This window comes from Pleurodeles waltl, chromosome 6 (genome assembly GCF_031143425.1).
Source record: "Pleurodeles waltl isolate 20211129_DDA chromosome 6, aPleWal1.hap1.20221129, whole genome shotgun sequence".
NCBI lineage: Eukaryota > Metazoa > Chordata > Amphibia > Caudata > Salamandridae > Pleurodeles > Pleurodeles waltl.
The window spans coordinates 1,715,780,410-1,716,055,764 of NC_090445.1; the positions used below are offsets into that span (position 1 = coordinate 1,715,780,410).

The 275,355-nt window shown below is 47.3% G+C and overlaps 1 protein-coding gene across 1 annotated transcript; it reads right to left on the minus strand.

Annotated features, from left to right (window-relative positions):
- Positions 1-37,892: 37,892 nt before the first annotated feature.
- Positions 37,893-242,572, minus strand: TAP1 (transporter 1, ATP binding cassette subfamily B member). Its single transcript, XM_069241937.1, has 12 exons — positions 242,258-242,572; positions 148,567-149,074; positions 147,078-147,192; positions 139,173-139,303; positions 138,035-138,240; positions 106,976-107,173; positions 105,710-105,838; positions 100,155-100,343; positions 82,660-82,833; positions 71,082-71,241; positions 64,148-64,284; positions 37,893-39,032 (listed from the first exon to the last, which is right to left on the minus strand). The coding sequence occupies exons 2-12, from the start codon at positions 149,060-149,062 to the stop codon at positions 38,799-38,801; spliced, it is 2,169 nt and encodes a 722-aa protein (XP_069098038.1). The 5' UTR covers positions 149,063-149,074; positions 242,258-242,572; the 3' UTR covers positions 37,893-38,798.
- Positions 242,573-275,355: the final 32,783 nt, after the last annotated feature.

The window sequence follows — 275,355 nt, forward strand, 5'->3', positions numbered from 1 at the left end:
TGCCAAACTGCCTTTCCTGGGGTTTCACTGCAGCTGCTGCTGCTGCCAAACCCTCAGACAGGTTTCTGCCCCTCTGGGGTCAAGCCAGGCTTGTCCCAGGATGGCAGAACAAAGGACTTCCTCTGAGAGAGGGTGTTACACCCTCTCCCTTTGGAAAATGGTGTGAAGGCAGGGGAGGAGTAGCCTCCCCCAGCCTCTGGAAATGCTTTCATGGGCACATTTGGTGCCCATTTCTGCATAAGCCAGTCTACACCGGTTCAGGGACCCCTTAGCCCTGCTCTGGCGTGAAACTGGACAAAGGAAAGGGGAGTGACCACTCCCCTGACCTGCACCTCCCCTGGGAGGTGTCCAGAGCTCCTCCAGTGTGCTCCAGACCTCTGCCATCTTGGAAACAGAGGTGCTGCCAGCACACTTGACTGCTCTGAGTGGCCAGTGCCACCAGGTGACGTCAGAGACTCCTTCTGATAGGCTCCTCCAGGTGTTGCTAGCCTATCCTCTCTCCTAGGTAGCCAAACCCTCTTTTCTGGCTATTTAGGGTCTCTGTCTCTGGGGAAACTTTATATAACGAATGCAAGAGCTCATCAGAGTTCCTCTGCATCTCTCTCTTCACCTTCTGCCAAGGAATCGACTGCTGATCACGCTGGAAGCCTGCAAAACTGCAACAAAGTAGCAAAGATGACTACTGCAACTCTGTAACGCTGATCCTGCCGCCTTCTCGACTGTTTTCCTGTTGGTGCATGCTGTGGGGGTAGTCTGCCTCCTCTCTGCACTAGAAGCTCCGAAGAAATCTCCCGTGGGTCGACGGAATCTTCCCCCTGCAACCGCAGGCACCAAAAAGCTGCATTACCGGTCCCTTGGGTCTCCTCTCAGCACAACGAGCGAGGTCCCTTGAATCCAGCAACTCTGTCCAAGTGACTCCCACAGTCCAGTGACTCTTCAGTCCAAGTTTGGTGGAGGTAAGTCCTTGCCTCCCCACGCCAGACTGCATTGTTTGAAACCGCGTCTTTTGCAACTACTCCGGCTTCCGTGCACTTCCGGCGGAAATCCTTTGTGCACAGCCAAGCCTGGGTCCACAGCACTCTAACCTGCATTGCACGACTTTCTAAGTTGGTCTCCGGCGACGTGGGACTCCTTTGTGCAACTTTGGCGAGCACCGTTTCACACATCCTTGTAGTGCCTGTTTCTGGCACTTCTCTGGGTGCTACCTGCTGCTGAGAGGGCTCCTTGTCTTGCTCGACATCCCCTCTCTCTCCTGGTCGAATTTGCGACCTCCTGGTCCCTCCTGGTCCACAGCAGCGTCCAAAAACGCTAACCGCACGATTTGCAGCTAGCAAGGCTTGTTGGCATTCTTTCGGCGGGAAAACACTTCTGCACGACTGTCCACAGCGAGAGGGATCCGTCCACCAAAGGAGAAGTCTCTAGCCAAAGTATCTCAGTGAGTACCCTCAGTATGAGGATAGCAATTATACACAAGTTATATGTACACAATACCAAAAATATGCAGTATAGTCTTAGAAAACAGTGCAAACAATGTATAGTTACAATAGGATGCAATGGGAACACATAGGGATAGGGCAACACAAACCATATACTCCAAAAGTGGAATGTGAACCACGAATGGACCCCAAACCTATGTGACCTTGTAGAGGGTCGCTGGGACTATTAGAAAATAGTGAGAGTTAGAAAATTAGCCCTCCCCAAGACCCTGAAAAGTGAGTGCAAAGTGCACTGAAGTTCCCCAAAAGACAAAGAAGTCGTGATAGAGGAATAATGCAGGAAAGACACCAACCAACAATGCAACAACTGTGGATTTCCAATCTAGGGTACCTGTGGAACAAGGGGACCAAGTCCAAAAGTCACAAGCAAGTCGGAGATGGGCCAATGCCCAGGAAATGCCAGCTGTGGTGCAAAGAAGCTTCTACTGGACAGAAGAAGCTGCGGTTTCTGCAGGAACGAAAAGGGCTAGAGACTTCCCCTTTGGTGGACGGATCCCTCACGCCGTGGAGAGTCGTGCAGAAGTGTTTTCCCGCCGAAAGAACCCCAACAAGCCTTGCTAGCTGCAACTCATGCGGTTAGCGTTTTTGGAAGCTGCTGCGGCCCAGGAGAGACCAGGAGGTCGCAAATTGGACCAGGAGAGAGAAGGGACGTCGAGCAAGACAAGGAGCCCTCTCAGCAGCAGGTAGCACCCAGAGAAGTGCCAGAAACAGGCACTACAAGGATGCGTGAAACAGTGCTCGCCAAAGTTGCACAAAGGAGTCCCACGTCGCCGGAGACCAACTTAGAATGTCGTGCAATGCAGATTAGAGTGCCGTGGACCCAGGCTTGGCTGTGCACAAAGGATTTCCGCCAGAAGTGCACAGGGGCCGGAGTAGTTGCAAAAGTCGCGGTTCCCAGCAATGCAGTCTAGCGAGGTGAAGCAAGGACTTACCTCCACCAAACTTGGACTGAAGAGTCACTGGACTGTGGGAGTCACTTGGACAGAGTTGCTGGATTCGAGGGACCTCGCTCGTCGTGCTGAGAGGAGACCCAAGGGACCGGTAATGCAGCTTTTTGGTGCCTGCGGTAGCAGGGGGAAGATTCCGTCGACCCACGGGAGATTTCTTCGGGGCTTCTAGTGCAGAGAGGAGGCAGACTACCCCCACAGCATGCACCACCAGGAAAACAGTCGAGAAGGCGGCAGGATCAGCGTTACAGAGTTGCAGTAGTCGTCTTTGCTACTATGTTGCAGTTTTGCAGGCTTCCAGCGCGGTCAGCAGTCGATTCCTTGGCAGAAGGTGAAGAGAGAGATGCAGAGGAACTCTGATAAGCTCTTGCATTCGTTATCTAAAGTTTCCCCAGAGACAGAGACCCTAAATAGCCAGAAAAGAGGGTTTGGCTACCTAGGAGAGAGGATAGGCTACTAACACCTGAAGGAGCCTATCAGAAGGAGTCTCTGACGTCACCTGGTGGCACTGGCCACTGAGAGCAGTCCAGTGTGCTGGCAGCACCTCTGTTTCCAAGATGGCAGAGGTCTGGAGCACACTGGAGGAGCTCTGGACACCTCCCAGGGGAGGTGCAGGTCAGGGGAGTGGTCACTCCCCTTTCCTTTGTCCAGTTTTGCACCAGAGCAGGGGCTAAGGGGTCCCTGAACCGGTGTAGACTGGCTTATGCAGAATTGGGCACATCTGTGCCCAAGAAAGCATTTCCAGAGGCTGGGGGAGGCTACTCCTCCCCTGCCTTCACACCATTTTCCAAAGGGAGAGGGTGTAACACCCTCTCTCAGAGGAAGTCCTTTGTTCTGCCATCCTGGGACAAGCCTGGCTTGACCCCAGGGGGGCAGAAACCTGTCTGAGGGGTTGGCAGCAGCAGCAGCTGCAGTGAAACCCCAGAAAAGGCAGTTTGGCAGTACCAGGGTTTGTGCTACAGACCACTGGGATCATGGAATTGTACCAATAATGCCAGGATGGCATAGAGGGGGCAATTCCATGATCTTAGACATGTTACATGGCCATATTCGGAGTTACCATTGTGAAGCTACATATAGGTAGTGACCTATATGTAGTGCACACGTGTAATGGTGTCCCCGCACTCACAAAGTTCAGGGAATTGGCTCTGAACAATGTGGGGGCACCTTGGCTAGTGCCAGGGTGCCCTCACACTAAGTAACTTTGCACCTAACCTTTACCAGGTAAAGGTTAGACATATAGGTGACTTATAAGTTACTTAAGTGCAGTGTAAAATGGCTGTGAAATAACGTTATTTCACTCAGGCTGCAGTGGCAGGCCTGTGTAAGAATTGTCAGAGCTCCCTATGGGTGGCAAAAGAAATGCTGCAGCCCATAGGGATCTCCTGGAACCCCAATACCCTGGGTACCTCAGTACCATATACTAGGGAATTATAAGGGTGTTCCAGTAAGCCAATGTAAATTGGTAAAATTGGTCACTAGCCTTTTAGTGACAATTTGAAAGAAATGAGAGAGCATAACCACTGAGGTTCTGATTAGCAGAGCCTCAGTGAGACAGTTAGTCACTACACAGGTAACACATTCAGGCACACTTATGAGCACTGGGGCCCTGGAGAACAGGGTCCCAGTGACACATACAACTAAAACAACATATATACAGTGAATAATGGGGGTAACATGCCAGGCAAGATGGTACTTTCCTACAGATACCTATACTAGTATAGGACGGGATAGTTTGGGAGCCAAACCAAAGAAATTGGAGTTACAAACTACCGCTCATAAGGATGGTACAAAGCAGGCACAAGAGGGCTCTAAGAAGCGCTGAGATAAACAAAAAGATTTCAAAGAAAGAAGAAATAAGAGAGCTGATTCTCCACACCCGGAGAACTCCGAAAGGAGATATAATCTCAGAAATAGGGAGAACATTAAAACTCCAGACAGATATACTGATTCACGTCCCTCTCGTTCCTTTCAGGACTCACCGGATAGACATAGCGAGAGAGGGGGCCGTCCAGATCGACGTCCTGAATACGTGAAAGAAAAGAAAGACTCGCTGCAGCCTACTGTTAAAAAAGAAGAAAAGACTCCTTAGCAAAAGCCACAGTTTAAAAAGAAGAAGGTGCAGCACTGACAGCTAAAAATGCCAGTAAAATTGAGAACATTATTGAGGAACAAGACGTAGGCAGTGACTCTGTTAGACAGCGCGGCAGAGGTCACGATATGTCGCCAGAGTCTGAAAGATCATCTGGATGCGACAGCAACTAGCGATTACATCGCGGTTGAGACAGCGGATGGCTGCGTTCTCCCCCCGATAGTGTTTATGATTTAAAAATTCAGATAGAGGGGGATGTGGTACGCACAATTAGTGTGATATTTTGGGATGAACTTACTAGTGATATCCTATTGGCCGAAAGAGACTGGCCACCTGAACACATCCGCAGGCTCCCGAATGGGGAAAATGTCATTTTGCCTTCTTTCTCCAATCTTGTTCCGGAAGCAGCAAAAGAAACGTATGCTGCTGAATGGGCTTTAGTGCAGGCACCTGCGCTATACCGCAATCATGTAGGTTGGGACAAGGAGTCTCCTTGTCATGTTATTCCCGTTAGGTCTACACCCCAACCGCAGCCACAATATCCTGTTAAACATGAAGCAAAAGCTCAGGTGAGGGAGATCCTCACCCAACTTGAGTACCAGGGGGTTATTGAGCCCTGTACATCTGCAATGAATAATCTATTATTCCTCGTTGCAAAGCCAGACCATTCCTATAGAATAGTCGTTGATTATAGACATTTAAATAGTCATACACGCACGTATGCTATACAAAATTCACACAGCACTAATACATAATATAGTGCGTAAAAAATACAAAACGACATTAGATATTTCTAATGGATTCTTCTGCCAGAATTTCGCACATGAAAGTCGGGACGTGAGTGCATTCTCATTTGGCTCTCAGAAACGCTTTTGTCGTTTACCTCAAGGCTATAAATATAGCCCAGGACTGTTTTCAGAGCGCGTAACATCAATATTACATGATATTGATCCCGATGCGTTGTCCTATGTGGATGACATATATCTCACAGACGACGTCCTCGACATTCATCTTGCGAGGGTCGATCGGATCATTTGGGGATTTGCGGACCTCGGTTACAAATTAAATTTTAAAAAGAGCAAGGTAGCCTTTCTTAGCGTATTATTCCTGGGATATGAGCTATCAAACGAGGGGAAGAGCCTGGCCCCGCACTTTCTAGAGAAATGCGCTCAACTACAACCTCCAAACACACTGAAGAAATTACAGTAATTACTGGGTTTCTTCAATTTTGGCAGAACATACATTCCAGATTATGCACAATGCATCAAGCCACTTTATGCTTTTATTCAGCCCAATTTTTCTAGCAGACACTGGACAATTGAACACACGCACATCCTTAGGGAACTGCAACAGGACATGCTAGAAGCTAGACACTTGCACACACGTGACAATAAAACAAACTTGGTCATCAGAATAATTGCTGGTGCCAACGGATTTACTTATGTCACCTTTAATGAGGATGACATGGTACCCGTAGCGTATAGATCACATTTATACTCAAATGCTGAACAGCGTTTTGCTGCTACAGAAAAGATTCTGACGGCAGTTCAGATGGTCGTCATAAAAGAGAGGCCACTTGCCCAGGGGAAACGTATTATTGTTGTCTCCCCAGTGCCAGCCTTGAAGGCTGTCACCAAAGCCAGCGTTCCAAACGCTAAAGCATTACATCCACATTGGATACAGTGGACAACGTCTCTGACCGCCACTGATGTTGATTACATATTCGATCCAAAACATCAGACACAAGAATTTCTCCAGTATGAACAAGAGTACCCCACTCCTCTAAATGTTTTGCCACTAGACAGCTACCATACTGTAATATACACTGACGGTTCGGCACAACCGGCTGTAGGTACTAAACATCAATACTCAGCAGCTTGCGCAGCCGTGAGCGGAGTGATGACAGACAGAGTTTTCCACCCTCACAATACCTACACACAGACCTTAGGGGACTGCACAGCCCAGTTGGCTGAGCTTAAAGCTCTTATTCTAGCGCTCGAACATACTGAGCCAGGATGCCAGACTTTAATAGTCTGCGATTCCTATTACTGCGTCCAGTCATACAATGACTATCTCAATCATTGGAAACTGAACGGGTTTAGGGACTCTAAAGGGAATATCATTAAACACAAGACATTGTGGGGGAGGGTGGCTGTGTAGTGTGTTCATTTTTATGTATCCTTTGTGCGTATGCTTCAGGCGCTAGGCCTTTGTGCACTTTGCCCTGGATGTATTTTATTCCTTTGCTTGCAGCATAGAGCCTCTGTGCACTTTGCTCTAAATGCATTTTATTCAGCTTCGTTCTGTTATTTTTTAAATAGCCAGTTCTACGGTCTTGTTTTATTTTTTATATCACACTGTTTAGCCTACTTCAGCACTGGAGTTCTCAATAACACATTCTTGCTCACTCTGTGCTTCAGTCAAGGATACAGTCTGGTACATTGCCGATAGACGTGGTAGGAGTTTAGTCTTTGGATACATTCTTGCGTAGGGACGTTTTGTGATCACACTGACATGTTAGTTATAAAAACACGTCCTTGTCCTAATACACGCAAGAGGGAGATTCCGACCAGGGAACCACAACTAGACGCTGACTGCCCTGTTGCAGATGCTGAACCAGATCACAGGCCTTTGCTCAGGTATGAGGGTTGATGTCTTCCCAGGGAATCTAAAAGGCAAGTTTAGAGCGTAACATGCTGTGCTCAAAATAGAACTTCCTTAAAGAGTATGGAATCTATTAACACTATGATAGCGTTGTTCTTATGTTTTACTCTCATTGTAACTATTTCAATCCTACTGTGTTGTATGGTTCTGGTTATTGCGGCTCACGCCTTATTATCTAAAATGCAGTTGTTTTATTAAAAACAATCTATAAAACTTAAACTGCCTTTGTCATTTGTATATGAGATCATACTGTAAATGAGAGAGCTGGTTGGGACCTGAGTGACCATGACTTCCCTGAGAAGTTCTAAAGATGTCATGCGCTCGGCTGCCCAATCATCCCTTCCCTTTGGGAGAGATGAGGTACTGCTAGTTAGCCGGAGCAAAACCGGATTGAAGGTGACAGAGGTCCTTCTAAGTGGGTAAGACTCAGTCCCCCACACCAGGAACGACCCTGTTACCTAGAAATCCAGTAGTCTCATTTAGGATAATGAGAGCCCACGCGAAATGGCGCCGCCAACGTTTGGTCTGGCTCTAATTTTCGGGTCCAGCTGACTCTCTCGGTCTCATATATATATTGACTCCTCGGCTCCGTTAACGGAGACGTCCGTGGCACTGAGGATTTCCGCCACCGCAATATAGGTAGTTTCTATTTATTGTGGTTGGTTGTTCAAGTTTGAACTCTGAAAGGAAAACCCTGATATTTGGTGTGCCTTCTCTGAACTAGCGCTGTTTACAAAATGGCGAATCCCCAAGTAATAAACATAGCAGTTAATATGCGACATCCGCTCACAGTTCATCTGCTAGCACATGGTCTAACAAACCAAGGGGGTCCAGTCACGTTTGTGGTGGACGCCTATACAGCCTATAGAACAGAACTTTTTTATTCCTGGCTCTTATTTCCAGCAGTTGATGGGAATTCACACACATTTCACGATTACACTCTTGCAAATGTCCCTGGACAATACAGGGCATATGCATATTTAGAAATACCTCTATCTTATCAAGAACATAATAATTGGCTTGATGGCGCCCTACCCCACACCATAGCACCAGTTAGGCTAGGTCCACTAAGTAACGATGGTCCTACCTGGCCTTTATTGGCTACATATACACCACATCCTGTGGGTGCTGACTTGACGGTGGCTGAAGTTCGTCGTTTATATACAGAATTAACGGCTACATATAGACGCTTAGTACAATTTGTGATGCAGACACTGAACACAAACCCAGCGCGTGCTGCTCCGGCACAACCACATGCAGTAGTTCCGGGTATCAATCCGGCCACTGTGCACTCAGTTATGGGCAAGGTACCGGCTAAACGAGAGGAGACTCTATTTTGTCTGGCGCAAAAAATTAATACGCTGGAAGCAGTATTTCCCCATACGTGACCTCAGGATAAACATAGAATACTAACAATGTGTTTGCCGTTTGGTATGGTTCCCACTGTGGACCATTGTAATACATGGGGCACGGTGTATGCCGCGCTCTACACTACAGCACACGGTACACCGACATTGGCTAATTTACCGGAAGTGCTCAAACAAATTCAAGATGGATATGGGGCTGCCCCGGCCTTAGATTTAGGGATGCAACTGATAGGCAATTTTGCCATGGTTTCTTCTATTATATTGAGTAATCTAAAAGGGGAGGCAGTAGCACTAGCGGTGCGTATGCGTCTTCGTGACGTCCCGCAGCTAGATCAAGAGCGGGAACTGCCGAGAATAATAGCAGAAACATATTCCAGTGATAGCCTAGGGGCTAGACCGCAGAAACCACAGTTTCAAGGTAAAGGTAGTAAGGATACTACTAAACAACAGCAACCTGAGGGTACTAAAAAGCACTGGGAGAAAAAACAACAAAAACCTAAAAAAGAAAGGGGAGAATCTCCGCGACCGGAGACCCTGCAGGCAAGGTATAATCTCAGAAATATCGATAACTTGAAGACGCCTGATAGATATCAATATACTGATACACGCCAATCTCGTTCCTTTCAGGACTCTTCGGAAAAGAGAAATGAAAGAGGTGGGCGGTCAGAGCGGAGAACAGAATACGTGAAACCGAGACAGGAATCACAACACTCATCGGAGGTTTCTGTCAAGAAGGAAGAGAAACCGATCCAACAAAAACAACAGTTTAAAAAGAAAAAAGTGGCGGCAATCTCGGTTAGACATGCCACACAGGAAGAGAGTTCTCTTGAAGAACAAGACATGGGCACTAGCACTGTTAGACAGCGCAGCAGAGGTCACAATAGTTCACCGGAATCTTCTAGAGCATCTGGAGGTGAAAGCAACTGATGACTTCATACAAGTTGAAACAGCAGATATGCATGTCTCTGATCCCGATAGAGTTTATACAGTAACTTTACAATTAGAAGGGGACATTGAGCGCACTATAAACGCCATCTTTTGGGATAGTGTAGTCAAAATATATGACATTCTGCTGGCTGAACAGGATTGGCCCCTAGACTTTGCTTGTGACTGTCCAGTTGGGGAGGAGGTTATTACACCTTCGTTCTCACCACTTGTTCCGGGAGAACTCGCAGAGTCCTATAGCATTAAATGGGCTCTGGCACAAGCACCCGCCTTATATAGAAATCATGTGGGGTGGGATAGGGAGTCACCCTATCATGTAATTCCGATTAAGGGCGAACCTCAGCCACAACCGCAATATCCTATAAAATTTGAAGCAAGGGCATCAGTAAGGAACATACTTACACAATTGGAGTACCAGGGAGTAATTGAACCCTGTGTCTCGCCTTATTCCCTGTAGCTAAACCGGGCCATTCTTATAGGATAGTGGTGGACTACAGACACATATGCTATACAAAATTCACATAGCGCAGCACTCATTAATAATATTGTGCGTAAAAAATACAAAACCACTTTAGATATCTCAAATGGTTTCTTCTGCCAGAATATAGCGCCCGAAAGTAGGGATTTTATGAGCTTTAGTGCATTTGGCTCTCAGAAAATGTTTTGTCGTTTGCCTCAGGGATATAAGAATAGCCCAGGACTGTTTTCGGCTCGTGTGACTGAAATTTTGCACGAGTTGGACCCTGAAGCTTTGTCATATGTTGATGATATATATCTCACAGATGACAAGTTACTGCAACATTTAAGGCGGGTAGCCCGCATTGTTGTGGGATTTGCCTAAATTGGCTACAAATTTATCTTCAAAAGGTCAAAAATTGCCTTCCTCAGCATCATATTCCTGGGATATGAGCTGTCGAACGAGGGTAAGAGCTTAGCGCCTCACTTTTAAGAAAAATGTGCACAGTTGCAACCTCCTAATACGATTAAGAAACTCCAGTCGTTGTTGGGATTTCTAAATTTTGGCAGAACTTACATTCCTGATTATGCTACACGCATAAAACCAGTATACGAGTTGATTTGCCCAGATTTTTCGAGTAGATTTTGGACGATTGAGCATACACATATTCTTCGAGACTTGCAAACTGATCTCCTAGCTGCTAAGCATTTACATAAACGGGACAATAAGACACATCTGGTCATCAGGGTTATAGCTGGGGCCGTTGGTTTTACGTATGTCACCTTTAATGAGGGTGAGACAGTCCCGATAGGATACAAGTCCCACTTGTATTCTGCTGCAGAACAACGTTTTGCACAAACTGAGAAAATTCTCACTGCTGTACAGATGGCTGTGATTAAAGAATGACCTCTTGCCCAAGGCCAACGCATCATTGTCGTTTCCCCGATTCCAGCCTTAGAGGCTGTTACAAAAGCGAGTGTTCCTAATGCGAAAGCACTACATCCGCGACGCATATAATGGGCTACTTCTTTGACAGCCACTGATGTAGATTACATTTTTGACCCAAAACTGCAGACACAGGAATTTCTCCAATATGAAATGGAATACCCAGTTCCCGCTGGCACGTTGCCTATTGATCAATATCAAGTGGTCATGTACACCGATGGCTCTGCACAACCTGCGGTGGGAACTAAACAACAGTATTCTGCTGCATGTGCGATGGTGAGCGGCTATATGGAGGGGGAGAAGTTCTGCCCCCGACATACTTATACACAGACCTTGGAAGACTGTACGGCACAGTTGGCTGAGCTGAAAGCTCTGTTATTAGCCTTGGAACATGCGGATCCGGCACAGTTTACACTGCTTGTGTGTGATTCCTATTACTGTGTTCAGTCTTTCAATGAATATTTGCATTACTGGAGGTTAAATGGGTTCAGAGATTCCAAGGGTAACACCATAAAACACAGGTTACTGTGGGGGAAGGTTGCGGATCTGAAGGAGACGCTTACTAAGGTCCATGTTGTACATACACTTGGACACCAGCGCGTTGGAATACACGTTGCTGGAAATACTTTGGCTGATGAAGCCGCAAAGTCGGCAGTGGCAGTTGCCACTGTGGCCGCAGTAACTCGTTCGAGTTCCAAACCAGACACAGAGATTTTGGCAGCCATAAAAGCTACGGCTGATGGCACGCCATATCCTAAAGGATTCCCGTCTAAATATCATTGCTCCATGGGTGGTATGCTGAACGCTGAAGTTAAAATCCCTGGCGTTGGTGTACGCGACATGCCCAATAAAATTGTGCGACCTCAATTGATTACTGCAGCTCATAAGGGGGCGGCATCTGCACATGCTGGTGTGGCTGCCACAATTTCTCTCTTACAGGCCCATTACTGGTGGCCTGGTCTCTATAAAGAGACGAAGCAGTATGTCCTTTGTTGTGACGTCTGTCAACAAATTAAAATTTCATGGCTAGACGCCCGCAGCAGACGCCCCTTCTAATATCAAATAAACCATTACAGTGTGTGTACTTGGATCATTGTGGTCCGTTGATACCAGATAATGCATACAAATATATATTGGTAGCTGTAGATTCGTGCTCCAGATTTGTGTGGGTGTGGCCACAGCGCTCGGCTGACGCTCGGAGTGTTATTAAAGATTTGCGCATCTTTGTCAATACGTATGCAGTTGCGGCTTTCCATTCGGACCAGGGCCCTGCTTTTGCCTCTAAGGCATTCAGGGACGCCATTGCTTCGTTGGGGGTCCAGCTCCAGTTCTCGTCTCCATTTCATCCCAAGGGAAATTCGGTCGTGGAGCATTTAAATCGTGATTTAAAGCAATCCTTAACGGCCAGAGTTATAGGTGCGGGTCGTAGTTGGCTAACCCACCTGTATGGAGTACAGAGAGCACTGAATAACTTGCCTAGAAGGTCCCTGGGGGGGTCGTACTACATATGAATGCCTGTTTGGAACACAAATGTATGTTCCAGATCTAGATGGTCCTGGTGTGGAGGCAGCAGAAACACTGTTTGACATAAATGATCGTGTCACTGTTTTGCAGGATTTACAACAATTCCGTGAAGATAACTCTTCTGCAAATGCTGCCTCCACAGGAATTAAGGATGAACCAGTAACGCCTACTGGTTGGATTCCCAGAGTTGGGGATCTTGTGCGTGAAAAGGTTGCAGTGAAAAAAGAATTTGGCCCTTCGTATCGAGCGCCAGTCCCTGTACTGGGGATCCACGGCACAAGAACTGTGATTTTTCCACCGTTGCAAGGGGCCAAAGGAAATCGCTTTGTATCAATCGACAATGTCAAGTTACAACATGTGGCCGATTCTGCACAGCAGACCAAGAGGAACGCCCAGTAGTTCCCGAATCCCTCTCACTATTGGGGAAGATGTTCCTCTGCAGGTGATTTGCACCGACGCTGTTTCCTCTCCGAGCTTGGGGAGGGTGGAAGCTGATCTTACGATTGTTCCACTAACGGCAAATAATTTGGAATCTTTTGATCAAGTTGCTGTGACTACTGATGTTGCTGAAGGTGTTATCTACAGCGTACCATGGCGAGAGACACAAACTGCTCCTTTGTTTACGGTGGCACCTTTTGCGAGAACTGCCTCCGGCTGCTTTAATAACAATGATGATAACATGTCGGACTCTTCGTCCTCTTAAACACCAGACCGGGGTCCACGTAAGCTGATGTATTGGCTTAAACATATGTATTTTGTTTTTCCTTGGAACTATCTGTGGCTTTTCATGACTGTGATGGCTTTTTTCCTGTGGCTAGGGTTTGTTGTTACCTTTTTTCTGGTAATACATGGTCATTTTCTTCCTGAATGTTCTGAGATTAAGCAGGTGGAGAAGGTGTTGAAACCACATTTTTCATCGCATATGGTTTGAAGAGACTTGTCCTTTGTGAACATTTCTGCTGTACCTATTCCGGATGGGATTGTGTGGGACAGAGTAATGTTTGATATATATGGTCCCACTGAAATAATTCAAATACCGTATGTTCTCAAGTTATCAATGAATTATATAGTTATACCAGGCATTGTATCTGATGATTGGGATGTGAAGACAGTTGATTCTATGTTGACAGAATTGCAGTATTATACTGTCTATGAAAATGAAGATGCTTACCAGTTTAGAGATAATTATCGTGACATGTTTTGTTATACTTATTATGGACACCACTTTATTCATAAAGCCAGTAGCCCTAAATTGATATTTGAGTATATGCAATGGGAACACTGCCCAACTCCTCCGCAGGGGAGTTCTAAAACTTATTCTGACAAATTTGCATATTTTTCTGGGCATCATCAACAAAGTGCTAAGTCATATTATTTTAAAGTTACTCTGCATGCTAATAAGCAAATGTTGTTGACTGATACTAAATTACTGTATTCAAATTCGTTTGTTTCCCAACTATCTATTGAAGGGTATGAATACTGGTCCAAAACTGTTGATTTGAAAAGTGTTTGGGGAACTAAAAATTGGCAAACGCGGGGTAGGGAAACATTGTTTAGGGCATGTATCATTCCTGTCCAAATGATTTTCTTAAATGACACTGTACAACAGACTAGCTGTTTGGGCTTAGCAACCATTAGAGAATTGAATATACCTGGCATACCTGTCCATTCCAAAATGAAAGATTGGCAGCAATATATTAATGCCACGTTTAGTGAGCTTACAGACTGGGACTAGAATTATACGCTTAACACTTCATTGACACGTCCAGGCGGGTGGTTATTGTGGCCCATAGACACTAATGGGTGTCATCAATGTTTTGTTACCTCCTCGGGGGGTTTCAGGACCAGTAGGGCAGACCCTTGTTACATATCACCAGAACATGCTGATATCATTACTACATATAGCGTGGGGAAACTTTGTCCCCAATGGTTAAAATCCTCCACGCTGGATGCTGTTAAGACACATCTCACATTGCTGTCTAATTATACTGACTTGCAAGATTTTTTGTCAGGTCCAAGAGTGCCCCGGAGGAAACGTTTTTTGTATGAAGTGTACAATGAGATATGGAAACTTTCACAACAGGAGGCAGCGGCCCGGTTGAGGCAGATAGATCAGGAAAATTTGAAACAAGCATTGTCTGTTGTGGATAATGGAATACATGCCCTGTCCGACCGTGTATATACGATTGACAACATTGTTTCCTCTGCTATAGACATTATTAGATCAGATATGTCTTCTTTATATCATGGACAGAGTCAAACGCGGTCCATTATGCAGTTGGGTTGGACACTATAGACATTGAAGGCGGGTCGCGTTCCGTGGCAGCACATCAGAGCCAGGGAGATATTTTTTTCCTTTAATTTGACACGTCAACCACAGCTGATGGCAAAAAAGGAGGCGACATATGTTATGTTGAATATTGAAAAGTTGGAGAAGTTGCCTTTTACTGTGGCTGAGATTCCGTCAGCTGAATGGTTGATACACGGGGTTATAAATTTGCCTATTTCCACTCTGCAATTCACTTCTTGTTTGAAGCATATTCCGGTGGGCAGATATGAGAAATTGGGAGACAGTTACATACATGAGGTGTGGGAGCTTCCCTTTTTATACAGATGTCTTAATGGTATGAGGGAGGTTTTTCTTAGCAGTAGCGAATGCAAAACTTCTGTCAGCCATTCGATGGTCTGTAAGCAGCTGTCCTTGCATGGGGCGTGTAATGCCTCGGTTGCGAATTTGGCTTGCTATCTAAAGGGAGTTCCAGTCCCCGTGATTAAAAACACATTCCAGGTGCTTTCGAACAGCAGCTACGTCCTTCTTAACAGTGAAGACTGTTGTGGCATGCGTGCCGGAATAGTTTACGTGGTCGTTGTCACCAAGGCTGTTACGTGCTGCGGGAATGTGTTGTTTCCCCCCACTTAATTTAGGGAGGTAGCGGACATCTGGCCTCACATTGCTACTTCCAAGGTGAATTTCGACAAGTTGAGTCGACTAAAGGCTCTATTGTTTCAAAAGCATGTGGCCCTTACATCTGCACGCGAGACCTACGCACTTCAGGTGGCGAGGTCATCAGCAGAAATACAGTCCCTGTTAAATACTAACTTTCCTAGCCACTTTGGTGAACTTGTGGGACGTATATTTAATGCGTCCAGCACTGCTGGAATTGCAAATTTTTTAAAAGCCGTTGGTGTTGGGTTTGCTCATACCTTCTCTTCCATATTCGGTTTGATACCTTTGGCTATTCATTCTATTTTCGGAAGCATTTTTGGAGGATTTCCGATAACTTTGGCTTTATTGGCTGGTGTTTTGCTGTTGCTGTTGTTCTTCCGCAATGGCTGTCCCGCCGCAACAAGATCCAATGTGGGCGCTCCAGTCAGCGCAGCTGTGTCGTGAGCGCATTTTGCAGCATTTTGGAGCAACACTCCTGGGACATTTGGAGTGTGACTGGTCTCTGTCATTCCGACCAGTTTTGGATTGTGTGCAACCCGTGTTTCGGTGCCTTTGGTGCTCGTTTGAACATGCAATGGCTCTCTGTCTCTCACTGCAGCGCCCCCCAGTGGTTGATGCTAATCTGTTGATGTTCCCGATTAGGGCTCATTCCCAGACATGTGCACTGCGGTTGCGTTTGCTTCGTGAGGCGGTTTACGAGATTCCCTTCCTATAGGAAGATGGTCTTGTCTCGTTCATAGGCCCTGCACGGGATGCCGCCTTGGATGGTTCTGGGGTTTTGGAACACACCTGCTCCATGATAGTATTTGGGTGGATTTTCCGGTGTTGACATCTGCCTAAGTGGAGGATATCCTGCTTTCCGTGGCTTCCATTTGAAATTAGGTTTCTTCTAAATTGACACTGTAACGATTTGGCTTTTCCGTCACATGCTTCCAAATTTTAATTTGGTTTTGTGCTTTGGTGTCCTCTGGACTTGTCGAAATGTATTTTGTATATTTTTATAATCTGGGGCATATTTTTATTTTTGTTTTGGTTAGAACCACTTACTACCGACAAGGGGAGGGTGTAGTGTGGTCATTTTTATGTATCCTTTGCGCGTTTGCTTCAGGCGCTAGGCCTTTGTGCACTTTGCCCTGGATTTATTTTATTCCTTTGCTTGCAGCATAGAGCCTCTGTGCACTTTACTCTAAATGCATTTTATTCAGCTTCGTACTGTTAATTTTTAAATAGCCAGTTCTACGGTCTTGTTTTATTTTTTATATCACACTGTTTAGCCTACTTCAGCACTGGAGTTCTCAATAACACATTCTTGCTCACTCTGTGCTTCAGTCAAGGATACAGTCTGGTACATTGCCGATAGACGTGGTAGGAGTTTTGTCTTTGGATACATTCTTGCGTAGGGATGTTTTGTGATCACACTGACATGTTAGTTATAAAAACACTTCCTTGTCCTAATACACGCAAGAGGGAGATTCCAACCAGGGTACCACAACTAGACGCTGACTGCCCTGTTGCAGATGCTGAACCAGATCACAGCCCTTTGCTCAGGTATGAGGGTTGATGTCTTCCCAGGGAATCTGAAAGGCAAGTTTAGAGGGTAAGATGCTGTGCTCGAAATAGAACTTACTTAGAGAGTACGGAATCTATTAACACTATGATAGCGTTGTTATTATGTTTTACTCTCAATCCTACTGTGTTGTATGGTTCTGGTTATTGCGGCTCACGCCTTATTATCTAAAATGCAGTTGTTTTATTAAAAACAATCTATAAAACTTAAACTGCCTTTGTCATTTGTATATGAGATCATACTGTAAGTGTGAGAGCTGGTTGGGACCTGAGTGACCACGACTTCCATGAGAAGTTCTAAAGATGTCATGCGCTCGGCTGCCCAATCATCCCTTCCCTTTGGGAGAGATGAGGCACTGCTAGTTAGCTGGAGCAAAACCGGATTGAAGGTGACAGAGGTCCTTCTAAGTGGGTAAGACTCAGTCCCCCACACCAGGAACGACCGTTACCTAGAAATCCAGTAGTATCATTTAGGATAATGAGAGCCCACGCGACAGCTGATCTTAAGGAGAAGCTACCATGTGCCCAGGTAGTCCATTCATTGGGACACCAATGTGTAGGAGTACACGTTACCGGTAATACCTTGGCTGATGAAGCGGCCAAGGCGGCAGTAGCTATGGCTTCTGTGGCTGCAGTGACTCGTTCACAAACGAGGATGGATAATTAAATATTGACAGCCGTTAAAGCTTCGGCTGCAGGCAAGTTCCTTCTGAAAGGATACCCTACAAACTATACTTACCATATCGAGTGATCCCCAATGAACACCAGAGATTAGATCCAATTAAAGCAGCGCATGAGGGTGTCGCTTCTGCACATGCTGGTATACAGGCCACAATTACACTCCTTCAACAACGCTACTGGTGGCCTGGTCTATGCAGACGAACAAAGCAGTATGTCCTTTGCTGTGACATTTGCCAGCAGATCAAGGGCTCTAATATCAAACACCAGCAGCAGACATCCCTCTTAGTGTCCAACAGGCCACTACAGTGTGTGTACCTAGACCATTGTGGTCCCTTACAGCCTGAGGGTGCATACAAATACATTTTAGTCGCTGTAAATTCTTGTTCTAGATTCCTGTGGGTATGGCCACAGCGGTCGGCTGACACCCGGACTGTTATAAAGGATTTTCTGATCTTTATCTGTACATATGCGGTTGCAGCATTCCATTTGGACCAGGGCCCTGCATTTGCCTCTAAGGCATTCAGGGACACCTTGGGGACGATGGGTGTTGAACCCCATTACTCCTCACCATACCATCCCGAGGGAAATTTGGTCGTGGAGAGGCGGAATCGTGATCTAAAGCAGTCCTTAACAGCTCGAGTATTAGGTTCAGCCACAGTTGGTTGCACCACCTATATGGGGTCCAGAGAGCACTGAATAATCTGCCAAGACGGTCCTTGGGAGGATGCTCCCCATATGAGGTTCTCTTTGGGATACCTATGTATGTCCCAGATCTTGATGCCCCTGGTATGGTGGCAGCAGAAACTCCATTTGACATAAATGAACATCTCACTGTTTTACAGGAGCTTCAGCAATTTCGTGATGATAAATCATCTGCAAGTGTTTCCACCTTAGGAATAAGGGATATAGCGAAAACTTCGACTGGCTGGATTCCTAAAATTGGGGATCTGGTTTGTGAGAAGATTGCTGTGAAGAAGGAGTTGGGTCCATCATACAGAACACCTGTACCAGTCTTGGCAATACAGGGCACCAGGACTGTCATCTTACCACCATTGTCTGGTTCTAAGGCGAACAGATTCATCTCCATTGATGACATCAAGCTACACCATGTGGCCGATCCTTCACTGTAGACCAAGAGGTCCCTTGGGTGGTTCCCGATCCCCTCTCACTACCCAACAGGACGTACATCTACATGGTAGGGTGAACATCACTACTAAAGACTATGCAGCAATATCAACTGCTGTTCCAGACACCTCCTCGACCATGGGGAGGGCGGAAAATGAACTATTGTTGGTTCCAGTCACATCTTCAGTGACTACCCCGATTCAAGATTTAGCTGTATTCTACACGAACATATCGCCGACTGCTGACGTTGTCTACGACGAACCTCCGTGTGAAGTGGACCACAATACGCCGGCTCCTGTGTTTTCAGAGACTGCCTCTGGCTATTTCATTGACATTGATGATATTTCTTCAGATCAATCCACTACTATGCTTAACAAACTTTCAAAAAGTAGTGAGCTGTATCGATGGCTTAAAAAGAACTATTTGAGATACCCATGGAACTATTTGTGGTTCTGTTTGACATTTTTTGCATTATTTTTATGGATTGGTTTTGTGACTGTTTTCTTCTTGCTTATAAATGGTCACTATATTACTGATCGCTCCTCTGTGGAGCCTGTTGATGAAGTTTTAACACCACATCATTCTTCATATAAGGTCCGAAGAGATTTGTCCCCTGTAAATATTACAGCAATACCGATTACTGATGGGATTGTGTGGGACAATGTTCCATTCGATATATACGGGCCTACAGAAATTATTCAAATACCATACGTGTTCAAAATTTCAATGACTGATGTAATTACACCTGATGTTGTCTCTGATGGTTGGGATGTCCAAACAGTTGAGTCTATGCTAACTGAAATGACGGACTATTCCGCTTTTGAAAGTGATGATGTATATGATTATACAATGAATTATGGGGAAATGTACTGCTATAACAATTGGGGACATTACTACCTACACCGTGCCACTAGATACAGGCCAGCATTAAACTACACACAATGGGAACACTGTTCTACACGACCGGTGGGGAGCCCAAAGTATTATAGCAAGAAATGTACATACTTTTCTGGGCATGATACAAGAAAAGCAGAGTCGTATTATTTTAAGATACCTCCGGCACAAATTAGAAAAAGTTTGCTAACTGATACAAAACTGATTTACTCAGATACCTTTGTTTCCCAGCTCACGGTTGACGGTTACGAATACTGGAAGAGCATTATTGACTTGAAAAGTGTATGGGGAACACAAGATTGTCAAATACAGGGTAGGGAGGCTTTATTTCGAGCATGCCTGATTCCTGTACAAATGATTTTCTTAAATGACACCATTCAGCAGACATCCTGTCTAGGGTTAGCGAAGATCAAGGACCTGAACACGCCCGATATCCCTACTCCGGCAAAACGTAGAGATTGGCCACATTTCCTTAACATTACAGAGGAAATGCTAGATGCAATGGGTAAGGCTGGTACATATAATTTTTCACTTTCCAGTCCCGGCGGGTGGTTAATATGGCCTACTGATACTAATGAGTGTCAAGCACGTTTTTTGAACTGGGGGTTTTTCAATTAACAGGCCGGACCCTCGCTTCATATCGGGTCAACATACAGGTATAGTTACCACATACAGTGTGGGTAAACTGTGCCAGCAATGGGTACAAACAAACACATTAGCCGCAGTTAAAAAACATCTGAACACTCTTTCTGAGAATATAGACTTGCAGGATTTTCTGCTGGGTCCTAGGAAACAGCGCTCAAAAAGGTTTTTATATGCTATGTACAATGAAATTTGGAAACTTTCCAGGTTGAGGCTGCTGCGCGTTTAAGGCAATTGGATAAAGAAAATTTTGAGAAAACATTAGCTGTTGTTGACAACGGTATGAATACACTGTCCAACAGGATTTATTCACTATCAAATATAGTGTCGTCTGCTATTGATATCACTCAGACAGACTTGTCCCGGTTATATCATGGGCAAACACAGCTACGTTCCATCATGCAGCTGGGTTGGACGTTACAGACACTGAAAAGTCGCTGCATTCCCTGGAAGTATATTAATGGGAGTGAACTCTTCACTGCTTTTAATTTTTCCAAGGAACAAGCGACAATGGCTAAAAGGGAGGCTAGTTTCACCAGGCTTCGGGTTGAGAAGTTAGATAAATTGCCCTTCACGGTAGCAGAGAGTCCTTCAACTATCCGGCTCCTACATGGCATAATTAATTTACCGGTTTCGACCATTCGTTTCTCGAGCTGCCTAAAACATCTTGCAGTGGGATGATATGAGCAACTGAGAGATAGCTATATTAAGGAAGATTGGGAGTTGCCTTTTGATTATAGATGTCTGAACGGCGAAAAATAAGTCTTTCTTAGCGGTAGCGAATGTGAGACTGCTGTTCGTCATTCTATGATATGCAAGCAGGTGTCTCTTCACGGTCTTTGCAATGCGGAGGTCGCAAATTTGGCCTGTTTTCTGAAGGGCACTCCCGTCCCTTTGATTCCACCGGTATTTCATGTACTTTCCAATGGAAGTTATGTGGTACTGAACGATCAAAGTTGTTGAGGCATGCGACCAGGAATTGCCTACGCAATTTCGGTCTCGAAGGTCGTTACGTGTTGTGGACAGGTTTTGTTTCCCCCCACACAAGAGATAAAAGTATCTGAAATATGGCCTCACATAGATACTATTAATGTGAACTATGACAAGTTGAGCAGACTAAAGGCGCTATTGTTTCAGAAACAGGTCGCCTTGACATCCGCAAAGGAGACGTATGCTCTCCAGATTGCGAGATCATCAGCTGAGATACAATCCCTTTTAAATACCAATTTCCCCAAACACTTTGTAGAACTGGTATCCAGAATATTTAATGCTTCGAGCACCACTGGGATTGTTCATCTCTTTAAGGCTGTCGGGTCTGGTTTTGTGTCTATCTTTCAGACTATCTTCGCAGTCATCCCATCAGCCACCCATTCTCTCTGTTCAAGTGTGTTTGGTGGCTTTCCGATTATTTTGGCTTTGACTGGTGGAATACTACTGCTATTTCTTCTGATTCGCAGTGGTTGTTTCTTTCCAGCAACGCAGAGCAATGGAGCCGCTCCCACCAACTCCACTGTGCCGTGAGCGCATGATTCGGAATCTTCGGTGCACCTTTGCTGGTGGAATTGGGGCAAGACTGGTCATTGTCATTTCGGCCCCTTCTCTGGTGCGTGCAACCAGTCTTCCCCTGCATGTGGTGTCTCTTTGAACACCTGCCTATGGTCTGTCTTGCTGTTGCACCAACATCCCCTGTGGACCACGCACTGCTGATGTCCCCGATGAGGGTTCATACACGGTCATGCCCTTTGAGACTGAGGTTGCTCCGCGAGGCCACCTATGAGCTTCCGTGTTGAGATCTACCATGGACGAGGACACTGCAGCGGACAGCGATACACCAGGAAATATGGCTCACTACTGCTCTGTGGATCCGTTTGTCCGCCCAGCACTCGACTTAACATCTGATGATGTTGACTCATTTTTGAGTTCCTTGGTTGATGCCTTCGATGACATTCTTCAAGATAATGCGTACAGCACATAATTTGATGAATTGGCTTACCATTCCCGATTTGAAATTTTGCAGTTAAATTACTTTTGCTTTGGCACTCTGTGCTTGTCATAGTTGACATTAACATCTCTGTATGTGTTTTAAAGGATGTACTTTTAATATGTTTTAACATTTTTTTAAACATTTTTAGCTTGCTTTGCTTTTAGCTTTTTAGTTCAGAGCAGTTTTTAGCATTCGGGTTCCTGTACCTTCATCATACCTGTTACGGCAATGGGGAGGATGTAGTGAATCCTAGTTGGTTTTAATGGGACAACAGGAGTTAGCTCAACCTCTGGCTTGCAGACTCGTGCCCCCGTCACCTAGTGACTTTTAACCTACTTAGCTTGCTCTGTCTTAGCCCATTTAATTATATATTTCTTTTAAGATGGCTGCCTTGTTTATAGTTAGGCCACTTGTTATGGATAACATTATCAGTGTCACTGTGCTAAGGCATCAAGATCAAGCACCAAAGACAAACAAACAGTAGGCATTCACACTTAGGGATTTTCCCTCTCTATACTTTTGAGGGATTGTTTATATTAATTGCCGTCCCAAGCATGTCTGTTATCTATTGTTTAGGAACACACCTACGTCAGGGGTCCTTGTAGATCTGTATAAATACATCACACTTTAGACAGATAATCAGAGGGATTCTGACCAGAGGGCATCGCCACCATCGCTGATACCGATGCTGCAGTCGTCTTGACGCTGACCTAGTCTTCGTGTCCCTGCGGAGTCTGAGATAGAGACCTCATTCCAAGGTAACGAGGGTTGGGGGTCCTCTCATGGACATGGCATTGGCAGATTAGGTTTAGTAAACCCAGCTCTCCTTTAGGTAGGAGGTTAGGCCTTTCACATTAGGGTATTAGGGCATTTAACATCTCGTATGTCTTTTCTATGTATTGCAAGATGGTGGGGGTCTTTATAATAATGACTCTCTTCTTCACAATTCTCTATCTTGCATTATTCATTATCTTAATCATTGCAGCCCATGCAACTTACCGCAAATTGCAGTTATGTTGAATAAAAACTATTAAAACTCTACTGCATCTTGGTTATTTCCTGTGTTTGTATGAGACATGATATGTCTGTGAGAAAGGGGTAATCTCCGTTTAACCACGACACTCCCTGAGATATCTTATCTTCGAGTCCATGAGTAACGGCTACCATAAATCACCTTTTATTATTATGATTCTGGTGAGGTCCTGCTAGTGAGCCGGTAAGGTTGGGACAACAGTTGCGACATGTTGTAGGAAAGGCGTAACCGCCTACAAACATAAGTACTGTTTTCCTTCAACCAGCAGTCTTGTTTAGAGCAAGAGTCCAAACTACAACAGGCTGAGACAGCACATGCACCAGCAGCTACAAAACACCACAGACAGCACACACACCAGCAGTCAGAAGATGGCAGAGAATACAAGCACCTGCAGCCACAAGATGGCAGAGAGAGCACAAGCAGCCATAGAGACAACACAACCACCAGTAGTCACAAGACAGCAGAGAGAGCAGAAGCACCAGCAGTCACAAGATAGCAGAGACAGTACAAGCACCAGAGGCAGAAAATGGCAGAGGCAGAACAAGCACCAGCAGTCACAAGACGGCAGAGACAGCAGACTCACCAGCAGCCACAAAAGACAGCGCAAGCACCAGCAGCTAGAAGATGGCAGAGGCAGCACAAGCACCAGCAGCCACAAGACGGCAGAGACAGCACAAGCACCAGAGGCAGAAGATGGCAGAGATAGAACAAGCACCAGCAGCCACAGGACGGCAGAGAGAGCAGAAGCACCAGCAGCCACAAGACGGCAGAGACAGCACAAGCACCAGCAGCCACAAGAGACAGCGCAAGCACCAAAAGCTAGAAGATAGCAGAGAGAGCACAAGCACCAGCAGCCACACAACAGCAGAGACAGCAAAAGCACCAGCAACCACAAGATGTCAGAGAGAGCACAAGCCCCAGCAGCCACACGACAGCAGAGACAGCAAAAGCACCAGCAACCACAAGATGTCAGAGAGAGCACAAGCACCAGCAGCCACAAGATGGCAGAGGAAGCAAAAGCAGCCACAGAGACAGCACTAGCACCAGCAGGCACAGAGAAGAATAGAAAGAGGCAGCACAGGCAAGCACAGACACAGCACAGGCAGCAGTGGCCACAGGCAAGCCCAGACACAGCACATGCACCAGCAGCCGCAGGCAGGTGCAGACACAGCACACGTACCAGCAGCCACAGACAAAGCACAGGCATCAGCAGCTACAGGCAGGCATAGACACAGCACTTGCACCAGCAGCCACAGGCAGGCACAGACACAGCACAGGCACCTGCAGCCACAGGCAGGCACAAACACAGCACAGACAGCAGCAGCCCCAGGAAGGCACAGACACAGCACAGGCAGGCACAGACACAGCACTTGCACCAGCAGACACAGCACAGGCACCAGCAGCAACAGGCAGGCACAGACACAGCACTTACACCAGCAGCCACAGGCAGGCACAGACACAGCACAGTCACCAGCAGCCACAGACACAGCACTTGCACCAGTAGCCACAGGCAGGCACAGACACAGCACTTGCACCAGCAGCCACAGGCAGGCACAGACACAGCACAGGCACCAGCAGTCACAGGCAGGCACAGACACAGCACAGGCACCTGCAGCCACAGGCAGGTAAAGCCAGAGCACAGGCACCAGCAGCTGCAGACAGTCACAGACACAGCACTTGCACCAGCAGCCACAGATACATCGCAGACAGGAGCAGCCACAGACACAGCACTTGCGCCAGCAACCACAGGCAGGCCCAGACACAGCACAGTAACCAGCAGCTACAGGCAGGCATAGACACAGCACAGGCACCAGCAGCTACAGGCAGGCATGGACACAGCACATGCACCAGCAGCCACAGACACAGCACAGGTGCCAGCAGCTACAGGCAGGCATAGACATAGCACTTGCACCTGCAGCCACAAGCAGGTAAAGCCAGAGCACAGGCACCAGCAGCTACAGACAGTCACAGACACAGCACTTGCACCAGCAGCCACAGATACATCACAGACAGGAGCAGCCACAGACACAGCACTTGCGCCAGCAACCACAGGCAGGCCCAGGCACAGCACAGTAACCAGCAGCTACATGCAGGCATAGACACAGCACAGGCACCAGCAGCCACAGGCAGGCATAGACAGCACATGCACCAGCAGCCACAGACACAGCACAGGCACCAGCAGCAACAGGCAGGCATAAACATAGCACTTGCACAAGCAGCCGCAGGCAGGCACAGACACAGCACTTGCACCAGCAGCCACAGGCAGGCACAGACACAGCACTTGCACCTGCAGCCACAGGGAAGCACAGACACAGAACAGGCAGCAGCAACTACAGGCAGCCACAGAAACAACACAGGCATCAGCAGCCACAGGCAGGCACAGACACAGCACGTGCACCAGCAGCTACAGGGAAGCACAGACACAGCACAGGCACCAGCAGCCACAGGCAGGCCCAGACACAGCATGCAACCACAGGCAGGCACAGACACAGCACAGGCACCAGCAGCTACAGGCAGGCATAGACACAGCTCTTACACCAACAGCTACAGCCAGGCACAGACACAGCACTGGTAACAGCAGCCACCAGCAGGCACAGACACAGCACATGCAGCAGTGGCCACAGGCAGGCACAGACACAGCACAGGCACCAGCAGCCACAGGCAGTCACAGACACAGCATTTGCACCAGCAGCCACAGGTAGGCACAGACACACCACATGCACCAGCAGCCACAGACACAGCACAGGCACCAGCAGCCACAGGCAGGCACAGATACAGCACAGGCACCAGGAGCCACAGGCAGGCCCAGACACAGCAAAGGCACCATCAGCCACAGACAGTCACAGACACAGCACTTGCACCAGCAGCCACAGGCAGGCACAGCCACAGCATGCAGGTGTACCTGCAGCCACAGACACAGCACAGGCACCAGCAGCTACAGGCAGGCACAGACACAGCACAAGCACCAGCAGCTGCAGGCAGGCATAGACACAGCACTTGCACCAGCAGCCACAGGCAGGCACAGACAAAGCACAAGCACCATGAGCCACAGACACAGCACAGGCACCAGAAGCCACAGGCAGGCAAAGACACAGCACAGGCACCAGCAGCCACAGGCAGGCACAGCCACAGCACTGGCACCAGCAGCCACAGTAGGCACAGCCACAGCACAGGCACCAGCAGCCACAGGCAGGCACAGACACAGCACTTGCACCAGCAGCCACAGGGAAGCACAGGCAACCGAGCCACAGGCAGGCAATGGCACGGCACAGGCATCAGCAGCTGCAGGCTGGCACAGACACAGGACATACAGAAGCAGCCACAGGCAGGCACAGACACAGCACAAGCACCAGCGGCCACAGGCAGGCAAAGAAACAGCACAGGCACCTGCAGCCACAGGCAGGCACAGGCACGCACTTGCACCAGCAGCTACAGGGAAGCAAAGAAAGAGTCAGCACAGGCTGCAGCAGTCAAAGACACAGCACAGGCAGCAGCAGCCACATGCAGGCACAGACACACCACAAGCACCAGCGGCCACAGGCAGGCACAGACACAGCACAGGCACCAGCAGCTACAGAGACATCACAGACAGCAGCAGCCACAGGCAGGCACAGACACAGCAGAGGCACCAGCAGCCACAGGCAGACACAGACACAGCACAGGCACCAGCAGCTACAGGGAAGCACAGAAAGAATCAGCCCATGCAGCAGCAGCCCCACCTAAGCACAGGAGAGGAGACACAAGCAGTTCCAGCAGCTGATCACCATACACCAGCCTGTGTCACAGTCATCAGACGTTCACAGCAGAACAGCACGGACTTGTGATGATTAGACACTTAAATACACACGTCTGCTCAGTGAAGCGACCACATGACACCACAACAAGGAGCACAACACACAGGAGGTTAGCACACACTTTGGTGCTTTCACAAGTGCATCTTAGCACAAGGACAGTTGTGCACCTGGTTCTGTCACAAGGCCACTGGTCATCACTTGGCTCTCTGTGTGATCTTGGGCCACTCTTAGACACTATGGCCCTCATTATGAACATGGCGGTCCATTCCGCACCACCGGCGGTAGAAACTGCCAACAGAGGAGCAGCCCGGACCGCCAAATAAGGAACCAAACGAAACACACGCATCCTGCGCACCACCCACGCCAGGAAAGGAGTCCCGCTGACGACAGCAGAATCCACCTACAGGCCTTCGGAAAGGCCCAACCCGCCCATCAAATTATGAACCACAATTCCGCTGCCAGTTCAGGGGCTGGAACCACTGCCACACAAAGCCAGGCAGAAAAGAAACAAAAAGAAGGAAACACTCACCGGAGATCAACAAAACATGCAGCGGCAGCTGTGGACAGAGGGCTGCAGATCATGCCAGCCTTGCTCCTTGCCATATATCTACATGACCGAGACCACAGACGAAGACGACGACAGTAAGTACCCCAACCTACGACACAAGGGAGGAAAGGGCAAAGTTACATACCCACCCACTCCGCAACGCCCCCCCAACCCTTCCCAGCAGCACAAGTCAGACACCCCACACCAAGAGGGAGGTACCCGACCGAAGGCCACTGCAACTTGGCCATAGTACATACAATAGCCCCATACCCATAAATAATGTAAACAGACACCAGGGTGGAACTGCGTGCAGCCCAAACACAGGCAACACTGAAACTTTATTATGTAGCTCAGTGAGCGAAATGGTGCCAACAGGGCCAATGGCCAGTCCTTCAAAAGTCACTTGTCCTTGGCCACAACTGGCCACATCTGAGTCCCACAAGTGCTGGGTACTCCACTGAACGGGGAACCATATGGGGATCAAGGCACCTCTCGAAAGGCGGGTGAGGGGGTGGTGGGGGTGGGGATTTACGACGGGGTGGGACTTTGACTTGCGTGAGGAGGTTGGAGGGGGAGTGGGCTTCTCCTTTGAAGGGGGTGGGGGCTGTTTGGCTCGGTGGAGCTGGATGGCTTAGTGGGCCTTCTTTTTCACCGGAGAAGGGGCACGGGAATGGGAAGACTGGACCGGGGTGGAAGGAGTGGAAAGGGCAAGGAGGTGGGCACGTTTCGGGACAAGACTGGGTGGGACAGTGGGTTCAAACAGGTCTGCACGGGAGAGGAAAAGTTTTTGGGGAGCAATTGGGGTGGGCGTGGATGAGGGCGTGGGAGTAGAGGCAGAGGGAGTTGATGTATGGGGTGTAGGTGTGTGTGTAGTGGGTACCGGTGACTGCTCAGTATGCTGTGGTGTGGTGGATGTCTGATGTGTGGGTGTCTTGGTGCGTTTGAGTGTTTTGGGAGGTGGGGGGTGGACAATGTGGGAGAAGACAGACAGCTAGTGTGGATGTATGTTGGGTGGGTGTCTGCAAGTTGGGTGAGTGTGCTGCGTGTGTTAACTACAGTGGAGGTGGTGAGTGCAGGTGTGGTGTATGGGGTGCATGTATGGCTGTCTGCTATTGTGGTGAGTGCAGGAAGAGGAGCAGTAACAGTGAGTGAAGGTGCAGTGCATGAGGGTGTGGATGTAGAGGGGACAAACAGGGAGGCGGAAGAGTGGGGGAAGTGGACGTTGTTGTGTGTGCAGGTGTCTGTTGGCTGTGTGAATGCTTGTGGTGGGAGGTGTGGTGCTTGTGTTTTGAAGTGTGCTTCTTGTGTGTTGATGTGCCTGTAAGCAGGTCTGATTGTGTGCCTTGGACAGGTGAAGGGAGTGGGGTGCTGGAAGGGGTAGAGGAGGTTGGAGGGGGGGACAGAATGACCAGGCAAACTGGCTGCCGTCCAAGAGGAGGCCAAAGCCTGAAAAGATCTCTGTAGGGCAGACACGGCACCGTGAATGCCATCCTGATAGGCATTAGTCTGCTGCACCTCTGATGCTAGCCCCTGGATGGCATTGATGATGGTTGTCTGCCCTACAGAGATGGTTCTCAGGAGGTCAATAGCCTCCTCTGTGAAGGCAGCAGGGCTGACTGGGGCAGGGGAGGAGGTGCCTGGGGCGAAGGAGACGCCCACCTTCCTGGGTGGGCGGGCACGGGCAACACAGTGGGGAGCAGAAGGGAGGGCGCTGATGGTATAGGGGTGGCGGAAGATCTCACGGTTGTGGTTTGTCCACTAGAGTCCGCCACCTCCAGAGGACCCCCATCGGAGGAGGTCTCAGAGTCACTACCTACTGTGGTAGTAGCCTCCCCCGTGGAAGTCCCCTCACCCTCCCACCCACTGGTCCCCTGGGCGTCCATTGTCTCTGCCTCCGAGGATCTGTGGGCCGTTGCCTCCCCACTTGCCAGTGCCTCAGCTCCCTCGCCTGATGTTGATGCTGTACCAAACCAACACAAGAGAACAGGGATGGGGAGACAAAACAGGAGAGACACTTGTAAGTATCTGAATGCTGATACACAATGGCCAGACATACACCTACCCAGCAGACACACCCAACAGGCAGCACCGTGCACTAGGCCCATGGCCATGGCCCTGACTACTGAGCAGAATACTGACCTACACCCATATCCTGAAATTGTATTGGAGCTGAGGTAGGTGAAACCTGACAGGGACACCCCTACCCCCTTTGGGGAGCAGAGAGTAGCTGGACACCAGTCAAAATCCCTGATCTAAGCACCATGAGCCCTATCGCACACACACTCATCCTTCCAGGCTGACGAATGGGCTGTGAGTACTCAACCCCTTGTGACTGCTGTGCAGCCTTCAAGCACCCATCCAGGTCTGGGTACTCCACTGCCAGGATCCTTCACATGAGGGGGGTCAGTGCCTGACAGGCACCCCTTCCACGTTGGGAGGACTTCCCCAGCTGGGACTCAGTGCTCTTCCGCGCCCAGCGCCGCAGGTCCTCCCACCTCTTGCGACAGTGGGTGCTCCGCCGGTTGTAGAACCCCAGGGTCCGTACCGCCTTGGCGATTGTAGGAAAGTACCATCTTGCCTGGCATGTTACCCCCATATTTCACTTTATGTATGTTGTTTTAGTCTATGTGTCACTGGGATCCTGCCAGACAGGGCCCCAGTGCTCATAAGTATGTGCCCTGTATGTGTTCCCTGTGTGATGCCTAACTGTCTCACTGAGGCTCTGCTAACCAGAACCTCAGTGGTTATGCTGTCTCTGCTTTCCAAATTTGTCACTAACAGGCTAGTGACTAAATTTACCAATTCACATTGGCATACTGGTACACCCATATAATTCCCTAGTATATGGTACTGAGGTACCCAGGGTATTGGGGTTCCAGGAGATCCCTATGGGCTGCAGCATTTCTTTTGCCACCATAGGAAGCTCTGACAATTCTTACACAGGCCTGCCAGTGCAGCCTGAGTGAAATAACGTCCACGTTATTTCACAGCCATTTACCACTGCACTTAAGTAACTTATAAGTCACCTATATGTCTAACCTTCACCTGGTGAAGGTTGGGTGCTAAGTTACTTAGTGTGTGGGCGCCCTGGCACTAGCCAAGGTGCCCCCACATTGTTCAGGGCAAAATCCACAGACTTTGTGAGTGCGGGGACACCATTACACGCGTGCCCTACACATAGGTCACTATCTATGTGTAGTGTCACAATGGTAACTCCGAACATGGCCATGTAACATGTCTAGGACCATGGAATTGTCACCACAATACCATTCTGGCATTGGGGAGACAATTCCATGATCCCCCGGGTCTCTAGCACAGAACCCGGGTACTGCCAAACTGCCTTTCCGGGGTTTCACTGCTGCTGCTGCTGCTGCCAACCCCTCAGACAGGTTTCTGCCCCCCTGGGGTCCAGGCAGCCCTGGACCAGGTAGGCAGAACAAAGAACTTCCTCTGAGAGAGGGTGTTACACCCTCTCCCTTTGGAAAAGGTGAGAAGGGCTGGGGAGGAGTAGCCTCCCCCAGCCTCTGGAAAGGCTTTGATGGGCACAGATGCTGCCCATCTCTGCATAAGCCAGTCTACACCGGCTCAGCGATCCCCCAGCCCTGCTGTAGCGCGAAACTGGACAAAGGAAAGGGGAGTGACCACTCCCCTGACCTGCACCTCCCGGGGGAGGTGCCCAGAGCTCCTCCAGTGTGCCCCAGACCTCTGCCATCTTGGATTCAGAGGTGTTGCTGGCACACTGGACTGCTCTGAGTGGACAGTGCCAGCAGGTGACGTCAGAGACCCCATCTGATAGCCTCTTACCCTTTCTTAGTAGCCAAACCTCCTGTCTTGGTAGCCAAACCTCTTTTTCTGGCTATTTAGGGTCTCTCCTCTGGGGTATTCTTCAGATAACGAATGCAAGAGCTCATCAGAGTTCCTCTGCATCTCCCTCTTCACCTTCTACCAAAGGATCGACCGCTGACTGCTCCAGGACGCCTGCAAAACCGCAGCAAAGTATCCAGACGACTACCAGCAACATTGTAGTGCCTCATCCTGCTGGCTTTCTCGACTGTTTCCAGGTGGTGCATGCTCTAGGGGTAGCCTGCCTTCACCCTGCACCAGAAGCTCTGAAGAAATCTCCTGTGGGTCGACGGAATCTTCCCCCTGCTAACGCAGGCACCAAAAGACTGCATCACTGGTCCTCTGGCTCCCCTCTCATCCTGACGAGCGTGGTCCCTGGCACACAGCAACTCTGTCCAAGTGACTCCCACAGTCCAGTGACTCTTCAGTCCAAGTTTGGTGGAGGTAAGTCCTTGCCTCCCCACGCTAGACTGCAAAGCTGTGTTCCCCGTGTTTTGCAGCTGCTCCGGCTCCTGTGCACTCTTACAGGATTTCCTTCATGCACAGCCTAGCCTGGGTCCCCAGCACTCCGTCCTGCAGTGCCCAGCTTGCGGAGTTGGCATCAGACGTCGTGGGACTCCCTTTTGTAACTTCACGTGGACTCTGGTTCACTCTTCTTACAAGTGCTTGTTGGGGTACTTCTGCGGGTGCTGCCTGCTTCTGTGAGGGCTCTCTTAGTTGCTGAGCGCTCCCTCTGTCTCCTTCTCCAAGTGGCGACATCCTGGTCCCTCCTGGGCCCCTGAAGCACCCAAAAATCTCTAACGCGACTCTTGCAGCTAGCAAGGCCTGTTGGCGGTCATTCTACACAGAAACACTTCTGCAAGCTACATCGCGACGTGGGACATCAGTGTGCCAAAGGAGAAGTCCCTAGTCCTCTTCTTTCTTGCAGAACTCCAAGCTTCTTCCAACCGGTGGCAGCTTCCTTGCACCTTCAGCTGGGCACCTGCCCCCTCTCGACACTGTCGCGACTATTGGACTTGGTCCCCTTGTCTTACAGGTACTCATGTTCGGAAATCCGTTGCCAGTGCACTGCTGGTGTTTGTCCTTCCTGCAGAATCCCCCTATCACAGCTTCTGTGCTCTCTGGGGGTAGTAGGTGTACTTTACGCCTGCTTTTCAGGGTCTTGGGGTGGGGTATTTTTCTAACCCTCACTGTTTTTTTACAGTCCCAGTGACCCTCTACAAGCTCACATAGGTCTGGGGTCCATTCGTGATTCGCATTCCACTTTTGGAGTATATGGTTTGTGTTGCCCCTATACCTAAGTGGTCCTATTGCAACCTATTGTAACTTTACACTGTTTGCATTACTTTTCTTGCTATTACTTACCTAATTTTGGTTTGTGTATATATATCTTGTGTATAGTACTTACCTTCTTACTGAGGGTACTCACTGAGCTACTTGTGGAATATTTTCATAAAAATAAAGTACCTTTATTTTTAGTAACTCTGTATACTGTGTTTTCTTATGATATTGTGCATATGATACAAGTGGTATAGTAGGAGCTTTGCATGTCTCCTAGTTCAGCCTAAGTTGCTTTGCCATAGCTACCTTCTATCAGTCTAAGCTGCTAGAAACACCTCTTCTACAAGAATAAGGGATAACTGGAGCTGGCACAAAGTGTAAGTACCCTTGGTACCCACTATAAGCCAGGCCAGCCTCCTACAGCGATGGCATGCCAATGTGCCCTCTTCTGGTGGGCGCTGACCTAGTAGGGTGACAAAGAAATGGAACACAGAGGTCAGGCACCTGCACCATGGCAACAGCTGGCAGATTGTCAGATATAGGACAGACAGTACTCCCAGACATGCAGGGCAGTGGCACGCAGCATTCCATGCACCAAGCCCCATCCTGGCTCACAGGAGCACACATCTGTGCAATCCACTCCATCGATCACTCACACAGTGCCCCCAAAACCCGGACTCACCTGTACCTCTGGCCGTCCATAGAGTCTTCCGTACAGGGGCAGGACCCCTTCCACTAGTTTCTCCAGTTCTTCCTGGGTGAAGGACGGGGCCCTTTCCCCTGCACCACGTGGAACATCCATAGCCAGAGGCAGGCCACAGCAGTACACGGAGTGGAGTACTTGTCCGCACAGGATCAGGGAGTCATGTGATCAAACGATGACGAACGCGCGTACGTTCCACAGCGGTATGCCCCGTCACCGCCAGCGACGATCATGATAAGCCAGGATTCCCCAACGGCATCCATATTAGCCAATGAGTGTGGGTGCGAACAGCGGTCAACACCGCCGTATGCTGTGACGTCAACCGCTAGCGGTATTTGGTCACTTCCACAACAAAGGGGCAGAACTACAGTGGGCAGACATTTTGCCATCTCCTACACATCTTGAAATTCATATTACTCACAATGCTGGGCCTACTAGCCATAAGAAGCACCTAGGCCTCTATCCAATGAGTATATAATCACACATGATTTTCTCCGTTCCCTCCTAGTGATGTACATGTACATCTGTCAAGTTGCAGTTATTGTACAGACACTACTATGAAGAATGCAGTGCATGTATGTAGCAAATATGCCAGTGTATGTGTGCACATCACTCCTTTTTCTTCCCCCTTATAGGTACCGACCCTTGTGGCGTGGAAGGGCACCATCAGTGTACAGACCACTTGTGGATATGGGGACCATGGTGGAGGGTCAGATTATAATCACCTACAGACTCACACGTGCAACTATTCAGGACCTATGTGCATTACTGGATCCTGCACTGATTCCCGGAAATCGTAATCAGCATACCATTCCAACTGAGGTGCAGGTGCTCTCCGCACTCCATTTCCTGGCCACAGGCTCTTTTCAAGTGACAGTGGGCCTGGGTGCTGGTTTCTCACAGCCAATGTTCAGCCAGGTACTGACAAGATTTCTGAATGCATTTGTACAACATCTGCAATCCTATGTGCGATTCCCTCAAAGTGCTGACCTCCCTGCCATCAAGTCTGACTTCTATGCCTTTGCAAACATTCCCCATGTCATAGGTGCCATTGATGGCACCCACATAGCTATCATCCTCCCAGGAGTGAGTGAACAGGTGTACAGAAACAGGAAGAACTTTCACTCCATGAACATCCAATTAGTATGTACTGCAGACCAGTACATATCCCATGTGAATGCTGTGTTTCCGGGTTCTGTCCATGATTCATTTGTTTTGAGGAACAGTAGTGTGCCACAGAAGATGGAACAACTACAAGAGGACAAAGAGTGGATCATAGGGAAGTTTGCCTGTCACTGACACATTGCTGAGAACCAGCCTGTCTGACTAAGGGGCATAACAATGACAACTCTGTATTGCACTATTTCTCTAGGTGATTCTGGCTATCCAAGCTTGCGTTGGCTCCTGACACCAGTGAGGAATCCCAGGACGGATGCAGAGAGGAAATACAATGAGGCCCATGGACGTACTAGGAGGGTGATAGAGCGTTCTATAGGTCTCCTGAAGGCTAGATACCGGTGTCTACATATCTCTGGGGGTTCCCTGGCCTATGGGCCTGATAAGGTGTGTAGAATAGTGGTGGCCTACTGTATGTTGCACAACGTGGCAGTGAGATATTCAATCCCCCTTTTGGAGGTGGAGGGTGCTATAGGTCCTGATCAGTTACCTCAGAGAGGTGAGGAGAGTGATGGTGAGGATGAGGAAGGGGAAGATGTAAATTCCAGGAACCAACTGATACAACTCTACTTCCAGTAACTGTGTGGGACTTAAGCCTGTAAATGTGGTTAGTGACTGATACTGTAAGTGTGCCATGCATCTTGGGGGAATTGGTCATGATAGGCGAGACATGGACCTCTTCAGCATGGTCCTGACACACACTATATGCATTCCCTCCTTGCCTAATTGTAAACACACATTACCACCACCATGCACAAATTGACAATAAAGTTGTTCCCTGCCAGTTGCATCCATACTCTACTTTGTTCAACATTGAAGACAAGGGACAGTGTTACAGGTGAGATATGTGGTTTATTGGTGGAATACAGTGAAATGTGCTATGTACTGTGATGGAAGTTGTAATGGTTGGGTGTCCTCAAAACTGACTTGGTGGCAGGCCTGTTTGTTGTCATAGGTGGGTCCTATTTGTAATTTAGTACTTTATTGAGCCTTCAGCTAAGTGTAGTTGGTGAATGGGTGGGATGGTTGCTTGGCAGCAGTAGCAGTGTCAATTGTTGGAGTGGTGCTTGTTCTTAGCTGGGTTTCCAGTGCCATATCTTGGCCTGAGACTACGTTTGGGCGCCTGCTGTGGAGCTTCTTGGGGTGGCATTGTTGGGCCTTGTGATTCCTGGGAGGGTATTTCCTGTGCTGTTTCAGCTGCTTGGGTCATCTGTTGCTGGTTGTCCAGGGCTGTTGTGGGGGCCTCTTGTCCGGTGTGGGTGTCTGACTGTTTGATGACCAACTGCAGCAGTGCTCCAGCAATGGTGGCCATTGTGGCATTGTGTTCTTTCCACTGCTCCATGGCCTGTTGGTGTTGTTGCTGCTGCATCCTCTTGCTGCTGTGTCCACTTCGCTCCACGGTGGACACAATCTGTGCCAACCTGTCTTGGGTATGTTGGTAGGCCCCCAATATCACTGCAATGACGTCCTGGGCTGCTGCATCTATCCGGTGCTCTACCCCTGACCCACTGGGGCACTTTGACCTTGCCCTGGCCCCCTGTGCCTGTGTCCCCTGCGCAGGTCTTGAGGTGCCACTTGTACTGGGGCCCTCGCCTTCCTGCATGTTGGGGGTGGGAGACTTTGGCCTCTGTAGCTGTGTTCCACCTGTTTGTGCCCTGGGTCCACTGGGGTGGGTACGCCTCCCCTGGCCTGCTGGTCTTGACTGGGTGTTAGGGGTGACAGTGTTTTCCTGGGTGGGGCTGCTGTATGGTGAGCATCCAGGGCTGTGTGCAGGGCCTGCCTGCTCATCAGTGTCCAGGGGTCCTTCGCCAAGGTCTTGTGATGTGCCTCTGTCTCCCTGGAGTGCTGTGGCACTCCTTGTCCCCTCCATTAGGGTTGCATGGGTGGTGGTGCCTGTTGGTGGACATAGACATGTCTGTTACATATGCCTGAGGGATTGAGGTGTACAGAACTGTGCAATTTTGTGCTGGTGTGCCTTTCAGTGGCCTTCCAGGGTGCCTTTGTGAGGTGGTCATTGCATTTAGTGGCAGTGGTGGGGTTACATTGTGGTGGGGGTTATTATTCCATTGTGGGTACGTGGGGGTGGGTGGCTGTGCACAGCGGGAGTCAGGTGGGCCTGGTAGTGAGTTGTGGGTGATGCAGGTTGGTGGATGTGGTGGGTAAAGGCTGGGTGGGGTGTGGGTCTAGGTGGGTGTGGGTGGGGTGGTGCATGCATTACAGGTATGGTGTATATGGGGTAATTGTAGATGACTTACCCGAGTCCATTCCTCCAGTGAGTCTGGTGAGTCCCTCTGGGTGCAGGATGGCGAGTACCTTCTCCTCCCAGTCTGTGTAGTCGGGTGGGGTTGTTGGCGGTCCTCCCCCAGTCTTCTGCACTGCGATGTGGTGCCTGGATGCCATGGCCCGGACCTTCCCCCGCAGGTCGTTCCATCTCTTGCGGATGTCATCCCTGGTGCATGGATGGTGTCCCACTGCATTCACCCTGTTCACAATGGTCTGCCACAGCTCCATTTTCTGTGCAATGGGTGTGTGCTGCACCTTGGACCCTAAAATTTATGGCTCCACTTTTAGGATCTCGTCCACCATGGTCCTTAGCTCACTTTCGGGGAAGCAAGGTTTTTTTGGGGGGGGACATGGTGAGGGTGGTGGATGGCGTCGGGACTGGGGACGGGGTCTGGGTGCTCCTGTGTGGATTACTATGCGTGTCTTGTCTGCTGGCGTTCTCTGTCTGACTCTGGTTCTCTCCGTCTTCTGGTCCTGGTTTCGTTGCAAGGTTTTATGGGGTATGTCTGGGGGTGTTCTATGGTGTTCTGGATGTGTGTCAGGTGTGTGGGTGCTAGGCCTAGCCAATGTGTGCACTGGTTGCTGTTGGGCCCACTTGCCGCCCGTGGCAGTCGCAGCCGCCAATGGTCGTCCGGCCTCCACTGTCCGCCGAGGTGATTTGTGCATCATTATTTGGAGGGCGGGATGTGGGTGTGCTTGGCAGTGGCGGGGTGGGGTGGGCCGGGATTCCTGCCGACAGGGTCCTGGCGGGGAGTGGTGGTCTGGGAATTTTTGGTGGGGTTGGGTTTTTTCGATCATTATATGGCGGGTTTCCATTCGCCGCCGCCGGCGGGATTCTGTTCACTGCCGCCACGGCGGTCGGCGGTCTTTCCCGCCATATTCATAATAACCGCCTATGTTTCTCTGTGACTCATCTGTCATCTAAGAGCCATGAAGACAACTTGTATACAAATATCTCTTTTTAAAGAAAACAATTTAATACATATAATAAAACCTTCAAAATAAGTGTAACATCACCAATTAAAAGCAAAGCAAACCAAAAGCTAGACACAGCACGTGCTCTACAAGTAAAAGATGTAGATTCAGTCCATGAAGCGCGTCATGCACCTTTAAGAGATCTGGCCTTTCTTTAGCCCAAAGACCACAGGTTCCCTTCTGCTTCACTCCTGCTAGACCTGCAGGTGCCAGTGTGTGATGGGAGTTTAATTCACTGATTTATGGTCTCAGAGCAACAACTTCTATACAAGCAGAAAATGTGTAAGGGAAATTTAGTGGGAACCACCTTCCATGCTCTGAACCCTGCACAGAGTTGACTCATCTCAGAAAAAAACATACAGACAATTTCTTCATATTTTAACATTCTGGAGGGACCAAAAGCTGGGAGGTGAGAACTCATGTGTGTAAAATTTCTAATTTTTTTTGTAAACATCAGTTCCCGCTCTTTCAGTTGTGCCTTGTCACAAGGCAATCTGCTTTCCCCCAACAGAAACCAGTTGCCCCATCACCAGTGCCAGGGTTATCCCCTTCCCGGGGGGCACACAGTTCCGGACTTTTTGTGGCAAACATATATTTTTCATTATTGACAATTTATTTTGGAAGAACATTCAAGACAAACCAGTCTAAATAAAAGTCCTTCATTGGCACCAAATATCAAAATAATGATCATCAATTTTTTCGATTTATCTTTAAAAAAAAAGAAAAAAAAAAGTCTAAAAGCCTCTTTTTATCAACATTAAAAAAACTTTCTAAGTCTTCTTAAGCAGTTCACTGCTCCGTAGTGAAACCTCACTAGTGCCATTTTAACCAGTAGGTAGTGCACTGATCGCAGTGCCTGGAGTCGGTTCCCAAGGCGCAGTTGTGCATTAGGCGCTGGTCTCTTCTCCATCAGCTGAAGCCTGCTTGAAGCCATGAAGTTGTTTTTGAACCAGGTCGTGGTAGAAGCCCTTCCTGTCCAGCAGCTCCTGGTGTGACCCTTGCTCTCTGACCTCACCTCCCACCATCACCAGGATGTTGTTGGCTCGCTCCACTGTACTGAGCCGGTGCGCAATGACTAGCACGGTCCTCTTCCGCTCACTGCTGTAGATGGTGCTCTGCACCTGAGGATACAAAGCAAGAAATGCTACTACAAGAGTTTAAATCCCTTCACTCTGTCCACACCCTGAGGGTCTCGCAGGGCCCTCAGAACTACAGGGGTTCAAATCCCTTCACTTTGTCCACACACTGAGGTTTTCAGAGGACCCTCAGAATTAAAGTGGTTCAAATCCCTTGACTCTGTCCACAACCTGAGGGTCTCACAAGGCCCTCAGAACTACAGGAGTTCAAATCCCTACACTCTATCCAAACCCCCAGGGTCTCATAGGGCCCTCAGAACTACAGGGGTTCAAATCCCTTCACTCTGTCCACACCCTGAGGGTCATAGAGGACCCTCAGAATTAAAGGGGTTCAAATCCCTTGACTCTGTCCACAACCTGAGGGTCTCACAAGGCCCTCAGAACTACAGGAGTTCAAATCCCTACACTCTATCCAAACCCCCAGGGTCTCATAGGGCCCTAATAACTACAGGGGTTCAAATCCCTTCACTCTGTCCACACCCTGAGTGTCATAGAGGACCCTCAGAATTAAAGGGGTTCAAATCCCTTGACTCTGTCCACAACCTGAGGGTCTCACAAGGCCCTCAGAACTACAGGAGTTCAAATCCCTACACTCTATCCAAACCCCCAGGGTCCCATAGGGCCCTAATACCTACAGGGATTCAAATCCTTTCACTCTGTCCACACCCTTAGGGTCTCACAGGACCTTCAGTGGGCTGCAGGTACCCACCATAGCAGGCACATATTGCTGCATCAGTCATCCATTATTATTTTAAATAAGCAACACACAAATTAACCTACATTGTTATCTGCATCATCTCAGATGATCACTTTAATATTCAAAGATACTGCCTTTTGCACAATATAAACAACAAGTTTCAGGCAACCTGGTAAGATGTCCCTGGAGAGGGGGAGTTTCTACAACTTGTTTACAACTAATAAAAGTTCACAACCTGTCAGATATCTTCACAAGGGTAACTATGCAGTCATGGACCTGTGTGTAGCTGCAGCTGTGCTCTGATTGGCGCATTGAACCACAGCGGGTGGGGGGGTGGAGACTAGGGGCTTGATTTAGAGATTGGTGGGGGAGGGGTTTGCTCCATCACAAACGTTTGTGTAACACCGTCAGCCAAACTCTAAATCACACCGAGGAGTGCTCGGACCCTTGCGGTTCATGCGGAGTTAGAGGAGAGATTGAGCAACCCGCTGGGAGGTGTTCAGGATTGGTTATTAATGGCTATGACGTAATCAGTGATTTGGTGTGTGATAGAGACGTCGAATCAAGAGCTCTGTGTGTGGCGTGGTCTTTGCATGCTCCCGGGCTGGGGAGGACGCTACAGCAGGAAGTAAGGGCTGTGTGGTTGGGGCGCGGACAGTGTGGATTGCTTCAACCTCTTAACTGGCGAGTTCTATGGCTGATGAGGTTTCAACTTTGAGTTTAAATAATATTATTACATGTAAACAGAATAAGTACAGAGAATGCATTTCAGAAATCCAACCTTCTCATTCATAGGGCAGCACAGTCTATACTGCTCACCGCGTGCCTGTATGTAAGGCCCTTTGCTAATCCTGATCTCTCAGAAGCCTTGTGTCACCTGGACACTAGGGTTTTACTCACATGTAACTGGCTGTCAGCCAGGAAGGCTCATCTAGTAATAACTGTTACAACTTGCTTGATTACTAAATTTAAGTAAGATTTTCACTAATTGTAAACACCAAAGCTATGCAATAGAATAAATAGAAAACTTGGTTCAAGTAATGCAAGAAAATAGTTGTTACCAACTTGGCAGTTTTCCATGAACTAATCAGGGCATTGTGGGACTTGTAGTCTTTGCTTCATTTCTCCAATTCGGATTAAGACATTTGATAATGACTGTTAATAGAAAAGTTCAGGACTGGATAACAAGCACTGTTCAGTGTAAATGGGGTGATCAGGCAACCCTCCTAAATGCGACCTATGCTAGCCCTAGAGAGGAAGAGGTACTGACCAGCTGTCATATAAATAAATGAAAAAAAAAATTAAATAAATAAAAATTAAAAAATAAATGTATATATATATATATATATATATATATGTAACCTAGTGGCAGTCACTACTAGGTAGAAAAGGCTGATTTTTGCTTTACTGTGTCTTTGGAGCCTCTTGACGAATCTTCACGAAATGTTTCAAAAAATTCAACAGTCACGTGAGTTGCTGTCTGGAGATTTTCGGGGTGATCAGTCAAGCGGGAGCCGAGATAAAGGGGGTTGAAATTTAGAGCGTTTCCAATGTTAATTCCTATAGGAATAATTTAACAGCAATAGGGCAAAAACCACTGGACGGAATCACACCAAGGCCCTCATTCTAACCCCGGCGGTCGGCGGAGAGGCGGCGGTCGGACCGCGAACAGACCGGCGGTCCAAAAAATGGCATTCTGACCGCGGCGGTCACCGCCGCGATCGACCGCCACTTTCCCACTCCGACCGCCACGGCGGTCATGACCGACGGGCTGGAGTTTGCGCACTCCGGCCCGGCGGTCGACCCAAGACCGCCAACCGCATCATGACCCTGCTTACCGCCGCGGTTTTTGGCGGTCGGGAACCGCCATGCGAACCATGGCGGTAGGCACTATCGGGGCCAGGGAATTCCATCCCTGGCACTGATAGGGGTCTCCCCCACCCCCCACTACCCCCCACGAGTCCCCCCCCCACACCCTCCACCCCCTGCCACCCCCCAGAGATGTTACAAACCCCCTGCCCCCCCACCCCGACATGCACATACACGCACCCCGACATGCACGCACCCCCAACATGCACATATGCACACCCCCTACACACACACATACACAACGGGGGCACATACCCGCACACATACATGCCAACATGCGCACCCGCCGAACTACACACATTGCCCATAGGCACAGCAGCACCCCCCGCCCGCATGCACGCACTCACACACCCCCTCTACACACCCCCATGCACGCACACATCACACAACACCCCCCCACCCCCTCCCCTCACGGACGATCAACTTACCTTGTGCGTTGGTCCTCCGGGAGGCGACGGGAGCCATAGGGACGTGACCGCCAACAGAAGACCGCCAACAGAAGACCGCCACACAGAAATGTGGGTCGTAATTCGGTGGGCGGTGTTCTGCTGGCGTGGCGGTGGAGGTTGACCAGTCTCCACTTTCCCGCCGACCGCCAGTGTGGCTGCTGGCTGTTTTCCGGCGGAACGCTCCCAGCGGTCGGAATATGCGCCGCGGCGTACCGCCGCAGTCGGCGGTCTTTACCGCGGCGGTAACTCAGCGGTCTTGCGAAAAGACCGCCAAGGTCAGAATCACCCCCCAAGTTTGGCAGAGAGGTAGTTCTTGGTCCAGAAAGAGCCCTTTTGTTATTTGGTGTAAATCCGTTCAGTAGTTTTTGAGAAATTTAAAGAAATCCAAATTTGTATATATAGGGGCGTGAAGGATTCACAATCCCTAACGATCTTGTGCTGAGATCTAATTGGTTGATAACACTTCAACAACTGAAGTGTTGTCAGCCATCTTGGGACTCAGCTAAATCAGAGTCCCAGAAAAAAATATTACAAAATACAAAAGAGGCCAGGGTACGAACACCCTGACCCTTAGCTCTGGAGGTGGGGTCCCAAAGATACCCCCCCCCACCCTTCAGACCTAAAAAGCATTTTTTTACATTTTAAATCCATGGCGGTTCCATTGTAAAATAAATTTGAAAAAAAACAAATTGCGGGGTGGGCTTGCGTGCTTCGTTATAATGAGGCCCCTGTGTGGGCCAAGTCCCAGAGGCATGTCTTTAGAACTGGGCGGGGGACATCTGGCCCCCTCCTCCTGCCCCGGGGACCACCACCTACCCAGGCCGGTTAACAAAGGAAATGTGAGGGGGCCTGCGGTCCCCCTGCACCCTGGGAACCACCTCCCCTGGGGCAAATATTTAAAAAAAGAAAAGCTGGTCCCTATGATCGCCCCCTTGTGCCCCAGGGACCACCACCTCCCAGGGCAAATCTTTAAAAAAATGGAAAAGGGGTCCCTATGAGATCCCCAAGCCCCGGGGACCACTACCCCTCAGGGCATATATATACAGCCCCCCTTGAGCTAACAGTAAAATACTGAAAGAGGGTCAGTTTTGCACCCCCACACCCTGGGGACTATTACCCCTGGGACTATCTTCACATTGGAGGGGGGCCTCGAGGAGCATCTGATGGCTCTGGGGACCGCTACCCCCCAGGGCCAGCTCCTGCTCTGCCCCGGGGGTGTCCACCCCTGGGACACAGCTGGTTGCTGTGGCTTGGCTGCAGTGCTGCAGCCTAGCCACAGCAAACACTTCGGGTTTTGACAGCGAAACCTTCAAAGCAGGTCCCACTGTCAAAATCCGAAGTTTCATCTCTGTCCCCTGCACACGTGCAGAGGAGAGAGATGAAATACTTCAGCAAGCAGGGAGCTGCTGTCAAAGCAGCTCCATGCTTGCCAAAGCTTTGGCACTGTGAGGGAAACCTTAAGGCTTCCCCCGCGATGACAGGTAGCCTGTAGGTGCAATGTGTTGAAAAAAAAAATAGGGCCCACGGGGTGAGCCCTTGAGGACTCTCTAGTGGTCCCACATAGCCTGTAAAGGGCTTTAGAATAAAAATTAAATTTAACAAAAAATAAAAAACTAGGTTACGCGGGAGAGCCCATTGTATATTTTTTATAATACAAAAGAAAACCCCCATAGCTCAATGTGAAGGTCGCAAGCCTTCACACTGAGCTAGGGGGGTTTGTGTCCAGCTGGACTAATTTCCAAATTTTTTAATAAAAAAAATTATACTTTTTAAAATATATTAAATACATTTTTTGCTCAATCTAACAAAAATAGCTCGTACGTAAGATATTAAAACTCTCTCTCACTTTCTTTCTCTCTTTCTGTCTCTCTTTTCCCACTCGCACACCCACCTAGACACGTACGCACCCACTCACAGACCCACTCAGACACTCACGCACACACTCACAGACCCACTCAGTCACTCACGCACCCACTCACAGACCCACTGACACCCTCATGCAGCCACTCACAGAACCGTGCAAAGACTGACGCACCCATTCAAACACTAATGTACACACTCTCGCACTCAGACAATCTGACAGCCACTCTCACCCCTGGATACATCTGTTCACCCCTATTCTTACATCCAGAGAAGCTGCGGCTAATGCTTGCCGCGCACGGCGAAAGTGTTTGGGTGGTTGCGGGTGTTGGCCGCAGGGTCTGGCTGCAGGCTATGTCTTGCGGGCAACCTCCCCTGCGCATGGGTGAAGGATGTGCACGGTTGGGTGCTTATCAGCCTTGCGCGGTGGTGGTTGGATTAACGTATGGTAATGAAAATTACTATATGTTAAAAAAACATGGAAATTCTCTGAAAAAAAACAAGGTTATAGGGACGTTATAGTTAAGAAATAGATTTTTTTAAACATAAAAATTCACTGAAAAAGCTAAAGGTCATAGGGACGTTATAGTTCGGTTAACACTTCAAACCTACAAAACCAGTGACATTCAGCAGTTAACTGAGCTAACTATAACTTGAGCCCCCATAATGCACTGCTTATGACCCCACATATCACGTTACTCATCATATGGCCAGTGACATCACTGATGAAATCACTGATAGCATCTAAAATGACAAAATAATGCTTTTTGGCCCTGGTGCAGCAGCGGCTCCTCCTTTAGGGTGGAGGATTGCAGCCCGCCTCCTGCGAGCGCAGCAGCAAATGTAAATTTAAATTAATAAAATGCATTCATTATGAATGGTGACATTATCATTTAAGACTTATTGCTGCTGTTTCTACTAGAATGCAAGGGAGGGGCGGGTTATTCCTGCTGACTGACAGCAGGGCCAGGGATGACTTGACTTGCCTAAAAAACAAAAATGCGCATGTCAGATTAGCCGGCTCTCATGCCACAGCCAGCCCGACATGCGCACTTCTGACTGCATTAATCCGAGCTGTTGTAAACAACAGGGAAAATTACAGTCACAGTTCCCAGATGCAAAAGGAGCGCTGGGTTAGCCTCCTCCACCCAATCCTGGAGCTGCTGTCATGTTGAAAACAGCATGACAGCAGCTTCAGGATTGGTTGGGTTCGTTGGGTATGCGCGGGCTGCACTTGGAACAGACATCGTCATAGTGACTGGAGTGGATTTAGAACTTCAAATGTTGAGGTATGGCTCATTCTTGCTTTCAATTGCACTAATATTTTTCTCCGACTCCCCTCTTCGTTCAAGATTTATCTAATTTATTTAAAATGAAGAAGTTGGGCCTGTCCCAGCCCAGCTCACACTTACAGGTGTTAGGAGCAATGCAGCAGCCGTGCTGGCGAATATTAGCTCACTGGGCTGTCAAGACAAGAAATTGGTCAAGTGAGAGAGGGGCTCAAACAAAAGCCACACAAAAGAAATCCCATCCAGGGCACAGCTGTCCTGTACTCTCATCTCAGGGCTCAAACAAAAGCTGCACAAAAGGAATCCCATCCAGGACAGAGCTGTCCCGTCCTCTCATCTCAGGGCTCAAACAAAAGCCACACAAAAGGAATCCCATCCAGGGCACAGCTGTCCAGTACTCTCATCTCAGGACTAGAACAAAAGCCACACAAAAGGAATCCCATCCAGGGCACAGCTGTCCAGTACTCTCATCTCAGGACTAGAACAAAAGCCACACAAAAGGAATCCCATCCAGGGCACCACTGTCCCGTACTCTCATCTCAGGGCTCAAACAAAAGCTGCACAAAAGGAATCCCATCCAGGGCACAGCTGTCCCGTCCTCTCATCTCAGGGCTCAAACAAAAGCCACACAAAAGGAATCCCATCCAGGGTACAGCTGTCCCGTGCTCTCATCTCAGGGCTCAAACAAAAGCCACACAAAAGGAATCCCATCCAGGGTACAGCTGTCCCGTGCTCTCATCTCAGGACAGGAACGAAAGCCACACAAAAGGAATCCCATCCAGGGCACCACTGTCCCGTCCTCTCATCTCAGGGCTCAAACAAAAGCCACACAAAAGGAATCCCATCCAGGGCACAGCTGTCCTGTACTCTCATCTCAGGGCTCAAACAAAAGCTGCACAAAAGGAATCCCATCCAGGACAGAGCTGTCCCGTCCTCTCATCTCAGGGCTCAAACAAAAGCCACACAAAAGGAATCCCATCCAGGGCACAGCTGTCCAGTACTCTCATCTCAGGACTAGAACAAAAGCCACACAAAAGGAATCCCATCCAGGGCACCACTGTCCCGTACTCTCATCTCAGGGCTCAAACAAAAGCTGCACAAAAGGAATCCCATCCAGGGCACAGCTGTCCCGTCCTCTCATCTCAGGGCTCAAACAAAAGCCACACAAAAGGAATCCCATCCAGGGCACAGCTGTCCCGTCCTCTCATCTCAGGGCTCAAACAAAAGCCACACAAAAGGAATCCCATCCAGGGTACAGCTGTCCCGTGCTCTCATCTCAGGGCAGGAACGAAAGCCACACAAAAGGAATCCCATCCAGGGCACCACTGTCCCGTCCTCTCATCTCAGGGCTCAAACAAAAGCCACACAAAAGAAATCCCATCCAGGGCACAGCTGTCCTGTACTCTCATCTCAGGGCTCAAACAAAAGCTGCACAAAAGGAATCCCATCCAGGACAGAGCTGTCCCGTCCTCTCATCTCAGGGCTCAAACAAAAGCCACACAAAAGGAATCCCATCCAGGGCACCACTGTCCCGTCCTCTCATCTCAGGGCTCGAACAAAAGCCTCACAAAAGGAATCCCATCCAGGGCACCACTGTCCCGTCCTCTCATCTCAGGGCTCAAACAAAAGCCACACAAAAGGAATCCCATCCAGGGCACCACTGTCCCGTCCTCTCATCTCAGGGCTCAAACAAAAGCCACACAAAAGGAATCACATCCCAGGCACAGCTGTCCCGTCCTCTCATCTCAGGGCTCAAACAAAAGCCACACAAAAGGAATCCCATCCAGGGCACCACTGTCCCGTCCTCTCATCTCAGGGCTCAAACAAAAGCCACACAAAAGGAATCCCATCCAGGGCACCACTGTCCCGTACTCTCATCTCTGATGTCACAAGAGAGTACACTTGTATTCTCATATCAATCGCTGAACTTTCTCTGATAACTCGACTGAAAGGGCAATGAACTGTGCATTTCGGTTTCCAAAATCGCGTCCTCCAAAACATACCCCACAAACTCTGCAGGATAAAGGTTTCGAAAAACGTCCCCTCCTTCAATACCAGGGCTGTGCAGACATTAGTAAAGGAGTAAAAGAGACGGCGTCTGCAGTCTGGAGGTGGACCCATGTGGGAGGTCTCCAGGGGGGCACATACTATAGGGTCTTCCCTAACCCTCTATTAGGATACCACTGCATGAAAACCAGCCAAGTGTTCATAGTGAAGCTGCCATAACTCTGAAAGTTTACTGGCAACTGTGTGTGTGTGTCTGTGTGTATGTGTGAACGCTGAACTTTTACTAATAAATATTCATGTATTTTTAATTATGAATCTGCATAGAATTTGACCTATAGAAAATAATGTGTAATTTGGAAAATGTGCCCACTTGAGTGGCCTACAGCAATCACGAAGTGCTCTTTTTTTTGTGTTGTATTAATTTTATTAGCAACAAGGGTTAGAAACATAAAGGATAAAGCATGGATCGCCAACTGTGGGCTATACAGTACAGTTTACAGAAGGAAAGGCATATATTTATGCATATACATGTTTCCTATAGCTGTATATAAAACGTGCAAATCATATTGTATAGAACATGGCCTTGATTACACATCATCAATCGCAATCTCGTAGGTGCTAGACCTAAACAATATTGAGGAGACAGTGGACTGGAGGGATAAGGAGAGAAAAGGTTGGGAAAACGCAAGCGAGGCCACGGGTCATTAGTGAACACAATTGCGAGCGTGCAGGGCGGCTCAGTGTTAGTGGGGCAGTGCGAGGATTGCAGAGGAGTGTGCGATATAGAACGTGTCGTCCAGGCAATTGTATGGCTAGGCAGTATACCGTGGGGAGAAAGAGGGTGAGTGTTGAAGAGTATGGGGGAGGGTGGAGGGGGGAGGGAGGAAAGGGGAGCACGTCCATAAGAAGTCCAGAGTGAATGGTGAGGGAGTAGCAGGAAAAAAGAGAAGAGAAGAGAAGAGAAGAAAAGAAAGAGAGAAGAGAAGAGAAGAGAAGAGAAGAGAAAAGAAAACAAAAGAAAAGAAAAGAAAACAAGAGAAAAGAGGAGAAAAGAAAAGAAAAGAAGAGAAAAGAAACGGTTGTCCAAGAACAAGGAGGCGCATACAGAAGACGAAATATGAAATATGGAACGGCGCGCAATGAGTTTGGTAGGGGCAAGGCGTGGTCGCATGGAGCCCCATACAAAGGTTCTTATCGCTGCATCCACAGATCGGAGTAACGGGAGAGGTACCTTAAGAGGTAGGAGGCCTAGGGCATTGGTAAATCACGGTACTGTAATCATTCTCACCGCCTGCACTCTGTCCCACATGTAAGATTATCCGTCACCATATGTTCCAGTGCTCTATTGACCAGTATTCCTTGATTTTTAAGGTGTTTCGGCGTCCATTGGAATGGATACCCGCGTATGTCGGCCTTCGTCGTCAGCTGTGAGAGGGGGAGGGCCTCGCTCTTTCCCCAGTTCACTCGATAACCAGAGATGGAAGCAAAAGTCTCAATGGTCTCCAGCAGCGCAGGGAGGGAGTGCTCGATGTCTGCTATTGTGAGTAGGATGTCATCGGCATAGAGGTACATTTTTGAGATTTTTAGGCAAAGCGAGTCCCGTTATCGAGGGGGAAGTACGGATAGTGGCTGCGAGCGGTTCCATAGCCAGCAAGAATAAAAGAGGGGAAAGGGGGCAGCCCTGGCGAGTCCCTCTGCGAATGGGGAAGGGGTCTGAAAGAAAGCCCCCACAATTAACCCGCGCTGTGGGGTGATCATATAGGAGGCGGACTTTGGAGATGAACTAGTCCCCAAGGCCGAACCTTTTCAATGTTGCAAGTAAGTATGGCCATTCGATGCGGTCGAACGCCTTTTCAGCGTCTAAGGATAAGGCTAGGGCGGCTTCCGACAAATTTCTAGATGTCTACATGGTGTGGCAAAGGGTACGCAAGTGATTTCTGGAGGTGCGGCCTGGCACAAATCCTACCTAAGAATGGTGGATAAGTGGGGGTATAACTTGATGTAGGCGGTTCGCTAGAATGCTGGCTAGAATCTTAATGTCCCCATTTAAGAGGGAGATTGGCTGATAGTTACTGCAAAGGAAGGGATCTCGTCCCGGTTTTGGTATGACTGCTATCGTGGTTGTGTTAGAGATCACACCTAGGGAGCCCGTTCGACAGGCTTCATCTAGCGTTCCATGTAGGTCATCAAGCGTGTCATCTCCCGCCCATTTCTAAAATTCCACTGGGAAGCCGTCTTCACCAGGCGATTTGTGATAGGGAAGGTCAGAGATGACTTGTGACATCTCTAGTCGGCTAATGTCTCCTTCTAGGAGGGCACGCCCTTCCACGGAGAGGGAGGGTAGCTCTATGCCATTTAAGAAGGTCTCAATGTGTTTGGGTGTATTTGTCGACTCGGGGTATAGTGATGCCTGTAGTAAGATGCAAACTCATTAACTATGTCCTGCGGACATGTAAGCGTCGTTCCGGAGTGGGCTGTCAGCACTGGTATGGCCATGGCTGCAGTTCTCTGACGGAGTTGGGACGCAAGCAGCCTCCCTGCTTTTTCCCCGTGCTCGTAGTGTCTACCCTGTATGTGTTGAAGTGCGTACTCGGCCTGCGTGGTGTGCAAGTCATTGAGCTTCATACGGGCGGATTCCAAATGTCTGCGCATGGGGAGGGACGGGTGGTCTGTGTATTGCTGCGTCAGTTGACGTACTGATTCCTCCACACTCGCTTGTTTTGCTTTCCTGTCTTTGTTTGCCAGTTCAGCGTCTCTCATCATCTGCCCTCGTATAGTTGCCTTGGCCGCTGCCCACAGGACTCTCTGAGAGTCAGTAGAGCCCTGATCATTCTGGACGTATGTGGACATATGTTCCCGTAATCGTTCCTTGCCCTGTGGGGAGCGATATCTGTGGACTGCTAGTCTCCAGGGTTTGCGACCGGGAGACAACAGACCCATCTGGACCGCAATTTGCACTGGAGAATGGTCCGGTAGACCACCCTCCAGTATCTGGGCGCCTGTAACCTGCGCTGCAAGGCCATGCGAGATGATGAAATAGTCCAGTCGGACTGAGTACCATGGACCGGCAACAGGAAAGTGCATTCTTTATCGGCCGAGTATGCCATTCTCCAGTAGTCCACCAGACCGTTGTCCTGCATCACATCAGACTGAAGGGCCCTATCCCCATTGTTGGCCACATCTAAGGGGCCCGTCTTATCTAACACTGCATCCCTGGCCAGGTTCCAATCTCCTCCTATGACATATCTGGTGGCCCCTATTTCTGACAGCAGGCGATTGAGTCGCAGGAAGAACAAACGCTTGGAACTCGTGGGAGCATAGACAGATCCCACACAGAGGGAGGAATCTCCAAACTTGAGTTTAGCAAACACATAACGACCCTCCGTGTCTATCCATGTTTTGGAAACTGAACAGAGGATGCTTTTCTGCACGCCACATTTTCGTGGGTACCTTTGTCTCTCTCCCTGGAAGAGAGACTACAGCTGTATAACGCCGTCCCTACCCAGTTCTGGTGCAATTTAGCAGATTCCGCCCTATCTAAGTGGGTCTCTTGTAGCAGGGCAATATCTGCTCGCTTTGATTGGAGGTATGAGAGTATCTTTTTACGTTTAATGTAATGGGTCAGGCCGATAACGTTCCAGGATATGATCTGCATAGGGATAGATGAATTTGGGGGAGAGCCTGCCATGTGAGAACTACTGGGTGGATCACGCCTAAGTAGCGGCAGAAAGTAACAGATGTATGCCAAAAGGAAAGGGGTAATACAAAGACAGTTAAAGGGTGAAGAGCAGAGATGAGCGAGCTATGGGGGTGGGGAGAGAAGGTGGGTACTGGCCCTAGCGCAAGAAGGCAGGCGAGATGGAAGACAAGGACAAGAATCAGGAGGAGGGGGTGAGAAGGGTGGGAGATGGGGGGCGGGGGTATAGTCTCAGCAGGTGGAAAGCACAGGGCGGAGAGGATACCGAGGTACGGTAACCAAAAAACAAAATAGAGGTAGGATGACCAAGGAAGAGGGAAGGGAGAGAAAGAGATAACGATAGGAAAGAGGAGAGGGAGAGTAGGAACAAAGAGCTATGAGGAGGGGGGGGTTTGCAAGTGGTCGCACAAACTGGTAGTAACAAGAAGAAAGAAGGGAAAAGAAGAAGAAAAGAGAAGGGTGGGGGGAAGAAGGGATAAAGAGAGCTGTAGCAGGTCACTAAAGCTCTGCTCTTTGGTGTCTGTAGTCTGCGGGTCTAGACCTAGACCGAAAAAAAAACCATCCTGGCCAGCGGGCCCCACAACCAGGAAGGGCAGGCGCCCTTGGGATCGCAAAGACATCAGAGCCCTCTTGATTCATCTCCCCATCCTCAACAACAACATCCTACAGCAGGAGCCACTGTGGTGGTACCAGAGAAGAAGTACAAGTGAGCAGGAAAGAGTTTGACAGTGTCATGATGGCGGCGGAAGGGGAGTGTGAGGTGGGGGTCACTGCCGCCCACCGCCCTAGGCCCGCACCCACCCCCGCAAACCACGCACGCAACCTCGGCATCATCCTTGACCCCTCCCTCTCCATGACACAGCAAATCAATGCTCTAACCTCCTCCTGTTTCCACACACTCCGCACTCTAAAAAAATCCTTCAAATGGATTCCCCCAGAAACCAGAAAGACAGTCACCCACGCACTCATCAGCAGCAGACTGGACTACAGTAACGCCCTCTACGCCGGCACCACACTCAAACTCAAGCGCAAACTCCAGAGAATCCAGAACACAGCCGCACACCTCGTCCTTGGCCTCCCCGCCACGAACAAATCTCACCACACCTCAAATCCCTTCACTGGCTCCCCATAGACAAGAGAATCACATTCAAGATCCTCATCCATGCACACAAATCCCTCCACAACACCGGCACAACCTACCTCAATGAAAAAGTTAACTTCCACACTCCCACACGCAACCTCCGATCAGCCGACCTCACCCTAGCCACAGTCCCCCGCATCCAACGCACCACCACAGGAGGCAGGTCTTTCACCTACCTCGCCCCCAAAACCTGGAACTCCCTCCCCACCGACCTTCGCAAAACCAAAGACCTACTGGTCTTCAGAAAGAACCTCAAGACATGGCTGTTCGATCAGTGACCCTCCTTGCCCCCCCCCCGTGATTCCCCCCAAGCGCCTTGAGACCCTCACGGGTGAGTAGCGCACTCTACAATTTTTTTTTTATTGATTGATTGGGGGTCGATGCGAGTATGCAGTGGTGTAGGAGTCAAGGAGTACCTGCAGGGGAGGAGAGGGGAAGGGCGAGGCGCCAGCCGAAGGGAGAGGGAGGAAAGGACTTACATGGGAGGAGCAGCAGGGGGAGGGGCGCTGTATCAGAGGGTCCATGAGGCAGGAGGAAGGGACATGGCATTCAGAAGGGGAAAGCCAACCTGAAGGGTCGAGCCATAATCCTGTTACCCTGCTACTACAATGCGACCCTCTTGCGGTGTGCAACATCTGCGTTGAAGTACGGGAAAAGAGGGAGAGGGGGCATGGGGATGGAGAAAAGGGGGACCAGTCGTGTCTTGTACAGCGATTTGGTGTGCAGGCATGGAAGGAGAGGGGGCGGGGAGGAAGAAGTTTTTATAAGCTATTAGAGTAACGCTGGTGGGGGGAGTCTAACAATCGCTGAGGGCTTAGAACAATCGACTGTTCGCTCCATGGGAGGAGCCACGCGGAGGGAAAGCAAAAAGCCGGCCTGGGTGCGGTATGTGGTGGCCATGAGGAGGGACAAAGAGTAGAACATTGAAGTGATAACAGGGGCTAGATTGTGACCCAATGGAGACATATCCCAGACACAGAACAGGATAAACAGGGAATACAGAGCACAATGGAAGAACAGTATTCAGCACTCATCTGCCATTTGTCATGGCGCTGATTTTGGAACAGATGCGTTCGGTTCTTGAAGAATGACAGCGTCACCTTCCTACCTGTAGGTTATATATCCAGTTCTCTCCCTCTGAGGTTGGGGCAGTAGAAGGCTTTAGAGGAGAGCGGGATTTGTCTCTGTCTGTCACCAGAGTGTACTTTTCCACTGCATGTAATATTTGACCCCTATCGTCGTGGTTCTTAGAGAGTCTTTCAAGGACTCTGCCTCTGTTGGAAGTCTCTGATGGGTCATGACCAATGTTCCCTCTAATTTTTTTCCACTGTGTGCGGCAGTGTGCGGTCTCTGTGCGCTGCAGCCAAGGATACGTGCGCCAAGAAATTTACCATTCACGCGCGCGCAGCGCATAACTAGCCAAGATCTTTGGCATTAGCCTCTCCATACCACTAAAGCAAAAAAGGGATATCATTGCTCCAAGCAATAGGGCATCAAGGCAGTTTTGTGACCTGGTTGCACACCCCAAGGACAAGGACCTGTTAGGGGAGCACGTATATTGCTCTAAAAGGCTTATTTAGGCTTAGAAAGTGATAACGCATATAAACTACCACAAAGTATAGGAATGGTGGAACATTTGATAACAGCACATTTTCTACTGTTCTGAAGCATTTCCCAGCTCATGAACCATTAATTTCCAAGACAAATATCACTTGCTCGCTTGTATGCTAAAGTACGCCAAATGATGTTTAAAACACTCCCCGCGGCATTTAAACGCTGTTTTCATTGACTTCAATCCAGATTCAAATATGAGCATTATCTGCCTTAGGGGAGCACGTATATCGCTCTAAAAGGCTTTTTTAGGCTTAGAAAGTGATAACGCATATAAACTACCACAAAGTATAGGAATGGTGGAACATTTGATAACAGCACAACGTGCGCGCTTGCCAAAGGGGCCTGCGCGATGGGGGAAGGAAAGGTGTGCGCGCGCTCGCGCGCGCGCCTTACAAAGAACATTGGTCATGACCCGGTCGTTTGAGAGCAGATTCCATCGTTTGTGAAATCCAGGCCGTCGTGTTCATGGCCTGGGGTGGAAGCCAGCTGGCCGTGTCCATAGGACAGTCTGAGAAGCTGTCGAGGTAAAGGCTCAGGTCTGTCAGATAGTATAAGTCCTTGGATACGTTATTCTTTGTGATCCACATCCTTGCCTGTTTGAAGAGACCAAACTTTATTTCCAGCTGTCGCAGACGGGGACGCAGGGCTAGAAACGCTTTTCTGCACTCACTAGTCTCTTTGGAGAAGTCAGCCGTCATCCGTATCTGGAGGTCGTTCATACGGAATGGACCCTGCATGCGCGCTTTTTGCAAAAGCTGCCGAGCCTGCGTGCATCACAAGAAGCAAGCAATGATAGGCCTGGGGTGGTTGGTCCTCTCTCGACGTTTAAGGCCCAGTCTGTGTGCTCTTTGAAACTCCAGGGGGGGGGGTCACAGATGAGACCAGTGAGTTGAGGTAAAGTATTCTTGAGAAAGGACTGCACGTCCGCGCCCTCTATCTCTTCCGGGAAGCCAAGAAAGAGGACATTATCGATATGACTTCTGTCTTCTAGATCTATCTGATGAAGACGAAATGTGCCCAAGTTATGCATTGCATGTTATAGATACCTTGGAAGAATTGAAAGCATTGCAGGATATTGTAGACAAAGTTGAGAAAAAGAGTTGGGTAAAGTTAAAATGTGTTCAATGTGAAGATGATGTTTGTGTTTCAGGGAAGGGACAGGTGGTCCTGCCCAATAGTTTGTTGACTCAAATGGCTAAATATTATCATGGTCAAGCACATGTTGGGAGGGATACTAAGATTTGAATGTTCAAGCAGTACTAATTCAATCCAAAGTTTAGACAAGTTGCCTAAACAGTTTGCCATTGTTGCGTCATCTGCCAACAAATGAACATGGGTAAAGGGGCAGTGGTCAGTTTGAGCCACTTTGGAAGAGCCGGAGGTCCATTTAGCAGAATGCAGATGGATTTAATTGAGATGCCTGTATGTGGAGAGTTGAGATGTGTTGGGGATTGTTTGCATCTTTAGTCATTGGATTGAAGCTTACCTTACATGAAGAAATGACAGCCTTACACTTGCAAAGTTACTGCTTAGGGAACTGATACCACGTTTTAGGTTTCCAGTCTGTTTAAAATGAGAAAGAGGAAGTCACTTCAACAATGAAGTAATGAAATTACTATGTTCAGCTTTAAACATTGAGCAGAAGTTGCATTGTAGTTACCGCCCTGAAGCCTCAGGACTTGTGGAGCAGATGAATGGTACCTTGAAATCAAGAATGACGAAATGTGTGCGTCCACGAATCTGAAATGGCTGGATGCACTGCTGCTAGTTCTGATGACAATGAGAAACACACCTGACAGAAAAACAGGAATGTCACATCATGAAGCCACCATACTGCAACCGTCTCAAGACCAAGGACACAATCTGAGAGCAGGTGATTGGATTGTGATCAGAAGGCACGTGAGGAAGACGTGTTTCGAACCCCGGTGGAAGGATCCTTACCAAGTAGTGCTGATCACTGCTACAGCTGTGAAGAGCACTGGAGTTCCGAATTGGATCCACGCAAGCTGTACTCGTAGAGTACCATGTCCGTTGGACAATAAAGAGGAGTTGTTGAGAGTACCAGCAGCGTCCAGATCAATTCCAGAATTGGAGAGGGGAGAAGGAGAATCAGAGTCTGAATCTGAGCAGACCACATCCAGCACAAAACCTCCTGTGAGAGACGAAGACACACAGGAAAGTGACAGTGTTCCGGCTTCAACAGAAGTAGCAGGAGAGTCAGGTCAGAGGAGGACTCTCCCAGAAGCAGACGATCTTGAAAGACAAACAGAGCAAACAACAGATCCCAAGGAGGAAGGAGTTGAGGCGGATCAAAGCCAATGTGGTCTGACTCCTCCTGACCCAGTCGCAGGTACGTCAAGAGAAAATCATGCAGAACAAAGAGAAATTACAAGTCAGACATTGAAAAGAGCATTAACGAAAGGCCCACTGAAAAGAGATAAGTGGCCGAAATCACAGGCAAAGAGAAAAGAAGCAATCACAGTGACAACAACTGAGGAAGAAGTAGACACGAAAAGGAAAGAAGATTTGAGTGATGGAGAATTAAATGGAGATCGAAGATTGAAAAGAAAGAGAATTGCAAGTCGAAGGTACGCGGGTCCTGAATGGGTGTATGCAATGACAAGTGAATGGCAGAGTGAATTTGTGTCTTTTTGTTTAGATCAAGACATTCCAGGTCAATATTTTGGCACTTGAAGGAAATCAATGAACTGAACAGTTGAAAACTATAAACTGGGAGAAGCGCAAGAGAGACTAGTGAAAGTAAGTGGAAAAGATTTTTGATAACCAGATTTGACAAGCTGCTATACCGATTTTGATAAGCTACCTATTTTTTACAAAAGGCCCTGGAAGAAAGACTGAAAGCTGTAAATAACTACTAAAGAAGGCTGAAGATTTGTTTTTCTCTTCAACTTTCTGATTATTTACAGATCATGAGTAACCTTAGTCAACAGGGAAGGAAGAATAGGTGCTGTAGAAATATGGGTATAGTTTAGCGATTGTGTGCATGGTATTGTGTCTTGCATTGATTGTTGAGTATGACTTTTCTTGACAAGAGTGTGGCCAACTATGCCTCAGTTTTAGAGACAACTACTGCACTCACAGAAGTAGATAAGTTTAGGTTAGATGAGAAATATTTGCAAGAAGATAACACCCTGGAGAACTTTCTTCTAACATTTTCTATAGCTTATTGAGTGAGTATGTTAAGACAATTGATGCAAGAGATTGTTATGTTTGCATGCAGATTCCTTCATCAGTCAAGGAAGGAGTTACTTACCATAGTTTGCCCCTTACTTATGGGATAAGTTGTAGTCTGTTACTAACAAGATTTTATAACCAGGAGTACATTCAGTGCTTCTATTCCAATTACGATATTATATTGTGGTCTCTCCCTGTAATTAAGTACCTGAATAGAGTAGCTAAGGAATATACTATAGAGGTGTGAGGATTTTTTGAACCTACGTTGACATTTGGCACTGCTTACTCACACCGCAAAAATTTGACATGCTTGCTTACACCCACAGAAAAGAGCTTCTTAGATCAGACAGATGATAGAAGAAAGGCTTAAAGGAGAAATTAGAAAAGGGCTTAGAGAAAAGGACTTTTAGAAATAATTATGCATTTAGTGACATGAAGATGTAATGAAGGTTAGCTTTAGATGCACAACATGTAGGAAAGCTTTGTGTGTATAGCCCTAAATCTAGAACTGATACGTTGTTTGTTGGAACAAGTGAATGTAGATATGTGTTTTTGTTTCAAAGTAAATGGATGTTCATGTTGAATGGACAGGACCCGGCAATTCCAAGAGTTTATTACATCTGAGGACCAAATGCGTATTACCATCTTCCAAGAGGATGGTATGGCACATGTTATTTGGGGATAGATTTCCCAAAGATATTTCAACTTGAGAACCTGAGTTAATTACCTAAAATGACTAAATTACATAATGTTAGACAAAAGTGAGAATCATATTCTGGCATAGTTGGAGACATATTTGGAGCAATACTTCCTTCAGTAGGAGGTATTTTGAATTCATTGAAAATTCGAAAGTTGTCTACTATTGTGGATAACATGCTGACACATTTTTTAGGAGACATGATCCTAATGGATACAGAAATGGCTGCGGTAAGATCTATGACTCTTCGGAACCGCCTTGTGTTAGACATTCTTTTAGCAAAGGAGGGTGGAGATTGTAAAATGCTGAACTCGCAACATTGTTGCTTATATATTCCTAACAATAGTAAAGAAATTAGAAGCCTAATTAACAATCTGACTAATGATAGTGCTGATTTGAGAGAGCTGAAAGAACCAGGAGTGTGGGAAAAGGTTGGCAAAGGATTTGCTTCCGTGGGAAATTGGCTTGGCAACCTAGGAAAAAGGATAATAATGAAAATAATACAAGGGATATTGATTATTGTGATTTGCATAGTTGGAGCATGAGTGATATGTAAATTGTATCAGGTGATTAGATTAAAGAAATTGAAAAATTATCAGAGGAGGGAAGAAATTAAAATGGAAAAATTGTTCAGGGAAAATTCGAAAAGGGAAACAAGATATAAAAGCTATAAGGAGGACAAATCAGAGAAGGGATTGTGAACACTGAATTTTTACTGATAAATATTCATGTATTTTGAATTATGGATCTGCACAGAATGTGACTTAATATAGAAAATAATATGCGATTTGGAAAATGTGCCCACTTGAGTGGCAGTCAGTAATCATGAAGTGTCCTTATTAAATGCTTATTAATACAAATTGATGTGCTCATGTTTAGATTAACGTAGTAGTGTGTTACATTAATGAATTTTCATTATGCATTTGCTTTATTAATTGTAGGCCTTAACTTAGCGAGGTCTTGGACCTAGTTGCACAGCCTCATGTTAAGCTGCACTGTTCAGATAACACTGTGAGAAATATTTGCTTGAAGAAAGTAAAACGTGAATTGTTTTTCACTGGCTTGACCAAACTTTAGCAAATGTCTTTCTTTTCTCATGAGAACTGCTTGCTAGAATGTCTTGTACTAGTTACTGTTACATTGTATAGTTTAGTGTGTGAGAAAGCGATGTCCCCAGGAGCTAACAATGGAGTACAGAGGGATACAAAATTGTTACCTGACGAGCCTGACGAGGGGAACAGGAGAAGAGGAGCCAATCATCGACATGTGAAAGACAGTTTAGTTATATCTTAGATTTGAAGTTCTTCCTTCTTTGGACTAAAAGTAAACGTACGATGCTTTGACCAATAGCAACGTGGGAAATGTTTTAGATGATTTTAACTTAGCCCGGCCGCACAGAGGAGAAGGGCGCCATTTCAGTCATTCTCATCTTTCATGCTCATTCTCATGTTCTGTTTTCCGCCAAAGAGGCGTGCTCATTCCTATTCTGATTCTCCTACTTATAGAATTCTTTCTTTAACTTTATTGCTTACATTTCCGATGCTGAATGCTGATCCCTTAGACATTGCTTTCCAAATGGTTCAGAAAGCTTAGAGTCCTGGTTCTGAACCATTCCCTTTCACGGTCCGTTGTTGAGTCTGACCGAAACAGATATCCAACTGACGAAGATAATTGCAGCTTGCTGAACAATACTGAGGAGCGGTATAACAAAATGGTATTGCTTTTGTTGTAATTTGTCTTTTCTTTGATGTGTTTCGGAATTTGTGTTGAAAAATTGTTTTGCATGAAGTCCAGACATGCTATTCTAATCAGAAGGGTTAGTGACGGAAAACCCTGAAATATTAAGTTGCTAATAATAAAATAATTGATGTTACTCAGTTGCTCACTCTATATGTATGCTATTTCTATTGCGCAGTTGTTCTTACTATTGGTTTGTACTGTAACTCTTGAGTGCGTAGTAATCCATGCATTAGTCAAATTGAGATTCTTCGGAAGATTTGGTTAACCAGTGTTGTTTCTGTATGTATATCGTTTGATTTTGAGACTAAGGGCCAGATGTAGGTATGTTCCAATTTGCGACTTGCAAATTGCGAGTCAGAGCGACTCACAATTTGCGAGTCGCAAATTGGAATGTAGGATGGTGTCCCAGACACCATCTACGACTCCCAAGGGGGTCGCAAAGGCCCACCTCGTTAATATTAATGAGGTGGGTTGCAATTTGAGACCCCCTTGCGAGTTGCAACACTCACAGGGATGGTGGCCTGCTGGAGACAGCAGACCACCATGTCTGTGTCTGTGACTGCTTTTAAATAAAGCATTTTTTGTTTTGTAATGCAGCCCGTTTTCCTTAAAGGAAAACGAAATGCATTAAAAAAACTAAAAAATGAAATTTTTACGTTGCATTTTTTCAGAGCAGGCAGTGGTCCTAAAAATGTTATGCAGTTCCATTCACAACGGGGAAGGGGTCCCATGGGGAACCCTTCACTTTTCTGAATGGGTTACCACCCATTTCAAATGGGTGCAAACAGCGATTGCTTTGCGACTGCGTTCGCAGTCACAAAGCAATCTGGCATTGCACTGCGACTTGCAATTAGGAAGGGGACTCCCCTTCCTAATTGCGACACGCAAACCCATTTTGCGATTCAGTAACCAGGTTACCGAATCACAAAAGGGGTTTTGTGCATTGCAAACTGCAGTTTGCACATCGTAAACAGCGAAATTAGCTGTTTGCGACGTGCAAACTGTTTGCTACATCTGGCCCCAAGTTACATGATATTAGCATTGTTAATATAGGGAAATAAACATTCTAACTTTTACATAAAGGTTTGGTTATTCATGGCCAAAGGGGTCATGGTGCGTGAGATTACTGACTTCAAAGATTATTGATATTGTTGTTTGCTATTTGTTGATGATTTGTATTGAAATTGTGTCCTATCGTGGGATTTACTCTAAGATTAGTCAAAAGGTCCGTTGAACCTCTAATGTGTCCCCTTATAAATTAAAGATAAGAAACCAAAAAAGGTCAGACGCACTAACATATGTGTGTTTGCAGCTACGCACAGACGCACGCTGAACATACTTGCACACGCACACATACACACACACACACACATATCACTTATCACTGGTCTTCAAATCATAATTTTGAAGAACTCAGAACACACATGATGTAAATATGTGATGTACACAGTCCCAGAGCACCTTCCATGCTTCCCCCTGATGGTCAGTCCTCTGCTCTGCAGGGAGGTTGGTTTACTGGGTCCCAGGCAGAGCCTGCGTGAAACACAACTGTTGTTTGACGCCGCCCATCTCAAGCGCTACGGATCCGCCTCTCAGCACTTGCTGCCTCACTCTTATCCCCACTTTTGGCGGCAAACTAAATCTATAACAAGTAATCGCGGCTTGCGAGGAATGGTAAAATGAAACAGGAAGGCAATGCCTATACAACGTCATATCAAATTACTTGCAAAATAAGGCAAAGTAATTTATAGCAGAGGAAAACGTGGTTTACTCTTTAAGCTTCTGGGCAGAACTAGCCCCTGCTGTAGAAGTTAGAAGAGGTATTGTTGTGGTTTATTAATGAAGTGCTTGCCATAAATGCGATTGGCCAGAAAGGCAGATACATATCATATGTACATGGCCATATGTGTGCTCGGAGCTGCTGGTGCCAGTTAAATTGTGACCCATTGAAGAGAAGTAAGAACTGAAACAAAGAGTTCACTCACCTCCTCGGAGAACAGCAGTGGCTCAATATTTGTCCTGGATCAGTAACAGGGTGCGAGGGGACAGTGATGTTCATGCAATGCTCGCGCTGATCTATTCTGCTGCTAGGTGTAGGAGGCTGGCCTGGTGTGTGGTGGGTACCTTAGGTACTTACACCTTTTACCAGGTCCAGTTATCCCTTATTAGTGAAATGTAGGCAGTGTTTAGAAGCCAGGCTCTCTAAAGGTAGCTGTGGATGAGCAGCCAAGGCTCATCTAGGAGACATGCAAAGCTCATGCAATACCACTGTAGACACACAGTACTCTCACACATGAAAGAATAGAAATTCACCTGTTATAGTTAGAGTTATCTAAAGTAACTATAACTCGCCCCCCCACCATGCACATTTATCTGCTCAATAATTTTACTGCAGATGTTAAAAAGGCATTATCAATGATGTTATCAAAGATGTCATGAGTGCTGTAATTTGTGTGGTAATTAGCAGTGCATGGTGAGGGCGTGCGGCCCCCACACAGAAATAGATGTGTGCCCCGGGGAGGTGGTTGTCCCCGGGGCTGCAGGGGGAGCAGAGGCCCCCGCATCCATAATATAAATGGCCCCAGGACCTGGCCCACCCGGAAGCTGCAGTTAAAGCAAGTGCAGGAGCCCGCGCTTGTTTTTTTTTTTTTTTTTACATTTCCGGAGGATCCACAGATCCGCTACGATTAGAAAGTTGCGGCCACCATTTTATTTCACAGGACACAGTTCCCCGAGGGGGAAAATCCAAATTGAACATGGCTTAAGGGGTCAGAGTGAAGGTACCCTCACCCCATGGGTGTGACATAAGTGTGTTTTGGGGACAAATTATGGGTTTCAAATATTTTTTCATCCCCATGCGCGATATTTGTGAAAATGCACAGAGTTTCACGAATTTTCACAAAATATTTGCCAAAATGTAAGAAATGTGAAAGAAAAAAATCAAAAACTCATTCATACACTAATTCATTCACTCATACATGCACTCAAAGACTCATGCACACATGCACACACCCACTCAAACACTCATGCACCTACTCAGACCCACTCATAAACTCACGCACCCACTCACAGATCCACTGACAGAGACAGGCCCTGTGGCCAACCTGCGTGGGCATGGCCAAAGGCTGTGCGTGGAGGGGGGTTGCATGGATGTAAGGGCTTGGCTGCAAGACCTGGCTGCAAGCCAAGCCTTGCGACCAACCCTTGCTGCGCACGGCCGAAGGAATAACATATAGTAATTTAAATTCCGTTAAAAAACATCAAAATTCACTGAAAACCATAGAAGTTCAGCAATTAATGTTAAAGTTAGCTCAAGTAAGTATACCTTACGTCCTAAGGTAACTATAACTCGCACCCTCGCCATAAACAGTTCTCTTATCAATAATTTTATTGCAAATGTTACAGTGATAACATCAGAGATGCCATACAAGATCTCATCAATGATATAGTATGTGGAGTAATTAGCTGTGCATGGCGAAGGTGCACCCCGGGACATAGGAGGAGCTGGCTCAGGGGGGTGGTGGTCCCCAGGGCCATCAGTGGTTCCTTGAGGGGGTGTGAAGATAGTCCCGGGGAGGTGGTGGTCCCCTGGGCTACAAAGGGCTAGAAACGTCAGAAACCTCCTTTGTATTATTTACTCTTTGCCCGGGGAGGTGGTGTCCCAGGGGCTGCGGGGCAGGGGGTCACGCGTCCCCTGCACATCATTGTCAAAGTGCCTTGGAGGTATCCCCGTGGCTGTGAGGGGGCGGAGCCCCCCCACTTACTTATCAACAAAGCCCTGGGGAGGTGGCAATCCCTGGGGCTATGGGGGTGGGTCAGGGGCCCCGTGCATATATAAAGACATGCCCACCCGGGGGCTCTATAGAAAACAAGTGCGGGCGCCTGTGCTTGGTTTTTTTTCCGCGTATTCGGGGATCCACTGCTAATTATGGCGAAATAAAAAAAAATGCTTTTAAGCCCTGTTGGGGGGGGGGGGGGGGGGGGGGGAGAAGGGTGTCGCTCTGAGACCCCAGCACCAAAGCTAAGGAGTCAGGGTTCCTCTACCCTGGTCCCTTGTCTTTTTTTACTTTTCGATGGGACTCAGCTGAAGCTGAGTCCCAAGATGACTGCAGCACTTCCTGGTTGAAGAGTTGGCAGCCAATCAGAGCCGTGCATTTCCCTGCACGAGCTCGTCATTATTTGCCAAGTCATCTCGTCCAGAGGTATTCAAATTTGGATTTCCTCTAATATCTCAAAACTACTGAACAGATTTACATCAAATAGGCGAACGCACACTGTGCGCCTAAAGCCAGCGTTCTGCCACATTTGGTGGAATTCTGCCCCGTGGTGTGGGATGTGGCTGTGTTACAAAATCCTGTGAGAATTAACATGGGAAACACAGCTTTTTGGACCCCCCTCCTTTTCCTCGGCCCCTGGTTGACGGATCACCCCGAAACTTCTCATGGCAACAAGAATCACCGGCACACGTTTTTGGGAAGATTCGTCAAATGGTGCCAAAGACATAGGCAAGTCAAAAAACGCTTTTTCTATGGAAACTGGACCTAACTATAACTACCTCTTGGCGGCCGCCACTAGGTTATATATAAAATCAAGGTGTGTATGTGGGGTTAGGTATAGTAAAACTTTGCTTACCCATAGAAATGTACCTTCAAGACATTTTTCCTTGATATGCTTGACACAATATTTTGTCCACACAATAAATTTAACTGGATAATTTGTCCAAACACAACTCCTTCCATAGCTGCCATGCTCCCCCCTCGCTTTGGGCAGTTACCCCCCCCCCGGGGGCTGCTCCTGCAGACACTAATGTACAACGTGGACTGTAGAAGTGATCGCCCAACTCACCAGGTGCTCGGTCTCAGCGTCCAGCGAGCTGGTGGCGTCATCCAAGATGAGAATCTGGGGGTCCCGCATCAGCGCCCTGGCGATGGCTACTCGTTGCCTCTGGCCCCCCGACAGCTTCCCTCCCTTCTCGCCGGCGTCTGTGGAAGAAGGACAGGCAGGAATTAGGTATCAAGGGATGTGGGGAGCGAAAAGAGGATAACATGGGCACAATGTTTCCAAGCTCTTGACACTGTATGGATATATGAAGGCTGAGTCCACATGGGGGTCCTAACGCAGGTGCACACAAGCCTTGCACCTCCCTGTGCTAGGGAGAGACCTCTGTTTACAACGCTCACGTGGCACGTTTGGTATTCAGGCTCTTTCATCCATGCCCACCATACTCACCTTGGCAGAATGCTACACATATGCATTGATATGATTGGTGGACAAGCCCCATTAGTTGCAGAAGATTTCCTCTGTGTTCAACCACAGAGAGCTCGCCAGTTCCTTGCTTGAGGCTCAGTTCACACAGATCCTTGCTCTGAGTGTTCGCTGGTTGTTCATGGCTTACTAGCACCTCTTTGTTCACTTTCTTATTTGCAGCCCAGTTCAGCCTGTTTTCACTCAGTACTTGTTACTATGGCACATGCCCTTATACCCCTGCTGGGACCTTCCCTGCATGTGCTTCACTCCACCCAGCTGCTATTCTATGTACCTGCTTGAGATGGGCTCCATCTTTCTTCTTGTGCGGTAGTTTTCCTGCTTGATACCTACTATGCCTCCCTTGCTCAGGTTGTGCCTGCTCTTCCTACCTTTCACTCTGGATGTGTGCTTGTGGGTGTCCCTCCCTGCACAAAAACAATCGCCCCGCAACGCAGCCTTCCTTGCAGCATGGCACAATGGTGGCTGCGTTGGTGCTCGGCAGGTAATTTAGCGCCAGCGCAGGGGGAAACACAGGGATGCCACATCTTTTTGTAAGTACGACGCATCTCTGGGTTTCAGAATTGATGCAGCGCGGAGCTGGCAGTTTTGGCATGGCGCTGCGCCTGTTCTTTGTAAATATGCCCCTCGGAGTGCGCTGCGTCCTGCCAATCAGGCCTCAGTGCCTGTGCTCTGACCCCCAAAAAGGTATATGTTGAATTGACTGGCACAGAATTGACATAAGGTACTTACTTACAAGTCCCTAGTATGTGGTACGCGGAGCCTCGGGCCTGTACGTTAAGTGTCCCTCACGGACTGCAGCCCTTATTGTCCCACCACAACTTGGCAAAGCGCAGCGAGGCTCCCAGCCGCCACTTTAGGCCGGCAAGCGGTTTCTAACCTGCTAACTCCAGTTTGCCTTTTAACCAAAGACAGAGCCCAAAACTTCCTTTTTAATATTTATGAGTCACCGCTAAGGAAGGCCTACTGAACTCTAAAGGTGGGTGCAATATATGGACAAGAAGGATGTGGTTTATTACTTTACATGTCCTTTGGAAAGGCTACCAGCCCCATTGGCGAGTGAGGAGTACACGCTGATAGCTCAGCAGTGCTACCTTCCAAATAGGACAACTAAATATGGTTCTTCCAGGGATCAAATGAACCGGTGCATTGAAGCCAACTTGTTGCTCAAGTTGAATTTCATGTCAGTATTTGGTGAAAGTTTCCAGGAGCCGTTCATGGTTGCACACAGGCTGCTGTCTCGAGATGGCCTTCTGCCCCCGGGGGAAGGTGAGAATGACTCTCAGGAGGGAAACAGAGGACCTGCTGAGGGAAGAGGTTTGACCACCTCCTGGCCAGATGGGCACAGTGGCTTGCTGCTAACCCTAAACCGCAAGTCGCGAGGCAGGTGGTAGCACATGCAGAAACTGAAGTCCATCCAACTAAAATGAATTGGATGAAAGTTAAATTAACTATTGCAGATAATTTACAGGAAAATCACCAACAGATAATCTAAACCAACTGAAAGGCATCTTTGACCGACATTGTGGTACTGTGAATACTTCTGAAAAAGCCACCCACGCTGTGAGGATCACTTGTATCCAGGAGTTTTCTACCTAAAGTCCAAGAGCAGTTGTGCACTATTTGTGTGAGCTGGCAGAGAAGAGGCCTGCTAGGATTAGTTGTAGCAAAGCATTGCTTATCAGAAGAGACAGAGAGAATCAAGGAAACATGAGGTGAACGCCTCTCTCGATGCTAGCATTAAAGCAAGCAGCCTGGGGAGGCGTTGGAATGGGAGACTGGCTGGGAGAGGGCAGGTGAGTGATGCAGATGGGTTTGTTCAGCTGGAAAACTCCTCCTGTTACAGCTGTGGACAACTGGATCACTGTGGACAGCCGAAAGTGTCCACTGAGGTCACCAGAGCAACACAAACAGCCTGGGTTTCCGCTTAGCGACTTCCTCCTCCTCCTGTCACCCCCATAGTAAAGGTACCCTACCATTCAGAAGACCCCAGGAGTAGCAAACTGACCCATACATACCTCAAACCCAGTAGATAGGAAAGGGCATACATTAAGTGTGTGTAGCATCCATGGTAGTCCACCTCCTTGCAAGATTGACAAAGGCAGCCGCCAATCAGCTTCAAAGGCTTCTGCTTTTCTTACTTTTCCTCCCCTGGCCAACACTGTTGTCTGGGATTACGAATCATCCATCAAATTACTAATCCTTTTGTTCTGTCTTTTGGCCCCATCATCGTTTCCTCTTAAGCCCCACCCACCATATAATGAACTGGCATGAGACTGTCTGCATACATTGAATTGCAATGTATACTGAACCTCTGAGGTGTTTTCCTCGATGTCCATATTCAAATTGAAATTATGTTTTAGCCTTGATGAGTGAGTCCTCCCCCTCTGTAGATCCTCTCATGGTTACAAGCCTCCCAAGGATGTGACTGCTATTTAGTGACAGGTCTACTCCTCCCTGGGTGAACTAACACCAAATATATACCATTAACAACACCCACCTGCACTTTAAAGATGGGGCAGAGATCCCCCTGCAAGTTGTCGCAGTGAGTGACTGTGCCTGCTTGCAGTGGGATGTCTGGGGGAGCCTGCGGGACCCCCTTTCACTTCTCCAGAGGGCTGTTGTAGGAGGCTGGACTGGCTTGTAGTGAGTACCAAGGGGTACTTGCACCTTGTACCAGGCCCAGTTATCCCTTATTAGTGTATAGGGTGTCTAGCAGCTTAGGCTGATAGATAATGGTAGCTTAGCAGAGCAGCTTAGGCTGAACTAGGAGACGTGTGAAGCTACTACAGTACCACAAGTGTCACTTGCACAATATCATAAGAAAACACAATACACAGTTATACTAAAAATAAAGGTACTTTATTTTTATGACAATATGCCAAAGTATCTTAGAGTGTACCCTCAGTGAGAGGATAGGAAATATACACAAGATATATGTACACAATACCAAAAATATGCAGTATAGTCTTAGAAAACAGTGCAAACAATGTATAGTTACAATAGGATGCAATGGGGACACATAGGGATAGGGGCAACACAAACCATATACTCCAAAAGTGGAATGCGAACCACGAATGGACCCCAAACCTATGTGACCTTGTAGAGGGTCGCTGGGACTATTAGAAAATAGTGAGAGTTAGAAAATTAGCCCTCCCCAAGACCCTGAAAAGTGAGTGCAAAGTGCACTAAAGTTCCCCAAGAGACAAAGAAGTCGTGATAGAGGAATAATGCAGGAAAGACACAAACCAACAATGCAACAACTGTGGATTTCCAATCTAGGGTACCTGTGGAACAAGGGGACCAAGTCCAAAAGTCACAAGCAAGTAGGAGATGGGCATATGCCCAGGAAATGCCAGCTGTGGATGCAAAGAAGCTTCTACTGGACAGAAGAAGCTGAGGTTTCTGCAGGAACGAAAAGGGCTAGAGACTTCCCCTTTGGTGGACGGATCCCTCTCGCCGTGGAGAGTCGCGCAGAAGTGTTTTCCCGCCGAAAGAACGCCAACAAGCCTTGCTAGTTGCAAATCGTGCGGTTAGCGTTTTTGGACGCTGCTGTGGCCCAGGAGAAACCAGGAGGTCGCAAATTGGACCAGGAGGTAGAGGGGGCGTCGAGCAAGACAAGGAGCCCTCTCAACAGCAGGTAGCACCCGGAGAAGTGCCAGAAACAGGCACTACAAGGATGCGTGACACAGTGCTCACCCAAAGTTACACAAAGGAGTCCCACGTCGCCGGAGACCAACTTAGAAAGTCGTGCAATGCAGGTTAGAGTGCCGTGGACCCAGGCTTGGCTGTGCACAAAGGATTTCCGCCGGAAGTGCACAGGGGCCGGAGTAGCTGCAAAAGTCGCGGTTCCCAGCAATGCAGTCTAGCGAGGTGAGGCAAGGACTTACCTCCACCAAACTTGGATTGAAGAGTCACTGGACTGTGGGGGTCACTTGGACACAGTTGCTGGATTCGAGGGACCTCGCTCGTCGTGCTGAGAGGATACCCAAGGGACCGGTAATGCAGCTTTTTGGTGCCTGCGGTTGCAGGGGGAAGATTCCGTCGACCCACGGGAGATTTCTTCGGAGCTTCTAGTGCAGAGAGGAGGCAGACTACCCCCACAGCATGCACCACCAGGAAAACAGTTGAGAAGGCGGCAGGATCAGCGTTACAGAGTTGCAGTAGTCGTCTTTGCTACTTTGTTGCAGTGTTGCAGGCTTCCAGCGCGGTCAGCAGTCGATTCCTTGGCAGAAGGTGAAGAGAGAGATGCAGAGGAACTCTGATGAGCTCTTGCATTCGTTATCTAAAGTTTCCCCAGAGACAGAGACCCTAAATAGCCAGAAAAGAGGGTTTGGCTGCTTAGGAGAGAGGATAGGCTACTAACACCTGAAGGAGCCTATCAGAAGGAGTCTCTGACGCCACCTGGTGGCACTGGCCACTCAGAGCAGTCCAGTGTGCCAGCAGCACCTCTGTTTCCAAGATGGCAGAGGTCTGGAGCACACTGGAGGAGCTCTGGACACCTCCCAGGGGAGGTGCAGGTCAGGGGAGTGGTCACTCCCCTTTCCTTTGTCCAGTTTCGCGCCAGAGCAGGGCTAAGGGGTCTCTGAACCGGTGTAGACTGGCTTATGCAGAATTGGGCACATCTGTGCCCAAGAAAGCATTTCCAGAGGCTGGGGGAGGCTACTCCTCCCCTGCCTTCACACCATTTTCCAAAGGGAGAGGGTGTAACACCCTCTCTCAGAGGAAGTCCTTTGTTCTGCCATCCTGGGACAAGCCTGGCTTGACCCCAGGGGGGCAGAAACCTGTCTGAGGGGTTGGCAGCAGCAGCAGCTGCAGTGAAACCCCAGGAAAGGCAGTTTGGCAGTACCAGGGTCTGTGCTACAGACCACTGGGATCATGGAATTGTGCCAACAATGCCAGGATGGCATAGAGGGGGCAATTCCATGATCTTAGACATGTTACATGGCCATATTCGGAGTTACCATTGTGAAGCTACATATAGGTATTGACCTATATGTAGTGCACGCGTGTAATGGTGTCCCCGCACTCACAAAGTTCAGGGAATTGGCCCTGAACAATGTGGGGGCACCTTTGCTAGTGCCAGGGTGCCCTCACACTAAGTAACTTTGCACCTAACCTTTACCAAGTAAAGGTTAGACATATAGGTGACTTATAAGTTACTTAAGTGCAGTGTAAAATGGCTGTGAAATAACGTGGACGTTATTTCACTCAGGCTGCAGTGGCAGGCCTGTGTAAGAATTGTCAGAGCTCCCTATGGGTGGCAAAAGAAATGCTGCAGCCCATAGGGATCTCCTGGAACCCCAATACCCTGGGTACCTCAGTACCATATACTAGGGAATTATAAGGGTGTTCCAGTAAGCCAATGTAAATTGGTAAAATTGGTCACTAGCCTGTTAGTGACAATTTGAAAGAAATGAGAGAGCATAACCACTGAGGTTCTGGTTAGCAGAGCCTCAGTGAGACAGTTAGGCACCACACAGGGAACACATACATATAGGCCACAAACTTATGAGCACTGGGGTCCTGACTAGCAGGGTCCCAGTGACACATAACAAACATACTGAAAACATAGGGTTTTCACTATGAGCACTGGGCCCTGGCTAGCAGGATCCCAGTGAGACAGTGAAAACACCCTGACATACACTCACAAACAGGCCAAAAGTGGGGGTAACAAGGCTAGAAAGAGGTTACTTTCTCACAGCTGTCCTCAGGGGGTGCAATGACAGAGGTACATCTTTTATGGTGTGCTGTCAGTGCACCACCTAGGGGCCTGTTTACCTCTGTGCCCGCATCCGTAATAGGGCTCTGACGCAGAGGCAAGGTGATTCCCTCGTTTGCATTGGGCCACACTCCCATACGAATGAGGGAACGCCCTCTCAAGATAGCCCTGGTGGCACATGTGCGCCATCGTATCAGTATTACAAAAGGGGCCACACAAGCATCTGTGGCCCCTTCTGTAATACTATAATGTCCCTGAGGGCTTTCTAAAGTTGGGCACACATGTACATATCTGTGCTGCCTTTTCTCTTGGAGTTCCTCTGCTCGGCACATACCAGGTGACCCCTGCCCACATGTTTGTCATCAGAGCATCTTTTATAAATGTCCAAAACCAGGGAGATACTGTCCAAATAGAAACAGGGAGATGCTCTACTTAGGAGATGGGCCAGAAAAGGCACTTATGGAACCAGCAAAAAAAAATGCACAGGAATCCAGACAGTTAATGTATTTAAGGAACCTAAACTGTCCTATAGTGTACATAATTCATACACAAGGACTTTGTATGTAAAATACAGACTTTTTTACCATGTTGTAAGTTAATCTTCTACCTATGCGTGAGGTTTTTTGTATTCGGAGACAGGTCCACATTCTTATAAAGTTGATTCTTGGTGACTTATTTGAGGACCGCAGAGGATAGAGATGAGGTTCAGCCTCACATTGCTGATCATATGAGGTCACTGAGGGAATACGGACCCCTTCGTTGTCTGTTCATGGAGGTTGAGGGGGGTCTTACCTGTCTTGTACTGCTCCTTGAAAGACATGATGAACTCATGAGCGTTGGCTTCTCTGGCCACCTTCTCGACAGCATCCACGGGCTGGTGCTCTAACCCATAACAGATGTTTTCCTGCAGCGAGCGGGCGAACAGCACCGGCTCCTGGCTCACTAGCGCCACCTGCAGAAGAGACAAGGTGACACATGGACATAGTGCTAACCCTCTAGCGCCACCTGCAGGAGAGACAAGGTGACACATGGACACAGTACTAACTCTCTAGCGCCACGTGCAGGAGAGACAAGGTAACACATGGACACAGAGCTAACTCTCTAGCGCCACCTGCAGGAGAGACAAGGTGACACATGGACACAGAGTGCTAACCCTTTAGCGCCACCTGCAGGAGAGACAAGGTGACACATGGACACAGAGTGCTAACCCTCTAGCGCCACCTGCAGGAGAGACAAGGTAACTCATGGATACAGAGTGCTAACCCTGCAGCACCACCTGCAGAAGAGACAAGGTAACACATGGACACACAGCAGTAACTCTCTGGCGCCACCTGCAGAAGAGACAATGTAACAGATGGAAACAGTGCTAACCCTCTAGCGCCACCTGCAGAAGAGACAAGGTGACACGTGGACACACAAAGCTAACTCTGTAGCGCCACCTGCAGGAGAGACAAGGTGACTCATGGATACAGAGTGCCAACTCTCTAGCGCCACCTGCAGGAGAGACAAGGTGACACATGGGCACAGTGCTAACTTTCTAACGCCACCTGCAGGAGAGACAAGGTGACACATGGACACTGTGCTAACTTTCTAGCGCCACCTGCAGAAGAGACAAGGTGACACATGGACACAGTGCTAACTCTCTAGCGCCACCTGCAGGAGAGACAAGGTGACACATGGACACAGTGCTGACTCTCTAGCGCCACCTGCAGGAGAGACAAGGTGACACATGGACACAGTACTGACTCTCTAGCGCCACCTGCAGGACAGACAAGGTGACATATGGACACATAGGGCCTGATTTAGATAGTGGCAGATGGGTTACTCCATCACAACGATGACAGATATCCCGTCTGTCGAAATCTAAAACTCATTCAATCCAATGCCACCAGGAGGCAGGTAGAAGTTAATTTTGGGTCATACAAAAGAGATGTATAGCAACACACAATAAAAAAACACCAGCACCACCCTCAGTTAGAACCACAGACACAATATAATGATTCAACAGTGCCACCTGCAAGAAAGAACAGAGTAATCATGGGGATTGTAGGAAGGTACATTCTTTTTGTCATGGTTACCCTTACTTTTTACCTGCTGTCAGTATGCGTTGACTGTTTTCACTAGGATCCTGCTAACCAGGACCCCAGTGATTGTGCTCTCTCCATCTAGATGTGGTTTCCTAGGACTTTGCACACCCCACAATTTGGCATACTGGTGCCCCCATGTAAGTACCTAGTATATGGTACTTAGGTACCCAGGGCATTGGGGCACCAGGTGTTTCCCATGGGCTGCAGCATGTATTGTGGCACCCATGGGAACATATGCAAAATGTGTCTGCAGACCTTACACTGCAGCCTGCATGAAAGGGTGCATGCATCCTTTCACTACAGATCACTGCAATAACTCACTGTAAATCACCCCTATGGTAGGCCCTCCTAGCCCAGAGGGCAGGGTGCAGGTACCTGTGTGTGAGGGCACTGCTGCATGAGCAGAGGTTCCCCTGTGAACTCAGCTACATTGCACTGTACTTCGTAAGTGCGGGGAAGCCATTTTGCCCGTGTCCAGCTATATATGGCAACTCCAAACCTGGGCATGTTTGGTATCAAACATGTCGGAATCATACCCCAATACTGTTGCCAGCATTGGGTGTCTGATTCCATGCACTCTGGGGGCTCCTTAAAAGACCCCCCAGTATTGCTCCTACTAGTCTTTCAGGGTGTTTGCAAGCAGCCTGTGCTGCTGCCACTCTCCAGATGGGTTTCTGCCCTCTTGGTGCTTGACCAGCTCAGGCAGGGGAAGGCAGAACAAAGGATTTCCTGTGGGAGAGGGAGGCAACACCCTCTCCCCATGGAAATAGGTGTGACGTGGCTTGGGAGGGGGTAGCCTCCCCAAGCCACCGGAATGCTTTGAAGGGCACATTTGATGCCCTCCTTGCATAAACCGGTTTGCACTAATCCCCTACTCTGACACAAATCTGGACAAAGGAAAGGGGAGTGTCCACTCCCCAGTCTATCAAAACCCCAGGGGTGGTGCTCAGAGCTCCTCCAGGTGGCCACTTGGTTCTGCCATCTGTGAATTCAAGATGTGTAGAGGCCCCTGGGAGCATCGGCATGGGCAGGTCAGGCACTTAACGTCACAGCCCCCTCCTGATAGGTGGTCACCTTGCAGGTGACCAACCTCCCTTTTAGGGCTATGTAATGTCTCCCTCATGGGTGCGTTCTCAGATTCAACATGCTCGATTCCAGCAGGACTCCTCTGCATCGTTTACTTCATCTTCTGGCCACTGGGACTGCAACTGGACCCTCCAGGAACCGACAATCTGCAACTTCAGCCACAGCTCTGCTCTGAAACATTGTTTCTCCGGATCCTCCCAGCAACTGCAACAATTCCCCAGCTATGCATCCTCTGAGGACAGCGAGTCTTCAGCCTGCACAAGAAGTAAGAAGGAATCTCCCTTGGAGTGAAAGAGTTACTCCCCTGTATCTGCAGGCACCAACTGCAACGATGACCAGCTGCGTGGATCTGCTCACCTCCGGAACTGCGTGGATTCTGCATCACAGGTGGTGGTCTGGAGTGGTCCCCTCGGTCCTCTCTACCAGCTGTCCAACTTGGGAGATGGTAAGCCCTTGCCTCTCCTTGCAGGACAGTACCCCTGTGCACCACGACTCTTGCAGCTACCAAGGCTTGTTTGTTCCTCCGCCATTGGATCAGGCTCCCTGTAGCCCCGGCCTCCAGCACTCCTTCCTGCAAAGCACAGTCTCCTGCCTGCTGCTCCAGTGACGTGGAACTCCGTTTCAGGTGTGCTGGGTGGGTCTGACTGCGACTCCTGTGCCTGCTGCCAGTGGGTTGTCTGTGGGGCAGCCTTCTTGTGACTCTCCCAGCTGCTGAGGGTCACTTCGGACTCCCCTCTTTGGGTCGAGTCCCCTGGACCTTGCTGGTACTCTTCAGCCTTGCAAGACTTGTTGGTGGTTTTCCAGCACCAGTGACTGACTGCATCTTGACCGCCGACGTGGGACATCACTTGCATAACTCCTGGGACTCCTCCTCAACTCCGGTGCTGCACTGCTGACCTTCTTCATCCACTGTCGACCTGGTACTGCACCTCTAGAAGGGTGGGTAGTGGCTCCTGCCGCAAACGGACACTCCATCACGAACCCGACTTGGTCCCCTTCCTTTGCAGGTCCTCCTCTGTCAGGATCCACCTTTGGGTTCTTCCAGTCTTGGTTGGGGGTCTTGCAAAATCCTCTTCCAAAGTCCTCCTGTTGGTTTTGGGGAAAACCAGGTACTTACGTCTGCTCTTCTGGTTGCTGAGGGTAACACTGGTACTCACCTCTTGGGGTTCCTAGTTCCTCCAGCTCCCTTCTACTGATTCCACATCCTTGGGTCGGGGACTGCCTTTCACATTCCACTTTTTTAGACTATGGTTTGGCCCTCCATTATGGCCCTCACTATTTGCTATTGCTTTTACCAATACCTCGTGCTTTCTATGCTCTTTACTGATTGCTAATGTGTATCTAATAGTGTGTTTACTTACCTCCAGTTGGGGGATGCCTATACAGAATTTTAGTATTTGTGTTACTATAATAAAGGACCTTTATTTTTGTAACACTGTGTGATTCTGTCATGTGTTATAGTGCTGTGTGACTGTAGTGGTATTGCATAAGCTTTGCATATCTCCAAGATAAGTTTTGGGTGCTCATCCACAGCTACCATTAGAGAGCCTTTACTTCCTAGACACTGACTACACTTCACCAATAGAGGATACCTGACCTGGTATAGGGTAATAACACCATAGGTGTCCACTACACACCAGGCCAGCTTCCTACAGGGATGCAATCCTAACTCAGCATGGTCCACTTCAATAAGGGACAGGGTGGCACACTGGCACATAATCCTGGCTCTATGCCGCCTGCTACAGTAAGGGACAGGGTGGCACAGGGCACATAATCCCGCCTTTATTACACTTTCTAAAGTGAGGTACAGAATGAGACCCAGGCACATAATACCAGCTCTATACTACCTTTCATAGTACAGGACAGGGGAAACATGACACATAATCCCGGCACTCTGCTATCTTCTACAGTAAGGGACAGGATGGCACACGGGCACATAATCCTGGCTCTATGCCGCCTGCTACAGTAAGGGACAGGGTGGCACAGGGCACATAATCCCGCCTTTATTACACTTTCTAAAGTGAGGTGCAGAATGAGACCCAGGCACATAATCCCAGCTCTATACTACCTTTCATAGTACAGGACAGGGGAAACATGACACATAATCCCGGCACTCTGCTAACTTCTACAGTAAGGTACAGGGTGGCACAGGACACATAATCCCGCCTTTATTACACTTTCTAAAGTGAGGTGCAGAATGAGACCCAGGCACATAATCCCAGCTCTATACTATCTTTCATAGTACAGGACAGGGGAAACATGACACATAATCCCGGCACTCTGCTAACTTCTACAGTAAGGGACAGGGTGGCACACTGGCACATAATCCTGGCTCTATGCCGCCTTCTACAGTAAGGGACAGGGTGGCACACGGGCACATAATCCTGGCTCTATACTACCTTTCATAGTACAGGACAGGGGAAACATGACACATAATACCTGCACTCTGCTAACTTCTACAGTAAGGGACAGGGTGGCACACTGGCACATAATCCTGGCTCTATGCCGCCTGCTACAGTAAGGGACAGGGTGGCACAGGGCACATAATCCTGCCTTTATTACACTTTCTAAAGTGAGGTGCAGAATGAGACCCAGGCACATAATCCCAGCTCTATACTACCTTTCATAGTACAGGACAGGGGAAACATGACACATAATCCCGGCACTCTGCTAACTTCTACAGTAAGGTACAGGGTGGCACAGGGCACATAATCCCGCCTTTATTACACTTTCTAAAGTGAGGTGCAGAATGAGACCCAGGCACATAATCCCAGCTCTATACTATCTTTCATAGTACAGGACAGGGGAAACATGACACATAATCCCGGCACTCTGCTAATTTCTACAGTAAGGGACAGGGTGGCACACAGGCACATAATCCTGGCTCTATGCCGCCTGCTACAGTAAGGGACAGGGTGGCACAGGGCACATAATCCTGGCTCTATGCCGCCTGCTACAGTAAGGGACAGGGTGGCACAGGGCACATAATCCTGGCTCTATGCCGCCTGCTACAGTAAGGGACAGGGTGGCACAGGGCACATAATCCTGGCTCTATGCCGCCTGTTACAGTAAGGGACAGGGTGGCACAGGGCACATACTCCCGCCTTTATTACACTTTCTAAAGTGAGGTACAGAATGAGACCCAGGCACATAATCCCAGCTCTATACTACCTTTCATAGTACAGGACAGAGGAAACATGACACATAATCCCAGCACTCTGCTAACTTCTACAGTAAGGGACAGGGTGGCACACGGGCACATATTATTGGCTCTATACCACCTGCTACTTTAAAGGACAGGGTGACACATGGGCACACAATCCTGACTCACAAGCACTACTTTAAGGAAGGGAAGGATTAATGTTTGATTACACATCCGTGGCTCTGCAGTACCACCTTCAGTAAGTGACCTGGGACATAGGCACACTATTGTGACAGCAGCTGGGCACCGTGTAGGCTCATGATCACAGCTCACCAGTGATGCCAATGGTAAGGTACGTGGTAACAGGTAACACGTGCACACAATCGTGACCCTGTAACACCACCTACAGTAATGAACAGGTCAGGCCATGGGTGTACAATATAAAGTCACTAGCACAGCAGACTGCAAGAAAACTGCATCAATCCGATCTTCCAAGTCAATGTCAGAGTCTTTTATGTTAACATTCTTTCATTATTTTAAATTCCATGCAATCCAAAAGCATATGGAAAACAAAACTTGACAAAAGTAAATAAAAAATAGTTCTAAAAGTTTAAAGTTTCCTAACTGACTTCCACGTTACTGAATAACTCATACATATAACTAATGTATAAACATATTGATATAAAACAATCTATTAATTACAAATCTTAGAATTATAATAAAATCCAGCTTCAATCATTTTTTTGCTCTGCTCCATTGGGAGTTGCTCATTAAACTATGGATGGCTGTGACCCCCCCTGCTCATCTAAATGCCTCCCCTCACACTAAGATCACAGACTATGGCTACTAACAGGCCAAAAGTTGTGCCCCCTCCCGCTCATCTCAGTGACTCCCCTCACATTGGGATCACACACTCTGGCTGCCAAGAGTTTGGCCCTCATTATGAGACAGCTGGAGTGTTACCCCTGGTGGGAGGCGTGCTTTGGCCATTTCTACGTGGGTCAGTATTCCTGCACCTGAAATTGCCAAGAGTGGAACCACCAAGCTGAGTTTTAACCAGGTGCATTTTTGCACCTTGTACAACCACCACTGGTTAGGTGGTGTTCTGATATTTTTCATTTAGTTGGAAGATTGTTTTTTTGCCTTTTTGGTGGCTATAGAACTCTGTGCACTTTACCCCTTATAACCAAAGTGAATGTGCCTGTGCTCCTCATTAGAATACTGCTGAATGGCACATTTATTTTACTTGTAAGTCCCTAGTATGTGGTACCAAGGTGTAGTCAGGGCCTATACGTTAAACGGCACTAGTTGACTGCAGCATCCATTGTGCCATCCACTGCAGAGATAATGTAAACATGCTTGGAGGGCTCCCATCAGCAGTCTGGCTGCACAGAATTTAACTGCAAATTCAGCTTGTCAAAATAAACCTTCTGACGAGCCTAAACCATCCTTTTAAAGATTTATAAGTCACCCTTAGGTAGGCCTTATGGCCCACAAAGGCAAGGTGCATGGTATGTGTAGGAGGCTGGACTGGCTTGTAGTGAGTACCTAGGGGTACTTACACCTTGCACCAGGCCCAGGTATCCCTTATTAGTGTATAGGGTGTCTAGCAGCTTAGGCTGATAGATAATGGCAGCTTAGCAGAGCAGCTTAGGCTGAACTAGGAGACGAGTGACGCTCCTACAGTACCACTAGTGTCACTTGCACAATATCATAAGAAAACACAATACACAGATATACTAAAAATAAAGGTACTTTATTTTTATGACAATATGCCAAAGTATCTCAGAGTGTACCCTCAGTATGAGGGAAATATACACAAGATATATGTACACAATACCAAAAATATGCAGTATAGTCTTAGAAAACAGTGCAAACAATGTATAGTTACAATAGGATGCAAGGGGGACACATAGGGATAGGGGCAACACAAACCATATACTCCAAAAGTGGAATGCGAACCACGAATGGACCCCAAACCTATGTGACCTTGTAGAGGGTCGCTGGGACTATTAGAAAATAGTAAGGGTTAGAAAAATAGCCCACCCCAAGACCCTGAAAAGTGAGTGCAAAGTGCACTAAAGTTCCCCAAAGGACAAAGAAGTCGTGATAGGGGAATTCTGCAGGAAAGACACAAACCAGCAATGCAACAACTATGGATTTCCAAACGAGGGTACCTGTGGAACAGGGGGACCAAGTCCAAAAGTCACAAGCAAGTCGGAGATGGGCAGATGCCCAAGAAATGCCAACGGTGGGTGCAAAGAAGCTGCTACTGGACAGTAGAAGCTTAGGATCCTGCAGGAACAACAAGGGCTAGAAACTTCCCCTTTGGAGGATGGATCCCCCATGACGTGGAGAGTCGTTCAGAAGTGTTTTCCTGTGGAAATACAGCCAACAAGCCTTGCTAGCTGCAAATCGTGCGGTAAGGGTTTTTGCGTGCTGCTGTGGCCCAGGAGGGATCAGGATGTCGCCAATTGCGTCTGGGGACAGAGGGGCGTCGAGCAAGACAAGGAGCCCTCTCAGAAGCAGGCAGCACACGCAGAAGTGCCGGAACAGGCACTTCAAAGAAGAGTGAAACGGTGCTCACCCGAAGTTGCACAAAGGAGTCCCACGCCGCCGGAGGACAACTTAGAAAGTCGTGCAATGCAGGTAAGAGTGCCGTGGACCCAGGCTTGGCTGTGCACAAAGGATTTCCGCCGGAAGTGCACGGAAGCCGGAGTAGCTGCAAAAGACGCGGTTCCCAGCAATGCAGTCTGGCGTGGGGAGGCAAGGGCTTACCTCCACCAAACTTGGACTGAAGAGTCAGTGGACTGTGGGAGTCACTTGGACAGAGTTGCTGGAATCAAGGGACCTCGCTCGTCGTGCTGAGAGGAGACCCAGAGTACCGGTAATGCAGTTCTTTGATGCCTGCGGTAGCAGGGGGAAGATTCCGTCGACCCACAGGAGATTTCTTCAGAGCTTCTATTGCAGAGAGGAGGCAGACTACCCCCACAGCATGCACCACCAGGAAAACAGTCGAGAAGGCGGCAGGATCAGCGATGCAGAGTTGCAGTAGTCGTCTTTGCTACTTTGTTGCAGTTGTGCAGGCTTCCAGCGCGGTCAGCAGTCGATTCCTTGGCAGAAGGTGAAGAGAGAGATGCAGAGGAACTCTGATGAGCTCTTGCATTCGTTATCTAAGGAATTCCCCAAAGCAGAGACCCTAAATAGCCAGAAAAGAGGGTTTGGCTACTTAGGAGAGAGGATAGGCTAGCAACACCTGACGGAGCCTATCAGAAGGAGTCTCTGACATCACCTGCTGGCACTGGCCACTCAGAGCAGTCCAGTGTGCCAGCAGCACCTCTGTTTCCAAGATGGCAGAGGTCTGGAGCACACTGGAGGAGCTCTGGACACCTCCCAGGGGAGGTTCAGGTCAGGGGAGTGGTCACTCCCCTTTCCTTTGTCCAGTTTCGCGCCAGAGCAGGGCTAAGGGGTCCCCTGAACCGGTGTAGACTGGCTTATGCAGAATTGGGCCCATCTGTGCCCAAGAAAGCATTTCCAGAGGCTGGGGGAGGCTACTCCTCCCCAGCCTTCACACCTATTTCCAAAGGGAGAGGGTGTAACACCCTCTCTCAGAGGAAGTCCTTTGTTCTGCCTTCCTGGGCCAGGGCTGCCTGGACCCCAGGAGGGCAGAAACCTGTCTGAGGGGTTGGCAGCAGCAGCAGCTGCAGTGGAGACCCCGGAAAGGCAGTTTGGCAGTACCAGGGTCTGTGCTAGAGACTCGGGGATCATGGAATTATCACCCCAATACCAGAATGATATTGGGGTGACAATTCCATGATCTTAGACATGTTACATGGCCATGTTCGGAGTTCCCATTGTGACACTATACATAGGGAGTGACCTATGTATAGTGCACGCGTGTAATGGTGTCCCCGCACTCACAAAGTCCGGGGAATTTGCCCTGAACGATGTGGGGGCACCTTGGCTAGTGCCAGGGTGCCCACACACTAAGTTACTTTGCACCTAACCTTTACCAGGTAAAGGTTAGACATATAGGTGACTTATAAGTTACTTAAGTGCAGTGTAAAATGGCTGTGAAATAACGTGGACGTAATTTCACTCAGGCTGCAGTGGCAGGCCTGTGTAAGAATTGTCAGAGCTCCCTATGGGTGTCAAAAGAAATGCTGCAGCCCATAGGGATCTCCTGGAACCCCAATACCCTGGGTACCTCAGTACCATATACTAGGGAATTATAAGGGTGTTCCAGTAAGCCAATGTAAATTGGTGAAATTGGTCACTAGCCTGTTAGTGACAATTTAGAAAGCAGAGAGAGCATAACCACTGAGGTTCTGGTTAGCAGAGCCTCAGTGAGACAGTTAGTCATCACACAGGGAACACATACAGGGCACACTTATGAGCACTGGGACCCTGGCTGGCAGGGTCCCAGTGACACATACACTAAAACAACATATATACAGTTAAATATGGGGGTGACATGCCAGGCAAGATGGTACTTTCCTACAGTATGTAAATGTAAAACATGTAAACGTTTAATGTTGAACATGTCCTTACAGTGAAAATGCCCTCAAAACTATTTTCACTGTACAAGGTTTAGCTGCTCCATAGGAAACCACTTAGATGCAATACTAAATACTAATCCTGTATCTCAGGAATGGGACTCGCTAGACAAAAAGGGAAATAACTATATTTGAAAGTTGTTAAAAATCCAATTCAATGAGGAAATCAAGTTTGTGCTAAGTATTACAGAAAGGTAACTTTTAAAAGGTTACCTTTACGCTGCCCGAAGCCCCTTGTGAGCCAGATCTGTAGTTTGTTCTCCCTCTTCTTAAATAGGTGTAAATGAGGTGTGAACCTGCTGGCAGGAGCAAACCAATACACTGACCTGAATGTGCCAAGCTGACCCCACTGACCCTGACCAAAAATGCAAGTAGTGCTCAGTGAATCCTTTTGGACATTATAGTGTCATGTCCTGCTTGACTGGATTTGGGGCACACTTCAAAGAAACCTCCCTTGTCACAGGCAAGTGTTATCTGACACCTGGGCAAGACACTTCTGTTGTCTTCCTAGCCAGTCAGGCCCCAATCACAGAGGGCCTCTTTTGACATCACAGTGTCACAGCCTTTTTGACAGGTCTGCTAGGTTTACATGTAACATTTGGGGTGCACAGGAGGGAAACAGAATTTTTAAGCAATATCTGCGTTTCAAATGCCTGGTTGCTGAAAGCTCAGCTTAGTCATACGAGGCCTCTGTCTCTGAGGTTGTTGTGGGTACAGGGATTGCAACAAAGTGCATTTGGTGTTAGATGTGAGAGGACACTGGGATTACTATAGCCCCCCACCACCATACACACAGCTCTCGGAGCCCAGGTTTAGTACAACTGAAAACTTTTTCCATCTTGAAAGTGGCCAAAGTGAACCGGGCTGGGCCCAAGAACTTTTACCCCATTGGTTAGAGAGTAACAGGTTATTCCCACCCACTAGCTCATGAAGGACATTTCTACTTTATTACTGTTTTAGTACTGCATAAATACTTTACAAAAGGCCTCCAAGTTACGCCTGTCCCCTCCTTGCCATAGCTGGTAGTTGGATGAGCTCAGGTTTATTTAGTGACTTTAGTGGTTCACCTTCACAAGGAATGAGGGTATCACTTGAGGTGGGCACTACCCCCCCTCAACTAGTAACCCAGTTTCTTACACACCTGCTCAGAGAAGGTGGAGATTGTTGAAGGTAAAGTCCCCAGAATCTGGAATCCGCATGCAGTAAAAGTCCTGGACTCCCTCAGTTTGCACTCAGCTGCCCATTGCCAGCACTTAAACTCCCAGTGTTTGGATTCAGAGGTGGAGAGGGAGGCAGGAATCATTAATTGTTCATTCTGGCTCAGTGTTCCCCTTCCTTTGTGCCCTAGACTTGAACCCCCAGACTGTGAATAGAAGCACCAGTACTGGTCTAATCGTTGGCCGTGGCAGTCCTGCTATTCCTCGGCTATGCTTCACTGGCTACAATCATCATAATATAGAAAAATAACAGTGTGCTGTAGTGAGCGGTCACCATCTTACCTTACTGTGAAGGTAGCGGGGATCGTAGTCCTGAAGCGGCACCCCGTCTATCAGTATCCTGCCCGCTTGTGGCTCGTAGAAGGCCTCCAGAAGAGCCACGCATGAAGACTTCCCGGCCGACGAGGGCCCTACGAGGGCTGTGACCTCCCCAGGCTTCAGTTCAAATGATACATCCTAGGTCACCAAAAGAGTAGAGAGCGACCAAACCAGCTTGGACACTTGCAGACATTTCAGTTTAGCACAGTCATTGTTTCTGCTGCAGGGTGAAGTATCACTGCTGTAGTGATAGGAAGAAATGCTGCCTATATTATATACTGTGTATAGTGTTATGTTAAAGGTGTATTTATCTAATTTGTCCCTTGCCCTGGAGAGCAGCAGAGCAATCTGCATAAGTCTCCGATATATGTGTCAAGACATGCAGGCTCCAGATGTATGTGTAGGTGAGTTCTTACTAATTAGAAATAATGCCTTATTTAGACATGGTTTAGTTAGCATGATTAGGCCTCAGTTTGCATTTACAGCTGTTTCAGTTTTCAGAAAGATAGTGCACCTGTATGTTATGAGAGCAAGCCTTTGTCTCTCTCTTTGTGTGTTTTTCCATTTCTGTAAAATCATTGAAAAATGAAGGATCATCAATAATGTCTGTAATGTAATATTTGTGCTCAGTCAAGGAAGTAATGTCCAGGATCTTTTCCTTTATTCTGTATCTTTTCAAGGTTTCCTGCCAGTAGTTTTGTGCATGTCATTCATAAGCTGAACAGGCTATGGCAGAGCTGAGTTACATGGAAATGATGGTTACTTTTCCTAATTAGCTATGCATAACCTAACCAATGAGGTGCAATAGGAAGCAGCTTACTCTGGAAGTATATTATTTAGTGGAGCATTGATTGGTCTGCAAGTTTGCAACATTTTTAGTTCAACCCTGTCATACCAGGTGTGTGAACTCTGTACACCGAAACTTTATACAAACTGCTCTGTTTTGGAGATGAGCCAGTCATTTGGCTACCTGGAAGCGGACTCTATGTCAGTCTGTTTATTTTATTTATACTTAGAGCTTTTCTTGCATTTTAACTAAGAAGACTCTGTGCTAGTTTGTCTATTGATTGGTTCTTGTCTAGAGTTTTCTTCAGAGACTGAGCATATGTTAAACTTCTTGCAGAATATGACTGGCTATTTTGATTGGGATGAACTGATTAACTAACTAATTACTTTTAGCCTTCTGCAATGATTATAATTTTGAATAAACCCATTAGGTTTTAACTAGTGTTGGGTTTAACTTGTGTAATTCAGTGTAGCGTAATAAGGTGGAATTACATGAGAGTTCATCAAGATTGCGCTTAATTACGAGAGAGGAGTAACTCTGTATTTAGCGCTATTTATCGGCACAAAAATGTCTCCTCTCTTCGACAATGGGCACGACAATACATTTTGCGCTATGAAATACCATTAAAAGCAACAAAACACGAATAGAGAGAGCGAGCAGCTACTCACGCTCGCTAAATGTGCTTTTGCTGTAGGATTTACCACCAGCTAGCGCAAAATGCACCCTAAGAAATATCGCTAACTACAGTAGAACATGAATAGCGAGGGGCTGTTCACACTCGCTAAATGTGCTCTCGTGGTAGGATCCCCCCAAATCACTCATATTTACACAAGCAGGAGTAATCGCTTAGTTATAAGTAATTCTGCCTCAAAGTGTAATGCAGAATTACAGAAATTACTCTGCTAACTCTGGTATGATTTAAATTACAACAGCCCTAATCTTAACCTGAAGTCCTGTCTCGCAGAGGTTTATGTTCATTAGCTTTCGACCAAGTCTTACTAAGGCTCACAAGGTCTTATGAAGGCTCAGACAGTCCAAATCTTGCCTCTTAGTTAAGTACAGTGTCAACAGAGGCTTGGAAGGCTTATGATATGAAAGGAAGCACCAAATGCAGTGATCATTCCACAGGTGATGGAGATGCAGGACTAGGGTCCAGTGGCGGCTGGTGGAATCTGAAAGTGGGGGGTCTAAGACCAGTTAATGAACTTAGGCGCGCAAGCAAATGCAACGAACAAGCCTGACATTTCCCTGGTAGTTTGGGCGTTTCTGCCTGAGAAAGTTTTTAAAAATGAGTGGAAAATTGTGCATTTGCAAGTACAATTTCTGTAATAAATTGACCAAAAACACATGCAGCTTTGCCCTGCTGTAGCGCCCACTATTGGTCCTCTTCAGTAATAGCACCTTCTAATGCAGATGGTTGGGGGGAGCTGGGATTCTATTTCAAAGGTGGTGTCATAGATGCACTGAGAAAGAGATGCTCCCTCAGTTAGTTGGACGGGGGGAGCTGGGATCCTATCTCAAAGGTGGTGTCATAGATGCACTGAGAAAGAGATGCTCCCTCAGTTAGTTGGACGGGGGGAGCTGGGATCCTATCTCAAAGGTGGTGTCATAGATGCACTGAGAAATAGATGCTCCCTCAGTTAGATATTTGGGGGAGCTGGAATCCTATTTCAAGGTGGTGTCATAGATGCTCTAAGAAAGAGATGCTCCCTCAGTTAGATGGCTGGGGGCAGCTGGAATCCAATTTCAAAGGTGGTGTCATAGATGCTCTAAGAAAGAGATGCTCCCTCAGTTAGATGGTTGGGGGGAGCTGGAATCCTATTTCGAAGGTGGTGTCATAGATGCACTGAGAAAGAGATACTCCTTCAGTTAGATGGTTGGGGGGAGCTGGGATCCTATTTCAAAGGTGGTGTCATAGATGCACTGAGACAGAGATGCTCCCTCAGTTAGATGGTTGCCGGGAGCTGGGATCCTATTTCAAGGGTGTTGTCATAGATTGCTCTAAGAAAGAGATGCTCCCTCAGTTAGATGGTTGGGGGGAGCTGGGATCCTATTTCAAGGGTGGTGTCATAGATTGCTCTAAGAAAGAGACGCTCCCTCAGTTAGATGGTTGGGGGGAGCTGGAATCCTGTCTCAAAGGTGGTTTCATAGATGCTCTAAGAAAGAGATGCTCCTTCAGTTGGATGGTTGGGGGGAGCTGGAATCCTATCTCAAAGGTGGTGACATGGATGCTCTGAGAAAGAGATGCTCCCTCAGTTAGATGGTTGGGGGGAGCTGGGATTCTATTTCAAAGGTGGTGTCATAGATGCACTGAGAAAGAGATGCTCCCTCAGTTAGATGGTTTGGGGGAGCTGGGATCCTATTTCAAAGGTAGTGTCATAGATGCACTGAGAAAGAGATGCTCCTTCACTTAGATGGTTGGGGGGAGCTGGAATCCTATTTCAAAGGTGGTGTCACAGATGCACTGAGAAAGAGATGCTCCCTCAGTTAGTTGGACGGGGGGGAGCTGGGATCCTATCTCAAAGGTGGTGTCATAGATGCACTGAGAAATAGATGCTCCCTCAGTTAGATATTTGGGGGAGCTGGAATCCTATTTCAAGGTGGTGTCATAGATGCTCTAAGAAAGAGATGCTCCCTCAGTTAGATGGTTGGGGGAGCTGGAATCCAATTTCAAAGGTGGTGTCATAGATGCCCTAAGAAAGAGATGTTCCCTCAGTTAGATGGTTGGGGGGAGCTGGAATCCTATTTCAAAGGTGGTGTCATAGATGCACTGAGACAGAGATGCTCCCTCAGTTAGATGGTTGGCGGAAGCTGGGATCCTATTTTAAGGGTGGTGTCATAGATTGCTCTAAGAAAGAGATGCTCCCTCAGTTAGATGGTTGGGGGGAGCTGGGATCCTATTTCAAGGGTGGTGTCATAGATTGCTCTGAGAAAGAGATGCTCCCTCAGTTAGATGGTTGGGGGAGCTGGAATCCTATCTCAAAGGTGGTGTCATAGATGCACTGAGAAAGAGATGCTCCCTCAGTTAGATGGTTGGGGGAGCTGGAATCCTATCTCAAAGGTGGTGTCATAGATGCAATGAGAAAGAGATGCTCCCTCAGTTAGATGGTTGGGGGGAGCTGGGATCCTATTTAAAGGGTGGTGTCATAGATTGCTCTAAGAAAGAGACGCTCCCTCAGTTAGATGGTTGGGGGGAGCTGGAATCCTGTCTCAAAGGTGGTTTCATAGATGCTCTAAGAAAGAGATGCTCCTTCAGTTGGATGGTTGGGGGAGCTGGAATCCTATCTCAAAGGTGGTGTCATGGATGCTCTGAGAAAGAGATGCTCCTTCAGTTAGATGGTTGGGGGGAGCTGGAATCCTATCTCAAAGGTGGTGTCATAGATGCACTGAGAAAGAGATGCCCCCGCAGTTAGATGGTTGGGGGGAGCTGGGATCCTATTTCAAAGGTGGTGTCATAGATGCACTGAGAAAGAGATGCTCTTTCAGTTAGATGGTTGGGGGGAGCTGGGATCCTATTTCAAAGGTGGTGTCCAAACCATAGATGCACAGAGAAAGAGATGCCCCCTCAGTTAGATGGTTGGGGGCAGCTGGGATCCTATTTCAAAGGTGGTGTCATAGATTGCTTTAAAAAAGAGATGCTCCCTCAGTTAGATGGTTGGGGGGAGCTGGGATCCTATTTCAAAGGTGGTGTCATAGATGCTCTAAGAAAGAGATGCTCCCTCAGTTAGATGGTTGGGGAAGCTGGAATCCTATCTCAAAGGTGGTGTCATAGATGCACTGAGAAAGAGATGCTCTTTCAGTTAGATGGTTGGGGGGAGCTGGGATCCTATTTCAAAGGTGGCGTCATAGATGCACTGAGAAAGAGATGCTCTTTCATTTAGATGGTTGGGAGGAGCTGGGATCCTATTTCAAAGGTGGTGTCCAAACCATAGATGCACAGAGAAAGAGATGCCCCCTCAGTTAGATGGTTGGGGGGAGCTGGGATCCCATTTCAAAGGTGGTGTCTTAGATGCACTGGGACAGAGATGCTCCTTCAGTTAGATGGTTGGGGGGAGCTGGAATCCTACTTCAAAGGTGGTGTCATAGATTGCTCTAAGAAAGAGATGCTCCCTCAATTAGATGGTTGGGGGGAGCTGGAATCTTATCTCAAAGGTGGTGTCATACATGCACTGAGAAAGAGATGCTCCCTCAGTTAGATGGTTGGCGGGAGCTGGGATCCTGTCTCAAAGGTGGTGTCATAGATGCCCTGAGAAAGAGATGCTCCCTCAGTTAGATGGTTGGGGGGAGCTGGGATCCTATTTCAAAGGTGATGTCATAGATGCACTGAGAAAGAGATGCTCCCTCAGTTAGATAGTTGGGGGGAGCTGGGATCCTATTTCAAAGGTGGTGTCATAGATACTCTAAGAAAGAGATGCTCCCTCAGTTAGATGGTTGGCGGGAGCTGGAATCCTATCTCAAAGGCGGTGTCATAGATGCACTGAGAAAGAGATGCTCCCTCAGTTAGATGGTTGGGGGGAGCTGGAATCCTGTCTCAAAGGTGGTGTCATAGATGCTCTAAGAAAGAGATGCTCCTTCATTTGGATGGTTGGGGGGAGCTGGGATCCCATCTCAAAGGTGGTGTCATAGATGCTCTACGAAAGAGATGCTCCCTCAGTTAGATGGTTGGGGGGAGCTGGGATCCTATCTCAAAGGTGGTGTCATAGATGCACTGAGAAAGAGATGCTCCTTCAGTTAGATGGTTGGGGGGAGCTGGGATCCTATTTCAAAGGTGGTGTCTTAGATGCACTGAGAAAGAGATGCTCCCTCAATTAGATGGTTGGGGAGCTGGAATCCCATTTCAAAGGTGGTGGCATAGATTGCTCTAAGAAAGAGATGCTCTCTCAGTTAGATGTTTGGGGGTAGCTGGAATCCTATCTCAAAGGTGGTGTCATAGATGCACTGAGAAAGAGATGCTCACTCAGTTAGATGGTTGGTGGAGCTGCAATCCTATCTCAAAGGTGGTGTCCAAAGCATAGATGCACAGAGAAAGAGATGCCCCCTCAGTTAGATGGTTGGGGGGAGCTGGGATCCCATTTCAAAGGTGGTGTCATAGATGCACTGAGACAGAGATGCTCCTTCAGTTAGATGGTTGGGGGGAGCTGGAATCCTATTTCAAAGGTGGTATCATAGATGCACTGAGAAAGAGATGCTCCCTCAGTTAGATGGACGGGGGCAGCTGGGATCCTATCTCAAAGGTGGTGTCATGGATGCACTGAGAAAGAGATGCTCCTCAGTTAGATGGTTGGGGGGAGCTAGGATCCTATTTCAAAGGTGGTGTCCAAACCATAGATGCACAGAGAAAGAGATGCTCCTTCAGTTAGATGGTTGGGGGAGTTGGAATCCTATTTCAAAGGTGTTGTCATAGATGCACTGAGAAAGAGATGCTCCCTCGGTTAGATGGTTGGGGGGAGCTGGGATCCTATTTCAAAGGTGGTGTCATAGATGCTCTAAGAAAGAGATGCTCCTTCAGTTAGATGGTTGGTGGGAGCTGGGATCCTATTTCAATGGTGGTGTCATAGATGCACTGAGAAAGAGATGCCCACTCAGTTAGATGGTTGGGGGGGAGCTGGGATCCTGTCTCAAAGGTGGTGTCATAGATGCTCTAAGAAAGAGATGCTCCTTCATTTGGATGGTTGGGGGGAGCTGGGATCCCATCTCAAAGGTGGTGTCATAGATGCTCTAAGAAAGAGATGCTCCTTCAGTTAGATGGTTGGTGGGAGCTGGGATCCTATCTCAAAGGTGGTGTCATAGATGCTCTGAGAAAGAGATGCTCCCTCAGTTAGATGGTTGGGGGAGCTGGAAACCTATCTCAAAGGTTGTGTCATAGATGCTCTGAGAAAGAGATGCTCCCTCAGTTAGATGGTGGGGGGGAGCTGGAATCCTATCTCAAAGGTGGTGTCATAGATGCTCTGAGACAGAGATGCTTCCTCAGTTAGATGGTTGGGGGGAGCTGGGATCCTATTTCAAAGGTGGTGTCATAGATGCACTGAGAAAGAGATGCTCCCGCAGTTAGATGGTTGTTGGAGCTGGAATCCTATTTCAAAGGTGGTGTCATAGATGCTCTAAGAAAGAGATGCTCCTTCAGTTAGATGGTTGGTGGGAGCTGGGATCCTATCTCAAAGGTGGTGTCATAGATGCTCTGAGAAAGAGATGTTCCCTCAGTTAGATGGTTGGGGGAGCTGGAAACCTATCTCAAAGGTTGTGTCATAGATGCTCTGAGAAAGAGATGCTCCCTCAGTTAGATGGTTGGGGGGAGAATGGAATCCTATCTCAAAGGTGGTGTTATAGATGCTCTGAGAAAGAGATGCTCCTTCAGTTAGATGGTTGGGGGAGCTGGAATCCTATTTCAAAGGTGGTGTCATAGATGCACTGAGAAAGAGATGCTCCCTCAGTTAGATGGTTGGGGGGGAGCTAGAATCCTATTTCAAAGGTGGTGTCATAGATGCTCTAAGAAAGAGATGCTCCCTCAGTTAGATGGTTGGGGGGAGCTGGAATCCTATCTCAAAGGTGGTGTCATAGATGCTCTGAGACAGAGATGCTCCCTGAGTTAGATGGTTGGGGGGAGCTGGGATCCTATTTCAAAGGTGGTGTCATAGATGCTCTGAGAAAGAGATGCTCCCTCAGTTAGATGGTTGCCTACAGAGTAGCACTCCGGTAAGGTGCACAGAGTATGCTATCCGACTTGCTTCTGGGACACAAGTCAGCTGCCATGTGAACGGTGGCGTAAGTGCATGAAAAAACCAAGAATTGCAACTGTGAGACTGAGTGCCATGAGGTGGGGTTCAGTGAGCCTCGGGGGTCAAAGATGTGCACAAAGGGCAAAATAATCTGTAACTATTTATTTTTTAGGTAACTGTCTGTAAAATAAAGAAAATACCTTAAGTGAAAATAAATGTTAGTTAAACAAAGTCGCAGAATTGAATCCTGGTTGGCGCCCTGGAGGCTGGTGAGGTGTATTGACGGTGCTATGGTGTCCCTCTTCCCAGCCTATAACAAAAGTGCTGTGTATATGTAGTCATTATTTAACAAATGAATTACACACAATTTGTCCCTTTTAAGATGAAACAAGTGCTACCAAGATACAACAGCAGAAAGTCTGCACCGAGGGGACATTTTTATTTGCCGGTTAAAAGAACACACCCCAGAAGTCACCCTTACATCTCCTCTGCATATGTCTAAACATGTGTCCCCCACCATGAAGCTTAAAGTGACCCCATCAATTAAAGCCCATACTGTCGCCCAAACAGCATTTACACTGGCGATTAACCAACTGCCGACATAAACCTTTCCTTCAGTTAGCAGCAGGGGCCAGAAGTAGCAAAGGGTTTTACCCATCTTGTGTCTATGGGAAAATGTGTTCGTACATATGGCCCCAGGTGTTTACCTGTAAGAAGAGATGGCATCAGCTGGTCCAGCTAGGGCTCTGAGGGCAGTCTTCTGCTTCCTCGGCTGGTCCAGCTAGGGCTCTGAGGGCAGTCTGGGGCACTGAGGGCAGGCTTCTGCTTCCTCGGCTGGTCCAGCTGGGGCTCTGAGGGCAGTCTTCTGCTTCCTCGGCTGGTCCAGCTAGGGCTCTGAGGGCAGTCTAGGGCACTGAGGGCAGGCTTCTGCTTCCTCGGCTGGTCCAGCTATGGCTCTGAGTGCAGTCTTCTGCTTCCTCGGCTGGTCGAGCTAAGGCTCTGAGGGAAGTCTTCTGCTTCCTCGGCTGGTCCAGCTAGGGCTCTGAGGGCAGTCTAGGGCACTGAGGGCAGGCTTCTGCTTCCTCGGCTGTTCCAGCTAGGGCTCTGAGGGCAGTCTTCTGCTTCCTCGGCTGGTCGAGCTAGGGCTCTGAGGGCAGTCTTCTGCTTCCTCGGCTGGTCCAGCTAGGGCTCTGGGGGAAGTCTTCTGCTTCCTCGGCTGGTCCAGCTAGGGCACTGAGGGCACTCTTCTGCTTCCTCGGCTGGTCCAGCTAGGGCTCTGAGGGCAGTCTTCTGCTTCCTCGGCTGGTCCAGCTAGGGCTCTGAGGGCAGTCTTCTGCTTCCTCGGCTGGTCCAGCTAGGGCTCTGAGGGCAGTCTTCTGGTTCCTCGGCTGGTCCAGCTAGGGCTCTGAGGGAAGTCTTCTGCTTCCTCGGCTGGTCCAGCTAGGGCTCTGAGGGCACTCTTCTGCTTCCTCAGCTGGTCCAGCTAGGGCTCTGAGGGCACTCTTCTGCTTCCTCAGCTGGTCCAGCTAGGGCTCTGAGGGCAGTCTTCTGCTTCCTCAGCTGGTCCAGCTAGGGCTCTGAGGGCAGTCTTCTGGTTCCTCGGCTGATCCAGCTAGGGCTCTGAGGGAAGTCTTCTGCTTCCTCGGCTGGTCCAGCTAGGGCACTGAGGGCAGGGCACTGAGGGCAGTCTTCTGCTTCCTCAGCTGGTCCAGCTAGGGCACTGAGGGCACTCTTCTGCTTCCTCGGCTGGTCCAGCTAGTGCATGAGGGCAGTCTTCTGCTTCCTCGGCTGGTCCAGCCAGGGCTCTGAGGGCAGTCTAGGGCACTGAGGGCAGGCTTCTGCTTCCTCGGCTGGTCCAGCTAGGGCTCTGAGGGCAGTCTTCTGCTTCCTCGGCTGGTCGAGCTAGGGCTCTGAGGGAAGTCTTCTGCTTCCTCGGCTGGTCGAGCTACTGCTCTGAGTGAAGTCTTCTGCTGCCTCGGCTGGTTCAGCTAGGGCACCGAGGGCAGTCTTCTGCTTCCTCGGCTGGTCCAGCTAGGGCTCTGAGGGAAGTCTTCTGCTTCCTCAGCTGGTCCAGCTAGGGCACCGAGGGCAGTCTTCTGCTTCCTCGGCTGGTCCAGCTAGGGCACCGAGGGGAGTCTTCTGCTTCCTCAGCTAGTCCAGCTAGGGCTCTGAGGGCAGTCTTCTGCTTCCTCGGCTGGTCCAGCTAGGGCTCTGGGGGAAGTCTTCTGCTTCCTCAGCTGGTCCAGCTAGGGCACTGAGGGCACTCTTCTGCTTCCTCGGCTGGTCCAGCTAGGGCTCTGAGGGCAGTCTTCTGCTTCCTCGGCTGGTCCAGCTAGGGCTCTGAGGGCAGTCTTCTGCTTCCTCAGCTGGTCTAGCTAGGGCACTGAGGGCAGGGCTCTGAAGGCAGTCTTCTGCTTCCTCAGCTGGTCCAGCTAGGGCTCTGAGGGAAGTCTTCTGCTTCCTCGGCTGGTCCAGCTAGGGCTCTGAGGGCACTCTTCTGCTTCCTCAGATGGTCCAGCTAGGGCACCGAGGGCACTCTTCTGCTTCCTCGGCTGGTCCAGCTAGGACACTGAGGGCAGTCTTCTGCTTCCTCAGCTAGTCCAGCTGGGGCACTGAGGGCAGGGCTCTGAGGGACGTCTTCTGCTTCCTCTGCTGATCCAGCTAGGGCTCCGAGGGCAGTCTTCTGCTTCCTCGGCTGATCCAGCTAGGGCACTGAGGGCAGTCTTCTGCTTCCTCGGCTGGTCCAGCTAGGGCTCTGAGGGAAGTCTTCTGCTTCCTCAGCTGGTCCAGCTAGGGCACTGAGGGAAGTCTTCTGCTTCCCCGGCTGGTCCAGCTAGGGCTCTGAGGGCAGTCTTCTGCTTCCTCGGCTGGTCCAGCTAGGGCTCCGAGGGCAGTCTTCTGCTTCCTCAGCTGGTCCAGCTAGGGCTCTGAGGGAAGTCTTCTGCTTCCTCAGCTGGTCCAGCTAGGGCACCGAGGGCAGTCTTCTGCTTCCTCGGCTGGTCCAGCTAGGGCACTGAGGGCAGTCTTCTGCTTCCTCGGCTGGTCAAGCTGGGGCACTGAGGGCAGGGCTCTGAGGGACGTCTTGTGCTTCCTCAGCTGGTCCAGCTAGGGCACCGAGGGCAGTCTTCTGCTTCCTCTGCTGGTCCAGCTAGGGCTCTGAGGGCAGTCTTCTGCTTCCTCGGCTGGTCCAGCTAGGGCTCTGAGGGCAGTCTTCTGCTTCCTCGGCTGGTCCAGCTGGGGCACTGAGGGCAGGGCTCTGAGGGACATCTTCTGCTTCCTCAGCTGGTCCAGCTAGGGCTCTGAGGGCAGTCTTCTGCTTCCTCAGCTGGTCCAGCTAGGGCTCTGAGGGCAGTCTTCTGCTTCCTCAGCTAGTCCAGCTAGGGCACTGAGGGCACTCTTCTGCTTCCTCGGCTGGTCCAACTAGGGCACTGAGGGCAGTCTTCTGCTTCCTCGGCTGGTCCAGCTAGGGCTCTGAGGGCAGTCTTCTGCTTCCTCGGCTGGTCCAGCTAGGGCTCTGAGGGCAGTCTTCTGCTTCCTCAGCTGGTCCAGCTAGGGCTCTGAGGGCAGTCTTCTGCTTCCTCAGCTGGTCCAGCTGGGGCTCTGAGGGCAGGGCACTGAGGGCAGTCTTCTGCTTCCTCTGCTGGTCCAGCTAAGGCTCTGAGGGCAGTCTTGTGCTTCCTCGGCTGGTCCTGCTAGGGCACTGAGGGCACTCTTCTGCTTCCTCGGCTGGTCCAGCTGGGGCACTGAGGGCAGGGATCTGAGGGACGTCTTTTGCTTCCTCAGCTGGTCCAGCTAGGGCACTGAGGGCAGTCTTCTGCTTCCTCGGCTGGTCCAGCTAGGGCACTGAGGGCACTCTTCTGCTTCCTCAGCTGGTCCAACTAGGGCACTGAGGGCAGTCTTCTGCTTCCTCGGCTTCTCCAGCTAGGGTTCTGAGGGCAGTCTTCTAGTTCCTCGGCTGGTCCAGCTAGGGCTCTGAGGGTAGTCTTCTGCTTCCTCAGCTGGTCCAGCTAGGGCTCTGAGGGCAGTCTTCTGCTTCCTTGGCTGGTCCAGCTAGGGCTCTGAGGGCAGTCTTCTGCTTCCTCAGCTGGTCCAGCTGGGGCTCTGAGGGCAGTCTTCTGCTTCCTCGGCTGGTCCAGCTGGGGCACTGAGGGCAGGGCTCTGAGGGACGTCTTCTGCTTCCTCAGCTGGTCCAGCTAGGGCACCGAGGGCAGTCTTCTCCTTCCTCGGCTGGTCCAGCTAGGGCTCTGAGGGACGTCTTCTGCTTCCTCGGCTGGTCGAGCTAGGCCTCTGAGGGCAGGCTTCTGCTTCCTCGGCTGGTCCAGCTAGGGCTCTGAGGGCAGTCTTCTGCTTCCTCGGCTGGTCGAGCTAGGGCTCTGAGGGAAGTCTTCTGCTTCCTCGGCTGGTTCAGCTAGGGCTCTGAGGGCACTCTTCTGCTTCCTCGGCTGGTCCAGCTAGGGCTCTGAGGGCAGTCTTCTGCTTCCTCGGCTGGTCCAGCTAGGGCTCAGAGGCAGTCTTCTGCTTCCTCAGCTGGTCCAGCTGGGGCTCTGAGGGCAGTCTTCTGCTTCCTCAGCTGGTCCAGCTAGGGCTCTGAGGGCAGTCTTCTGCTTCCTCGGCAGGTCCAGCTAGGGCTCTGAGGGAAGTCTTCTGCTTCCTCGGCTGATCCAGCTAGGGCACTGAGGGCAGGGCACTGATGGCAGTCTTCCGCTTCCTCAGCTGGTCCAGATAGGGCACTGAGGGCACTCTTCGGCTTCCTCAGCTGGTCCAGCTAGGGCACCGAGGGCAGTCTTCTGGTTCCTCGGCTGGTACAGCTAGGAATCTGAGGGCAGTCTAGGGCACTGAGGGCAGGCTTCTGCTTCCTCGGCTGGTCCAGCTAGGGCTCTGAGGGCAGTCTTCTGCTTCCTCGGCCGGTCGAGCTAAGGCTCTGAGGGAAGTCTTCTGCTTCCTCAGCTGGTCGAGCTAGGGCTCTGAGGGAAGTCTTCTGCTTCCTTGGCTGGTTCAGCTATGGCTCTGAGGGCACTCTTCTGCTTCCTCGGCTGGTCCAGCTAGGGCTCTGAGGACAGTCTTCTGCTTCCTCGGCTGGTCCAGCTAGGGCTCTGAGGGCAGTCTTCTGCTTCCTCAGCTGGTCCAGCTAGGGCTCTGAGGGCAGTCTTCTGGTTCCTCGGCTGGTCCAATTAGGGCTCTGAGGGAAGTCTTCTGCTTCCTCGGCTGGTCCAGCTAGGGCTCTGAGGGCAGTCTTCTGCTTCCTCAGCTGGTCCAGCTAGGGCTCTGAGGGCACTCTTCTGCTTCCTCAGCTGGTCCAGCTAGGGCTCTGAGGGCAGTCTTCTGCTTCCTCAGCTGGTCCAGCTAGGACTCTGAGGGCAGTCTTCTGGTTCCTCGGCTGATCCAGCTAGGGCTCTGAGGGAAGTCTTCTGCTTCCTCGGCTGGTCCAGCTAGGGCACTGAGGGCAGGGCACTGAGGGCAGTCTTCTGCTTCCTCAGCTGGTCCAGCTAGGGCACTGAGGGCACTCTTCTGCTTCCTCGGCTGGTCCAGCTAGTGCATGAGGGCAGTCTTCTGCTTCCTCAGCTGGTCCAGCTGGGGCTCTGAGGGCAGTCTTCTGCTTCCTCGGCTGGTCCAGCTAGGGCTCTGAGGGCAGTCTAGGGCACTGAGGGCAGGCTTCTGCTTCCTCGGCTGGTCCAGCTAGGGCTCTGAGGGCAGTCTTCTGCTTCCTCGGCTGGTCGAGCTAGGGCTCTGAGGGAAGTCTTCTGCTTCCTCGGCTGGTCGAGCTAGGGCTCTGAGGGAAGTCTTCTGCTTCCTCGGCTGGTTCAGCTAGGGCACCGAGGGCAGTCTTCTGCTTCCTCGGCTGGTCGAGCTAGGGCTCTGAGGGAAGTCTTCTGCTTCCTCGGCTGGTCCAGCTAGGGCTCTGAGGGAAGTCTTCTGCTTCCTCGGCTGGTTCAGCTAGGGCACCGAGGGCAGTCTTCTGCTTCCTCGGCTGGTCCAGCTAGGGCTCTGAGGGAAGTCTTCTGCTTCCTCAGCTGGTCCAGCTAGGGCACCAAGGGCAGTCTTCTGCTTCCTCGGCTGGTCCAGCTAGGGCACCGAGGGGAGTCTTCTGCTTCCTCAGCTAGTCCAGCTAGGGCTCTAAAGGCAGTCTTCTGCTTCCTCGGCTGGTCCAGCTAGGGCTCTGGGGGAAGTCTTCTGCTTCCTCAGCTGGTCCAGCTAGGGCACTGAGGGCACTCTTCTGCTTCCTCGGCTGGTCCAGCTAGGGCTCTGAGGGCAGTCTTCTGCTTCCTCGGCTGGTCCAGCTAGGGCTCTGGGGGCAGTCTTCTGCTTCCTCAGCTGGTCTAGCTAGGGCACTGAGGGCAGGGCTCTGAAGGCAGTCTTCTGCTTCCTCAGCTGGTCCAGCTAGGGCTCTGAGGGAAGTCTTCTGCTTCCTCGGCTGGTCCAGCTAGGGCTCTGAGGGCACTCTTCTGCTTCCTCAGCTGATCCAGCTAGGGCTCTGAGGGCACTCTTCTGCTTCCTCGACTGGTCCAGCTAGGGCTCTGAGGGCAGTCTTCTGCTTCCTCAGCTGGTCCAGCTAGGGCACTGAGGTCAGCCTTCTGCTTCCTCGGCTGGTCCAGCTAGGTCACTGAGGGCAGTTTTCTGCTTCCTCGGCTGGTCCAACTAGGGCACTGAGGGCACTCTTCTGCTTCCTCAGCTGGTCCAGCTAGGGCTCTGAGGGAAGTCTTCTGCTTCCTCGGCTGGTCCAGCTAGGGCACTGAGGGACGTCTTCTGCTTCCTCAGCTGGTCCAGCTAGGGCACCGAGGGCAGTCTTCTGCTTCCTCGGCTGGTCCAGCTAGGGCTCTGAGGGCAGTCTTCTGCTTCCTCGGCTGGTCCAGCTAGGGCTCTGAGGGCAGGGCTCTGAGGGCAGTCTTCTGCTTCCTCGGCTGGTCCAGCTAGGGCTCTGAGGGCAGGGCTCTGAGGGAAGTCTTCTGCTTCCTCGGCTGGTCCAGCTAGGGCACTGAGGGCAGTCTTCTGCTTCCTCAGCTGGTCCAGCTAGGGCACCGAGGGCACTCTTCTGCTTCCTCGGCTGGTCCAGCTAGGACACTGAGGGCAGTCTTCTGCTTCCTCAGCTAGTCCAGCTGGGGCACTGAGGGCAGGGCTCTGAGGGACGTCTTCTGCTTCCTCGGCTGATCCAGCTAGGGCTCCGAGGGCAGTCTTCTGCTTCCTCGGCTGATCCAGCTAGGGCACTGAGGGCAGTCTTCTGCTTCCTCGGCTGGTCCAGCTAGGGCTCTGAGGGAAGTCTTCTGCTTCCTCAGCTGGTCCAGCTAGGGCACTGAGGGAAGTCTTCTGCTTCCTCGGCTGGTCCAGCTAGGGCTCTGAGGGCAGTCTTCTGCTTCCTCAGCTGGTCCAGCTAGGGCACCGAGGGCAGTCTTCTGCTTCCTCGGCTGGTTCAGCTAGGGCACTGAGGGAAGACTTCTGCTTCCTCAGCTGGTCCAGCTAGGGCACCGAGGGCAGTCTTCTGCTTCCTCGGCTGGTTCAGCTAGGGCTCTGGGGGAAGTCTTCTGCTTCCTCAGCTGGTCCAGCTAGGGCACCGAGGGCACTCTTCTGCTTCCTCGGCTGGTCCAGCTAGGGCACTGAGGGCACTCTTCTGCTTCCTCGGCTGGTCCAGCTGGGGCACTGAGGGCAGGGCTCTGAGGGACGTCTTCTGCTTCCTCAGCTGGTCCAGCTAGGGCACCGAGGGCAGTCTTCTGCTTCCTCTGCTGGTCCAGCTAGGGCTCTGAGGGCAGTCTTCTGCTTCCTCGGCTGGTCCAGCTGGGGCACTGAGGGCAGGGCTCTGAGGGACGTCTTCTGCTTCCTCAGCTGGTCCAGCTAGGGCTCTGAGGGCAGACGTCTGCTTCCTCGGCTGGTTCAGCTAGGGCACTGATGGCAGTCTTCTGCTTCCTCAGCTGGTCCAGCTAGGGCACTGAGGGACGTCTTCTGCTTCCTCGGCTGGTTCAGCTAGGGCACTGAGGGAAGACTTCTGCTTCCTCGGCTGGTCCAGCTAAGGCACTGAGGGAAGTCTTCTGCTTGTCTCCAGCTCCTTCTAAACAGGGTCAGAGGGTGCAAACTCCGGAGCTGAGGGTTCGTTGTGTGGCGCGGACCCTCATTCTTTTACACATGTAGTCAAGTCGTAAGAAAACTCTTCACATATGTAAATCCAGGAATAAATACATCCAGGATTTGTAAAGTGCGGCAAATCACTCCTGAAGTCTCAAGGCGCTGAATTGTGGGCAAGTGGAAATTAAGAGCCTACTTTAGATATCAGTGGATGGGTTACATATCCCCTCCGCCGAAATATAAATCCCATTATTTTCTATGGGATTTATACTATAAATCCCATTATTTCGTATGGGATTTATACTATGGCGGACGGGATATCCATCACCGTTGTGACAGAGCAACCCGTCTGCTGAAATCCAAATCAGGCCCTAAGTGATTCACTCAGATTCGCAGGGTGCTGAGCTGACGCCGAGACTCGAGCCGGGTTCCCCGAGCTCCGAGGGCGGCAGCTCAGGCCGTTACCCCACACCCCTCTGACCCCCCCTCTCTCTCTTGCTACCATATAGTCTGTACAGATGCGAGCCATAGGCCTCAGTGCGCCTCCTAGAGGACAGGCAGCGACAGGTGCTCCAATATGGCTTCCGTACCAGGGAGGTCAGAGACGTCCTAAGGCATGGGCATATGGGCTCTGGTACTGTGCCCCAACCTTTCAAGGGGCCCTTCACTTAAGCTTTTGGGACAGTCCTAGACTGTCTAAAGCAGTGGTTCCCAACCTGGGGTCCGCAAAGCCCCCTCAAGGGGTTCGCAACTGCTTAGAAAATTAAATAAATTAACAGATTAGGTCCCCAACTTTCAGTAAAGACTCAGTGGGGGGCTCCCCGGTTTGGAGTAATGATAAAGTGGGGGTCCACAGAAGTCAAAAGGTTGGGAACCGCTGGTCTAGAGTTTTAAAATGACCCGTTGTTTACGAACTTGTTTTATTTTCGAGACAGCTCAGGCTGTCAGCCCCCCCTGACCCCGCCTGAGTTGGATAAAGTAAAATACCTGTTAGATCTGGTTGGACTCAGCAGGCGCTGTAACCTTCTAAGTGCGCGGCCCAGCCCAGGGTCTCAGGCTTCTGCCTCTGTACAGCCGGTGCCAGTTCTGAAAAGTCAGCACTGGGTGCCCCCTGTGATTGCATCGTGCTTGTGGGGCTGGTGCCAGCAGTATCAGCCACAGCTTGCTGCCTTCGGAGTCCGCGTACCTGTCTCCTGCAGCACCGGTGGTGCAGTAACACCGGCCCCCGACAGCACCCTGTGTCCAGATGGTGATGACAACATACATTGTGGGTGGAGGGCTTACCAGGACCACAAGTGTTTCTGCTTTTCTGGCGAGTAGACCACGTGCCAAGACTCTCCTGCAGTGTCCCCAGCAGACTAAAGGCTGAAACAAGGGTTCTGGTTGAGCTGCAGATCTGTTGCTTCCCTGTGTGTGATAAGCAACAGAACTGCAAGAAGGTGTCGATGGCACTGAATACCCCCTGTTGTGCAAGGGCTTGGGAGCACTGGAGACTCTAACCACCTTCCTGCAAGTTCTGCATCTTAGAAGGGTGCAGCTCAGATTTGGTGTTTGCAGAATCCAGGAGGTTCAAGTCACCAAGGTAGGTGTTATCAGTTTTGGAGGATTAGGTAAAGGGAATGAGGTTGGATAACGCATTCCTGAGTTTTTGTTGTAGGCATGGGGTGCTGGATGTAGGGTACTGTACAGACCTCATGGTCCAAGGTGGGCAATGCCCCGGTTGCGGTGATAAATGATCTGACTACGGGACTGTGTGGAATGAAGACACCTCAGGTGACTGGTGGATTCCACCCTCATGAAGGACAGAAGCAGGATCAAGAGAAAGGGCCATAAAGTTGTGAAATATCCGCCCACCCCTGTGTGCCCAGGTACGGTTGGCCACCAACACTGAGTCCATCTCTTACCTTGAGTACCGGTGTGTCCGGCTGGCTGGGGTAGGAGAAGGTCACATTGTCGAAGGTCACATGACCGCTGATGGTCTCTGGAGCATGAGTGCCTGGTGATGCCATCTGCGGCTTGCGGTCCATGTACTCGAAGATCTTCTCAGAGGCCCCAACAGCTCCTTTCACATCCGGGTACATCCTGAGCAGTACCTACCCCACGGTGTGCAAGGGAGAATGTGAGTAACTCACCAGACCTCCTACACTCTGACACACATGCTACCCTGGGGCACAGACCTACGGCCCAAGACTGTGGACAGCCACATGTGAGAGGCACTGGCCCTGTGATTTCTACAGCATAGAGCAGATACGGAGGCAGGTGTTGCTTATCTACACACATATGCTGTGTACTATGCCTATGTGCAGCACAGGAATGTTGTGGTGTCGTTATCTCAGAGTGCCACAGGAGTGCTGTGGCTGTGTCTACCTCTGGAGTGCTGCACACGATGACTGTAGTAGCGTCTATCTCTAAGTGGGACAGCAGACCTGTGGTGTCCTCTATCTCTGAGCTGCACAGAAGTGCTGTGGTGCCATCTGTCGCTGAAGTGCACAGCAGCACTGTGGTTGTGTCTATCTCAGGTGTGCTGTGGGGTCAACTATCTCTGAGTGACACAGGAGTGCTGTGGCTGTGTCTACCTTTGGAGTGCTCCAGAAGATGACTGTAGTAGCATCTATCTCTAAGTGGGACAGCAGACCTGTGGTGTCATCCATCACTGAGCTGCACAGCAGCACTGTGGTGGTGTCTTTTTCAGGAGTGATGTGGGGTCATCTATCTCTGAAGTGCACAGGCGCGCTGTGGTTGTGTCCATCTCAGGAGTGCTGTGGGTCATCTATCTCTGAAGTGCACAGGCGCGCTGTGGTTGTGCCTATCTCAGGAGTGCTGTGGGGTCATCTATCTCTGAGCTGCACAGGAGACTGTGGTTGTGTCTATCTAAGGAGTGATGTGGTGTCATCTATTGCTAAGCTGCACAGCAGCACTGTGGTTGTGTCTATCTTAGGGGTGCTGTGGGGTCATCTATCTCTGAAGTGCACAGAAGTGCTGTGGTTGTGTCTATCTCAGGAGTGTTTTGGGGGTCATCTATCTCTGAAGTCCACAGGAGTGCTGTGGTTGTGTCTGCCTCTGGAGTGCAGCACAAGATGACTCTGATAGCCTTTATCTCTAAGTGGGACTGGAAACTTGTGCTTTCATATATCTCTGAACTGCACAGCAGCACTGTGGAAGTGTCTATCTCAGGAGTGCTGTGGGGTCATCTATCTCTGAGCTGCACAGCAGCACTGTGGTTGTGTCTATCTCAGGAGTGCTGTGGGGTCATCTATCTCTGCCGTGCACGACAGCACTGTGGTTGTGTCTATCTCAGGAGTGCTGTGGTGTCATCTATCTCTGAACAGCACAGGAGTGTTGTGGTGTCATCTATCTCTGTTCGGCACAAGAGTGTCTCTCATGCTGCCCATTTCCTGCAGTTCCTGTATCTACCAGTGGCTGTCTCTCCTGCTGCCCATTTCATGCAGTTCATGTATCTACCAGTAGGGGTCTCTTCTGATGCCGGTTTCATGCAGTTCATGTATCTACCAGTGGGGGGCTCTCCTGCTGCCCATTTCATGCATTTCATATCTACCAGTGGGGGTCTATCCTGCTGCCTATTTTCTGCAGGTCCTGTATCTACCAGTGGGGTTCTCTCCTGCTGCCCATTTCATGCAGTTCCTGTATCTAACAGTGGCGGTCTCTTCTGCTGCCCTTTTCATGCAGTTCATGTATCTACCAGTGGGGGTCTCTCCTGTTGCCCATTTCATGAAGTTCCTGTATCTACCAGTGGGGGGCTCTCCTGCTGCCCATTTCACACAGTTCTTGTATATACCAGTGGGGGGTCTCTCCTGGTGGCTATTTCATGTTTCTAGCAGTAGATGCCTCCTGCTGCCTATTTTATGCAGTTCATGTATCTACCAGTGGGGGTCTCTCCTGCTGCCTATTTCATGCAGTTGACATATTTACCAGTGGGGATCTCTCTTGCTGCCCATTTCATGCAGTTCCTGTATCTACCAGTGCTGGTCTCTTCTGCTGCCCTTTTCATGTAGTTCATGTATCTACCAGTGGGGGTCTCTCCTGTTGCCCATTTCATGAAGTTCCTGTATCTACCAGTGGGGGGCTCCCCTGCTGCCCATTTCACACAGTTCTTGTATATACCAGTGGGAGGGGGGGGTCTCTCCTGGTGGCTATTTCATGTTTCTAGCAGTAGATGTCTCCTGCTGCCTATTTTATGCAGTTCATGTATCTACCAGTGGGGTCTCTCCTGCTGCCTATTTCATGCAGTTGACATATCTACCAGTGGGGATCTCTCTTGCTGCCCATTTCATGCAGTTCCTGTATCTACCGGTGCTGGTCTCTTCTGCTGCCCTTTTTCTGCAGTTCATGTATCTACCAGTGGGGGTCTCTCCTGCTGCCCATTTCACACAGTTCTTGTATATACCAGTGGGGGTCTCTCCTGTTGGCCATTTCATGTTTCTACTAGTGGATGTCTCCTGCTGCCTATTTCATGCAGTTCATGTATCTACCAGTGGGGGTCTCTCCTGCTGTCCATTTCATGCAGTTCATGTATCTACCAGTGGGGGTCTCTCCTGCTGCCCATTTCACACAGTTCTTGTATATACCAGTGGGGGTCTCTCCTGTTGGCCATTTCATGTTTCTACTAGTGGATGTCTCCTGCTGCCTATTTCATGCAGTTCATGTATCTACCAGTGGGGGTCTATCCTGCTGCCCATTTCATGCAGTTCCTGTACCTACCAGTGGTGGTCTCCCCTGCTGCCTTTTTCATGCAGTTCATGCACGTGCAGCAGGGGATTGTCCTGTTACACATTTCACACACTTGATGCATTTGCCTGCGGGGGCACATCACACTTCCCATCTCATGGAGTACATATAAGCTTACTTCAGCATTGTGTATCCTGCAGGGACCTCTCTCACTTCCCATCTCATGGAGTTCATATAAGGTTACTTCAGCACTGTGTATCCTGCAGGGCCCTCTCTCACTTCCCATCTCATGGAGTACATATAAAGTTACTTCCGCATTGTGTATCCTGCAGGGACCTCTCTCATTTCCCATCTCATGGAGTTCATATAAGGTTACTTCAGCACTGTGTATCCTGCAGGGCCCTCTCTCACTTCCCATCTCATGGAGTACATATAAGGTTACTTCAGCATTGTGTATCCTGCAGGGACCTCTCTCACTTCCCATCTCATGGAGTTCATATAAGGTTACTTCAGCACTGTGTATCCTGCAGGGCCCTCTCTCACTCCCCATCTCATGGAGTACGTAGAAGGTTACTTCAGCACTGTGTATCCTGCAGGGCCCTCTCTCACTTCCCATCTCATGGAGTACATATAAAGTTACTTCCGCATTGTGTATCCTGCAGGGACCTCTCTCATTTCCCATCTCATGGAGTTCATATAAGGTTACTTCCGCATTGTGTATCCTGCAGGGACCTCTCTCACTTCCCATCTCATGGAGTACATATAAGGTTACTTCCGCATTGTGTATCCTGCAGGGACCTCTCTCACTTCCCATCTCATGGAGTACATTTAAGGTTACTTCCGCATTGTGTATCCTGCAGGGACCACTCTCACTCCCATTTCATGGGGTACATATAAGGTTACTTCAGCATTGGGTATCCTGCAGGAACCTCTCTCACTCCCCATCTCATGGAGTACATTTAAGGTTACTTCGGCATTGATTATCCTGCAGGGAGCTCTCTCACTTCCAATCTCATGGAGTACATATAAGGTTACATCAGCATTGTGTATCCTGCAGGGAGGTCTCTCACTTCCCATCTCATGGAGTACATATAGGGTTACTTCAGCCCCATCTCATGGAGTTCATATAAGGTTACTTCAGCATTGTGTATCCTGCAGGGACCTCTCTCACTTCCCATCTCATGGAGTACATATAAGGTTACTTCAGCATTGTGTATCCTGCAGGGACCTCTCTCACTTCCCATCCCATGGAGTTCATATAACGTTACTTCTGCATTGTGTACCCTGCAGGGACCTCTCTCACTTCCCATCTCATGGAGTACATATAAGGTTACTTCAGCATTGTGTATCCTGCAGGGACCTCTCTCACTTCCCATCTCATGGAGTACATATAAGGTTACTTCAGAATTGTGTATCCTGCAGGGACCTCTCTCACTTCCCATCTCATGGAGTACATATAAGGTTACTTCAGCATTGTGTATCATGCAGGGACCTCTCTCACTTCCCATCTCATGGAGTTCATATAAGGGTACTTCAGTATTGTGTATCCTGCAGGGACCTCTCTCCCTCCCCATCTCATGGAGTACATATAAGGTTACTTCAGCATTGTGTATCCTGCAGGGAGCTCGCTCACTTCCTATCTCATGGAGTACATATAAGGTTACTTCAGCATTGTGTATCCTGCAGGGACCTCTCTCACTCCCCATCTCATGGAGTTCATATAAGGTTACTTCAGCATTGTGTATCCTGCAGGGACCTCTCTCACTTCCCATTTCATGGAGTACATATAAGGTTACTTCCGCATTGTGTATCCTGCAGGGACCTCTCTCATTCCCATCTCACGGAGTTCATATAAAGTTACTTCCGCATTGTGTATCCTGCAGGGACCTCTCTCACTGCCCATCTCATGGAGTTCATATAAGGTTACTTCAGCATTGTGTATCCTGCAGGGACCTCTCTCACTCCCATCTCATGGAGTACATATAAAGTTACTTCCGCATTGTGTAACCTGCAGTGCCCTCTCTCACTTCCCATCTCATGGAGTTCATATAAGGTTACTTCAGCATTGTGTATCCTGCAGGGACCTCTCTCACTTCCCATCTCATGGAGCACATATAAGGTTACTTCAGCATTGTGTATCCTGCAGGGACCTCTCTCACTCCCCATCTCATGGAGTACGTAGAAGGTTACTTCAGCATTGGGTATCCGGCAGGGACCTCTCTCACTTCCCATCTCATGGAGTACATATAAGGTTACTTCAGCATTGTGTATCCTGCAGGGACCTCTCTCACTTCCCATCTCATGGAGTTCATATAAGGTTACTTAAGCATTGTGTAACCTGCAGGGACCTCTCTCACGCCCCATCTCATGGAGTACATATAAGGTTACTTCAGCATTGTGTATGCTGCAGGGACCTCTCTTACTCCCCATCTCATGGAGTACATATAAGGTTACTTCCGCATTGGGTATCCTGCAGGGACCTCTCTCACTCCCCATCTCATGGAGTTCATATAAGGTTACTTCTGCATTGTGTATCCTGCAGGGACCTCTCTCACTCCCATCTCATGAAGTACATATAAGGTTACTTCTGCATTGTGTATCCTGCAGGGATCTCTCTCACTTCCCATCTCATGGAGTACATATAAGGTTACTTCCGCATTGTGTATCCTGCAGGGACCTCTCTCACTCCCATCTCATGCACTGAGCGTCTTGCTTCAGTGTTAGAAACTGTAACTTTTTACACAGGGAGTTAGTTGACTTGCTTGGCACTCACCTCCACCGCGGTGGTGAACTGCAGCTCATAGAGGACGAAGGCCACCAGGTCTCCCCCGCTGACGGCTCCGGAAGCCACTAGGCGCCCCCCATAGTACAAGATGCACACCTTGAGGGCCAGACCTGAGAACTGGGGTCGGAGGAGAAAAAACAGAATCATCTTATAAGCACGACTGAGGAGGAGGCCGGGTATGCAGGAAATCTCCACACATTGAGAGGTCAGTCACTCAAACATGAGGCTAAAGGTAATGAACACACATACTGGGAGTCAAATGGAACCAGGGGAGTGACAAAGAGATACACTGTTGATCCATAAGAAGTCAGCTTCTGTGAAACCCTAATGCCCTTACACTGCTGGTGCTGATGAAGCCAGAATAGGTGAGATACCACTGCCCTTATAATGCTGGTGCTGATGAAGCCGGAATAGTTGAGATACCCATGCCCTTACACTGCTGGTGCTGATGAAACCAGAATAGGAGGGATACTACTGCCCTAATACTGCTGGTGCTGATGAAGCCAGAATAGGTAGGATACCACTGCCCTTACACTGCTGGTGCTGATGAAGCCAGAATAGGTGAGATATCCCTGCCCTTACACTGCTGGTGCTGATGGAGCCGGAAAAGGGGAGATACCACTGCTCCTTAAACTGCTGGTGCTGATGAAGCCAGAATAGGTGGGATGCCACTGCCCTTACACTGCTGGTGCTGATGAAGCTAGAATAGGGGGGATACCCCTGCCCTTTCAGTGCTGGTGCTGATGAAGCCGGAATAGGTGGGATACCACTGCCCTTAAACTGCTGGTGCTGATGAAGCCAGAATAGTTGAGATACCACTGCCCTTACACTGCTGGTGCTGATGAAGCCGGAATAGGTGAGATACCACTGCCCTTACACTGCTGGTGAAGCTAGAATAGGTGGGATACCACTGCCCTTATAATGCTGGTGCTGATGAAGCCAGAATAGTTGAGATACCCATGCCCTTACACTGCTGGTGCTGATGAAGCCAGAATAGGTGAGATACCCATGCCCTTACACTGCTGGTGCTGATGAAACCAGAATAGGAGGGATACTACTGCCCTAATACTGCTGGTGCTGATGAAGCCAGAATAGGTGAGATACCACTGCCCTTAAACTGCTGGTGCTGATGAAGCCCGAATAGGTGAGATACCACTGCCCTTACACTGTTGGTAGATATAAAGCAAGCTTAGGTTAGATCCTGCAACCCCTTACACTGTTAGTGCACAGGAGTCGGGCATAGTTGAGACTTACACTGTTGGTCCACATGAAGCCTGCATAGGCCGCTGCCTCCTTCTTGTTGAGCTGGTACGTTTCCTGCAGCTTCTCGGCGTAGCGCGAGGCCTCCCCATCCTCATTGGCGAAGCTCCGCACAGTCTTCATGTTAGAGAAAGTCTCCAGAGCCACATGATTCGCCTTCGACAGAGACTCTTGCACCTGCACGGCCAGATCCTAGGAGGAGAGAAGGCACTGGTCAGACTTCACAGAGACTCAAGCCCCCATGCTGGTGCCAGCTGATTGATAAGGAATCGCTATCAATTTGTAGCTATTGATGATTGACCACTGGTAAGAAAGTGCCTCTTTTTGACAAGGTCACCCCCACGTTTTGCCTGGTAATTGATGAAATTTGACTGAAAGTGCACTGGGTTCCTGCTGTCCAGGTCCCCAGTGCCAGATCTCTTTCTGTAAATACTGTGCAACTCTTCCCCAATTGGCAATAACTTTGGCACCCTTGTAATAGTACCACTGGAACCTAGAGCACATTTTAAGTACATGTGCTGGACACTGGTCAACACGAGTTCCTCAGGACCATGAGAGCTTCACTGGAAAATAGGGATGTTTGGTGTCAAACATCTCGTATTAATAAACCCTGACTGATGCAAGTCATGGATTTATTAATACAAACACCCAGAGGGCACCTTAGAGGTGCCTCATGAAAAACCTACCTTTTACCTGTGTGCTGGCTGACTAGTTCTAACTATCCTGCCGCCACCAGGCATGTTTCTGCCTTTGGTCTGGGGTGGACAGGAACAAAGCTTGCTCTGGTAGGGGTGTTAGCACACCCCTCCCTAGAGGATGATGTGTAAATTTGCATTTCAAGGCGGGGCTTGAAAGAAGCCCACCGCCATTGGTATACAGATCCGTCTTCCCTCAAAGGAGAGGGTGCAGACTCCCCTGCCCCAGACCCCATTTGGCAGCTGGACAGGTGGATAAATTAGTAGTCACAGAGGTGTGTCCACCTCTCAGGTCAGTCCCAACCCTAAGGTGAGCTGCCTGATGTGGACACAACTTTTGAAAGTCTGCCATCTTGGTGATGACAGAACTAGGAACTCTGGGGCAGGATTAAGCCCACTTCCCACAGGAAGTGGTTTTAAAGGGGGTGCAGTGACCCCATGGATAAGTAGCACATTGACAACTACACTACACTCACCTATATGACCCTAAGTTAACTATTTGGGGGAGCCCTGATACCAGGAAACCAGATTCCTGCTGGCTTATGAAGAAGGATACTCAAGAGCCGCGAAAGCAAAGACTGTGGAAGAAGCAACTGACTTGGCACCAGCCCTGCCAGCCTGTCTGTTGTTCCAGCTGAAATGCACCAAAGTCATCATGTCCTGCAAGCTATCAAGTCTCCAAAAGCCTGGGAGGACTGCCTGCCTTCAACAAAGACACAGGATCTCCTGTGGAGTAACGGAGCTGCTGCCCTGCATCTTGCAGGCACCTCAAGAGACCTGCGAGGACTCTGGCCCACCAAACCCAACACCGGAAAGCACCACTGCACCAGTGCCACCTATCCCAAGCTGAAGTGGGTCAATGGTGCCAGCGTGGTCCCCCAGCCCCCCAGAGACAAAGCCCACCTTGGACTTTCTCACTGTGGACAAAACGACATCGCCTGAAGCCTCTGTTTGCAGGCCCCCTCAACTGCAAATGCACCTGGTGATGAAAACCTGACAACTCAAGACACCTTTACATCCTTCACCCCTGGCCCGTGAAGAAGAGGACCCAAGATGTCCCCACATCCTTGAACATCGTGAGAGCTGAGGCCACTTGCTGGTTCAGCCCGACTGGCCTCCCATTCCAAGCTTGCAGGCTCCTTTTAACCGGACCGATCACCATAGCAGCAGAGAATGCACCAAAAACACAGCACTACACAATGCTCTGTGTTACTCTTTGTGTTTGTGTCCTCCACAGACCACATCTATTGATCGAAAGTTCTACTTGGAATTCCTTCTTTTACAGACCACACCCAATGGTCAAGTGTCCTCCTTGTCCTAACTCTCTACATACCACAACCACAGATCAAGAGTTATACTGCTGCTTAATTCCCCCATACCACATACTTATTGATCAAATGTCTTCCCAGTCTTTACTTCCTGCACCGACCGCACCCATAGATCAAGCATCTTCATGGTGCTTACCTCCTTCACAGATCACACTCATGGAGCAGAGGTCTTTCCAGTCCTTACTCCACCCACAGACCACCCGAATTATCAAATGTCCTCCCAGTGCTGGTTTCCTTTAGAGACCACACTCAAAGAGCCAACATCTTACAGCTCTTACTTCCTCCACAGACCACACCCACTGATCAAACTTCCTCCTGGTGCTTCCCTCCTTCACAGACCACACCCAGTGATCAAATGTCCTCCCAGTTATGGTTTTCTTCAGAGACCACACTCATAGATCAAGCGTTCAACTTGTGCTTACATCCTCCACACCCAAAGATCAAGGGTTCCACAGGAGCCTACTTACTACTTATATTACACTCTTCCTGAATCTAACCTCCGGCTCTTACTTCTTCAGAGAACATCGCTCCATCATTCCTTCATCTGACTCCCTAATATTCAGCCTCAATGCTATGGTCTTCTGGATCACACATCCTCAAAGAACCAGAAGTCAGTCTCACCTCTCAAAGAAATTACACAACCACTACTAATCCTGATGCATTTTTTACGGTGGAACTCAGTACTCATACAGAATTCTTATGATCCATCTCACCTAACACCACATCACTCCACTGGGATCCCCTGACAGATACTACTAGGGGTGACCAGATACCCCAAAAATAGCTCCCATCAGACTTCAACCCAAAACAGAAAGAACAGTGCCTATACTGCGCACCTAAAGCACAAACCTCTGCGATGCTTATTGCCTTCACAGACTATGATCAACACTCCCGCCATAGATCGCGCGCTGCTTATGTCTAGTGTCCTAACCCAGTTAAGCTTCCTTTGGGACTCGTAACTTTTCCTTTGAACAACAGAGAGAAAAGTTCTCCGACCAGGAGAAAGGTTGGCATATTTGCTATTACAGTCCTCTTTTAATTGCAAAACTTGAGCCTTACAATTGCCAAGGTTTTTTCCATAGCTGCATTGACTTCATATTTAGTGACAACTTAAAGAATAATTGAGTGCCATCAAATAAGGATGTATTATGAGTGACTGATCTCTTCACAAGGTGATTTCTACGGCCCTCCAGGGGCAGTGCCACTCCCACAGGAAGGTAGATTAGAGCTGACTGGCACTGACCCACTTTGAGAGATCATAACCTGCCCCAAAGATCCAGAGGTACATGAACAAAAAGTGGTTCTTTCAGATAGAAATCATTGGCAATTACCTGAATCAATAATTGCACAAATGCTTATATAGTAAATTCATAAAAAAACATGTAGGGCTGACAAACACAGTAATTTGAGTAAATGACATTTTATAATGGAATTCTGATAAATGAAATATTAAGGCAATAAGAAGCTCCATCCGTGATGTGTGAAATGACTCTACATATACATAGAGAAAGAGCAACAATTCATATTCCTCAATTATGCACCACAATTGTCCACTCACTAGTCTCTTATACACCCAGGTGCACACACAGACCTGCATTCAGGGAGAGCCGTCCCGAGAAGGAGCAATATTGATGACCTGACAGCTGTGCACTCCTATGATATTGCCTAAGTATAAACAATTCCTCAAACTATAACTTATCCTAACTTCAATGCTATATGAGAATAATATTCCAACGTGTACACTGCATATACAATTCTTCATGTACATTGGCGTTTTATGTATCCTCACACTTTGTTCTCTCAAGAGTCTTGGTTGTAGCTTCCCATATTTCATTGAAACATTTTGATTTGCCTTGTTTTTGCGTGTGCGAGTTTGTTGATCATGCGCCAAATCACTTTGAGGTTTGATCATTACAACTTAACTTTAATTCCAAATTCTTCCATATTCTGTCTTTATTGTATTTTTAAATAACTTCACCACTTTTCTCCCCTCAGAATATGTTGACCATGGCCGACATCCTACGGGTGCTCTTATTTTTTCCAAATCCCCAAGAGCAACTTTCTTATCTGCAACACGTTTCCTTTTATCAGAATTCTGTTCCCTGTGATTTTGATGTCTTCTTTCTTTACGTCTCCAGTCACCAACATCTTTATTGTTTACACCTTTACCCCATGTCATCCAACCTGGACATATCTTGCAGTTAGCAGATCTACCTTTGAAGAGTTCAAAAGGTGCTTTACCATTGTATTGCATTATATTGCATGTCAGTGCATAACTACATGAGCATGTATGCCCCTGTTATGTCATTGTCGATTCTCAGACATAGCAAGTGACCAGGGAGGCCATTTTAAGTACATGTGATGGATACAGGTCATTACGAGTTCCCCAGCTACATGATGGCTTCACTGAAGATAGGGATGTTTGGTATCAAACATCTCGTATAAATAAACCCTCACTGACTCCAGTGATGGATTTATTAATGCCCAAAGGGCACCTTAAAGGTGCATTTACACCGACCAAACTACAAACCTACCAACTACAAACCTACCAACTCCTAGCATGGTCACTGACTGGTGCAAACCTGTGCAGCCACCTTAGAGTTCTGGTCCCCTATGGTGAGATCCATCGCTCTCAAGGGCACAAAACAAAAGCCTGCTCTGGGCAAGTGTGATAAAACCTCGTCCAGGCAGGATGGACATTCCAAGGCGGGAAGTTTCAAAGGCCTTGCCGCCTTTGAAATGTGACCCAGGCCTCTCCAAATAGTGGAGGAGACCAACCCCCAATTCCTGACCCCACTTTTGGCAGCAAGACTGGATGGAAGATTAGGCAGATTAGGAGGAAAGCCCACTTCATGCCAGTCCCCTCCCTAAGTCAGACAAGCTGAAGTGGACACTACCTTTCAGATTCCTCCATCTTGGTTCGAAAGAATTAGGTCAATACGGTTAGGGCTATGCCACTTCCCAAAGGAAGTGGTCATAAGAAGGGTGTAATCACCCTAAAGGTGAGTAGCCCATTGGCTACCACCTGGCACTCCCTGTAACACCCCTAAATTCAGTATTTCAGTGGCACCCCTGAACCCTAGAACTCAGATTCCTGTCAATTTAAGAAGTTGCCCGAAAGAGAAGACTGAAGACAACAACCTACTTGGACCCAGCCCTATCTGGCCTGTCTGCAGCCTTCAAAGAATCCTGCACCCAGAAGACAACTGTCCTGCAGCCAGCAAACTCCATACCCCTGGGAGGACGGCCTGCTTCGATAAAGACCAAGAACTCCCTTGGACAGCGAACCTGTCCCGAAGAAGCCATCTCTAAAGAAGAAGAAGTCTGCCTGAGGAACTGCAAAACGCCATCTGGAACTACCTCTACACCTGACGCCCCCGGCTCAAGTCCAAGTGGCCCACCAATCCAGTGAAGGTTCCCCAGCGCTTCTGACCCAGAGTCCACAGTGACACCTGCACCTTAAACCCGAGGACTCCCCCCAACCGTGACCTGCCTGGTAAGCGGTTTCCAATACTAAAAGACACCCTTACTCTGGAGCCCCTGGACCTTGGGAATCTGGACCAATGGTGTCTATATGACCCCTGTCATCTCAATCTACCTGGGCAGCTGTGTGTTGATCTCTTTAGGCCCCCAGGCCAGAGCCTTCAGTCCCTTTTTTTAAAGTCATCTCCTCCTATGAATAACATTGGTAGCCCGAACTTGTGTTGGCACTCTGCCCCCGGCCGCTCCTGCGCTGCTGAGAGTGTGAGTTTGGTGGTGCCTTGTGGCTCCCTTGTACTTACTGTAGGAGGCTGGACTGGCTTGTAGTGAGTACCAAGGGGTACTTGCACCTTGCACCAGGCCCAGTTATCCCTTATTAGTGTATAGGGTGTCTAGCAGCTTAGGCTGATAGATAATGGTAGCTTAGCAGAGCAGCTTAGGCTGAACTAGGAGACGTGTGAAGCTACTACAGTACCACAAGTGTCACTTGCACAATATCATAAGAAAACACAATACACAGTTATACTAAAAATAAAGGTACTTTATTTTTATGACAATATTGTAGGAGGCTGGACTGGCTTGTAGTGAGTACCAAGGGGTACTTGCACCTTGCACCAGGCCCAGTTATCCCTTATTAGTGTATAGGGTGTCTAGCAGCTTAGGCTGATAGATAATGGTAGCTTAGCAAAGCAGCTCAGGCTGAACTAGGAGACGTGTGAAGCTACTACAGTACCACTTAGTGTCATATGCACAATATCATAAGAAAACACAATACACAGTTATACTAAAAATAAAGGTACTTTATTTTTATGACAATATGCCAAAGTATCTTAGAGTGTACCCTCAGTAAGAGGATAGGAAATATACACAAGATATATATACACCATAGCAAAAATATGCAGTATAGTCTTAGAAAACAGTGCAAACAATGTATAGTTACAATAGGATGCAATGGGGAAACATAGGGATAGGGGCAACACAAACCATATACTCCAGAAGTGGAATGCGAACCACGAATGGACCCCAAACCTATGTGACCTTGTAGAGGGTCGCTGGGACTATTAGAAAATAGTGAGAGTTAGAAAAATAACCCTCCCCAAGACCCTGAAAAGTGAGTGCAAAGTGCACTAAAGTTCCCCTAAGGACAAAATAGTCGTGTTAGAGGGAGAATGCAAGGAAAACACAAATCAGCAATGCAACAACGATGGATTCCTGTCTGAAGGTACCTGTGGAACAAGGGGACCAAGTCCAAAAGTCACAAGCAGCTCGGAGATGGGCAGATGCCCAAGAAATGCCAGCGGTTGGTGCAAAGAAGCTCTTACTAGGCTGAAGAACTGTGAATACTGCAGGAACGACAAGGGCTAGAGACTTCCCCTTTGGAGGATGGATCCCCCACGCCTTGGAGAGTCGTGCAGAAGTGTTTTCCCGCCGGATGGACGCCAACAAGCCTTGCTACACGCAAATCGTGCGTTTGGCGTTTTTGGACGCTGCTGGGGCCCAGGAGGGACCAGAAGGTCGCAAATTGGACCTGTAGAGAGAGGGGACGTCGAGCAATACAAAGAGCCCTCACTGAAGCAGGTAGCACCCAGAGAAGTGCCAGAAACAGGCACTACGAGGATGCGTGAAACGGTGCTCGCCGAAGTTGCACAAAGGAGTCCCACGTCGCCGGAGACCAACTTAGAAAGTCGTGCAATGCAGGTTAGAGTGCCGTGGACCCAGGCTTGGCTGTGCACAGAGGATTTCCGCCGGAAGTGCACAGGGGCCGGAGAAGCTTGCAAAGTCGCGGTTCCCAGCAATGCAGCCCAGCGAGGTGAGGCAAGGACTTACCTCCACCAAACTTGGGCTGAAGAGTCACTGGACTGTGGGGGTCACTTGGATGGAGTCGCTGGATTCGAGGGACCTCGCTCGTCGTGCTGAGAGGAGACCCAAGGGACCGGAGATGCAGCTTTTTGGTGCCTGCGGTTGCAGGGGGAAGATTCCGTCGACCCACGGGAGATTTCTTCGGAGCTTCTGGTGCAGAGAGGAGGCAGGCTACCCCCACAGCATGCACAAGCAGGAAAACAGTCGAGAAGGCGGCAGGATCAGCGTTACAGAGTTGCAGTAGTCGTCTTTGCTACTATGTTGCAGGTTTGCAGGCTTCCAGCGCGGTCAGCGGTCGATTCCTTATCAGAAGGTGAAGAGGGAGATGCAGAGGAACTCGGCTGAGCTCATGCATTCGTTATCTAAAGTTTCCCCAGAGACAGAGACCCTAAATAGTCAGAAAAGAGGGTTTGGCTACCTAGGAGAGAGGAAAGGCTACTAACACCTGAAGGAGCCTATCACAAGGAGTCTCTGACGTCACCTGGTGGCACTGGCCACTCAGAGCAGTCCAGTGTGCCAGCAGCACCTCTGTTTCCAAGATGGCAGAGGTCTGGAGCACACTGGAGGAGCTCTGGACACCTCCCAGGGGAGGTGCAGGTCAGGGGAGTGGTCACTCCCCTTTCCTTTGTCCAGTTTCGCGCCAGAGCAGGGGCTAAGGGGTCCCTGAACCGGTGTAGACTGGCTTATGCAGAATTGGGCACCTCTGTGCCCAACAAAGCATTTCCAGAGGCTGGGGGAGGCTACTCCTCCCCTGCCTTCACACCATTTTCCAAAGGGAGAGGGTGTCACACCCTCTCTCAGAGGAAGTTCTTTGTTCTGCCATCCTGGGCCAGGCCTGGCTGGACCCCAGGAGGGCAGATGCCTGTCTGAGGGGTTGGCAGCAGCAGCAGCTGCAGAGAAACCCCAGGAAGGGCAGTCTGGCAGTACCAGGGTCTGTGCTACAGACCACTGGGATTATGGAATTGTACCAACAATGCCAGGATGGCATAGAGGGGGCAATTCCATGATCATAGACATGTTACATGGCCATATTCGGAGTTACCATGGTGAAGCTACATATAGGTAGTGACCTATATGTAGTGCACGCGTGTAATGGTGTCCCCGTACTCACAAAGTTCAGTGAATTGGCTCTGAACAATGTGGGGGCACCTTGGCTAGTGCCAGGGTGCCCTCACACTAAGTAACTTTGCACCTAACCTTTACCAGGTAAAGGTTAGACATATAGGTGACTTATAAGTTACTTAAGTGCAGTGTAAAATGGCTGTGAAATAACGTGGACGTTATTTCACTCAGGCTGCAGTGGCAGGCCTGTGTAAGAATTGTCAGAGCTCCCTATGGGTGGCAAAAGAAATGCTGCAGCCCATAGGGATCTCCTGGAACCCCAATACCCTGGGTACCTCAGTACCATATACTAGGGGATTATAAGGGTGTTCCAGTAAGCCAATGTAAATTGGTAAAAATGGTCACTAGCCTGTCAGTGACAATTTGGAAAGAAATGAGAGAGCATAACCACTGAGGTTCTGATTAGCAGAGCCTCAGTGAGACAGTTAGTCACTACACAGGTAACACATACAGGCACACTTATGAGCACTGGGGCCCTGGGTTACCAGGGTCCCAGTGACACATACAACTAAAACAACATATATACAGTGAAAAATGGGGGTAACATGCCAGGCAAGATGGTACTTTCCTACACAACCCCCCCCCAAACGAAGGACAATAAGACTAGCCATTACCTGATGAGTCTTCATTGTCTAAGTGGAAATATCTGGAGAGTCCATCTGCATTGGAGTGGCTACTCCCAGGTCTATGTTCCACTGTATAGTCCATTCCCTGTAGGGATATGGACCACCTCAACAATTTAGGATTTTCACCTTTCATTTGTTTTAGCCAAAGTAGAGGTTTGTGGTCTGTCTGAACAATGAAGTGAGTGCCAAACAGGTATGGCCTCAACTTCTTCAGAGCCCAGACCACAGCAAAGGCCTCCCTCTCAATGGCAGACCAACGCTTTTCTCTAGGGGTCAACCTTCTACTAATAAAAGCAACAGGTTGATCCTGGCCCTCAGAATTAAGTTGTGATAGGACTGCCCCTACTCCTAATTCAGATGCATCAGTTTGGACATAGAATTTTTTAGAGTAACAAGGGCTTTTCAGGACAGGTGCAGAGCACATGGCCTGCTTCAGCTCCTCAAAAGCTTTCTGACAGTTTGCTGTCCATAATACCTTTTTAGGCATTTTCTTGGATGTGAGGTCATTAAGAGGGGCTGCAATGGAGCCATAGTTCTTAATGAACCTCCTGTAATACCCAGTGAGGCCTAGGAAGGCTCTCACCTGAGTCTGAGTGGTAGGGGGAATCCAATCAATAATAGTTTGGATTTTCCCCTGAAGTGGTGCAATCTGTTCCCCACCAACAAGGTGTCCCAGATAAACCACCTTACCCTGCCCTATCTGGCACTTTGAAGCCTTGATAGTGAGGCCTGCCTTTTGCAGGGCCTCCAAAACTTTCCAAAGGTGGACCAGGTGATCATCCCAGCTGGAGCTAAAGACAGCTATATCATCCAAATATGCTGCACTGAAAGCTTCCAGCCCTTGCAGGACTGTGTTCACCAACCTCTGAAAAGTGGCAGGTGCATTTTTCAAACCAAAAGGCATTACAGTAAACTGGTAATGTCCTCCAATGGTAGAAAATGCAGTCTTAGGTTTAGCATCTTCTGACATTTTGATCTGCCAATACCCTGCAGTCAAATCAAAAGTGCTTAGATACTTGGCAGATGCCAGTGTATCTATTAGCTCATCTGCCCTGGGTATAGGGTGAGCATCTGTTTTGGTTACCAAGTTGAGACCTCTATAGTCTACACAAAACCTCATTTCCTTCTTTCCATCTTTAGAATTGGGTTTTGGTACCAGTACCACAGGCGAAGCCCATGGACTGTCAGAGTGCTCAACCACTCCTAGTTCCAACATCTTCTGAACTTCTTGCTTTATGCAGTCCCTGACATGGTCAGGCTGCCTATAGATTTTACTTTTGACAGGTAAACTGTCTCCAGTATCTATAGTGTGCTCACACCAAGAAGTGGTGCCTGGCACAATGGAGAAGAGTTCTGAAAATTGTCCTAGGAGATTTATGCAATTATCTTTCTGCTCAGCAGTAAGACAATCAGCCAAAACTACCCCTTCCACAAGAGCATCTTGTTCTGTGGAAGAGAAGAGATCAGGTAGAGGATCACTGTCTTCTTCCTGTCCCTCATCTGTTGCCATGAGCAGGGTGAGATCAGCCCTGTCATAGTAGGGTTTCAGGCGGTTGACATGGAGCACCCTAAGGGGACTCCTGGCAGTGCCTAAGTCAACCAAGTAGGTGACTTCACCCTTCTTTTCAACAATTGTGTGTGGACCACTCCATTTATCTTGGAGTGCTCTTGGGGCCACAGGCTCCAAGACCCACACTTTCTGCCCTGGTTGGTACTGAACCAAAACAGCCTTCTGATCATGCCATTGCTTCTGGAGCTCTTGGCTGGCCTGAAGGTTTTTACTGGCCTTTTTCATGTACTCAGCCATCCTTGATCTGAGGCCAAGTACATAGTCCACAATATCCTGCTTAGGAGCTTTTAAAGGTTGTTCCCAACCCTCCTTTACAAGTGTGAGTGGACCCCTAACAGGGTGTCCAAAAAGAAGTTCAAAGGGGCTGAAGCCCACTCCTTTCTGGGGTACCTCCCTGTAGGCAAAAAGGAGGCATGGTAGAAGGATATCCCATCTCCTGCGGAGTTTTTCAGGGAGTCCCATAATCATGCCTTTGAGAGTTTTATTAAATCTCTCCACCAGTCCATTTGTTTGTGGATGATAGGGTGTTGTGAACTTGTAAGTTACACCACACTCCTTCCACATGGCCTTTAAGTATGCAGACATGAAATTGCTTCCTCTGTCTGATACTACTTCCTTTGGGAAGCCCACCCTGGAAAATATTCCCAGGAGGGCCTTTGCCACTGCAGGAGCTGTAGTGGTCCTTAAAGGAATTGCTTCAGGATACCTTGTGGCATGGTCCACTACCACTAAGATAAACCTATTGCCTGAAGCAGTAGGAGGGTCAAGGGGGCCAACTATGTCAACCCCTACCCTTTCAAAGGGAACCCCAACCACAGGCAGTGGGATAAGGGGTGCCTTTGGAGTGCCACCTGTCTTGCCACTGGCTTGACAGGTTTCACAGGACTTACAAAATTCTTTTGTGTCCTCAGACATCCTAGGCCAATGAAACAGTGGTACCAATCTGTCCCAAGTTTTCATTTGACCCAGGTGCCCAGCTAAGGGAATGTCATGTGCCAGTGTTAGGAGGAACTTTCTGTACTCCTGAGGAATCACTAATCTCCTGGCAGCTCCAGGTTTAGGATCCCTATGCTCAGTGTACAAGAGGTTGTCCTCCCAGTAAACTCTGTGTGAGTCACTGACATCCCCATTAGCCTGTTTGACAGCTTGCTGTCTGAGACCCTCTAATGTGGGATAGGTTTGCTGTGCCACACTCAGCTCCTCTCTGGCAGGCCCCCCTTCACCCAAAAGCTCAGCAGTGTCTGCTTCCAGCTCCTCTGGTGTAGGTTCTGCACAGGGAGGGAATTCTTCTTCCTCAGAATTAGAATCCACTGTAGAGGGAGGGATAGTAGGAAGTGGTTTGCTTCTACTAGCCCTTGCTTTAGGGAGCACTTGGTCCATTGTTCCAGGATCCAAGCTTCCCTGTCCTTTTTGCTTTTTGGCCTGAGCCCTTGTCAAAGCAAAAATATGCCCTGGGATGCCCAGCATTGCTGCATGGGCCTCCAACTCCACATCTGACCAAGCTGATGTCTCCAAATCGTTCCCTAATAGACAGTCTACAGGTAAATCTGAAGCTACCACAACTTTCTTTGGACCAGATACCCCCCCCCAGTTGAGATTTACAACAGCCATGGGGTGGCTTTGTGTTATGTTGTGAGCATCGGTTACTTGGTACTGGTGTCCAAGTATGTGTTGTTCAGGGTGCACCAGTTTCTCAATCACCATTGTGACACTGGCACCTGTGTCCCTGTAGGCCTGGACCTCAACACCATTTATTAGGGTTAGTTGCTTGTACTTCTCCAAGTTATGGGGGCAAGCAACCAAAGTGGCTAAGTCAATAGCCCCTTCAGAGACTAAAGTAGCCTCTGTGGTCTCCCTAATCAGACCAACCCCAACTAAATTACCAAAAGTGAGCCCAGCTACTCCCTTGGATTGGCTATTAGTAGGTTTGCTCCCACCACCACTGCTATTAGTAGGGACACTAGGTGTAGCAGTAGGGGTTGCAGTGGTAGGAGCTGTGGTGCCTTTCTTTGGACAACTGGGATCTGTTGTCCAATGGCCTTTTATCTTACATAAATAGCACCATGGTTTCTTTTCCTTGTTCTGATTAGAGGAGGGTTTGGGCCCACCCCCCCCACCAGAGTGTTTTTGTGGGCCTGATGAAGACTCATTTTTAGATTTGTCCCCACCCTTGTCAGAAGACTTACCATCCTTCTTTTTGTTGCCATCTTTGTCACCCCCTGTATGAACTTTTCTGTTCACTCTTGTTCTGACCCATTTGTCTGCCTTCTTTCCCAATTCTTGGGGAGAGGTCAGATCAGAGTCCACCAAGTACTGGTGCAACAAATCAGACACACAATTATTAAGAATATGCTCTCTCAGGATTAAGTTATACAGGCTGTCATAATCAGTAACTTTACTGCCATGTAACCACCCCTCCAAGGCCTTCACTGCCTGGTCAATGAAATCAACCCAGTCTTGTGAAGACTCCTTTTTGGTATCTCTGAACTTGATCCTGTACTGTTCAGTGGTTAAGCCATAACCATCCAGGAGTGCATTCTTAAGAACTTGGAAATTGTTAGCATCATTTTCTTTTACAGTAAGGAGCCTATCCCTACCTTTTCCAGTAAATGATAGCCATAGGATAGCAGCCCACTGCCTTTGAGGGACATCCTGTACAGCACAGGCCCTCTCAAGTGCAGCAAACCACTTGTTAATGTCATCCCCCTCCTTGTAAGGGGGAACTATCTTATGCAGATTCCTGGAATCATGCTCTTTTGCAGGATGACTATGGGGAATACTGCTGCTGCCACCATGGGTATCTAAACCCATTTTCTGTCTTTCCCTCTCTATTTCTAAAGACTGTCTATCCAAATCCAGCTGTTGCTTCTTGAGCTTCAGTCTGGTTTGCTCCACTCTCAATCTATTGAGCTCCCTTTCCAACAATCTGTCATCAGGGTGGGTGGGAGGGACATTTCTAGATACAGAGGTATGATGGGAATGAACAGAAGGAGACCTGTCCCTTACAGAGGGCACCCTAACAGCTTGGCTACCAGTATAATGTGAGAGCACATCATCAGTATGATGTGATTCAACCTCTGTACCAACTATGCTAGACTGTCTAGTAATGGGCAGGCTGAGAAGTTTCTTTCCTGAACCTTTTCCTGGGGGAGTCCCTGGATCAGATTGAGAACCATTAGCTACTTTTTCTACAGATTGGGCACTTATGGCCTTATCCTGTACTCTAAGCATATTAATTAACAGTTCTAAAGAAGGATTCTTCCCTACACTCAAACCTCTCTCTATGCAGAGACTCCTTGCTCCTTTCCAGCTAAGGTGATCATATGCAAGTTTGGACAGTTCAACTTTTTGGCCTGTGCCAGACATTTTTTAGAGAGAGTTAAAGTGATAGACAAAGAGAAAAAAGTTTTCAGAACTTTTTGGAAAGACAGAAAAAAACTTTTTAAACTTTTAAGAACTTTTTGAAAGTTTAGAAGTACTTTTCAGCACTTAGAAAAGAGTGAAAAGAGGAAATGCAAAACTTTTTGGCTATGTGTATATACACTGACCTTGTTTTGTATATTTTTCTCTTATGAAAAGTACAATGACAAGAGTGGTAAGCAGTCTCAAAGCACTTATCCCACCACTGCACAACCAATGTAGGAGGCTGGACTGGCTTGTAGTGAGTACCAAGGGGTACTTGCACCTTGCACCAGGCCCAGTTATCCCTTATTAGTGTATAGGGTGTCTAGCAGCTTAGGCTGATAGATAATGGTAGCTTAGCAAAGCAGCTCAGGCTGAACTAGGAGACGTGTGAAGCTACTACAGTACCACTTAGTGTCATATGCACAATATCATAAGAAAACACAATACACAGTTATACTAAAAATAAAGGTACTTTATTTTTATGACAATATGCCAAAGTATCTTAGAGTGTACCCTCAGTAAGAGGATAGGAAATATACACAAGATATATATACACCATAGCAAAAATATGCAGTATAGTCTTAGAAAACAGTGCAAACAATGTATAGTTACAATAGGATGCAATGGGGAAACATAGGGATAGGGGCAACACAAACCATATACTCCAGAAGTGGAATGCGAACCACGAATGGACCCCAAACCTATGTGACCTTGTAGAGGGTCGCTGGGACTATTAGAAAATAGTGAGAGTTAGAAAAATAACCCTCCCCAAGACCCTGAAAAGTGAGTGCAAAGTGCACTAAAGTTCCCCTAAGGACAAAATAGTCGTGTTAGAGGGAGAATGCAAGGAAAACACAAATCAGCAATGCAACAACGATGGATTCCTGTCTGAAGGTACCTGTGGAACAAGGGGACCAAGTCCAAAAGTCACAAGCAGCTCGGAGATGGGCAGATGCCCAAGAAATGCCAGCGGTTGGTGCAAAGAAGCTCTTACTAGGCTGAAGAACTGTGAATACTGCAGGAACGACAAGGGCTAGAGACTTCCCCTTTGGAGGATGGATCCCCCACGCCTTGGAGAGTCGTGCAGAAGTGTTTTCCCGCCGGATGGATGCCAACAAGCCTTGCTACACGCAAATCGTGCGTTTGGCGTTTTTGGACGCTGCTGGGGCCCAGGAGGGACCAGAAGGTCGCAAATTGGACCTGTAGAGAGAGGGGACGTCGAGCAATACAAAGAGCCCTCACTGAAGCAGGTAGCACCCAGAGAAGTGCCAGAAACAGGCACTACGAGGATGCGTGAAACGGTGCTCGCCGAAGTTGCACAAAGGAGTCCCACGTCGCCGGAGACCAACTTAGAAAGTCGTGCAATGCAGGTTAGAGTGCCGTGGACCCAGGCTTGGCTGTGCACAGAGGATTTCCGCCGGAAGTGCACAGGGGCCGGAGAAGCTTGCAAAGTCGCGGTTCCCAGCAATGCAGCCCAGCGAGGTGAGGCAAGGACTTACCTCCACCAAACTTGGGCTGAAGAGTCACTGGACTGTGGGGGTCACTTGGATGGAGTCGCTGGATTCGAGGGACCTCGCTCGTCGTGCTGAGAGGAGACCCAAGGGACCGGAGATGCAGCTTTTTGGTGCCTGCGGTTGCAGGGGGAAGATTCCGTCGACCCACGGGAGATTTCTTCGGAGCTTCTGGTGCAGAGAGGAGGCAGGCTACCCCCACAGCATGCACAAGCAGGAAAACAGTCGAGAAGGCGGCAGGATCAGCGTTACAGAGTTGCAGTAGTCGTCTTTGCTACTATGTTGCAGGTTTGCAGGCTTCCAGCGCGGTCAGCGGTCGATTCCTTATCAGAAGGTGAAGAGGGAGATGCAGAGGAACTCGGCTGAGCTCATGCATTCGTTATCTAAAGTTTCCCCAGAGACAGAGACCCTAAATAGTCAGAAAAGAGGGTTTGGCTACCTAGGAGAGAGGAAAGGCTACTAACACCTGAAGGAGCCTATCACAAGGAGTCTCTGACGTCACCTGGTGGCACTGGCCACTCAGAGCAGTCCAGTGTGCCAGCAGCACCTCTGTTTCCAAGATGGCAGAGGTCTGGAGCACACTGGAGGAGCTCGGACACCTCCCAGGGGAGGTGCAGGTCAGGGGAGTGGTCACTCCCCTTTCCTTTGTCCAGTTTCGCGCCAGAGCAGGGGCTAAGGGGTCCCTGAACCGGTGTAGACTGGCTTATGCAGAATTGGGCACCTCTGTGCCCAACAAAGCATTTCCAGAGGCTGGGGGAGGCTACTCCTCCCCTGCCTTCACACCATTTTCCAAAGGGAGAGGGTGTCACACCCTCTCTCAGAGGAAGTTCTTTGTTCTGCCATCCTGGGCCAGGCCTGGCTGGACCCCAGGAGGGCAGATGCCTGTCTGAGGGGTTGGCAGCAGCAGCAGCTGCAGAGAAACCCCAGGAAGGGCAGTCTGGCAGTACCAGGGTCTGTGCTACAGACCACTGGGATTATGGAATTGTACCAACAATGCCAGGATGGCATAGAGGGGGCAATTCCATGATCATAGACATGTTACATGGCCATATTCGGAGTTACCATGGTGAAGCTACATATAGGTAGTGACCTATATGTAGTGCACGCGTGTAATGGTGTCCCCGTACTCACAAAGTTCAGTGAATTGGCTCTGAACAATGTGGGGGCACCTTGGCTAGTGCCAGGGTGCCCTCACACTAAGTAACTTTGCACCTAACCTTTACCAGGTAAAGGTTAGACATATAGGTGACTTATAAGTTACTTAAGTGCAGTGTAAAATGGCTGTGAAATAACGTGGACGTTATTTCACTCAGGCTGCAGTGGCAGGCCTGTGTAAGAATTGTCAGAGCTCCCTATGGGTGGCAAAAGAAATGCTGCAGCCCATAGGGATCTCCTGGAACCCCAATACCCTGGGTACCTCAGTACCATATACTAGGGGATTATAAGGGTGTTCCAGTAAGCCAATATAAATTGGTAAAAATGGTCACTAGCCTGTCAGTGACAATTTGGAAAGAAATGAGAGAGCATAACCACTGAGGTTCTGATTAGCAGAGCCTCAGTGAGACAGTTAGTCACTACACAGGTAACACATACAGGCACACTTATGAGCACTGGGGCCCTGGGTTACCAGGGTCCCAGTGACACATACAACTAAAACAACATATATACAGTGAAAAATGGGGGTAACATGCCAGGCAAGATGGTACTTTCCTACAAATATGCCAAAGTATCTTAGAGTGTACCCTCAGTAAGAGGATAGCAAATATACACAAGTTATATGTACACAATACCAAAAATATGCAGTATAGTCTTAGAAAACAGTGCAAACAATGTATAGTTACAATAGGATGCAATGGGGACAAATAGGGATAGGGGCAACACAAACCATATACTCCAAAAGTGGAATGTGAACCACGAATGGACCCCAAACCTATGTGACCTTGTAGAGGGTCGCTGGGACTATTAGAAAATAGTGAGGGTTAGAAAAATAGCCCACCCCAAGACCCTGAAAAGTGAGTGCAAAGTGCACTGAAGTTCCCCAAAAGACAAAGAAGTCGTGATAGAGGAATAATGCAGGAAAGACACAAACCAACAATGCAACAACTGTGGATTTCCAATCTAGGGTACCTGTGGAACAAGGGGACCAAGTCCAAAAGTCACAAGCAAGTCGGAGATGGGCAAATGCCCAGGAAATGCCAGCTGTGGATGCAAAGAAGCTTCTACTGGACAGAAGAAGCTGAGGTTTCTGCAGGAACAAAAAGGGCTAGAGTCTTCACCTTTGGTGGACGGATCCCTCTTGCCGTGGAAAGTCGTGCAGAAGTGTTTCCTTGCCAAAATAATGCCAACAAGCCTTGCTAGCTGCAAATCATGCGGTTAGTGTTTTTGTGTGCTGCTATATCCCAGCAAGGACCAGGATATCGCAAATTGCGTCAGAAGAGAGAGGGGACGTCGAGCAAGACAAGGAGCCCTCTCAGCAGCAGGTAGCACACGGAGAAGTGCCAGAAACAGGCACTACGAGGATGCGTGAAATGGTGCTCGCCGAAGTTGCACAAAGGAGTCCCACGTCGCCGGAGACCAACTTAGAAAGTCGTGCAATGCAGGTTAGAGTGCCAGGGGCCCAGGCTTGGCTGTGCACAAAGGATTTCCGCCGGAAGTGCACGGAAGCCGGAGTATTTGCAAAAAAACGCGGTTTCCAGCAATGCAGTCTGGCGTGGGGAGGCAAGGACTTACCTCCACCAAACTTGGACTGAAGAGTCACTGGACTGTGGGAGTCACTTGGACAGAGTTGCTGGATTCAAGGGACCTCGCTCGTTGTGCTGAGAGGAGACCCAAGGGACCGGTAATGCAGCTTTTTGGTGCCTGCGGTAGCAGGGGGGAGATTCCGTCGACCCACAGGAGATTTCTTCGGAGCTTCTAGTGCAGAGAGGAGGCAGACTACCCCCACAGCATGCACCACCAGGAAAACAGTCAAGAAGGCGGCAGGATCAGCGTTACAGAGTTGCAGTAGTCGTCTGAGCTACTTTGTTGCAGTTATGCAGGCTTCCAGCGCGGTCAGCAGTCGATTCCTTGGCAGAAGGTGAAGAGAGAGATGCAGAGGAACTCTGATGAGCTCTTGCATTCGTTATCTAAAGTTTCCCCAGAGACAGAGACCCTAAATAGCCAGAAAAGAGGGTTTGGCTACCTAGGAGAGAGGATAGGCTAGCAACACCTGAAGGAGCCTATCAGAAGGAGTCTCTGACGTCACCTGGTGGCACTGGCCACTCAGAGCAGTCCAGTGTGCCAGCAGCACCTCTGTTTCCAAGATGGCAGAGGTCTGGAGCACACTGGAGGAGCTCTGGACACCTCCCAGGGGAGGTGCGGGTCAGGGGAGTGGTCACTCCCCTTTCCTTTGTCCAGTTTCGCGCCAGAGCAGGGCTAAGGGGTCCCCTGAACCGGTGTAGGCTGGCTTATGCAGAATTGGGCACATCTGTGCCCATGAAAGCATTTCCAGAGGCTGGGGGAGGCTACCCCTCCCCTGCCTTCACACCATTTTCCAAAGGGAGAGGGTGTAACACCCTCTCTCAGAGGAAGTCCTTTGTTCTGCCATCCTGGGACAAGCCTGGCTTGACCCCAGGGGGGCAGAAACCTGTCTGAGGGGTTGGCAGCCGCAGCAGCTGCAGTGAAACCCCAGGAAAGGCAGTTTGGCAGTACCAGGGTCTGTGCTACAGACCACTGGGATCATGGGATTGTGCCAACAATGCCAGGATGGCATAGAGGGGACAATTCCATGATCTTAGACATGTTACATGGCCATATTCGGAGTTACCATTGTGAAGCTACATATAGGTAGTGACCTATATGTAGTGCACGCGTGTAATGGTGTCCCCGCACTCACAAAGTCCGGGGAATTGGCCCTGAACAATGTGGGGGCACCTTGGCTAGTGCCAGGGTGCCCTCACACTAAGTAACTTTGCACCTAACCTTTACCAGGTAAAGGTTAGACATATAGGTGACTTATAAGTTACTTAAGTGCAGTGTAAAATGGCTGTGAAATAACGTGGACGTTATTTCACTCAGGTTGCAGTGGCAGGCCTGTGTAAGAATTGTCAGAGCTCCCTATGGGTGGCAAAAGAAATGCTGCAGCCCATAGGGATCTCCTGGAACCCCAATACCCTGGGTACCTCAGTACCATATACTAGGGAATTATAAGGGTGTTCCAGTAAGCCAATGTAAATTGGTAAAATTGGTCACTAGTCTGTTAGTGACAATTTGAAAGAAATGAGAGAGCATAACCACTGAGGTTCTGGTTAGCAGAGCCTCAGTGAGACAGTTATGCACCACACGGGGAACACACACATATAGGCCACAAACTTATGAGCACTGGGGTCCTGACTAGCAGGGTCCCAGTGACACATAACAAACATACTGAAAACATAGGGTTTTCACTATGAGCACTGGGCCCTGGCTAGTAGGATCCCAGTGAGACAGTGAAAACACCCTGACATACACTCACAAACAGGCCAAAAGTGGGGGTAACAAGGCTAGAAAGAGGCTAATTTCTCACACTTACCTCAACTCCAGGAGCTTGACCCCGCTCTACTCACCTGTTGGCAGCGCTTCAGCAAATGCCCCTTATCTCCATTGGATATCATTGGGCACCTAAAGCTGTGGTGGCACTCTGCACCGGCCGCCCCTGTGCCACTGAGGGTGTACGTTTGGTGCTGCCTTGTGGCCCCCCCCAGTACTTGTCTCGACCCCCTGAGACCAACCTCTGACACCTCTTGTACTTACCCGGGAACGGCGCATTTTCATCACCCCAGTCTCCACTGATTAACATTGGGCATGACTCTGACTTTGACCTCCGCACCCAGCCGTCCCCATGCCGCTGTGGGTGCAATCTTGGGACCAACTTGAACCTTACCCAGTGGTAGTCTAAAACCCTGAAGACTGTGTCGGTAAGTCATGTACTTACCTGTGAAACTGCATTCTTGTTTTGCTCCCATAGGCTAGCATTGAAGACTCTGAAAATTGCACAGTCTATTTTTGAAAAAGAAAAGTATTTGTTATTTAAAAACCTGCTTACCTTAAAACAATGTTCTTTGGTTCAAAGCATATATAAAAGCAAATGTTATTTTTCTAAATTGGTCTTGGATTTATTCTTTGAGTGTGTGTCTTTTTTTGCCTCTGTGACTACAACAAATGCTTAACACGACTCCATGATAAGCCTAGCTGCTTGCCCACACTCCCACAAAAAGAGCACTAGACCTATCTATTTCTGCCTCTGCAAACCTTTGGGGATCCACTGGACCCTCTGCACAGTGTACTTCTCTTAGTACACTATATAGGGAGCCAGCTTCCTACACACCTCTTCTTCAATTGCATCCACATTAACCAAATGAGAGAGAATATCTGCCAACCAACTAATCACTCCAGGTCTATAGTCAACAATTAAATCATATTTTTTCAATGAAATAACAAATCTCTTGATCCTTGAAGAGATTGCATCTAATCCCCTTTTGTAGAAAACATCTTTCGAATTTTTATGATCTGAAAGCACCCTAACCTTCATGCCTGAAATCAAATTTCTGAATCTTCCCAAAGTCCAATAAATGGTTAGAGCTTCTTTCTGAATTACTGAATAAATTAACTCTGATCCTTTTAAGCACCTAGATGCACAAGCAATTAATTGTTCACTCCATTCCTTTTCTGCATTAGTGTAGCTCCAATTCATTTTGCCCTGGCATCTGTTATAATGTATGTTTCTTCACCAGGGACAAAAGCTTGCAAACTGGAGGCATTCTCTAAATCTTCCTTTACAGATATGAACCCTTTACAACAGTCGGAACCCCATTCAAAATTGACATTTTTGCACAATAGCTTCCTTAAATGAATTGTTTTATCTGCATAATTCGGAATGGATTTACAGCAGTATTCTACCATACCTAGAAAAGATACCAGGTCCTCTTTGTTACAAGGTTCTTGTAATTTTACAATGATGTCAATCAATTTGTTTTTTGGAAATACACCTTGCCCTGTAATATGATGTCCCAGATAGTTGACTTCTTGTACACAAAAGTTACACTTATCTTTTCTCTCTGTCAAATCTGTACACACCCTTAAGTGGTGCTCCTCCTTCGTACTTTCAAAAATCAATAAATCATCTTGATAACATTTTACTCCCACAGTAAATTCGGCATTATTCATTGAAATACAAAGGCTGCAGAAACCAAACCAAATGGCATCCTCAAAAATGTAAAAGTACCCATAGGTGTGATAAATGCAGTCAACTCTTGTGAAGATCTCTTGAGCTCAATTTGATGATATGCGGACGCTAAATCCAACATTGTGAAAAACTTTGCACTTGCTAATGTTGAAACAATTTCTTCAATATTAGGAAGAGGAAATCTGTCAACAGCAATCTCCTTAGCAAGTGCCTGCATGTCTATGCACAAATGAATTTCACCGGAGCCTTTCTTAGCTACGACAATAAGGGCCAACCAGTCAGTTCCTTCTACTGGTCCAATAGTCTTTAATGCAATCAAATGTTCAATCTCTCTTTGCACACCCACTGGCCCATTCAATGGTATTCTTCTTACAATCACAGGTTTCACTCCACTCTTTAGTTTTATGTGATGTTTGTAACCTTTAAAACAACCTAATTCATCTTGGAAAACATCCTTTATTTCCACTTCAAAATTAAATAAGGTTCCATTTCATTCTTGTACTTGTGGTACAGCATTTGGATTTAACATGACTCCTAACAAATGTTGATGTGACCACCCCAGTAAAGCATCTTTTCTATTTGCAATATAGACCTTCCCACCAACTATTCTTTCACCAAGTTCAATGTAAGCTGTAAAATATCCAAACATCTTTATCAGTACTCCACTATAAACCACTGGTCAAATGTCCATTTTTATATAATTTCACTTTATCCTTAAAGTACATGTCAAAGATTTTCTTACAGATCATGATGAGATGTGAACACGAATCTAACTTCATGTTTATTTCTACTCCTTCAATTTTTACTGTACATGATAGATGTTCAATCTGTACCATTTTCACTTGGGATACAATCTCCTTAACTTCTTGAGGTGCATATTTCGTTATCTTCCTTCTACAGCATTTTGAGAAATTACCTTTATTTATTACTTTCTGGCACATCAGATTTTTTATTTTTGCCATGACTTACAATCTCTTCATCCTTCAAATTATTTTCTTCCACTTTGTTCTTAGCACTGCTTAGTTCATCAACACAGTTGACCATGTGTTCCACATGTTTAGCAATTGCAAAGCCCTCTTCCAAAGGAGGTACACCCTCTAACCACAACCCTTCTCTTATTTTATCATTGCACACTTCAATACAAACTGTGCCCTTAATCTTTCTTCACTTGCCCCTCCAAATTTACAACTACACGCAATTTTTCTAAGACTTGTCACAAATTCCTTCACAGACTCATCTTTTGCCTGCTCCCTTAATCCAAAATAATATCTCTCCATTATAATGCTTACTTGTGGGAGTTAATATCTATCCAGTTTTAAAATACAAATGTAATACTCATTCAGCGATCTTTGGTCAGCGGTGCACCTCTCCACCTAGACAGTGTAATAATAATGAATATTTACGTTCTGCACTTAGATTTGTGCCACATATCCTTGCATAATTGACAAGGATTTTCTCCCACTTCGGCCATTTTATGGTTAGTTCACCAAGACTAGATAAGAAAAATGGAGGAGGAGCATTGTTTATGCTCACCCACAATATGATTTGTGAAACTCAAAAATAAATACGTTTTACAAATATATATCAAACTGCAAATTCTATTTCCAATTTAAATGTTTATGTTTTGTAAGGGCTAGAAGTACAACCTTAAACTTTTAACTTTGTCTCATATTTCATAACTTTTTCCAATGGCACCATCTAAAAATCAAAGTCATATATAATTAAAGATTTAATTAGTTGATTCAATAAATAACCAGATGAAGTGAGTACTTCAATGATGTGGTGTGCCAATAACTGAATTTAATATACTTAAACATGAGGGGTGCCAATCACCAACAGTAATGGGCACTTTATTAATTTGGTCTGCCAATCACCTAAGAAATAAATCAGAGAGCTTCTTTATTAATTTGTGCAGTCTAATTACGAAGAAGTCCAATAACATTGAGACAGATATACGGTGTACCAATCACCGACGATGAGGATAATCAGCACTCTTTTACTGCCCATGTCGATGTCTAAATCTGAAGTATTTAAAAATGAATGGGAAATATCCCAACTCTCTAAGATGGCTGCCATGCATCGTCAGACAAGCAATTAGGAATTAGGCTATTTTCTAAGGCAAGTAGAGCTTGTGTGGTGCTCGCTTCGTGGATGTGTGGAACACCGTGACATCGTGTGCACATGATGTCAGGATGTTCCATGTTCTGGAATTGAGGTTCGATCTCCTGTGAGGCGGTTTATTTCTCTGTGCCCCTGCTGCTCATGGCCGTTTCTTCTTTACTGCGAAAAAAAATATTTGCTGTTCGAACCACTACGTTTCGGAACATCCTTTCAAGTGGCGAGGAGGGTTAAATGGAAACTGTGGTGAGCTGCGATGGAGATTAAGGATTTATGGGCATAAAACGACGTATGTCCATTACGTTTATAGCTTGGTTGGCCAGCATATGCTTTCACGACTTTCTGAAGATGCTCTTAAATGTGTACATTGAAGAGGAACAGAGGCGTGAGGCACGGAGAGTTGTGCTACAATTTCTGTGAGTAACAGTACTGAACTCAAAGTGTTTGGGGCACAGAGAACAACCGCGGAATCCTCCAGCATCAGAGGAATTGCATGAGCGCAAGCGCTGCACGAGCGCCGGCTGTAAAACGGTTGATTGGCACGCGTTGACTGCAGCGCAGTGTGAAATGATAATCACGAGCTGTTGCAGACATTGAGGGACAGCTATTAAACGATAGCAGCGTTTGAACAGTTAATAATAAAGGAGTATTTCCTTATGAACACTCACCTGGTGTATGAAGTTGAAGACGTCAACTGCGATCGCTTTGTTTTTTTTTTCTTTTACAAAGCGCAACAACATAAAAGAAGGACTTCTGATCTTGATTTTCAGAACAGCCATTTTGATTTGGGACTCTCTTCAAAAAAATATATAAACGCTTATGGCAATTGTCGTTTTTTTTCCTTATGTAAAAGGTCAAAACACTTTAATTGTGCTAAGTACTTTTATTTAACAATAGTTTTTTTTTCTTTTTCATCATTATCCTGGTATTTTACTCTGGTATTTTTGTTATATAGTTATTATACAATTTTTAGAATGCAAAACGTAGTACCTCCAGCACCTTTTTTACAGGAACCAGGGGACCCATCCCTTGAATGGAAACTATGGCTACGATCCTTCAAGGCATATTTAGGTGCTATTGATGGCCATAAATTTAGACCGGAAAGGAAGAAGAGTTTATTGTATTATCATTTGGGAATTGAGGGCCAGAACATATTTGATCATCTCCCAGCTTATGAAATGGGTGAAGAAGAAGAATTAGACGAATTTGATATGGCCAGTGCACAACTGGACAAATACTTCATCAAAACAAAAAACAGTGTGGTACATCGTTACAAATTCTTCACTAGGTCACAAAGTCCAAGTGAGAATATTGATACTTTTATAACAGCATTAAAGGTACTTGCAGCTAAGTGTGAATTTGAGAATTTTACCTCTCAACTTATTAGAGATCAGCTAGTTGACAGGTGTTATTCAAAAACAATTCAAGAGAAACTACTGACATGTAAATATCCTTCGCTGGATGAAGCCATTGATATTGCTAACAGTATTGAATCTTCAATGGAGGATGCCACACAATTAGAGGTAATATTGTCCAATACAACCATATCTGGAGCAGTCATAAGTGTGCAAAGTTGTAACAACAAAAAACTTAAATACAGCAAATATAATCAGAAACCTATCTGTTACAGGTGTGGTTCTTCAGCCCATGTTTATTCTTACAAGAACTGTCCAGTGACAAATCAACAATGTAGAAATTGTAACAAGATGGGACATTTTGCAAGAGTGTGTAGAAGTACCAGAAAGAGTAATGTTTGCTGTGTGCTGAGTGATGACACTGAGAATGTTTCTGAAGAAAAGATTAATGAAAATATACCAGTGGTTAAAGATACTTCCACTTTGTCAAACAAGACTGTTGTTGATCCAGTTGTTGATATATCAATTGAAGGGATAAAGATAAAACTTTTAGTTGATACGGGAGCTCATATCACTATAGATCTCAAGAAAAATGTAAAGAAAATTGGGCCTCTAAAACTCTTCATCCTCCAGATGTTTCTACTGTTGCATTTGAAGGGAGTAAGATTGATTTGATTGGTTACTTTTTGGCTTCAATGACCATTTCAGATTAGACTTTGAGTGGAAAAATGTATGTTGCTAAGAAAGGGATCAATGTTCTAGGGCTACTTCATCAGGCAGAATTTAATTTGACCATCAAGTCTGGACGAGACAAACCTGTTGTTATGGAAAAAGGAAGTTTGAGTCCAGTTACGGCTGTTTATAGTCATATTAGTGATTAGCAGCAGAAATTTAAGAAAGTATTCCAAGAGCAACTAGGAAATATTACTAATTTGACACACACAATAAAGCTTAAACAGGGTGCTGTTCCTGTCAAACACAAGTTAAGGAATGTACCTTTGAGTGTGAGAACAGAGTTGTCTAAACTTTTGAGAGATATGTGTGAGCAAGGTATAATTGAGAAGGTTGAAGCTACCTTGTGGTTGTCTCTCATAGTTTTAGCTAAGAAAAGGACAGGAGATTTAAGGATGTGTGTAGACTTGAGAAGTATAAACAATGCTATTTGGGTGGACAGTTTTCCCCTACCAAGAATTGATGATTTGATTACAAAGATCAGTTCATCCAGTTGGTTCACTAAGCTAGATTTAAGGTCTGCGTACCATCAGGTGGAATTAGATGTGGATTCAAGACACGTAACTGCTTTTGTTACTCCTGATGGAACTTTTCAATTCTGTAGATTACCTTTTGGGTTAGCCTCTGCCGCTGCAGCTTTCCAAAGACTGATGTCAGACATGTTCCTGGATAATCTCAATGTGGTGGATTTTCAGGATGATATTCTGGTCTTTTCTGATGATGAATTAACACATGAACATTTTTGGGAAAATGTACTAAGTACATTGGAAGGCAGAGGTGTGACATTAAGGAAAGATAAATGTATTTTTAAAACTAGGGAGATTGAGTATCTAGGTCATGTTTTGTCAAAAGAAGGTATTAAACCCAAACCAAGTTTGGTAAAAAGCATTTTAGAAGCTCCTGCACCTAAATCTAGAGATCAATTATTATCTTTCCTTGGTTTATGTGAATTCTATGCTAAATTTTTATGGAATTTTGCAAAGAACACTGAGTGTTTCAGAGCAGTGTTGAAGAAACCGACATTTCAGTGGACAGGTGAATGTAATAGGATGTTTGAATAAATTAAACATGAAATTGTCAATTTGCCAGCTTTGCAACCTTTCTCAGAATGAAAGTGTACCATTGTGATGGTTGATACATGTGAATATGGTCTAGGAGCTGTTTTATAGCAGTTGTCAGGTGATAGAAATAAAACTACAGTAGGGTTTCCATCAAGGACTTTACAACAAGTTGAAGGTAAATATTCTGTAATTGAAAAGTAACTTTTGGCGTGTGTATGGAATATTGAGAAGTTCAAACAATATCTGTGGGGTAGGCCTTTTGTCTTAAAGACTGATCATCGGCCTCTTGTTGAGGTTTTGTAAGGTAAAAAAATGACACGTTCAACAGCTTGCATTGCAAGGTTGTCAGCTAAGCTTTTGGAATTCACATTTTCTGTTGAATACATCCCTGGTGGAAAAAACAGAAGGGCGGATTGTTTGTCAAGATTAACTATTGAAGATAATGATGAACATGAGTCAGAAACAGAGGTTGAGAAATGTTTTGTTGCCTGTGTCACTGAGAATGACTTGCCTTTGAGCGAAAGAGAATGGGTTGATACTGTTCTTAAAGACAAATTATTGTGTGAAGTGATGTGCATGGTTAGATCGGGTTGGCCCAAGGAGAAGAGTTTATCATCAGAGTTGCAATTGTTTTGGAAAGTATCAGATGAACGATCTATTGAAGGAGATAAGTTGGTTAGAGGTAACAAACTTATTCCGCCAGAATGTTTGAGGAGGAATCAAATTGCTACAGCTCATGCTGGTCATTTGGGTGCCACAATCACAAAAAGGAAGTTGAGATCTGATTTTTGGTGGCCTAGGATGGATAAAGAAATTGATGACTATGTTAAAAGTTGAACAAGGTGCTGCACAAGTAACAAAGTATTAGTCACTGAAGGTGTTACTGATATATTTGTTCCTTCTCCAACGAGAGCCTGGCAAAACATTTGTCTTGATTTTCTTGTCCCATATCACATTTTGCCTCCTGACATGAGGTATTTTGTTGTGATAATAGATCACTTATCAAGGTGGGTGGAAGTGGAGCTGGTGAGGTTTCCCACAACTCAGGCTGTGATTGATTGCTTAAGGAAAGTTTTTAATCAAGAAGGTTTTCCGGAACAGATTTTAACGGATAACAGAGTTCAATTTGTCTCCATGGAAATGCGTAAATTTTTGGGCAAATGTGGAATTAAACACATCAGAACTCCTCTTTATTATCCACAGAGTAATGGTATGGTAGAGCGCTTTAATCGTGTGTTGGTAGATTGTATTCAGGCCTCATACAGAAATAATTTGTCGATAGAGCCATCAAAGATTTAGTGTGGTCTTATCGTACTACGCCTCATATCGCCACAGGTAAAACTCCATTTGAACTTATGAGGGGAAGAATGGCATCGACTGAGCTGTGTCCTTTTTGGATGATAAAGTTGTTCCATGAGGGAAGTAATGTAAAGGAGATATGGCAAGTTGCTGGATACAATGCCAACAGTGCTGGTATGAAAAGGTCAACAGGAGTAGGTAACAGAAATGGAAAGTTGCAGGTGGGTGATTGGGTGAGAGTTAAAAATCCTGTGTTGGTCAGAAAGGGTCTTTTGAAATTTAAGGATTCTCAACAAATTATTGATTTACGTAAGAATGCTGTGAAATTATCAGATGGAACTTGGTGGGACACTTCTCGCATAGCACTGGATCCACTTTCACAGAGGCAATTTTGTATTAGTCAACCAATCAAGAGGGTCAGAAAAAGTGAAGTTGTGGTCCCAGATGTTAGTGATAAGCACAAGTTTAGAAGAAGCACAAGAATTTGTCAAAAGTCAAAGAAGTTTCAAGATTTTATTTTGTCATGAAGATGTATTTAGTTTTATTTCTTTTTCCTTTTCCACTGTTGGTTTTCATTATGTACTGTAAAAGTTTTTGTTTGATTTAGTAGCATTTGGACTATTTATCTATTTTTTTTAAAAAGAGGGGAGAAATGTGGTGGTCGCATCGTGGATTTGTGGAACACCGTGACATTGTGTGCGCATGATATCAGGATGTTCCATGTTCTGGAATTGAGGTTCGATCTCCTGTGAGGCGGTTAATTTCTCTGTGCCCCTGTTGTTCATGGACGTTTCTTCTTTACTGCGAAATAAATATTTGCTGTTCGAACCACTACTTTTCGGAACATACTTTCAGCTTGCTATTTTAAAATATCCTAATCCTCCAAGATGGTCACCATGTGTCATCACACAAACAAATAGGTTATTTTCTATAGTGAGTAGAACTTGTTTTTAAACATTGAACGCTCTTTCAAAAGTCAATACAGCGTATAAACTCCGAGTGGTGACGCTGAACCGCAAATGCATTCCAGAAGACGTTGCACACACGGCCAAACACCAATCCCAACAGTCTCACCAGCACAGTGGTTGCTCCCAATGACTTCAAATGGCACACTTCTACTTCAGGATCAACTCTCTCTTCATTTCCAAGACGTTTCCAGCGTGGTGAGTACTGCTACTCCTCAGCGCATGAATGCTTCAAACTGTAGATGCTGAGGTGAGTACCGGGGACTTCATCCCGTACCTCGTTGCCAAATAATGAGGTGTTTACCACATTAGAATAAACACACAGGCCTTAGATGATCTAATAAGATGAGTGCTTTTATTCACCTCATCCATCAAACGGTCAGCACATCAACTGACAACCTAGAATGTTAACAATGCTCTTAAGTGTAATTTAGGAACACTCATGTTCAAAGGTTCCATATGAGAACCTAGCCGTGTCATCTCACGCTTGGGACACACCTTTGGGTAGAGGTATAGAAGGTCGTACCTACCCTTCATCGACTCTATGTTGTTTCATACCAAGTCCTGATGAAGACCCTGTTAGATGTAAGTACACAACTCATAAGAGGGTTGAAACGTCGACAGTTCTACATTCTGACTGCACTCTGTACTTCCTGGGCATTCAAGGATAAATGCAAATGAGCCCATGTGTAAGAGACTACTGAATGGACAATTGTGGCAGGCCAATCAAAGAGTCTGAATTGTTTCATGTTCCCTATCAGAATCCCATTATTATAAAATACATGTCATTCTCTAACATTACTGAGTTGTTCGGGCCTACATGTTCTTTTTGTATGAATTTACTACAAAAGCATTTGCGCAGTTACTGATTGCGGTAATTGACAACGATTTACATCCGTCAGAACCTCTTCTTGTTTACGCACCACGTGATACCAGGTTGTGAATAATAGAGGGTTTCCCCACTGATGCCTAATGACCAAAGAATCAGCAGGCACTACTGGGAGGTCGTTTTCTGTTTGATATCTGGACCAACCTGTTCAATGGGAGAGGATGATCTAAACTATCCAAAGCCGCAGATGATGGTTTTGGAGAATCAACCAACCCTCACATTTACTTACAAGAGAACTTATCCCAAACACCGTACACGCTGTTGAGCAAAATTCACATTCTCAAATGGAACAAGTACTACAGAAACGCTTAATTCATTAAGAACATTATGGCCAATGTAGTGGCAATAATCTATAGTGAAAACTGTCTATTGTATGTGTAATGCAGAACTATTTCTCACATATGTTACTCAGAGGAGGAAATACTTCAGATTAGTTATTCAAAGGAAGAGATAAATTAGTTTAGATTTGCTGATTCCACTTTAGAAGTGTGTCCAGATGCAATACTGTCACTGGTATGTTCTACTTCTAGAATGAGATTGCATTTTCTGATTTTATATATCTAGGCCCTACATAGCAAAGCTTTCATACATCATTGTATACCTTCCTTATCAGCTATAATTTAACAGCTGTTCCCAATATACGTTTCTGAAATGTATATTGCATGCATTTTACATTCAGAGATCTCAGTGTTGCTCATAAGAGTTGTAGTCAAAATATTTCCTAAATAAATAATAATTACATTAAACTAATCTCCTTAACACTCAGAGCTCAGGGAAACCAGACCCTTCCCTCATATGCTGCAGCAATCCCTCCCAGCTGCTGCCCAGAACTCACCTGGTAGAAGGTTCCAGAGAGTTTTGGAATGACCAGGAGGATGGGGATTCCGATGAGTGTGAACAGCGCCAGCTTCCAGGACACCCAGAGCATGAAGGCGTAGAGAAAGACTGCCCTCATGAAGTACCACATCAGCAGGCTCAGCTTCTCGCTCAGAGACTCACTCATCGTGTTGGTGTCCGTTGTGATCCGGGAGGTGATTGCGCCTGTGAGCGGAACAAGTTATACGGCACACTAGGGCGTGATCTCAAATGAGAAGCTGAAATCTTAATAAATATTACGACTGGAAGCTCCTCTTAACCAAAAGAGATGCTTTCCAATGCAGACCTGGGAGAGGGCAGGAATATGCACAGGCTAGAAAAATTTGAAATTCAGGACTATATAGATGATTTGGAGTTTTTAACAGCTAGGGCTTGGGGATTTTTCATATGAGAAAATTTCTGGGAGATAGGACTGGAGTATTTAAAAAACTTTGGATTTTAGACAACCGGAAGAGAAGGTTTCCCCATGAACAGCGATTGTAAGATGTTTGTGACTTGGGCCTTTCCCCACAGGGTTCCCAAGGGTAAGGGACATAGAAAGTTTTCATATAGAGGATTTGGGGATTTTTAAAACTGAGACATTCATGATTTGCAAGGACGGGTTCTGGAGGTCTGAAGATGCAACATTTCAGACTTTTAATTAATTTTAAATTTCTTTTGTTTTTAAGTTTAACTCCATTGGGCTCAAGGCCAATAAGAGAGCAGAACAAAAGACCTATTGATTTAAAGACCTGGATCTATCAGATGAATGGTCATTAGGCTCATTAGGGTTGCTCTGGAAGATCCTGAATTCAAGTGAAATAACATTCAAAATCCTTCAGTGTGTGATCCAGCAGTTTGAATCTAAGGATACAGCCCAGGGAATTTACGTTCCATGCAGCTGTGATTTCTCTGAGCCTGGATTGGGACTTTAAAACAAAAAAATCTGGAATATCAGGGACCAGGAATAGGAGTGCCTCAGAATTGAATTATATATTTTAGACACTGGAATCACCAAGACTCGTGTGGGCGATGAACTGTATACCTGTGTCTTCCCAGGAACTGGACACTAACATGTTATAGATGGAGTTTGGACTGATAATGAGAATCATACTCACCTGTTGATATTGTGTCAAAGAAGGCGATGTCCTGTTTCAGAACAGCCTCAAAGACCTGCCCCTGGATTCCCATGTGGACGAGGCTCATGGTGAAGTAGTAGATGTTGTCGCAGAGGCACTCTGTCACTGCGCTGTTGTAGAAAGCAAGAAGACACAGCTAAGGCCTGTGATCCAAAACACTGTTCATATGCAATGTGAATCCTATCCCAAACTCCCTACAGAGATGAACACAAGATCAATCAATTTCAGCAATGAACCGAGATACAGAAAATAGGCAACTAAACAGCGATAAAAAGTCCTGGATGTGAATGTCCCCTGCATGGGGCACAGTGTTGTTCCCGTACCTTAAGTGCCCACCCTGCAGACGTCTGGTATCCTGGTTTTTGATTTGGACCATATCCTTGTACTAATTTAACCGATGCGCAGAGGCCCAGATCTGCCTCTTGACACAGTGAGGTCCTGGACCTGTCCTGGGGGTGCAGAAAGAGTGCCCCTAGTGCTGACAGTGCACTAATGTCCCTGTCATGGGTTTAGCATGTACAGCATGTATAATCCATCCCAAGTATAGGTTGTGTGCATGTTTGAGCATGTAGCTGTGTGGTGTGTGCATTGTATGTATGAATGAACCAGTGTAATGTAGGCGTGCGGGACCTGCTTGGGATACCCCTGACTTCCTGAATAAGATGGAGGTGGGACAGACCATGGAAGATTACTGCTGTCAGTCCTAAAGCTGGAGGGAGGAAACCTAGATGCTAAAATGGGCAGAGAGGACACCAGGCTCCTTTAAACATTCAAGTCGGCCTCTTGCTGAGAGGAGCTGCTGAATATTCTTCCTGAAGTGCTGCCGTTTGATAGGCGGTTCGGGTAAAGGAACTCTTTGGGTGATGCCAGCCTTTTGTCTATCCCTGTTCACTGATCAGTGTGACAGATTATAGCAGGTGTAGGAAGCCCCCTCTTTGTGTCGCTGTTGTAGGTTCTCCAGGCAGAAGATTAACCTACTGTGAGGAGCACCATGCTACACAAAGGCTTTGTCTGGAGAGGACACTGGGAAGAACCACCCATAACTGGTTAGAAAGTGCTGAGAGTCAATTCACATCTCCTGTCTGCCTTGACTGTATAAATGTGAGAGCCACTGACCCGGTTGCTTCAGTTTCATGTTATATTTAACCAAGGAAGGGGGTTGTCCTCAGAGTACTCAGAGGGCCGCTGTGCAACCACAGCTAGTACCAGCCTAAAACCCAACTTCCAAGAGGAGAGGGAATATAACCTGAAGTTTTGCTTTGTTAGAAGAAGCTGTTCATCTAACCTGAAGTACCTACACACCAGCTTGTCTGATGAGAAAGGGAACAAGCCTGTCAACCCTGCAGGAGGAGTGACTGTCCAGGGATAGTCAACCAGGAAGAGCCTAGTGATGTTGGAGTCTGTCAGAGAAGGAAATGATCTGCGAGCCCCAGAAGTGATGGGCACCAGTTTGTCTGGCATTGTGGTGCCAGGCCAGAATTGCAGGTCTGTGTCTTAGAAGTTTTACTACTGCCAACTGCATTATAAAAAGAAGTGGGATGGTGGTCGACATTGCTGATGAGTCAAGAAGTGCGACTGCAGCTGGACGTCCCCTTTGTGACCAAGAATTGCGCCAAGGCAGTCCTTGTCACTGTGATCAAGAAGTGTGCCTGTGGCTGTTTATGGTGCCATTGGGATACCCCACCCTCTCTTTCAAATGGTGAGTCCTCACCTGTAACATATCACAAGTGACCAGGATGTGAGTCAGAAGACAGGCCATGCAAATCCAGGTCTGTGTTGGTGCCAGAGAAGCTTGGACAGGGGTGTCTGCTATTGTCCCCCTAAAAGCATGAGCGAGTGAAGACATGTACCAGTTCCCCAGAAAAATGCAAACAATACATGATCCGCCTTGCAGCTGCAATGGATAGACAGCCACTAAGTAGTGGTTGTTGGTGTTTGCTGGAGTTCTCACTGCTGTGGAGCAGGATCCCAGTGGATGCAGGTGAAAGATTGGACAGCTCCCTGTACCCACACTGGGGGATTGGCTCAGAGGGACCCTGCCTAGCCAAGTGGAATCCCCACTGTACTCGGTGGTCTCCCCTCCTGCTGGAGCCTGCTGGGTTCCCCCCTCTGTGCTTTACATAGACGTGTCCCTCACCTGACACTGGTGACAACAAATGAAGCAGAATATCAGTCAATGCTTATTTACTGAATAATTAGAGAACAACTATCAGTATTGAGTAGTAACAGTTCTCTCTGTCTTTATTCTTTTGTCTCCTCAGAAAAACTTAAACTGAGTGTGAGAAATGCATGTCTGTCTTCCACCAGTGCATTTTTATTGTATCTAAATTCTTCATTTTATCCTCACTCTGTTCTCTCCTTCTTTCACTCCCAGTGCACTTTGGTGCCCTTACTGGGGGCAAGTATACTCTATGCCCAAGCTGTATTCATTTGTTTCTACTAATTTCAGATTAGGGGCCACTGTTGTGTAAAATATAAATGTGTACACCTGGGTCCCTAGTGATTTCAGGGTTCACCCTTGTTCTTAATTGCTGCCTCACACCTGCTGCAGGTGTGAATCTTGCATTTGAAGATATGAAAGGTATCTTAATGAACAGGGCTAGCTCAGGGGCTGAACTGACTAGCAGATGACAGTCAGGGGCCGTATTACGAATACAACGCCCTTTCTGTGTTTGCGCAATGGCCCACTTTTCGAAAGGTGTGCCCTGTGCAAACAGAGAAAGTGGACCTTATTAAAAAGAATATGCTGCCCACAGGGCAGCTGCGAACGTGCCCTGACCTGGGGGCAACGCATTCAAGAGAAATACAGAGCACATGTTTCAAATCTGCTCTGTGTTTCACTGTGTAGGCAGCAACCCACCTGCAGGTTTAAGGGGGATTATGGATCCCCTTGCAGGCGGGTGTAGGGAGTGACTGCACCCACCTGCATGGGGATAGCTGTGTGGTCCATGGCACACCTCCCCCCCTCCAGAGGGCTGCCTTTTGGAAGCACAGTGAAAGTGCGGCAACTTTTTGTGGTGCACTTTCAGTGTGCCTCTTAAGGGCATGTTTTCCTCTGTGCCCACATCGGTAATACCGCGCAGGCACAGAGGCAAAGTGATTCCCTCATTTGCATGCGGCCACGCCCCCCATGCCAACGAGAGAACACCCTCTAATGATAGTGCTGGTGCAACATGTGTGCCATTGTATCAGTATTACAGAAGGAGCCGCACAAGTGTTTACAGTCCGTTCTGTAATACTTAAGTGACCCAAGGGAGCCCCAATGGGGCGCAAACGCCCATGGAGCCCCTGGGGCACTTCATAATATGGCCCCACCACAGTGAAGGCATCTTTCTAATAAATCATAACTCTCTTCCTATCATGGTCATGACACATGATTTGTGATGTGTGTGTGGTGCTTGACAACACAATAATAGTTGTATGTTTTGTACCTTCCAGAAAGTGTACTTGCTGAGATCTGGACACCAGCCCCACGCATCACATTATGGTGGGAGGTGCTTGACCCTCTGTTGGGAGATCCTCCCACAATCTGGTGGGAGGTCCTCTACTCTCTGGTAGGTGGTCCTCTACTCTCTGGTGGGAGCTCCTCTTCTCTCTAGTGGGAGGTCCTCTACTCTCTGGTGAGAGATCTTCTACTCTATGGTGGGAGGTCCTCTACTCTCTGGTAGTAGGTCCTCTTCTCTCTGGTGGGAGGTCCTTCACTCTCCGGTTGGAGGTCCTCTACTCTCTAACAGGAGGTCCTCTACTCTCTGGTAAGAGGTCTTCTACTCTCTGGTAAGAGGTCCTCTACTCTCTGGGAGGTCCTCTACTCCTCTGGTGGGAGGCCCTCTACTTTCTGGTGGGAGGTCCTCTACTCCCTGGAGGAGGTCCTCTACTCTCAGGTGGGAGGTCCTCTACTCTCTGGGGGGAGGTCCTATTCTCTTGTGGGAGGTCCTCTACTCTCTGATAGTAGGTCCTCTTCTCTCTGGTGGGAGGTCCTCTACTTTCTGGTGGGAGGTCCTCTACTCTCTGATGGTAGGTCCTCTACTCTCTGGTGGGAGGTCATCCACTCTCTGGTGGGAGGTCCTCCACTCTCTGGTGGGAGGTCCTCTACTCTCTGGTGAGAGGTCCTCTACTCTCTGCTGAGAGGTCCTCTACTCTCTGCTGGGAGGTCCTCTACTCTCTGTTGGGAGGTCCTCTACTTTCTGTTGGGAGGTCCTCTACTCTTTGGTAGGAGGTCCTCTGCTCTCTGGTAGGAGGTCCTCTACTCTCTGCTGAGAGGTCCTCTATTCTCTGGTGGGAGGTCCTCTATTCTCTGGTGGGAGGTCCTCTACTCTCTGGTAGGTGGTCCTCTACTCTTTGGTGGGAGGTCCTCTTCTCTCTGGTGGGAGGTCCTCTACTCTCTGATGGGAGGTCCTCCTGAGACGATCCTCAGCTTCAGCAGGCTCAAGTTGATGACACTGAGGGCATCACATGCTGGTTGCACACAGTCTTCATAAGTCACTTCCTCTCCGGAAGGCAAGGTCTGCTTCCTTTATACAGGGAGTGCAGAATTATTAGGCAAATGAGTATTTTGACCACATCATCCTCTTTATGCATGTTGTCTTACTCCAAGCTGTATAGGCTCGAAAGCCTACTACCAATTAAGCATATTAGGTGATGTGCATCTCTGTAATGAGAAGGGGTGTGGTCTAATGACATCAACACCCCATATCAGGTGTGCATAATTATTAGGCAACTTCCTTTCCTTTGGCAAAATGGGTCAAAAGAAGGACTTGACAGGCTCAGAAAAGTCAAAAATAGTGAGATATCTTGCAGAGGGATGCAGCACTCTTAAAATTGCAAAGCTTCTGAAGCGTGATCATCGAACAATCAAGCGTTTCATTCAAAATAGTCAACAGGGTCGCAAGAAGCGTGTGGAAAAACCAAGGCGCAAAATAACTGCCCATGAACTGAGAAAAGTCAAGCGTGCAGCTGCCACGATGCCACTTGCCACCAGTTTGGCCATATTTCAGAGCTGCAACATCACTGGAGTGCCCAAAAGCACAAGGTGTGCAATACTCAGAGACATGGCCAAGGTAAGAAAGGCTGAAAGACGACCACCACTGAACAAGACACACAAGCTGAAACGTCAAGACTGGGCCAAGAAATATCTCAAGACTGATTTTTCTAAGGTTTTATGGACTGATGAAATGAGAGTGAGTCTTGATGGGCCAGATGGATGGGCCCGTGGCTGGATTGGTAAAGGGCAGAGAGCTCCAGTCCGACTCAGACGCCAGCAAGGTGGAGGTGGAGTACTGGTTTGGGCTGGTATCATCAAAGATGAGCTTGTGGGGCCTTTTCGGGTTGAGGATGGAGTCAAGCTCAACTCCCAGTCCTACTGCCAGTTCCTGGAAGACACCTTCTTCAAGCAGTGGTACAGGAAGAAGTCTGCATCCTTCAAGAAAAACATGATTTTCATGCAGGACAATGCTCCATTACAAGCGTCCAAGTACTCCACAGCGTGGCTGGCAAGAAAGGGTATAAAAGAAGGAAATCTAATGACATGGCCTCCTTGTTCACCTGATCTGAACCCCATTGAGAACCTGTGGTCCATCATCAAATGTGAGATTTACAAGGAGGGAAAACAGTACACCTCTCTGAACAGTGTCTGGGAGGCTGTGGTTGCTGCTGCACGCAATGTTGATGGTGAACAGATCAAAACACTGACAGAATCCATGGATGGCAGGCTTTTGAGTGTCCTTGCAAAGAAAGGTGGCTATATTGGTCACTGATTTGTTTTTGTTTTGTTTTTGAATGTCAGAAATGTATATTTGTGAATGTTGAGATGTTATATTGGTTTCACTGGTAATAATAAATAATTGAAATGGGTATATATTTTTTTTGTTAAGTTGCCTAATAATTATGCACAGTAATAGTCACCTGCACACACAGATATCCCCCTAACATAGCTAAAACTAAAAACAAACTAAAAACTACTTCCAAAAATATTCAGCTTTGATATTAATGAGTTTTTTGGGTTCATTGAGAACATGGTTGTTGTTCAATAATAAAATTAATCCTCAAAAATACAACTTGCCTAATAATTCTGCACTCCCTGTATAGAGGGCTGCATAAGATGACTTTCCCATGACAAATTCATATGGCTCCCTTTTGGAAATTTTGAGAATAATCGCTGAAATGTTTAGCACTCCAGGTGAGCCGCTAATATGTGACTTTTCTGCTGATTTTCAGGACATATGTAAAGGCCATTCACATGTGTCTTTGTACTGTCCCTGTTTACATCAGGTCAGCCCCAACTCTGATCCAGTTTAGTAAACAGCTGAATGTGCACTCCTTTAAAGAACACAACACCACAAGACGGCAGCAGTTCACTTCTGCCCCTGAACACACCAACCTCTCCTATCACTCGCTGATGGTGCTCTCTTTACCTGTGACCCCCATTCAGTGCTCCACGGCCTTACAGCTAGGCACTCACAATACCACCTACGTACATACCGCGTATACTGGAGTTAATTCATGAATTACATTTTATAATGAGGTGATTGGTCATCAGATCACCGCACCTCAAGCACTCTCTTACTGCACTCTTTGGCTATTATTGCACATTGGAGAGATTTCACTGTCGGCACACAAGGGGCCTGACTCTTCAAATCTGGCAGGTATTCCTGCAAACGACTGCGTCTGACTTCTTCCTCCAACATCAGTTGTCTACAAATAGTGCCTTACACAAGGTGAGTGCATCCCAGAGAAACACAAGGTCTACCCAGGAGTATAGACCAATTTAGCATCTATTGGGGACTAAGGGCATCATTCAGAACTCAGCGGATGGGTTACTCCGTCACAACTGTGATGGAAATTCCGACTGCCAAAATCTAAATCCTATTGGATATAATGGGATTCAGATTTCGTGATGGATACCTGTCTCTCGTCATGACGGACTAACTCGTCCGATGTGTTCTAAATCAGGCCCTAAAGCTTCAGATCTCCCTGGACATGTGAGAGCAGAGTGACCTCTGCAGAGTCCCAGGTTTGCCCTCTTCCAAATGCACAGAAAGTGGCAGATCTGGTTCACAAGCAGCTCGATGATAGTCTATTGTGATACACTGGAGCGCCATACTCAGTAGCTGAGGGTAAAGTGTATCACAATACAAGGGTGCAACATGCATGTTACCTGGTGTAAAATGTATTGTGATACAAGGGAGCACCATACTCATTAGCTGAGAGTAAGGTGCATCACTGTACAAGGGTGCAAAATGCATGGTACCTGGTGTAAAATGTATTGTGATACAAGGGAGCACCATACTCGTTAGCTGAGAGTAAGGTGTATCACAATACAAGGGTGCAACATGCATGTTACCTGGTGTAAAATCTATTGTGATGCAAGGGAGCGCTATGCTAATTACCTTATGAGAAAGTGTATCACGATACAGGGAAGAACCAAACTCACCACCTGATGACAAAATCTATCACAATACAAGGAAGTGTTATACTGAATACAAGATGGTAAAGTGTATCATGATGGAAGAGTGCACCACACTTAAGATCCGATGATAAAACATATCATGATGTAAGGAAGCATTATACTAAACACTGAACAGTAAAGTGTAACATGATAAAAAGGCACTGCCATACTTGTGAACTGATGATAAACTCTGACCTGATGCTGAAGTCTATTGTGATACAAGAAAGCACCACACTTTAGATCCGATGATAAAACATATCATGCTATAAGGAAGCATTGTACTAAATACTGAATGGTAAAGTGTATCATGATAAAAAGGCACTGCCATACTTGTGAACTGATGATAAATTCTTACCTGATGCTGAAGTCTATCGCGATACAAGAGAGCACCATACATATTACCTGATGGTAAAGTGTATCACCATACAAGGAAGCCTTACCTGGCGATGGTGATAATGGTCATGGCCCTGATGGCACTGACAAAGGCTGAGGGGTCTTCCTTGTTCCCGATCCAGTCTGTCATCCTGCCGGTGTAGTACGGCATCACCATCTCACCTGCAATCAAAGTACAGAGTTCAAGCTGGTCACATCCACCTCATGGGGGTGGTACCACATCCATACCCCCAGGGGTGAACTTTTTCTACATCTGACACTGTCATGAGTTCAACTTACATCACACCAAATTCATACCATTGGGGGGGATCAAGGTACCCCCACATCATCTGATACTACCAGGAGTTTACCTTTCCCCACACTATCTGATTCCACCAGGTGTCCACATAGCCCACACCAGAGGTTGAACTTACCTCACACCCATCCAATACCACCAGAGGTTGCACTTACCTCACACCCATCTAATACCACCAGAGGTTGAATTGACCCCACACCCATCCGACCTCACCAGAGGTTGAACTTACCACAACACCCATCCAATACCACTAGAGGTTGGCCTTACCCCAAAACACATCTAATACCACCAGAGGTTGAACTTCCCTCACACCCATCCAATACCACCAGAGGATGAACTTACCCCAACACCCATCTAATACCACCAGAGGTTGAACTTCCCTCACACCCATCCAATACCACCAGAGGATGAACTTACCCCAACACCCATCTAATACCACCAGAGGTTGAATTTACCTCACACCCATCCAATACCACCAGAAGTTGCACTTAGCTCACACCCATCCAATAGCACCAGAGGTTGAACTTACCCCACCCCCATCTAATACCATCAGAGGATGAACTTACCTTATACCCATCCAGTACTACCAGAGGTTGAACACCCATCCGATACAGTCAGAGATTGAACTTACCCCAACACTCATCTAGTACCACCAGAGGTTGAACTTACCCCACACCGATATAATACCATCAGAGGTTGAACTTACCTCATACCCATTCAATACCACCAGAGGTTGAACTTAGCACACACCCATCCAACAGCACCAGAGGTTGAACTTACCCCAACACCCACCTAGTACCACCAGAGGTTGAACTTACCCCACACTGATATAATACCATCAGAGGTTGAAATTACCTCATACCCATCCAATACCACCAGAGGTTGAACTTAGCACACACCCATCCAACAGAACCAGGGGTTGAACTTACCCCAACACCCACCTAGTAACACCAGAGGTTGAACTTACCCCACACCCATCTAATACCATCAGAGGTTGAACTTGCCTTATACCCATCCAATACCACCAGAGGTTGAACTTACCTCACACCCATCCAATACAGCAAGAGGTTGAACACCCATCCAATACAGCCAGATGCTGAACTTACCTCATACACATCCAATACCACCAGAGGTTGACCTTACTCCAACACTTACTTGATGCAAGAGACTCCACACACACACATAATAGCACCTTGGATTCTCACTCTTTACCATCTGATACCACAGTGGTTTCAACTTACTCCAACAGGACACCACCACGAACACGCCAACGATGAGGAAGCGGCAAAGTTGTGGCTTCATGCAGGAGAAGAGCCTGCCCAGCGAGGCCGAAGAGTTCTCCTCCTCTTCCTCCTGCCCGAAGGGGGAGAAGTGATGCCATAGCAGGGCCACCACCCCAGTGATGACGTAGGATAAGGCAATGACCTCCCACCGCCCCCAGCCGTGGAGACACTCTGGGACGATGGGGGACCCAGCCAGCACACTTGCAGTCACATAGCAGGGCACAAGGAGGATGAGGACAGCTGTGGACACGAGGAGCTCCCGCCGCAGCCACACGGGTATACGCCCACTCAGCAAATGGACCACATAGGTCAGGAGCCCACCGCGGACCAGGGAGGCACACCAGACAGCAAAGAGTGACTCCTGAAGGCCGATGAGAGGGCAGAGCTTCTGAAGAAGGTGCAATACCAGGACATCCAACGCCGGAAGTAACCACACGAAGGATAGGACGTCCATCGTCCACGTCAGCTGTGCAGGAAAGAAACAAATGGAATGTTAGTTCTGAGACCCTAGCACCGAGAGACACACTAGTGTTAGTGCTGAGATCGTGACACTTAAAGACACAAGCGTATAGTACAGCACCACTAAAATCATGGTTGGATCTTGAATATGGGCACAAGGGCATTGCCTGACGAGCTGGGCCAAATGTAATTTGTGGGAAGTTTCCTTCATGCGTGCAGCAACACAGCCTCAGGGGGCTACAGGGGCACTGATGGGCACTTCTTTGCCATTTGAACCATGGGCACAGCAAACCTGGGAAGTGTCCCACGTGGCTTCAGTAATCAGAGGGCTCACTTGGGGCCTTTAATGAGAAGGAGAGGTCCCTGCACAAGTACCCACATTTGATTTATCTCCCAACCTAAGGTTTCTGGGTCTGAACACAGACAAGACAGACAGCTATAACTATAACTCGCTACCTCGCCATACACTGCGAATTACCCCACAAATTATGGCACTCATGCCATCTTTCAAAACATAATTGATAATATCAATGTAATATTTGCAGTAAAATGCTTGATGAAAAAAATGTGCATGGTGAGGGTGCGAGTTATAGTTATCTTAGGCCACAAGTTATAGTTACTTGAGGTAACTGTAACTATAACTGGTGAATTTCTATGGTTTCGTACTTTTAAAATTGGAGCCTAACTAAAACGTTCCTGTAACCTTTGGTTCCTTAAATGAATTTCTATGTTTTTGTGAATTCTATTTCCTACCTATAACGTCTCCGTTACCATTGTATTTTTCAGGGAATATATATATCTACTGTTGTTATAGTTAGGACCTCGTTTACGCAGAAAGAGCGTTTTTTGTTTTGCCTATACCTTTGGCGCCGCTTGATGAGCCATCACAAAACATTCCAAACTTATACTTTTCTAAGTTCAGCTTCAGTCTGGAAAGTTTTGGGCTGATCCGTCAAAAGGGGCAGAGAAGAAGGGGGAAGTGTCCCAAAACATGTTTTCCCCATTCATGTTTCCACAGGACCTTTAGACACGCTTACAGCCCGAACCACTGAATGGAATTACACCAAATTTGACACGAAGGTAGATTGTGTTCTGCAGAGCACGCTTTTTGTGACTTGGTGCAAATCCGTTCAGTAGTTTCAGAGAAAGGTAAGGTAAAAAAAAATATATATATAGGGACGTGGATCCACACGCGGTCGATCCGCAGATCCACGTGCCACAGGAAGAATCTGATTGGCTGCCTGCAACCTGAGAGAAATGTTGCAGCTGCCAGTTTCTTTTCTTGGTAAATGGTCCCCGGGGCTGAAATGTGGAGGGCAATTATGTTGATGGGGTCAGGGTACAGGTTCCCTGACCCCATGGGGGTAATATAGTTGTGGTGAAGGGACAAATAATTTCTTTGAAATGCGGAAAAATATTTTTTTTAATGTTTCACAGGATCAGCGGATCCACCCGCGGGGCCTAGCGCAGCCCGATGTGAATCCTCTGTTGGATCCGCAGAGCTCAGGAAACATCCCAAAAAAAAAAAAAAAAAACTAAATTCTAATACAGACACTCTACATTCAGTATTACACACAGAGAGACACTCTCACACCCAGCGTGACATAGAGACAGACACTGTCACACCCAGTCTCACACCTACAGAGATGCTTTTACATCAAGTGTCACATCTACACAGACAGTCTCACACTCACTCTCGCACTCACAGAGACACTCTCACACTCACCCTTGTATCCAGGCAGACACTGTCACACTTCCTCTCACACTCAGTCTCACACTAACATAGAGACTCTCACATGTAGTGTCAAACCCAGAGACACACTCTGACACTCACCCTCACCCCCAGTCAGGTACTCTCACACCCAGTCTGATATCCAGGCAGACACTGTGACAGCCACTCTCACACCTACAGAGATGGTGTTACATCCTCTGTCACATGTACACAGACACTCTCACACTCACACTCATAGAGACACTCTCACACCCACCCTGGCATCCAAAAAAGTGTTTTTCCCTTTTTTTTACGAGATCCGCAGAGCCATTCGCAGATCTGAGCGAGATTTGAAAGAAAAGAAGTGTATAAATAGAAATATATATGTACATGGGTAATAGATTGGCTCTGAAAAGAGCCTTTGTGTTTATGATGTGTAGGTGATTACTACACATGATAGAGGATACAGTCTCTCAAGTTATGCAGGAAACGTTTGTTGCCTTTCTCTGTTAGGCGAACTCCATCATTTCTGCATATACCCACCAAATCAAATTGTAACTTGTTGTGGTATATAGAAATCATGTTATGGTCCCTGGGGAATGCAGAAACAGTTTTATTGACATGTTTCCTAGATTTCTTTATTTGTGGGCAGAACTGAGTTGACCAGTTCCACTTCTGCCTTTGGCAAATGTTTGAAAAAACCAAGGCAGTGTGTGGGAAGAGTGTCATTAATTTTCCAAAGGTTTCTTTCATTAGGATTTCCAAATCAACTCCTGTGACTAACCCTAGGTCATTGCCACCACAGTGTAGAATCATAAGGTCTGGATGTTGGCAATCCTTAATGGTTTCAACCACATGGAAGTAATTAAAGCCACGTTAACCCTCTCTGGCCAATCCAAGTAATACCCATAATAGTCAAACCTAGTTCCCTGTCAATACCACTTCTTTTGCACTCTCTCTGGCCCAAAACATAAAACTGTGACGCACAATCCACACTCTGAGCATCTTAGAGGTAATTCAGAAAAGCACCCGGGAGAAGGTCGCAGCTGAATGAGGCTGGTATGAAATAAAAATCTTTTGAAATGGAGGGTAGTAGGTACAGTCTGGAAGAAGGGATTCCATTGGCTGTTGTAGATTTTTTGGGTGAAGGTAGGTAGAGAGGTTATGTGAATTGTAAGCATATGTTGGATTGGGTTTCCAAAAATTGGAATACAGTAAAAATAGCTGTGATATGTTTACTCTGAAAGATTCAACCACGCCTGCTAAATGTGTACCTGCTAAGCATGCTCTAGTCAGAAATTGTTATGAACTTGTGAGCTGGTGCAGCAGAAAGTTGCAGACTTTGTAACCATGGTAACAGGGCTAGAGGAGCATGAGGGGGAAGGGAATAGGAAAAATAGACTAGAATGTGACTTTGATTCACCATACATATAGAGGCAGTAATGATTCATAATGATTATTTAATGTTATGATTTTGTTTTGTGTTCTAAAAAAAAGTGTTTATATGGATTTATTTTTTTATTTTTATAAGATCAAAAAAATAATTTCCGAACTTCCCATGGATCTGCGGATCCACCCGCGAATTTACACTGGGAGCCGCGCTGAGCGGTGCAGTGGGTCCGTGGATCCGGCGCAAACTCACATCTTATTCTCTAACTTTTCAGGAGCACTGCAAGGGGTTAACTATATAAACCAGTGAGAGGTTGAGGAACATTGTATTAACATGAAAGGGAGATTGTGATTGGTTTACTGACTCAGTAGCCTTGAAAGGAGAGTTGAAGAGGTTGCCATTACTGGTTGCCTGCTTTGAGAGTGGACGTCCATTCTTGTGGTTGGTTTAATGAGGTTTGTTCAGTGAGAAGAAATTCTAACTGATACTGAAAGAGAAACAGAGAGCACAAGAAAGAGAATCCTCAGGTATGTGTAGTGAAATGTACTTTGGTTAACAAAGTGTTAGTATATGAATAAATTAATGTTAGGTTGAAGAAAGTGAGCACTGTGTTAACAACATGCTATAAAAGATACAAATACTAGGAATTATACAAGTAATGCATTATATAAGAAAGGTATTCAGCTGAACTTGGATAAGGGGTTTCATAGGTGTCTCCAGTTTCTATCATTATATTAAAGTGATCCCTCATGTATGCTAAAGCTAGTATGGAGAATGCACTAATTAGTAATTTAATGGTTAAAAATGTTACAATGAGTTCTAAATATTTAATGTGTTTGTCTATACAGAAATGGTTATGTATAAGAACAATGTTGAATTCATGCAGAGTCAGACATGTATTGAGAGATGACAGAGGTTATTTCACTATGAGTTACACATTGATATGAGTGAAGTATATTACTTGAAAAGATAAGAGAAAGGATTGGGTGAGAGCAGGTTGAATTATTTTTGCTGTAGAAGGTGAATGGGTCAGATATACTGTGTGTAGGGTGAAGAGGAAGTTGCTGTGTCTATAGAAGAGGAAAAAAAAGTATTTTTAATTTTTATTGTTTTATAACTGCACTAGCTATGTTAAGGTATATGTGTAATGTATAATGTACACTGTTAAGGAGATAGAAAATAATACAAATATAAAGGGAGACTTATACTCCTTTAGAGACATTAACAACCACTTGTATATTGATGTAGACAGAGAATTTAAGTACATAGGCTGCAGTAAGAGATGTATTTAGATGTAATAATATACTGAATGCAATATGTAGTTGTGATTATTGATAATATAGATTTTTTGTTTATATAAACTGTGGTTTAAAGATGGTTTAGGGTACTAATTGTGAGCATGGGTACACCGTTTTATTTTAAGCACACTTTACATTAGAAAATGTGTTTAAGTAGGTTTATACAGGTGTTGTGAGAAAAGTCACCCTTTAAGTGAGATGCACGTAGACTATAGACGAGAGCGTATTTTTATTAAAAGATGAAACATGTTGTTCTGAGTTTCACTGAAAGATGAAAGGTTGTAGAGGCCTATGCCCAGGTATATATGCACTCTCCTAGAACATATGGTACTTATATAGCTAATAAGGAAAAGATACAGTCAGTCTTGCATCTAGTGAAATAGCCATAAAGTCATTTGTGTATTCACCAGTGTACATGCTAAGATCCTAAGCCATACACCAGGGATCACACTGATAGATTCAATAACACAATCAGCGACGCACTGATGCATATACTGACACACCTAGGCACACACCAACCTGTACACTGACACACCTATGCACACTGTGATATATTGACTTAAATCCCTAGATGCACACTAATGAGTAGAGTGACACAGTTGCATGCATTGAGACAACCTAGTGGAATTGATGCATTGACTGAGACACCCAGGTTCACTGTAATGCATACACTATAATACGTAGGTGACAGTGATGTATACACTGATACATTCAGGGATACACTGACATAAACACTGAGACACTAAGGAATACAGTAATGCATGGCTGGGACACAGAGATACACTCGTATCTATAGACTGAGAGAGCCAGGCACACACGGATGTATACGGTGATACATCCAGACACTCTCTCTTACATATACTGATACATCCAGGGATACACTGACATATACACTGAGACACTTAGGAATACAGTAATGCATGGCTGGGACACAGAGATACACTTGCATCTATAGACTTAGAGAGCCAGGCACACACTGATGTATACAGTGATACACCCAGACACATTCTCTTAAATTCACTGATGCATCAAGGGATACACTGACATATACACTGAGACACTTAGGTATGCATTAATGCATGGAGTAGGGCACAGGGATACACTCTTATCTACAGGCAGAGGGCCAGGCACACAATGAAGTATATAGAGATACACCCAGACACACTCTCTTACATACACTGATACACCCAGGGATACACTGACATATACACCGAGGCACTTAGGTATGCAGTAATGCATGGAGTGGGGCACAGAGATACAGCCTTATCTATAGACTGAGAGAGCCAAGCACACACTGATGTATACAGTGATACACCCAGACACACTCTTACATACACTGATACATCCAGGGATACACTGAGATATACACTGAGTCACTTAGGAATGCAGTAATGCATGGAGTGGGACACAGAGATACACTCTTATCTATAGACTGAGAGAGCCAGGCACACACTGTTGTATACAGGGATACACCCAGACACACTCTTACATATACTGATACACCCAGGGATACACTGACATATACACTGAGACACTTAGGTATGAAGTAATGCATGTAGTGGGGCACAGAGATACACTCTTATCTATAGCTTGAGAGAGCCAGGCACACTCTGATGTATACAGTAATACACCCAGACACACTGACATAAACACTGAAACACTTAGGTACACACTAATGCATGTAGTGGGGCACAGAGATACACTCTTATCTATAGACTGAGAGAGCCAGGCACACACTGAGGTATACAGTGATACACCCAGACACACTCTCTTACATACACTGACACACCCAGGGATACACTGACATACACACTGAGACACTTAGGTACGCAGTAATGCATGCAGTGGAACACAGAGATACGCTCTTATAGACTGAGAGAGCCAGGCACACACTGATGTACACAGTGATACACCCAGATACACTCTCTTACATACACTGACACACCCAGGGATACAATGACATATACACTGAGACACTTAGGTATGCAGTAATGCATGGAGTGGGACACAGAGATACACTCTTATCTATAGACTGAGAGAGCCAGACACACACTGTTGTATACAGGGATACACCCAGACACACTTTTACATATACTGATACACCCAGGGATACACTGACATAAACACTGAGACACTTAGGTACGCACTAATGCATGTAGGAGGGCACAGAGATACACTCTTATCTATAGACTGAGAGAGCCAGGCACACACTGAAGTATACAGAGATACACCCAGACACACTCTCTTACATACACTGATACACCCAGGGATACACTGACATATACACCGAGGCACTTAGGTATGCAGTAATGCATGGAGTGGGGCAAAGAGATACAGCCTTATCTATAGACTGAGAGAGACAAGCACACACTGATGTATACAGTGATACACCCAGACACACTCTTACATATACTGATACACCCAGGGATACACTGACATAAACACTGAAACACTTAGGTACGCATTAATGCATGTAGTGGGGCACAGAGATACACTCTTATCTATAGACTGAGAGAGCCAGGCACACAATGATGTATACAGTGATACATCCAGACACACCCTCTTACACATACTGACACACCCAGGGATACACTGACATACACACTGAGACACTTAGGTATGCAGTAATGCATGGAGTGGGCCACAGAGATACACTCTTATCTATAGACTGAGAGAGCCAGGCACACACTGATGTATACAGTGATACACCCAGACACACTCTCTTACATATACTGACACACCCAGGGATATACTGACATATACACCAAGGCACTTAGGTATGCAGTAATGCATGTAGTGGGGCACAGAGATACAGCCTTATCTATAGACTGAGAGAGCCAGGCACACACCGATGTACACAGTGATACATCCAGACACGCTCATACATACACTGATACACCCAGGGATACACTGACATATACACTGAGACACTTAGGTATGCACTAATGCATGGAGTGGGACTCAGGGATACACTCTTATCTATAGACTGAGAGAGCCAGGCACACACTGATGTGTACAGTGATACACCCAGACACACTCAGTAACATATACTGATACATCCAGGGATACACTGACATATACATTGAGACACTTAGGTATGCAGTAATGCATGTAGTGGGGCACAGAGATACACTCTTATCTATAGCTTGAGAGAGCCAGGCACACACTGATGTATACAGTGATATACCCAGACACACTCTCTTACTTATACTGACACACCCAGGGATAAACTGACATACACACTGAGACACTTAGGTAAGCAGTAATGCATGTAGTGGAACACAGAGATACACTCTTATAAACTGAGAGAGCCAGGCACACACTGATGTACACAGTGATACACCCAGATACACTCTCTTACATACACTGACACACCCAGGGATACACTGACATAAACACTGAGACACTTAGGTATGCAGTAATGCATGGAGTGGGACACAGAGATACACTCTTATCTATAGACTGAGAGAGCCAGGCACACACTGTTGTATACAGGGATACACCCAGACACACTCTTACATACACTGATACACCCAGGGATACACTGACATAAACACTGAGACACTTAGGTAAGCAGTAATGCATGGAGAGGAACACTGAAATACACTCTTATCTATAGACTGAGAACCAGGCACACACTAATGTATACAGTGATACATACAGACACGCTCTCTTACATACACTGATACACCCAGGGATACACTGACATACACACTGAGACACTTAGGTACGCAGTAATACATGGAGTGGGACACAGAGATACACTCTTATCTATAGACTGAGAGAGCCAGGCACACACTGATGTATACAGTGATACACCCAGACACACTCTCTTACATATACTGACACACCCAGGGATACACTGACATACACACTGAGACACTTAAGTAAGCAGTAATGCATGTAGTGGGGCACAGAGATACACTCTTATCTATAGACTGAGAGAGCCAGGCACACACTGATATATACAGTGATACACCCAGACACACTCTCTTACATACACTGGTACACCCAGGGATACACTGACATACACAGTGAGACACTTAGGTACGCAGTAATGCATGGAGTGGGGCACAGATATACACTCTTATCTATAGACTGAGAGGGCCAGGCACACATTGATGTCTACAGTGATACACCCAGACACGCTCTCTTACATACACTGATACACCCAGGGATACACTGACATACATAGTGAGACACATAGATACGCAGTAATACATGGAGTGGGACACAGAGATATACTCTTATCTATAGACTGAGAGTGCCAGGCACACACTGATGTATACAGTGATACATCCAGACACACTCTCTTACATACACTGACACACCCAGGGATACACTGGCATATACACTGATACACTTAGGTACGCAGTAATGCATGGAGTGGGACACAGAGATACACTCTTATCTATAGACGGAGAGGCTGGCACACACTGATGTATACAGTGATACATCCAGACACACTCTCTTACATACACTGATACATCCAGGGGTATACTGACATACACACTGAGACACTTAGGTATGCAGTAATGCATGGAGTGGGACATAGGGAGACACTCTTATCTATAGACTAAGAGAGCCAGGCACACACTGATGTATACAGTGATACATCCAGACACACTCTCTTACATACACTGACACACCCAGGGATACACTGACATACACACTGAGACACTTAGGTATGCAGTAATGCATGGAGTGGGCCACAGGGATACACTCCTATCGATAGACTGAGAGAGCCAGACACACACTGATGTATACAGTGATACATCCAGACACACCCTCTTACACATACTGACACACCCAGGGATACACTGACATATACACTGAGACCATTAGGTATGCAGTAATGCATGGAGTGGGCCACAGGGATACACTTATCTATAGACTGAGAGAGCCAAGCACACACTGATGTATACTGTGATACACCCAGACACATTCTCTTACATACCCTGACACACCCAGGGATACACTGACATACACACTGAGACACTTAGGTACGCAGTAATCCATGGAGTGGGGCACAGATATGCACTCTTATCTATAGACTGAGAGAGCCAGACACACACTGTTGTATACAGGGATACACCCAGACACACTCTTACATACACTGATACACCCAGGGATACACTGACATAAACACTGAGACACTTAGGTAAGCAGTAATGCATGGAGAGGGAAACAGAAATACACTCTTATCTATAGACTGAGAGCCAGGCACACACTAATGTATACAGTGAAACATACAGACACGCTCTCTTAAATACACTGATACACCCAGGGATACACTGACATACACACTGAGACACTTAGGTATGCAATAATGTATGTAATGGGACACAGAGATGCACTCTTATCTATAGACTGAGAGAGCCATGCACACACTGTTGTATACAGGGATACACCCAGACACAGCATCTTACATACACTGGTACACCCAGGGTTACACTGATATATACACTGATACACTTAGGTATGCAGTAATGCATGGAGTGGGGCACAGAGATACACTCTTATCCATAGACAGAGAGAGAGCCACACACTGATGGATACAGTGATACACCCAGGCACACTCTCTTACCTACACTGGTACACCCAGGGATACACTGACATACACACTGAGACACTTAGGTACGCAGTAATGCATGGAGTGGGGCACAGATATACACTCTTATCTATAGACGGAGAGGCAGGCACACACTGATGTATACAGTGATACATCCAGACACACTCTCTTACATACACTAATACATCCAGGGGTATACTGACATACACACTGAGACACTTAGGTATGCAGTAATGCATGGAGTGGGACATAGGGAGACACTCTTATCTATAGAGTGAGAGAGCCAGGCACACACTGATGTATACAGTGATACATCCAGACACACTCTCTTACATACACTGACACACCCAGGGATACACTGACATACACACTGAGACACTTAGGTATGCAGTAATGCATGGAGTGGGCCACAGGGATACACTCCTATCTATAGACTGAGAGAGCCAGACACACACTGATGTATACAGTGATACACCCAGACACACTCTCTTACATACACTGATACACCCAGGGATACACTGAGACACTTAGGTAAGCAGTAATGCGCTTAGTGGGGCACAGAGATACACTCTTATAGACTGAGAGAGCCAGACACACACTGATGTGTACAGTGATACATCCAGACACACTCTCTTACATACACTGACACACCCAGGGATACACTGACATACACACTGAGACACTTAGGTATGTAGTAATGCATGTAATGGGCCACAGGGATACACTCCTATCTATAGACTGAGAGAGCCAGAAACACACTGATGTATACAGTGATACATCCAGACACACTCTCTTACACATACTGACACACCCAGGGATACACTGACATATACACTGAGACCTTTAGGTATGCAGTAATGCATGGAGTGGGCCACAGGGATACACTCGTATCTATAGACTGAGAGAGACAAGCACACACTGATGTATACTGTGATACACCCAGACACACTCTCTTACATACACTGACACACCCAGGGATACACTGACTTACACACTAAGACACTTAGGTATGCAGTAATGCATGGAGTGGGGCACAGCGATACACTCTTATCCATAGACAGAGAGCGAGCCACACACTGATGGATACAGTGATACACCCAGTCACACTCTCTTACATACACTGGTACACCCAGGGATACACTGACATACACACTGAGACACTTAGGTACGCAGTAATGCATGGAGTGGGACACAGATATACACTCTTATCTATAGACTGAGAGAGCCAGGCACACACTGATGTATACAGTGATACACCAAGACACACTCTCTTACATACACTGGTACACCCGGAGATACACAGACATACACACTGAGACACTTATGTATGCAGTAATGTATGTAATGGGACACAGAGATGCACTCTTATCTATAGACTCAGAGAGCCAGGCACACACTGTTGTATACAGGGATACACCCAGACACACTCTTACATACACTGATACACCCAGGGATACACTGACATAAACACTGAGACACTTAGGTAAGCAGTAATGCATGGAGAGGGACACAGAAATACACTCTTATCTATAGACTGAGAGCCAGGCACACACTAATGTACACAGTGATACATACAGACACGCTTTCTTACATACACTGATACACCCAGGGATACACTGAGATACACACTGAGACACTTAGGTACACAGTAACACATGGAGTGGGGCACAGAGATACACTCTTATCTATAGACTGAGAGAGCCAGGCACACACTGATGTATACAGTGATACACCCAGACACACTCTCTTACATACACTGGTACACCCAGGGATACACTGACATACACACTGAGACACTTAGGTATGCAACAATGTATGTAATGGGACACAGAGATGCACTCTTATCTATAGACTGAGAGAGCCAGGCACACACTGTTGTATACAGGTATACACCCAGACACACTCTTACATACACTGATACGCCCAGGGATACACTGACATAAACACTGAGACACTTAGGTAAGCAGTAATGCATGGAGAGGGACACTGAAATACACTCTTATCTATAGACTGAGAACCAGGCACACACTAATGTATAAAGTGATACATACAGACACGCTCTCTTACATACACTGATACACCCAGGGATACACTGACATACACACTGAGACACTTAGGTACGCAGTAATACATGGAGTGGGACACAGAGATACACTCTTATCTATAGACTGAGAGTGCCAGGCACACACTGATGTATACAGTGATACATCCAGACACACTCTCTTACATACACTGACACACCCAGGGATACACTGACATATACACTGATACACTTAGGTACGCAGTAATGCATGGAGTGCGACACAGAGATACACTCTTATCTATAGACGGAGAGGCAGGCACACACTGATGTATACAGTGATACATGCAGACACACTCTCTTACATACACTGATACATCCAGGGGTATACTGACATACACACTGAGACACTTAGGTATGCAGTAATGCATGGAGTGGGCCACAGGGATACACTCCTATCGACAGACTGAGAGAGCCAGACACACACTGATGTATACAGTGATACATCCAGACACACCCTCTTACACATACTGACACACCCAGGGATACACTGACATATACACTGAGACCTTTAGGTATGCAGTAATGCATGGAGTGGGCCACAGGGATACACCCTTATCTATAGACTGAGAGAGCCAAGCACACACTGATGTATACTGTGATACACCCAGACACACTCTCTTACATACCCTGACACACCCAGGTATACACTGACATACACACTGAGACACTTAGGTACGCAGTAATGCATGGAGTGGGGCACAGATATACACTCTTATCTATAGACTGAGAGAGCCAGACACACACTGTTGTATACAGGGATACACCCAGACACACTCTTACATACACTGATACACCCAGGGATACACTGACATAAACTCTGAGACACTTAGGTAAGCAGTAATGCATGGAGAGGGACACAGAAATACACTCTTATCTATAGACTGAGAGCCAGGCACACACTAATGTATACAGTGATACATACAGACATGCTCTCTTACATACACTGATACACCCGGGGATACACTGACATACACACTGAGACACTTAGGTACCCAGTAATACATGGAGTGGGACACAGAGATACACTCTCATCTATAGACTGAGTGAGCCAGACACACACTGATGTACACAGTGATACACCCAGACACACCATCTTACATACACTGCCACACCCAGGGATACACTGACATATACACTGAGATACTTAGGTATGCAGTAATGCATGGAGTGGGCCACAGGGATACACTCCTATCTATAGCCTGAGAGAGCCAGGCACACACTGATGTATACTGTGATACACCCAGACACACTCTCTTACATATACTGACACACCCAGGGATACACTGACATACACACTGAGACACTTAGGTACGCAGTAATGCATGTAGTGGGGCACAGAGATACACTCTTATCTATAGACTAAGAGAGCCAGGCACACACTGATGTATACAGTGATGCATCCAGACACACTCTCTTACATACACTGATACATCCAGGGGTATACTGACATACACACTGAGACACTTAGGTATGCAGTAATGCATGGAGTGGGCCACAGGGATAAACTCTTATCTATAGACTGAGAACCAGGCACACACTAATGTATACAGTGATACATACAGACACGCTCTCTTACATACCCTGACACACCCAGGGATACACTGACATACACACTGAGACACTTAGGTACGCAGTAATGCATGGAGTGGGACACAGAGATACACTCTTATCTATAGACTGAGAGAGCAAGGCACACACTGTTGTATACAGGGATACACCCAGACACACTCTTACATACACTGATACACCCAGGGATACACTGACATAAACACTGAGACACTTAGGTAAGCAGTAATGCATGGAGAGGGACACAGAAATGCACTCTTATCTATAGACTGAGAGCCAGGCACACACTAATGTATACAGTGATACATACAGACACGCTCTCTTACATACACTGATACACCCAGGGATACACTGACATATACACTGATACACTTAGGTATGCAGTAATACATGGAGTGGGGCACAGAGATACACTCTTATCTATAGACAGAGAGGCAGGCACACACTGATGTATACAGTGATACACCCAGACACGCTCTCTTACATACACTGATACACCCAGGGATACACTGACATACACACTAAGACACTTAGGTATGCAATAATGTATGTAATGGGACACAGAGATGCACTCTTATCTATAGACTGAGAGAGCCAGGCACACACTGTTGTATACAGGGATACAGCCAGACACAGCATCTTACATACACTGGTACACCCAGGGATACACTGATATATACAATGAGACACTTAGGTACGCAGTAATGCATGGAGTGGGCCACAGATATACACTCTTATCTATAGACTGAGAACCAGGCACACACTGATGTATACAGTGATACACCCAGACACACTCTCTTACATACACTGGTACACCCGGGGATACTCTGACATACACACTGAGACACTTATGTATGCAGTAATGTATGTAATGGGACACAGAGATGCACTCTTATCTATAGACTCAGAGAGCGAGCCACACACTGATGGAGACAGTGATACACCCAGTCACACTCTCTTACATACACTGGTACACCCAGGGATACACTGACATACACACTGAGACACTTAGGTACGCAGTAATGCATGGAGTGGGACACAGATATACACTCTTATCTATAGACTGAGAGAGCCAGGCACACACTGATGTATACAGTGATACACCCAGACACACTCTCTTACATACACTGGTACATCCGGGGATACACTGACATATACACTGAGACCTTTAGGTATGCAGTAATGCATGGAGTGGGCCACAGGGATACACTCTTATCTATAGACTGAGAGAGACAAGCACACACTGATGTATACTGTGATACACCCAGACACACTCTCTTACATACACTGACACACCCAGGGATACACTGACATACACACTAAGACACTTAGGTATGCATTAATGCATGGAGTGGGGCACAGAGATACACTCTTATCCATAGACAGAGAGCGAGCCACACACTGATGGATACAGTGATACACCCAGTCACACTCTCTTACATACACTGGTACACCCAGGGATACACTGACATACACACTGAGACACTTAGGTACGCAGTAATGCATGGAGTGGGACACAGATATACACTCTTATCTATAGACTGAGAGAGCCAGGCACACACTGATGTATACAGTGATACACCCAGACACACTCTCTTACATACACTGGTACACCCGGGGATACACTGACATACACACTGAGACACTTATGTATGCAGTAATGTATGTAATGGGACACAGAGATGCACTCTTATCTATAGACTCAGAGAGCCAGGCACACACTGTTGTATACAGGGATACACCCAGACACACTCTTACATACACTGATACACCCAGGGATACACTGGCATAAACACTGAGACACTTAGGTAAGCAGTAATGCATGGAGAGGGACACAGAAATACACTCTTATCTATAGACTGAGAGCCAGGCACACACTAATGTATACAGAGATACATACAGACACGCTCTCTTACATACACTGATACACCCAGGGATACACTGAGATACACACTGAGACACTTAGGTCCACAGTAACACATGGAGTGGGGCACAGAGATACACTCTTATCTATAGACTGAGAGACCCAGGCACACACTGATGTATATAGTGATACACCCAGACACACTCTCTTACATACACTGGTACACCCAGGGATACACTGACATACACACTGAGACACTTAGGTATGCAACAACGTATGTAATGGGACACAGAGATGCACTCTTATCTATAGACTGAGAGAGCCAGGCACACACTGTTGTATACAGGGATACACCCAGACACACTCTTACATATACTGATACGACCAGTGATACACTGACATAAACACTGAGACACTTAGGTAAGCAGCAATGCATGGAGAGGGACACTGAAATACACTCTTATCTATAGACTGAGAACCAGGCACACACTAATGTATAAAGTGATACATACAGACATGCTCTCTTACATACACTGATACACCCAGGGATACACTGACATACACACTGAGACACTTAGGTACGCAGTAATACATGGAGTGGGATACAGAGATACCCTCTTATATATAGACTGAGAGTGCCAGGCACACACTGATGTATACAGTGATACATCCAGACACACTCTCTTACATACACTGACACACCCAGGGATACACTGACATATACACTGATACACTTAGGTATGCAGTAATGCATGGAGTGGGACACAGAGATACACTCTTATCTATAGACGGAGAGGCAGGCACACACTGATATATACAGTGATACATCCAGACACACTCTCTTACATACATTGATACATCCAGGGGTATACTGACATACACACTGAGACACTTAGGTATGCAGTAATGCATGGAGTGGGGCATAGGGAGACACTCTTATCTATAGACTAAGAGAGCCAGGCACACACTGATGTATACAGTGATACATCCAGACACACTCTCTTACATACACTGACACACCCAGGGATACACTGACATACACACTGAGACACTTAGGTATGCAGTAATGCATGGAGTGGGCCACAGGGATACACTCCTATCGATAGACTGAGAGAGCCAGACACACACTGATGTATACAGTGATACATCCAGACACACCCTCTTACACATACTGACACACCCAGGGATACACTGACATATACACTGAGACCTTTAGGTATGCAGTAATGCATGGAGTGGGCCACAGGGATACACTCTTATCTATAGACTGAGAGAGCCAAGCACACACTGATGTATACTGTGATACACCCAGACACACTCTCTTACATACCCTGACACACCCAGGGATACACTGACATACACACTGAGACACTTAGGTACGCAGTAATGCATGGAGTGGGGCACAGATATACACTCTTATCTATAGACTGAGAGAGCCAGACACTCACTGTTGTATACAGGGATACACCCAGACACACTCTTACATACACTGATACACCCAGGGATACACAGACATAAACACTGAGACACTTAGGTAAGCAGTAATGCATGGAGAGGGACACAGAAATACACTCTTATCCATAGACTGAGAGCCAGGCACACAGTAATGTATACAGTGATACATACAGACACGCTCTCTTACATACACTGATACACCCAGGGATACACTGACATATACACTGATACACTTAGGTATGCAGTAATAAATGGAGTGGGACACAGAGATACACTCTTATCTATAGACAGAGAGGCAGGCACACACTGATGTATACAGTGATACACCCACACACGCTCTCTTACATACACTGATACACCCAGGGATACACTGACATACACACTAAGACACTTAGGTATGCAATAATGTATGTAATGGGACACAGAGATGCACTCTTATCTATAGACTGAGAGAGCCAGGCACACACTGTTGTATACAGGGATACAGCCAGACACAGCATCTTACATACACTGGTACACCCAGGGATACACTGATATATACAATGAGACACTTAGGTACGCAGTAATGCATGGAGTGGGCCACAGATATACACTCTTATCTATAGACTGAGAACCAGGCACACACTGATGTATACAGTGATACACCCAGACACACTCTCTTACATACACTGGTACACCCGGGGATACTCTGACATACACACTGAGACACTTATGTATGCAGTAATGTATGTAATGGGACACAGAGATGCACTCTTATCTATAGACTCAGAGAGCGAGCCACACACTGATGGAGACAGTGATACACCCAGTCACACTCTCTTACATACACTGGTACACCCAGGGATACACTGACATACACACTGAGACACTTAGGTACGCAGTAATGCATGGAGTGGGACACAGATATACAGTCTTATCTATAGACTGAGAGAGCCAGGCACACACTGATGTATACAGTGATACACCCAGACACACTCTCTTACATACACTGGTACATCCGGGGATACACTGACATATACACTGAGACCTTTAGGTATGCAGTAATGCATGGAGTGGGCCACAGGGATACACTCTTATCTATAGACTGAGAGAGACAAGCACACACTGATGTATACTGTGATACACCCAGACACACTCTCTTACATACACTGACACACCCAGGGATACACTGACATACACACTAAGACACTTAGGTATGCATTAATGCATGGAGTGGGGCACAGAGATACACTCTTATCCATAGACAGAGAGCGAGCCACACACTGATGGATACAGTGATACACCCAGTCACACTCTCTTACATACACTGGTACACCCAGGGATACACTGACATACACACTGAGACACTTAGGTACGCAGTAATGCATGGAGTGGGACACAGATATACACTCTTATCTATAGACTGAGAGAGCCAGGCACACACTGATGTATACAGTGATACACCCAGACACACTCTCTTACATACACTGGTACACCCGGGGATACACTGACATACACACTGAGACACTTATGTATGCAGTAATGTATGTAATGGGACACAGAGATGCACTCTTATCTATAGACTCAGAGAGCCAGGCACACACTGTTGTATACAGGGATACACCCAGACACACTCTTACATACACTGATACACCCAGGGATACACTGGCATAAACACTGAGACACTTAGGTAAGCAGTAATGCATGGAGAGGGACACAGAAATACACTCTTATCTATAGACTGAGAGCCAGGCACACACTAATGTATACAGAGATACATACAGACACGCTCTCTTACATACACTGATACACCCAGGGATACACTGAGATACACACTGAGACACTTAGGTCCACAGTAACACATGGAGTGGGGCACAGAGATACACTCTTATCTATAGACTGAGAGACCCAGGCACACACTGATGTATATAGTGATACACCCAGACACACTCTCTTACATACACTGGTACACCCAGGGATACACTGACATACACACTGAGACACTTAGGTATGCAACAACGTATGTAATGGGACACAGAGATGCACTCTTATCTATAGACTGAGAGAGCCAGGCACACACTGTTGTATACAGGGATACACCCAGACACACTCTTACATATACTGATACGACCAGTGATACACTAACATAAACACTGAGACACTTAGGTAAGCAGCAATGCATGGAGAGGGACACTGAAATACACTCTTATCTATAGACTGAGAACCAGGCACACACTAATGTATAAAGTGATACATACAGACATGCTCTCTTACATACACTGATACACCCAGGGATACACTGACATACACACTGAGACACTTAGGTACGCAGTAATACATGGAGTGGGATACAGAGATACCCTCTTATATATAGACTGAGAGTGCCAGGCACACACTGATGTATACAGTGATACATCCAGACACACTCTCTTACATACACTGACACACCCAGGGATACACTGACATATACACTGATACACTTAGGTATGCAGTAATGCATGGAGTGGGACACAGAGATACACTCTTATCTATAGACGGAGAGGCAGGCACACACTGATATATACAGTGATACATCCAGACACACTCTCTTACATACACTGATACATCCAGGGGTATACTGACATACACACTGAGACACTTAGGTATGCAGTAATGCATGGAGTGGGGCATAGGGAGACACTCTTATCTATAGACTAAGAGAGCCAGGCACACACTGATGTATACAGTGATACATCCAGACACACTCTCTTACATACACTGACACACCCAGGGATACACTGACATACACACTGAGACACTTAGGTATGCAGTAATGCATGGAGTGGGCCACAGGGATACACTCCTATCGATAGACTGAGAGAGCCAGACACACACTGATGTATACAGTGATACATCCAGACACACCCTCTTACACATACTGACACACCCAGGGATACACTGACATATACACTGAGACCTTTAGGTATGCAGTAATGCATGGAGTGGGCCACAGGGATACACTCTTATCTATAGACTGAGAGAGCCAAGCACACACTGATGTATACTGTGATACACCCAGACACACTCTCTTACATACCCTGACACACCCAGGGATACACTGACATACACACTGAGACACTTAGGTACGCAGTAATGCATGGAGTGGGGCACAGATATACACTCTTATCTATAGACTGAGAGAGCCAGACACTCACTGTTGTATACAGGGATACACCCAGACACACTCTTACATACACTGATACACCCAGGGATACACAGACATAAACACTGAGACACTTAGGTAAGCAGTAATGCATGGAGAGGGACACAGAAATACACTCTTATCCATAGACTGAGAGCCAGGCACACAGTAATGTATACAGTGATACATACAGACACGCTCTCTTACATACAATGATACACCCAGGGATACACTGACATATATACTGATACACTTAGGTATGCAGTAATACATGGAGTGGGACACAGAGATACACTCTTATCTATAGACAGAGAGGCAGGCACACACTGATGTATACAGTGATACACCCACACACGCTCTCTTACATACACTGATACACCCAGGGATACACTGACATACACACTAAGACACTTAGGTATGCAATAATGTATGTAATGGGACACAGAGATGCACTCTTATCTATAGACTGAGAGAGCCAGGCACACACTGTTGTATACAGGGATACACCCAGACACAGCATCTTACATACACTGGTACACCCAGGGATACACTGATATATACAATGAGACACTTAGGTACGCAGTAATGCATGGAGTGGGCCACAGATATACACTCTTATCTATAGACTGAGAACCAGGCACACTGATGTATACAGTGATACACCCAGACACACTCTCTTACATACACTGGTACACCCGGGGATACACTGACATACACACTGAGACACTTATGTATGCAGTAATGTATGTAATGGGACACAGAGATGCACTCTTATCTATAGACTCAGAGAGCCAGGCACACACTGTTGTATACAGGGATACACCCAGACACACTCTTACATACACTGATACACCCAGGGATACACTGTTATATACAATGAGACACTTAGGTAAGCAGTAATGCGCTTAGTGGGGCACAGAGATACACTCTTATAGACTGAGAGAGCCAGACACACACTGATGTGTATAGTGATACATCCGGACACACTCTCTTACATACACTGACACACCCAGGGATACACTGACATATACACTGAGACCTTTAGGTATGCAGTAATGCATGGAGTGGGCCACAGGGATACACTCTTATCTATAGACTGAGAGAGACAAGCACACACTGATGTATACTGTGATACACCCAGACACACTCTCTTACATACACTGACACAGCCAGGGATACACTGACATACACACTAAGACACTTAGGTATGCAGTAATGCATGGAGTGGGGCACAGAGATACACTCTTATCCATAGACAGAGAGCGAGCCACACACTGATGGATACAGTGATACACCCAGTCACACTCTCTTACATACACTGGTACACCCAGGGATACACTGACATACACACTGAGACACTTAGGTACGCAGTAATGCATGGAGTGGGACACAGATATACACTCTTATCTATAGACTGAGAGAGCCAGGCACACACTGATGTATACAGTGATACACCCAGACACACTCTCTTACATACACTGGTACACCCGGGGATACACTGACATACACACTGAGACACTTATGTATGCAGTAATGTATGTAATGGGACACAGAGATGCACTCTTATCTATAGACTCAGAGAGCCAGGCACACACTGTTGTATACAGGGATACACCCAGACACACTCTTACATACACTGATACACCCAGGGATACACTGACATAAACACTGAGACACTTAGGTAAGCAGTAATGCATGGAGAGGGACACCGAAATACACTCTTATCTATAGACTGAGAGCCAGGCACACACTAATGAATACAGTGATACATACAGACACGCTCTCTTACATACACTGATACACCCAGGGAAACACTGAGATACACACTGAGACACTTAGGTCCACAGTAACACATGGAGAGGGACACAGAAATACACTCTTATCTATAAACTGAGAGAGCCAGGCACACACTGTTGTATACAGGGATACACCCAGACACACTCTTACATATACTGATACGCCCAGGGATACACTGACATAAACAATGAGACACTTAGGTAAGCAGTAATGCATGGAGAGGGACACTGAAATACACTCTTATCTATAGACTGAGAACCAGGCACACACTAATGTATAAAGTGATACATACAGACACGCTCTCTTACATACACTAATACACCCAGGGATACACTGACATACACACTGAGACACTTAGGTACGCAGTAATACATGGAGTGGGACACAGAGATACACTCTTATCTATAGACTGAGAGTGCTAGGCACACACTGATGTATACAGTGATACATCCAGACACACTCTCTTACATACACTGACATACCCAGGGATACACTGACATATACACTGATACACTTAGGTACGCAGTAATGCATGGAGTGGGACACAGAGATACACTCTTATCTATAGACGGAGAGGCAGGCACACACTGATATATACAGTGATACATCCAGACACACTCTCTTACATACACTGATACACCCAGGGGTATACTGACGTACACACTGAGACACTTAGGTATCCAGTAATGCATGGAGTGGGGCATAGGGAGACACTCTTATCTATAGACTGAGAGAGCCAGGCACACACTGATGTATACAGTGATACATCCAGACACACTCTCTTACATACACTGACACACCCAGGGATACACTGACATACACACTGAGACCTTTAGGTATGCAGTAATGCATGGAGTGGGCCACAGGGATACACTCTTATCTATAGACTGAGAGAGCCAAGCACACACTGATGTATACTGTGATACACCCAGACACACTCTCTTACATACCCTGACACACCCAGGGATACACTGACATACACACTGAGACACTTAGGTACGCAGTAATGCATGGAGTGGGGCACAGATATACACTCTTATCTATAGACTGAGAGAGCCAGACACTCACTGTTGTATACAGGGATACACCCAGACAAACTCTTACATACACTGATACACCCAGGGATACACTGACATAAACACTGAGACACTTAGGTAAGCAGTAATGCATGGAGAGGGACACAGAAATACACTCTTATCTATAGACGGAGAGCCAGGCACACAGTAATGTATACAGTGATACATACAGACATGCTCTCTTACATACACTGATACACCCAGAGATACACTGACATACACACTGAGACACTTAGGTACCCAGTAATACATGGAGTGGGACACAGAGATACACTCTCATCTATAGACTGAGTGAGCCAGACACACACTGTAGGAGGCTGGACTGGCTTGTAGTGAGTACCAAGGGGTACTTGCACCTTGCACCAGGCCCAGTTATCCCTTATTAGTGTATAGGGTGTCTAGCAGCTTAGGCTGATAGATAATGGTAGCTTAGCAGAGCAGCTTAGGCTGAACTAGGAGACGTGTGAAGCTACTACAGTACCACTTAGTGTCATATGCACAATATCATAAGAAAACACAATACACAGTTATACTAAAAATAAAGGTACTTTATTTTTATGACAATATGCCAAAGTATCTTAGAGTGTACCCTCAGTGAGAGGATAGGAAATATACACAAGATATATATGCACAATAGCAAAAATATGCAGTATAGTCTTAGAAAACAGTGCAAACAATGTATAGTTACAATAGGATGCAATGGGGAAACATAGGGATAGGGGCAACACAAACCATATACTCCAAAAGTGGAATGCGAACCACGAATGGACCCCAAACCTATGTGACCTTGTAGAGGGTCGCTGGGACTATTAGAAAATAGTGAGAGTTAGAAAAATAACCCTCCCCAAGACCTTGAAAAGTGAGTGCAAAGTGCACTAAAGTTCCCCTAAGGACAAAGAAGTTGTGTTAGAGGAATAATGCAGGAAAGACACAAACCAGCAATGCAACAACTGTGGATTTCCAATCTAGGGTACCTGTGGAACAAGGGGACCAAGTCCAAAAGTCACAAGCAAGTCGGAGATGGGCAGATGCCCAGGAAATGCCAGCTGCGGGTGCAAAGAAGCTTCGACTGGACAGAAGAAGCTGAGGTTTCTGCAGGAACGAAAAGGGCTAGAGACTTTCCCTTTGGTGGACGGATCCCTCTCGCCGTGGAGAGTCGTGCAGAAGTGTTTTCCCGCCGGAAGGACGCCAACAAGCCTTGCTACACGCAAATCGTGCGTTTGGCGTTTTTGGACGCTGCTGGGGCCCAGGAGGGACCAGGAGGTCGCAAATTGGACCTGAAGAGAGAGGGGACGTCGAGCAAAACAAAGAGCCCTCGCTAAAGCAGGTAGCACCCGGAGAAGTGCCAGAAACAGGCACTACGAGGATTCGTGCAACGGTGCTCGCCGAAGTTGCACAAAGGAGTCCCACGTCGCCGGAGACCAACTTAGAAAGTCGTGCAATGCAGGTTAGAGTGCCGTGGACCCAGGCTTGGCTGTGCACAAAGGATTTCCGCGGGAAGTGCACAGGGGCCGGAGTAGCTTGCAAAGTCGCGGTTCCCAGCAATGCAGCCCAGCGAGGTGAGGCAAGGACTTACCTCCACCAAACTTGGACTGAAGAGTCACTGGACTGTGGGGGTCACTTGGACAGAGTCGCTGGATTCGAGGGACCTCGCTCGTCGTGCTGAGAGGAGACCCAAGGGACCGGTAATGCAGCTTTTTGGTGCCTGCGGTTGCAGGGGGAAGATTCCGTCGACCCACAGGAGATTTCTTCGGAGCTTCTGGTGCAGAGAGGAGGCAGGCTACCCCCACAGCATGCACAAGCAGGAAAACAGTCGAGAAGGCGGCAGGATCAGCGTTACAGAGTTGCAGTAGTCGTCTTTGCTACTATGTTGCAGGTTTGCAGGCTTCCAGCGCGGTCAACGGTCGTTTCCTTATCAGAAGGTGAAGAGGGAGATGCAGAGGAACTCGGATGAGCTCTTGCATTCGTTATCTAAAGTTTCCCCAGAGACAGAGACCCTAAATAGCCAGAAAAGAGGGTTTGGCTACCTAGGAGAGAGGAGAGGCTACTAACACCTGAAGGAGCCTATCACAAGGAGTCTCTGACGTCACCTGGTGGCACTGGCCACTCAGAGCAGTCCAGTGTGCCAGCAGCACCTCTGTTTCCAAGATGGCAGAGGTCTGGAGCACACTGGAGGAGCTCTGGACACCTCCCAGGGGAGGTGCAGGTCAGGGGAGTGGTCACTCCCCTTTCCTTTGTCCAGTTTCGCGCCAGAGCAGGGGCTAAGGGGTCCCTGAACTGGTGTAGACTGGCTTATGCAGAATTGGGCACCTCTGTGCCCAACAAAGCATTTCCAGAGGCTGGGGGAGGCTACTCCTCCCCTGCCTTCACACCATTTTCCAAAGGGAGAGGGTGTCACACCCTCTCTCAGAGGAAGTTCTTTGTTCTGCCATCCTGGGCCAGGCCTGGCTGGACCCCAGGAGGGCAGATGCCTGTCTGAGGGGTTGGCAGCAGCAGCAGCTGCAGTGAAACCCCAGGAAGGGCAGTTTGGCAGTACCAGGGTCTGTGCTACAGACCACTGGGATCATGGAATTGTACCAACAATGCCAGGATGGCATAGAGGGGGCAATTCCATGATCATAGACATGTTACATGGCCATATTCGGAGTTACCATGGTGAAGCTACATATAGGTAGTGACCTATATGTAGTGCACGCGTGTAATGGTGTCCCCGCACTCACAAAGTTCAGGGAATTGGCTCTGAACAATGTGGGGGCACCTTGGCTAGTGCCAGGGTGCCCTCACACTAAGTAACTTTGCACCTAACCTTTACCAGGTAAAGGTTAGACATATAGGTGACTTATAAGTTACTTAAGTGCAGTGTAAAATGGCTGTGAAATAACGTGGACGTTATTTCACTCAGGCTGCAGTGGCAGGCCTGTGTAATAATTGTCAGAGCTCCCTATGGGTGGCAAAAGAAATGCTGCAGCCCATAGGGATCTCCTGGAACCCCAATACCCTGGGTACCTCAGTACCATATACTAGGGAATTATAAGGGTGCTCCAGTAAGCCAATGTAAATTGGTAAAAATGGTCACTAGCCTGTCAGTGACAATTTGGAAAGAAATGAGAGAGCATAACCACTGAGGTTCTGATTAGCAGAGCCTCAGTGAGACAGTTAGTCACTACACAGGTAACACATTCAGGCACACTTATGAGCACTGGGGCCCTGGGTTACCAGGGTCCCAGTGACACATACAACTAAAACAACATATATACAGTGAAAAATGGGGGTAACATGCCAGGCAAGATGGTACTTTCCTACACAACCCCCCCCCCAAACGAAGGACAATAAGACTAGCCATTACCTGATGAGTCTTCATTGTCTAAGTGGAAATATCTGGAGAGTCCATCTGCATTGGAGTGGCTACTCCCAGGTCTATGTTCCACTGTATAGTCCATTCCCTGTAGGGATATGGACCACCTCAACAATTTAGGATTTTCACCTTTCATTTGTTTTAGCCAAAGTAGAGGTTTGTGGTCTGTCTGAACAATGAAGTGAGTGCCAAACAGGTATGGCCTCAACTTCTTCAGAGCCCAGACCACAGCAAAGGCCTCCCTCTCAATGGCAGACCAACGCTTTTCTCTAGGGGTCAACCTCCTACTAATAAAAGCAACAGGTTGATCCTGGCCCTCAGAATTAAGTTGTGATAGGACTGCCCCTACTCCTAATTCAGATGCATCAGTTTGGACATAGAATTTTTTAGAGTAACAAGGGCTTTTCAGGACAGGTGCAGAGCACATGGCCTGCTTCAGCTCCTCAAAAGCTTTCTGACAGCTTGCTGTCCATAATACCTTTTTAAGCATTTTCTTGGATGTGAGGTCATTAAGAGGGGCTGCAATGGAGCCATAGTTCTTAATGAACCTCCTGTAATACCCAGTGAGGCCTAGGAAGGCTCTCACCTGAGTCTGAGTGGTAGGGGGAACCCAATCAATAATGGTTTGGATTTTCCCCTGAAGTGGTGCAATCTGTTCCCCACCAACAAGGTGTCCCAGATAAACCACCTTACCCTGCCCTATCTGGCACTTTGAAGCCTTGATAGTGAGGCCTGCCTTTTGCAGGGCCTCCAAAACTTTCCATAGGTGGACCAGGTGATCATCCCAGCTGGAGCTAAAGACAGCTATATCATCCAAATATGCTGCACTGAAAGCTTCCAGCCCTTGCAGGACTGTGTTCACCAACCTCTGAAAAGTGGCAGGTGCATTTTTCAAACCAAAAGGCATTACAGTAAACTGGTAATGTCCTCCAATGGTAGAAAATGCAGTCTTAGGTTTAGCATCTTCTGACAATTTGATCTGCCAATACCCTGCAGTCAAATCAAAAGTGCTTAGATACTTGGCAGATACCAGTGTATCTATGAGCTCATCTGCCCTGGGTATAGGGTGAGCATCAGTTTTGGTTACTAAGTTGAGACCTCTATAGTCTACACAAAACCTCATTTCCTTCTTTCCATCTTTAGAATTGGGTTTTGGTACCAGTACCACAGGAGAAGCCCATGGACTGTCAGAGTGCTCAACCACTCCTAGTTCCAACATTTTCTGAACTTCTTGCTTTATGCAGTCCCTGACATGGTCAGGCTGCCTATAGATCTTACTTTTGACAGGTAAACTGTCTCCAGTATCTATAGTGTGCTCACACCAAGAAGTGGTGCCTGGCACAGTAGAGAAGAGTTCTGAAAATTGTCCTAGGAGATTTATGCAATTGTCTTTCTGCTCAGCAGTAAGACAATCAGCCAAAACTACACCTTCCACAAGAGCATCTTGATCTGTGGAAGAGAAGAGATCAGGTAGAGGATCACTGTCTTCTTCCTGTCCCTCATCTGTTGCCATGAGCAGGGTGAGATCAGCCCTGTCATAGTAGGGTTTCAGGCGGTTGACATGGAGCACCCTAAGGGGACTCCTGGCAGTGCCTAAGTCAACCAAGTAGGTGACTTCACCCTTCTTTTCAACAATTGTGTGGGGACCACTCCATTTAGCTTGGAGTGCTCTTGGGGCCACAGGCTCCAAGACCCACACTTTCTGCCCTGGTTGGTACTGAACCAAAACAGCCTTCTGATCATGCCATTGTTTCTGGAGCTCTTGGCTGGCCTGAAGGTTTTTACTGGCCTTTTTCATGTACTCAGCCATCCTTGATCTGAGGCCAAGTACATTATCCACAATATCCTGCTTAGGAGCTTTTAAAGGTTGTTCCCAACCCTCCTTTACAAGTGTGAGTGGACCCCTAACAGGGTGTCCAAAAAGAAGTTCAAAGGGGCTGAAGCCCACTCCTTTCTGGGGTACCTCCCTGTAGGCAAAAAGGAGGCATGGTAGAAGGATATCCCATCTCCTGCGGAGTTTTTCAGGGAGACCCATAATCATGCCTTTGAGAGTTTTATTAAATCTCTCCACCAGTCCATTTGTTTGTGGATGATAGGGTGTTGTGAACTTGTAAGTTACACCACACTCCTTCCACATGGCCTTTAAGTATGCAGACATGAAATTGCTTCCTCTGTCTGATACTACTTCCTTTGGGAAGCCCACCCTGGAAAATATTCCCAGGAGGGCCTTTGCCACTGCAGGTGCTGTAGTGGTCCTTAAAGGAATAGCTTCAGGATATCTTGTGGCATGGTCCACTACCACTAAGATAAACCTATTGCCTGAAGCAGTAGGAGGGTCAAGGGGGCCAACTATGTCAACCCCTACCCTTTCAAAGGGAACCCCAACCACAGGCAGTGGGATAAGGGGTGCCTTTGGAGTGCCACCTGTCTTGCCACTGGCTTGACAGGTTTCACAGGACTTACAAAATTCCTTTGTGTCCTCAGACATCCTAGGCCAATGAAACAATGGTACCAATCTGTCCCAAGTTTTCATTTGACCCAGGTGCCCAGCTAAGGGAATGTCATGTGCCAGTGTTAGGAGGAACTTTCTGTACTCCTGAGGAATCACTAATCTCCTGGCAGCTCCAGGTTTAGGATCCCTATGCTCAGTGTACAAGAGGTTGTCCTCCCAGTAAACTCTGTGAGAATCACTGACATCCCCATTAGCCTGTTTGACAGCTTGCTGTCTGAGACCCTCTAATGTGGGACAGGTTTGCTGTGCCACACTCAGCTCCTCTCTGGCAGGCCCCCCTTCACCCAAAAGCTCAGCAGTGTCTGCTTCCAGCTCCTCTGGTGTAGGTTCTGCACAGGGAGGGAATTCTTCTTCCTCTGAAGTAGAATCCACTGTAGAGGGAGGGATAGTAGGAAGTGGTTTGCTTCTACTAGCCCTAGCTTTAGGGAGCACTTGGTCCATTGTTCCAGGATCCAAGCTTCCCTGTCCTTTTTGCTTTTTGGCCTGAGCCCTTGTCAAAGCAAAAATATGCCCTGGAATGCCCAGCATTGCTGCATGAGCCTCCAACTCCACATCTGACCAAGCTGATGTCTCCAAATCATTCCCTAATAGACAGTCTACAGGTAAATCTGAAGCTACCACAACTTTCTTTGGACCAGTTACCCCCCCCAGTTGAGATTTACAACAGCCATGGGGTGGCTTTGTGTTATGTTGTGAGCATCGGTTACTTGGTACTGGTGTCCAAGTATGTGTTGTTCAGGGTGCACCAGTTTCTCAATCACCATTGTGACACTGGCACCTGTGTCCCTGTAGGCCTGGACCTCAACACCATTTATTAGGGTTAGTTGCTTGTACTTCTCCAAGTTATGGGGGCAAGCAACCAAAGTGGCTAAGTCAATAGCCCCTTCAGAGACTAAAGTAGCCTCTGTGGTCTCCCTAATCAGACCAACCCCAACTAAATTACCAAAAGTGAGCCCAGCTACTCCCTTGGATTGGCTATTAGTAGGTTTGCTCCCACCACCACTGCTATTAGTAGGGACACTAGGTGTAGCAGTAGGGGTTGTAGTGGTAGGAGCTGTGGTGCCTTTCTTTGGACAACTGGGATCTGTTGTCCAATGGCCTTTTATTTTACATAAATAGCACCATGGTTTCTTTTCCTTGTTCTGATTAAAGGAGGATTTGGACCCACCACCCCCACCAGAGTGTTTTTGTGGGCCTGATGAAGACTCATTTTTAGATTTGTCCCCACCCTTGTCAGAAGACTTACCATCCTTCTTTTTGTTGCCATCTTTGTCACCCCCTGTATGAACTTTTCTGTTCACTCTTGTTCTGACCCATTTGTCTGCCTTCTTACCCAATTCTTGGGGAGAGGTCAGATCAGAGTCCACCAAGTACTGGTGCAACAAATCAGACACACAATTATTAAGAATATGCTCTCTCAGGATTAAGTTATACAGGCTGTCATAATCAGTAACTTTACTGCCATGTAACCACCCCTCCAAGGCCTTCACTGAATGGTCAATAAAATCAACCCAGTCTTGTGAAGACTCCTTTTTGGTCTCTCTGAACTTTATCCTGTACTGTTCAGTGGTTAAGCCATAACCATCCAGGAGTGCATTCTTAAGAACTTGGAAATTGTTAGCATCATTTTCTTTCACAGTAAGGAGCCTATCCCTACCTTTTCCACTAAATGATAGCCATAGGATAGCAGCCCACTGCCTTTGAGGGACATCCTGTACAACGCAGGCCCTCTCAAGTGCAGCAAACCACTTGTTCATGTCATCCCCCTCCTTATAAGGGGGAACTATCTTGTGCAGATTCCTGGAATCATGCTCTTTTGCAGGATGACTATGGGGAATACTGCTGCTGCCACCATGGGTATCTAAACCCAACTTCTGTCTTTCCTTCTCTAATTCAAAAGACTGTCTATCCAAATCCAGCTGTTGCTTTTTAAGCTTCAGTCTGGTTTGTTCCACCCTCAACTTATTGAGTTCCCTCTCTAACATTCTGTCATCAGGGTTGGTGGGAGGGACATTTCTAGAAACAGAGCTATGATGGGAATGAACAGAAGGAGACCTGTCCCTTACAGAAGCCAACTTAACAGCTTGGTTTACAGAAACATTACTACCAGTATGGTGAGAATAAATGCTTTTGCTATGATGTGAGACAACACTATTTCTTTGGTGTGGCTCATCATCATTACCATCTATGCTAGATTGTCTAGTAATGGGCAGGCTAGGAAGTTTCTTTCCTGAATCTTTTCCTGGGGGAGTCCCTGAATCAGATTGTGAACTATTAGGTACTTTTTCAACAGAAGGGGCACCTATGGCCTTATCCTGTTCTCTAAGCATGTTAAGTAACAGTTCCAAGGAAGGATTCTTCCCTACACTCAAACTTCTCTCTATACAGAGACTCCTTGCTCTCTTCCAGCTAAGGTTGTCATATGCAAGTTTGGACAGATCAACACTTTGGCCTGTGCCAGACATTTTTAGAGAGAGTTAAAGTGATAGAAAAAGAGAAAAAAGTTTTCAGAACTTTTTGGAAAGACAGAAAAAAACCTTTTAAACTTTTAAGAACTTTTTGAAAGTTTAGAAGTACTTTTCAGCACTTAGAAAAGAGTGAAAAGAGGAAATGCAAAACGTTTTGGCTATGTGTATATACACTGACCTTGTTTTGTATATTTTTCTCTCATGAAAAGTACAATGACAAGAGTGGTAAGCAGTCTCAAGCACTTATCCCACCACTGCACAACCAATGTAGGAGGCTGGACTGGCTTGTAGTGAGTACCAAGGGGTACTTGCACCTTGCACCAGGCCCAGTTATCCCTTATTAGTGTATAGGGTGTCTAGCAGCTTAGGCTGATAGATAATGGTAGCTTAGCAGAGCAGCTTAGGCTGAACTAGGAGACGTGTGAAGCTACTACAGTACCACTTAGTGTCATATGCACAATATCATAAGAAAACACAATACACAGTTATACTAAAAATAAAGGTACTTTATTTTTATGACAATATGCCAAAGTATCTTAGAGTGTACCCTCAGTGAGAGGATAGGAAATATACACAAGATATATATGCACAATAGCAAAAATATGCAGTATAGTCTTAGAAAACAGTGCAAACAATGTATAGTTACAATAGGATGCAATGGGGAAACATAGGGATAGGGGCAACACAAACCATATACTCCAAAAGTGGAATGCGAACCACGAATGGACCCCAAACCTATGTGACCTTGTAGAGGGTCGCTGGGACTATTAGAAAATAGTGAGAGTTAGAAAAATAACCCTCCCCAAGACCCTGAAAAGTGAGTGCAAAGTGCACTAAAGTTCCCCTAAGGACAAAGAAGTCGTGTTAGAGGAATAATGCAGGAAAGACACAAACCAGCAATGCAACAACTGTGGATTTCCAATCTAGGGTACCTGTGGAACAAGGGGACCAAGTCCAAAAGTCACAAGCAAGTCGGAGATGGGCAGATGCCCAGGAAATGCCAGCTGCGGGTGCAAAGAAGCTTCGACTGGACAGAAGAAGCTGAGGTTTCTGCAGGAACGAAAAGGGCTAGAGACTTCCCCTTTGGTGGACGGATCCCTCTCGCCGTGGAGAGTCGTGCAGAAGTGTTTTCCCGCCGGAAGGACGCCAACAAGCCTTGCTACACGCAAATCGTGCGTTTGGCGTTTTTGGACGCTGCTGGGGCCCAGGAGGGACCAGGAGGTCGCAAATTGGACCTGAAGAGAGAGGGGGCGTCGAGCAAAACAAAGAGCCCTCGCTAAAGCAGGTAGCACCTGGAGAAGTGCCAGAAACAGGCACTACGAGGATGCGTGCAATGGTGCTCGCCGAAGTTGCACAAAGGAGTCCCACGTCGCCGGAGACCAACTTAGAAAGTCGTGCAATGCAGGTTAGAGTGCCGTGGACCCAGGCTTGGCTGTGCACAAAGGATTTCCGCGGGAAGTGCACAGGGGCCGGAGTAGCTTGCAAAGTCGCGGTTCCCAGCAATGCAGCCCAGCGAGGTGAGGCAAGGACTTACCTCCACCAAACTTGGACTGAAGAGTCACTGGACTGTGGGGGTCACTTGGACAGAGTCGCTGGATTCGAGGGACCTCGCTCGTCGTGCTGAGAGGAGACCCAAGGGACCGGTAATGCAGCTTTTTGGTGCCTGCGGTTGCAGGGGGAAGATTCCGTCGACCCACGGGAGATTTCTTCGGAGCTTCTGGTGCAGAGAGGAGGCAGGCTACCCCCACAGCATGCACAAGCAGGAAAACAGTCGAGAAGGCGGCAGGATCAGCGTTACAGAGTTGCAGTAGTCGTCTTTGCTACTATGTTGCAGGTTTGCAGGCTTCCAGCGCGGTCAGCGGTCGTTTCCTTATCAGAAGGTGAAGAGGGAGATGCAGAGGAACTCGGATGAGCTCTTGCATTCGTTATCTAAAGTTTCCCCAGAGACAGAGACCCTAAATAGCCAGAAAAGAGGGTTTGGCTACCTAGGAGAGAGGAGAGGCTACTAACACCTGAAGGAGCCTATCACAAGGAGTCTCTGACGTCACCTGGTGGCACTGGCCACTCAGAGCAGTCCAGTGTGCCAGCAGCACCTCTGTTTCCAAGATGGCAGAGGTCTGGAGCACACTGGAGGAGCTCTGGACACCTCCCAGGGGAGGTGCAGGTCAGGGGAGTGGTCACTCCCCTTTCCTTTGTCCAGTTTCGCGCCAGAGCAGGGGCTAAGGGGTCCCTGAACCGGTGTAGACTGGCTTATGCAGAATTGGGCACCTCTGTGCCCAACAAAGCATTTCCAGAGGCTGGGGGAGGCTACTCCTCCCCTGCCTTCACACCATTTTCCAAAGGGAGAGGGTGTCACACCCTCTCTCAGAGGAAGTTCTTTGTTCTGCCATCCTGGGCCAGGCCTGGCTGGACCCCAGGAGGGCAGATGCCTGTCTGAGGGGTTGGCAGCAGCAGCAGCTGCAGTGAAACCCCAGGAAGGGCAGTTTGGCAGTACCAGGGTCTGTGCTACAGACCACTGGGATCATGGAATTGTACCAACAATGCCAGGATGGCATAGAGGGGGCAATTCCATGATCATAGACATGTTACATGGCCATATTCGGAGTTACCATGGTGAAGCTACATATAGGTAGTGACCTATATGTACTGCACGCGTGTAATGGTGTCCCCGCACTCACAAAGTTCAGGGAATTGGCTCTGAACAATGTGGGGGCACCTTGGCTAGTGCCAGGGTGCCCTCACACTAAGTAACTTTGCACCTAACCTTTACCAGGTAAAGGTTAGACATATAGGTGACTTATAAGTTACTTAAGTGCAGTGTAAAATGGCTGTGAAATAACGTGGACGTTATTTCACTCAGGCTGCAGTGGCAGGCCTGTGTAATAATTGTCAGAGCTCCCTATGGGCGGCAAAAGAAATGCTGCAGCCCATAGGGATCTCCTGGAACCCCAATACCCTGGGTACCTCAGTACCATATACTAGGGAATTATAATGGTGTTCCAGTAAGCCAATGTAAATTGGTAAAAATGGTCACTAGCCTGTCAGTGACAATTTGGAAAGAAATGAGAGAGCATAACCACTGAGGTTCTGATTAGCAGAGCCTCAGTGAGACAGTTAGTCACTACATAGGTAACACATTCAGGCACACTTATGAGCACTGGGGCCCTGGGTTACCAGGGTCCCAGTGACACATACAACTAAAACAACATATATACAGTGAAAAATGGGGGTAACATGCCAGGCAAGATGGTACTTTCCTACACACACTGATGTACACAGTGATACACCCAGACACACCATCTTACATACACTGCCACACCCAGGGATACACTGACATATACACTGAGATACTTAGGTATGCAGTAATGCATGGAGTGGGCCACAGGGATACAATCCTATCTATAGACTGAGAGAGCCAGGCACACACTGATGTATACAGTGATACACCCAGACACACTCTCTTACATACACTGGTACACCCAGGGATACACTGACATACACACTGAGACACTTAGGTATGCAATAATGTATGTATTGGGACATAGAGATGCACTATTATCTATAGACTGAGAGAGCCAGGCACATACTGTTGTATACAGGGATACACCCAGACACACTCTTACATACACTGATACACCCAGGGATACACTGACATAAACACTGAGACACTTAGGTAAGCAGTAATGCATGGAGAGGGACACTGAAATACACTCTTATCTATAGACTGAGAACCAGGCACACACTAATGTATACAGTGATACATACAGACACGCTCTCTTACATACACTGATACACCCAGGGATACACTGACATACACACTGAGACACTTAGGTACGCAGTAATAGATGGAGTGGGACACAGAGATACACTCTTATCTATAGACTGAGAGTGCCAGGCACATACTGATGTATACAGTGATACATCCAGACACACTCTCTTACATACACTGACACACCCAGGGATACACTGACATATACACTGATACACTTAGGTATGCAGTAATGCATGGAGTGGGGCACAGAGATACACTCTTATCCATAGACAGAGAGCGAGCCACACACTGATGGATACAGTGATACACTCAGTCACACTCTCTTACATACACTGGTACACCCAGGGATACACTGACATACACAATGAGACACTTAGGTACGCAGTAATGCATGGAGTGGGGCACAGATATACACTCTTATATATAGACTGAGAGAGCCAGACACTCACTGTTGTATACAGGGATACACCCAGACACACTCTTACATACACTGATACACCCAGGGATACACTGACATAAACACTGAGACACTTAGGTAAGCTGTAATGCATGGAGAGGGAAACAGAAATACACTCTTATCTATAGACTGAGAGCCAGGCACACAGTAATGTATACAGTGATACATACAGACATGCTCTCTTACATACACTGATACACCCAGGGATACACTGACATACACACTGAGACACTTAGGTACCCAGTAATACATGGAGTGGGACAGAGAGATACACTCTCATCTATAGACTGAGTGAGCCAGACACACACTGATGTACACAGTGATACACCCAGACACACCATCTTACATACACTGCCACACCCAGGGATACACTGACATATACACTGAGATACTTAGGTATGCAGTAATGCATGGAGTGGGCCACAGGGATACAATCCTATCTATAGACTGAGAGAGACAGGCACACACTGATGTATACAGTGATACACCCAGACACACTCTCTTACAAACACTGGTACACCCAGGGATACACTGACATACACACTGAGACACTTAGGTATGCAATAATGTATGTAATGGGACACAGAGATGCACTCTTATCTATAGACTGAGAGAGCCAGGTACACACTGTTGTATACAGGGATACACCCAGACACACTCTTACATACACTGATACACCCAGGGATACACTGACATAAACACTGAGACACTTAGGTAAGCAGTAATGCATGGAGAGGGACACTGAAATACACTCTTATCTATAGACTGAGAACCAGGCACACACTAATGTATACAGTGATACATACAGACACGCTCTCTTACATAAACTGATACACCCAGGGATACACTGACATACACACTGAGACACTTAGGTACGCAGTAATACATGGAGTGGGACACAGAGATACACTCTTATCTATAGACTGAGAGTGCCAGGCACATACTGATGTATACAGTGATACATCCAGACACACTCTCTTACATACACTGACACACCCAGGGATACACTGACATATACACTGATACACTTAGGTATGCAGTAATGCATGGAGTGGGGCACAGAGATACACTCTTATCCATAGACAGAGAGCGAGCCACACACTGATGGATACAGTGATACACTCAGTCACACTCTCTTACATACACTGGTACACCCAGGGATACACTGACATACACACTGAGACACTTAGGTACGCAGTAATGCATGGAGTGGGGCACAGATATACACTCTTATCTAAAGACGGAGAGGCAGGCACACACTGATGTATACAGTGATACATCCAGACACACTCTCTTACACACACTGATACATCCAGGGGTATACTCACATACACACTGAGACACTTAGGTATGCAGTAATGCATGGAGTCGGACATAGGGAGACACTCTTATCTATAGAGTGAGAGAGCCAGGCACACACTGATGTATACAGTGATACATCCAGACACACTCTCTTACATACACTGACACACCCAGGGATACACTGACATACATACTGAGACACGTAGGTATGCAGTAATGCATGGAGTGGGCCACAGGGATACACTCCTATCTATAGACTGAGAGAGCCAGACACACACTCATGTATACAGTGATACACCCAGACACACTCTCTTACATACACTGATACACCCAGGGATACACTGACATATACACTGAGACACTTAGGTAAGCAGTAATGCGCTTAGTGGGGCACAGAGATACACTCTTATAGACTGAGAGAGCCAGACACACACTGATGTGTACAGTGATACATCCAGACACACTCTCTTACATACACTGACACACCCAGGGATACACTGACATACACACTGAGACACTTAGGTATGTAGTAATGCATGTAATGGGCCACAGGGATACACTCCTATCTATAGACTGAGAGAGCCAGACACACACTGATGTATACAGTGATACATCCAGACACACTCTCTTACATGCACTGACACACCCAGGGATACACTGACATACACACTAAGACACTTAGGTATGCAGTAATGCATGGAGTGGGGCACAGAGATACACTCTTATCCATAGACAGAGAGCGAGCCACACACTGATGGATACAGTGATACACCCAGTCACACTCTCTTACATACACTGGTACACCCAGGGATACACTGACATACACACTGAGACACTTAGGTACGCAGTAATGCATGGAGTGGGACACAGATATACACTCTTATCTATAGACTGAGAGAGCCAGGCACACACTGATGTATACAGTGATACACCCAGACACACTCTCTTACATACACTGGTACATCCGGGGATACACTGACATACACACTGAGACACTTATGTATGCAGTAATGTATGTAATGCGACACAGAGATGCACTCTTATCTATAGACTCAGAGAGCCAGACACACACTGTTTTATACAGGGATACACCCAGACACACTCTTACATACACTGATACACCCAGGGATACACTGACATAAACACTGAGACACTTAGGTAAGCAGTAATGCATGGAGAGGGACACAGAAATACACTCTTATCTATAGACTGAGAGCCAGGCACACACTAATGTATACAGTGATACATACAAACACGCTCTCTTACATACACTGATACACCCAGGGATACACTGAGATACACACTGAGACAGTTAGGTCCACAGTAACACATGGAGGGGGGCACAGAGATACACTCTTATCTATAGACTGAGAGAGCCAGGCACACACTGATGTATACAGTGATACACCCAGACACACTCTCTTACATACACTGGTACACCCAGGGATACACTGACATACACACACTGAGACACTTAGGTATGCAACAATGTATGTAATGGGACACAGAGATGCACTCTTATCTAGACTCAGAGAGCCAGGCACACACTGTTGTATACAGGGATACACCCAGACACACTCTTACATATACTGATACGCCCAGGGATACACTGACATAAACACTGAGACACTTAGGTAAGCAGTAATGCATGGAGAGGGACACTGAAATACACTCTTATCTATAGACTGAGAACCAGGCACACACTAATGTATAAAGTGATACATACAGACACGCTCTCTTACATACACTAATACACCCAGGGATACACTGACATACACACTGAGACACTTAGGTACGCAGAAATACATGGAGTGGGACACAGAGATACACTCTTATCTATAGACTGAGAGTGCCAGGCACACACTGATGTATACAGTGATACATCCAGACACACTCTCTTACATACACTGACATACCCAGGGATACACTGACATATACACTGATACACTTAGGTACGCAGTAATGCATGGAGTGGGACACAGAGATACACTCTTATCTATAGACGGAGAGGCAGGCACACACTGATATATACAGTGATACATCCAGACACACTCTCTTACATACACTGATACATCCAGGGGTATACTGACATACACACTGAGACACTTAGGTATGCAGTAATGCATGGAGTGGGGCATAGGGAGACACTCTTATCTATAGACTGAGAGAGCCAGGCACACACTGATGTATACAGTGATACATCCAGACACACTCTCTTACAGACACTGACACACCCAGGGATACACTGACATACACACTGAGACACTTAGGTATGCAGTAATGCATGGAGAGGGACACAGGGATACACTCCTATCGATAGACTGAGAGAGCCAGACACACACTGATGTATACAGTGATACATCCAGACACACCCTCTTACACATACTGACACACCCAGGGATACACTGACATATACACTGAGACCTTTAGGTATGCAGTAATGCATGGAGTGTGCCACAGGGATACACTCTTATCTATAGACTGAGAGAGCCAAGCACACACTGATGTATACTGTGATACACCCAGACACACTTTGTTACATACCCTGACACACCCAGGGATACACTGACATACACACTGAGACACTTAGGTACGCAGTAATGCATGGAGTGGGGCACAGATATACACTCTTATCTATAGACTGAGAGAGCCAGACACTCACTGTTGTATACAGGGATACACCCAGACACACTCTTACATACACTGATACACCCAGGGATACACTGACATAAACACTGAGACACTTAGGTAAGCAGTAATGCATGGAGAGGGACACAGAAATACACTCTTATCTATAGACTGAGAGCCAGGCACACAGTAATGTATACAGTGATACATACAGACATGCTCTCTTACATACACTGATACACCCAGGGATACACTGACATACACACTGAGACACTTAGGTACCCAGTAATACATGGAGTGGGACACAGAGATACACTCTCATCTATAGACTGAGTGAGCCAGACACACAGTAATGTACACAGTGATACACCCAGACACACCATCTTACATACACTGCCACACCCAGGGATACACTGACATATACACTGAGATACTTAGGTATTCAGTAATGCATGGAGTGGGCCACAGGGATACAATCCTATCTATAGACTGAGAGAGCCAGGCACACACTGATGTATACAGTGATACATCCAGACACACTCTCTTACATACACTGACACACCCAGGGATACACTGACATACATACTGAGACACGTAGGTATGCAGTAATGCATGGAGTGGGCCACAGGGATACACTCCTATCTATAGACTGAGAGAGCCAGACACACACTCATGTATACAGTGATACACCCAGACACACTCTCTTACATACACTGATACACCCAGGGATACACTGACATATACACTGAGACACTTAGGTAAGCAGTAATGCGCTTAGTGGGGCACAGAGATACACTCTTATAGACTGAGAGAGCCAGACACACACTGATGTGTACAGTGATACATCCAGACACACTCCCTTACATACACTGACACACCCAGGGATACACTGACATACACACTGAGACACTTAGGTATGTAGTAATGCATGTAATGGGCCACAGGGATACACTCCTATCTATAGACTGAGAGAGCCAGACACACACTGATGTATACAGTGATACATCCAGACACACTCTCTTACATGCACTGACACACCCAGGGATACACTGACATACACACTAAGACACTTAGGTATGCAGTAATGCATGGAGTGGGGCACAGAGATACACTCTTATCCATAGACAGAGAGCGAGCCACACACTGATGGATACAGTGATACACCCAGTCACACTCTCTTACATACACTGGTACACCCAGGGATACACTGACATACACACTGAGACACTTAGGTACGCAGTAATGCATGGAGTGGGACACAGATATACACTCTTATCTATAGACTGAGAGAGCCAGGCACACACTGATGTATACAGTGATACACCCAGACACACTCTCTTACATACACTGGTACATCCGGGGATACACTGACATACACACTGAGACACTTATGTATGCAGTAATGTATGTAATGGGACACAGAGATGCACTCTTATCTATAGACTCAGAGAGCCAGACACACACTGTTTTATACAGGGATACACCCAGACACACTCTTACATACACTGATACACCCAGGGATACACTGACATAAACACTGAGACACTTAGGTAAGCAGTAATGCATGGAGAGGGACACAGAAATACACTCTTATCTATAGACTGAGAGCCAGGCACACACTAATGTATACAGTGATACATACAAACACGCTCTCTTACATACACTGATACACCCAGGGATACACTGAGATACACACTGAGACAGTTAGGTCCACAGTAACACATGGAGGGGGGCACAGAGATACACTCTTATCTATAGACTGAGAGAGCCAGGCACACACTGATGTATACAGTGATACACCCAGACACACTCTCTTACATACACTGGTACACCCAGGGATACACTGACATACACACACTGAGACACTTAGGTATGCAACAATGTATGTAATGGGACACAGAGATGCACTCTTATCTAGACTCAGAGAGCCAGGCACACACTGTTGTATACAGGGATACACCCAGACACACTCTTACATATACTGATACGCCCAGGGATACACTGACATAAACACTGAGACACTTAGGTAAGCAGTAATGCATGGAGAGGGACACTGAAATACACTCTTATCTATAGACTGAGAACCAGGCACACACTAATGTATAAAGTGATACATACAGACACGCTCTCTTACATACACTAATACACCCAGGGATACACTGACATACACACTGAGACACTTAGGTACGCAGAAATACATGGAGTGGGACACAGGGATACACTCCTATCGATAGACTGAGAGAGCCAGACACACACTGATGTATACAGTGATACATCCAGACACACCCTCTTACACATACTGACACACCCAGGGATACACTGACATATACACTGAGACCTTTAGGTATGCAGTAATGCATGGAGTGTGCCACAGGGATACACTCTTATCTATAGACTGAGAGAGCCAAGCACACACTGATGTATACTGTGATACACCCAGACACACTTTGTTACATACCCTGACACACCCAGGGATACACTGACATACACACTGAGACACTTAGGTACGCAGTAATGCATGGAGTGGGGCACAGATATACACTCTTATCTATAGACTGAGAGAGCCAGACACTCACTGTTGTATACAGGGATACACCCAGACACACTCTTACATACACTGATACACCCAGGGATACACTGACATAAACACTGAGACACTTAGGTAAGCAGTAATGCATGGAGAGGGACACAGAAATACACTCTTATCTATAGACTGAGAGCCAGGCACACAGTAATGTATACAGTGATACATACAGACATGCTCTCTTACATACACTGATACACCCAGGGATACACTGACATACACACTGAGACACTTAGGTACCCAGTAATACATGGAGTGGGACACAGAGATACACTCTCATCTATAGACTGAGTGAGCCAGACACACAGTAATGTACACAGTGATACACCCAGACACACCATCTTACATACACTGCCACACCCAGGGATACACTGACATATACACTGAGATACTTAGGTATGCAGTAATGCATGGAGTGGGCCACAGGGATACAATCCTATCTATAGACTGAGAGAGCCAGGCACACACTGATGTATACAGTGATACACCCAGACACACTCTCTTACATACACTGGTACACACAGGGATACACTGACATACACACTGAGACACTTAGGTATGCAATAATGTATGTAATGGGACATAGAGATGCACTCTTATCTATAGACTGAGAGAGCCAGACACACACTGTTGTATACAGGGATACACCCAGACACACTCTTACATACACTGATACACCCAGGGATACACTGACATAAACACTGAGACACTTAGGTAAGCAGTAATGCATGGAGAGGGACACTGAAATACACTCTTATCTATAGACTGAGAACCAGGCACACACTAATGTATACAGTGATACATACAGACACGCTCTCTTACATACACTGATACACCCAGGGATACACTGACATACACACTGAGACACTTAGGTACGCAGTAATACATGGAGTGGGACACAGAGATACACTCTTATCTATAGACTGAGAGTGCCAGGCACATACTGATGTATACAGTGATACATCCAGACACACTCTCTTACATACACTGACACACCCAGGGATACACTGACATATACACTGATACACTTAGGTATGCAGTAATGCATGGAGTGGGGCACAGAGATACACTCTTATCCATAGACAGAGAGCGAGCCACACACTGATGGATACAGTGATAAACTCAGTCACACTCTCTTACATACACTGGTACACCCAGGGATACACTGACATACACACTGAGACACTTAGGTACGCAGTAATGCATGGAGTGGGGCACAGATATACACTCTTATCTATAGACGGAGAGGCAGGCACACACTGATATATACAGTGATACATCCAGACACACTCTCTTACACACACTGATACATCCAGGGGTATACTGACATACACACTGAGACACTTAGGTATGCAGTAATGCATGGAGTGGGACATAGGGAGACACTCTTATCTATAGAGTGAGAGAGCCAGGCACACACTGATGTATACAGTGATACATCCAGACACACTCTCTTACATACACTGACACACCCAGGGATACACTGACATACACACTGAGATACGTAGGTATGCAGTAATGCATGGAGTGGGCCACAGGGATACACTCCTATCTATAGACTGAGAGAGCCAGACACACACTGATGTATACAGTGATACACCCAGACACACTCTCTTACATACACCGATACACCCAGGGATACACTGACATATACACTGAGACACTTAGGTAAGCAGTAATGCGCTTAGTGGGGCACAGAGATACACTCTTATAGACTGAGAGAGCCAGACACACACTGATGTGTACAGTGATACATCCAGACACACTCTCTTACATACACTGACACACCCAGAGATACACTGACATACACACTGAGACACTTAGGTATGTAGTAATGCATGTAATGGGCCACAGGGATACACTCCTATCTATAGACTGAGAGAGCCAGACACACACTGATGTATACAGTGATACATCCAGACACACTCTCTTACACATACTGACACACCCTGGGATACACTGACATATACACTGAGACCATTAGGTATGCAGTAATGCATGGAGTGGGCCACAGGGATACACTCTTATCTATAGACTGAGAGAGACAAGCACACACTGATGTATACTGTGATACACCCAGACACACTCTCTTACCTACACTGACACACCCAGAGATACACTGACATACACACCAAGACACTTAGGTATGCAGTAATGCATGGAGTGGGGCACAGAGATACACTCTTATCCATAGACAGAGAGCGAGCCACACACTGATGGATACAGTGATACACCCAGTCACACTCTCTTACATATACTGGTACACCCAGGGATACACTGACATACACACTGAGACACTTAGGTACGCAGTAATGCATGGAGTGGTGCACAGATATACACTCTTATCTATAGACTGAGAGAGCCAGGCACACACTGATGTATACAGCGATACACCCAGACACACTCTCTTACATACACTGGTACACCCAGGGATACACTGACATACACACTGAGACACTTATGTATGCAGTAATGTATGTAATGGGACACAGAGATGCACTCTTATCTATAGACTCAGAGAGCCAGGCACACACTGTTGTATACAGGGATACACTCAGACACACTCTTACATACACTGATACACCCAGGGATACACTGACATAAACACTGAGACACTTAGGTAAGCAGTAATGCATGGAGAGGGACACAGAAATACACTCTTATCTATAGACTGAGAGCCAGGCACACACTAATGTATACAGTGATACATACAGACACGCTCTCTTACATACACTGATACACCCAGGGATACACTGAGATACACACTGAGACACTTAGGTACACAGTAACACATGGAGTGGGGCACAGAGATACACTCTTATCTATATACTGAGAGAGCCAGGCACACACTGATGTATACAGTGATACACCCAGACACACTCTCTTACATACACTGGTACACCCAGGGATACACTGACATACACACTGAGACACTTAGGTATGCAACAATGTATGTAATGGGACACAGAGATGCACTCTTATCTATAGACTGAGAGAGCCAGGCACACACTGTTGTATACAGGGATACACCCAGACACACTCTTACATACACTGATACGCCCAGGGATACACTGACATAAACACTGGGACACTTAGGTAAGCAGTAATGCATGGAGAGGGACACTGAAATACACTCTTATCTATAGACTGAGAACGAGGCACACACTAATGTATAAAGTGATACATACAGACACGCTCTCTTACATACACTGATACACCCAGGGATACACTGATATACACACTGAGACACTTAGGTACGCAGTAATACATGGAGTGGGACACAGAGATACACTCTTATCTATAGACTGAGAGTGCCAGGCACACACTGATGTATACAGTGATACATCCATACACACTCTCTTACATACACTGACACACCCAAGGATACACTGACATCTACACTGATACACTTAGGTACGCAGTAATGCATGAAGTGGGACACAGAGATATACTCTTATCTATAGACGGAGAGGCAGGCACACACTGATGTATACAGTGATACATCCAGACACACTCTCTTACATACACTGATACATCCAGGGGTATACTGACATACACACTGAGACACTTAGGTATGCAGAAATGCAAGGAGTGGGACATAGGGAGACACTCTTATCTATAGACTGAGAGAGCCAGGCACACACTGATGTCTACAGTGATACAACCAGACACACTCTGTTACATACACCGACACACCCAGGGATACACTGACTTACACACTGAGACACTTAGGTATGCAGTAATGCATGGAGTGGGCCACAGGGATACACTCTTATCTATAGACTGAGAGAGCCAGACACACACTGATGTATACAGCATTGGTTCCCAACCTTCTGTAGACCCCAACTTTATCAGTACTGGAAGTCAGGGACCCCCACTGAATCGTAATTGGAATCCGGGGACTGAAAGCTTGTCCTCATCTGTTAATATTATTACATTTTCTGAGCAGTCACGGACCCCTTAAGGAGGCTTTGAGGAACCCCAGGGGTCCCCAGACCACAGGTTGGGAACCACTGGTATACAGTGATACATCCAGACACACCCTCTTACACATACTGACACACCCAGGGATACACTGACATATACACTGAGACCTTTAGGTATGCAGTAATGCATGGAGTGGGCCACAGGGATACACTCTTATCTATAGACTGAGAGAGCCAAGCACACACTGATGTATACTGTGATACACCCAGACACACTCTCTTACATACACTGACACACCCAGGGATACACTGACATACACACTGAGACACTTAGGTATGCAGTAATGCATGGAGTGGGGCACAGAGATACACTCTTATCCATAGACAGAGAGCGAGCCACACACTGATGGATACAGTGATACACCCAGTCACACTCTCTTACATACACTGGTACACCCAGGGATACACTGACATACACACTGAGACACTTAGGTACGCAGTAATGCATGGAGTGGGGCACAGAGATACACTCTTATATATAGACTGAGAGTGCCAGGCACACACTGATGTATACAGTGATACATCCAGACACACTCTCTTACATACACTGGTACACCCAGGGATACACTGATATATACAATGAGACACTTAGGTACGCAGTAATGCATGGAGTGGGGCACAGATATACACTCTTATCTATAGACTGAGAGAGCCAGGCACACACTGTTGTATACAGGGATACACCCAGAAACACTCTTACATACACTGATACGACCAGTGATACACTGACATAAACACTGAGACACTTAGGTAAGCAGTAATGCATGGAGAGGGACACAGAAATACACTCTTATCTATAGACTGAGAACCAGGCACACACTAATGTATAAAGTGATACATACAGACACGCTCTCTTACATACACTGATACACCAAGGGATACACTGACATACACACTGAGACACTTAGGTACACAGTAACACATGGAGTGGGGCACAGAGATACACTCTTATCTATAGACTGAGAGAGCCAGGCACACACTGATGTATACAGTGATACACCCAGACACACTCTCTTACATACACTGGTACACCCAGGGATACACTGACATACACACTGAGACACTTAGGTATGCAACAATGTATGTAATGGGACACAGAGATGCACCCTTATCTATAGACTGAGAGAGCCAGGCACACACTGTTGTATACAGGGATACACCCAGACACACTCTTACATACACTGATACGCCCAGGGATACACTGACATAAACACTGAGACACTTAGGTAAGCAGTAATGCATGGAGAGGGACACTGAAATACACTCTTATCTATAGACTGAGAACCAGGCACACACTAATGTATAAAGTGATACATACAGACACACTCTCTTACATACACCGATACACCCAGGGATACACTGACATACACACTGAGACACTTAGGTACGCAGTAATACATGGAGTGGGACACAGAGATACACTCTTATCTATAGACTGAGAGTTCCAGGCACACACTGATGTATACAGTGATACATCCAGACACACTCTCTTACATACACTGACACACCCAGGGATACACTGACATCTAAACTGATACACTTAGGTACGCAGTAATGCATGTAGTGGGACACAGAGATACACTCTTATCTATAGACGGAGAGGCAGGCACACACTGATGTATACAGTGATACATCCAGACACACTCTCTTACATACACTGATACATCCAGGGGTATACTGACATACACACTGAGACACCTAGGTATGCAGTAATGCAAGGACTGGGACATAGGGAGACACTCTTATCTGTAGACTGAGAGAGCCAGGCACACACTGATGTATACAGTGATACAACCAGACACACTCTGTTACATACACCGACACACCCAGGGATACACTGACATACACACTGAGACACTTAGGTATGCAGTAATGCATGGAGTGGGCCACAGGGATACACTCTTATCTATAGACTGAGAGAGCCAGACACACACTGATGTATACAGTGATACATCCAGACACACCCACTTACACATACTGACACACCTAGGGATACACTGACATATACACTGAGACCTTTAGGTATGCAGTAATGCATGGAGTGGGCCACAGGGATACACTCTTATCTATAGACTGAGAGAGCCAAGCACACACTGATGTATACTGTGATACACCCAGACACACTCTCTTACATACCCTGACACACCAAGGGATACACTGACATACACACTGAGACACTTAGGTACGCAGTAATGCATGGAGTGGGGCACAGATATACACTCTTATCTATAGACTGAGAGAGCCAGACACTCACTGTTGTATACAGGGATACACCCAGACACACTCTTACATACACTGATACACCCAGGGATACACTGACATAAACACTGAGACACTTAGGTAAGCAGTAATGCATGGAGAGGGACATAGAAATACACTCTTATCTATAGACTGAGAACCAGGCACACACTAATGTATACAGTGATACATACAGACACGCTCTCTTACATACACTGATACACCCAGGGATACACTGACATACACACTGAGACACTTAGGTACGCAGTAATGCATGGAGTGGGGCACAGATATACACTCTTATCTATAGACTGAGAGAGCCAGACACTCACTGTTGTATACAGGGATACACCCAGACACACTCTTACATACACTGATACACCCAGGGATACACAGACATAAACACTGAGACACTTAGGTAAGCAGTAATGCATGGAGAGGGACACAGAAATACACTCTTATCTATAGACTGAGAGCCAGGCACACAGTAATGTATACAGTGATACACCCAGACACTCTCTCTTACATACACTGACACACCCAGGGATACACTGACATACACACTGAGACACTTAGGTATGCAGTAATGCATGGAGTGGGGCACAGAGATACACTCTTATCCATAGACAGAGAGCGAGCCACACACTGATGGATACAGTGATACACCCAGTCACACTCTCTTACATACACTGATACACCAAGGGATACACTGACATACACACTGAGACACTTAGGTACACAGTAACACATGGAGTGGGGCACAGAGATACACTCTTATCTATAGACTGAGAGAGCCAGGCACACACTGATGTATACAGTGATACACCCAGACACACTCTCTTACATACACTGGTACACCCAGGGATACACTGACATACACACTGAGACACTTAGGTATGCAACAATGTATGTAATGGGACACAGAGATGCACCCTTATCTATAGACTGAGAGAGCCAGGCACACACTGTTGTATACAGGGATACACCCAGACACACTCTTACATACACTGATACGCCCAGGGATACACTGACATAAACACTGAGACACTTAGGTAAGCAGTAATTCATGGAGAGGGACACTGAAATACACTCTTATCTATAGACTGAGAACCAGGCACACACTAATGTATAAAGTGATACATACAGACACACTCTCTTACATACACCGATACACCCAGGGATACACTGACATACACACTGAGACACTTAGGTACGCAGTAATACATGGAGTGGGACACAGAGATACACTCTTATCTATAGACTGAGAGTTCCAGGCACACACTGATGTATACAGTGATACATCCAGACACACTCTCTTACATACACTGACACACCCAGGGATACACTGACATCTAAACTGATACACTTAGGTACGCAGTAATGCATGTAGTGGGACACAGAGATACACTCTTATCTATAGACGGAGAGGCAGGCACACACTGATGTATACAGTGATACATCCAGACACACTCTCTTACATACACTGATACATCCAGGGGTATACTGACATACACACTGAGACACCTAGGTATGCAGTAATGCAAGGAGTGGGACATAGGGAGACACTATTATCTGTAGACTGAGAGAGCCAGGCACACACTGATGTATACAGTGATACAACCAGACACACTCTGTTACATACACCGACACACCCAGGGATACACTGACATACACACTGAGACACTTAGGTATGCAGTAATGCATGGAGTGGGCCACAGGGATACACTCTTATCTATAGACTGAGAGAGCCAGACACACACTGATGTATACAGTGATACATCCAGACACACCCACTTACACATACTGACACACCCAGGGATACACTGACATATACACTGAGACCTTTAGGTATGCAGTAATGCATGGAGTGGGCCACAGGGATACACTCTTATCTATAGACTGAGAGAGCCAAGCACACACTGATGTATACTGTGATACACCCAGACACACTCTCTTACATACCCTGACACACCAAGGGATACACTGACATACACACTGAGACACTTAGGTACGCAGTAATGCATGGAGTGGGGCACAGATATACACTCTTATCTATAGACTGAGAGAGCCAGACACTCACTGTTGTATACAGGGATACACCCAGACACACTCTTACATACACTGATACACCCAGGGATACACTGACATAAACACTGAGACACTTAGGTAAGCAGTAATGCATGGAGAGGGACATAGAAATACACTCTTATCTATAGACTGAGAACCAGGCACACACTAATGTATACAGTGATACATACAGACACGCTCTCTTACATACACTGATACACCCAGGGATACACTGACATACACACTGAGACACTTAGGTACGCAGTAATGCATGGAGTGGGGCACAGATATACACTCTTATCTATAGACTGAGAGAGCCAGACACTCACTGTTGTATACAGGGATACACCCAGACACACTCTTACATACACTGATACACCCAGGGATACACAGACATAAACACTGAGACACTTAGGTAAGCAGTAATGCATGGAGAGGGACACAGAAATACACTCTTATCTATAGACTGAGAGCCAGGCACACAGTAATGTATACAGTGATACACCCAGACACTCTCTCTTACATACACTGACACACCCAGGGATACACTGACATACACACTGAGACACTTAGGTATGCAGTAATGCATGGAGTGGGGCACAGAGATACACTCTTATCCATAGACAGAGAGCGAGCCACACACTGATGGATACAGTGATACACCCAGTCACACTCTCTTACATACACTGTTACACCCAGGGATACACTGACATACACACTGAGACACTTAGGTATGCAGTAATGCATGGAGTGGGACACAGATATACACTCTTATCTATAGACTGAGAGAGCCAGGCACACACTGATGTATACAGTGATACACCCAGACACACTCTCTTACACATACTGACACACCCAGGGATACACTGACATACACAGTGAGACACTTAGGTATGCAGTAATGTATGTAATGGGACACAGAGATGCACTCTTATCTATAGACTCAGAGAGCCAGGCACACACTGTTGTATACAGGGATACACCCAGACACACTCTTACATACACTGATACACCCAGGGATACACTGACATAAACACTGAGACACTTAGGTAAGCAGTAATGCATGGAGAGGGACACATAAATACACTCTTATCTATAGACTGAGAGCCAGGCACACACTAATGTATACAGTGATACATACAGACACGCTCTCTTACATACACTGATACACCCAGGGATACACTGAGACACTTAGGTACACAGTAACACATGGAGTGGGGCACAGAGATACACTCTTATCTATAGACTGAGAGAGCCAGGCACACACTGATGTATACAGTGATACACCCGGACACACTCTCTTACATACACTGGTACACCCAGGGATACACTGACATACACACTGAGACACTTAGGTACGCAGTAATGCATGGAGTGGGGCACAGATATACACTCTTATCTATAGACTGAGAGAGCCAGGCACACACTGATGTATACAGTGATACACCCAGACACACTCTCTTACATACACTGGTACACCCAGGGATACACTGACATACACACTGAGACACTTAGGTATGCAACAATGTATGTAATGGGACACAGAGATGCACTCTTATCTATAGACTGAGAGAGCCAGGCACACACTGTTGTATACAGGGATACACCCAGACACACTCCTACATACACTGATACACCCAGGGATACACTGACATAAACACTGAGACACTTAGGTAAGCAGTAATGCATGGAGAGGGACACTGAAACACACTCTTATCTATAGACTGAGAACCAGGCACACACTAATGTATAAAGTGATACATCCAGACACACTCTCTTACATACACTGACACACCCAGGGATACACTGACATATACACTGATACACTTAGGTACGCAGTAATGCATGAAGTGGGACACAGAGATACACTCTTATCTATAGACAGAGAGGCAGGCACACACTGATGTATACAGTGATACATCCAGACACACTCTCTTACATACACTGATACATCCAGGGGTATACTGACATACACACTGAGACACTTCGGTATGCAGTAATGCGTGGAGTGGGACATAGGGAGACACTCTTATCTATAGACTGAGAGAGCCAGGCACACACTGATGTATACAGTGATACATCCAGACACACTCTCTTACATACACCGACACACCCAGGGATTCACTGACATACACACTGAGACACTTAGGTATGCAGTAATGTATGGAGTGGGACATAGGGAGACACTCTTATCTATAGACTGAGAGAGCCAGACACACACTGATGTATACAGTGATACACCCAGACACACCCTCTTACACATACTGACACACCCAGGAATACACTGACATATACACTGAGACCTTTAGGTATGCAGTAATGCATGGAGTGGGCCACAGGGATACACTCTTATCTATAGACTGAGAGAGCCAAGCACACACTGATGTATACTGTGATACACCCAGACACACTCTCTTACATAGACTGACACACCCAGGGATACACTGACATACACACTGAGACACTTAGGTATGCAGTAATGCATGGAGTGGGGCACAGAGATACACTCTTATCCATAGACAGAGAGCGAGCCACACACTGATGGATACAGTGATACACCCAGTCACACTCTCTTACATACACTGGTACACCCAGGGATACAGTGACATACACACTGAGACACTTAAGTACACAGTAATGCATGGAGTGGGGCACAGATATACACTCTTATCTATAGACTGAGAGAGCCAGGCACACACTGATGTATAAAGTGATACACCCAGACACACTCTCTTGCATACACTGGTACACCCAGGGATACACTGACATACACACTGAGACACTTAGGTATGCAGTAATGTATGTAATGGGACACAGAGATGCACTCTTATCTATAGACTCGGAGAGCCAGGCACACACTGTTGTATACAGGGATTCACCCAGACACACTCTTACATGCACTGATACACCCAGGGATACACTGACATAAACACTGAGACACTTAGGTAAGCAGTAATGCATGGAGAGGGACACAGAAATACACTCTTATCTATAGACTGAGAGCCAGGCACACACTAATGTATACAGTGATACATACAGACACGCTCTCTTACATACACTGATACACCCAGGGATACACTGACATACACACTGAGACACTTAGGTACACAGCAATACATGGAGTGGGACACAGAGATACACTCTTATCTATAGACTGAGAGAGCCAGGCACACACTGATGTACACAGTGATACACCCAGACACACCATCTTACATACACTGACACACCCAGGGATACACTGACATATACACTGAGACACTTAGGTATGCGGTAATGCATGGAGTGGGCCACAGGGATACACCCCTATCTATAGACTGAGAGAGCCAGACACACACTGATGTATACAGTGATACACCCAGACACACTCTCTTACATACACTGGTACACCCAGGGATAAACTGACATACACACTGAGACACTTAGGTATGCAGTAAATCTATAGACTGAGAGCCAGGCACACACTAATGTATACAGTGATATATACAGACACGCTCTCTTACATACACTGATACACCCAGGGATACACTGACATACACACTGAGACACTTAGGTACGCAGTAATACATGGAGTGGGACACAGAGATACACTCTTATCTATAGACTGAGAGTGCCAGGCACACACTGATGTATACAGTGATACATCCAGACACACTCTCTTACATACACTGATACACCCAGGGATACACTGACATATACACTGAGACACTTAGGTACGCACTAATGCATGTAGTGGGGCACAGAGATACACTCTTATCTATAGACTGAGAGAGCCAGGAACACACTGATGTGTACAGAGATACACCCAGACACACTCTCTTACATATACTGATACATCCAGGGATGCGATTATGCATCTACTGACAGATCCAGGCAGATATCGGTGCATGCAGTGATGCAGCCAAGTGGAAACTGATGTATTGAGAGAATCGTTCAGATGTACAGTGATGTGTACACTGAGACACCCAGGGAGAGAGACATGGCTAGAGTGAGACTCACACACCTAGGAGTACACTGATGTATAACCTACCACACACAAGTACACACTGATACATACACTGATATAGCCAGGCAGAAATTCATGCATACACTAACACAGCCATGTACAAACTTATGCAGTCACTGATAACCATACAGATACTAATTCATACACTGACACACCCAAATGCAAAATGATGCATGCACTGACAAACCCAGGCCCACATGATTGCATACACTGACACACTCAGATGCAGCCTGAGGTACAGATTAATACATCCAGAAACACCTTAATACACACACTAACACATTGAGGTACACACTGAGGCATAGTCTGAGAGACCCAGGCAAACACTCATGCATAAACTAACAAAGTCAGTTATATAGTAATGCTTCCATTCAAACATACAGGTAGACACTATTATATACGTTGACATACCCAGCATAAGATTTACACATACACTAACACCCAGGGACACAATTATTGATCGATTGAGACACCTAGACAGAAACTGATAAACTTAGACATCGAAATGAAAACTTATATATGCACTCGCACAGGTATGGAAATACTGATGAGTAATAGAGACTCGTACACAACTCTTTGTTTGATTCAGTGGTGGTTCTAACAAGAGCCATTTTTGTAATTTTTGATATAACAAGTGTTTCATTTTTTTTTTTTTTCTTTTTTTTCAGAAAATGTATTGGAAACTTGGGAAAAACTTAAATGCAATACTTTTGCATTATGAAAGCACAACAGTGTGCAATAACAGCTAGTTTGAAGAAAAACCTTGGGAATAAAGAATTGCAACAGTGGGTTTTGACCTGCAAAAAGAAGTTGCTGACATTTTTAACTTTTGCAACCACATGTTTATGGCAGATGCTGCAGAGTGTTACCATTTGACCTAATTCGGTGCATGTGACTTGCATTCTGATATTCTGAGCAGTAGCTTGGCTAGATGATGATGTACCAGGTTGTGCATCAGAATGTGTCAGTTTTTTTCTCTCATCAGGGGTGTGAAGTGTATTAAAATATCTACTTGTCCATGGGACAGGTTGCTTCTCAAATCTACCTGTCCTGTAAAACAAATCTACTGTCCCTTTGGTGCCATGTAGGGATGGCGCCAAATTATGGCAGCAATCTCATTATGTAAGAGCTCTGATAAGAGCCTCTCTGATTATGCCAGGGCTACTACCATAGTAGGGCTTGAATACTTGCAGTTTCAATCCCTACCGTAGCAATTTCCTTATTTTGCCACCTTTCTGCAGATTTATATACTGGGGCTGGAGGAAGCAGTAAGCAATAGTTCCAGGGCTGGAATGCCTTTGAGTCTGCAAACCTACTAACCTGCATGTTTTATGGATTTTCACCAGCTCTCCTCAAATCTTTTCCCATGATGAGAAAGGTTGGAAATTTACTCCTGACAAGGGCAGAAGTAGAAGTTCTTCCCGGGTTGGGAAAAAAACTGTTTGAAGGGAAAGTGAACTTTTAAATGCTCAATAGATTTTTACATAGGCAAATCTACACATGCACATTTGCTAGTGCTAAAATACAGTTCAGAAATATTTTCTAGGAGTACGATTTCCTGGCCTACGTCTGTAAGTTCTTGTGAATTCATGAAAGCCACTATTTGAAAGACCTTTACCACAGGTGCACTTTTGTGACTTTCTTTAAGAATTGGGTCCCTAATTAGGTCTGGCGTTAACAAAGACATTTAGGGGCACATTTATACTCTATTTGCGCTGAATTTGCGTAATTGTTTTTGCGCAAATTAGGCACAAAACTAACTCCATATTTATATTTTGACAATAGGCCAGTCTAACTTCAAAATATTGGAGTTTGCACAATGTTTTAGATACATGAACCTACCTTGCGTCAATAAGATGCAAGCTATGCTTTCCCATCTAAAAAATGGTGCTAACCCCATAGCCCCATATTTAGCCCCTTGTGCTAAAATGACGCACAGGTGGGAAGAGGGGTTAAATAATGGTGCACCAATATTTAACGCCAGGGTCAGACCAGGCGTTAGGGTACCTGTGGACCCATTTCCATGGTTAAACACCATGGAATGGGTCCACAGGTGCCCTCCTCAAGCCCCAGGATCACCCCCACCCCACCAGAGAGACACCGGAGAATGGGTGACTCCATACGAGGTAAGTATGGCAAGTATAGGTAAGTATTTTTTCTTTTCAATTAAAGTGTCATCGGGGGCCCACCTTGGGGCCCCCTGCATGTCACAGGGTGCAATGGCCATGCCCAGGGGACACAGGTCCCCTGTGCTGGCCATTGGGGTGGTGGGCGTGACTCCTGTCTTTTCTATGGATGGTTTTGCGTCAGAAAATGACGCTAGGCTGGTTAGAGGCATTTTGTTTTTGCCTCTAACCAGCCTAACGTCATTTTTTGGTGCAAAACCCCCTTCTCCCATACCGCCAGTCCGACCCGGCTACCGTCTTTTTTTTGTATGTTAGCCACCCTTTGCACCGACTTGCACCATTCCATAAATATGGCGCCCGGCTGGTGCTCAGGAATGGCGCAAGCCGGTGCTAAACTTTTTGGTGCAAAACTCGGTTAGTGCAGTTTTACACCAAAAAGTATAAATAAGCCCCTTTGTTTTTATTAAACTTATTTTTCGCTCTCTATCGGCTGACTTTACTGTGAGTGATCTCATTCCTCTCTTCTACGGGGATTTGGCACACAAAGTAGTTTTGTTCAGTGGCAGAAACTATTGTGGCAATCTGTGGCGTAACAAAACTGGAGGGGCCCCCGCAAAGAACATGGAGGGCCCCCCCAGACTCACTCAGGGCTGGTGCTGTGTGAGGGGGCACGCGGGGGCCTTTGTTATACCACGGGTGGCAATGTGTGCTTTTTGAGACCAAGAACATTTTTTTCTTTTTGCTAGTGTTTGTTACAGTGGTGAGGGCCTGGCAGCTCCCACAACAATAAAGTGTTACAAAAGCCATGTCAAAACAAGACATGCATTGATGAAATCAAAAGACACAAAAATGTCAGATCAGTTGGCTTTGCCAGTGCTTGTTTATTTTCATGCGTCCCATAATCTTGTTGAAAATGGTTACACTGAGTTTCAATTTGGAATATTTTTTGGAAATACTAGCATGCATCAACACATATTACTAAATAACACTTCAAAGAAATAGCACCCAAAATGTCATAGTAGTGAAACGTTTTTTTTCCTACTTGCATTTTTTTCTGAACATTTTATTTTAAAAGCAAAGAATCATCTCTCTTGCTTACAGAGTTTCTGCAAATATTTGCATCTAATAAGATAGCATTCTGGGAGCATTATAGTTATCTTCATATTGTTAAACTTTTCAAACATGTGTGTATATTTTTTTTTTTTTTTTTTTTTACTGGAACTACTGTCAGTAGTACAGTGTGACCCTAAAACGTTTATTTACAGTGCTCACACTAATCATGAAGGCTTCTCATTAATGAACCATAAATACAAGTTTGAACAGCATTAACATAGGGAGACACATGTTACCTAAACTGCAGACAGTTCCCTTCTCTGTAAACTGGCAGCCAAAGGGCTTGTTTGTGCTGCCAGGGGTTGGGCGCACTTGGCCGAAGGACAAAAAAGTACATGACAACTTGATGCCCTTTACCCCAAACAATATGTATCAGGAGATAGGAATTCTAAATCCCTGTGGATGTATTTGTTTGATGTACCACAAGAGCAATTTTTTTCACAGAGGTTGCATTTCACAATGTTTGCACTGACATTTTTCCCCCACTAGGTGTGGTAAAACATTTTCCATACATCACTCTCTTTTCTAGATGAAGAAGGCACCTATTGAGAATCACCTTCTTCAGGAATATCTTGAGACTCTCCAGGTGGTGGCGGAGCACTCCCTTCAGCCATCCTGGAAACGTCTGTAGCAGGAGGGTCACAGCTGAGATGTTTCTCCCCCAAGAGCCAGCAGAATAATAACTGCTTTAGGGACTGGCCCTACGCAACACTAGGTGTGATTCAAACGTAACCAAAGAAATGTCATATTGATCTTCAAACAAAGAGCGGCTCCGAACTGGAGTCGCAGTTCCACGAAAATAGTAATATAAGTTTTGTGTTCTATTGAAAATAAATAAAATATGTTTGTGAGTTGGAAATATCTTCAGTCTTCTGTGTATATGGGAGAGAATGGGGTGCACATTGTAATTTTTTTGGGGGGGGGAAATATCGCCAATCTGCGGATCCGAACCACGGATTCATTCCGATCACATGATCTGAATGAAAACCATAGAGCGTCGCCTCTCTGCTTCTACGGATCCCTGGATGGGGCCGCGTTTCCAAAATCAACTAAAAAAATAATGTTATTACAATACTACTTCAGACCTGTGTAAATGCTGAATAAGGCATAAAACAGTATCAGCAGCAGTTTTATAAGAGGGATTCGGCCTCTCCAATTCAGTTTAAACACTGCACAGGGTTGGTGTGTTTCACTGTGGCAGAAAGCTTAATGAAAGGATTCCTAACACTTTGGTCTCAGACATCTGGGGTTAATATCTAAGTATGTATGAGAAACACATTATAATTACCTAAATACCCAAACATTATACACAAGTTATAGTTTTAAAATTCACTTAAACAAACCTTAGAAGTTCCATAAAAATGCAAAAGTTTGAAGGGACATTAAAATTAGGAAACAGAATAAAAAACCTTAGAAATTCAGTGAAAAAACAAAGGGTATAGGGATGCTATAGTTAGAAAATAGAATTAAAAAAACCTTTAAAATTATGTGAAAAATCCAAGGGTTATAGGGATGCTATAGTTAGAAAATAAAAATTTAAAAACCTTAAAAATTTAGTGAAAAAAAACAAAGTTTACAGGGGTGTTATAGTAAGTCAATAGAAATTTAAAAAAAGCCTTAGAAATTCACTGAAAAAAACAAAGGTTACATGGACGTTATAGTTAAGTTCTGAATTTACAAAACCGTTGAAATTCAGCAGTTATAGTTACCTGAGCTAACTGTAACTTGTGCTTCCGTAATCCACTGCTTATGACCTCTCATATTACATCACTCATGATATGGTCAGTGACAGAAATGGACCACCTAAGCAGTCTGGGGTTCTCACCTTTCATTTGTGTAACCATCTGAGAGGCCTGTGGTGAGTCTGAACAGTGAAGTGAGAGCCGAACAGGTATAGCCTCAACTTTTTCAGAGCCCAAACCACAGCAAATGCCTTCCTCTCTATAGCACTCCACTTTTGTTCCCTAGGGAGTAGCTTTTTGCTAATAAAAGCAACTGGCTGATCATGTCCATAATCACTTCTTTGGGAGAGGACCGCTCCTATACCCATCTCTGAAGCATCTGTCTGGACTCTGAATTCCCTTGAGTAGTCTGTTGCTTGTAGCACTGTAGCACATTGCTTTCTTCAGAGTGTCAAAGGCATCTTGACAACTTACTGTCCAGATGATTCTTCTGGGCATCTTTTTAGAGGTGAGTTCTGTGAGGGGGGCATCTCTTGAGCCATAGTCCCTCACAAACCTCCTGTAGTATCCAGTTAAGTCAAGGAATGTCCTGACTTGTGTCTGGGTTGTAGCAGCTTCCCAAGCCAGAATGGTCGGAATCTTGGGTGCAGAGGTTGTACTTGGCCTCCACCAAATAGGTGGCCCAGGTACAAAACTTTTCCCTGCCCTGTCTGGCACTTACTGGCCTTGACAGTGAGGCCTACCTGTCACGGGGCCTCAAGGACCTTTCCAAGGTTGATCCAGTGATCGTGCCAAGTGGAACTATAGACAGCTACGTCATCTAAGTAAGCTGCACTAAAAGTTTCCAGTCCAGCAAGGATTTGGTTCACTAACCTTTGGAAGGTGGCAGGTGCATTTTGGAGTCCAAAGGGCATAACAGTGAACTGATAATGCCCACCAGGAGTAGAAAATGCTGACCTCTCTTTTGCTCCTGGGGTCAGGCCAATCTGCCAGTATCCTGATGTTAAATCAAAAGTACTCAGATACTTGGCTGTCCCTAGTCTGTCAATGAGCTCATCAGCTCTTGGGATTGGGTGTGCATCAGTCTTAGTTACTAAGTTGAGGCCCCTGTAGTCCACAGAAATCCTCATTTCTTTCTCCGATGACTCCCAAATCCAACATTTTCTTGACTTCAGCTTCTATGCTTTCGCTGACATGGTCAGACTGTCTGTAATTCTTGTTTTTGACAGGCGGGCTGTCACCAGTGACCACATCATGGGTACACCGTTTGTCTTCCCAGGGGTCAGAGAAAAAAGCCCAGCATACTGGTTGAGCACTTTCCTGCAATCAGTCTGCTGTTGTCCTGACAGGGTGTCTGACAAGATTACTCCATCCACAGAACCATCTTGGGGATTGCTGGAGAGGAGATCAGGGGGAGGTTCACTCTCATCCTACTGTCCCTCATCTGTGACCATGATCATGGTCACATCAGCTCTGTAAAAGAAGGGTTTTAGGCGGTTGACATGGATGATCCTTCTGGGGTTTTTGCAACTGCCCAGGTCCACTAGATAAGTGACCTCCCTTTTTCATTCAAAAATATGATAGGGCCCAGACCATTTGTCTTTGAGGGCCCTTGGAGCAACAGGCACCAACCCCCAAACTTTCTGCCCTGGAACTCCACCATAGCAGCTTTGTGGTCATACCAAAGCTTTTGAAGCTCTTGGCTGGCCTGAAGATTTTTGCTGGCTTTCTCCATGTACTCAGCCATTCTGGAACGTAGGCTAAGCACATAGTCCACAATGTCCTGTTAGGATTTTTTGAGAGGTCTCTCCCAGCCTTCCCTCACAAGACTTAGGAAAAGAGCTCTGGCCCAGGGTACCTGGTAAGCATGGGCCCTGGGAACTACCAACTTCTAGAACATATCAACATCAGGTAAAAAGTGGGTGCTAACCATGCAAAAAGAGGCCTCCTCTCACAGACGTTTCCTGCATCCCTCAGGAACCCTTCACCGACTCCAGGGCTGCAATGTTGACCTTCTTCCCATCACAGTCGACCAACTCCTGCATCCACAGCTGGGTGGGTAGTAGCTCCTACTCCTCCTGGACTCCACTGTGACTCTTGGACTTGGTCCCCTCTCTCTACAGGTCATCCTCTTCAGGAATCCACCGCTGGTTTCTTGCAGTCTTGTCTGGGTGTTGCATTTTCTTCATTTTCTTCCTTTTGGGTGGTTTGGGGAAAAAGTAGTAATTTACGCCTTTCTTTCTGGTCACTGGGGGGTAATTGTGGTACTTACCTTTGGGGTTTCCTAGTACCCCCAACTTCCCTCTACACATTCCACTCGCTTAGGTGGGGGTCCTGCGTTCGCATTCCATTTTTTTAGTATATGGTTTGGGCTTCCCCTAGGGTCACTACTGCCTAACTGCATTTGCACTGTTTTCTATTACTTTCTATGCCTATTGCTGATAGCTAGTGTATACATATAATGTGTTACTTACCTCCTATTGGAGGGTTGCCTCTTTAGTACTTTTGGTATTTTGTGACTAAAATAAAGTACCTTTATTTTTGCAACACTGAGGGGGTCATTCTGACCCCGGCGGTAATTCCCGCCATGGCGGAGGTTGGCGGTAGCACCGCCAACAGGCCGGCGGTGCTCCGCCAGGCATTCTGACCGCGGCGGTACAGCCGCGGCCAGAAGCGGAAAGCCGGCGGTGTACCGCCGACTTTCCGCTGCCCGTCAGAATCCTCCATGGCGGCGGAGCGCGCTCCGCCACCATGGGGATTCTGACACCCCCTACCGCCATCCTGTTCATGGCGGTTCTCCCGCCAGGAACAGGATGGCGGTAGGGGGTGCCGCAGGGGCCCCCGTAAGAGGGCCCCACAAAGTATTTCAGTGTCTGCCTAGCAGACACTGAAATACGCGACGGGTGCAACTGCACCCGTCGCACCTTCCCACTCCGCCGGCTCAATTCTGATGCTCCGCCAGGCATTCTGACCGCGGCGGTACAGCCGCGGCCAGAAGCGCAAAGCCGGCGGTGTACCGCCGACTTTCCGCTGCCCGTCAGAATCCTCCATGGCGGCGGAGCGCGCTCCGCCGCCATGGGGATTCTGACACCCCCACCGCCATCCTGTTCATGGCGGTTCTCCCGCCAGGAACAGGATGGCGGTAGGGGGTGCCGCGGGGCCCCTGGGGGCCCCTGCCGTGCCCATGCCAATGGCATGGGCACGGCAGGGGCCCCCGTAAGAGGGCCCCACAAAGTATTTCAGTGTCTGCCTAGCAGACACTGAAATACGCGACGGGTGCAACTGCACCCGTCGCACCTTCCCACTCCGCCGGCTCAATTCTGAGCCGGCATCCTAGTGGGAAGGTTGATTTGCCCTGGGCTGGCGGGCGGTCTTTTGGCGGCCGCCCGCCAGCCCAGAGCAAATCTCAGAATCACCGCCGCGGTCTTTTGACCGCGGTGCGGTGTTCTGACGGCCTACCTTGGCGGAAGGCCTCCGCCGTCCGCCAAGGTCAGAATGACCCCCTGAGTGTTTTCTTTCTTGTGTGTAAATGCTGTTTGACTACAGTGGTATTGCATGATCTTTGCAGGTCTCCTAGATAAGCCTTGGCTGCTCATCCACAGCTACCTCTAGAGAGCCTGGCTTCTAGACACTGACTACACAACACTAATATGGGATAATTCAGAAGATAACTATAACGTCCATGTAACCTTTGTTTTTTTTCAGTGAATATACATATGTGTAACCTTGCGGTGGTCTCCACTAGGTAGTTATTGTTAGGACCATGTTTCCACAGAAAAAGCATTTTTGACTAGTCTATGTATTTAACAGAATTTGACAAATCTACATGAAATTTTCCCCCAAGAAAGTGCCCCAGTGATTCTTGTTGTGTACTGAAAGTTTGGGGTGATCTGTCAAGTTTATGCCTCTGCCTACACTAGCATCATCCTTTGACGCTAAACCTCCTGTTGCCCCTACGCCTCCCGCACCCGGCTAGCGTCCTTTTTTATGACGCCAGCCGGGTCTTACAGCAGGCTACCGTCATTCCATAAATATGAAGGCCGGCTGTCTTCTTGGAAAGGTGCTAGCCAGCAGTATACCGTTGTTGAAGCTGACCAGATGGATGTCCAACTGAGGAAGAGAATCACAGCTTGCTGATCCTAATTGAGGAGAGATGCTTTCCAAATTAACCTTTGACTAAATTACTTTTGCATGAAGTCCAAACATGCTATGTTAATTGGAAGTTTAGTTAGTAATCCCATTGTTGACAGATGTTATTAACTAAGAGTTGAGTTCTGTTCTCTTGCTGAAATCAGATGCATGTCATTTCTATTGCTCAGCTTCTGTTGTTGCTGATTTGTACTGTGACTCTCGAATGCTTAATTTTAAATGCTTTGGTTAAACTGAGATTCTTTAGAAGATTTGTTCAGCATGTGTTATTCATGTATGTTTATCATTTGGCTTCGAGACTAATATACATGATGTTAGCATTGTTATTATAGGGAAATAAACTTTAGAACTTTTACTAAAAGGTGTGGTTATTCCTGGCCACATAGGTCATGATGTGTGAAGTTTACTGACTCAAGATTTTGGCAAATTGATTGTTTCATATGTTGTGGCCACTAGATTTGGTTGTGAAGAGAGCTGGGAGCAATGATAGTGAGATTCCTCTAAGCGCACTCAAAAGGTCTATCGAACCTCTAATGCATCCCCTTATTAAATAATTATAAAAAAGACCAAATAAGGTCAGACACGCTCACAGTTTTTGGTAGCATAGTCGAATGCTTTCGTCTCCTTCAGAGGACACCATAATTTTTCCAGGTTGTCATTTTCCAATTTTTGAACAGTTGGATAGGTAGTCTCTTTAGGAGGAGTAACATTTCTCAATTTTGATAAAAGAGTAGGATGGTCTGTCCCCGTGGTATAAGAAATTAGGATTATGTCTCCCTAAGAGCCTAACATGATTTTCCCGAAACCTTGGAGTTTGCCAATACTTGTTTGAAGATATTCTCGGCGTTCTTGTGAGAGAGTGAATGAAACAGGTTTTGCGCTTGCACAGCTTAAGCAAATCACAGGTGAATTGTGATGTTTGTGAGTGGACAGGGAGTCTGCGTACTCCAAGTAAGGTTGTTTAAGGAGTTTGTGTACGCCAAGGGTGTGAGTATGGAAGTCGTCGAACTTCATATGTGTGTGGCGCTTTGTGCTAAAAAATTACCTGTGTGGTTGTAAGTAATGTAAAAGTGTATGAGACACTTGGTTTATGTTGTAATTTGTCTGTTTAATAGTTCAATCAGGCGTGGTTGACAAACTCAGAGTGCGTGTTAAAGTGAGTGATAGGTTTTCTACGGAGAATTGGTGAGTCCTATATGCACCAGGGGGATCCAATGATCAGTTGAAAGTAGAATTTGCTGTTCGAATTTTGCTTGCGAGTCAAGGAAACTGAGATAGAAGGCGTATCTGTTAGAGCGAAATGCCGCAGTTGTAAATTCAGTAAGGTTTCTGAAGCAAGTGTTACCTACCTGCAGTAAACAGACAAGTTGTGTGTTGATTTTTATTTAGTGCTCGCAATATTTGTATTTAGTTTTACGCGGTTTAGGAGGGCAAGCTGAAAGGCTTTGTCAGCCGCTGTACTTGTGAGTGTGACGTCACTAGAGTTGCGCTGGGATAGGTCGGCTATTGAGAAAGGCAGCAAACGGATTGGTGGATAACCGTGAAGCGTAATTGGTTGAGAAGGTGGACATAAGGGATTTTGGGATTGAAATATACTTCCTGCTTCGACTGAAATAGTGTAAACTACAGAAAATTAAATTTGTCAAAGCTTTAAAGAGTGCCCTAAGGGGAGATGCATTCATTACAACTAGAATATGAGAAATCACACCGCCATAAGGAACACCCGCCTACATTGTGTTCGAAGAACAAGGTGCTGCGCCATGTCTTTAGTTCAAGCAATGGTGCAAAGAAACAGAGAGAGAGATGGGAGATTAGCATTCCCTGACCATGGAACATTTAATTTGAGAACTTTAGAAAAGTTGAGGAGAGTACAGTATGATTCGAAACCCCCTCTGAGAACTGCACAGTTTGAAGCATTAGCTATTTGGGAATTGGACAGCAACAGCAATAGAAATTTGAGAGGAGAATGAGAAAGTCTGAGAAGACTTTAGCTGAGGCGAGATGGGATGGTGAGTATAAATTGTGGAGAACTGAGACTTTACGGGGAATTAAGTTGTTTCCTGCAATTATACAAGAGAATGAGAGCAAAGCTAGAAAAAGTACCAAGAGGGATTCCTATCCTTCTGATGGCAAAGAGCAGAGGCCAACCGAGTCTAGGAAAAAAATTTCTTTTGGTGAGGCTTCAGATGATGGCAATTATTGAGGACTCGTCCTCCACTGTATGCAGCACGAGCCAGGTTCAAGGACCAGTATAGACTTTATAGCTGCAACACCTACTAAATCTACACCGAGACAGATACAGGATAGCCATAACGTCCTTAGCACTTCTGCGATTCAAATGCCTATGCCCCAGAGTGACATACTGAGAATTTATCCTGATTTACCTACTATAGACACTGCAACAAACTTAGTAGTGAGACAGGTTTATAAAAAGCTGATGATGATCCAGATAGAATCCACACTGAATTTAATGTCTCCAATACAAGCACAAACAATCCAGAGATACACCCCCAATACAGGGTCACAGACGGAGATGTCTGCATTGACCAATCAGAATACAGGAACAATGTGCCCCAGAGATCCAAATGTCCGACCAAGTCCAGATGCTGTGTCAGTACCAGTTACCATAGGTCCAGTTATATCACTGTTTGCCCAAGGAAACAATAAGAGCATGGAACAGAAAATGCTGAATCCAAGCGAAGAAAGGGAGAGGTTCAATGAAAACACAGGAATGATGACTCCCATGAGACTGACATTTGATGGAACAGGCCTGTTAATAGATTTTAGTTCTTTTAGGACTCCTCTAAGTAATCAGGGGAGATTCGACATAGATTCCAATCCAAGCATGGTAACACCAGAGACCTCCAACCTAACGTTACAGCAAGTGCCCGGTGTAAGTAATAAAATCATTTCATTACAAGGTTTGACAGCTCAGCAGTTAAGTGACAGGTTAGAGAAGGTGAGTAGCACACAAGGAGATGCCAGTGGAGGAAGTGCCTTGAATTTGACCAGGCTTAGACTGGAAGCAGAAGACCTAAATGAAGGAATGATGGGAATGGACAGAGTTGACTCATACGGTGAAGAGGAGTTGTGTTATTTGTGCAAACTGATTACCAACTGAAGAAAGGATAGTACATCAGAAATTGGCAGATCTGGCAGAGATGATATGATGTTGAAATTGAGAAAACAAAGCATTTAAAGAGGTGCTACAGATTTGAGTTTGACTCAAAGGACTTTTAGAAAATGAGAATACCAGGAATGAAAATACACTTTAGGGAGTAAATTCAGAACAGTCAAACATGGGGGGCATTAGATAAGTGGGTGAAGAAAAGAGACAATGGATTGTGGGACTCTTACTGTGAATGTGCAGCTGGTCGAGCACACAGTAAAAATGTTACCAATGAGAGAAATTCCAGAAAGGAATTTTGTTTATGTCCCTTGGAGCAGAAGTGACACATTGTCGTTTACCCTTGATTATCCCAGGTTGCGAGAGAAGCCAGTGGAATGGCACCAGCAAACAGACAGGTTTGTGAAACTCACAAAATGCCTGTGGGAGGATCTGAACACTCTGTTAGAAATTGTAGTTCCAGCAGACTTATGGGTCGAGTACAGAAGGAGTGCAGATTGGCCGACAAGAGAACATCAGAGAGATCCAGCAACAGGTGCACCATCCCACGATGTAATTAAATATTTCTATAAGGCAATTTAATTTTTGAAAACAAGAATTTTGCCCAAGAATATTGATCGGCAGAGAACAGACATAACAGCTCAGGAAGGGAAAGAGTAGATACATGTGTTCTATGAGCGATTATTGCAGACATTCAAACATTATAGTGGGACAGAAACAATTGAGCCAAAAGACACAACTCATTTTGTGTTTAGATTTGTTGCAGGGTTGAGACCTGAAATTAGCCAGATGATTAAGAGACATTTGATTTGTTGGCAAGCAAAGCAGATTGATGAGGTGTTGCAGTATGCCAAGTACTGTAGTGACGAGATTGAGTTGAAGTAGAGAAAGTTGAGGGAGAAGGCAGTGGTGATGCAGATTAAAGCGGCACAAACAGGAATGCAGGGAGAGTTTCTGCAGCAGCAGGGAAATGTGCGGTTGAGGAACCAGGCAAAAGGTAGAGGTCGTGGTGGAACTGAAAATGTGAACTGTGGTCCTGATTTGAATACTGTGGTTGTTCAGAATGGCATGCAAGGGATGAAAAGGATGTCACGTTTGCGGAGGCCTTGGACATTGGAAACTGGAGTGTCCGACGTTAGATCAGGAAGGTGTTGTTCAGCAGACAAACAAAATAAATTATTTTCCCAATATGAGAGGACCAAGAATGAGAGGTCAAAATCCAAATTTCCAAAGTAATGTGAATCAAGTGCAAGGTTTTCAGCCCATGCAACAGATGCCACGTTTGCAGATGCCCCAGTAACAGCAAATGCACGTCCAAGTCCAAATGCCACATAGGCAGCAAGTTCAGATACCTCAAGCCCCAATGGAGCACAGCAGGTGATGCTTCCTCGGCAGGTCACAGGTCAAAGGCTTAACCAGAGTAATAACACAATACACCTATACCCACTACACAGTGAGGATAAAGCGAATGATGATTAGTCGAGTGAAAGTTCAGATGAGAAGCAATGCATGTTAGCAGCTTCATTAGAAGTAGATCAGAAAGGTCCATACGTGAAGGGAAACGTTATGGGTCACAAAGTCTAATTTCTAGTCGACACAGGAGCTACATGCTCCACAGTAAGGACTGCAGAAGTTCCAAATTTACCTCTTTCAGGGAAAACAGTACAGATTGTGGAAGTTGCAAATCAGTATTTGGCCAACACGGTCACTGAACCAGTTCAGGTTAAAACTGGCAACTTTAAAGGATTTCACAAATTCGTAGTTTGTGACTCAAGTCCAGTATCGTTATTAGGAAGAGACTTGTTATGCAAAACAAGATTTTCAATTACTTGTTCAAACAATGGCATTACCATCCTGACAAACAGAGATGATGAAGATGACTTGCCGGCCGAAACAATTTGTGATACAGTGAATGAGGAGTACCCTCTGATTAGTTTCTTTACAGTCTTTACAATACGAGATCTACACTCTGATTTACAGGGAACAGTTAAAATGAAAGTGTGTGATTTTACAGGAAAGGACATTGGAATAATCAAAGGAGTGGAGCCAGTTAAGGTCCCAGTCAAGCCAAATGCGATTTGTCCCCAGATACCCCAGTATCACATGACGCAGGACACAATTGAAGGGATTGCGCCTATAGTTGCAGAATTCGTAAACCGAGGTGTTTTGAAAGAAGTACTCAGCAGTCCATGTAACTCACCAATGATGGGATTACAGAAGCCCTGTGGGAAATTTCTAATTGTTCAGGATTTGAGGACAGTAAATGATATTGTGATTAATTGTTGTCCTGTGGTGCCAAATCCAGCAGTGATAGTGTTTCAGATCCCATGTGACGCTGAGAGCGTCACAGTAATGGACCTGTCATAAGCTTTCTTTTCTTACCTCTTCATGAGGATAGCCAGTTTCTCTTTTACTTTTAATTCATGGACAGTCTATTGTTGGTGCAGAATTCCTCCAGGGTTTTCCGAGTCACCATCTATTTTCAATAAGATATTGGAGAAGAATCTGGAGTCATTGGAATTGCCTTTCCAATCGACTTTGGCACATTACATTGATGATTTATTGGTTGCTTCAAAGACAAGAGAAGCATGCAAGTTGCTTTGTTAAATCACTGGGGAAAGAATTGACAAAGTGTACCTGGCTAAATTACAGTATTGTCAGAAAGAAGTAAAGTATTTGGGTCACCCAATCGAGAGAGGTGCTAGGAAAATTTCTAGTGATAGGATTACAGCTATATTACAGATGAATCCCCCTATCACACAGAGAGATGACAGAATGTTTCTGGGAATTGAGAGATATTATTTCCAATGGATCCCCAACTTTTCAATCATTTCAAAGTCATTGCAGAAGCTGGCCCACAAAGGAGTTACTGATCCCTGAGTGTTGGACCAAGCCTGTATGAATTGAGAGAGAGTCTGTGCAAAGCCCCAGCTTTAGGAATGCCTGACTACACCAAACCTTTCATGTTGTTTTGTCATGAGCATGATACATGTTCTTTGTCCGTTTTGACACAAGTCACCCAGTAGCACATTTTTCAGCTACTTTGGACCCAGTGGCAGCAGCACTACATGGCTGTTTGCGCACAGTAGCAGTGGACGGAGTGAGCCTCATTCAGAGTGAGAGCATTGTAATGGGACCTCCTTTAACTGTTATGGTACCTCACTCCATTGCAGTTTTGCTTACCCGAACCAAGACCCAAGATCTAACCAATGCTAGATTGACCTGATATGAGACTGTAATTTGCGGTTCTCCGAATGTAACTCTGAAAAGGTGTACAGTGCTTAATCTAGCAACTTTGCTTCCAAGCGAAAATGTTGAAATTGAGAAACTGAAGGAAGTTGAACATGACTGTCTGGAAGTAACTGATTTGTGCACAAAACTGAGACCTGACATTAAAGCTACTCGATTGGAAAAAATGACCAAATTATTTTTGTTGATGGATCCTGTTTAAGTGATAACATGGGAACATTGAGAGCAGGATATGCTGTGTGCACAATTTCTGGTATACTTGAAGCACCCTGGCTTCGGGGTATGTATTCCGCTCAGGTGGCTGAATTAGTGGCTCTTACTAGAGCATGCCATGTCTCTGCACAGCTTAATGTTACCATTTATACTGATAGCCAGTATGAATTTGGAATAGTCCATGACTTTGTCCAGCTGTGGTCACAGAGAGCTTTACTGACCTCTTCTGGTTCACCACTTAGAAATGGTGAAAGAATACATGATTTGTTACTAGCTTTAGAAATGCATGAAAAGATTGCAGTGGTGAAATACATTGCACATCTGAAATCACAAGATTTTGTGTCAATGGGAAATGGATATGTAGATCAAGTTGCAAGGTTTTGCACCCTGAATTGTATATCCTTCAAGGGCAATAGGAATTGTTACCGAAGGAAGAAATATGTACCAATTTTGCCTTAAATGTGATTGACACTTGGGAAGAGTTGAAAGCGCTTCAGGATAATGTTGACAAACATGAGAAGAAAACTTAGATCAAATTGAAATGTGTTCAGCAAGAAGACAACATTTGGGTGTCAGGAGAGGGACAAGTGGTTTTACCAAATAATTTGTTGACTCAAATGGCTAGATATTATCATGGTCAGGCACATGCTGGAAGAGATGGCTTTATTTGTGTATTTAAACAATCTTGGTTCAACCCAAAGTTTCGACAGGTTGCCGAAGCAGTTTACCACCGTTGCATCATCTGTCAGCAGATGAACATGGGAAAGAGAACTGTAGTTATTTGAGCCACATTGGAAGAGCGGGAGGCCTATTAAGCAGGATGCAGATGGATTTTATTGAGATGCCTGTGTGTGGAGGATTTAGATATGTGCTGGTGATTATGTGCATTTTTAATTTTAATCACTGTATTGAAGCTTACCCCACACGTAGAAATGACAGTCTTACTGTAGTAGAGTTGTTGCTTAGACAACTGATACCTCATTTTGCGTTTACTGTCTCATTAGAGTCAGATAGAGGAAATCATTTTAACAATGAAGTAATTAAATTGCTATGTTCAGCTTTAAAGATTGAGCAGAAGTTGCATTGTAGCTACCGCCCTGAAGGATCAGGACTTGTTGAGCAAATGAATGGTACTTTTAAGTTAAGACATGCAAAAATGTGTGCGTCCACAAATCTGAAATGGCCAGACGCATTATTGCTAGTTTTCATGAGTATGAGAAACACACCCGACAGGAAGACTGGAGTGTCACCACATGAAATCCTCATGGGCAGAGAAATTAGGTTGCCGGCCGTTCCTGCCAAAGCTCTTCTGAACATAACAGATGATATGGTGTTGGAATCCTGGAGGGGCCGGCTGATGTGGTTCGCTCTTTCTCTCATCATGTGGAAGCCACCACTGTGCAACCATCCCAAGATCAAAGCCACAACCTGAGAGCTGGAGACTCGTTGTGATGAGAAAAGACTTGAGGAAGACTTACTTGGAGCATCGGTGGAAAGGCCCTTACCAAGTAGTACAGGTTACTACTACTGCTGTGAAGTGTGCAGGAGTTCCAAACTGGATTCTAATTCTTAGGGTGAATCCATTGGACATTTAGGGTTGAAACGTCAATGCTTATATTTATCTGTACCATTCAAATGGGCTGCCACTAGAAGATTGCGTTTGTGACTGAACAGCTCTGATTGCTGTAAATTGAACCATGGACACACTGCCAAATATGTTCTAACTAATTGTGAATATTGATTCTCAAACATGCGCACTAGCACTCTATATTCACTACATGCGCTCACCCCTTTTCCAGATTTGCCCACAACCATGATGTTTTCTTGATGTATTTAATTTTGTTAAGACAACACATCTTTTCTGAAATTGCCTTTTATTGTCTATGTATACATGTGAAAGGTGAAGCTACCATTTTGGCTGATGTGGAGGACCAGCTTTCTGGACTCTTACAAAGAGAAATGTACTTGAAGCTGGTCCGAGGGAACGATGCCTTGTCTGTGTACTGTACTTCACCCAGGTTCTGAGGAACTCCGGTAGCCCCATTCTGTGTTGTGCATTTCATTAGTTGATGCACAATTCTAGGTCGGATACTGTATTGGTTTGTTTACCCTTTATTGAAATCATTATATTGGGTTTCTCTCGTAGAGATGTCAGAGAAACAAAACGTATCTTATAGTGAGGAATATATAAAGAAATTGGCTGTCTAAAACCGATAACGAGCAACCTATTATTAGCATGTGTAGGTACAAATCAGGCCTGACATCAATCAGGGTACCCCTTCCTTGGGAGAAAAAACATGGCAGGGGACGCTGGCAGGGGTCCCGACAGGGGACACGGCTGAGGCAGGGGCTGGAGAGAGAAATTCTACCTTCAGGAGAGTCATGGGGAGAGACAGACCCACAACAATATTACAGTTGGTCATATCCACCAGCACAATTGCCATAAGCACTCCTGTTGTCAATCAGTCAAAATACAATCTTAGCCCCTCAGAGTTACGAGTACTGACCAAAGGCCTTTCCTTTGTCCCGACAACCATCACCAACAAGTTTAACATCATTATGGAAGTTCACCAGTTTTTCAGGCCGATCAGACTGAAACGTGACTTCAACAAGATTCACCTTGAAGCCAGATGGGACGCCACTGTTGTGTCGGCTAACCTCCCTCTACTTCTACTCCTCCATCACATATGATGTAACACAAGGTTTTAGTACTTGAGCAGGTCATCCTGAGAGATGTGACTGAACTACTCAACAGAAAAGAGTATAGTAAATACAACGTCAAAAGGAGGAGATCCTGGCCCTGGACTCCATCAGAAATAACATGGCTATAGTTATCAAGCTAGCCGACGAGGGAGGGGCTATTGTGACACAGGATTTTAAGGATTACAAACCAGAAATCTTGCTCCAACTGGATGTATGTGAACACTACACCAGACTTGGGACCAACCCCCCTCATTGAATCCATCACTGACCCTGGTTTATCGGAACGTTACTACAGTGAGCATAGGTATGCATTTCTTGATAAGAAGTTTCCATGTATACCAACTATTTACACACTGGCAAAGATACACAAACGTCTAGAAAAACCACCCCGATGTCCTATAGTCCCTAGCTGTGGTTTACTATTGGAAAATTGATATGTTCACAAAAACCATTTGTTGAACGCACCAGGGTATGCGTAAGAGACACAATGGATATTATTAGACTTATTGAAGGGCACTTGTCTGTCCCAGAGTCTAATTTTAGTTACATCACTCTACACCAAGAGAACCTCGTGAGGTCATTAGGGCAGGTTTGGAAAACAGAGAAGGATCGCTGCAAATGCCCATTCATTTTATTGTGGCTCTCCTTGAAATTCTCTTAACTAAGAATGTCTTCATTTTACAGACTACCTTTCATTATCAGTCTAAAAGATATGCAATGGGTGTGAGAAAGTAGCCTCTTTCAGGCCTTGTTACCCCCACTTTTGGCCTGTTTGTGAGTGTATGTCAGGGTGTTTTCACTGTCTCACTGGGATCCTGCTAGCCAGGACCCAGTGCTCATAGTGAAAACCCTATGTTTTCAGTATGTTTGTTATGTGTCACTGGGACCCTGCTAGTCAGGACCCCAGTGCTCATAAGTTTGTGGCCTATATGTATGTGTTCCCTGGGTGGTGCCTAACTGTCTCACTGAGGCTCTGCTAACCAGAACCTTAGTGGTTATGCTCTCTCTGTACAAATTGTCACTAACAGGCTAGTGACCAATTTTACCAATTTACATTGGCATACTGGAACACCCTTATAATTCCCTAGTATATGGTACTGAGGTACCCAGGGTATTGGGGTTCCAGGAGATCCCTATGGGCTGCAGCATTTCTTTTGCCACCCATAGGGAGCTCTAACAATTCTTACACAGGCCTGCCACTGCAGCCTGAGTGAAATAACGTCCACGTTATTTCACAGCCATTTTACACTGCACTTAAGTAACTTATAAGTCACCTATATGTCTAACCTTTACCTGGTAAAGGGTGGGTGCTAAGTTACTTAGTGTGTGGGCACCCTGGCACTAGCCAAGGTGCCCCCACATTGTTCAGGGCCAATTCCCCGGACTTTGTGAGTGTGGGGACACCATTACACGCGTGCACTACATATAGGTCACTACCTATATGTAGCTTCACAATGGTAACTCCGAATATGGCCATGTAACATGTCTATGATCATGGAATTACCCCCTCTATGCCATCCTGGCATAGTTGGCACAATCCCATGATCCCAGTGGTCTGTTGCACAGACCCTGGTACTGCCAAACTGCCTTTCCCAGAGTTTCACTGCAGCTGCTGCTGCTGCCAACCCCTCAGACAGGTGTCTGCCCTCCTGGGGTCCAGCCAGGCTTGGCCCAGGATGGCAGAACAAAGGACTTCCTCTGAGAGAGGGTGTTACACCCTCTCCCTTTGGAAAATGGTGTGAAGGCAGGGGAGGAGTAGCCTCCCCCAGCCTCTGGAAATGCTTTCATGGGCACACATGGTGCCCATTTCTGCATAAGCCAGTCTACACCGGTTCAGGGACCCCTCAGCCCTGCTCTGGCGCGAAACTGGACAAAGGAAAGGGGAGTGACCACTCCCCTGACCTGCACCTCCCCTGGGAGGTGCCCAGAGCTCGTCCAGTGTGCTCCAGACCTCTGCCATCTTGGAAACAGAGGTGCTGCTGGCACACTGGACTGCTCTGAGTGGCCAGTGCCATCAGGTGACGTCAGAGACTCCTTCTGATAGGCTCCTTCAGGTGTTGCTAGCCTATCCTCTCTCCTAAGTAGCCAAACCCGCTTTTCTGGCTATTTAGGGTCTCTGTCTTTTGGGATTCCTTAGATAACGAATGCAAGAGCTCATCCGAGTTCCTCTGCATCTCTCTCTTCACCTTCTGCCAAGGAATCGACTGCTGACCGCGCTGGAAGCCTGCAAAACTGCAACAAAGTAGCAAAGACGACTACTGCAACTCTGTAACGCTGATCCTGCCGCCTTCTCTACTGTTTTCCTGGTGGTGCATGCTGTGGGGGTAGTCTGCCTCCTCTCTGCACTAGAAGCTCCGAAGAAATCTCCCGTGGGTCGACGGAATCGTCCCCCTGCAACCGCAGGCACCAAAGAACTGCATCACCGGTACCCTGGGTCTCCTCTCAGCACGACGAGCGAGGTCCCTTGAATCCAGCAACTCTGTCCAAGTGACTCCCACAGTCCAGTGACTCTTCAGTCCAAGTTTGGTGGAGGTAAGTCCTTGCCTCCCCACGCCAGACTGCATTGCTGGGAACCACGACTTTTGCAGCTACTCCGGCCTTTGTGCACTTCCGGCGGAAATCCTTTGTGCACAGTCCAGCCTGGGTCCACGGCACTCTAACCTGCATTGCACGACCTCCTAAGTTGTCCTCCGGTGACGTGGGACTCCTTTGTGCGACTTCGGGTGAGCACCGTTTCACTCCACTTTGTAGTGCCTGTTCCGGCACTTCTGCGGGTGCTGCCTGCTTCTGAGAGGGCTCTTTGTCTTGCTCGACGCCCCCTCTGTTTCCAGACGCAATTGGCGACATCCTGGTCCCTCCTGGGTCACAGCAGCATCCAAAAACCCTAACCGCACGATTTGCAGCTAACAAGGCTTGTAGGCGGTCTTTCTTCAGGAAAACACTTCTGCACAACTCTCCACGGTGTGAGGGATCCGTCCTCCAAAGGGGAAGTTCCTAGCCCTTGTCGTTCCTGCAGAATCTTCAGCTTCTACTGTCCAGTAGCAGCTTCTTTGCACCCACAGCTGGCATTTCCTGGGCATCTGCCCATCTCCGACTTGCTTGTGACTTTTGGACTTGGTCCCCTTGTTCCACAGGTACCCTCGTTTGGAAATCCATCGTTGTTGCATTGCTGATTTGTGTCTTTCCTGCAGAATTCCCCTATCAAGACATCTATGTCCTTTGGGGAACTTTAGTGCACTTTGCACTCACTTTTCAGGGTCTTGGGGTGGGCTATTTTTCTAACCCTTACTATTTTCTAATAGTCCCAGCGACCCTCTACAAGGTCACATAGGTTTGGGGTCCATTCGTGGTTCGCATTCCACTTTTGGAGTATATGGTTTGTGTTGCCCCTATCCCTATGTGTCCCCATTGCATCCTATTGTAACTATACATTGTTTGCACTGTTTTCTAAGACTATACTGCATATTTTTGGTATTGTGTACATATATCTTGTGTATATTTGCTATCCTCATACTGAGGGTACTCACTGAGATACTTTTGGCATATTGTCATAAAAATAAAGTACCTTTATTTTTAGTATATCTGTGTATTGTGTTTTCTTATGATATTGTGCATATGACACTTGTGGTACTGTAGGAGCTTCACTCGTCTCCTAGTTCAGCCTAAGCTGCTCTGCTAAGCTACCGTTATCTATCAGCCTAAGCTGCTAGACACCCTATACACTAATAAGGGATACCTGGGCCTGGTGCAAGGTGTAAGTACCCCTTGGTACTCACTACAAGCCAGTCCAGCCTCCTACATTGGTTGTGCAGCGGTGGGATAAGTGCTTTGAGACTACTTACCACTTTTGTCATTGTACTTTTCATAAGAGAAAAATATACAAAACAAGTTCAGTGTATGTACACATAGCCAAAAAGTTTTGCATTTCTTTTCTCACTTCTTTTCTAAAGTGCTGAAAAGTACTTCTAAACTTTCAAAAAGTTCTTAAAAAGTTTAAAAAGTTTTTTTCTGTCTTTCTAAAAGTTCTGAAAAACTTTTTCTCTCTTTTTCTGTCACTTAAACTCTTTCTAAAATGTCTGGTACAGGCCAAACTGTTGATCTGTCCAAACTTGCATATAATCACCTTAGCTGGAAAGGAGCAAGGAGTTTCTGCATAGAGAGAGGTTTGAGTGTAGGGAAGAATCCTTCCTTGTAATTATTGCTTAACATGCTTAGAGAACAAGATTAGGCCAGAAGGGCCCCATCTGTTGAAAAAGTAGCAAATGGTTCCCAATCTGATCCAGGGACTCCCCTAGAAAAAGATTCAGGAAGGAAACCTCCTAGCCTGCCCATTACTAGACAGCCTAGCATAGTTGGTACTGATGTAGAGTCACACTATAGAAATAGTGTTGTCTCACATCATAGCAAGAGTATTCCTTCTCACCACAGTAGAAGTGATGTTTCTGTTAGCCAAGCTGTTAGGGTGTCCTCTGTAAGGGACAGGTCTCCTTCTGTCCATTCTCACCATACTTCTGTTTCAAGGCATGTCCCACCCACCCACCCTGATGACAGATTGTTAGAAAGGGAGCTCAATAGATTGAGAGTGGAACAAATCAGACTGAAGCTCAAGAAGCAACAGCTGGATTTGGATAGACAGTCCTTAGAAGTAGAAAAGGAGAGACAGAAATCGGATTTAGAAACCCATGGTGGCAGCAGCAGTATTCCCAATAGTCATCCTGCAAAAGAGCATGATTCTAGGAATCTGCACAAGATGGTTCCCCTTTATAAGGAAGGGGATGACATTAACAAGTGGTTTGCTGCACTTGAGAGGGCCTGTGTTGTACAGGATGTCCCTCAAAGTCAGTGGGCTGCTATCCTATGGCTATCATTTAGTGGAAAGGGTAGGGATAGGCTCCTTACTGTGAAAGAAAGTGATGCCAATAATTTAACAGTTCTTAAGAATGCACTCCTGGATGGTTATGGCTTAACCACTGAACAGTACAGGATGAAGTTCAGAGAGACCGAAAAGGAGTCTTCACAAGACTGGGTAGACTTTGTTGACCATTCAGTGAAGGCCTTGGAGGGGTGGTTCCATGGCAGTAAAGTTACTGATTATGACAGCCTGTATAACTTGATCCTGAGAGAGCATATTCTTAATAATTGTGTGTCTGATTTGTTGCACCAGTATCTAGTGGACTCAGATCTGACCTCTCCCCAAGAATTGGGAAAGAAGGCAGACAAATGGGTCAGAACAAGAGTGAACAGAAAAGTTCATACAGGTGGTGACAAGGATGGCAAGAAGAAAGATGGTGAAAAATCTCAAGATAAGCATGGGGATAAGGGTAAAACCAAAGATCCCACTTCAAATCTTAAACACTCTCCAGAGGGTGGGGATAAAACAAATTCTTCCTCTTCTTCTCAACCTGCACACATTAACAAGCCTTGGTGCTTTGTGTGTAAAAACAGAGGCCATAGGCCAGGGGATAAGTCCTGTCCAGGTAAACCCCTGAGCCTACCACCACTAATACATCAAGCTCTAGTGCCCCTAGCAGTAGTGGTACTAGTGGTGGGACTGCTGGCAACAGTCAAGTTAAGGGTGTAGTTGGGTTCACTTATGAGTCCATAATAGAAACTGGGGTAGTCAGTCCCAAGACAGTTTCTGTCACACCTAGTGGCATTGGCCTTGCCACACTGGCTGCTTGTCCCCTTACAATGGATAAGTAAAGGCAGACAGTTTCAATAAATGGTGTTGAGGCCTTGGCCTACAGGGACACAGGTGCCAGTATCACTTTGGTGACTGAAAACCTAGTTGCTCCTGAACAACACATCATTGGACAACAGTATAAAATTATTGATGTCCATAACTCCACTAAGTTTCTTCCCTTAGCTATAATTCAGTTTAGTTGGGGTGGAGTTACTGGCCCTAAGCAGGTGGTGGTATCACCTAGCTTACCTGTAGACTGTCTCTTAGGTAATGACCTAGAGGCCTCAGGTTGGGCTGATGTAGAGTTTTATGCCCATGCAGCCATGCTGGGCATCCCTGAGGAATTGTTCCCTCTCATTTCTACTGAAATGAAAAAGCAAAGGAGAAAAGGCCTGAAAACTCAGGATCCCTCTCCATCAACAGGTAAAAAGGGTATCACAGTATCCCCTAACCACCCTGCCATTCAGGATACCATTCCTGTGGTGGGAGAAACCTCTCCTGGGGTGGCACCTGTTCCAAGGGAAGCATCAGCTGGCAAAGCTGTACTCCCTGAGGTAGAAGTACCTCTCTGTGGGATAACTAACATTGGTGAGAAAAAGAGCACCATTTTAGTTAACATGGAGCATCCCTCCAACCCTCCCAGAGAAACTTTAGTGCAGAAACCCTGCACTGCCTCACAACACTTAGGACAGCATCCCTGCCCTAGTGTGGAGCTCATAGGACAGCATCCCTGCCCTACTCCAACTCAAGAGAAACAGCATCCCTGTTCTCTCTTCCAGCCATATGGACACAATTTTTGCCCAGCTATGGCTTTTCTGAGACAGCATCCCTGTCTGGCATTTCCATCACTACAAATAGGTTCAGTGGACAATTCCCACTGCTCTAAACTAAAACTTACTGATAGAAACTCTGAAAATACATCTTCACATTGTTGCTTAGCTAAAAAACTTCAAACAGGGTGGTTTACATCCCCACAGGGAAGTAACCATATAGTGGATGATAAAGGGAGTAACCAGTCTATTGCAGAGCTACTCTCTACTTATCACCACTTAGACAATAAAGTCTCAACTGGCCAAGGTTAGCCTGATTGTCCTTCGTTTGGGGAGGGGGGTTGTGTGATCAAGTAGCCTCTTTCTAGCCTTGTTACCCCCACTTTTGGCCTGTTTGTGAGTGTATGTCAGGGTGTTTTCACTGTCTCACTGGGATCCTGCTAGCCAGGGCCCAGTGCTCATAGTGAAAACCCTATGTTTTCAGTATGTTTGTTGTGTGTCATTGGGACCCTGCTAGTCAGGACCCCAGTGCTCATAAGTTTGTGGCCTATATGTATGTGTTCCCTGTGTGGTGCCTAACTGTCTCACTGAGGCTCTGCTAACCAGAACCTCAGTGGTTATGCTCTCTCATTTCTTACAAATTGTCACTAACAGGCTAGTCACCAATTTTATCAATTTACATTGGCTTACTGGAACACCCTTATAATTCCCTAGTATATGGTACTGAGGTACCCAGGGTATTGGGGTTCCAGGAGATCCCTATGGGCTGCAGCATTTCTTTTGCCACCCATAGGGAGCTCTAACAATTCTTACACAGGCCTGCCACTGCAGCCTGAGTGAAATAACGTCCACGTTATTTCACAGCCATTTTACACTGCACTTAAGTAACTTATAAGTCACCTATATGTCTAACCTTTACCTGGTAAAGGGTGGGTGCTAAGTTACTTAGTGTGTGGGCACCCTGGCACTAGCCAAGGTGCCCCCACATTGTTCAGGGCCAATTCCCCGGACTTTGTGAGTGTGGGGACACCATTACACGCGTGCACTACATATAGGTCACTACCTATATGTAGCTTCACAATGGTAACTCCGAATATGGCCATGTAACATGTCTATGATCATGGAATTACCCCCTCTATGCCATCCTGGCATAGTTGGCACAATCCCATGATCCCAGTGGTCTGTTGCACAGACCCTGGTACTGCCAAACTGCCTTTCCTGGGGTTTCACTGCAGCTGCTGCTGCTGCCAACCCCTCAGACAGGTGTCTGCCCTCCTGGGGTCCAGCCAGGCTTGGCCCAGGATGGCAGAACAAAGGACTTCCTCTGAGAGAGGGTGTTACACCCTCTCCCTTTGGAAAATGGTGTGAAGGCAGGGGAGGAGTAGCCTCCCCCAGCCTCAAGAAATGCTTTCATGGGCACACATGGTGCCCATTTCTGCATAAGCCAGTCTACACCTGTTCAGGGACCCCTTAGCCCTGCTCTGGCGCGAAACTGGACAAAGGAAAGGGGAGTGACCACTCCCCTGACCTGCACCTCCCCTGGGAGGTGTCCAGAGCTCCTCCAGTGTGCTCCAGACCTCTGCCATCTTGGAAACAGAGGTGCTGCTGGCACACTGGACTGCTCTGAGTGGCCAGTGCCACCAGGTGACGTCAGAGACTCCTTCTGATAGGCTCCTTCAGGTGTTGCTAGCCTATCCTCTCTCCTAGGTAGCCAAACCCTCTTTTCTGGCTATTTAGGGTCTCTGTCTCTGGGGAAACTTTAGATAACGAATGCAAGAGCTCATCAGAGTTCCTCTGCATCTCTCTCTTCACCTTCTGCCAAGGAATCGACTGCTGACCGCACTGGAAGCCTGCAAAACTGCAACAAAGTAGCTAAGACGACTACTGCAACTCTGTAACGCTGATCCTGCCGCCTTCTCGACTGTTTTCCTGGTGGTGCATGCTGTGGGGGTAGTCTGCCTCCTCTCTGCACTAGAAGCGCCGAATAAATCTCCCGTGGGTCGACGGAATCTTCCCCCTGCAACCGCAGGCACCAAAAAGCTGCATTACCGGTCCCTTGGATGTCCTCTCAGCACAACGAGCGAGGTCCCTTGAATCCAGCAACTCTGTCCAAGTGACTCCCACAGTCCAGTGACTCTTCAGTCCAAGTTTGGTGGAGGTAAGTCCTTGCCTCCCCACGCCAGACTGCATTGCTGGGAACCGCGACTTTTGCAGCTACTCCGGCCTCTGTGCACTTCCGGCGGAAATCCTTTGTGCACAGCCAAGCCTGGGTCCACGGCACTCTAACCTGCATTGCACGACTTTCTAAGTTGGTCTCCGGCGACGGGGGACTCCTTGGTGTAACTTCGGGTGAGCACCGTTTCACACATCCTTGTAGTGCCTGTTTCTGGCACTTCTCCGGGTGCTACCTGCTGCTGAGAGGGCTCCTTGTCTTGCTCGACGTCCCCTCTCTCTCCTGACACAATTTGCGACATCCTGGTCCCTCCTGGGCCACAGCAGCATCCAAAAACGCTTACTGCACAATTTGCAGCTAGCAAGGCTTGTTGGTGGTCTTTCGGCGAGAAAACACTTCTGCGCGACTCTCCACGGTGAGAGGGATCCGTCCTCTAAAGGGAAAGTCTCTAGCCCTTTTCGTTCCTGCAGAATCCTCAGCTTCTTCTGTCCAGTAGAAGCTTCTTTGCACCCACAGCTGGCATTTCCTGGGCATCTGCCCATCTCCGACTTGCTTGTGACTTTTGGACTTGGTCCCCTTGTTCCACAGGTACCCTCGACTGGAAATCCATTGTTGTTGCATTGCTGGTTTGTGTCTTTCCTGCAGTATTCCCCTATCACAACTTCTTTGTCCTTTGGGGAACTTCAGTGCACTTTGCACTCACTTTTCAGGGTCTTGGGGTGGGCTATTTTTCTAACCCTCATTATTTTCTAATAGTCCCAGCGACCCTCTACAAGGTCACATAGGTTTGGGGTCCATTTGTGGTTCGCATTCCACTTTTGGAGTATATGGTTTGTGTTGCCCCTATCCCTATGTGTCCCCATTGCATCCTATTGTAACTATACATTGTTTGCACTGTTTTCTAAGACTATACTGCACATTTTTGGTATTGTGTACATATAACTTGTGTATATTTGCTATCCTCATACTGAGGGTACACTCTGAGATACTTTGGCATATTGTCATAAAAATAAAGTACCTTTATTTTTAGTATAACTGTGTATTGTGTTTTCTTATGATATTGTGCAAGTGACACTAGTGGTACTGTAGGAGCTTCAATCGTCTCCTAGTTCGGCCTAAGCTGCTCTGCTAAGCTACCATTATATATCAGCCTATGCTGCTAGACACCCTATACACTAATAAGGGATAACTGGGCCTGGTGCAAGGTGCAAGTACCCCTTGGTACTCACTACAAGCCAGTCCAGCCTCCTACACCCTATCCCTATGTGTCCCCATTGCATCCTATTGTAACTATACATTGTTTGCACTGTTTTCTAAGACTATACTGCATATTTTTGGTATTGTGTACATATATCTTGTGTATATTTGCTATCCTCATACTGAGGGTACTCACTGAGATACTTTTGGCATATTGTCATAAAAATAAAGTACCTTTATTTTTAGTATAACCGTGTATTGTGTTTTCTTATGATATTGTGCAAGTGACAGTTGTGGTACTGTAGGAGCTTCACTCGTCTCCTAGTTCAGCCTAAGCTGCTCTGCTAAGCTACCATTATCTATCAGCCTATGCTGCTAGACACCCTATACACTAATAAGGGATATCTGGGCCTGGTGCAAGGTGTAAGTACCCCATGGTACTCACTACAAGCCAGTCCAGCCTCCTACAATGGGGGCTGGCTTTGCCCCTGATCTAGCAAATCTATTCATGGATCAATATCAAAAAACACAATGATAGCCTGAGCCGAACCCTTTCTCGAGTAACATCGTTCTTTGGAGAAGGTCCATAAACTATGTTTTACTCCTGTGGTCCAGTGATGAAAAAACACTGGAGTCCTTTTTCATCTGGTTGAATAACATATGTAGGAGCATCCAGGTTAGCATAACTCACAACAGAGAGGAGATAAACTTCTTGGGTATCACAATCCTTGTTAGAGACATTGAGATGTACACGACCATGTACTCCAAACCCACTGAAAAACACACTTGTAACATACTCTGTCCACCATCACAGAAGCTGGAGAGGTAACTTGCCCTCTGGGCAGTTTCTGAATATTCAGAGGAACCGTGCTCTTAGGGTGGACTATTTAGAGAATCTGACTTTTTGATTAATAAACTCCTGGCAAGGGAGAAGCAAGAAAGAGTGCCCGGTGTTGCATTAGGGATTATCTTTTGGGATCTAAAACTAGGAATAACGCTAACAACAGATTAGTATGTATTACCACGTTTAACACACGTGGTGATGAGATTAAGAAAGTAATCAACCTTCAGGATGAGTTAGAAACATCAGAAAAACACAGTTTGCTTTCAAAAGGGGAAGGAACCTCAGAGAGTGTATGTGATCAGAGCACTGTTACCACTGTCCAGATCAGCCTGGTGCAGTTCTTACCTAAATCTGGCCCCACTGTGGGTCATTTTTGAATGAGCCAGTTGTGAAGCTTGCAACCTGGCACAAGAGGCAAAGGGGTGCACACATAAAGGCAGGGGGTTCATTCTGAGAGACTTCAAGAATTGCAATAGCACTGATGTGATGCGTGAGGTGCCCTGTGTTATGGTTTATGTGGGACAAGCCAGACCCCTCTGGGCCCCTCTGGTTGAACATTTTAAGAACGCTGGGCACCACTCGTGGGACACTGGATGTCATAATGAAAAGTCACACAGAACGTCTGGGCAGACCTCAGTGCTGTTGTGTCGGGAGTGGGGCCGCGGGCGCGCCCAGTAGGTTCCGCTCGCAGTGTTGTGCGGCACCGTCGAGGCGTGCGCGGCCCCGGGCCCCAATAAACACTCAGTCACCAAGTGCACAGGTTTGCGAACCTCGGTCCGGGTCTCCATGCCCCCGCCCGCCGGGTCTCGCCCTTTTATTATGCTACACATGACCTGCGTGTGGCCCACAGGGTCACGCACATACGTGGGGGTCTCCTGGCACCCCGGGGTCTGGTCCGAGTGTCCTCCTCCACCTTGTCTGACACAACATTACATTCCCCCCTTATTCTAAAGCAATTGTAACAACTTTAAACCAGTGCTCCGACTACCTTCACGTCTGAGGCAAAGCCCAAGATTAATCACTCATACATTACGTGGGGCCTCCGTTGAGTTGATGGGGCCGGATTGCCCTGCAGATGGCACCTGGTTCTCTCGCTCCCCCCACCAGGTACCGGAGGATCTGGTTGAGCTTCACTTGCTGATGAGCTGTTCGGACCGAACTCTCTGGCTGCTCGACCCCTGGAACCACGGGCAGGTGAACCCCTGAAAGTCGGCTGTTGAGAGGCGATCTCCATCATCACTGACTAGTTCCTCTGCTTCAGTATATGGGTTGGAGGATGGGGAAGTGTGACCTTGGTGCCATGAACTCTAGTGATGGTCCACGGGGACTCTTCCAACAGCAAAATAAACCTGCTGCCTGGATTCCGGTCTTTGATAAGCACCAGGTCTCCTACCTGGAGCATCGGGGTATTGGGCCCTTCGTCGCTGGCTGGCACGAACATTGGACTGCTGGCGCTTGGCAAAGATCTTCTCGTTGTCCACAGGGCCACTGGTCCATTTGGGATGATGGGGAATAGAGTCTTGCACAACTCGGCCCATTAGCATGCGCCCTGGGCTTGCCCAGTGGTGGAGTGTGGCATTTGTCTGTACTCTCGTAGGAAAGCATAAATGCCCAGTCATACGGTTGGAGATTGGCATGAGCAATCTGGATCACCTTGTTAAGAGTCCTCATAAAGCATTCGAGCTCTCCACTGGCTTGCGGCCGTCGTGGGGTAGTGTGTGTGTGAATGTTCCAGGACTGGAGGTAGTCAGATACTTCATCACTTTGGAAAGGAGGTCCGTTGTCAGTTCTTAGTTCTCTGAGTAATCCGTGAGTGGCCATTATCTTCTCCAATGTAGGTAGTACTTCATGAGCCTCCAGTGCCGATATGATCTTGACTCCTGGGTATTTGGAGTAGTCATCAATGGCCACCATGGTGTGTCTACCATCCGGGAGGCTGCCAGAATCAAGGCTGCGCAGACCCAGGGTTGCTGTGACCTTCTTTCTGTTATCAAAGGAGCTGGGCTTAAGGCCGTTCCGGTACCCTGACACTACGGGCACACCCTCACAAGAGCTTCAACTTGTTCATCCATGAGCGGGAACCACACTTTGGCCTGCAGCCTGCTCTTAGTCTTGATCATGCCTTGATGGCCGCGTGTGCGAGTTTTATCACTTGGGCGAGGAGTCCAACAGGGATGACGAGCCCATGTCCTCTCAGCACGCATCCTTCAGGGTCAGCGACTTTGATGCGCCTTGCTTCTGGTGTTTTCTGAGTCCAGCTCTCTTTGGATCGGTGCCACTGATTATTCTTCAGTGTCCAAAGCTTGTTGCACGCACTCATCCGTGGCATTGGATCTTTGGATCTGGTCCAGGGAGATCGGAAGCGGGTGGGACCTATCCGCCACATACCAGACATATTCATCCGTCTCCTGGGCTTCCTCTTCTTCGCTAGGGGTAGCGGCCCTCGGATGTCTGGATAGATAGTCCGCCGGGTTAGCAGATCTGTGCTGTACTCTACTTGACAATCGTACTCCTGCAGTTGCAACAGCCATTTTTCTATTCACACTGGAGGCTTTGACGCACTCCCTCGGAATAGAGGTATGAGGGGGTATGTGGTCAGTGATAACTACCAATGGTCGGCCGTAAACGTAGAGGTAAAAGTGCAGGCACCCCAGTGGACAGCGATAGCCCCCTTCTCAATCTGAGAGTACCGCTGTTCTGTGTCTGTGAGGGACCTGCTTGCGTATGCTACTGGGGCTCAATCTCCTCCTTCCGGTCGCTGCATCAGCACTGCCCCTAGGCCCCTTGGCCCAGCATTTACAGCAAGAGTGGTTTCTTTCTGTGGGTCGTAGTATAGAAGGGTGATTTCTGCAGAGAGGGTTGCCTTGGTCACTTAAAAAGCTCACTCTTGGGCGTCTCCCAAGTGCCAGGGTGTTGAGGCCTTGGTTAGTTCAAGTAATGGTTGCGTCAGGGTTGTCAGGTCAAGGATGAAGCTCCCACAGTAGTTCACCATCCCTACGAAACTGCGCACTCCAGATACAGTGGTGGTTGCAGCAGCTTCCTTGATGTCACACACTTTGTCGAGGTCTGGGAAAATCCCTTCAGCTGAGGATGTGTACCCAAAGAAGTTGATCCGTTGAGTCAGGAATTCGCACTTGCTCTGGTGTAGGGTGAGCCCTGCATCTTGTATTCTTTGGAGCACCCCTCTGAGTCAGCTGTGGTACTCTAGGATGGACTTGACAAACATTAGAATGTTGTCGCTGATATTTATTGCACCTGGCAGGCCTCCTAGGATTCCCCATATTGTGTTTTGGAAGACTTCGGTGGCACTGGAAATGCCGAAGTTCAGTCGGCGATACCGCCAGAGCACAATGTGGGTGGAAAAACTGGTGATGTATCGTGATTTCTCCGCCAGGGTAAGCTGATGGTATCCCGAGCGAAGGTCGATTTTTGAGAACCAACAGGCACCACTTAGTTCGGATAGTAGGTCATCCATGGTAGGAGTGATATGTGTTTCGTGTTTGATGGCGACATAAGGCAGTCGCATGTCCACGCATATGCGCACTTCTCTTTGCTGCTTTGGTTTCCTGGTCACGAAAATTGGTGAGACCCACGGGGTGAGGGCCGATACTCTCTCAATGATTCCTTCTTCTTCCAATTGTGCAAGCTCCCGCTCCACCTGTGGCCTTAAGTGGAATGCAATTCTGCGGTGTCTCAGAGCCACCGGCCTCACCACAAGGTCAATGTGTAGTGTTATTTCTTTCCCTTTTAGGCATCCAAACCCTTTGAACATGCCAGGGATCTCATTGAGGATGTGGGTCACTCCTCCCAGGGCGAACGTGACAATCTTCAATGTTTCTGCTGTGACGCTTCTGCTGTCCTGCACCCTAGCAGCATGCCATTGCCTTCTTCTGTGATGCAGACGACTGAGTTTCAAGTTTCTGCCCCATGGGGGAATGAAGTGTGGAACTTTCCCTGGATGGCGAGGGGTTGGCGTTGGTGAATACTCACACAAGTGCTTTCTGGAGAGGCGGGGGTGGGTGTATTTTATTAATCATCTCTCTGGACAGTAGATTGATTGATGCTCCTGTGTCCACTGTGGCAAGCGGCAGATGGTTGCCCACTCGTTCTTGGCATTGCGGAAGGTGGTGAGATATTCTTGACGCTTTTCCCACTGTAAACACCGCATGAACTGTGTGTTCAGTCTCTTCGTCATGATCCATGTCACTTTGCGGTTCTGTTAGGGTGTTGACAGTGGCTCGGGTTGCCCCTTTTGCGCTGGATCGGCATACCTTGGAGAAGCGGTTGTGCTTGTCAGGCTGCGCATCTCTTTCCTCTCGCAGGGCAATCAACGCTGCAGTGTATGGGGACTCTACAGTACACGCACGACTTAGGAGGTGGACCTTTTCTTGGGGGCTTTCTTGGGGGAACTGTTGACGTGATGGCATTGATCGGTTTCGTCTTGACGGTCTTCTGGAGAGCTGACTATATGAGATGCTCGGGCCTTGAAGATGTCTCTGTTTCGGCCCATCATTAGAATGTCTGTGAGGGATCTTCCCTGGTTCTTCCAGGATGCGTTCACTTAATTTTGCGGAGCCACAGCTCTGAATGATTTGGCCTCTGATGTCTTTGCTCTCTTCCTCAAAGCCACATGAGCTTGCTAGCTCCTTAAGTCTGGTGTGGAACACGTCAAGGGACTCATTCACTTGTTTCCTGAATATGAATCGTTCATAGACCCTGTTCACCATGGGTGCGAACTACATATTGAGTGATGCTATTAGGGTGACGTTTTCTGGGGACTACCTCTGGGAGTGTTTTGGAGATTCAGTGTAGTTCTTTGCCTTCTAGGTGGAGGATCATGGCCCGTTTCCTGTAATTTTCTATCTTCATTGTATCAAAAAAGAGGGCCACATGTTCTACCCAGTCTTTCCATCGGAGGCTTGCGCGGACAGAGCACCTTCTATGATGAACGGCTCTACAGGAGGTATGTTAGACATGGTGACTTGCGGGTCCCCCTTTCGGGGTGTCGTTAGCAGTGATTTGGCCCTCTGTCGGATGCCGTTTCGTCACTTGTCTCTGGTGTGGTTGTTGGGTACTTATCCCAGCATGTGATTGCGCTCCCCACTGTCACTGTACTTCTTCAGCGTCCAGTGCACGTGCATGGGGGCGCTTCTCTGCTGGTGGCTCCTACGCTCCCCACTCGTTCCCTTTCTTCTCACTTTTTTTTTTTTTTTTGATGGGTTGTAGGGCGGGTTCTTCACTCTTATTATTTATTCATATATTTTTTTTCTGATTGGACGCTCTGGTGACTTTGTGGGCGTCTGCTCCTTGGGAGATAATGTGACGTCACTCTCACCTTGCGTGGCCGCTTCAGTGTGGTTCTTTTGTTTGCTTTTCCCCACCACGCTTCTCTCACGCACAGTGTCACGCGGAGGTGCCTCGTGCTTTGGCGTCCCTGTGACGGGCACCCCGTCCTCGTCGCCAGTCTGTTGTGTGGTGCCAGGGGCGCGCCCCAATAAACACTGGGCCTCCAAGGGCACAGGTTTGCGAGCCTCCCGGCACTACAGGCCTCGCCCTTTAATTATCTCACACATGTGACCTGCGGGTGGCCCACAGGGTCACGTACATAGGTGGGGGTCTCCTGGCACCCCTGGATCTGGACTGAGATTCCTCTCCCCGCGCGCTCGTTACATCACCACTGAGACGCGACATGACAAATGCCACCCGAACTTTAAGGCATATACGTGGGTACAGGCATTGGGCACCGCCAGCCGTGGCCTTACTGAGCACGACGAGGCTGGTAAACAGGGGGTGCATTTCAGCAGTGCCGGCCTGTCCGTGGTCAGGGTTAGCCGACATCCTCCCTGTGTATGAACGAGCTTTTATCATGATGCGCTTAGAAGCAGGCCTCCCACAAGCACCGCCACACAAAGGGGTTGGCACCATGTTGTGTTGTACATGTCATCCTTGTTGGTGCCCGTCTCTGTGGTGGGGGTACACTGCAACAAGCAGAGGACTCCGCCAGACTACAAGGCACATCTGCTGCAACATGAGGGCTGGGGTGCCTCACTCATGTCCTTGTTCGCCGCCCTGCGCAGAACTACCATTGTCAGGGGCCCGAGCAGAGACATCTTGGAATATCACTCAGTTTCAGAGACTGACCCAAGCATCGATTAATATCACCAAAGGTGGACAGAAATCAGAACGGGAAGCACTTATTAATATCAGCAGGCACTGGACGGAAGCCGACAGGGCTCAGGACGGCGGCAAGAACCTAACAATGGCCCTGATTGCTGTGGTAAAACTGAGGCCCTGATCCTGATTGCTGTGGTAACGCCAAGACCAGATCCTGATTTCTGCAGTAACACGAGGCACTGTTTACTGCGGTAATTCCGAGTCGTTCTACACTCACTTTGCGGTATTACCATCCCGGGACAGATCACACACTATGGTAACACCAGCCTGTTGCACATTCACCCAGCTCTATTACCACCTGGGCACAGATTGCACACTGTGGGAACACCAGTCGTTGCACACTCACCCCACTGTATTAGTGCCCAGGCACAGATCGAACACTGCGATGACACTGAGTCATTGCACACTCGCCTCACGGTATTACTGGATGGTCACAGATTGCACATTGTGGTAACACCGGCTTGATGCGCAGTCACCCTGCGGTATTACTCCTTCGGCATACACTGCACACTGTGGTAACACCGGTCGTTGCACACTCACCCCATGATATTAGCTCATGGTCACAGATTGCACACTGTGGTAACACCAGTCACTGCACATATTACCACCCGGACACAGATTGAACACTGCGGTAACACTGAGGCATTGCACACTCGCCTCACGGTATTACTGCATGGTCCCAGATTGCACACTGTGGTAACACCAGGTTGCTGCATACTCTCCCTGCAGTATTACTTCCTAGGAATAGAGTGCACGCTGTGGTAACACCTTTTGTGCACACTCACTCCACGGTATTACCACCCGGGTACAGATTGCACACTGTGGTAACACCAGTCGTTGCACACTCACTCCACGGTATTACCACCCAGGTACAGATTGCACACTGTGGTAACACCTGTCGTTGCACACTCACTCCACGGTATTACCACCCGGGTTCAGATTGCACACTGTGGTAACACCCGTTGTTGCACACTCAGCCCGTGGCTGACCTCTTTCCCGCCTGTGTTTCGTCAGGTCGAACCTGACCCAAAACGCCCGAAATGCGCACGTTCGGCTCCCCCCCCCCCCAGCACGTTGTCTACATGCGCGCCTGACACAAACCGAAGATCCCTGTGACTGGCACAGACCGGGGGCACATGCGCTCCTGGCACATACCGAAGATCCCTGTGACTGGCACACACCGGGGGCACATGCGCTCCTGGCACATACCGAAGATCCCTGTGACTGGCACACACCGGGGGCACATGCGCTCCTGGCACATACCGAAGATCCCTGTGACTGGCACACACCGGGGGCACATGCGCTCCTGGCACATACCGAAGATCCCTGTGACTGGCACACACCGGGGGCACATGCGCTCCTGGCATACGGTTGACCCCTGTGACTGGCACGGGCCGGGGGCACATGCGCTCCTGGCATACGCTTGACCCCTGTGACTGGCACATACCGGGGGCACAGGCGCTCTTGGCACACACAGCAGACCCCTGTGACTGGCACGGACCGGGGGCACATGCGCTCCTGGCACATACCGAAGATCCCTGTGACTGGCACATACCGGGGGCACATGCGCTCCTGGCATACGGTTGATCCCTATGGCTGACTCATACCGGGGGCACAGGCGCTCTTGGCACACACAGTAGACCCCTGTGACTGGCACATACCGGGGGCACAGGCGCTCTTGGCACACACAGTAGACCCCTGTGACTGGCACGGGCCGGGGGCACATGCGCTCCTGGCACATACCGAAGATCCCTGTGACTGGCACACACCGGGGGCACATGCGCTCCTGGCATACGGTTGACCCCTGTGACTGGCACGGGCCGGGGGCACATGCGCTCCTGGCATACGCTTGACCCCTGTGACTGGCACATACCGGGGGCACAGGCGCTCTTGGCACACACAGCAGACCCCTGTGACTGGCACGGACCGGGGGCACATGCGCTCCTGGCACATACCGAAGATCCCTGTGACTGGCACATACCGGGGGCACATGCGCTCCTGGCATACGGTTGATCCCTATGACTGGCACATACCGGGGGCACAGGCGCTCCTGGCACATACCGAAGATCCCTGTGACTGGCACGGACCGGGGGCACATGCGCTCCTGGCACATACCGAAGATCCCTGTGACTGGCACATACCGGGGGCACATGCGCTCCTGGCATACGGTTGATCCCTATGGCTGACTCATACCGGGGGCACAGGCGCTCTTGGCACACACAGTAGACCCCTGTGACTGGCACATACCGGGGGCACAGGCGCTCTTGGCACACACAGTAGACCCCTGTGACTGGCACATACCGGGGGCACAGGCGCTCTTGGCACACACAGTAGACCCCTGTGACTGGCACGGGCCGGGGGCACATGCGCTCCTGGCACATACCGAAGATCCCTGTGACTGGCACACACCGGGGGCACATGCGCTCCTGGCACATACCGAAGATCCCTGTGACTGGCACATACCGGGGGCACATGCGCTCCTGGCATACGCTTGATCCCTATAACTGGCACATACCGGGGGCACAGGCGCTCTTGGCACACACAGCAGACCCCTGTGACTGGCACGGACCGGGGGCACATGCGCTCCTGGCACATACCGAAGATCCCTGTGACTGGCACATACCGGGGGCACATGCGCTCCTGGCATACGGTTGATCCCTGTGACTGGCACATACCGGGGGCACAGGCGCTCTTGGCACACACAGTAGACCCCTGTGACTGGCACGGACCGGGGGCACAGGCGCTCCCCTCTCTCCGGCGGGGGCGTTGGCAGACCGAGTGAAAGCGAAAGAGATTCCGAGGGACAGCAGGTGGACAGACATACAGACAGACAGACAGACAGAGGGCGCCACAGACAGGGAGTCAGAGACAGACAGGAAGAGACAAACAGGGACAAGGCGAGAAGAGCGGGTGTAAGGGGGAGAGACAGGACAGGGGGGAGAGCAGAGGAAACACAGAGGGGTGCATGGGCAGAGAATGAGGGGGCAGGTAAGGGGGGAGGACAGAGCCAAAGGACATGGGCAGGTAAAGAGGGGGCAGAAGCACAGGAGATGGGCAGGTAAAGAGGGGACAGAACCACAGGAGATGGGCAGGTAAAGAGGGGACAGAAGCAAAGGAGATGGGACGGTAAAGAGGGGGCAGAAGCACAGGAGATGGGACGGTAAAGAGGGGGCAGAAGCACAGGAGATGGGACGGTAAAGAGGGGGCAGAAGCACAGGAGATGGGACGGTAAAGAGGGGGCAGAAGCAAAGGAGATGGGCAGGTAAAGAGGGGGCAGAACCACAGGAGATGGGCAGGTAAAGAGGGGGCAGAACCACAGGAGATGGGCAGGTAAAGAGGGGCAGAAGCAAAGGAGATGGGCAGGTAAAGAGGGGGCAGAACCACAGGAGATGGGCAGGTAAAGAGGGGGCAGAAGCAAAGGAGATGGGCAGGTAAAGAGGGGGCAGAAGCACAGGAGATGGGCAGGTAAAGAGGGGGCAGAACCACAGGAGATGGGACGGTAGCAGTGAGGACAGAGGGAGCGCGGGCAGAGAGGGCAGGCAGAGCAGGTGAGAGACGTCCAGGGAAGGGGGCGAGGGGCAGAGAGACAACCGGCTGCCCTCAGGAGCAGCACCCCCGCTACCTGTCCCAGCCCCCAGCTCACCTGTAGCGCTGCGAGGCCGCCTCGTGCTCTCCGGAGCTGTGAGCCAGGTGGGTCCTCTCGAGGTCCGTCCCCCACGCCCCTTCTGCTTCTCTCTTCCTGCCTTTCCCCGTCGAGTTACTGCCCCTCTGCCGCGTCCTGTCCTCTCTGTGTCCTACCCTCCTCTGTCACTGCCCTCCTCGGTCACTGCCCTCCCCCCTCTCTAGTGTCTCCTCCCCGGACTCCCCCTGGCTCCGGTCCCAGCTCTGAGCGGAAAATGAAACTGAAAGAGCAGAAGCGTCTCTCCTGCCCTCCCCGGCCCTGCCCTTCTCTCCTCCCTCCTGGCTCTGCCCTCCCCGGCCCTGCCCTCCTCTCCTCCCTCCTGGCTCTGCCTTCTCTGCCTCTTCTGCTTCTCTCTTCCTGCCCTTGCCTCCTCTGCCCTGTCCTGTCCTCTCTGTGCCCTACCCACCGACCCTTCTCTGTCACTGTCCCACCCTCCTCTGTCACTGCCCTACCCTTCTCTGTCACTGCCCCACCCTCCTCTGTCACTGTCCTACCCTTCTCTGTCACTGTCCCACCCTCCTCTGTCACTGTCCCACCCTCCTGTCACTGTCCTACCCTCCTCTGTCACTGTCCTACCCTTGTCGGTCACTGACCCACCCTCCTCTGTCACTGTCCCACTGTCTCTGTCACTGTCCCACCCTCCTGTCACTGTCCTACCCTCCTCTGTCACTGTCCCACCCTCCTGTCACTGTCCTACCCCCCTCTGTCACTGTCCTACCCTTCTCTGTCACTGACCCACCCTCTTCTGTCACTGTCCCACTGTCTCTGTCACTGTCCTACCCTCCTCTGTCACTGTCCCACCCTCCTGTCACTGTCCTACCCTCCTCTGTCACTGTCCTACCCACCTCTGTCACTGACCCACCCTCCTCTGTCACTATCCTACCGTCCTCTGTCACTGTCCCACCCTCCTCTGTCACTGTCGTACCCTCTCCTCTGTCAACGTCCCACCCTCCTCTGTCACTGTCCTATCCCATCTCTGTCCCACCCTCCTCGGTCACTGCCCTCCCCCCTCTCTAGTGTCTCCTCCCCGGACTCCCCTGGCTCCGGTCCCGGCTCTGAGCGGAAAATGAAACTGAAAAAGCAGAAGCGTCTCTTCTCCCTCCTGGCTCTGCCCTCCCCGGCCCTGCCCTCCTCTCCTCTCCTCCCTCCTGGCTCTGCCTTCTCTGCCTCTTCTGCTTCTCTCTTCCTGCCCTCGCCTCCTCTGCCCTGTCCTGTCCTCTCTGTGCCCTACCCACCGACCCTTCTCTGTCACTGTCCCACCCTCCTCTGTCACTGCCCTACCCTTCTCTGTCACTGCCCCACCCTCCTCTGTCACTGTCCTACCCTCCTCTGTCACTGTCCCATTCACCTCTGTCACTGTCCCACCCTCCTCTGTCACTGTCCCACTGTGTCTGTCCCACGCTCCTGTCACTGTCCCACCCTCCTCTGTCACTGTCCCACTGTCACTGTCCCACCCTCCTGTCACTGTCCTACCCTCCTGTCACTGTCCTACCCTCCTCTGTCACTGCCCAACCCTCCTCTGTCACTGTCCCACCCTCCTCTTTCACTGTCCTACCCTTCTCTGTCACTGTCCATCCCTCCTCTGTCACTGTCCAACCCTCCTCTGTCACTGTCCTACCCTTCTCTGTTACTGTCCCACCCTCCTTTGTCACTGTCCTACCCTCCTCTGTCACTGTCCCACCCTCCTCTGTCACTGTCCTACCCTCCTCTGTCACTGTCCCATTCACCTCTGTCACTGTCCCACCCTCCTCTGTCACTGTCCCACTGTCTCTGTCCCACGCTCCTGTCACTGTCCCACCCTCCTCTGTCACTGTCCCACTGTCACTGTCCCACCCTCCTGTCACTGTCCTACCCTCCTGTCACTGTCCTACCCTCCACTGTCACTGTCCTCCCCCCCCCCCACGCCCTTCTCTATTCGCCCCTCCCCGGACTCCCCCTGGCTCCAGTCCCAGCACTGACTGGAAAACGAAACTAAAAGTGCAGAAGCGTCTCTCCTCCTCCCCCTGGTACTGCCCTCCTCTCCTCCCTCCCTGGCCCTGCCCTCCCTGGGATTCCCCTTCAGTCATCAAGCCCCGCGAACTGCCAGAGCTCAGACTCATCCTTTGGAGCCTGCGTTGGAGGGGGGGCTGTATGTCCCCCGCCCCCACCCTGTGGCGCCCCCTCCCCAGGGCAGATACGTTACCTACAGGACAGAGCTACTGTAAGGGGGCGGGGGCGGGGGAAGGACACAACACGGGGGTAACTAGGAGCTCTCTGACAGATCCGCCCCTACTCTCTGCCCACATCCTACCTGCCCCTGACCTTTCTGCCCCCCCACCCCACCCCCCCGGATCTCCCTCCATCCTTTACAGCTCTTTCCCACTGCCCTTACTCTCTGCCCCATCCTATCTGCCCCTATCCTACCTGCAGCTGCTCTCTGACCCTATCTTATTTGCCCCTGTCCTACCTGCCCCAGCTCTCTGCCCCCATCCAACCTGTCCCCGTCCTACCTGTCCCTTCTCCTTTCTGCCCCCTCTTGGCTCTTGCCTCCATCCTTTACAGGGCTCTTTCCCACTGCCCCTCACACTTCCTGGACCCTCTGATTTTATTTATTTATATATATATAGTTTAGTCAGGATCATATTTACATAGCAAAAGTGTGTTTTGACTCGCTATGTATTCGACTCCACCTGAGGAATCTTCACTAAATTTTCCCCAAAATTGTCCCAGTGATTCGTGCTGCCCATGAAAAGTTTAAGTTTTGGGGTGATCCGTCAAGCGGGGCGAGAAAAAGGGAGCTCAAAATACCTTGCAACAAGTCTACAGCCCGAACCACTGGTCGGAATTACACCAAATCTGGCACAAAGCTGGCTGTCAGTACCCAGATTGTGCTTTTTGTTAATAGTTGTAAATCCGTTCAGTAGTTTTTGAGAAATGTAGGGACATTTACATTCGTATATCTCTGGCTGCAAAGTATTTCCAAACAAAGACAAGCTCTTGCAAGGAAATGCATAGCTCTGATTAGCTGCCAACACTTCAAAACAGGAAGTGTTGGCAGCCATCTTGGGGCTTCAGCTTCAGCCGAATCCAAATAAAGTAAAACAACAAAAAAAAAAGAATAAAAGGGTAGAGACACCCTGACCCCTTAGCACTAGTGAGGGGGGGGGGGGGGTAGGGGTTCTGAGAGGGACCCCCCTCTTGGCAAAAAAGCATTTTTAAATTATATTTTTGCTGCAAACTCACAGCAAATGTAAAAAAAAAAAAAAAAAAAAAAGCAAACTTTTTTTTAATAGGCCCTTGGGTGGGCCAGGTTCCGGGGGCAGTGCTAATTATGTGAGGGGGGGGTGAGGCTTTCAATCTAATATATGCAGGGGGTCTCAGCCACCGCGCCCCAGGGACCCCCACCTTCCTGGGACATTCATTTAAAAATATGCGGGGGCCCAGGGGGACCCGCGAGTGCCCCCCGCACCCCAAGTACCACCACCCCAAAAAAGTAATTTATTTGTGGGGGGCACGCACTTTCCCGCTGCTGCGGGGGGCTACCTCCCCCCCAGGGGCTATGTGAACATTGATGTCAAAGCAGCTCCCTGCTTGCTGAAGCAATGCTGAAACCATCCCACTGCAGTGCAGCCCCGCAGTGCGAAGTAGCCCGTAAAGAGCATTTTATTAATAATAATAAAAATAATAATATGTTTAGACCACGGGGAGCCCTTGAGGGCTCCCTCGCGGCCCCTGATAGCCGATAAAGGGCTAAAACAAAATAAAACCCAACTAAAACGTCCCTGTAACCTTTGGGCATTTCAGTGAATATCTATATCTATCTATATATATATATATATATCTATAGATAGATAGATATTACCTAGCGACGGTCGCCACTAGGTAGTTATAGTTAGGGCCTAGTTTCCAAAGGAAAAGCATTTTTTGTTTTGCCAATAACTTTGGTGCCATTTAACACATCTTCACAAAATTTTCAAAACGAATACAACAGTTGGTTCAGCTGCTGTCTTGAAAGTTTCAGGGTGATTCGTCAAGCAGAGGCTGAGAAAAAAAGGGGGGGGGGGCAAAATGTGTTTTCCCTATTCATTTTCCCATGGGGTCTTTAGACATGCATACAGCCCTGACGGCTGAATGTAATTACACCAAATTTGTCAGGAAGCTAGATCCTGGTGCACAGATTGTGATTTGGTGTAAATCCATTCAGTAGTTTCTGAGGTATTAAAGGTTAAAACATTTCGATATCTAGGGACGAGGAGGATCCGCGGATCCAGCTGTCTCCATGCTGATTTCCTTCAACAGGAAAGTGTTGGCAGCCATTTTGGGGCTCTGCTTCAACCAAGTCCCACAAAAAGACATTAAAAAGAAAATGGGGCCAGGGTAGAGATACAGTGAGCCCCTAGCCTTGGCCCAGGGATCCCCCAGGGACCCCGCCAAGGCTAAAAGGCTTTTTTTTTTAAATGTTGGAAAAAATTGTGGACGGATCCAGATATTTTTCAGATTTTCTTTTTTTTTAAACGAAGTCCCCAGTATCTTGTTTTATTTTGCCCCTGGGTAGGAAAAGGTCACAGGACACTGGGGGCTGATAAAAGGATGGGGGCGCATGTAGGAGGCTGGACTGGCTTGTAGTGAGTACCAAGGGGTACTTGCACCTTGCACCAGGTCCAGGTATCCCTTATTAGTGTATAGGGTGTCTAGCAGCTTAGGCTGATAGATAATTGTAGCTTAGCAGAGCAGCTTAGGCTGAACTAGGAGACGAGTGAAGCTCCTACAGTACCACTAGTGTCACTTGCACAATATCATAAGAAAACACAATACACAGATATACTAAAAATAAAGGTACTTTATTTTTATGACAATATGCCAAAGTATCTCAGAGTGTACCCTCAGTGAGAGGATAGGAAATATACACAAGATATATGTACACAATACGAAAAATATGCAGGATAGTATTAGAAAACAGTGCAAACAATGTATAGTTACAATAGGATGCAATGGGGACACATAGGGATAGCGGCAACACAAATCATATACTCCAAAAGTGGAATGCGAACCACGAATGGACCTCAAACCTACGTGAGCTTGTAGAGGGTCGCTGGGACTGTAAGAAAACAGTGAGGGTTAGAAAAATAGCCCTCCCCAAGACCCTGAAAAGTGAGTGCAAAGTGCACTAAAGTTCCCCAAAGAGCACAGAAGTCGTGATAGGGGAATTCTGCAGGAAAGACCAACACCAGCAATGCAACAACGATGGATTTCCAGACGAGAGTACCTGTGGAACAAGGGGACCAAGTCCAAAAGTCACGATCAAGTCGAGAGTGGGCAGATGCCCAGGAAATTCCAGCTGTGGGTGCAAAGAAGCTGCTACTAGGAAGTAGAAGCTGAGGATTCTGCAGGAACGACAAGGGCTAGAGACTTCCCCTTTGGAGGATGGATGTCCCACGTCGTGAAGAGTCGTGCAGAAGTGTTTTCCTGAAGAAAGACCGCAAACAAGCCTTGCTAGCTGCAAGTCGTGCGGTTAGGGTTTTTGGATGCTGCTGTGGCCCAGGAGGGACCAGGATGTCGCCAATTGCGTCTGGGGACAGAGGGGGCGCCGAGCAAGACAAGGAGCCCTCTCAGAAGCAGGCAGCACCCGCAGAAGTGCCAGAACAGGCACTACGAAGTGGAGTGAAACGGTGCTCACCCGAAGTTGCACAAAGGAGTCCCACGCTGCCGGAGGACAACTCACGAGGTCGTGCAATGCAGGTTAGAGTGCCGTGGACCCAGGCTTGGCTGTGCAGAAAGGATTCCCTCGGAAAGTGCACAAAGGTTTCCCTCAGAAAGTGCACAGGAGCCGGAGTAGCTGCAAAAGACGCGGTTCCCAGCAATGCAGTCTGGCGTGGGGAGGCAAGGACTTACCTCCACCAAACTTGGACTGAAGAGTCACTGGACTGTGGGAGTCACTTGGACAGAGTTGCTGGATTCAAGGGACCTCGCTCGTCGTGCTGAGAGGAGACCCAGGGGACCGGTGATGCAGTTCTTTGGTGCCTGCGGTTGCAGGGGGAAGATTCCGTCGACCCACGGGAGATTTCTTCGGAGCTTCTAGTGCAGAGAGGAGGCAGACTACCCCCACAGCATGCACCACCAGGAAAACAGTCGAGAAGGCAGCAGGATCAGCGTTACAGAGTTGCAGTAGTCGTCTTCGCTACTTTGTTGCAGTTTTGCAGGCTCCCAGCACGGTCAGCAGTCGATTCCTTGGCATAAGGTGAAGAGAGAGATGCAGAGGAACTCTGAGGAGCTCTTGCATTCGTTATCTAAGGAAATCCCCAAAGCAGAGACCCTAAATAGCCAGAAAAGAGGGTTTGGCTACCAGTGGCATAGTGTGGGTTGTCAGCACCCGGGGCAAGGCAAGTAATTTGCGCCCCCTAACCCGTGGATTTTAGCACTCGCGAGTGCGCCCCCCCCCCCCAGATGTTGCGCCCGGTGCGGCCGGCCCCCCCTGCACCCCCCACGCTACGCCACTGTTGGCTACTTAGGAGAGAAGATAGGCTAGCAACACCTGAAGGAGCCTATCAGAAGGAGTCTCTGACATCACCTGCTGGCCCTGGCCACTCAGAGCAGTCCAGTGTGCAAGCAGCACCTCTGTTTCCAAGATGGCAGAGGTCTGGAGCACACTGGAGGAGCTCTGGGCACCTCCCAGGGGAGGTGCAGGTCAGGGGAGTGGTAACTCCCCTTTCCTTTGTCCAGTTTCGCGCCAGAGCAGGGCTGAGGGGTCCCTGAACCGGTGTAGACTGGCTTATGCAGAAATGGGCACCATGTGTGCCCATGAAAGCATTTCCAGAGGCTGGGGGAGGCTACTCCTCCCCTGCCTTAACACCATTTTCCAAAGGGAGAGGGTTTAACACCCTCTCTCTGAGGAAGTCCTTTGTTCTGTCATCCTGGGCCAAGCCTGGCTGGACCCCAGGAGGGCACAAACCTGTCTGAGGGGTTGGCAGCAGCAGCAGCTGCAGTGAAACCCCGGGAAAGGCAGTTTGGCAGTACCCGGGTCTGTGCTAGAGACCTGTGGGATCATGGGATTGTGCCAACTATGCCAGGATGGCATAGAGGGGGCAATTCCATGATCATAGACATGTTACATGGCCATATTCGGAGTTACCATTGTGAAGCTACATATAGGTGACTTATAAGTTACTTAAGTGCAGTGTAAAATGGCTGTGAAATAACGTGGACGTTATTTCACTCAGGCTGCAGTGGCAGGCCTGTGTAAGAATTGTCAGAGCTCCCTATGGGTGGCAAAAGAAATGCTGCAGCCCATAGGGATCTCCTGGAACCCCAATACCCTGGGTACCTCAGTACCATATACTAGGGAATTATAAGGGTGTTCCAGTATGCCAATGTAAATTGGTAACATTGGTCACTAGCCTGTTAGTGACAAATTGTAAAGAGAGAGCATAACCACTGAGGTTCTGGTTAGCAGAGCCTCAGTGAGACAGTTAGGCATCACACAGGGAACACATACCTATAGGTCACAAACTTATGAGCACTGGGGTCCTGACTAGCAGGGTCCCAGTGACACATAACAAACATACTGAAAACATAGGGTTTTCACTATGAGCACTGGGCCCTGGTTAGCAGGATCCCAGTGAGACAGTGAAAACACCCTGACATACACTCACACACAGGCCAAAAGTGGGGGTAACAAGGCTAGAAAGAGGTTACTTTCTCACAGCGCATGAGGCCCCCCTCCTAGATTTTTTAGTAGCCCGGGGACCACCACCTCCCCAGGGCTAAGAAAGAAGACGAATATGCAGGGGGGCTGTGTGCCCCCTCCCATGCCCCAGAGACCACCACCTACTGGGGGCAAGATACATTTATAATAGGGAGTGTCCTGTGGGCCTTCCCAGGCCCCAGGTACAGCCACCTCCCTGGGGCTAAATTTGTATTATATGTGGAAGGGCCTCAAGGCCCCTGTGCACCAGGGACCACCATGCCATGGGGCAAAATGCTATGAAAATAGTAGGGGTGGGGTCCTGTGGACCCCCTCCCTAGCGCTGTTTGTATTATATGCGTGGAGGCTGCATGCACCCCTGCTCCCTGGGGACCACCCCCTCTCCAGGGCAAATGGCATTAGAAAAGTAGGGGGGTCCTGCAGACACCCCCTGGGCTCTGGGGACCACCAACATTCCTAGGGATGTTTGTATTATGTGGGGGCCGGGGGGCATGGCCTCCCAGTCCCAGGGACCACCACATCCCTGGGGCTTAAATGAAATGAAAGCAGGCAGTCTATTGCAAACCCCCAGCCCCGGGGACCACCATCTCTCTGGGGTGAAATAGAAAGATGGAGGGGGACCGCGGGGCCGTCTTTATACAGCCATGCATGGTCCTTGGGACCGCCATTCCCCAGGGGCGGCTACTGCTACCTTCTGAGGTGCCCACCCTTGGGAGGTAGCTATGTGTATTTGGTTGGTGAGAGCTAACAGCTCTCACCAAGCAGAAGCAAACATAACTCTGCTTTCAGCAAGCAGGAGCTGTCAAACAGCTCCTGCTTGCTGAAAGCAGAGTTTTTATCTCTTTCCCTGCACACAAACATGCGTGCAAGGAAAGGGATGAAAACATTGCTCCTTCAAGCACAGAGCTGCTATTTAAAGCAGCTCGCTGCGTGTTTGTGCAATGCCGGCTCCCGTAGGAGAGTGGGGCTGACTGGGACTGTGGGGCCTTGAGGCTCCCCCTGCAGTCCCCCAGACGAAAAAAATAAGAAGCAGAAGTTTTCAAGGTGGAACTGCAGATCGTGCCAGAGTGAATCCTGCTCTGCTTATTCATACAACAAGAGGCCACCATTCTGTGCAAAATGTCTACCCAAATGGAGAACTTTCTACTGGATAATTAGTAAGGGCTACCTCGTTGGTTAAACGTATAAGGCATCACCTACTCTACACCTGCATAAAGAATGCCACGGTAATATCTCCAGTTATGTTGTGTGTCTGTAACTTTGTCAATGTGATTGTTCCTCAAGCCTCTTCATCAGATCATTTTCAAGGAGGAACTGCAGATTTGCCGTTCCACGTTGACATTTTTTTTCCTCAAATTTCTGGTGGATAGCGGGGGGAGCCTGAAGGCCTCTGCAGTCCCGGCTGGTTTCCATCTCCTGTGGGAGCAGCTTGCGGGAGCAATTTTTTCACCTCTTTCCCTGCACGCATATTTGTGTGCAGGGAAAGAGATGAATACTCCTCTTTCAGCAAGCAGGAGCTGTTTGACAGAACCCACTTGCTGAAAGCGGGGTTATGTTTGCTTTTGCTTGATGGGAGCTGTCAGCATCTGCCAAGCAAAAGCAAACAGCTACCTCCTGAGGGTGGGCACCTCAAGAGGGAGCAGAAGCTGGCCCAGTGGGGTGGTGGCACTGAGGGCCATCTATGGCTCCACGAGGCCACCATTATTTCATTATAGCCCGGGGAGACGGTGGTCCCCGGGGCTGTGGGCAGGGGCATTGCTGGCCCCCCTGTATATTTTAACAATCATTAGCCCTGGGGTAGTGGCAGTCCCCAGTATTGGGGGGGGCATTGCGGGCTCCACAGATATTTTTTCAAGTTTGCCTCAGGAGGTGGTAGTCCCTGAGGTTTCAGTAAGCCCTAGGAGGGGGGGCCTGTGCTCTCACTCCTTAAAATAATATGCCCCCGGAACATGGCCCTCCCAGGGGCAAAAATTAAAGCAAATGCGGGAGACCATGCTTGATTTTTTAAAACCATCATGGCAAAATTCACAATTTTCACTGTGATTTTTAAAAAAAAGCTACGTCTGGGGATGGAGGGTGAGGCAGGGAAATCACTGGGGGACCCCTGCACCAAGGCGAGGTGGGTATGGTAACATTACCATGCTCCCTTTTCTTTTTTTGTTTTGAGAGTTGACTGAAGCCAAGTCTCAAAATGGCTGCCAACCATTCCTGGTCGAAGCTTTGGCAGCCAATCAGATCTCTGCACGCCATGGGAGGATTCCCAAAGCCTTTGTGTTTCTAGCTATACAAATGTGGTTTCCCTTTAATTTCTCCTAAACTACTGAACATATTTACACCAAATAACAAAAAGCGCAATCTGTGCACCAAAAGCGACCTTTCTGCCAAATTTGATGTCATTTTGTCCAGAAGTTCGGAATGTAGACGTGTTCAAAACCCCTATGGAACTTCACATGGGAAATGCACTTTTTTTGAACGCCCCCCCACCCTTTTCGTTGTTCCCCACTTGATGGATCACCCTGAAACTTCCCAAGCAAAACAAGATTCTTAGGCACACTATTTTTGAAAATTTCATGAAGATTCATCAAACAGTGGCAAAGATACAGGCAACTCAAAAAATGCTTTTTCAATGGAAACATGGTGCTAACTACAACTACCTAGTGGCGACCACCAGTAGGTTCTTTAGGTGGTGTTATATATATACACCGTCCGCCGCATCACAATTGCCATAGGCTACAATGCACTTGTAACACAGTGGATGGGACACCAGCCACGCCTTGACGTTCACTCTTAGTCTGTTTTCGGAGTGCCTGCTGTGACCAGCTCTTGTGTCTTATGTTCTCTTGAGGATGCGTCGTCCATCGACAGCTAGTGGAGACGCCAGAGGGTCATCGGGTTTTCAGATGTAGTTTCCAAGACATTTGGCGAGGTTTGTGGTAGGGAGCCTGGGATGAGGGGCCGCCAGCTGTCAGGCCAGTAGGGTAGGGTCCATACAGTCCGGGGCACACAGACGTGAGAGTCAGAAACCTCAAAGGTGACATAGAGGTGCCATGAGCAGGCGGTTCAGTTGGTTGTGAGTGGATATTCAAGCTCCCAGGCTGCACAAGGTGGGACGTGGTTGTGGCCACTCCTGGGTAAAACCTCTGGTGGCCACATGGATCAGGTCACACTTAAGGCAGCTGCATACAAGGCCACTGGGTGACACTGAGAGAAGCGACAGTTTCTAAATGTCGCAATCCATCGGCTTCTCTACTTCTGGGTGTAGCAGCAACACAGGGCCTTCTTGAGTCCTGCAGTGTATTCCCTACTCCTTTACGCTAGGCAGCAAAGGTATCTTTTCTCTACACAGGTGCACTGAGCTTCTTCCAAGTGAAAAGATGAACTGTGAATTAGCCGAAAAGGCTGCCTTATCAGAAACATTGGCTGTTGGGCCCAAGCAGACTGGCCACTCAGAACGGAAGGTCACCCCAACTTCTGTGGAAAGCAGATCATTCCAAAATACCTCTTCCTGCAGAGCTGTACTGTGCCCCACTCCAGTCCACCCCAACCCACCCCATACAATACAATCCAGTCCACCCCAATCCAATCTACCCCAATCCAATCCAATCCAACTCACACCAATCCAGTACACTCGCCTCACCCCATTCCACCCCACTCCAATCCACCCCATTCCAGTCCAATCCACCCCACCCCACCCCAGTCCAATCTAACCCAGTCCAAGTCCACCCTACCCATTCAATTCCAACCCACTCCATGACAACCCATTCCACTCCAATCCAATCCACAGCAACCCAATTCACCCACTGCAATCCATCCATCCCCCACATGCAAATCGCATTAATCCACCCCACTCCAGTCCAGTTCATATTAATCCACCCCTCCAATCCAATCCACCCCATGCCAAATTACCTTAATCCAACCCACTCCAGTCCAATCCACCCACACCACTCCAGTCCACCCACTCCAATGAAACCCACTCCAAAATGTCCACCCCACTCCAGAAGGTCCACCCTACTACACTTCAATTCAATCCACCCCACTCCAATCTCATACACCCCACACCAGCCCAATTCACCTCACTTTAATCTACCCCCACTCCAGCCCAATCCACCATAGTCCACCTCACTCAAATCCAGTCCATTCAAACCATTACACCCCACTTCAATCCACCTCACCACACTCCAATCCAGACCACCCACTTCATTCTACCCTACTCTAATCTAACCAATCTAATTCACCCCATTTAATCCACCACAATCAATCCAAACCACCCCAACCCAATTCACTCCCCCCACTCCAGTCCAATCCACCCCATTTCAATACTTCCCACTCCTGTCCAAAACATCTCATCCAGTCCACCCACTCTAACCAACCTAATTCCAATTCACCCCACCCCACTCCACTCAAATCCAATCTACACCAACCCACCCCACTGTACCCTAATCCAATCCACCACACCCCACCCAAGTTCTGTCCACCCCACTCCAGTCCTGTCCACTCCAATCCTGTCTGCCCACTCCAGTCCAGTCCAATCCACCCCAATCCAATAAATCCAGTTAACCCCACTTCAGTTCAGTCTAATCCCCACGAAATGCATTCCACTCCAATTCACCCCACTCCAAAACACCCCCTCTTACCAGTCCACCCCACCCCAGTATTATCACTCAAATTCAGTCTACCCACCCCACCCCAATCTAATCCACCTCACTCCAATCCACCTCACCCTATTTCAATCCGCCCCACCCCATTTCAATCCACCCCAGTCCACTGAATGCACCCCACTCCACCCCAATCACCCCACACCATCCCAGTTCAGCCCACCACACTCCAATACTGTCCAATCCATCCAGCTCACGCTACTCCAATCCACCCCACTCCAATCCACCCCAGCCTAATCCCCTCCATCCCACTTTAGCCCACCCTACCCCAATCCAATCCATCTATCCCACTGCACTCCAATCCACCCAACCTCTGTGCAATCCACCCCACTCCAATCTACCCCACTGTACCCCAGTCCAATCCACCCCACTCTATCCAAATCCAAACCAACCCACTCCACCCTATTCCACCCCACTCTACACCACTTTACTCTAAGACACAGCACTCTATGACACTCTCTGCCACTGAATTCTACTAATTTCTACTCAACTCTACGACACTCTACTCCCCTCTAAGACACTGTACTTCAACAAATCCACTCTACAACACTACTCCCTCACCCCTGTCTGACACTCAACACCACTTACTTTTAGCCATCCTGAACAGAAGCCACAGTGATGTACAATATGGCTAAAACACATTGCAGAGGCAATAGCTCTTGTATAGGTGAGACCTATTGGCTTTGCCAATGCTTGCGTAGCTTTGGGGGCCTGGAATTGTCACACTTTTAAGAGTGTGATGATTAGTAGTTATAGAGACATCATCATTAGTTGCTGAATTTACTCGCACACAACCATAGAAATTCAGCAGTTATTTGAGATGTGACTCACCATGTCACAAGAGGTGTAATATATTAGGTCATATGCAGTGCATTGCAGGGGCGTAAGTTATAGTTAAGGCTGGTAACTATAGCTGCTGAATTTCTATGGTTTTGTGCGAGTAAATTCAGTATCTAACTATACTGTCCCTGTAACCTTTGTTTTTTACAGTGAAAATTTTATATATATATATATATATATATATATATATATATATATATATATATATATATGTGTGTGTTCGGTGGCATGTGTAGCTGCAGATACACATGCTATGGACAGGTCCTGCCATCTAGTGTTGGGCTCGGAGTGTTACAAGTTGTTTTTCTTCGAAGAAGTCTTTTCGAGTCACAGGACCAAGTGACTCCTCCTTTTCGGCTCCATTGCACATAGGCATCAACTCCATCTTAGATTGTTTTCTTTCCGCCATCTGGTTCGGACGTGTTCCTCTTCACTCCGGTTGTTTGAGTCGGAAAAACGTATAATTCATCGGAATTCGTCGGTATTGTTCTCGATCGCATCAACACCTCAGTACCAGCGGACACACATCTTCAGTTGCCCTTCGGGGCACCCGCGCCCAACTTGGGCCTGGTCGGCCCGACCGCAAGAAGCGTCGAAGCCTCATGGACCGGACCCCGTTCAGATTCTGTCCTCGGTGCCACGCCAAGTATCCCTACACAGATCAACATCGGGTCTGTAATCTGTGTTTGTCTCCAGACCACCGAGAGGATACTTGTGAAGCCTGCAAATCCTTCCGTTCAAAAAAGACCTTGCAAGACCGAAGAGCGAGAAGGTTACAGATGGCGTCCAAGAGCACCGAACGCCTCGACACGGAAGAAGAGATGATTCACACTGCGATCTCCGTTCAAGGTTCCGATTCCGAGGAATCCGACATCGACCGACCACCGACAGCGGGCCAGCATGTGAGTACACTTGCCCCGACCCAGACCAAGACCAAACATAAGGCCTCAGGGACGCCACTGCTGGAAGGCCATGGCTCCACCTGTAAAAAATCGACCGGTGACTACACCTTCCGCACCGAAAAAGGCCTCACCCGCTTCGAAGTCTTCGGACTCGAGTCGAGACACAGGCTCCGAAACCATACGGCACCGACCCATCGAGTCGAGACCCCGAAAGTCACGTTTGGAACCGAGGCCAACTAATACCCCGGGCCCTTCGGAGCCGAAAAGACCAGCTTCAGAGCCGAAAAGACAGTCCTACACAGAGGAGCATGGACTTTCAAAACAGCTTAAAGAAAGCCATAGATTTGAGGAAGAGCTACAACAAATGGAGGATTTCGATGACAGACAAGCCAGGATACAGATCCACAAGGACACTGGCAAGATCCTCCCAGCACCTCCCCTCAAAATTAAAATAAAACTGTCCTTCCATGGACGTTTGGACACTGATCAGCCAAAGGCTAAAGTGCCAAGAGAGAAATCTCTACCTTGCCAGTTTTCTCCTCAACAGTCTCCTCCTCACTCTCCTCAACGAACTGTCTCTCCACCTGCTACACCCTCTGCACAGTCTCCTACACACACTGTGCAGTCACATCAGGACACAGATCCTTGGGATCTCTACGATGACCCAGTAACAGACAATAGCCCAGAGCGCTACCCATCTAAGCCCTCTCCACCTGAGGATAGCACCTCGTATACACCTTGTATACACAGGTTCTAGCTAGGGCAGAAGCTTTCCACAACGTGAGCATGCCCACGGAACCACTAGAGGCCGACTTTTTATTCAATACATTGTCCTCAACACACGCAACATACCAAAGCCTAGCCATGCTCCCCGGTATGCTTAAACATGCCCAACAGATATTCCAAGAGCCGGTTAAAGGAAGACCTATAACCCCAAGGGTAGAAAAAAGTACAAGCCACCGCCCTCAGACCCGGTTTATAACACACAACAGCTGCCCCCCGATTCAGTAGTGGTCAGCGCAGCGAGGAAAAGGGCTCACTCGCAGTCCTCTAGAGATGCACCCCCTCCAGATAAGGAAAGTAAAAATGTTTGATGCGGCGGGGAAAAGGGTAGCGTCAGAAGCAGCCAATCAGTGGCGCATAGCTAATTAGCAGGCCCTCCTCGCTAGATACGACAGGGCTCATTGGGATGAGATGAAGGACATTATTCTGCATCTCCCCATGGACCAACAGAAGACAGCCCAGCAGGTAGTAGAGGAGGGACAGACGAGAACAAAAAATCAGATAAGATCAGCGCTACACTCAGCTGATGCAGGTGCAAGGACCATAAATACGGCTGTCACCATTAGGTGGCATGCATGGCTCAGATAATCAGGTTTTAAACCTGAAATCCAACAGGCCGTCCTCAACATGCCTTTTAATCAACAGCAATTATTCAGCACACAGGTGGACAGAGTCATAGATAAAATGAAAAAAGATACCAACACTGCTAAAGCGATGGGAGCGCTTTACTCATCCCAATACAGAGGCACATTTCAGAAGCCTGAATATAGAGGAGGCTTCAGGCCACAGCCCTCCGAGCCATCCACCTCACAATCCAAGCCCTCGTTCCAGACACAATACCAAAGGGGGATTTCGGGGATCCTACAGAGGACAATTTCCTAAGTCTAGAGAAAAATTCCAATCCTCAAAGCAAGCCACTAACAACAAACAGTGACTTTGTCATCACCTTCCATCAACACACTTCCCCTGTAAGAGGAAGACTGAAATCACAACAGACTCATGGGTACTATCCATTATTCAACATGGCTACTGCATAGAGTTCACACAATTTCCTCTGGACATTCCCCCAAAAGCGCACAAACTTTCATCGCAACATCTTGCAATGTTACAAACAGGGCACTATTGCTCAAACAAGCCATTGAACTAGTGCTGCATCATCAAAAAGGAACAGGGGTTCACTCCCTGTACTTCCTCATTCCCAAGAAAGACAACACGCTAACGCCAATATTAGATCTCAGGACTCTCAACCTATTCATCAAATCAGAACACTTTCACATGGTCACACTACAAGATGTAGTCCCATTACTAAAACAGGGAGAATACATGTCAACACTGGATCTAAAAGATGCGTATTTTCACATACCCATCCATCCATCTCACAGAAAATACCTCGGATTTGTCATACAGGGAAAACATTACCAATTCAAAGTATTACCCTTTGGGATAACAACAGCCCCCAGATTATTTACAAAATGCCTTGCAGTAGTAGCGGCCCACATAACGAGACAACACATGCACGTATTCCCATATCTCGACGATTGGCTAATAAAAGCCAACACTCAACACCGGTGTCAAAATCACACGCAGTATGTAATAGATACCCTACACAGACTAGGCTTCTCTATAAAGTACCAAAAATCACACTTGCAACCATCCCAACTACAACAATACTTGGGAACAACACTCAAACAGCGACTGCCACTCCAAGCCCACAAAGGGTACAGTCATTCCAAACCATGGTACCAAAGATACAACCAAATCAGCATTACACAGTCAGATTTGTCATGAAACTCCTAAGCATGATGGCATCATGCATCGCAATTGTCCCAAAAGCACGGCTACACATGCGGCCCTTACAGCAGTGCCTTGCACAACAATGGACGCAAGCACATGGTCACCTCCAAGATCTAGTGTTGATAGACCGCCAAACACACTATTCACTTCAATGGTGGAACCCTGTAAATTTAAACAAAGGGAGGCCTTTTCAAGACCCTGTGCCTCACGCCATTCTCACAACAGATGCATCAATAATTGGGTGGGGAGCACACCTCAACACTCACAGTATACAAGGACAATGGGACAGTTAACAGAAACAACTACACATAAATCCCTTAGAGCTGCTAGCAGTATCCCTAGCACTAAAAGCATTTCAACATCTTCTAGCTCACAAACACATTCTTGTCAAAACAGACAATATGACAACAATGTACTACCTAAACAAACAGAGGGGAACACACTCATCACAACTATGCCTCCTAGCACAAAAGATTTGGCATTGGGCAATTCACAACAACATTCACCTGATAGCTCAATACATTCCAGGGATTCACAATCAGTTAGCAGACAAGCTCAGTCGGGATCACCAGCAAACTCACGAGTGGGAAATTCACCCCCAGGTACTCCACAAATACTTTTGTCAGTGGGGGACACCAGACATAAATCTCTTCGCCACCAACCACAACACAAAATGCCAAAACTTCGCATCCAGGTACCCACACCCTCAGTCCAAGGGCAATGCTCTATGGATCAACTGGTCAGGGATATTTGCTTACGCTTTTCCCCCTCTTCCACTCATTCCATTTTTGGTCAACAAACTGCGTCAAAACAAACTAAAACTCATACTTGTAGCACCAACTTGGGCACGCCAGCCATGGTACACCACACTGCTAGACCTGTCAATAGTACCACACGTCAAACTCCCAAACAGGCCAGATCTGCTGACGCACAACAAACAGCAGATCAGACACCCCAATCCAGCGATGCTCAATCTAGCAATCTGGCTCCTGAAATCTTAGAGTTTGGCTATCTAAATCTTCCACCAGAGTGTATGGAAGTCATTAAACAGGCAAGAAAACCTACCACCAGGCAGTGTTATGCTAGCAAATGGAAAAGATTTGTTTTCTATTGCCAAGCAAAACACATAACACCTTTGGATGCGCCCATACAAGACATCGTAGGTTATTTACTCCACCTACAAAAAGCAAATCTAGCTTTTTCATCCATCAAAATACATCTCACAGCAATTGCTGCTTATCTGCAAAATAAACCGACCAAATCCCTATTTAGGGTACCACTCATTAAAGCTTTCATGGAGGGTCTAAAACAAATCATACCTCCAAGAACGCCAGCAGTACCCTCATGGAATCTTAACATTGTACTTACACGACTCATGGGTCCACCCTTTAAACCCATGCAGTCCTGTCAGATTCAATTCCTAACTTGGAAAGTATCATTTCTAGTGGCAATCACTTCATTACGAAGAGTTAGTGAAATACAAGCATTCACTATTGAAGAACCCTTTATACAAGTACACAAACATAACGTTGTACTCCGCACAAACCCTAAATTTCTACCAAAAGTCATCTCACTTTCATTTAAACCAAACAGTGGAACTCCCTGTCTTCTTCCCACAGCCAGACTCAGTGGCAGAAAGAGCACTGCATACATTAGATATAAAAAGAGCTCTAATGTATTACATTGACAGAACAAAACCGTTCCGTAAAACCAAGCAGTTGTTCGTCGCATTCCAAAAACCCCATACTGGTAATCCTATATCCAAACAAGGCATAGCCAGATGGATAGTGAAATGTATACAAACTTGTTACCTGAAAGCTAAAAGACAACTGCTCATTACGCCAAAGGCACACTCCACTAGAAAGAAAGGAGCAACAATGGCCTTTCTAGGTAACATACCAATGACAGAGATTTGTAAGGCAGCCACTTGGTCCACACCTCATACTTTTACCAAATACTACTGTGTAGATGTGTTAGCAACACAACAAGCCAGAGTAGGACAGGCTGTACTAAGAACATTATTTCAAACAACTTCAACTCCTACAGGCTGACCACCGCTTAGGGGAGGATTACTGCTTTGTAGTCTATGCACAGCATGTGTATCTGCAGCTACACATGCCACCGAACGGAAAATGTCACTTACCCAGTGTACATCTGTTCGTGGCATGTTCCGCTGCAGATTCACATGCGCCCTCCCACCTCCCCGGGAGCCTGTAGCCGTTTAAGTTGAAATTAGAAATTGTACATAAGTATATAAACATTCCTTTATTTAAACTCTGTAGGTACATCTCTATTCCATTGCATGGACATATCTCTCTTTACACTCTATCACTCCTACCTCACCCTCTGCGGGAAAACAATCTAAGATGGAGTCGACGCCCATGCGCAATGGAGACGAAAAGGAGGAGTCCCTCGATCCTGTGAGTCGAAAAAAGACTTCTTCGAAGAAAAACAACTTGTAACACTCCGAGCCATGTTTGTTGGAGTGTCCCATCTGCCGAAGGGCCACACCAAGTGAACGCTTGCATCCCTCAGGAAACCAGACGCTGTCATGGCTCCTCCCAAACTAAGCTTGCCACCCAGCCTGCCCCATGGATGAGTGTATAGATGATAAATCTAGGACTGGTGCTGCTGAGCATCGCAGGCCCTGTAGGATTCATTTTTTGTCTATTGTATTGGAAATTTTAAAAAAGACGCTATCCGGACGATTGTGTTATCTAGAGTAAAAAGTTAAAGGGAGTTACTGGATTTTTTCTTGTAATTTCATTGATTTTAACGGAGGTGCGAGTGTTGTAATGTTTGAGGTGATCTTTATTTACAATTACCAGTGCTTGATACTGTGAAGAGCGGGTTAGGGCAGGTGGCAGGTCTTCTCCGTTCCTGCCCACCCATGGCTGGAGTAATCAAGGACCTCTGGCTTGGTTACCTGTTGCACCTGTGATGAGAGCAGAGCCGGTGTTACCTGTAAGACGCTTCTCCCCTGAGATCACCAGGACAGGTGCGTTACTTCCACGCCCCGCCTTGTTTATGGGATTGGACACCATGTGGAATCCCAGAATGCACTGGCCCGGGGGGGGGGCGAGGGGGGCTTCTGCTGATCCTGGTGCTCCCCACCTGCCCAATGGTCATTCACAGGTGAGGAGCATTAGGGAATTCATTCTTCCGGCTGACCCAGGTGGGACGCTGGGGTCCGGGTTATGTTAGGTGCAGGGCCTGGCAGCGCATCGGGCCCAGATGGCAACCCCTTCTATGTGGTTCTGTCAAAGAAAATCTCCTCAAATGCCAAATAAACTTTATGAGCAAAAAATAGTCTGTGAATCACATAACCGACTGGCCAGCATCTCCCCCAGCGCAGCGGAGTGGAGCAAACTCAGGGAGCAAAAGGAAAGGACACACTTATAACCTAGTGCTCTATGTTTTCAATATAATCATGGATATGATTATTCAAAACAATACAAGCAAGTGTCTGGGTTCAGACCATGAGAACCAGTGAAACGACCTTCAAATAGTAACCATAATATACACACATTCCCGCTGAGCAGATAATCTTAGTTTTCTTGCCTGGGGCGTCAAGAGGCGGGAAAACTCAGCATGAAAGGGAGCCCCCCCAGTGTGCAACACTAGGGGGAACAAACCCTAAAGCTGGAGGCATTTCTCGCTGCACTAATGAAGGGTTTCTGGTCCACGCGGGTGTAGGCTGTGCCCAGCGGAGTGGGCGCTCAGATGGCTGAGAATAGCGGAATTTAAAAGGTTCAGACATGAATGAGGCATCTTTTAAAAATCATTAAACATTTCGAGGGTAAGCTGTGCTTTCATTTGACCGCGAGACAATAACATGTTTTAAAAGCCCTGATGTGTGAAGAAGAAAAGACCCACTGCAGACTGATGTTATGGTGAAGAATCAGAGCCCGAGAATCACATCTCACCAGTGACCCGCTCATGACCTCACAGATGACACCACAAATGACATCACTTTGTATGACTGAGGCAATATAACCGTCCAGCGCCTGGAGTAGGGGGCACTGAGGCAGATAGCCTGGGAGTGGGAACGGGGTCGCCCCTCCATGGGTGACCGTAGAACCCGGAGAGAGCCAAGACTTTCACCGGACTCGTGGCTCCTGGCAGGAGACCTGAGCAGTGGATATGGCCCTCTGGTGGTCGTGGCCTGGGCCTTCGGGTAGGCCTTCTCAATCCACACTGCACACTCAGAGGCCAGGCTCTGTAGAGGGTTGGCACAAGATTTGGCCAAAGGCCAGGCCCCAAAGGCCCGGCCCTGCACTCAAATGTCACTAGGCACACCTGAAGGCCGGCTCAGTGTGGTGTCTGTTCGGAGATCCTTTGCTAGGCCAGGTCTTTGGTCATTACCTGTGCTCAACTCACACCCAGTGCACAGTGGATCATCTCCATATTGCGAACGGTTACCTAAGAGCATGTTCCTGGGCGCACGGGGTGCAGTGATGAAGCCCACCTGGGCTGGGGTTACTGCACTCAAGGAGTGCCTGGTGGAATCTGCAGACGGTCGGTACCTCCCGGCAGAAGGCGATGGGCACATTGTGCCCGCCAAGTGTAACGTCCCAGATTCCTGAGCTTTCACAGAGCTTGCAGAAGACCGCAGCCTTCTTCAATTGCTGGATATAACTCTCCTCATGTTTCACAGAGTCCTTTCTAGGCAATCGAGGGACTGTTGCTGCAGCTATGACTACTACTTCATTGATTTATGATTCTTGCTGTTGAACTGATATTACTACCTGCTGGAGGTGACCAGATCCAGGAGAAGCCATTTTCAGACATCAACCAAAGAGATGGCTTCAGAGAGATATTTAAAAGGTGCATCATTTCATTGATGCAATTAGATGCGAGGGATCTATCTTCAAATACTAAATGCTTTTCATTTGCCTTCAGATGCCCATTTCAGTCATAATTGTCTGGGCCCAGCAGGAATGAGGCAGAGTGAGATGATAGCCAACGTCGGTTTTCTCCCTTCCCCCGCCTCTACGATTAGTCGGACATATCATATTATGTGTGGTCAGTAGTGGTTGTGCTGAAGTGCAGAGGGTGCATCGCCTTGGTTGGATCAACGGTACAAGGTTAGGTTAGTGGCATCTGACACATGCACCCGGTGATTGGATTAAGAGGACTTTAACTTTTGCATCAAAAATAACTGAACAACAGTACATCACAAGACACCATCAGTACATCACAAGACACCATCAGTACATCACAACACACCATCAGTACATCACAACACACCATCAGTACATCGCAAGTAACCATCAGTACAAAACAAGACTTTGGGGCAGCAAGCAAACACTGTCGTATCCATAGTGATGACGTTGAGATCAGTGGTGAGGTGATCCTAGCATTGGTGCCATCAACAATGCCGTTCCTCAGCTACTGCACCGAGCTTCACCACAGCCAAAGGGCGAGAAGTTTCTCCAGTGACATTCCAACTAGCCACTCAGAGCTGCTGCTGCAATTTAAAAAAAAAATGAGCAACCCAACCACGTCCTTGTGCATCTTTTCAGAAAAAGTGACCAGTCTCAGAGTATCTGAGTTCCTGTCATGCTAATGGTGATGCCAGATAACACCACAATGCCACCAAGAGAATCTTTACCTCTTGCAAGCATTCCTTCCGACAAGCCACAAGTATTTCATGGCCTCGTTTCTCTCGACAGAGCTGGACTTGAGATGTGGGGCGGATGGGCAGCTCGCGCACTGCTTTATTAAGGAGAGCAGTTGCCCGTGTCCCTCGCCCTGTCTACTGTGGTCTGCTAGAAGGTTGGAAGTCCCTATTGCAATATCAGGTGCTGCCTTCTCCTCGTTTCTACATTTTTCAATGACCAGGTATGCTTTTCAGCACAGGAAGGCTACTTCACACATCCCCAGGCAGGCCTCGACTATGTAGGTGATGGATTCAGCAAAAGGGGAGCATCTTTTGTCATGTTTGTCCTGGGTGACTACAGTGCCCTGGCCATGGCACGGCCAAGAGGTGACAGTTTCAGGACATCTGCCTGCGGTCCACCACCAGAGGCTGCATACTGGCCCTCAATTTAGAAATGCCTGTAGTGAAATATGTGTTAGTGTTCAGTGTTCACCAATTGCAGATTACATTTTGTATTCAGCTTAGCTGCCTATTGACTTTATCGTAGCGTCAGACACTGTCAGGTTAATTGTGTTAGGAATATTCCTGTAAACTGTGCTTGTTTTTGTATTCTTTCTCACCGAAGAGCTAGGACATATTATCACAAAACAGTTAGTCAGTCAGCACGATAACAATGTACCAGACTACAAGCAGGGAACGGTTTGGCCTTGAGAGACACAATTTGGGAGACTGGCCAGTTCCAACCTGTTTCTTTCAACTCTGACCTACATTAGCCAGCATTTTGGAATATTTCTTTTTTATGGAAGGGGTTTTTCCAGAAAGCCCTTTGGTTCTTTCAGATATAAAAAGGTGGCCCTGCTCAGTAGCAGTGGGATTTCCAAGACCTCGGTCAGGATTAGATGTTGAATGCCTGACATATCTGTCCCGTGAGGGTGGAGATCTCTTTCTCACAGTTGAACGGGGTCATCTTCTTGCTGGCATGAGAAAGACGAAGAGCTTGGCAGGCCCTACGGTGATGAATTTTCACTTTATTCTTTGCTTTGCATAATCATAATAATCATAATAATATATTTTCCTTTCATTACTGTGGCTATTGTTAAACGTGTGCTTTTGACCTACTAATCTCCTTTTTTTAGGAACCTCGTGGTGAAATAATAACAAATGTCTTCTTTAACTGAGAAGTGCATTCCAGAGATTTTTGTCAGCTCGATCATTAGTGAAAGCAAAACATTTTGGCGTGGATCAGACAGTCTAAATAGAGAGGTTGGAGAGGTTGAGAGTGCACGATTTAAAAGTGTAAATATGTTTTTGTTCAGAGAATTAAAGGAAGCACTGCAAACCATGTTTGAAAATGCATGTAAAATTAAAATGCCTTATGATGTTGTGACAAATGTTTTTTCTTGTTTATCATGACTTTCTAAGTTTTGGGATGGATGCTTGGATAAAACAAAAGTGTCAAATGTTTTTATATGTTTAGAAAAGGTGCTTTTTTAATGGAATAATGTCCCTTTTGTTCTTGACAGGAGGGTTTGGATACTTTTGTCTGCTTACAGAAAAATGCATGAGAGATGTAAACAGAATATGAAAATAAGAAATTAAAAGAGCAAGTCAAGGACAAGTTATTACAAAATACAACTGAAATCTACCAAGCAGTTACAGGAGAATCTGGCTTTTCACATTCCAGTAACAAGGAGGTTAAAAAGGGTGGTGGCCAGTGTGAGCTGCATGAGCAGAGTGTAGTTCGTACACAGGGTAGCCCACAGTTTTTGGCAGGAGTTGAAGTGCCCATCTCTTGAGGTTCCATAGGCACATGCCAAAGCTCATGAGAAATGCTATTTTGTTCCAAGTTCACTAACCCCCTTAGAACTGGCAAGGACGACAGACAAAAAGAAGAGAGATAAAGACAGAGAAAGATGTTATATGTGTCTGTATGTGTTGGAGAGATAAAGAACCCATTTTGCCCAGTTGCCAATAGGAAGGGAAGAGCTCAAGATGGTGAGCGGCTGCTGAAATGTAGATGCCCAGAGCAGCCCCCACTAAGTGGTCTGCGACAGTGTGTGAGAACTTTTCCGTGCCATCCCGTGGTGGCCAACAGTCACCTCCCAAATGACCAGGGAGGAGAGAGACATACGAGAAGCCATCAGGGAAGACTGATGGCTGCAGCTTACTTGAGATTTCTCTATCCCTCAGCACGATCCAGAGGTGTGTGCTATTCAAAGAGGGAGCTGATGGTGGTAGGACATCTGGAGGCCAGGACTTTGGGGCTCAACTGCCTCATCGTTGAATTTGAGAGACCACAACCACCCCCAAGTGCTGACCTCCCCAGGAGGCCCTGTACCCTCCTCCGAGCACCTGATCATCTACACAAGGACAACTGAGTGCTGTCCTCCCCGTTTGTGGAGTTCTTTTTAAAGGATGTTACTGTCTTTGAGGTGTCGTTATTGACCCCTATGTTGATTCAGAAGGTGATGACATAGTGGTCACCCGAGATGACCGGAGAGGTTCCAGGTGTGTTATAGGGGGGAATATGACATGCAATATGCGACTGGTGGTTTGGGTTGGAGCGGATAAAACTTGCTGGAGGTTGAACGCCTCAAGAACCGTCGTGTTGACTACAGTTGTTAAATTCTTTCTGTCAGGCCAAGTGATGAGGTCTGAGACTCCATAGTTAGGACAGTTTTGTACAGTCTTTTACAGCAAATCACCATCCACTACAATTTAGCTTTCATTGTCCAAAAGGGTTGTAGGAATAGACTACGACCATTTTTTCTAAGCCAACCAGGTTTAACAATTCGGACCGCCTCAGTCAATACACCGCGATGAGCCAGTTCTGAAGCCCATTCAGACTCATATTTATTTTCAGTCTCGTCTTTTACATCAACACAGTCAAGGCAATTGTCCACTTCTACACAATCCTCATCCTTCAAGTCTACAAAGACAATCCACAATTTTTTGTTTTCAGGAATATAACGCAATTCAAATTGGAACGCATGTATACATGACGCTAATCTAGTCAACCTGGGAAAACACGATCTATTTCCAGCCTTGGAAAATATGAACCACAGACTTGTGATCGGTCTGGAGTACAAAAGAAGTTATCCCAAAAAATTGTAGGAATTTCTCTATAGCAGGCAAGAGTATCCTTTTTCCATGTCTGAGAATGTGGGGGAGCAGACTTCCGAAGCGCTTCCTATGTGTTCATAGCACGGACCCTGAGTAACGCAGGAGAAGTGATCATGTGGGGCTAGTCACCTCCTCAGAATTTTTTTTAAAATGCGAGTGCTAGTGAGCATGCCTGGGATTTTCAGTGGATTTCTTTTCCGAATCCTTGAAAACCTGGACTTCAGATCTAGCACCAATAATTTCTTGGACTATTTGAACCTGTGGTAACACTTAACTTTGTTGACAATAATACGTGGCTTCCTTTAGCAAGGATATGCCCACATTTCCTCACAAAGACTAACCAAGAAACATACAGGTTTATTTACAAGGCCCTTGCACATCTGCAGCGAATTTTTTTTACGCTGTGGCGGCACAAAAACTACTCCAAATCTACAAAGTGACAATAGAGGTCTCTAGTGTCACTTTTCACCCCTGGGCACCAGCTGATATGCAAGGCAGGCGCTCCCGGGTAAAAGCCACGTAGAACTGACGCAGTGAAATTTACAACATTTGTCAGGAATGTGTCAGATCCCTATGCCACCTCAGGTGTAGCATAAGAATGATGCAACAGGGAGAAATAGCTTTTATTTCTCTACATTTTTTTCTTCTTTCTATGTGCTACATTCTGCAGCGCACGTAGAAAGAGGAAAACACCTTTTGTAATAGTTTTCATGCAGAAAGGTGTCCCATCCGGCACAAAAACAATCATCCCCACAACGCAGACCCACTTGCACCATGGTGCAAGGGTGCCTGTGTTGATGCATGGCAGTAATCTGTGCGCAAGCGCAGGGGGAAGACGCCAGAGATACATGGTAGATACGGCACATTCCCAGTGGCGCAGGGCGCGACAGCAAGGCAGTTACTGAGCAACAGGCCACGTAAAGGAGACTCTTATTCTCTTAATACACCAAATAATTCAATGTTGGAGCATGTTTCATAGGCAGATGTAAGCAAAGTAACTTCTTGTCAGCTGACATTTGAAGTTGTAAATATAATTTCCGTGGGAGTTTTTGAAGTGAGAACACACACAACTTGGACAAATTAGAAATATGATTTAGATTGTAAGTTGTGGTATTTGTAGCAGTGTGCTTAATGTTAGTAACTGCATTCTTTCTGTGAACTGAGTTAGTTTCTGAATTCCACTTGCTTATGTTTTAAGATTTCTAAAAGCTTTGCAGATCAGTTCTCTTATTGAGAGAATTATAAACACCAGGCAAGGAGTACTTTGTCTATGGTGAATAATCAGTTATTGTGTTACCTTAAATAGGTGAAAGAGAGTAATTATTCCATGTTTGTGCATTGTCTTATGCCATATCCTTTACCCATCTGCACGCCCAAGTTCACAGCATCATCACATTCGCAACGAGCTGGCAGGCCAAACAAGGCACCGGAGACGTGTCTTATGGGCCTTACATCCCTGCAAGACCAACTCTTACACGTGGGTACTTGGCGAGTTTTAATACCTCACTTGTCACAACGTCAAGCTCCATCCATACACCGAAGATACCCACCCTAAAGTGTTCAAGACCAGTGACATTCAGTGACTCAAACCCCATCTCAAGTTAATCCAGAAATTAATGTCAAATACTGACCTAAAGTTCAACACAACAACAAGATTTTCACTTCCCTAATAGGACCAAGCAATTGCAGATTCAGGCTTGGGTAACCACCATGAATCGACACGGTATCAAGCGCCGCATGACCTACATTGCAGAATTACTTGGAATAGAGATCTCACCATCAAATAACATATTGCTAGAAAAATCAAGATAAAATGGTACCACTTGTTCCTCCTGCAAAAAGTGTAACCCTTTCCGGAGTCAATTTCAGAACAACAGTGCAACGCCTGATCCTTACACACTTGGAGGGAGGCAACGTTCTGCTCAGTGACCTACCCTACATCACTCGCACCTCTCAAAGGCATCCTATAGACCACAGCACACCTCATCCAGGGCTTGAAGAAATACCACCACGCCACCCCAATGCTCAATCAACTACACGTGCCCCACCCTCCAGGCCCACTCCAATATGAAAAGCAGCTGCGCCACTTATAAGACCATATGACCCATGCCCTGATGTACTTAGCAAGAAACTAAACACTTCTTGTGGACAACACTGTACCAGGAGCTGCCTCTTCACCAGAGTGGAGTCAAAGCGTGCAAGAAATGAAAAACAGAAGTCAGGCAATCTCTGCTTATGTTCCTGGAAAAGGGCACAAAGTCTGCATTAATGTCACAAGTGCCCTAACCCTCCTCCAGTCCAGGTGAAAGCTGAACACTCGTCTTTTCAAGTGATACTCCTGTCACCGGTCTCTCTGTAAACAACCTGGACGCCCGCTCATGGCTTGTCTCCCTCTGTTCAGCGCTTCACTGCTTCCCACTACACACGTACCCACACAAGCAAAGCACACAGCAAACCATCTCTTTGGGGTAGGACGCACATCATTCCAATTCATGGATCGAACATTCAAAAGCAATGTGCTTCATGATTATTAGTCAAATCTGTCGGTCGCGACAGCACATTTACGGTATGACAACCTTTACTTTTATCCATACCTGGCTGACTGGTTGGTGGAAGGAAATTCATTCAGAAGGCATGTTATGTGTATTTGTAATGCGCGCTATCACCCGCAAAGGCATCTTGGCCTGAGTGTGTATGTGCCTAGCTCTGCCTATGGTAGACTGGTAAACTGAAAAGCCAGGTCTTCTCCTCTCTTTTTGAATTCTGCAAGGAGCTGGAGGCTCCGATATGGAGTGGGAGGTCATGTCACGCATTAGGAGCGACGTAAGAGAACACTCGTCCATTTGATCTGGTGCTCTGTGAGTGTGGGGTGTGTGTAAATAGGAGTCCTGCAGAGAAGAGATGTCTGGTTAGTTGGTAGAAGGAGATACAATTGTTCAGGTAAGAGGGTCCTGAGTTGTGTAGTGCCTTGAATGTGGGGCATGTTTGTGTATCAGGAGCCAGTGTAGTTCCCTGAGGTGTGGTGTAAGTTCTGTTTACAATCCTTCATCAGATGAAATGTCTGGGAATGGAGAGCAATGCTGTGATGGCAGGTCCGAGTGACAGTGAAAAGAGTTCAGGTATTTCACATTTTTGTACTTTACATGCAAGAACAGCAGTGAAACTTGCCTTTCAAGTCCTTATATATACGTGTTGTGTACCTCTATAGAACCCGTCCACAGACGCAGAGTAGTACATATGGTGCTTTCAAGCCACAAATCAACAGAGCGCTGCACAAAAGGGTGAAATAAAATAGAGAATGAGGAGGCAAGACTGTTAAAAGTTTGATAAGAGTGGGACACTCTTGAGGAAGGAAGTTGAGGGGTGAGGATGGTAACCCTAAGTAGAGAGAAGCTCAGCAGGCAGGAAGAGATTTTTCCACTTGGATGACTCGTTGCCACGTGTGGGGAGTGAATACGGTAGGGCTGGTTGTCATACAAGATGAGGAGGATGGGAAAAAGGTAGATGAATGGGAGAGGAATTTCATCAGCAGGTGGTTACCTAGAAAAGGTTGCCTATAGCGGGGCCATAACTGTATGTAGACAGTTGGCAAGTTAGTATCAGGGATTTTCTACCCTAACGGCCCTTCATTAGGACTTTTGTCTGTGATGAGATGCTGCTGGCAGAGAACTGGAGGAGGGATGGAGCCTGGCAGACCTGGAATGAGATTGTCAGGGCATGGTAGCTGCCGTCTGGTCTCATGGCATATTTTAGGTTTCAGCACTAAATGCTGCTGAACCTACTATCAAGAGGTCTTGATCACCACATATGGTGGTGCGCGGATGTTTCCACCTTATAAATGATGCAGCCCTTGAAGGTAAACCTGTTGTCCTGTCAAAGTATGTTCTTGAGATGGACTGATGCAGATGACATGCTTTGCAGAGGATTCAGATTGGTCTCTGGGATGCTGGTGAGAAGATTGTTGCCCTCCTTCAAAATAGAACAGGGCCACCTCCTGGATGACAGTTCTGAAATCTGCTTCTTGCACAACAGGTTTCTCTTTCATAGTATGGCCAACTAATGGCAGGCCAGGTTTGTCTTTAGGGTGATGTCACTTCTGAAGAGGAGCAGGTTTTTATATAGATGCCCAAGGACTTGTATGTATCTGGTATTTCTATAGTCAACTGATTCTTAAATTGGAGCAGAGTTGGGTCGGTCCTGATGGATACGGGGTGATGCCCCCGACCCTGTGTACACAGAAGGGAAAGGTCTGCTGCTTTCTTTTTTCTTTTGCAATTAGAGGGCGGACGCCGCCTAGTGCGAGATGTCTCTGGATCAGTTTTTGTCTGTTAGTATATGCAGAGAGCATAAATCATACCCGAGGTTGAACCTGAGGAAAGCCTTAGACATTCAACTATGGACGATGGTTTTTCAACAAAGATTACAATATTATTTTGGAGGAACAAATACAATAATAGGTTCAGCACAGAATCTATAATATGCACTAATATTCTTCATTAACAGATACAGTCTAATGACCAAGAACATTTTCCATACTTTTCCCACTTGTTCATGTTGTCCATAATCTGTTATATATAGTCTGAAATAAAGAGCTTCTGTGCTCCTGCGATGCTTTAGGGTCTTCCTTTACGAGATGTTGTCTTTAGGATTATATTATTCACTTACAGCCAACATGTGTTTCGCAGACTTTAAACTGCTTCTTCAGGGCTGTAAGACGACTGCAAACAATATCTCATTTCGAAATATGTTTCTGTATCTTCTGAATCTACAAAAACAGAGCATAATTCTTCCTTCATTACACATCCCTAACCAATGTTCTCTCATCAAAGGACTGATATCTTCTTCTAACTTATGTTTTTTCCTAAAACTAGTCCAAGTCCACCATAGTAACATAAGCGCATCCATGTGATTTAATAGCAGTAATTTGTGGTGTCGTAAGTAAAGTGTGAGTGTGGATGTCTTCATCAGTCAGTAGGACTCAGAGGGACTTCAAGTACATGTAATAAAATGACTGCTGTAAACAAGGCGGCTTGGGGAGTGCCAAACCTTATGGAAGATTGAGATTGGTTCGGCAGAAATTTGTCTAAAATATTTGGATTCTGTTGAGTGAGGAGGAACATGGCGCCGTGTGAGAGGTGCGGTCGCGAGCTCCAGGAACTTCGTCCACACTCTCTGCTAACAGCTTGTCACTGGCTCGCGATGTGTACCGCGGGTTGGAGCGCGGCCTGTCGTGCCTGCTGATGAGTGGAGGGACTGTGATGGGAGACTCTCGGCGTTTGCTGACCGGGCTGTCTCTCGTGGTGCCGGGTTTTAGGCTGAAGCAGCCCGGAGCATACAACATAAGAGAGCCGGGTGAAGGACACCCCTTGTGAGAGTGGATGCAGGGGGCAGAGTGATTCTTTATACTATACTGCACTGTCGAGAGTTCCTGGAAGCCCAAAATAGGAGTCTTTACTCCAGTGGATGTAGGGAGGGGTGGGATGGTCAGGGTAGGGCACAATTTAATTTTAGACATAGTAGATCAGCACTGGGTGTGCGAACATTTGCGGGAGAAAATACTAAAAAAAAATTGGTTCTCAAGAAATATAAGCTTTTGAAGGCAGGTCACCGTTTGATGCGTCTTGGGCGGTATGAACCCTCATTTTTGCCACAATGTCAGGACCCAGCTTAGGACGTCTGAGGGTTGCGTCATGGAATGTTAATGGCCTCAGAGTAATCGGTCGCAGGCGGAAAATCTTTGAGTTGCTGGGGAGGGCAGATGAAGAAGTAATTATTTTACAAGAAACCCTTTTACTGCAAGATGAATGGAAGGGAATTATTAATGAGTTTAGATGGATAGATCATTGTGTGGTCACCAGGCAAACAGCTGTGTACGGGGCATAGCCTTTCTAACCAAAAAAACAATTAAGGCAACCCTGGGGGGAGTGGTCATGGATCCCACAGGACGATGGTCGAAGTTAGCGGGATCTGGTTTGTGGTTGCAGAGTATTTTGGCCCAAATGTGGATGATCCGGCACCTTTCCAATCTCTTTCCAATCAACTGCGTCTTGCCAAATACCCAGTGGTTTTGGGTGGTGACTAATATTTTGCTAAACCCAATCCTGGACAAATCCACAACTAGAGGTACGGCGAATTCCCCAAGAACTAGGTGTTGGGTAAACCAGGCCATGGAAGACTTGTATCTGGTAGATATCTGGCGCAGTTGAGCCAACGGGAGAACCAAGATTTACTTTTCATAATAAAAAATATGGATATAGATCCAGGATTGATTTTATTCTGATTCACAACAGTCTTTGTGGGATGGTGAAATATGTGGCTCATTCACCGGAACATTTGTCTGACCACCTGACGGTTAAAATTCATTTGAGTTATGATATATCGACTAGTCCTCCAAGGTGGACTTTAAATCTGGCCTTGTTGGCCGATGAAAGCACTACTGAAGGACTAAAACAAGACTTTTTTTTGCACAAAGTACGGCTATCCACAAAGAAGTTATTGAGGTCATAATGCTGCACTTCCACTGACGTTGCTAGGCAGATCTAATATTTTGAAAATGCTTATTTTACTGAAATTCACCTTCTTATTTAACATTATTCCACTAGAAGCAATATGGTTCGAAAGGTCACAGGCGGACTTAACCTCTTTTGTGTGGGCATCACAGGGAGACCATATTGTCCAGTTTATCCAGGAAGAGGCATCAAGGGGGAATAGTTGCCCCGGACCTGTATAAATACTACATGGCATTTCACCTTAGGAATACAAGGAGGCTTTTGAAGGAGTGCTCTAGCTATATCCCGTACCACAAAGTTATGAATGACACCTTGAGGGCCGGAGAGCATTTTCTATAAAAAAATATGGCCACCCTAAATACTTTAAGAAGGTTAGACTAAAGTGTTTTAGTGCAGCATGTAAGATATGGGTTCTGACTCGAAGGGTATTAGATATACCATACTATAGCGATTTTGCGCCGGTATGGGACTCACCAGGCACTCCAGAATGTCCGCACGACAGTCTATCTCTTCCACTACGGAGAAACGGGGTGGTTCGTTGGGGCCAAATTGTTGTAAAGCAGGAATTGATACCGTGGGATAAGTTTGTTGAGTTAGCTGGAAACAAGGTTTCCAAGTTCAAATATTATCAATTGGCGAGTTGGGCAAGTGTTCTCCCTAGATTAGAGCAAAAAGAGGACACTTGGGAGGAGAAATTGTGTTATAGCTCAGGGTATCGTAAGGAGATCGCCCTCTGGTACTGGATGTTGATGGAGGCGACAGAAGACCCCTGTTTGTTGCCAGCGAAGAAATGGAGTAAGGAAATAGTCTCACCGGACACTGACAAGCTCTGGCAAATTTAATTTACTACGCCTTAGGGATAAAGTTAAACCAGCTGCTCTGAAAAAAAAAAACATCTTTTCACTTTGCATGGAGTATACTGGTCCCCAGAGAGATTAACCGCCCATGGAAAGGGAAAGAAATGGTGTCCACGGTGTAACGAAGAAAGGGCCGATGATATCCATATGTTCGGGAGTTGCCAGAAGCTTGATCGATACTGGAAGGAAATAGGGCGAGTGATCAGAGGTGCGGTGAGTCCAGATGTTAACGTAACTCTCTTGCTAATAATATCGGGAATTAGCTTAAGGGAGGACTGCTTGTCAAATCGGGCTAAAGAACAGAGGTATGTTA

What these genes read in the sequence shown, in the direction of transcription:
- TAP1 (XM_069241937.1), bottom strand. Translation starts at nt 149,062, where the DNA reads ATGGACGTCCTATCCTTCGTGTGGTTACTTCCGGCGTTGGATGTCCTG. An exon ending in CCCGCTACCTTCACAGTAAG is followed by an intron (nt 71,242 to 82,659) that starts GTAAGATGGTGA and finishes TCTCTTCTGCAG; the next exon opens with GTGGCGCTAGTGAGCCAGGA. An exon ending in ACGCTGAGACCGAGCACCTG is followed by an intron (nt 39,033 to 64,147) that starts GTGAGTTGGGCG and finishes TTGTATCCTCAG; the next exon opens with GTGCAGAGCACCATCTACAG.